Here is a 268,988-nt window from a genome sequence, read left to right on the forward strand (position 1 = left end):
CGTGTGTCCCTCCTAGCAGCCAACACAATTGACTGGCGCTGTCTGTCCTCATGATGTTTGCAATCTGGTCGGGACGCCTAGAATAGATGACAGGTGTGGGTGCTTTGGTAGAAGAGGAGATACCTATGGGAAAAAACAACCTGGCCCTAGTTGCTGGCCTGTGCAGGAAAAGACCTCTAACAGAGGTGATGAGTAAGCAGGAGCAAGCCAGGTGTAGAGTGTTTATCACAACTGCTCATATTTATTCAGTGATTACTGTGGGCCCAGCTGGCAAGTGCTTTGCATGTATTACCTCATTTAATCCTCACAGCCACCTTCATTTAATCCTATACCCCCATTTTGCAGATGAGGACATTGACTCACCAAGAGACTAACACAGCAGAAGCCCCACCAGCTGGTAGGGGCAAAGCTATGACAGACCCCACAGTCAGCCCCTAGTGCCTTGCTTGTCCACTCTGCTACGCCCTCTAGTAGAGTGAGGAGCAAGTTACAGACCAAAAGAACTGGTATGTGCAACGATGGGCACAAGGCAAGAGAAGGTACAATATATTTTTAGGTGCTGAAAATATCACAGTGCAAGGGGCCCTGGTAGAGGCAAAGGTAGAGAAGCAGCAGGATGCTGAGACAGAGAACCTGGTGTCCTTAGGCAAGCGGTTTGGCCCTTACCCTGAAGATAAAGTGTCTTTCAGCAGGGGAAGACAATCTCCCTCCACTCACTCTTCAAAGCCCAGGTCAAACACTGCCTCTCCATCAAGCTCTCCAGGACCTTCTTGCCCTGAACACTTACACTCATGAACCTCACAGCTCTTTGAGATCTTGTATCCTGTTAGCAGTGTGTGTGTGTGTGTGTGTGTGTGTGTGTGTGTGTTCCCCTTCCCCAGTGGTGACCTTCTGGAGGGTGAGGGCCAGGCCTTGCCCTTTGCTAAATCCCCAGTGAGGCCCCAACATGAAAGATGCTCAAGAAATATTGCTGAATAAGATTCCAAATGCTCCTGTGAGACTCACTCCTTCTGTAGATGAGGAAACAGGTGAGAGTATCTAAGTGACTTTCCCAAAGTCACATATTCTGTCATCATCACCACCATAGCTGTGCCTGCATTCTAAGTGCTTTGTATGCATGTTCTCATCCAGGCCTCACCATGACCCAAAAGATGGAGACTGTTCTTGTCCCCATTTTGCAAATGAGGAAACTGAGGCTCAAGGACATTAGGTTAATTGGTGAACAGACTGGGACCAGACCTGTAGTGTTCTAACTACAGGTCTACGGCTTTTTTACTACCCTCCCATCCACCTACCCTTCTGAAAAGAGGTCATTCATGAGAGATCTCTTCCTATCCTACTTTCACAGAGCCCAGTATTCTCCAGAGAGTCTTGTAAAACTAAAAGCTGGGTCTGCCCTTCAATAAATAACGGTCAGAATGTGGCTGTTGAAAGCCAGCATGGGTTAGAAATATCTTCATGGTTATCTTGGTAGAAAGAAGCTAATGATTATTGTTGTTTTGTAATTTGCCCTGAGGAGAAAGGAAATGGGCTGCCATTCAGACAGAGCCCAAATAGCCTGGCATCATCAATGTTTATTTATATTATGGCAACCACCCAAGTGACCACCCAGGATGGAGTCAGCATTTGAAAGGAAGTGTGGTCCGACGACGATTCAATTTCCCTCCATCTACCCAAATCTTTTTCATATTATTAATATAATACTTTCCACACTGTATTATAGTTTCGTACAAAAGCGGCAGACTAAACACCAGCTTGTGAGCTCTTTGTTGTAACTGGATCTTGTTTACCTCTCTGCCTCCCCAGTACCTAGAACAGTAACTGGCCTGTTGCAAGTGCACACTAAATGCTGAATGGATGAAGAAGTTAGAGAGCAATACTTCAACTCACTCAAGGTCAAGCCAAACAGAAACCAAGATCCTTGCCAACCCAGCTTCTAGGGTAGGCTAGGGTCTCCAAGCAGTTTGCCAGCTGAAGCAGTCAGATCCCCAGGATTATCCCAGCTAGGAAAGCTCCCTACGTTGGCTTCACTAAGGGCCATTATGGGCAGATACCACAGCCCCTCCCTGCCAGCCCAACCCATATGGAACTGCAAGAGAAAGGAGAGTGGGGAACCCCCAAAATGGAAGAGGAGCAAAAGGAAGGAAAGTGGGAAGACAGTTCAGGATCGAGGGATCAATGCAAAGCGGAAAAGTGGATCTAAAATGGAGGCAACATCCAAACAAAGTCATAGTCACAGGTTTCTATGAACAGTTCTGGGAGAAGATAGAAGGGAAAGATTGACTCCTTTCAAAGGGGAATCAAAGCTGAGAACTTCTGCCCTGGCCAGCAGTCCTCCACGGTCTGCAGAACTGAAGGATTGGAAGGGACCAGGACATAAGAAAGATAAGCATAGGGCTCTGGGGTGTAGGGTCACCCTCTTCCCTATCGACATGGCTCCAGTCTACTCCGAGCCCACCCTGAGCTTTGGTGACCAAGGATCACTGCTTGGGGATCACGGGAACAGGAGCTATGACAGAAAGGTCTTAGCTGCCACCCTTCCCATCCACAGTACCAGTTGCACATTCCTAAGAGCTGTCCTGAATTTCCCTGTGGAAGCACAGGTCTATAGAAAATTCTAGATGTCTGTATAGACACCCTTTATTTTCTTGAAATCAATCGCTGAATTGTCCCTCCTTCTTTTGCCCTACTTCTAGAATTCTCTCTCATCTCCTCCCAGCCTCTGCTTTCAGAATTGTCGCTGCTGCTCTCTGCTGAACCCTCTCCAAACTCTCTATTGGCATCTTTAGCTGAGGGGCTTATGGTGGGACCCATTTCTCCAGCAAAGTCCTGAGAAGCAGTCTGTCGTTATCTCTGGGCAGAAACAATCAGAAAGTGAATCTCTGGACAAGGACACAGAGTAGGTGAGGCAAGCAAATGATGTTTTGTGTCCTGCCCGATGTTTTGTGTCCCCCTCACTCTTACATCTCTGAAGCTTCCCTTTTTTTCCTCTGCCATTCAGCTGTCACAACATCCCAGAGTCCTGGCATAGTCTCCTGTTCTGAATGCTAAACAGAGGCTAAACTTTCACAATAAAAGAAGGACACATTTCCAACCCAAGGATAAGGGTATTGAATTATAGAGCCCCTTTGGATAAAGTAGGACAAGAAACACCTCATATTCACAGGGTGTCAGAGAAGCAGAGAGCAGGCCCTAGAGATAAGGAAAGCAGACTGAGAGGAACCCAATACCCTGGCCAAGTCACCCAGATACACAGCATTTATCAACCTGTCTAGACATGGGGCTGGCACCTGCTGGTGGCCCACTCAGGGGAATACAAGTTTATTGAAAATAATCCTATACTTGCCAGTTAACCCGTGAACAAACGAACCACTGGCAGAGCAACAATAACCCAACTCATTGAACAAATATGGACCAAGGGCTTACTGTGTGCCAGGCAATGGGGACACAGAGATGAGTAAGACAGCCCCCATTTTCTAGCAGCTTACTCTCAATTTGGGAAGAGAGACAGATACTTAGTAGAGTAAAATGATATCTACCATATCTACAACACTCACGGCATTTAAAAGCGTCGAGATACATCAACGCATTTAATCTTCCCAGCATCTCAGTGAGGAAGGTGCCATTATGTCTCCTGCTTTGCAGATGAGGAAATCATACCGCAGGGACATGAAGTGACTTATCCATGGTACCAACACTAGTAAGTGGTAGAGCTAAGCTTCAGCCCAGGCAACATGACTCCAGAGTCCTTGCGTTTGACAGTTTACCTCCTCTACAGAGGTAGAAGCAGACGTGAAGCACTGTGGGCAGAGGAAAAGGGGGTCCAAGCTGCTGCAGCAAAGAGGAGAAAGGCTTCCCAGGGTAGGCAGCACAGGGACTGGCCCTGAAGAATGAGAAGGAAAAGTCAGGACATTGGGGCGGAGGGGCCAGATGAAACCATGAGGTCAGAGAGTCTGGGAGATACATGTTAGCCAGTTTAGCTTGAATTTCAGAGCAGAAGGGATTGGCTAGTAGAGGTTAGATTGCAAAGGGCCTTGAATACAGCTGAGAATCAATCTGTGGGTGATGGGGAGCCATTGAAGGTTTGAGAGCAGGGCAGTGATGTACTCAGGCAGCAGAGAGAACAGTCTGGATGGAAGGCAGAGACTCCAGAGCAAGTATTTTGGTGCCTACTGATAGGGTATTGACACGAGATAAAGAGGAACTGTGCTAGGGTAGTCAGCAGTGGTGGAAAGGAAAGGAGGTAACAAATTCAAATGACAGAAATTTAACAGAACTTAGTGACAAACCAGAAGCTGGAGCATTTTTGTGAACTGTAGGTCACCCTAGTGAGTAGTCAACCAATCAATACCTGTACGGATGCTGAGGGAGAGGGAGTCAGTGGGGCTTCGCTGTACATTAAACAGAAGGCGTCGTTCTGGCTTTTCCAAGTAGTTAAATGGGCTTGTGGTAGAAAAGTTGCAGGTGCAAAGGCGGAAATCTTACATATTTATTCTTTCAGGAAGACAGCCTACTGACTGTCTTTAGGAGGAAGTGAGCTCCACCCAATGTCAAAAAAAAAAAAATCATAACAGAAGGAATAAGTTAGATGAGAAATGTTAAAGGAATTAGGGACCTTCCTGAGCAGAAAGGTACAAAGAACATCCCCTTTTGTAACCATGTGCTTCCTTCCATGAGTAATTTAGATTTACCCACTCAATTCCCAGTCAGAGAACCAAAAGGAAAAAGAAAAAAAAAAAAGAAAAAAGAAAAGATTTGCCCCAAAGCTTCTGAATTGGTAACTTGTCAGTGAATCCCATTTGGACCGATTAAAATATGTGTAATACCTGTATTTGAATCTACACCAAAAATGAAATAGCTAACTTACAGTGGAAAATATTTGTGTGCATTTTAAAAAATAAAAGCGCCCTGAGATGTTTATGTAGGTATACTCATGTAGAACATCTGATACATCTACTTATGGTATAACTACCTTCTCCCAGAAACAAACTCTGAGCCAAAGATCCATGTGCTTACTGAGGAGCTGCCCCCAGAGGAAACCAGGAAGGGAGTGGAGACACAGGAAGAGGAAGAAGGAAGGAAGGGAACCATTTTAGGGAAAGCTCCAGATCCAGCCTGATCCCATGGACAGCTCTGGGGTATAAACTGCACCTCAGAGTTAGTCCTGCCTTAAGATAAAAAGGTGTTTGTACTTCTACACTAGCCAGTCATTCCGTGGTACGGGGGTAGAGGGTAGGAGAGGTGTATCACTCCAAGCTCCGTGGTAGTCTGGAAGGGCAGGAACCTCCATGTCTATAGGAAATCCTCTGAAGGTCACAGGTACAAACTATTAGCATCAGAACACATACTTTAGAAAGCTGGGAAAGAGACACAGAGCTGGTAAGAGGGCCAAGAAGATTTAGGTGGGCACCAACTGTGTCCACTACACCATGTATTATATCTATATAAAACCTGGATATACATACAGATACCAAGGGTATATAATATGTCACTGCTCAGAGTAAAGATCTCTGGTGCAACAACAACCATAAACCACTGTGTGGCCTGGAGAGTCCAGTTTAAAAGAAAAAAAAATCCCAGTGTGAAAACAGATGGTCTGAAAGATTCAGAGGAACGCTCAATCTACTGAGGGAAGAGGCAGGATCCAAAAGATCAAGAGGCTGGAGAATCTGACAAGAAGGAATGCGATAGGAATAAATCTATGGTTCAAAGTCAACAATGGCCCCAGTAGCAGACACAGGAAACCCAGCTCAGCAGCATCAGGTGCTAAAGATACCTGTGTAACTCAGCTTGGCCAGTAACTCCACAGAAGCCAATCCTCCCATGACCCAGAACACCCCATCTAATCTCACGTTGCATTCAAAGGAAGGCAAGGTCTGGACCAGAGAGGCAAGGGACCCTTCTCTGTGGCACTGGCCCCGCCACACCTACAGTGTGGCCTTTGATTCTGGTGCCACAACTAAAAGAACATGGACCGCCCACATGATTCCAGAATAACCTAACACAGATGGTCTGTGAACTTGGCACCAAATAATGGGGGATGCAGGTGACACAACTGGGAATATTGTCTCTAGAGAAGGAAAGACATGGAGACATGTTAGGTGACTCTAAGTCTGTCCTTGTGACAAGAACAGTTATACGTGTTCTGTGTGACTCAAAGTATAGAAGGAGGCCCAGTAGGTAAAAGTTACAGGGAGATGGGGTTCAAGAGCCAGAGCGAGTGGAGGAGAGGGGATAGAGGGCAGAACTTGGGGTGGGGGGAAGTGACGAGCAGGTCCCACTCCAGAAGTAGGCAGGGCATTCCCTATCACTCCATCATCAGTCCCCAAGCCTGCTGTGCACTGAAGCCACTTGGGAACTTTCTAGTAATACATTTCTGGGATGACAACCAGAAATGCATATTCTAATAAGCTTCCTAAACTTTCCCTCATGCTATCACCCAACATTTGTGCTCGGACCAGTCTCTGGAACCACGGGTGAAGACATCTCATCAAGGATGACTAGAGGGAGCCCAGATATCAGCTGGGGAAGGAGGCATAGAGAAGGTGAATGTATTCCCTTCAAATCCTGGACATCTGTGGGCCTGGGACTGTGGGATTCTGGGTTTCACAGCAGAGAAGTCAGTGTGAAGAACACTGTTCAATAGAGAGCGGGGACTTGGAGCCAAACAAACCTGAATTTACACTCAGGCTCTGCTATGTATCAGCTGAGGAGGGGTCCTGGGCAAGTCATTCCTACTTTCCAAACCTCACTCTTCTCCCCTGTGAAATGGGAGGTCACCCTACCACCTCAGAGAGTTGTTGTGGGGCTTGAATGAGAGTATAGAATATAAACGAAGAGTCTATAGCACGTGAGGTCCCTTCTAAAGAAAAGCATGAATCGCCTGGTCATGAGAGAGAATGGAACACTCCTCAGCTTTGGGACAAATTCTTCAAAGCAAATATATTGGATGCTCCGTACCAATGCTGATGTAAGACATTCAGAAAAGAATAAAAGGCATTCTTTCCCTATATGTGGTTTGCTCAATTAAGAAAGATTAATATAGAGGGGCACCTGGGTGGCTCAGTCAGTTGAACGGTGACTTCAGCTCAGGTCATGATCTCGCAGTCAGTGAGTTTGAGCCCCACGTAGGTAGGGCTCTGTGCTGACAGCTCAGGGCCTGGAACCTGCTTTGGATTCTGTGTCTCCCTCTCTCTCTCTGCCTCTTCCTCTCTCTCTCTCTCTCTCTCTCTCTCTCTCCCCAAAATAAAGAAAAACATTTGAAAAAAAAGAAAGATTAATATAGAGAACTTACCTACCCTTAGCATGTATGAAAGAGGATCATATAACTTCAAAACAAAACAGCATTCATTAGCTTTTAATGAAGACCAACAATACTCGTTAACATGTTTTCTGCCTCTATACTTCCAGTGAATTCATGCGAGCAGGCTTCCACTATAGGTGCTGAGGCAAGTATAACATTTACTATAAGACTTGACATTGCGGGGGGGGGGGGGGGCGCCTGGGTGGCTCAGTCATTTAAGCATCTGACTTCGGCTCAGGTCATGATCTCGCGGTTTGCGAGTTCGAGCCCCGGGTCGGGCTCTCTGCTGACAGCTCAGAGCCTGGAGCCTGCTTTGGATTCTGTGTCTCCCTCTCTCTCTGCCCCTCCCCTGCTTATGCTCTGTCTTTCGCTGTCTCAAGAATAAATAAAACATTAAAAAAAATAAAAAGAAAAAGACTTGACATGGGGATATGAACAAGTCTCTAAATACAGTTTACTCTGCTCCAAGCACTCACCTGCTGCCATCCCGTCTGCAGGGCTCTTTCTGATATGCCAGTAGTCAGGGCCTGAGGCAGGGCCTTTGGATGTGGTTGTGAGGGTTGTTCACAGCAGCAGGGCTTCAGGCTGTGTGAGCTAATGTTCCCCTTGGTAAGCTGTTCCCCCCGGCATAGGGTTGTGTCCACTGGAGGAAAGGATGCCATTTCTTAATTTTTTTTAAATTTTATTTTAGAGAAGTGGGCGGTGGGGTGGGGGAGTGGCAGAGGGAGAGACAGAGACAGAGAATCTTGAGCAGGGTCCATGCTCGGCACGAGCCAGATGCGGGGCTTGATCCAAAAGACGGCCGATCATGACCTAAGCTGAAATCAAGAGTTGAACACTCCACCTGCTGAGCCACCCAGGTACCTAAAAGGATGCCATTTCTAATCCACACACAGCCATATGGGCTAGGTGGTCCTGCCTGGAATGGGAGAAATGGGGCGTCAGTTATTTTTGTGAAAGATCCCCTCCCTACCAAGAAACCATTCCTGCCACAGTCTTCTGCAGTTCAGCTGATGGAGATGCATTCTTCCAGTAGCTCAAGCCAGAATCCATGGAGTCCTCCTTGATTTCTCCCTTTAATCTCATACCTTACCTTTTATCTGTTTACCTTTACCTTCAAAATATGTCCAATATCTAAACTCTTTCACATCACCATCACCTCTCCCATGGATTCTTGAAATATAGCCTCCTAGCCGGCCTTTCTGCTTCTGCCCCTGCCCTCCCATAGTCCGTGCACAACACAAAGGCCACTGTGATCCTTGTAGACCCACAATCCTGTGGGCAGGCCCTTCCAGTGGCTTCACAGCTCCTCCTACAAAAGCCCAAGTCTCGTGCATTTGGTTTGTGTCTGTCTCTCCTAAGATCCAAGGTCTACGAAGGCACGGGCTTTAGTCTGTTTTGTTTGTTCCGCTAACCCAGAGTCGGCACCAGTGTGCCTAGCACTGAGCAGGCATCCAGTAGAGCATTCTTGAATAAGTGAGTGGTCGGGGCGCCTGGGTGGCTCGGTCGGTTAAGCGTCCGACTTCGGCTCAGGTCATGATCTCACTGTCCGTGAGTTCGAGCCCCGCGTCGGGCTCTGTGCTGACAGCTCAGAGCCTGGGGCCTGTTGCAGATTCTGTGTCTCCCTCTCTCTGACCCTCCCCCGTTCATGCTCTGTCTCTTTCTGTCTCAAAAATAAACGTTAAAAAAAAAATTTAAAAAAAAAAAAAAAAAAGAAGAAGTGAGTGGTCTTCACCATGGTCCCCAGGGCGACACGTACGCAATCCGTGCAAGGTCCCTGCACCTCTGGATGGGAGTGGTGTTGGTCTCCATTGCTCACAGGATCTGCAGAAACATCTACCTCTGGTCCACACCTCCCTCTGATATGGCTATTTCAGCCTCCTGCCCTACAACAGGTCAGCTCATGCCCTCCCCTTCAGGAACAAATGTCACCCATCTCTCAATAACGCAGAGCTTTAACGAACAGAAGGAACTCCTGATTTTAACCTACACAAAATTCCCTACAGCAGGGGAATAGAAAGGCTGGGGAAAGACAGGGGAATAAGGAAAGGTATCTACAGCAGGAAAAGCAAGGGACAAATTAGTCACTCCATCAGTTGTGCTGGGACCCGCTTTAACACATGACGGTGCTCATCCCCGTCCCTCCATCATCCCCTCAGTTGCAAGTGAGCCTTTGATGTCAGAGACTCATTCATCAGCAGACACCTGTGTGTCTCCCAGATGCAAACAGTGATCAGTCCAGGTGCCCATCCTCCAAGCCCCGCTTAACTGTGGTGACAGGGAAGAGGGAGGGGGAGGGCCTGGGGGGGCTGCTGCTTCTTCTGTTTCCTGGACACATTGCCTCTCTTTCTGCCTCCCACACAAACATGTCAGCTCCCTCTCAGCCAGGGTCGTGTCCCATGACCCTCCTTGACAGCCACTCAGCTCCCCATGCGCCTTTCAGAGCTAGGGCTGCGGGAGGTGGGGGGCAGGGGGGTCAGGGTCACTTGAGCCCACTTGAGGTGGATGGGTTGGGGATAGGACAGGGTCTGCTCACAGGGGCAGCAAGGGAACTTCAAGTCTGCGTCCATCTGCAGGGGGAAGATGAGATTGAGTTTAGCTGAAAGACAAGGAACAACTTGCAATCATAGCCCCAGACCATCCATCAGGAGCAGGAAGTTGAAGGTTAAACAGCTGTACGTTCCACCAGGTAGGCTGAGACCAGCAATGAGGAATCCCCGGAGAGGTCAGGGAGGGAGGCCACTAGGGAGCTTCAGGGCTGCAGGCATGGAACCAGGCTCAGGATAGATGACCAATATGTCCTGGTTTGCCTGGGATCTTCTCGTCTCAGGCACTAGAAGTCTCTGGTTCCAGGAAACCCCATCAGTCCCAGGCAAACCAGGACCAGAAGCAGGGAGCAAACCCCAAGAGCAAGGCCAAACCCTGGTGTGTGGGAGGGACACAGGGAAGACACAGAACAGTGACTCCAACAGAGTGACCCAGGCAGAAAGCCCAGGTGTAGGAACCAGGACAGATGACAGAAATTTGGCTCAGAAAGATGTGAGGTAAAGTGCCATCAAGGAGGTTAAAAGGTATTCCATTAAAAAGAAAAAAATTTTCCATAGTCCAAAAAATTTAAAGAATCGAAGTTAAAAGTAGGCATATTTAAAATACAACTTATTGGGGCGCCTGGGTGGCTCCGTCGGTTGGACGACCGACTTCGGCTCGAGTCATGATCTCGCGGTCCGTGAGTTCGAGCCCCGCGTCGGGCTCTGTGCTGACAGCTCGGAGCCCGGAGCCTGTTTCAGATTCTGTGTCTCCCTCTCTCTGCCCCTCCCCCGTTCATGCTCTGTCTCTCTCTGTCTCAAAAATAAATAAACGTTAAAAACAATTTTTTTAAATACAACTTATTGCCTTAAAGTAGATGGAACATCTTCCAAAGATATGTAACTATGCAGTGTTTCCCCTCCTCACCCTTAATAACTCATAGGTTGAGCTCATAGGAAGCTAGCAAGACACAAGCAGCTGGGGAGACACTGTTCTAAGGCAGCTTTCCAGAAATATGCCTAATCTGGGAAGAGAAGTTCACACGGAATCTGATTATGTAGGTTAATAATTGTCAAGCTCAGAGAGATCGAAAGACCAAGCCTCAGTTCTAGATGGCATAGCCAAAATTGAGCTCTGCTGTTTCCCACGGTGGTGAGTCTAGACTCATCCATTTATCAGAGGTTAATGTGCTGCAGCTGAGTACAATTATTGGTCATAACAAGTGCCCCAGCTGGAGGCCGGCTTCCGGATGACCCTTTCCCCAGAGAAGAGAGTGTTCCCACTAACCCAGGAGTGCGGTGAAGAGAAGCCATTCATCCCATAGCCAGATCTGACATTAAACACTGAACAGGTGTGCAACGAGGTAGAGGCCCCCCAGTTGTGATTTCTATGGCTTCCACATTTATCTTTACCATGACTGGAGGACAAAAATCTGGGTTTGATCTGATAGGGAGAAGTGCAGAGGGTTCTGGAACAACGCTTGAGTGCCTGGCACCAAAAAATCAGGCTCACTTTATGGGCAACTGCTAGAGCCCTTGAGGGAAGCTGGGTGTCAGTGTTCTTCAAAGGCATTTTGCTCTCCTATCAACAAGTCACTGTCACAGTACAAAGATGAGTACAAGGGCTTATGTCCAGGTTCCTTTTTAAAAAATTTTTTTTAATGTTTATTTATTTTTGAGAGAGAGAGAGAGAGAGAGAGAGAATGGGAGTGGGGGAGAGGCAGAGAGAGGAGACACAGAATCGGAAGCAGGCTCCAGGTTCTGAGCTGTCAGCACAGAGCCTGCCACGGGGCTCGGACTCACTAACCGTGAGATCATGACCTGAGCCCAAGTCAGACACTTAACCCACTGAGCCACCCAGGCAACCCCCCTGGTTCTTATTAGGTATGACATATAGACTTTCCTAAGGACTGGTGGAAAGACTAACGACGATGGCTTCCGGTAATTGCTCTGACACTACCTGTCTTGACCTGAAGCCATGTCCCCTCTGTGGGGCTTCACATCTACACGCAGTAACTGAGGGCCCTCAGGCTGGATATGCTCTGGGCTGCTTTGTAGCTATGACATCCAAAAGCCTTGATAAACCAAATCATCCCCAAACACTTCCTTGTTGTTATCTACTCAAGTTAGAAACTGCCATTTTCTCTAAACCACAAACAATCTACTCTTATAATAGGTCAGCTCCAGGGGAACCTGGGTGGCTCAGTCGGTTAAGCATTCGACTCTGGATTTCAGCCCACTTCACAATCTCTTGATTTGTGCTCTGCGCTGACAGTGCAGAGCCTGCTTGGGATTCATTCTCTCTCTCTCTCAACATAAATAAATAAACTTAAAAAAATAACAATGGGTCAGGCCTCTGTGGCACTGGGCAGTATTGCAAGCTAGGTTCTGGAGAAAACTAGATACAGGTCCTTCACTGCATTTTCAGTTTAAAATGCAGGAGGAGCTGCCTGAACAGTATTTTCTACACCGCCCCACATCCTGCAGTCTGGCACGCTTGGACTATTTCGATTCTCTGGAACACACTATATACCTTTACCTCCATGCCTCCACAAGTCTTGGGTCCCCTGGGACACACACTCTGAGGTAGGCACGTGTGTAGGACAGGTTCAGGGGTGTCCCGAGGAGACATGTCTGTCCTGGAGTAGGGGAAGCAGGACTGGTAGAGGGAGAGCCTGCCCTGTGATATAGTCATACCACAGGCCTTGGCAGATCCCATGGGGCGCTCTGGAGCTAGGACGGCCCTTCAGAGCTGTGCTCAACTGAGGCAAGGGGGCTGGGCCTTTGTACCCATCTATAGACCAGTCCCCTAGGGAGGAGACAAGGGCAATTTCGGTGAGCTGTGGACGCCTGGGAGGACCCTGAAAGGGAAGGAGGGAAGCAGAGGGGAAGGCCTGGGGGCAAGCGGAGCCTGGCTGGGAGAGCAGTGTCCTGCTTCAGATGTCATTAGTGTCTTAGCCCTTCATCATCTTTGCGGACGTTATTTCCACAAAGATCTCTGAAAACACTACCCCGACAGTGTTTATTATCTCCGCCAAACCACATTCTCAGCGAATAAGAAGACAGACATATCATAAATGCCAGCCGTTTCCTCCCGCCCCAGTTTAGATTTCAGGACAATGCGTTTATTACTGTTGCATCATGTGGCCACCACATATAGGAAACAGCCTGATTAGAGGGGGCTGGGGGACCTGGCTCGCCTGCATCCTGTCTCCCACGGAGCCAGACCCAGCCGGATACTCCAGTAGAAGCCCACTTCCGCCTTCTCTATCCCCTCCCTCAACAAAACCATCCAGGAGGAAAACGTTTTCCTGTCTTGGGTGGAGAGAGAACTTTGTCCTCTATATGAGGGTGAAAGGGGAAAGTACACCATGAGTGGACACTTTCAACTCTCCATTTTTCCTTGTATTGTATATTTCAACACAGCCTGCCCGAACATGGCTCTGTTCAACGTGTTTATATTCAGATTCTGGGTATTTTATGTTACCGTCACTTTATTTCATTCTGCCGAAAACCCTACAGGGTACAAACAAATCTGACCTTGCCATGAGCTAAAACTCCTTAAAGCATCACTGTCTGTTATAAATACTTGAATAAAAGAAATCCTCCAAAGTTCAGCTGGCCTGCCATTTCATTCTAGATGGACAGTTTGAAATGAGGATCAGGGTAGAGACCACCTTCAGTCAACTAAAAACCAAAATAAATAAATAAAACCAAACAAATAAATAAAAACCAAAATAAATTGCATTGCTTGGCAGAATGACATATTTTCATTTGCTTATTTAGCCATCTAGTCATTTACTAATTGGATGGTAAATGTATCACATACATTGTATGATATTGTATGTATTAAGTCCTTTAATTGTCTTAGGGCTGTAGGAAATGCAAGGGTGTGTAGGAATCATCCCTTGTCCTGGAGAAGCTTACGGTAGAGAAGTGGGCTGTTTAGAACAGGGGCTGGGATGCATGAAAGAATTATTCATTTGAGCCTAGGATGGTGGCAAGATCCATAAGGCAGGGAGAATGGCGGGAAGAGTGGCTGTACATGGCACCTGTGTTGCCCTGAATTTTGCCACTATGCTTTGTCCCAAAGGCACTGTGGAACCATTGAAACGTTTTAAGCAGAGGAGTCCCATGGTGCCATACTGCCACCAGACTCTAAGTGGCACGCTGAGACTACAAACAAATGAGATTGAAGGCAAAAGAGTGTGGCTTATAGAGTCATGTATCCCTAGCTCTCAGCACATCCACACAATAGAGGCTCAATACATGTTTGTTGAAGAATGAATGAGTGCATGGAGGTGTTTCAGAATAGCAGAAGAGATGGGACCTCTGGAGATGACAGGAAGTGGGGCCTGAGGAAGTTTAGGAAATGTTTGGAATACCCATAATGGGAATCCAGGAGTTAATAAGCAAATGATGGATAAAATGATTGCCAGGCGGCTCAAGAGCATTAGTCATCAGGGAAATGCACATCCAAACCATAACGGGGGTACCACTTCAAATACACTGGAATGGCTATAATCAAAAAGATGAATAATAACAAGTGTTGGCAAAGATACAGAGAAACTGGGAACCTCCTGGTGTGCTGGTGGGAATGTAAAATGGCTCAACGGCTTTGGAAAACAGCTCGGCAGTTTCTCAAAAAGGTTAAACATAGACTTTAACATAGGAGCCAGCATTTCCACTTATGATATATACCCAATAGAAATGAAAACCTCTGGCCACTCACAGATCTACATACGAATGCTCACAGCAGCACCATTCATAATAGCTAAGAAGTAGAAACCACCCAAATGCCCATGAACTGATAAACGAATAAGCAAAATGTGTTATATTCATACTGTGACATTGTGACTTACAATAAGAAGTATATATTTGGTCATCAACCTTATTTCTGGCAAGAAGCCCCTAAAACCCTTGGCATTTCCTAAGTGATGAAAGTCAAAATGGTATCTTTTGTGATGCTAATAAGGTGACTTGGGGACCTTACCTAAGGCTGAGGCCTGATTGCCAGGGGAACCAACCTGAGGATTCAAGGGCTGGAACTTTCGGTCCCACCCCCTGACCTCCAGTAAGGGGAGAGGAGCTGGAGGTTGAAACAATTGCCAGAGACCAATGATTTAATCAATCATGGCTGTGTAATGAAGCCTCCCATAAAAACCCAAAAGGGTTTGGAGAGCTTCTGGGCTGGTGAACACATGGAGATTTGGGGAGGGCACCATGCCTGGAAAGGATTTGGAAGCTCTGTCCCTTTTCCCTATTCCTCGTCCTGTCCTTTTATAGTAAACTAGTAATCGAGAGGTGCTTTGGTGGCTCAGTTGGCTGAGAGTCGGACTTCAGCTCTGGTCATGATCACCTGCTTCGTGAATTCGAGCCTCATATCAGGCTCTCTGCCGGCAGCTTGGAACCTGCTTAGGATCCTCTGTCCCCTTCTCTCTACCTGCCCCTCCCCCGCTTATGCTTGCTCTTCTCTCTCTCTCTCTCAAAAACAAATAAACATTAAATATATATATTTTAGGGGCGCCTGGCTGGCTCAGTCGGTCGAGCGTCCAACTTCGGCTCAGGTCATGATCTCACAGTTGGTGAGTTCTAGCCCTGCGTCGGGCTCTGTGCTGACAGCTCAGGGCCTGGAGCCTGCTTCGGATTCTGTGTCTCCCTATCTCTCTGCTCCTCCCCTGCTCACACTTTCTCAAAAATAAATAAAGATTTAAAAAAATTTAAATGTGTATATACACATAAAATAAACTGGTTATTAAGGAAAATGTTTCTCTGAGTTATGTGAGTCACTTTAGCAAATTAATCAAACCCTAGGAGGGGGTTGTTGGAACCTCCAATCTGTTGCCAGTCGGTCAGAAACACGGGTCACTTGCAAATGACGTCTAGAGGAGGTGCAGACAGTCTTATAGGACTAACAACTAGGGCGCAGGGGTGCAAGAGCATCTCCTCCGGGGTCCCCCAAACAGACCAGATTGTACTACTGGCTGCTGACAAGATCCAAAGGCAGAGAGACAAGCATGGGGTGGGAACAAGAATTTATTTCAGAGAGGCCAACACCGGAAGATAGCAGACTATCTTCTCAAAGACAGTTTCTAAAGTGCTGAAAACACTTCCAGGTTTATGTGAGGAGAATGTGGGACAGAGGTCAGTGGGTACAGGAAGGTAGGCAGTACAGGTCAGGCGGATCACTGTCTCGAAATCACAGGCTACCTCAAGGCAGTCATTATTGCTGGAGGGGGTACTTTTGTTTTCCCTCCAGGATGCTTTGCCCGCTGGGTCTTTTGCCTGAGTTAAGAGATAAGCTGGAAAGACTGAGGTTAAAATGCAGTAGTTGAAGTCCTCTTTCAGACTGAACCTGTGGAATCTGATGTTATCTCCAGATAAATAGTGGAGAAATCAGAAGGGATTTCAGTTGTAGGGCACCCAGCTAGTGTCGGAGCATTGCTTGTTGGTGTGGAGGAAACTCTCGCCCTATGTCAGAACTGAGTCCAGAACCCAAGAAACATACAATGAAGTATTATTTGGCCATAAAAAGGAATGAAGTGTTAATACATGCTACGACATGGGTGAACCATGAAAATATTTTCCTAAATGAATAAAACAGTCACAAAAGACCACATATTTCATGGTCCCATTTACGTGAAATGTCCAGAGCAGGTGGATCTAAAGAGGAAAACAGATTAGTGGTGGTCTTGGGCTGCAGGTGCTTGGGGGGAAATGGAGATTGACTGCAAAAGGTATGGGCTTTGTTTTGAGAGTCATGAAAATGTTCCAAAATTGATTGTGTTTATTGGTTGTACGACTCAGAATATACTAAACCCACTGAGTTGTACACTTTTTGTTTTAAAGCTTATCCATTTTTTTTTTTTTTTTTTGAGAGCGAGCAAGGCAGAGGGAGAGAGAAAATCCCAAGCAGGCTCCCCACTGTCAGTGTAGAGCCCAACACGGGGCTCAGACTCATGAACTGTGAGATCATGACCTGAGCTGAAATCAAGAGTTGGATGCTTAACCAACTGAGCCCCTTAGGTTCCCTGAGTCGTATATTTTAACTGAGTGAATTGTATGGTATGTGAAATACATTTCGATATAACTGTGACAAAAAAACAAAACAAAACCCAACACAATGACACACATATTTGTGGATAGAATGTTTACATACACACATACCCACTGATGGTCAGGCCATGGGGAGGTCCAATGTGGGAGTATGGTGATGCCATAGCCAAAGCAAGTAGTTTGATTCTCTAGCTTTCTCTGAGCAGCCACAATGGCTGAGGGAAGAAAGCAGGTGGAAAGACAGTCAATAACAACTACGGATAACTAATATTTGCTGAGAGCATCTATGATCCAGGCACTATAGAAAGCTTTACCCACAGTATCTTATTATATGTACATACACACACACACACATATACATATATATATATAATTATTCATCATGTCCTTCCCTACGAGGTAGGTGTTCTCATAAACCTCAGTTTACAGATAAGGAAATTGAGTTCCAGAAAGATGAAGTAACCTGCCTGCAGTCTCACAGGGAAGGTGTGGGGACACTGCCCAGGCAGCCTGCCCCCGAGCATCTGCCCTTAATTCTGACGGATGCTGCTTTCCCGAAGGGTGGGGGCTGGAGGCACAGATGAAGGTCAAGGAGAGTGGGTTGGCAGCACCCTAGGAAGGTCGAGGTGCCAGTGGTCTCAACGAGGGTGAATAAATGGTTCTGTGAGTGTCGCAGTGTCATGTGGGGCTGCAGCGTAAACTAAGGAGCTTGTGGCTACAACTCTTAGTTCTTGGAGGGGGGATAGTTTAAAGCTTGCTACATTCCAATGTGTGGAGTCAGTGAGGCTGAACAGACTGCATGGGGGTCGGTCGTGGGGCTTGGACAGTGATGACAGGTTGCTCATCATCCCAGATAGCGAAATGATTGAAGTTTTCCAAATCTTGAAACTCTATGGTTTTTCGAGGGAGGTACATACCAAGGACATAACCCCTAGGGGAAAATTGAAGGGAACTCTGTCACTTACCAACCAGATGTGGAGACTAAACATGCAAGAACCAGGACCCTGAAGGATACTGTTACTTCTGCCAGTGGTTCCCAGACTTGCCATCACCAACGGCATCTTTCAGTGATATCCTCTCAGAATGGCACATTTGGCAAGATGTTGACTATCCGATCACATCTTAATGAGTAATTTGTTTTCAACATTTTCATTAACCAGAGAGATTTACAGCTGCCAGTTAGAGCTTCTGACCAGCTGAGACCACCATCCCTGCTGGCTGGGTTGCTGGAAGCTGCAGGCCAGGAACCACAGATGTCATCAGCCAAAGTGGCAATACATGTGAAACTGTAGAATTTTTTTTCTGTCATGCTATCCAGGAGAGTTGAAAGACCCACAGTTACCCTGAGAACATCTTCAGGCTCCTAAGGGTGCACAGGCCTATGTCAGGAACGCTGTCCTCACCTTGTCCCTATGGTTAGGGCTGGCTCATTACAGGACGCGTGGAGGGTTGGGGCAGCTGTGCACCGGGCCAGGGTTTGGGACGCTGGAGAACAAGGTACTGCTTAATTAATACCAAATTGAAGGCTAAAGCATTGAGATTACATAAATTGAGATTGACAAGTCTGTGTGATTTTGTGCTTTTCAATGATGGAAATACCTTAGGTCTAGAGTCTAAAATGGCGATGTCCAGTCAAAATATAAAACAAGCCAATTCTGTGATTTTTTAAAAACGTTTATTCATTTTTGAGAGACAGAGCATGAGTGGGGGAGGGGCAGAGAGAGAGGGAGACACAGAATCTGAACCAGGCTCCAGGCTCCAAGCTGTCAGCACAGAGCCCAACGCAGGAATCGAACCCACAAACCATGAGACCATGACCTGAGCTGAAGTCAGACACTTAACAGACTGAACCACCCAGGTGACCCAATTTTGTGAGTTTTAATTTTTCTAAGAGCCATATTTCAAAAAAGGGAAAGGAAACATAAAATTCATGTTACTACTGTATTTTGTTTTAAGTCAATATATCTAAAATGTCATTTCAACATTACTATTGTTACTGTTTATAAGAGTAAAATAGTAATGAGAGATTTGATATTTTACAGACACGAAGTGTTCCAAATCCAGTATATGTTGTACAATCACAGTACATTTCAACTTAGCTTAGCTACACTTCGAGTGCTCGGTAGTCCCATGGGGCCTGCGGCTACCCAGCTAATAAGAGGGGGTATGGAATTGGGACGCCTTCCTCAGGCCCTAGCAGTGCCACCCCTGCTGCTGCTCAAGCCATATTTATTCTGACCCAAGGAAATGCCTTCTCTGAAGATACCCTTAACAACTGCCCAGGACATCTACTTGCCCAGGGCGTGACGGCCTACTGATGCAGCCAGGCATCTGCAGGGACATACCAGCCCCCAGAGGCCCCTTAGAACACATTTTCCTGGTCACTTAGGGTAATCCCGTGGCCTTCAGGTGCTTGCACCAAGGAGCCTAACAGCCTACCTTCACACAGAGGCCCCAGAACATGTTCCTTTATGGCGAGAGCCACAGCCTCCAGGGACTCAGCCCACGTTCTGGCTCCTCTTCTAGATGGCAGTGAGGTCACTGCAGGTTCTCCCCACAGCCCCTCAGCATCTCTGGGCATTTTTTCAGCTCAAATTCCAAGCCCACTGCAGGAGAAGGGCAAAGAAGGAGCCTGAGCCCCCTCTGGCTGATCTGTGGGAAGCGCCGGACTCTGTGCCCTGCTACTTATCTCTTCTGCGCTGCCAATGAGGACTTGAGGCCTCGATGGGCCTGTGCCCTGTCCACCTCACACCTGGAGCCTTGTGTCTCCTCTAAGCCTCACACTGCCCTCCAAGTCTCCCCCGGTCCCTGGCTGGTGTCCTATGTCCCTTGCTCTGCACACGGGGCAGAGCTTAGCTCTTGGCTTCCTTCCACCTGTTCTAGTTGGGAAGCTGACTGCACGCCCAGCATCCTTACTTGGTTGTGAGCTCCTTGATGATAAGGACAGCATTAGTTGCCTTTTATTTTCTCAGCTTTCTCCCCACCCACCTCCCTCCCTGTGCCCAGTTAGTAGGTGCTCAATACATGTTCACCAAGGGAAGGAAGGTCAGGACTGAGAAAGGGAAGGACAGTGGAGAAGAAGCATCTGTAAGACAGTCATTTCAAGTACCAGATAACATCTCATCACATTGAATTCTGGACCAGCCTTGGCTCTAGCAGGACCTGCCCAGCCAAGGGGACCCAGGCAGCTGTTGCTCCTGTCATCGGAACTATGGCTGCCATGGTGCAGGCAGAGGCAGCCCAGGAACGGCGTCTTTTCCTAGGAAGCCACTGGTATTTATTTGAGCAGTGAGGCCTATCCTTCAGACCCTGGATTTCCTAGGGGATCGTGCAATTTCAGTTTGTTCCTGCTCACACGTCTGCTGCAAATCTCATGTCTGTGAGCAGGACGGAAACAGTTTTTTGTTTTTTTTTTTTTAACATTTTATTTATTTTTGAGACAGAGAGAGAGCATGAATGGGGGAGGGTCAGAGAGAGAGGGAGACACAGAATCGGAAGCAGGCTCCAGGCTCTGAGCTGTCAGCACAGAGCCCGACGCGGGGCTCGAACCCACGGACCGCGAGATCATGACCTGAGCCGAAGTCGGCCGCTTGACCGACTGAGCCACCCAGGAGCCCCAAGGACGGAAACAGTCTTAAAGAGGCATGGGGACAATCGACATCAACACCTTTAGAGATTTAGAAAATGGATCTAACACCACACTAATGTTTTGTGAGGGCCTAGTTATTCCAGGTGGTCCGCTGGGCCCTGGGGCAACAGTGGTCAACAAAATAAACAGAGACCATTAGCTCATGGAGTCTAAAGATTGTTGTGTGAATTGCACAAACCAGACTCAAAAGAAAATCAGAGTCTTAAGGCAAATATGTATTAAGCATTTAAGAGGCAAAACTGAGACAATAAGAGGTTTGGCTTCAGACAGAATTGGATTCAAATACTGATTCTGTACCTACTAGCTGTTGACTTTATTTAAAAGAAATCAGAGTTTCACAAATTTCTGATTTTAACGGTCTGAAAGGTTCTAAGAGCTTTGCCTACAAATGAGCACTCTCCTGCTCCATCCTCTACTCCCTGAATCCCACTCTCTAGACACAACCACTTTGAACTCTTTTAGTGATTTCTTGGTATTTAGCTCTATATATTCAAACAACACATTTATGTTGCTAGACCTAGATTTTATTTAGATTTTAGATCGTATCAACCTTCCACATGGAAGCTGAGGTTTTGCTCTCTTAAATCTCCTTGCCCACCTCCCCTCCTCCATTCGGCAGATAGAACTATGTCCTCATTTTGGTTGAATCGATATTCAGGGCTTACACCCTATTGCCATGTGATTATTAGGCCATGAAGTGCACTGTATATTTTCTTTCTTATATAACTTTTAATTTTCTTGGAGTTAACAGTTATCACTTTTTATTTACTTATTACTAACTCATCACTAACTTCCCTGCAAAAGTAGCAATCTCTCAGTACAACAAAACTCATTCTATCCTGTATCAGTGGCATCTTCTTTCTGGACAGTCCCCACCCCACATCCTGGCAGAGCTCTCCAAACTCCTGCTCCAGCCTGGACTGGCTGCTCTCCATGCCGGCTCCTCAGAGCCACCCTGTGGCTTCCGTTTCCATCATCTTGGGGATTCTCAGAATGCATCTCCTGGGATGGATCACCTACTTTCTTTATCCTGTCTTCCTCTGTCTTGGGTAATTTCGGAGGAACACAACTAAGGATAAACAGGAGTCTAAGTTTTAAAGACTTTGCAATCAATCTCGATTGATGATTTGGGTGCGTACAAAATTCTGGTATAGAGAAATCATTCTCTCTCAGAATTTTGAAGTTTTGCTCCATGGTTTTTGACCATCTAGTGTTGCTTTTTTTTTTTCTTCTTTTTTTTAAGTTTGATGCCATTCTGACTCCTGATAACCCCTTGCTCTCCACAGAAGAAGCTTTTAGGGTCTCCTCTTCACCCCCAGTGGTCTGAAAAGTCATGATTACCTTCTTTGTTGTGGTCTATTTTCACGTGTGGTGCTTGGCACTTTGTGGACCTTCTCCATCTATACATTCATGTCCTTTGGATATGGGGAAATTTCTTGAATTGTGTCTTTGATAATTTTCTTCCATGTTCTCTTATCCTCCCTCTATGGAACTCCTATTATTTGGATGTTAGACCACCTGGATAGATCCTATAATCTTATTATGTTTTCTCTCCTATTTTCCATTTCATTTATGTTATTGTTCTACTTTCTCATTTCCTTAACTTCATTTTCTAACTCTTTAATTTTTCCGCCCGCTCTCAAACTTTGAAGTTCCAAAGATTATTTCTGCTCTCTGTTCCCCATGACAACTTCCTGTGCTTGAGTATATATTCTCTGAGGGCCAATCACAAGACCTTGCTGTTGCTCTGGTGGTGGTTCCCTTCTGCCACCTAGATCGCCTGTTAATTCCCAAGTTCATCTTAAATCTTTCTTTGCTTTTGTATCTTTGATATTAGTGATCTCTCTCAAATGCCTGATAACCCTTGGCCATCCACTCATTTTAAAATTTTTTAAAAATGTTTATTCATTTTTGAGAGAGAGAGTATGAGCAGCGGAGGGGCAGAGAGAGAGGGAGACAGAGAATCCAAAGCAGACTCCAGGCTCCAAGCTGTCAGCACAGAGACCGATGTGGGGCTTGAACTCATAAACTGTGAGATCATGACCTCAGCCAAAGTCAGATGCTCAACTGATTGAGCCACCCAGGCACCCCGGCCATCCACTCATTTTTGAGAATGGGGTACTGACTAGCAGATGGTAACCCTTTGTGTGGGGTCAGGATCCCTCCACTGTGGGATTCACCAGAGTAAATTTTGGGTCACTTTCACTGAGGAACCCCCAATCCTCGGCATTCAGTTCTATGCCCTGTGCCAGTTATCTTCCCCAGGAAGGAATCTTCCAGGCTCCCATGTGGAGGATACTAACCTGGCTGCCAGTGATCCTGGAGCTGGGTAGGGGAGTGGCCAGTGGTCTCACTGGTCAGTGCATGGACCATCCCCAATGTAAGGAAAGAGCAGTGATAAGCAAGTAAGTTCCACCTGCCGCTTGACCAAAATTCTAACTATGTCATCTTGGGGAGTTACTTTGTGTCTCTGAGCCTCTTCTTCCTTCTCCCAAAAAGGCTGCCAATAATACATACCTCACAGGGCTATTTTAGGAATAAAATAAGGTAACATTTAGGGGTGCCTAGGTGGCTCAGTTGGTTAAGCATCCCACTCTTGGTTTCGGCTCAAGTCATGGTCTCACGGTTCGTGAGTTCAAGCCCCACATCGGCCTCCATGCTGACAGTGTGGACCCTGCTTGAGATGCACTCTCTCTGTCCCTCCTCTGCTCATTATCTTTCTCAAAATAAATAAATAAACTTAAAAAAAATTTTAATGAGGTAACGTTTATAAAGCACTATAATAGTGACTCTAAGGCATATGATATATACTCAGTACATAATGGTTACTATTCTCAGTTATCAGATCCATTCTGAGAAAATGGCATGCAATGTAGCAAAAAATGCTCAGCTTATGATCAAGTTGAACTTCCTAAATTCATAAAAATTAGACACTAGGAGTAATCATTTGCCAAAGATGTCATCTTTCCACACCCATAAAATCTTTAGAATATGATGGACAGACAGGACATGATGGTTATTTTAGATACAGTCCTTTATGGAAGCAGGAACGGGGTGAGATGGCCTCTGAAATAACAAGGAATCAATGCATTTCTGACGAGTAAATAACATAGGGAAACAAGACTTTGGTAATACAACAGCCCATTGGTCCTGGGAATTTTAAATGTTTCATTTCCAGGTGGTAACTTACTGGAATATTAGAACTATCTCTGAGTGATATAATGCCAGGACCAGAAACATGCAGGTGGGTTATTCCAGTAAGCGGTACAGGGTAGGACTGCAAATTGTATTTGCATTAGAACTAGAAAATAAATTTGAATTTAAACAAGGGACATCCAGCCCTTAGATTGACCATGAGGCCTTCTAACTAGGATTCTGTACTGCTCAGGCTTGAGAAACGCCCATCTCCCTTAGGAGGTGGGTTTTAAAGGGGGTTTTTCTACAGCATCTGGTAGCTTTTTACCCAGGGTGAGTCGACATAATAAAAAGTTCACACAAAGAATACTTGGGAATATATAAATTTTGGTCAGAGAGAGACAGAGAGAGGGAGGGGAACATAGCTCCTCTGAGGAGTGATCATGCCTGAACATTTTCAGATAAAATCAACATACACATTGATGCTAATGTTGGGGGAAAAGAGTTGTATGTAATTTATAGACGATGAAAAAACATTTGACAAGAGTCTTCTGCAAAGGCTGTCTTTTTAAAGAAACCATGGTTGTGAGGAATGTTCTCTTAGGCATAGAGAACTGACTTATGGGCAAGAAGGAAGGAACACTCATGAACAAGAATTGCCCTTGCAGGAGAACTGGAAACCCCCAAGGCTTCTAGATCTTTGGCTTTAGACTTTTTGCTTCTTTAAACACTTTTAGTTATTACATACTCAACGTTTAGGAAAAGGAAAATAAAATAAGTAAAAAGAAAAATTCCTTGAAATCCTACCAATCTTAGCTTTTTCATAAGTGATCTTTGTATAAGAGGAAAGGTTTAGAAAATTCTTCTGGTTTGAACATGGTATTATGTTCCTACAACAATGCCAAGCTTATGGCCTGTGCACAGAGAGCAGTCCCCTAGGGCCGGATTAGAGAGGGCCTCAAAACCTAGTCTACTCTGTTATGGGTCTATACTCTCACCAATACAGATGCCTTCTCACCAGGCAAATATTCAAAGTTCCCTGATGAAAGGCCAACATCTCATTGACCATTAGCATATCTCAGCAGAAATTACTTTGCTTTAATAAGGCCAACAGCTTTAAAAGCAGAGCAGAAGGTCTGAAGGAAAGGGAAGTAATACAGCACTTTGTGAACAGCAAAGAACTATGCAAGAGTGTTATTACAGGTCCTAAGCATGCGATTCTAGGTAAAAGTGTGATCGAGCTGCTGCACCGAGGTCATTAGACTCATAGGCCACCAATGCCAACAAAAGTCAGGTATCAGTGGGAAAACTATGAGTCTCTAGGGACGACTATCTAAACAACCTATGCAAACATGAGACATGGAGACCCTGTATACCTGTCACCGTGTCTTGCAGAAAGATAAGAGGATCACAGCTGATTGAGATTGTCCTTGGCACTATGGAATTGTGAGCTGGGGAGCCATTGGGCCATTTGGCTTGTGAGTGCCTAGCTTTTAGAGACTGTCATGATAACTGCAGTGAAAAATGCATGAAACCCTCCTTCAACGCTGGTGTGATCATAAAATTATGCAGGCACTTTGGAAAACAGCTTGGCTGTTCCTCAAAAGGTTAAGCACAGAGTTCCCTTATGACCCAGCAATTCCTTTCCTAGGTATACTGTATACCCAAGAAAATTGACAGCATTTGTTCAAAAAAAAAACCTTGTACACTTATGTTCATAGCAGCATTATTGACAATAGCCAAACAGTGGAAACAGCTCTAATGTCCATCAACTGATGATTATACAAACAAAATGTGGTATATTCACACAATGGAACACTATCAGCCATAAAAAAAAGAATGAAATACCAATACTTGCTATATGGATGAACCCTTGAAAACACCATGCTAAGCTGAAGTCAGACACAAAAGCTTACATACTGTATGATCCCATTTATGTAAAAATGTCCAAAACAGGCAAATCCATAAAGACAAAAAGCTCATTAGTGGTTACCAGGGCCAGGAGGATGGGGGGCAGGATGAGGGGGGGGAAAGAGGAGTGACTGGTAATGGATATGGGGTTTCTTCTGGGGGTGAGAAAAATGTTCTGAAATTAGATAGTATTGATAGCTGTACAACTCTGTGAATGTACTAAAAAATCAAGGAATTGTACACTTTAAATTAAAAAAAAATTTTTTTTAGAGACAGAGAGACAGAGCGTGAGTGGTGGAGGGGCAGAGAGAGAGGGAGACACAGAATCTGAAGCAGGCTCCAGGCTCTGAGTGGTCAGCACAGAACCTGACACGGGGCTGGAACCCATGAACTGTGAGATCATGACCTGAGCCAAAGTCAACTGAGCCACCCAGGGGCTCCAAGGAATTGTACACTTTAAATGTGTGAATTGTATGGTATATAAGTTATATCTCAATAAAATTGTTATTAAAATAAAATGCATGAAAATCCCCAAACTGCTTACTTTTTCCTTTCTGATGTCCAGAAAAATCTTAGCCCCCATCCAAATACACCAAATATACATCAACAAACAGCCTACAAGAAAGAGGGGGGGATAGAGCAGAGGGGAGTAACCCGGGTGCGAAGCTATTCCACTGTGGAGCAGCCAGTGCATTTTTCTTTCCTCACTGACAGGGGCTGTGTCTAGGCATTTTCATTATCAGTGAAAACACTGCATTGACAAAACAACATAATCAGAGGGGTGGGACTGGCTCCCCAGGTTACACCTCCGGCTTTGGTTGCCTGTTTCAGGAAGGAAGAAGGCCAGCTCCTACCCTGGCAGGTGTGTGGAGCAAGAAGATGAGCTAGGAAATATTGATGCTGATGGAAGAGACAGGCGCAAGTACACCTGCCCAGACACTGCTCTCACAGCACAGAATGCCCCTCAGTCACAGGTGGAAACAGAAGGTAGAAAATTCAGTCTGATGCCAGAAGCCTTTCAGATGGGTCTTTTCCTCAGCCTAAATGTCCATCAACTGATGAATGGATAAAGAAGATGTGGTTTATATATACAACGAAATACTACCTAGCAGTGAGAAAGAATGAAATCATGCCATTTGCAGCAACGTGGATGGAACTGGAAGTATTATGCTGAGTGAAATAAGTCAGAAAGAGAAAGACAGATAACATATGAATTCATTCATATGTGTATCTTGAGAAACTTAACAGAAGACCATGGGGGGGGGCGGGGAAGGGAAGGGGAAAAAGTAGTTACAGAAAGGGAGGGAGGCAAAATATAAGAGACTCTCAAAGGGGAAAATGGGTGATGGGCACTGAGGAGGGCACTTGTTGGGGTAAGTACTGGGTGTTGTGTGTAAGCAATGAACCATGGGAATCTACCCCAAAAACCAAGAGCACACTTTATACAAACTGTATGTTAGCCAATCTGACAATAAATTATATTAAAAAAAAAAAAAAAAAAGATGGGTCTCTTCCTCAACTGATCTTACCTTCGGCTGACAATTTGACTTCCACATACACAGCTTCTAGCAAAACACCCAGCACATGTGGGAACCCAATGAATATGTGTTTCATGAATTAACAGCAACATCACTTATGATAGCAAACAAAAAAGAAACAACTTCAATGTCCTACAAAAGACTACTGCTTCATATACATTTTAATGAGGCAAGTTATTTAATCTTTCTATGCCTCAATTTTTCTTTTTTAAAAAAATTTATTTATTTATTTTGAGAGAGAGAGAGAGAAACAGAGAGAGACCGTGAGAAGGGCAGAGACAGGGAGAGAGAGAATCCAAGCAGGCTCTGTACTGTCAACAAAGAGCTCGATGTGGAGCCCGAACTCAGGAACCATGAGATCATGGCCTGAGCCGAAATCAAGATTTGGATGCTTAACCAACTGAGGCACCCAGGTGCCCCTGAATTTTTCTTTTCACTAAAATGGAGAGAATGGTGCCTATCTCATATGCTAATCATTTGGATTTAAATGAGCTCATGTATGTAACTTCCTAGCATACAGTAAGAACAAAATAAGTGTTAACTAGTATTGTTCCATGGAATACTGTGCAGCTCTTAAAACTGTGTTGAAGAAATACATTTTAAACATGGGAAAATTCATGGTAATTTGAAAAGTAGGTTATGTGATAATGCAAATAGTATGATTCCAAATTTTATAAAATAAATATGTATAGAGAGAAAAAATTCTAGACAAATATACATGAAAATATTAATAGCTATTTCTAGAGAGTGAAGCTCCTCTCTCCTCTCCTTCTCCTCATTCACATCCATACTCATATAATTATTAATCTGTATTTATTAACAATGAATATAAATTATTTGAATAAGTGAAAAAATAAATATTCCACTTGAATACAAAAAAACATTTGACACAATAATTCCAATTTTGAGATACTATTTTAAGAAATAATTCCAAATACCAAAGAAAATATTGCCTATAAAAATTAGGTAAAGTATATTTTTTATACATTATAGAATAATATAGTGGTTTTTAAAGATGTTCAAGATGATCAAAACATTCAAAATGTTCAAAAATGTCCAAAAACATTAGAATAATGCTTTTTTTTTTTTTTTTAGAGAGACAGAGTGTAAGCAGGGGAGGGGCAGAGGGAGACAGAGAGAGTGAAACAAAGAAAGAGTTTTAAGCAGGCTCCATGCTCAGCAAGGGGGCTCTATCCCACATCCCTGGGATCATGACCTGAGCCAAAATCAAGAGTTAGACACTCAACCAACTGAGCCACACAGGCACCCCTAGAATAGAAAATATTCTTGATATTAAGTAAACTAGGATAAAAACATTGATCTCAAGCATATAACAAAAGAGAACAAATCTCACCAGCAAAATAAACTAAAAAGAATTAGAAAACAATATTATCAGGGAAAATGGTCATTAGCAGAAGGCATATTTGACTTTCTGTCCTTTGTTGATTAAAGTTAACTCCATTTTTCACCTTTGACCACAACAGAGTGGATTCTTTCTCAATGATTCACAAATTAACTTAGAAACTTCTAGACTTATTAGAATGTCTATCCTTCCATAGGTGGACAGTATTCTATGATGTAGAACCCAAATCATCACATCTACTTGTTCTAGGAGGAGAAAGGCCCAGAGGAAATATGCTTTCAGTTTATAAAATCATAAAGTTTAGTTTAACAAACCACTGGCCACTTATCAAAATATGTGACAAAAGTCATTTCAATTCCAACATTTATGAGACCCTCCTACAAAGAAAGATGAATACTGAGACACAGTCTTTGCCCTGGAGGAGTTCACCACATAATGGTGAAGGGAAGAAACAACTATAACCAACTAAGCACAGTCTGAGAAGGACTCCATTAGAACAGAGGGTCAAGGGAGCCCAGAGAAGGGAATGATTTGGATCTAAAGGGTCAGGGAAGGCTTCATATAGGAGAAGACTTTTGCACTAAGCGTGGGTACAGTTTTGGCAACTGGTTGAATAGTCAGATCGCAAGCAGGGATGATGTCCCTCATTGAACAACTAACAGGCACTGTGTAACTGATCACTCCTAGAGTTCTGTGTTGGTTCATGAACGGGTCAATGTCAACCAAATGACTTGGAGATGCTGACGGGGACAACACTTGCATGAAGGAGCACACATTGCAGAGATCCAGGGGGGGATGTGGCAGGATGCCATCTCACTCAGGAGGGCACCTAATTGCAGCCTGTTTCTGGATCAGGACTGGTCTCTGCTGAGATATGGTGGGCAGTGTGCCATGAGTTCTGCTTGAAGGAGGACCCCATGGCCACAGCCTAACCTGCCCATTCTTGACCCCACATTTCCCATTCCAAGTTCTAGTTTACCTTACACTCAGACAAAAACCTTGTTGCAAGCAACTTTGAAACTTATGAAATATACTCCTCCTCAAGGAGGGACTATTTGAGGAGAATTCTGAGAGCCAAGCAGATGGTGTGTGGGGTTGAGTTGGGAGTGGGGACATCCAGGGAAAGAACGAGATCTAAGACACTAAGCACTCCCTTCTACAACGTGCCCTTGCATATTGGACAGCTTGATGTTGAGGTTGGTTTGCATGTCATTCGGTAGCAAATACCTGCAATGAAGGCTTACAGAAACAGCCCCCACAGCCTCAATCTGAGGACTCCTGGGTTTGGCCACTGTGGTGACTCATGCTCTCTGCTGCCACCCAGTGGATATGCTGAGAAAGGCAGGTAGGAAATGTAATCCAGAGGTTCTCCACGTGCATCAAATTCTTGGCTGTTCTGGAAACTCTGGGAGTGAGGCCAGTAGTCTAAGTTTTAACAAGCCCTCCAGGCTACTGTGATGCACACTCAAGTTCAAAAAGCACTGATTTTGAACTTTGAAATAAGTAGTGATTTGCACCCTAGGATGTTTAAAATGGATAATCAGAGAATTCTCAGTCGGAAGAAGCTGATTCTCCTTATTGATAATCAAGGATCATACCTTTTATAAGAGCTAAGTGTTACCAGCCACTTAAAAAAAAAAATTCATCTCCTTCTCAAAAAGGACAAGAAGGCATAAAACTCAACAGTATGGTTTTTGTTGTTGTTTGTTTGTTTGTTTATCCAGAGTCTCTTGTGTATAAACATCCGCTGCTTTCCTGTTTCTGGGAGTGGTGTTAAAAATCTTCCAAAAATATGTTCCCAAACCTGTTTTCCAGCCTCACCTCCAATCATTCCTCCACTTCATTTATCCTAGACTCTAACACAACTGGCTGATTCTCTGAATCCAAGGCAGTCATGCGTTCACCCTGTACTTTCTACCAAAGCGGCACTCATGTGAAAGACTAAAATTTCCTCCACAAAGCCTTCCCTAATTGCCCCAGCCAACAGTGGTCTTTCCCCCATAAACCACAACACATTTCACCTATGTATTAGTGCTTTGAACTCTGCCCCTTGTTTTGTTGTTGTTGTTGTTTTGTTTTTTTTTAATTTCTTACTGATCATTTCTTATTCCTTTGATTCCAGGGACTGAGTCCTACTTATTTCGATGTAGGCCAGGGCAGAGGAGATGCACGGCAAATGCCCTTTGAAAGGTACAAATGAGTAACTTTGGTCTCATGAAATAGCAGCTCACAACAAATGTTAGAATTAAAATCAGTGCAATGCAAATATTGCAACATAGCAGTAACTTAGGAGCCCCAGATGATCTGGGGTAGGCTGGCAAGACAAACCTTGGTATTATCCAAAGTCCTGTTTGGGACTCCACCACTGATGGGTTGGGCTCCAGATAGCCAGGGCTCACTAATCTGCTATCACGGCCAGAAGGGAGCACAGCTCCCCCTGCTGGCTACTGCAGCTGTTGGGCCAGGACACGCCCTGTGAAGCCTTCCATGCCATCAGTCTCTTAGCCCCTTAAAGAGCCCAAACTAGAACAGAGAGGCCTTTAGAAAACTTCACACCTGCAGCCACCATTAATATCTGGTTGGGAATGCCACTTCCCACAGACCCTGAGCCTTTGGTCCCAATCTCCTGTTGCCATCTCAGGAAAATGGGGTTGACCCTGTATTTTCTCTCCTTCCAGGCTACTTGCCTCAATGATCCCCATTCTCACTGCCTTTCCTAGTAGGTGTCCCTATGTTTAAGATTTTGACCATGTGGATCTGCTAGAGGAGAGAGACCCACTGGGTCTGACACTAGAACTGGGCAAAGGGTGTCCTTGAAAAAGAACCTGAAAGAAAGCCAGTGGGAAGTCAGAGAGTAAGGAATCTAGGACCTCCCCAAGAAAATGTGTGAGAAGCAGAAAATAGTCACCAAAAGAGGGACCAAGAGATGTGACATCTGAATGGGTAGGTGGGAAAGGACAGTCCACAAAGTTATCTGGGCCTGGATCCCTTCGTAAGGCCTAGCCCTCTTCAGACAGACCTTGGCCTCTTGTGGTGAAGCCTCTCATGTGTTTGGCACAAAAGTTACTGGAAAAAAGAAAAAAAACTTATGACCAGCTTTCCTTCAGTATCACCTCACTGGGTCATGAGCTCCAGTTCTGAAGGTAACCCTGCTAGAAAGCAGTTCAAAGTCAGGTGTCCTTTGTCGTGGGGAAGGTGGGGAGGAGGCACCCTGGGGGAGGGGGCAGTTCCAAGGTCCACACTCTCCTCACCATCTTTCAAATCCCTTAAAATTGCTTTTATTTACTTTTCTATGAATGTGTCCAGCGGGACACTTATAAATTCTGGGGCCTGGATGAAAATCAGGAAGTTGGCTTGGAAGAAATCGAAGAAACCAGAAAGAGTGGTTGCTTCTGGGTGAAGATTGCAGACACTAGAGTCAGGGATGGAGGAATTTTTTCTTTTCTTTTTTTTTTTTTTTTTTTTTTTTACTGTTTGTTACACTATTTGCATTTTATGTTCTATGCTACTTAAAAAACACACCAACCTTAATAGATATAAATTTAAAGACCACCTTGTGAAATAAGCCCCACTGACAATATGAAAGGAGATGAACCTGATCAAAGAGGTTGTCCTATTACTCAGAAGAGAGCTAAGTTAGCAAAGCTGAGGGATAGAGGATGTGGAGTAACCAGCACATTTGTACATCACTGGTATCTATGCAAGTTGGTAAACCCTTCCGAAAAGCAATTTGGCAACACTTAGAGAGACTCAAAGATTTGTTTTTCACTTGACACCCCAGGAATTCCACTTCTGACAATCTACCAAAGCAAATAATTTGAAATACGGGGAAAAAAAACCCTACAGATACAAAACTGTTTACTGTAGGAAGGCAAAACTGCAGATCCTAGATACCCAATAATATGGGGATGGTAATTAACAGGTGGTATTCACTCAATGGCTTGTTATGCAGCATTTTTAAAAGTGATAAAGAGGGGTGCCTGGGTGGCTCAGTTGGTTAAGCGTACGACTTCAGCTTGGGTCATGATCTCGCAGCCTGTGAGTTCAAGCCCCGTGTCGGGCTCTGTGCTGACAGCTCAGAGCCTGGAGCCTGCTTCATATTCTGTGTCTCCCTCTCTTTCTGCCCCTCCCCTGCTCATGCTCTGTGTCTCTCACTCTCAAAAATGAATGTTAAAAAAAATGATAAAGATTATCTAATATTGGGAAACATGCTTTTTCTAATGTTAGGTGACAACAAAGCATATATAAAATCTCATAAACACCATGGTTGGAGTTATGTTTAAAGAAACTGCATAAGGAAAAAAAGACCGGAAAGAAATGTGCTAAAAATGCTCATGATGGCTGCATCAGACTGGTGGAGTTATTTTCCAATTTTTGGTAATACAGTTGTCCTATTTTATATGGAAAAACAAATACATAAAGAAAGAAATGAGGTCTTTCAGTCCCTCTCCCTGACAACCAGGAGCACACAGGAGGCCTCCTGGTAAGCTGAGGGGTGATCCTATTTGCAGAAACTTCAGGCCAGAAAATGCCTGCTGAAGGAAGAACACATACTACAATGCCTTCTTCTACTGCCATACTGTTTGAAGAGCTATTCCTGGGATGGAAGGATTCCAGCAACGATGTCACAGTTAAAAGGGAAATTTACCAAATGAAGCTCACACTGGGACCATCAAGGTTCCAGACAGAACACAGCAAAAGAAACATGGCGGCCAGCTCCCAGCTGGCCCTGAATGATGTGCACAGTGCCCTCCTCACCATCAAGACAACAGCCAAAGAACAATAAATTCCAGGCCTAGGCTGGGTGTTTCCAGGAATGACAGAGGATGCCACCACCCATGGTTCTCCTGGGGAGATACACAGTGAGACCCGGATCTTTGTGAGCCTGGAACTGGACACAGGGGCACCACAGACAAGCCAAAAATGCCACTTCCCAAACAGGCAAATCACTGGGTGTTCCTTCAATATTCTTTAGTATTTGTTCACCACATTTGAGGGACAAGGGTTAGGGAAGGAGAAGTAATATCTCTGGGGCAACATTTCACACTTGGGACATTCCAATTCAGCCAAACCAGGGCCCTGCCTGTCTGGGCTCACCGTTAAAAGGCAGCTTAGTCACCATGCCATTAATCAAGTGTGCCCCTTGGCAGTCTCATGACTCCCCAGTGCGGGTGTTGTCTCTCCCTCTATGGGTCTCACCTCCAATCATCCCTAACTCCATTTAATCTAGATGCTGATACACCTGGCTGATTCTCTCCATAGTGTGTGTGTGTTTGTTTTTGTTTTGTTTTTGGGTCTTTTTTTTTTTTGGAGGGAGAAAAGGAAAGAGCAGGGAGTGGGGGACAAAGGAGATATCTTCAACTTTATCCATAACATTTTATTTACAAATGTGAAGCAAGGGCACCTGGGTGGCTCACTCGGTTAAGTGTCTGACTCTTGACTTTGGCTCAGGTCATGATCTCACTGTAGTGAGATTCAGCTCCATGTTGGGCTCTGCACTGACAGCATGGAGCCTGCTTGGGATATTCATTCATTCATTCTCTCTCTCTCTCTCTCTCTCTCTCTCTGCCCCTCCTCTGCTTGTTCGTTCTCTGTCTCCAATAAATAAATAAACATTAAAAAAATAAAAATAAAATAAACATGAAGCAGATACGACCAAATGTTTACTACCATTCATTCTTGATAATGAGAACACAAATTCCTTCAAAAAACATAGTGGAAACTCCTCAAGTGAAAATTCTCAGCGATTTGATGTCATGTTAACCCTGCACATTTCTGTCTTCCTCCTATTTGGTGCTTCCTAAATGTTTTTGTTGCTGATGTTGGTAGCCAAGTCACAGGGGCGAACTTTACAGTCGGCCTCCTAACTTCCGGGAAGCAAGCTCTGAGTGCAGGCTGGCACCCCTCAGAAAGCCCACACCTGCCTGCATGCCTCTGACTTTCCAGGGAGTTAACGAGCCCTGGTTTTCTTGGTCACACCTAACCTTTCCATGGGGCCTGGGAAGGCCACCCAATTTTAGTGAGCCCACAAGCACTCTGTACCTTTATTTTAGAATCCAGCAGCAATGAAACACACAAACAAAAGAAAAATTGTCATGAAGGGGAGGAGGCTGTGGGGTCAGTCATTCATTTCAGAAAATGAAGCTGGTTGAGGACACCATGTATGGATCAGGCAGGAACGTTGCTTGGGAGAGTCAGAGCTCTGGACTGTAGCTGCTCAAAGGAGGAGGCTGCAGGCAGGTTGAGTGGAAGCCAGTTCTGTTTTCTGATCCTTTATTATCTAAATGCCAAGAGAAGCTGGACATCCTGGACAGTGACATGGACTGACTCCTAGAGGAGCCAGGAGCACAAGGGTTCTTGTTACCTGTGACAGATCCAGTTTCCCTTGTCTAGCTTTGCAGGTGCCTATCTCCAAAGAGCCCCGAACTCGTGCCCACTGATAGGCTGGGAACTGCTGGGAACCACTGGCACCTGATGAAAGGCAACGCAGCTCCAGCTCCAGCCCCAGCCCCAGCCCCAGCCCCAGCCCCAGCCATGGAACTGAGCAAACCTAGGAGCTGCACAGCAGGCTTATCAGTCCTGCCCTTTCAAAGGCTGGAGGGCATTTAACCGGAGACACCTGGTTTATCTTAACTTCCAAGTCCTTTCCTGGAAAACAAAGTCTGTCCTGGAAGGAACAGAGGACCCAGAGGTTAGCCAGGCTGGCAGCCTGCAGCTGGCAGGATGGGGGCATACATAAAGGAGGAGGCAGGCCTCATGCTCCAAGTGCAGACTTACAGTCCAGAGGTTGGGGCACTGTGACCTCAGACAAACCATCCAGACTTTGTGGCTAATGGCCTCAGCTAGGGGTCAAGGGTGACTATTTTGGAGAGGTAGCAAGGGAGAATGGTCAAGTTACAGGGAAGCTCTAGGTTGGTAAGAGCAGCAGACCAGAGACTTCAGCCCAGCTCCATTTACTAGCTGGTGACTTTGGACAAGTTATCTCTTTCTGTACATGTTCCCTAACATGTGAAAGGGGTAACACTACCCACTTCACAGGGCACACATTAAATAAGATAAGGTGCAAAGATTCCTGGCCCATGGGTGTTTGCCCAACTGCAGATTCCACTCTGTCAAGGGATTTTAGATGTTAACAAAGAATCTTTCCTATACATTAAAAAGTATCATTCACCACAGTCAAGTGGGGTTTATTCTGGGGATGCAAGACTGGTCCAATACTCTCAAATCAATATGATACATCATATCAACAAAAGAAATGATAAAAAACATATGATCATTTCCATAGATGCAGAAAAGCATGTGACAAAGTATAACATCCATTCATGATAAAAAAAAAAAAAACCCTTAATAAAGTATGTTTAGAGGGAACATACTTCGACATAATAAAGGCCATCTATGAAAAACCCACAGCCAATATCAACCTAAATGGGGAAAAACTAAGTGCTTTTCCTCTGTGGTCAGGAATAAGACAAGGATGTACACTCATCACTTTTACTCAACATAGTACTGGAAGTCCTAGCCACAACAATCAGACAAGAAAAAGAAATGACAGGCACCCAAGTTGGTAAGAAAGAAATAAAACTTTCACTACTTGCAGATGACATGATACTGTATACAGAAAACCCAGAAGACTCCAGCAAAAACCTACTAGAACTGATAAATTAATTCAGTAAGGTTGCAGAATACAAAATCAACATACAGAAATCTGTTGCATTTCTATGCGCTAATAATGAAGTAGCAGAAAAAGAAATTAAGAAAACAGTCCCATTAAAATTGAAACAAAAACAATATCTAGAAATAAACTTAACCAAGGTGAAAGACTTGTACTCTAGAAACTATAAAACACAGATGAAAAAAATTGAAGAGAAATGAATGTAAAGATATTCTATACTCAAGGATTGAAAGAAACAAATATTAAAATGTCCATACTCCCCAAAGCAATCTACTGATTTAACTCAATTCCTATCAAAATATCAAGAGCATTTTTCACAGAACTAGAACAAACAGTCCTAAAATTTGCATGGAAACACAAAAGAGCCAGAATAGCCAAAGCAATCTTGAAAAACAAAACTTGCAGTATAACAATTACAGATTTCAAGTTATAGTCCAAAGCTTTAGTAATCAAAACAGCATGGTTCTGGCACCAAAAAAAAAAAAAAAAAAAAAAAAAAAAAAAAGACACATAAATCAATAGAAAAGAATAAAGAGCCCAGAAATAAATCCATGGTTATATATGGTCAATTAAACTTTGACAAAGGAGGCAACAATATGCAATGGGAAAGTCTCTTCAACACATGGTGTTGGGAAAACTGGACAGCAACATGCAAAAGAATGAAACTGGACCCCTTTCTTTCACCATACACGAAATAAACTTAAAATGGATTAAGGCCTAAATATGAGGTCTGAAGCCATACAAATCCTAGAAGAGAGAACAGGCAATAACTTCTCTGACATTGGCCATAGCAACATTTTTCTAGACATGTTTCCTAAGACAAGAGAAACAAAAGAAAAAATAAACTATTGAGACTAGATCAAAATAAAAAGCTCCTGCACAGCTAAGGAAACAATCAACAAAATTAGAAGACAATCTACTGAATGGGAGAAGATATGTGTAAATGACATATCCAATAAAGGGTTAGTATTCAAAATATATAAAGAACTTACACAATTCAATACCAAAATACCCCCAGATAATCTAACTTAAAAATGGGCACAAGACATGAACAGACATTTCTCCAGAGAAGACATACAGATGGCCAACAGATCCATGAAAAGATGCTCAACATCACTCATCATCAGGGAAATGCAAATCAAAACCACAATGAGAGCTCATCTCACACCTGTGAGAATGGCTAAAACAAGAAACACAAGAAACAACAAGTGTTGACAAGGATGTGAAGAAAAAGGAACCCTCATGAACTATTGGTGGGAACGCAAATTGGCGCAGGCATTGCAGAAGACAGTATGGAGGTTCGTCGAAAAATTAAAAACAGAACTACCCTATGATCCAGGAATTCCACTACTGGAGATTTACTCGAAAGATACGATAACGCCAATTTAAAAAGATACATGCACCCCTACATTTATTGCAGCATTGTTTACAATAGCCAGATTATGGAAGCAGCTCAAGTGTCTATCAGTAGATGAATGGATAAAGATGTGAGATATACATATATAGAATATTAGCCATAAAAAGGAATGAATTCTTGCCATTTGCAAGAACAAGAATGAATCTAGAGATCGTAATACTAAACAAAATAAGTCAAAGTAAGACAAATACTATGATTTAACTAACATGTAGAATTTAAGAAACAAAAGAAATGAACAAAGAGAAAAAGAGACAAAAAAACCAGGCTCTTAACTGTAGAGAACAAAGTGATGGTTACCAGAGGGGAGGGGGATGGAATAATGGGTGAAATAAGTGATGGGAAGTAAGAGTACACTTACGATGAGCAGTGAGCCACGTATAGAATCGCTGAATCTATACACTGATACTAACATAACACTGTAGTTAACTATACTGGAATCTATGCTATTATTTTTCTCCATGAGAATTATTATCTTTTTAAGTTCATGGATTTATTTAAGTAATCTCTATACCTAAAGTGGGGCTCAAATTCATGACCCTGAGATCAAGAGTCACCTGCTCTTCCGACTGAGCCAGCCAGGCTCTCTTAACTATAATGGAGTTTAAACAAAATAAAAAACCAAGAAAGAATCACCCACAGGGCAAAACTGACTAGATTTGTAGACTCCCTGTGTGGCATCCTGAAGGGGCACCCTCTGTCTGTTGTGTGGCTGGGGAGGCAGGTCTATCGGCTTCCTTGACCAGCACACACAACCCCCATGCCCAGCTCATACACCCGATTAAGGTGACCAGGCGTCTGGCTTCCACAGCCAGAGCCCTCCCAGTCCTGGAGACAGCTGGGGCGGAGGGACCTCTTTCCTTAGTGATTAGCTTCTGCACACGGCTCCAAGTCCTGAAGTTGGCTCTGCTCAGACTTCCCCCTTCCCTAGACATGCTTTGGCCTCTGCTCACTTGCAGGGATCCAGGATCCAGAGCGCTTTCCCCCTGGGACCACCCCTCCCAGCCTAGCAGAGACTATGCCATCACCTCCAGGAAGGCAGCCCACTGCTATGCAGCCCAGGGTTTTCAGATTCCAGCCCACCCACCTGATGTTCTTCAATGAGCTACTCTGAGGTGAGGGGTTTTATTAGTGACCTCAGTGGATAGTGTTCTGTTGAGAACAATCTGCTGATTTCAGGCTGCAAGTGCAGTTTTGAATGTAAGACTAATAGGAAAGGATACTACACAATGGAGGTTATTGTTAAATAGTGCTCTAGAAGGATCTCCCCAGAGAGCAATCTGGGGGCTGGGAAGATCAGTGTTCGCTGAGAACCAACCAAATTCCAGGACTTGCTGACATTCCTGAAAGACCACCTTTCATGCAGTGAGAATGTGGGGAGGCCCAGTGACCACCTAGAGCAGCCATCCCACCCCAGACTGGGCCCGGAGAGGTCAGGTTAGCAAAGCACCAAGAGGCCACTGAGGGTAAAATAAGAGATCGGCAGCCCAACAGCAAGTGGCACCAGAGACAGGAAGTCAGATGAGCAGCTAAAAATCTGTGACTCACCTCATCCATGAGGTCTGTGGCTCCAAAGGACTGCCGTGCTGAGAGTGGGGGCAGGCCACCAATGGTTGAGCTGCCCAGAAACCAACAACTGAGGGAATCTCCGAAAAAGGAAAGATCCAGGGGCCTGAGGGGTCCCTAACACAGGATCACATGAAAGACCTCTGTCCCCTGGGGTGGTGAGTGTGGGTGAGGGGCAGCAGAGATTCCTGGGGGTAGAGTGGGAGCCCCAGAACGAGACCCAGACTCCACTCGTGGCACTCCACCTCCACCCACATGCCCTTGGGAAGGCCAGCAACTAGACATGGGAAAAATACACAAATTTGGTATGTCATAAACGTATGAAGGACTGAATAATTATAATTTTCATTTAGCTTAATCATCACCATTTTATTATTATTCTGTAAGCTCCTGAAGGTGCCTGACTGTGGCTTAAACCTTGTATTTGCTGCAGCACCTGGCCCAGGGTGGCAGCTTCTGCTTACAGGCTGGCTACTGGCTCCACATGTGAGCTATAGCCAAACATCTGAGGCTTCTCTGAGCCTCAGATTCCTTACCTTGCGAGGTTTCTGCCTTGCTCTTAAAATTGTTTAATCTTGCTTACCCAGGAAACCTCTGGAATCATGCTCCCCATCCCCAAGGAGTTGTTGACAATCTGTTGTAAAGGCAAGCCGGATTCTGCACAGTAGGAAACTTGCAAACTTCCCCCCGCAGGGTAGATATTGTTGTTGAATGCCTTTGGGAAGTGCACTGGCACATTTTTTCCAGCCCTGACAAGCCTGGCATGGGGTACACACTCAAACTCGCCCTGTGGAGGAAGACACGCATGAATGCCCACGATGATTTTCAGGGCCGGGTATTCGACAGGTGTGAGAATAGGGTCAAGGCATTGCTGATCCCTCTGCAAAGCCTGGGACTTCTGCCTCGGGGCTATCTAGCCCCTAACAGGAACTTGCTGTCAAGTCACTTCCCCCATCATGTGAAAATTTCGAATAGAAAACTTCTTGGCTTGGGGTGCCTGGGTGGCTCAGTCCGTTAAGCATCCGACTTCGGCTCAGGTCATGATCTCACAGTTTGTGAGTTCAAGCCCCACACTGGGTTCTGTGCTGACAGCCTGCTTCAGGTCCTGTGTCTCCCTCTCTCTCTCTGCCCTTCCCCCACTCGTGCTCTCTTGAAAATAAACAAAAATTTAAAAAATTTTAAAAAAACCTTTCTGGCTAATGACTGTCTACTAATAAAGATTCGGGATCACTGCTGCTATCAAGTTCAAAGAAGAAATGCCAAGAATGTGGAGGAGGGTGCCTCAGGCCTGGAAGGACTTTTCCCTTTGGCTCTGGGCTCACCTTGGGTCTCCTGTCCCCACCAAGAGACCCTGGCAGGGGGTCCAAGGAAAGAGCCTAAATCCAGTTTCAAAAGCAGGTAACACTAACAAGAGCACCTTTTACTACAAATGATAAACAGATACCTCAACAAACCTGACCTTAAAGAAAAACACAGGGGCACCTGGGTGGCTCAGTGGGTTAAGCATCTGACTCTTGATCTCAGCTCAGGTCTTGTTCTCACGGGGGCATGAGTTCAAGCCGTGCGTTGGGCTCTGTGCTCAGCATGAAGCCTACTTTAAAAAAAAAAAAAAAAAGGCAAACAGAATTTATGCAAAGCCTTTGAGGACTAATTAAAATTAGAGAATCTCATTTAATATCTGAGATGCTCCATTCAGTCAGAATAAGAGGAGTCAGGGGCTGCAGAATAGCTGGATGGGCAGGATTATTTACACTGTTGGGGGAATCGACAGGGCAGTGGGCACAGCTCTGTACAGGCGACAGCACCCACCTGCAGTGAACCAAAGAATTCAGTAAAGAGCTGCACTGGAGAGCTGCACTGAGGTGGGGGAGGGGGGTAGGCAATGTTGCAGGAACCCACCAGGGCTGCCAAGGGACCCAGAGGAATAGCAATAGGAAACCAGGACCAGCTTTAGGACCAGAGGCACAAAGGGGAGGTATGGTCACCCAAGTCCTGTGGGTGCTGGAGTCACGAGTCTCCACAGGAGCCACAGCCCAAAATGTTACATGAAGCATGGAGTGACAAGAGGGAAATACCCAACCCCCACCTGCTCCTATGGGCTGACCCCGAACAGGGTGGCCATAGGTCATGGAGGAGGCAGTCTTCAGGCAACAGGGCAGAGGATGTATGTGAGGACAAAGAATGAGCAACATAGGTCCCTTCCATGGAGAAGTAATTCTTTCCTGTAAAATGGGGACCCTGGTACCTGCAGTCAGCCTGTTGTCGATCAAGAGAGATCATGTGTAAATGCTGATTGTTGGAGAACCCATTTTAGTTTAGGTACAAGGAATAAACAGGGAGTATCTGTTTATTCTCAGTTACTAACACACTTCCCATTTTGCCTTGTTCTGCAAGTGGGCAGTTTGGATTTCTCAGCACATCACCAGCAGCAGGCATATTAATTCTCTCAGTGTTTATCACTGACCCACACCCACCCTTCTATTTCAGAAACGGGTCCCAGGCATGACAAGTTCTACCTCCTCGAGCAGTTTCCAGCCATTCACCTTGCTGTTTCTTGGTGGACAAAGAGCCAAGCTCTGGAGCAAACAAGGGAGTCAAAATAATGGGAGAGTCAAGATTCCTGCTGGGTGACACCATTTATTGAAAGGCAACCTTGCTTTATCCAGTTCACGCACATGGAGGTAGATGTGCCTGAACGTCTCTTCCCCATGACAAACCAAAGCAATCAGACATACCCAAAAGCTGTAGCCCAACAGAATAAGCCTCTTGCCTTTGTCAAATGACACTCTGAAGCAGGAAAAAAATTATAAAGATATACGATGATTGTCTCCTCGGCATTGCATTTGGCCACGTATTTGTTTATTAAATAAAATATTTTTTTCTTTTTAAGCTAGCTAAAGAAAATATTCTTGAATAGGGTTAGTTCTTAAAGCAACAAACAGAAAAAAATGAGTATATAATAAAATCAAATGATAGCATGTCAGAGCTGGAAAGGACCTTGCACCATGGTCCTCATTTATTCCAGGCAACCTCTGGAGCACAGGCTCCATCAAGGTCACCCCTGTCAAGGTCACCAGGGCAAGAAGAGCGAGGACTTGAAAACGCTTCTCAAGTCCCAGTCCAATGTTGTTCCCAGCCCGCTACACCACATGCTTCACTGCTAGAGCCATTCTTATGTAGGGTGATGTGTTTGTTAACATCTACAGCGGCCCATCTTTTCCAGTAAGGATTCAACCCTTTTGAATGGTGATCTCTGTTCTCTTTTCATGGGCACCTTTGCTTCTTGCAGCCAGACTCATGGCTACCACAAGGAACTGGCAAGAAAGAGAGACAGTGACTTTCTCACAAAGCAAGATGGACACTCACCCCCAAAGTTCTTGCATCTCCGGCCTTTCTCATCTTCCACCTGCAGTTATGAGTGAGCTGAGGCATTTTTAGGCAGACTTCTTGGCAAATTCTAAGGATGGTGGAAGAAGCAGGGAAACCAAGAATATACTGAGGGTCGAAGGGAATTCCAGTGAACCAGGCTTGTTGTGTCCCCAAGAGCACAGAGGAGCTCCAGGGCTAGGTAGGGAGGGGCTCAGCCTCTGTGTTCATTTGTATGACTGCTGTCATCACCCTCTTTCCCCTAACTGCACTCCAGGAGGGGATTTTGGTCTGCTTTATTCGCTGCTGTATTCCCAGGGCCAAGGACTGTGCCTGACACATGATGGATGCCCAATAAATATTTGCTAAATGAATGAATAGCTAAAGGGAAGAATCTCTCCACACCTCAAATAAGTAATTAGAGGCAAGAACCACTCCAAGCCAGCAGAGGTGGAAAAGGGTTTGACTCAACTGGGGGTTGGGGGGGATCCTGGGGTAGGGGATGGTGACACCTGCCCTTAAACCCAACTGATTACTCTGAATCCCGCTCAGTGGGCTCTGTGACCTCAGGTAGGTAGCACATTGAAACACCCTGCTCCTCTTGGTAACTGTCATAGAGTTCTCTGGTCCACAGGCTTCCCATCTATTAGAATGCCTGGGGACACTGTCAAAGCAACTGAACACTGTTCTCTCTGCCCCATTGTGTGTGTGTGTGTGTGTATGTGTGTGTATGTGTGTGTGTGTGTGTGTGTGTGTGCGTGTGTGTGCGCATACACACACATCTTACAGTGTTCTCTCCCTGGCGTGGCCCTCCTGAGCTGTTGGTTCTACACTCTGGCCCTCACCTATAGGGGCCCAACTGTGACTGGATTTGGCCTCTGGCCATACCTGGGAACAATCAAAGTGGGAGGTGACACTAGAAAAGCCAGGAAGAAGTACTGGGATACTGCATGTTCCTGATTCCACGTTCCCTATAATGCTGTCCCAGCAACATGGTCTCGCCACAGACCTCAGTGAATCCCAATTACAGTATGCCTGGTGCTGGCCAATGTCCCTCTGTCCCAGGAAGCTGGGAGGAGCCTTCCAGTTTGTACAGAAACACCTCCTGTCTGGCTTTCATGTTTTCCCTTGCTTTTCTGACATAAACTCGAAATCCTACTCAATCTGCCCCTTGTCTACACATCCCCCCAGCTTTCAAGAACTTCCTTCTCTTCCTTTCTCTGCATACCCACACATGCCTGCTTATCTCCTCTCCTCCCCTTCCCTGTGACCTTACTGGACACCACCTTTTCTTCCTCACATGGTTGTCCAGGAGCCTTGTCCCCACACCATCCTACTCCCCATTAAGCAACCCTAGGCAGAGGAGGCTACTTGGAGGCCTGACGTGGGCAGAGGGAGGAAAGAACCAATAAGAAATGACAGTAAGACCCCATCCCTCTAGAAACTACATCACTTGCCAAAAGCCTTACTTAAAAGTCTCCCTACCCCAACTGTGGTAAAGACATTGCAGTTGGTGACCAGGAATTGGTCTCAGCAGGGTTCAGAAATGACAACAAAATTCTAGATAAAATAAGTGAGCAGGGCCACAGATACAAGTGATGCTCAGACTTTCTCTCCCTCCATTAGTTATTTACTAGGACCACTTGAATTTCTCTTCTCAGAATTAATTGTCCCTTAACACCACGACAATTCCTTTTTTCCAACTCTCATGTCCAAAGTAGTCTGTATTCTACCCTCTCTCTCATCTAGGTCTTAATAAAAATCTAATAGCTCCATGTTTTAAAAAATAGTAAGCTAGAAGTGTGGAGTTTACAAACAAGCCACCCTACATAGCCTCTGTAATATTCCACAGGGCAACAGAAGCAGTCCATGAGAATCTGGACTAAAATATGTACAGTTTATACATCCTCTCTCTCCCCTGCACAATTGCTGTTAGATAATAACTAGCACTTTGGACCCTTTTCTTTGGTGGGGGAGGAAGGAGGGGCAGGAGCAGCACTGCAAACGGTGCCAGCAGATGGCGGTGCAGAACCCGGGCTTCCGCCTGCCAAATCATATTCTCCAAACCCTGCAATGAGTGGTGGCTCCTCTGCCTCGGGAGTCAACATTTAACCTGCAGTAGCCACCTGCCTGAGCTGGGAGAGGCGTGCTACCCCTTAGAGACTCTGGGAGGACCGCGACGTGGAGGAATCAGCCTGTCCTGTGACCAGGGGACGCCGGGTCTCTGTTCCGCGTGGGCGCTGCCGCTCCCGCTCCCAGCTGCATGTGTGCAGCTAGCTGCAGGTCCCCACTGCAGGAGGCTGGCTGAGGGTCTCCGCGAGGCATGACGGGCCACCTCCACAGCCCTGGAAGGGGACTCAGATCTGGCTGATGGCAGTGCTGTCCTTGGGGAAAGTGTAGCTCAGCGGCGCCTCATGGAGGCTCCCCCCGTCCGTGCTGAGGTCATCATCGTCCGTGTCGTCCAGCACCTTGCTCGGCAGCTTCTTAAGTCTGCTGAAAGAAGAGGGGGCATGTTTCCAGGCCCTGGGCTGCGATTCATCTCTGTTCAGGGGATGAAGGAAGGGTCTTGGGTTCCTGTCTATCCACCCCACTGGCTGGCAGAGAAGCCCACAGGCTGGTGTGCACCTGACAGTTCCTTCAGCAGCAGGGAGCAAACTGCCCGTGGCAGGCTGGTGTTGATAGGAAGGGCTGGGCAGGGCTGGGACAAGTTGGGTAGTACTGATTTTTCCTTTTGCCTCAAACTACGATATGTCTCGTCAGGGTGCTGTTGTTGATCCACGCTCCCCCTTTTTTTAAAATTTTTTTTTAACATTTGTTTGTTTGTTTATTTATTTATTTATTTAGAGAGAGAGAGACAGAGCACAAGTGGGGGAGGGATAGAGAGAGAGGGAGACACAGAATCCGAACCAGGCTCCAGGCTCTGAGCTGTCAGCACAGAACCCGACACGGGGCTCGAACCCACGGACCATGAGATCATGACATGAGTCGAAGTTGGAAGCTTAACCGACTGAGCAGCTCAGATGCCCCCGTTGTTGATCCCATCTTAAATTTTGGTATCTTGTTTACCATGGGCTGTTGGCATTTATTTTTTATAATATTGCATTAATTATCTATCTTGATTACTGAGATTTTTGGTGCCCCCTTAAATGGTGCACCCTAATGTCAGCCCTGGGGCCAGGTTCTTGATAGAAAGGCCCTGTTTACAGGATTCTTAACGGGCTGGGGTCTTCTGTCCATTTACAAGAAAACCACCTATGCCGCCAGCATAGTCAGCCTCTGAGAAAGGCTTAGCTATATGGATGAACATGAATCTAATCTCACCCTGCACCCCAGTGACCTTGGGGCAGGTAAAGTGACCCCCACCCCCAGTCCCCTTATCACAGCAGGGGAGCTTTAGAAATAGCTCTCTCCTGAGATAGTCTAGTCTTCATGAGGATATGAGCCCAAACCTTATCTTATTTCTCCCTACAAGCAGGAGTCCTAAGTGCTGGCCTAAGAGCTGCCTTCTCCATGGTGGTATGAGCTGGGCCTCCTGCTTTGAGCCTTGGTTACCCCTTATGGCTAAGAGGGATGAAGTGCCCAGCTGACATCAGGAGACTGGTTTGGGGATGACACATATGAGACCCGAATGAACAGATGGGGTGACCCAAGTGGATGCAGCCACTCTCTAGGATGGGATGACCCCTCAAGGCGACAACAAGGAACTGGCTTCAGACACCAGGAGTGAGAACGCCCTGAAAGCGCCAAGTTCTCCTCAAATGTCAGAGGAATCACGGTCCCCACGGGGCCACCACGCTCACCCACCTTAGGTCCTTCTTCATGGAATTGAGCTGTCCCTGCAGCTGCTCGTTGACATCCATCTGTTCCTCCAGCTCCCTCTGCAGCTTCTTTTTGGAACTTTCTAGTCTGTCAATTTCCTCCTCAGCCTCCTCCACCTGTCGCTTCATTGCTTTCAAGCGCAAACTCAGCTGCATTGGGAGAGAGGGCAGGTTGGGTGCTAGCTGGTCGCCCAGTCCAGCCGGGAAAGAGAAGAGTCCAGCACAGACAGGCCAGCAATCCAGCCACCATCTCCCCAAGAGACCGAGAGATGGCAAAGGGAGCAACCAGTCTCAGCTCAGGGGCTAGGGCTTACTGAACCCCCTACTGAAGTAGGCTACAAAGGCCACAATGCTCTACGATGCACCTGCGGCGAGGGGAAGAAGGGACTCAGCCTCCACAACTCCATCACCCTCCTACCTGGGGTGTAAAATCCCATCTGGGAATGAGGGTCCCTCACCTGGTCCTTCTGATCAGTCAGGGACAGGTGCTCATCGTCCACCTGCATCACCAGCTCCTTCACCTTCCGCTCCAGCCGTCGGTTGCTGAGCTGGAGGCTGGCCCGCTCCCTGGAAAGGTGGGGGGGGGGGGGGGGGGCGGAGAATGAAACCCTCTCATCTCAGCCCCTCAGGAGGCCCAGGGCAGTCTGCGGAGGAGGGGAAGCTCCAGCCAGGCAGCCTGGTCAACGTGATGGTTAGGGTGGGAGAACACGACAGTATGGGACGAAGGGGCTGTTCCTGGACAGGTGAGGGAAAGGGTGCCCTATGAAGGGGAGTGACCCGCCTAAAACCACAGAGTCAGCAACAGGCAGAGCTGGGACTGGAGCTGCCCTGAGTTCTTCCAGTCCCAGACTCTACTTTTACAGCAGAGGGTCCCTGACTGCCAGGGTGTGAGCATCACGGGTCTCAGGCTGCCCCAGCCCGGCCCCAAAGTCCTACTGAAAAACCGATAGTGCACAGTGCCGTATGCACACGCACCTCACCCCTTCCAGGAAGGTGAGGGGCCAAGAGTGAGAACGGAGGCCAGTAAAGCTCAACCCTGGTGCTGACCCCCAGGCTGTGACCTTAGAGCTAGCTGCAGAGAATCTGCTGGAAATGAGTGTGGCCCTCTGATCCCAATGCCTCCCACCCACTGTGGGGGTCCCGCCAATCTCTGAGATGGCACTTGCCCTCTGCTCCAATACCTCTGGCCCCCGGGGCAGAGTCAACCTCCTGCCTCTAAACCAGCTCAACCTCAGTAGCTTATGAGGCAGCGTGGTCTGGTAAGGGGTGGGGAGAGGGGCAGCCGCATGGTGGGGAAGCCGGGGACTCAGGAGTAGGCTGCCTGTGCTGTCGTCCTGCTGATGTATATTCAGCCTGGTTACCTTCCTCAAGCACTCACTGGGACGGGTCTCGGTTTTCTCATCCATTGTACCTGCTCTACCCTCCTCACGTGAAGGCCCATGAGGACAAGAGACACAAATGGGAAAGCACTCTGCAGTGTGACCACCACTACGTGCCAGGCCTCTGCACCGCAGCTGGTCCTGGTGGGGCTCACCTCTCCTCGCTCTCCAGACGGTCCTCCAGCTCAGCGATCCTGGCCTCCATCTGCACCACCAGCCCCTCTTTGCTGGACCTGTAGGAACCTTCCAGGTGGATAATCCGGCTCTTTAAGTCCTTGTTCTAGAATCAGACGGGGGTGCTGTGAGGGGTGTGTGTCTGCCGCACTCTCTGTGCAGGTTTATAGGGTGGAGCCAGCATTTGGTGGGCATCTGTGATAAGGCTGCCTTCCGTGACAGGGTGCATGGCCCCAGGGGACCTAGGGAAGCCAGCAACGTCTCCAAGGAAACAAGAGCACTCAGCTCCTGGCAGGCCAAGAGAAGAGGTTCTACCACGTGCCTTAGGAGCCCAAGTGAAATCTTTGGCTGTCCTAGGACTCCTAGATGTCAGGCAAGAGGCATGGCCTTGTTCTTCTGTCAAACCTATCGGGGGTGGAGGAGGCAGGAAAAATAGGCTCCTCCGCCAATAACATACATAGTATTCAGTGAAGAATTTACGTCAACGGCATGTAAGAGAAATGATTCAAATAAGCTTTGAGCAACTCACAGCTTTTTCATTTCTTTTGCGTTAAAATTTAGCCCTCTTAGGATCCAGAAGACACCACCTGCAATTTCTCCTCCCCAAGCTGCTCAACCTCCAAGCAGATTTAATATCACTGGGAAAACCTCTCTGGAAAAGACTTTGGGAACACCTCCACCTCTCGGGTGGGTTATGTCCCAGAGTTCTTTGGATGCCATGCAAAGACGACCCTGTTGGGGGTGGGGGGGGTGGTCTAGTCCAAAGCCAGCCTCACCTGTCTCTCCAGGGAAATCTTGTCACACTCTAAATCCTGCTTGACAGCTCTCTCCTGGAGTAGCTCGCCCCTCATCTGCTCCATCTGCACCAAGCAGAACAAAGCCAGCAGTGAGACAGGCTGTCTCTAGATCCTTCAGGCTCAAATGGTTCCCGGGTACCAAATCCTAACTGCCAAGCCAGCTCCTCTTCATCAGGCCGTCTCCTCTTGGGGGCAGGAGCTGTTTCGCAGATACTCTTGGTTTCGTGATGATTGCAAAGATAATGACACAAAAGGCAGTAATGGTCATAGCAAACCCTGCTGCTATGGACTGAATTATGTCCCCCCTGCCCCCCCCAAAAGATACAGACTCCTTGTATCTAAGATATGACCTTATTTGGAAATAGGGTTTCTACAGAGGTAACCAAGCTCAAATGAGGTCATTAGGGTGGGCCCTAGTCCACATGACTAGTGGCCTTATAAAAAGGGGAACTCTGGACAAAGGGACAGATATGCAGCCGGAAAAGATGGCCATGTGAAGAGAGACACATGGAGAGAGAGGATTGGAGGGAGACATCTATCATCAAGGAATGCCTAAGGGCCAGAAAACTGCCAGAAGCTAGGAAGAAGCAATGGAGCGTCTCCACAGGCCCAAGGGGAGTATGGTTCTGCTGACACTTTGATTTCAGACTTTTGGGCTCCAGGACTGTGAAATAACACATCTGTGTTGTTCTAGGCCACCCCATTGGGGGCATTTTGTTACAGCAGCGCTAGAAAACTGGTACACCTGCTTAGCACTCCACAAGCACTAGCCTGTTACGTCCCCACAACACCCCCAGGAAGTAGGCAGTACTATCTCTGCTCGGGGCACCGGGGCTTAGAGAAGCTCATGAATTTGTCTGGAGACCAACCACTCCAGCTAGCTCGCCCAGGACCGAGGATGTTCTCAGGACACAGGACTTACGATGCTAAAACTGAGTCCAAGCAAACCGGGATGAGTCAGTGATCCAACCTGACCAAGATCTACAAAACTAGTAACGGGGGGCTGTAGTATTCATCTGAGTTCCTGACTGCTGCATTACAAGTTCAAAGTTCAGAAAAGGCTTCTACTACAGTTAGCATACCTCAGAATGCTGCTAGATTTCTCCCTTCATGTGCCACCAACAAAAGTCAGCAAGAATACTGGGCAGCTCCCGGTGACCTGGCAAAGCCTAAATGCTACCGAGGATTTCTTCTGTATTAAGAGAAAATGAGGCTAGCTGAGCAGCACCCAGAAAGAAGTCCTATCGCCTGCCTCTGTTTCCCATTCCCAGCGGGCTTTAGGCAGCAGTGAAACAAGCACCAGAGGCAGAGGCCCCAGACCCTGTTCCCAGGACTGTCCAGCAGAGGGCAGCCTGAAGAGGCCAGGAGAACTGACAGGGGAAATAAAACCCACCCCCTCCCCTATAAGGTGGGGGTTCAGCCTGGGTAAGAGGTGTACGCACGGGAGTGCCTGGATACCTGGGGAGCATCTCTAACAATCTCACCAGCCTGGCCTCCACTGGGATTTTCATCACCTGCACAAGCACCTGAGGAAAAGAAAAGCTCACCCCTCCCCCCCCATCTGCCTGGAAAGCAAGACCCGGGGGTCCCAGGAATAACAGGAGACACGACCCTGCTGGGCCACACTTGCATCTCCTCCCTTCTCCCACGGTCCCTGCACTGTGCGTATGGTATGTCTGGCTTGGAGTGGGTGACAGGGAGTGCCGAGGAATAAGGCAGGCGATAGGCAGGGCCTGGACATGGAGGAGGCTGGGACTCTGCCCACAGATGAGGGGGTATCTGTGCAGTCAAAACAAAAAACATTCACATTTTTGCATTTCTGACTGGCAGGGTTCAGAATTTTACAACAGGGGACACTGATGCCCAGGGCAGTTATACATGTGACTGGAGACAACAGGACTAGAACCCAGATCAAACCTACTCACAGCCCACGACTCCACCTGCCCTGGCTCTCTGGACCAACCTGCAGAAAAGGCTTCAAATGGATCTAGGGTTCGCATGCAGCTGTCTTGTAAAACCCAAGGGGAGAAGGCAGTCTCCTTAGGGCATCCTTGCATACAGTAGGGGAAAATGCCAGCAATGCAAAGGGTCAGCAGGCAGAGCGTGGAGAATTCTGCCTCGTGACCTGGCTCCCTCCCTGCATGGCCCCAGAGCCCTTGAGAATCACATGCTATAAAGGTGCTGGAATATTCCTGTAACTGCCACAAGAGCACAAAGTGCACAGCTAATGAATGCGGGCTCACAGCCCACTCGGAGCGGGGCCTTTGCACACACCACACCATGCACGGAGGGTGTCAGCACGGCCGGGCCACGGGACTGCAACGTGCCTCCCGGGCGGAAGCGTCGCGTTCACGCCCCTGGGCAGAGGCCAGGACTCCACTGAGAATGCGGTTAAACTGTCACTGTGATGGGAAGTAATTACACAGACGAGCAGTGGCCGCCTGGCTCTTCTTCTGGCTCCAAGTTCACTTGTGTGTGACCTGAGTCGCCTCACCTTTGGGAGGCAGACTCGTCTCTACAACAAGGCACTCGAACAAAACAGCCTGTGAAGGCTCTTCAAGGTGGCCAAAAGCAATGTACAGTGAAAGCACATTTTGGTGGCTCTGCCACCCTCTGTGGCTCTCCTGAGGAAGCCAGAGGCCCCTGCCCCCATCCCTGCCACAGAGGAGTCACCCCATCTCTCTGGACTCTGAGGAGTGTCCCCGGAAAAGGCTTGCCCTGTCAGGTGCCAGTGAGCGTGTGTCTGTGAACACACCAACTTGCCTGCTGGGGAACAGCGGGTCTTAGGATGATAGGATAGGTCAGGATACACTACACAATCAGCCCCAGGACGCTTAAGACCAACGCAGGACCTGCCCTCAGTATAGCCGTGTGGGGGACAAAGGAACCAGTCCTGTATATGCAGCACATGACAGAAGTCACAGCCCAAGCTCACAGGACCGGGGAAAGAGACCCTCACTTGCAACCTACCTGAGAGGTCTGAGGGGAGCAGGAGAGGGAATAGAGCTTGCCAAATCAGGGCCACTGGTGAGTCGAGTGGCAGGTGGGAAACAGGACGGGCTGCTGGAGGAATTGCACACACAGGGACAGGGGACAAGCAGGTTAAGAGATGGGGGACAGGGAGCAGTCACATAAGGCCTGTCAGAACAGGTGACAGGAGCAAGCATGGAGACTGCACTCACTAAAGGAAATCTTGAGCATCTTTACAGTGCTGTCTCATTTTGTCCTCACCGCTCTGGAGGAGGTAGGTCCTGTTAATAGCCCCATCAGTCCCTGGAGCCCAGGAGAGGCTGTGGACACAAGTACGGAGACTGGGTGACACCAGCTGAAGCCATGGGACTGATGAGACCCCCAAGGTGAACTGTATGACGAGGACCCAGAAATGTGCCCTGGGGAGCATGCTCCCCCAACTCCATTAGGGGAGGCCGGGAGGAAGCCAGGGCACAGCCCTGTCCCCAAAGCCAAGAAGGGTGAGGATTGAGGAAGGTCAGGCATAAGGAAGCCCAGGAAAGAGCACCTGAGCAGGACAAGAAGTCCACTCTGGAAGGCTCAGCAGAGGGGGGAGCCCAACCACAAAAACTGGGAAGGTGCGGGGCATGAAGAGGTGGGTCAATACCTCTCCTTGAACTCCAGCGGTGACAAGAGTCACCTACAACTGGAGGGCTGGGGACGTGAGGTTCCCCAAAGAGGACTGCCACAGAGGGGCCCCAAACCTATCAGCAGGCAAGGGTGAGAATCACGGAGGAGAGGAAAATTCTAGATGCTGGACAGTAACGAGAAGGGAGCCGGGCAGGGAGACTGACCGTGTACGGGGAGGGACAGGATGCAGGCCCGGTGCCGGGGGAAGCATGGAGTAGGAGAGACCGTTCTCTGAGTCTCTGAGAGAGCATAATGCAGGACTTAGGGGAGGCAGGTGCCTGTAGCTCAGAGGCATGGAAGGGAGGAAGAGAGTGAGGGAGGGGAGGAACGGAAAATTATTTTCCCCAAGTGTGGATTAAGGAAGAACTGCAGGTTAACAGTTGCTGTGAGATGTAAGGCCAAAAAGTACCAAAAGACAGTAATAGGCCAGCAGAGCAGAGGCAGAGGTCTCACTGCAGCTGTTTACAGCATCTGCTTTTAGGGGGTGGGTGGTGACTGCTACAGCTATGCTCCAGGCCTGAGGACCGAGCAGGGACATACCAAGAAGCAAAAAGCCCCCGGTGACAGGCGCGGTGGGGCAACTCCAAGTGTCCTGGGCACGTGTGGGCCCTTCAATCCTCCTAGCACTCTGTGAGGCAGATGTTATCACCCCATTTTCCAGGTGGGAGGTTCAGGAACTTCGGAAGCAGTTTTGGGATTCTAACCCAGGCTTTCTGGCTAAAAATCATTCACTCCTTTTCTTCCTCTTAGCACATGTGGGAAAACCCCCGTCTCTCAATGAAGGGCAAATCCCACAAGGAGAGAGCATTCTGGCGGGAACTTCCACAGAGGAGTGAGGCAGACAGTGCCAGGGAGGGACTCGAGGACCACCAAGGGGCCATGCAGTGCTGAACCCAGACCGGGAGTTCAAGACAAACCTGCAACTTAAAGACGCAGCCGGTGCCCAAAGCCTTGTTCCCTCAGTGCCCCTTACTGGAAAATCTGGGTCCTACCAGGACACGGGCCTCCCAGTGCAAACGAACACTCAGAGGGTCAGCATCCCAGAGGCCTCCACAGGTTCAAGACCTCCCTGGAGAGCCCAGGGCAAAGGGTGATACTCCAAAACAAACAAACACACAAAAAAACCCGAAAAACAAAAACAAAACAGTAATTATTTATACTTCACCACATCCCCTCAAACGATGACTATTAAAATGCAAAATATTTGCACTTAATAAAATGCACTATTAAATGCAAAATAAATCAGAGCAAAGAACAGGAAGGAACAAATGTGCAACCATAAAACCTAACAGTTAATGTGACCGGGCCATCAATTTTTCTCGAGTCTTTTGCAATCCAAGGCTTTTAGCAGGCAGGACAAGTTTTCTTCGGTTCTTCAGAAAGAACAACCTGACAGAAAATTCCAAAATAAATCCACTGCGTGGAGCATTATACAAGGAATACCATGTGAAGTGACGGATGCCACTCCCAAGGCTGGGTTTTAGCTCTGCTCAATACAGTGATCTCTAGGATGGGCCCAATGACTTGAGAAGATTCTAGATCAGATCCTTCTTCCTCTCACCCACACTGGCAGGAAAGGAAAGGAAAGAAAAGGGGAAGGGGAGAAAAGAAAAGAAAAAAGAAAAAAGAAAAGAGAGAAGAAAAGAAAAGAAAAGAAAAGAAAAGAAAAGAAAAGAAAAGAAAAGGAGAAAAGCCTCTGGCTTGGCCAGCTTCCTCCTTTGGACTAGAGAAGTAAATCTGAGTCTGGGAAAATACTTCTTTATAGAAGTTTAGTGCTTCATATGCTGTTTACCCTTCAACTATACTAAATAGACCAAATAAAAACTTCCAATCAAATTAGAAACAGAACAGGAGCTGAAAGCAACAGTTTATCACAGCTGGACTGAAGGAATGCTAAACCTAGAACATTCCAATCGGAAATAACAGTATCAGACTCCAGTGGGGTTTATGTCAGAGGCACCCATGACCTGAGCCAGCGCTCAGGATTAAAAGCAGCTGCTCCGGGTTAACAAGAAGCCAAACATATTTATGACTGCTAATAACAATATTTCATCCCATCACCTATGTTTACCACTGGGCTGTAAAGGGCCTTGTGACCTACACTCCTGGCTGGTGTTAAAAATACCAGGAAGATCCTCAATCATAAGAGAGGAAAATCATTATTAACCAACTATACACATTGGGTTTGGAGCAGCCCATACAGCAGCAAGCAGTTCCGAGAGTAGGATTGTTTTAATTACAAGGAAAAAAAAAACCCATTTTGATCCTTCTGTCACTGACTACAAAGGCGTACCATATCCTAGAGGATGCATCATCCTGGTGCAGACTGAGGAGCAGACTGGTGCCCACCACCTGGGAATGACTGCACAGGCCTGCAACCTTATCCACTGGGACTTATCCTATAGTTGCCAAGGCAACAGCAAAGCCTCACTCAGCCCCTAGAAAGACCATAAAGCCACCCAAAGCTCTCCAGTTGTTATTTTTCCTCTTGTCTGGCAGCTGCCCATGTCAGATCAATCACCTTTCCACTAGGCTGGGTTACCTTGGCCTCTGTGGACAAGAAAATGCCTCTCCATTTAGGCCCAGCCCTACTGTTAACTGTTGGTACTCAACCACCAGCAATGACACAGCAATGCCCAGTGAGCTAGAACATCAGCCTGACACATTTAAAACCAATGCTGGGCCTCTTTCACTATGTAAATTCTGGACTCACAGGACAATCAAGAGAAGATCAGGTGAACATAAACCCTCATCCGTATTAAGAGACACCATGGCTTCATCTTTCACTTGGGAATAGAGCCCCTAAATGTATTTGGGGGAGGGGGCAGGTCTTTACCAGTCTTAGTCTAATGCTGGGATGATGGGAACAGGTGGGAAGCAATGGCTTTGGAGCCAAATCCTAGGTTCCCCTCTTACAAGCTTCATGACCCTGGGTGGCCACTTACTCACAAGGCCTGGAAACAGCGACAGAAAGCATGCACAGCACAGGGCACAGCGCCCAGCACTTAGGGAATCCTCAGTAAAGACAGCTATTGTAAATGGTTTTGGAGGAAAGAGAGCAAAAAGGATTTCTCTGGATTTAAACAGACCAAACCCAGTAAAATATCCACCATTTAAATGAATTTTCCTTCAATTTACAAGTTAGAAACCTTCCTGCATATGGTGAACCCATATTTGGTTTCAAAAACAGAAACCTCTGTTTTAAAGAATAAGCTGTCACTTTATCAGCTCTAAATTCATCCCTCTCCTTCCTGTTAGCCACATAGGAAAACAAAACACAAGCATCCAAAAGTTTGAAAAAACTTTTCTATTAGGATTCCCTGAATCCATCAGTCTGAAAAATAACATCCTGAGCATGTATGGAAAAGGCCTTATTAGAGTTCATAAATAACGTGTCCAGCACTTGTTGAGTGTCAAATGTATGCATAAGAGGAGGGGGAAAAAAACACGGAAAGGATAGAATGTTTGATCTCAAAACTGCCTTTCCTATTTTCTGTCCCTGGAAAAAGCCCAGTTGAGCTTCCTCCTGGTCTCCCGTTCACCTGTCCCAACCCAATCACATTAACCTTCTAGAATACTATGTAAGCTTCTCTGTCTGCTCCACAACCTTCGATGGCTCCCCACTGCCTTCAGGATAGGGTCCATTCAATACCCTCAACCTGCCTCTCCAAATTTATCTCCTATTATTTCCTTATGGAAACCAGAAACCTAATCAAGCCATAGCAGTCCATTCATTGCTCCTTGAAACACTGCAAATATCCTACTTCCCAATCTTTGTTCACACCATCCATTCTATCTAGGATTCCCTTCCCACTCCTTGGTTTGTCTAAACCTTACCCTTTCTTCAAAACTAGCCCCATGGTCTTCCCTGCTATGATGGCCTTCCTCTAAGAACTCCCATGGTCACCCCTGCTATGATGGTCTTTCCCTCATTACCTGCCTACATCTCACACTTGGCATTGAGTATCTGCACTTTTTCTTGTTAGTTACCATTTCTGGGGGCATGGTCCATCTCTTTAAACACAGCACTCAAGGACAGGGACCACTTTTGATCATTTTGCAGCCTTACCACCACATGCTACTTATGCACACAGTAGGTATCCGTCATACGTTACAGGCACTGGAAGATAGAACACTGGGGAGTCAGGAGATCTAAGGCAACTAACAACTAACTGGCTGTGTGAATTGGCAAGATCGTGGGTGGCCCTAGGCCTCAGATCTCTTGTGCACTGCACGAGAAGTCTGGGGAGAGGAACTTGGAAGTCCTTGCCAGATCTAAGATTCTCTGAAATGGGCTGGCCATTTACTGATACTTCCGGACAACTTTTTTCCCCCGAGCTTTTCCACAAAAGCCTTCCCACTAAGACTAGGGGAAAAATGAGAGATGTTTGGGGGGAAGCGAAATTCAGAAAGGGAGCTTGTAAGAATGCAGGATTTAAGTAAGAGCTGTAACCTTTTCCTTTTCAATTTAGAGAGAGCAAGACCCAAAAAGTATAAATTCCCCATGTCTTCTCTTTTCAGAGCCTGATAGCAGTTTGCTGAGCATCCAGGGCTGACATTATAAATCAGCTTGGAGATATGAGACAGGCACCATTTCCTGTTCTTTAGGAGATGTCCCTGTTAAGGAGGTGTCATAGGTTTGAGGGGGCAGAGAAGAAGGCATCTTAGTTTTGGAAGTTTCCCCTTTCTCTGATTCTGGCAGGAAGGCAACAGGCACATGGCCCTAGACGTTAAAGTAAGTAGATTGAAATCAGGATCCAACCATCTATACCCTTCCTTGGAGCCTTTAGGAGAGGGGGGAAAAAAAAAAAGGCTCAGATTAACCTTGACATTGACTGAGAATTAAATGTTTTCCAGTGAGGCAGGTATTTGGTCAACCCATTTCTCTGCACTATGCTTCCTCATGAATCCAGAGGCAGCAAAGGCCAGAAGAGGGGCCCTGGGCACTGGATCAGGAGACAACACTTCAAGTCAGGAGTTTTGTTTTGTTTTGCTGTTGTTTTTTAGCAATTCCTACATCAATTTGAACATGATGCTCCACTCTTCCGCTTAAAACAGATACCAGGCTTCACCTTCCCTCCCTACCTCAGAGAGGGCAGGGCGCAGAAAGGAAACAGAAGAGGAAAACAGAACGAACAGGACAAAGACGCTGGAGACAGCAGAATCCTCTCTTCAGACTTGCAGCTCAGACACAGGGAAGGATGGGGAATTAAAGAGTGTCTCAGAGACTTGGTTATATGCAGCCAGTCATGGCACCTCAATGTTAGAATTTGGAGAAGCCTCCAGGAATCTCCTGAACAAACAGCCTCACTTTCATAGACTTTAGAGACTGCGCTCAGAGAGGCTAGGACTTTCCTGGAGCTCCCTGGGGCTGTTGCAGGAGTCAGGCCCTGGACTCAAAGTCTGGTGCTCTTTCCAGCAGTTCTATGCCTCCCGTGCTCAGGTGAGAGAAGGAAGAAGGGGCCAAAAGAAACTGATTTAAGCGATCGGTGTTCTTAGTTTTAGGCCATCAGCTGAGCAGAGGGAGGCAACCACTTTCTGTGTCACTGGGTCTGTGTTTTGGTTTTGGTGTAAAACATGGGGTCTGGGAGTCTGTTTTCCCTGCCTGGTTAGGGACTGGATGACAGACGTTCCCCCCATTCCCTGAATACATCATGAGAAGCATTAGCAAAACAAATTCATGGCCACTTCTGTTATCACGAATGCTCAGCAGATCCTGAAATGCCCTGTGGCAATGTGGCCGCTCAGCCAAGCTGGCAGGAACATGTCACCAAGCAGCTTTTATACCAGTGTAGGAACTTAACAAAATGCAGACTTTAGCAAGAACCCATGAGGGCTCAAGTGTCAAGGCTGGGCTCCCCATCTGGACTTCAGATTTTCACGAGAGTCTTCTCTGAGCTTCTGCAGCTCCGGCTGGTTGGGCTACCAGCCCCCTAAGCAGGATGCTACCAGCACAGCACAGAACACGCAGGCAGAACTGAATCTGAGCTCAGTGGGAAGGGAGGACGGAGCCTCGGATTGCAAGTTCTTCACTCTCAGAAGCAAAAGAGCAGGACTGTCGTGCTTGTTTGCAAAGAGCCTGTCAGTAGGGAAACAGTGGCAAATGGAGAAGAAGCCAGTGATTCCCCTCTGACTCTGAAGAGGAGCTACCAGCTTGGAATGGCACTGTCCCCAGTCACTGGCACCTCCAGTTTTTGGGCATCCTGAGGCGGTGCAAAGGTGGCGCATGTGGATAAGTAGAAGAGTGAGTGACCTGAGGAAAGTGCTGCTTTGGATAAAGATTTTGCCCAAATTAACTTGCCTTTCTCAGATTTTTCATTTTAATCCTTTATACAGATATTTTTCTCAATTATACGCAGCATCATCCAAGGCTTTTAGGTTTTGTTTGCATTGTTTAATTAAGAAGGTGCCCAAAGCAAGTCGAGTGGCAAAGAGCTTTCCAAATGTCTACGTACAGCTTCTCCAGGACCATGTTCAGCCCAGCATACAACTGAGTTGTCACTGAGAGTACATCCCTTCAGGTTTCTACAGGCAGCCACATGTATCATTTGTAAATGAAAGGCTGAGATTAGAGAATACAGGTTCTCTTCAAAACTGCCACTGCATATTTTGAATCCTGTCCCATAATGGTTCCATGTGTGATCACTCTAAACTTTTTTTTAATTAAAAAATGGGAAAAAAAATTCAGAACCCTTGGGATTACATGGAGTGTAGTGTGGGAAATGAGTTCTATTATCTACGGTGTGAGGACAGAGAGAACTGCCCCTGCTATCTCCAGGTGCTGCTGTAGGGATAGATCAAAGATAAGGGGAATTCCTTCCCTTTGAAAACTGCAAAAAGCATTCACTTGGAAGGGACTGTTATTGTATGGTGACTGCTTCCTAGGTGTCTCTATTGCTTCTCAAAAGAAAAGTCTGCACCACATCACTCACTTTCCATGGCACTAACAGTGTCAGCCACAAAATTTCACGCAATTGTTTGTTGAACTAATAATTCTTAGAGCCTCTGCTCTAAAAGCACTTTGCCCATCATGGCCAGTAGATTGTTCCCCATAACCACTCTGGAAACTTCCACCTTGCGTGCTTTCAGTTATACGTTATATCTCTGTCTTGGTGGCTTACTATGGGGAAGACTACTCAGTCCTCCATCGTTTCCAAAGGGCAAGAATTTTCTTCCCTCCTCTGGCCAAATCCGTGGGTTTAACTTCTCACATTTCCTTTTTCACGAAGGACAATCCATTCATCATTCAACTACACACAGTACCTGTTCCCTGCTCCGAGTGATCCTCTCAGACAGCAAATCCGAATTATTTCTTTCTTCTTCCAGTTCCATCTCCAGCTGAGACACCTTGTCCTAAGAAAGAAGGAAGACACAAACACGCCCAATGGAACTTGCGATGACCCGGGTTAAGGGCAAGTACTGCCCTGTGGAAAGAAAACCTCAAGGGAAGATCAAAGCAGGGGATCCTCAGCGTTTGGGGAAAGGACGTGTCTATTTCCCACAATGCCCAAAAAACTGTGTTTTATTGCTTTCATAAGGTAAAATGTAATTGTGCATTTCTAAAATACATATTATCCCAAACCCTAACATAAGCACTAGGGATATTTTAACATGTTTCCTTCATGTCTTTTTCCCCCCCTCATGAATCAAAGATCTACCTAAGATCTACCTAAGGCTAAGGTCTCCAAGTTACCTGTTAAAAGGGAATGTGTGTGCTCAGCTATCATCCAAGACATACTTCTCTAAATATTCCAAGCTCTAGACAATGCTTTTCTCTCTCTGCTGCTCAGGGTTTCCTAAACCTTGCAGGAGTAAAGTCTATGACATACTTTTGCACCTGCCTGTTTCTTCTAGGGAACCTCATGCACTTTGCACTGTGGAGTCCCAAATCTGCACCAGAGTAACACAGAGACAGTGGTGGTCCATTCTGTTAAACCAGTCATTACAGAAGAACTGTCATCTCTTTCTTCCTTGCTGGGCCTTCATTTAACACCACGGAGTGCTAAGAGAAAAGCATTTCGAAGTAGCTGTGTGTACAAAAAAAGAGGCTTCTAACACAAACCACTCTGCTTGTGGGGTTTGCGCACATGTTTCTCCTGTCACTAGCCAATTTGTCATATGTCTGGGTTAACTCAGAGCCACGCACGCTAAAAAGCAATTAGCATGGTGAGTTTTTAAACATGAGTCTGTAGCATCTGTACGTAAACACTGTCTCTGCAATTGTCAAAGTTGGCTGACAAGCTATGGACGCCTCTGTAAATGCCAAAAATAAGACTCACAGAACTCATGCGAATGAGTAAATGTCTGTGAATGCCTTCCCTCTTGGTGAACAAAGTCTTTCGGGAACCTAGAAAGCTCCCTCCCCGGAGGCTGAGAGTCCCAAAGTCCAATCTGGAAGGGAGAGCTGGGTTCCGCACCAAGCCCCGTGTTTGTTCAGTGGTTCCTGACTCCTCCAGGGACAGTTATGCCTTTGTCAGAAATCACCAAGGGTCCACAAGTGCTGTGTTTACATAAAACAGCCTCTGAGTTTCTGAGTCTAAAGAAAACGCCCAATTGTTGAGAAAGCCCTGGAATCCCAAGAATTAACTTGCTAAATGCAGCAAAGGAACAGGAAAGATATTAGTCCCAGCAAGACAGTCCTGCCAGCCGCCTATCAGGGGAGGAGACATGCCTCCCATGTGCGTCACAGAGGTAGGCCCTTGAGAGCTACTAGTCCTGTAACTAATGGAGAAATAACTAAACCACTGCACAGGGGAGAGTGAGGCCCAGCTATGTCACTGCCTCTAGACCTGGAGTTGGCAAAAGGTTTTAGTCAGAACATTCTAGAAGATGGCACCCCAATGTTTAGGTAAAAGCACCTCCTCACACGGTTCTCTTCCTGCCTAAAATCTGTACAATTCAAAACCCACCAGGAGCATTCAGGGGGCCACTACACCAAAGGTTCTTACACCACTGCCTGATGAGGCTTTAGCCTGCTTTTAACCAGATTGTTTAGGTCCTTGAAAAATCACTTCCTAGTTAACCAGGTTGACCTTAGCTTTCCTTAAAATGAGCCCCTCTAATGAGATCAGAATGAGGACAACAGCAAAATACACAGCAATCCTACAAAAGAACAACAGAACCGTAACCAGGTTATTCCAGCCTCTAACAAGGGCCCATCTAATAAAATCTTTAATTGTTGAAACATCACTCCCTAGATAAAAATTGCTACTAAGTCTCTTAGAGGTTTTAAAAGTTATTTCTCTTTATTTGCAAAATCAAATAAAAAATTCCATGGGTTTTAAGTTCAAACTATCTCTCTCTGTCCTTAAGCACTTTTATCAAAACCTTGACAATTTTAACTTCTCTCCTTGGCATGGGGCTGATTCTCTTTCTCTCTCTAAACTCCATTGAGATGTGGGTGTGTGTGTGTTGGGGGTTGTTGTGGTTTGGGGCTGGTTTTGTTCTTGAGCATTACTCTGTTTTACAGGCTCAGGGAGACTGACGTTAAGGTCCCTCCTGTCATGTTCGGTAGCCTGCTCATGTTCATATTCTAGTCCTTGACTCACACTTATCTGCCATGTTGTGTTTTCACCCTGTGAACTGATCACCTCCAGCTGGCGATTCCAGTGAGCACATCCTGACCTACTGTCTTGGGTTATGTACATACGGTGTATCCAAACAAGAATTGAGCCACAAAGTTTGCCACTAGCTTGGGCAAGGTGGATCATCTGTCAGAAAAAACGGGCCAGAGTCAGGAACAGGAATGGAGCCATGTGGTGAGGCAAGTGAGAGCCAGCAGTCAGGCAGTGTGGGTGCAAGGCACAGCTCAGCCCCTCTTTAGATGTGCAGCCGTCCTACCTCTTCTACAGTGGGAAGCATCTCCAAAGCAATCAACAGGAAATGCTCTGTCTGTGTGCCCTTATGTAAAGTCACCTGGCCTCTTTGGGGCTCTGTTTTGTTTCCTCTTGAAGACAACAAGGGCACTGTTTCCATCATTCCTTTCAGCTCTGATGTCCTATGCGTCTACCAACTACCAGCTTCTTCCTCAAATCGAGAAATGACTACAAAGGTCTGGCTGTTCCAGAAAGTAAAAACCAAAGGCTTAGGTGTGCATGGCTTCTCTTGTGTCCCATGCTCGCCCTCCATAGGCCCCAGCTCACACTCACGCGGCCTACAGACCTCCATCTGCTTGACGAGTCTGCTTCGGTCATCTTTGAGGTGACTCTTGGCCTCCAGCTCATACTCCAGGTCCTTCAGGGTCTGCTCCAGAAGTTGCCTTTTCGTAAGTGCTTCATCCTGAGCTCTCTGGTGGTCCCGTAACTCTTCCTCCATCAGACGCATCTAGAAGGAGTGGGCGGTTATCTGGGCTGCATCAGGAGCACCTGGACAGCATTTGGACACTGCAGAGGCTGACCCCAGCGGTGATCAGGGGATGCCCACGTACTGGAGATCAGAAGACCCTGAGCAAGCTCCAACTCCCTCTGGGTCTCAGTTTCCTCTTCCTCTAGCTACAAGTAGTAATCCCTTGGGTTCTAAATTCAATGTAGTAGATGTTGGTTAGCATCTTGAAATTAAGTGTAACAGAAAATATCAGAGTAGAGCAGTACAAGCAGATATTGCTTTGTGAAACCTTTGTGCCAGATATTCATATATTTGTATGGACGTACCTGTTACTGGGTTGCGATGCGAGATGTATTTCTTACCACATAGGTCATAGCCAAAAACACTTGAAAGTCACTGAACTAGGTAAGTGCTTCCTAGAGTGCAATTTATTACCCACCTGTACCGGCATCATCTCAGTGGAGGGTCAAAATCAGGGGAAAATAACAACTGAACTAATGACCCCAAAACAACCTACAGACACAAAATCTAATAATATAAATGTGCAGTATTAGGTGAAAACCTCTGCCTCTAGAAGAAAATCCTGTATCAGCTGTCATAATTTACAGTGTTTTTTTCATCCACAAGGTGGCACTGAACTAAAGGCTTTGAAAAACGTGCCACAAAGAGATTCATACACAAGGGGCTGACCATGTTTTCTACTTCTCTGGAAGCTCCCTGAGGGAACCAGCCACCTCAGCACACAGTAGGTGTTCCTTACACATCTGTGTGGATTGATTCAGTGAAGACAAAGGCTATCTGTTTTGTTTCCAACTTCCTTCCCTCTTGGAGCTGGGGTGAAAGCAGTTTTAGGAATAACTACACCAGGGGTTTATTTCCTTCAGAGAGTATATGACAGTGAGTGGCAAACTCCATTAAAGAAGAGCATCCAGGGGCGCCTGGGTGGCTCAATCGGTTAAGCAGCCGACTTCACCTCAGGTCATGATCTCGCGGTCTGTGAGTTCGAGCCCCGCGTCGGGCTCTGTGCTGACAGCTCAGAGCCTGGAGCCTGTTTCAGATTCTGTGTCTCCCTCTCTCTGACCCTCCCCCGTTCACGCTCTGTCTCTCTCTGTCTCAAAAATAAATAAACGTTAAAAAAATTAAAAAAAAAAAAAAAAAAAAAAAAAAAGAAGAGCATCCTTTGGGGGTGCCTGGGTGGCTCAGTCAGTTAAGCTTCTGACTTCAGCCTCAGGTCATGATCTCATAGCTTGTGATTTCGAGCCCCACATTGGACTCTGTGCTGACAGCTCAGAGCCTGGAGCCTGCTTTAGATTCTGTGTCTCCCTCTCTCTCTGCCCCTCTCCCAATTGCACGCGGGCACGCGTGCACTCTCTCTCCCCCTCTCAAAAATAAACGTTAAGAAAAAAGTTTAATTAAAAAAAAAAAAACAAACCAGCATCCTTTGAGGGTATTTTCATAGAGAGTTGGGGAAGCCTCAAAGATGGTCTTTGGGGCGGCCCAGCAGGCTGGCCTAGTTTCAGAAGTCCAGTGGAAAGACCTAAGGGAATGGGTTCCTGTCGTGGAGGCTAATCGGAACACCGGACCTTTCTATGACAACAGCATAGCCTTGAGGAAGATCTCTCCAGTTACAGACTTTCATCTGGCTTGGTGGTAACTGAACCAGAGCACAAGGGGAGAATCATCCCAAGGAAAAACAATGATGGAATATTCTTTAGATACTATACTATAGAGCATTAAAAAAAAAAAAAAAAACCTCTCCAGGGGCACCTCGGTAGCTCAGTCAGTTAAATGTCCAACTTTGGTTCAGATCATGATCTCACGGTCTGTGGGTTTGAGCTCCGTGTCAGGTTCTGTGCTGACAGCTCAGAATCTGGAGCCTACTTCAAATTCTGTGTCTCCCTCTCTCTCTCTGCCTCTCCCCTGCTTGCATTCTCTCTCTCTCAAAAATAAACAGTGAAAAAAAATTGGTTTTAAATCTCTCCAAAATAAAGTTTTAAATTACAAAAAAACCTCTGTGACTCAGTTTCCTTATTTGTAATATGGGATTATCATAAAACCTACCTTAAAGAGCTAAGATGAGAATCAAATGAGATTAATACCCGAAAAGAAGTTTGAGGGTCAGAAAGACTGACAAACCAATGCACAGCCCACACTCCCTTCTTGATACCCTTCCCACTGCCCAGCACATTCCTGTCTTCTAATGCCCAGTATGTCCCTCCTGACGTCTCGCAAGGGCTATGTCAAACTAAGAGTACTCAATACAAATATGCACCAGAAAATACATCACAAGTAAGAATCCCAAGTAAGCAAGTAACTTTTGAACCCACTAGTGTTACCTTTAAGTAGTCAGAACTGCCCTTCACTAAGTGGGATTTAGAAAATAAACTGAATAGTGAATTCTGAGTCTTAATTCTCTAACGATTACCTTCATCAGAACTTCCTAGATCCACACCAAAGGCAAAATATGTAAAACAACTATTTCTCTTAAAGCGAAGAAGGCAGTGCTGTGGCCCTGAGGATAAACCACTTTTTTGTTAATGGACAGTTTTAACTCAGCTCAACCGAAACACAGATTCAGGGACAGTGAAGAGTACAGCTTAAGCTTTTCAAGGATCCAGAGTGACCCTAGCCTGTTTATTCACTTTTGTTTTAAACAACTCCACTGATTTCCATAGCTTAATGCAGGGCGGTATCTGACTGCAGTTTCCTTCCCGAATGATGAGGTGTGTGTTTCTGCCATTTACATGGAAACAGTGTCTCATAGGGTTACACCACAGAGAAAAATCTAAGAAGGGCCATCTTTGCTTTCACCCTAAGAAATCCTCTTTTGGGGGCACCTGGGTGGCTCAGTCGGTTAAGTGTCCGACTTCAGCTCAGGTCCTGATCTCACGACTCATGAGTTCGAGCCCCGCATCGGGCTCTGTGCTGACAGCTCAGAGCCTGGAACCTGCTTCGGATTCTGTGTCTCCCTCTCCCTCTGCCCCTCCCCTGCTCACATTCTGTCTCCCTCAAAAATAAATAAAATGTTAAAAAAAAATAAGAAGTTGGAGCCCAGGACAAGGGCAAGAGCTCTTTAAAAAAAAAAAAAAAAAAAAAAAGAAATCCTCTTTTGAATTACTGCTCTTTTATAAACAATATAGGTCTCCTGCTGGCCTTAACGAATCTTTCTGGATCTCAGTTGCCTCATCTAACTAGAGGATCTCTAAAGTTCCTTCCAATCCAAAGATTCTAGCAGAACAATAACCGTTACACAGAGAGTTAACAGGAAGTACTTTGCAGGGGTCAATGTGACACTGATTTTTCCAAAATCAAAACAGCACACCATGTGGTTGTTGGTGTTAAGACACCAAATAATCTGAATCTCCCCTCCCATTTGCCATAGAAATGCAAATGACTTTTTTTTTTTTTAACGCCGAAGAGAACTGTGATGTCACTATGCTAATTTCAATGATCTGTGGAGTCCTGTATCATATGATGCTGAAGCTGAGGGGACCTGTTATCAGGGTCCTTCCAGAAGTGTTCTAGAGGTCTGTAATAAATATCCATTGTTCTCTCACACGGTTATAGCACTGACTCATGGGTAACATTTCTTTGATCATCAAAGACATTAAAAGTTTGTTTTTTAAAGAAAATCTTGTTTTCCTGTGGAATCTTGGCACTGCTTGTGAAAAAAAAGCAAGTCTTGGAATTAAAAAAAACCTTAACATTAGTGTCCAGGACATGCAAAGCCTCTACTCTATAGCTTCATGTGTTATCTCATTTCATTACGAAATGATCATTATTTTGTATACTTTTAAAGAGGAAAGAGGAGATGCTCAGAAAATTGGGGTAACTTGCTCAAGGTCATCCAGCTGGCAAGAGGCACAGCGAGAAATCAGCAGACGCTGTACTTGTATTTTAGAGCCTTCAGCTTTCCATTAAAATAATCAAAAACATTCCCTTTTTCTTAGTTCTTTACGAGTCAAGACTGAAGGGAGCTAACATTTGAGTTACTTTGCTCTATTATTCCTAAATATAAAGCTAAAAATGTTTTAATAATTTCAGTACTCATAAATTCCTGAGGATTTCTTTTTGTCTCCACCCATTGTTGTTCTGAAGCTCTTGTCTACCCCAACCACCCTAATAAAAGTCTATATTTTCTAAATGAATGGCAAAAAGTGATTGTTTACTATAATACTTGCTCGATGATTAAATTAAAATATTAATACACAGGAATCATTTGGGCACAGCTGGGTACACCACTCGTGCTCCACAAATAGCAGCTAAACAGTTGAGGCAGAAAATCTTGAATTAATCAAGAAGATGGCCACATTCAAGTTATGTCAGAGGCCCTAGGACTTTGTGTCTTAGAATGCCATTTGCCCCATGTATCCTAAGGGTTAACACTGAAGAATCAAGCACAAATGCCGTCTTAAGATCTACCCCAAGTCTCTCCTAGAAAGGTTTAAAAGCCGTCTCTGAGGATAGTTTGACTAAGGGGTAAACCAGGAACTGATCCAGCCAGTCATTACCTCATCCTGCAGTTTCATGGCAGTCAGACGTGACTTTTCAGCCTCTAGGGTTTTCTCCTTCAACTGCCTTTGCATTTCTGCAAGCTCCCTGCGATTTTTCTCCTTATACTCATCCAGCTGGTTCTGGAGCTCCAGGGTTGATATGCGGGACACCTCGACAATGTCAGCCATCTGGAAGGGGTGACATGGATGTGAGCCTACCCTGTGATGCCCCACGTGGGGCCAGGGAGCGAAGTCTGGGTCCCATCTAAACACAGAACACACATCTCCTCTTCTTTCTTTGACAACCTCCCCCAAAGACTGTGCAGAGAACCTTGTCATGGGCTGTCCAGGCTCAGTCACCTCTAACTTGGAGGCAGCATGGAGGGGTGAACTAGCACACCCTTTGCAGCTCGATATATAGACCTTGGTCATGTCCTTGCTTTGCCACGTACCAGCTACATAACTGGGACATGTACTTAAACCTCTCTGGGCCTCGGTGGTGTCCTCGTCCTCGTTGGAAATACCAGAATCACAGTTATCTATCCTACAGGGTTGCTGTCAGAATTAAAACAATACGTATAGAATTCTAGTTACAAAATAGCTAGTAAAGTGACTGGTACATAGCAGGTTATCAGAAAACGACAGGCACTCCTGTTGGCTCCTAGAATGTGGGGAAGCCAGTCAGCTTTGTGCCCTTCTCCTTCTGGGTACTCTGGGGCAGAGATGAGCTGAGAAGACAAGTAGCAACTACTGGCGTTTGGAACTGTCTTTCACGCTCCTGGACAAAAAAGATGGATGCAGACACAGAGATTGTGATTCAGGTAACACCTGTGAAGTCTGCACTTACATGCCAGGCTCCTTTGGGTAATTGTTGAGAGGAGCTGGGCCCAGATTCCAGAGGGTATTTTCTAGACCAGTTTCCCTTTAACTGGGATTCTCAACAAGGCCGAAGAGCTGTTTCAGTGAATCTGGGAATCTGACACATTTGTGCTTAGACTAAGTACAGGTTTCCTTAGCTCCCACCAGGCCCTCCAAGGGCGCTGGGTCCCAATGGTGTTCTGCCCACACCTCTCCCTCCCCTGCCCCTCACCTCCTTCTGCAGTTTCTCAATGGTCTTATCCAGGTGCCATCGCTCATTCTCCATCTCATTCTTTAGTCTCCTTAACTGCTCCTTCTGCTCTGTCTCATCTTTAAGCTTCTCAGACAACTGCTTCTGCTCCTGGGTGGCCCGATTCAGATTTCTCTGCAGACAGCAAGCAAAGTATAGGGCTGTCACCTACCTATCATGTCAGCCAAAGGGACAGGTGGCAGAGGGAATTCTGCAGCCACACTACAAAGTAATCAGACCTGCTACATCAGTGATAAGGAAAAGGAATAAAGCCATCAGAAGACACAAGGACATTGTTGGTTCTGAAATTTGGGAACCCAAATGTGAAGTTGACTTAGCCAAAAACACACTTGAGAATGAAGGGGCAGACAAAGGATTTATTATAGAAATATAGAAAATGGTCAAGGCTGCTGGGGGTAGCAATTAAGGACAGTGTCTGAAAACACGGCATTTTCAAGTTCATGCTTGAAAACTGAGGTAAAGATATACATCAAACAAACCTAAAACAATGTGGCAATTTACATCCTGTGCTATACAGCATTATACTTCATGTTCTAGAATCTGCTCTGCTAATGACTCTTAACAGTTAAAATAGCTAAAAATCAATCTATGAGGAAAGAGAACATTGCCCCATAGGTCAAGAGTTCATGTGGGTAGAGGAAGTTGTAGTCAACAGAATTGTGGGTTGGACTCATACACAGAAGAAAAGGGAATGTGGCAATCCACAGGTGGATAAACTTGATGAGCAGAAGGTGTTCAATGGAAAAGGCAGTACTTAGAAAAGTGCAGTGTTATTCAGTGATTCAGCACCAAATCCTGGTATGTACCATAAAATGAAACTATCCTGAGGGCGCTATTTGCCCTGGGATCCCCCCTGAAGCTCTCACCTCACCCAGTCGCATAGCCTGACATTCTTTTTGTAAGAACATGCAATTCTAAAACAAAATCCTAAAATATCTTAGAAAGATGACTGAATGTTAAGGCCATTAGTGCAACGATAGCAAGAAGGCGCACAGCTCAGAAGGGAACAGCATGGCCCAGATGTGGGCTGGATCATCTGGAAAATGTTATCGGGTCCTGAGGGCTGAATGTGGGTTAATATAGGTACTGCTTAGGAGCTGTATCTTGTGTCCATGTAGACGCTGTGTAAGGACAATGGTTTATATTCATACAATGCTTAACAGTTTACAAGCTTCTGTCACATGCACCAATTCAGGCATCTTGAAAACACTCCCAAATCGTTTTGGGCACTCCTGGTTTGCAAAGTATAGCCAACCATGCAGCTGGCCAACCCTGTGACCTGGGGCCAAAAAGCCACCCATGGAGGCCTTCTGGCCCCTCCACTCAGTCAGGTTAACTGCACTCCGAGAACCAGCCAACACAGCTGGGCCGCTAAAGTTAATTGCCGCGGTAAACCAAGGTCAACAAAAGCTGTTGGGAGAAAAGAAGGTGGTAAAAGGAAGGTAATCAGAAGTTCAGTGTGGGGGCAATTAGCAGGAGTATGTCCCACCACAGTCCAGCTGGGCACATACCAGAAAGAGGGTCACCTCCTGGGATTTGTGTCTGTGGTTGATTTAGTGGTATTAGGGGCAAAGGGGAGCACACAGGGTAAGGCAAGCGAGGTAGGGTTCCATGTGTGGGAGAAAACTGTCAATAATGTAAATTCCTGAAAAACAAGCAATACAGAGTGACATCAATGGCTTTCTGTGGGATCCAACTCAATGCACGCCTCTACAGACCCCCCAGCCTCTCTTTTCCAATCCTGGATCCCAATCCTGGAGGCTCCAGGCCAGCAGACAAGCCAGCCCTGGCTCCATCCAACCTCCATATGGTGTATGCATTTCTGCTTCACCCTTGGCTCGGGCAGGGCTCCCTGCCTGGCCCTGATCTCCTGTGCCACTGGAGACACCAGACTCACCCACTCTGGGCCTGGGGCCTGGCCAAAATCCTGCACTCCCCACCCCAACACACACACATCTGCTTGGAAGAACAGTTTTGCCCAATTATTTAAAAAATATTTCTTATAGATTGCTCCATTGCAAGGTAGTGAGATCTGTCAAGGCAAGCAATAGGTCTTCTGTCTGGGTAGGTCTCATAGTCCAGATTCACAATTAGGCATAAGATAAAAGCACAGTGGTTGAAAATTAATACCTATCCCCAAAAGTTGTCTAAAGACGTCTTATATCAGAATCACAAGTAAGGACAGAGTATTCTTTGCCTTAAATGCGGATTCTAGCCCCTTGGGATGGAATCACAGTTTTTCTTAGACTGGGACCCCCAAATTTAGATTTAGAAGTTACCCAGATAATTCTAACATACTTTAAAGTTTAAAACAATGTTCTGCCTCCCCATTTCTTCAAGAAATGTATTCCAATACATCATTGCTGAGAAAACCTGTTCAGAATCCACATGAAAAGAAGCTAACTTCCCAATATGCAGTCAGAGGAGTGAAATGCTGTTGCTACAGTGACTGAATTTCCAAGACCAGCAATGAGAGCCCATTAACTAATACAGGGACCAAAATTGGGAACAAAATGATCAGTGAGGGGAATCCAAAGCACCAAGTTAGTGAATGTATAGTAACACCCTTGAGCTTGAAAACCACTCTCTGTCAATGGACACAGAGCCTTTTCCTAATATGACTAAGACCCCTATTCGTCCATATTAACAATAAGCAAGTGCAAGTGAGCTTATGGGCTTACAGGAATGACAGGCTTAATCAGACGGAAGCTGGGGTGACAGCCCCTGAGTTACGGCTGACCTGAGTGAATCCTAGTACAAGCACGTTCCTCTCTGCCCCTGAGGAGGGGGAAGCTGTATTCGGAAAGAAAAGCTGCAGTTAAGCGTTTGCAAATCTGAACTCTTGAAAACACTTCTCGGGAGTGTCTTCAGGATGCCCAAGTTACTGCATGTGAGAGCAGCTTATAAACTGTAAGCACTGTACAGATATCAACTATTGTCCTCACACAGCCTCCGTGGGGACACAAGACTGAGTAGGCCCTAAGCGGTATCTTGCCACACAGTAACTGGGGACTGGAATGGCAGAAGCACTGGGGCTTTTCCCCTCTGTCATCTTGATGCACACAAGTCCAACAGAGTGGGAGGTGAAGGCATACGGAATCCATACCATGATCCACCCCCCGAAGGAGAGAACTGTGGCTTCTCCAGAAAAGGTCTCTTTACTTCTCCACCTGCAGAAGCCATTTCTCAGGGGAAACCTAGACATCGCTGCCGAATGCAGCTCACGTAGATTTGCACAACAGCACATCCTACCCCAAGCGGGAAGGGCCGAGCCGACAAACTGCGGCATCTTACGACCCACTGCCACCTTCTGACTCTTAATAAAATCAGACCTAAGTTCACACAGTCTTCAGCTACTATGTGAAGAGATACATTTCTCAATCATGAAGATGCTACGGATTGCTAAAAGCACAAAGCCTTCGAAATACAAAATACTATGTGTGTGTGTGGGGGGGGGGGGGGAACCCAGTTACTCTTTCCTCTTCCTTGAAGGGTAAGTTCCCTTTCCGTTGCCAGCTTAGGAAAGAGAGGCGTGCAGAAAGTTACAGAACCACAGGAGCTGGGTGTCTGGTTCCTGGTTTTAGAGAAAACAAAGTGATGGCGCACTTTGCTTCTGAGACCAGCTGAGATAAGGAAGGTGAGACTGTTGGGCCTTTCTGAGCATTTTTGCCAGGTGGCGCCTGCCATTTCCAGTTCCCACCATCCCAACGCCGCTGGGGAAACAGGCCTGAACAAAAGCAACACGTCAGGGAGAATTTCCAAGGCAAGGCCAGAGATCTGGAGGTTGGGGTGGGTGGGGATTACAAGGAGATCTTTAGGCCCCGAGGCTATCATCTGCTCTCTCTGCGAATTAACCCTGAGCGGCAGATTCACAGCTGTGAAACTTAATGGTTTGACCAAAAGATGATAAAGACAGGAGCCTGTAACAGCTGCACCCAGCATTCAGGGTGGATATGACAGGACACGAAGGTGCAGATTTTTGACCCTGTAGAGAAAGTATGCTTTTTCTCTCTTCCCGTCCCCAACCAGCTCACAGATTCGCACCCTGTGCTTCGGGGTCAGGTGTGTAGTCAGCACAGGCCTTTAACAGCAGCACGGTGAATCCGTATTCCATGCAAAATTAACCTAACAAGGGTTTGTTACAAAGATCTCAACTGAAAGAAAGAAGGCCACGGTGAGGACAGTCAGACACCAGACTCAGAAGAAAAGAGGGCTTTACTGTTTGCAAAAACACAGTCTCTGTGCAAGGCTGGAGAGAAGGCACAGACCACTGATCTGGGGATGACGGCTGACCTCAGTGAATCCTAGTTACAGCAGGTTCCTCTCTGCCCCCTGAGAGGGGGAGCTGTATATGGAAAGGAAAGCTGCAATGAGGCATCAGGCAGATTTATAAATCTGAACCCTGACTGCTTTGTCACTTTTCATATGCCCCTTCCCCACCTACCCTCGTTGACAAGTGGGTCCTAATGGAAAACGTTAACAATCTCCTTTTTGACAAACTGCTCAAAATCACTGGCTTTTGAATCCTCAGAAACTGCCTGAGGAACCCTTGGTGCCGGTTCGTTAAAACCCGAGAGCAGGTAAAGGACGTATCTGGTTCACACTGAGGTCGCTGTGCAAAGTCATTTTAGAACTTTAGTGCAGGCTTTGGTTCTTTGTTTTTTTTTTAGAATGTACTTCCAACTATCTTTCTAACCTTCAAATGGGAAAACCTAATTTTCTAAGAATCTACTGATTTTGAATACAGATAGCTATCTCGTTTCAAAAAAACGGACTTCCTCCTGCTCCTTTTAATAGTCGTCCTGAAGGACTGTACTCTATGGAGTCTATTTGCCCAAAGGAGAAAGGAAATTGACTTCTGCCAGAGAGCTGACTCCACACTGCCTTGGGGACCAATCCTGCCGGCCTTCTCACACAATTCATATTTTATCTTTGGAAAACTGTCAAGTTCTTTAATGTCTATACCGAGGTTTCTCAACCTCAGCCAGATAATTCATTGTTGTGGGGGTCGTCCTCTGCTTTGCAAGGATGTTAGGTAGCATCCCTGGCCTCTACCCACTCGAGGCTGTCGGAGAGTGAAGGGGACCAATGGCAGTCTGTACATGACTCTCCAATTTTGCTTCTCAGGCTTCCTGTATGAGGAATAAAGACAACAGCTCTGTGTTTACCTGAGCATCTTCCAGCTCATTCTCCAGGGTCCTCCTGGCTGATGTGGATTCTCTTTCTTCCTTTCTTGCATGCACAAGGGCCTCCTCTAATTGTTGAGCTTCTCTCTACGATGAAACAGGGTCAGTGTGCATTTACATGTGTGCTATGCCTATAAAGTTGACTCAGTGGCATGGAAGGAACACAAGAGACATCTGAGGACACAGCCAGCAGTGGCTGTGGTCACAATGTGCCAGCCACAGGCCCACGGTAGCTCATAACAGTTATGTTTGTTTTGTTTTTTTTTAATATTTATTTATTTTTGAGAGAGAGAAAGAGGCACATCCTGAACAGGGGGGAAGCAGAGAGAGGAGACACAGAATCTGAAGGAGGATCCAAGCTCTGAACTGTCAGCACAGGGCCCGACGCGGGGCTTGAACCCACAAACAGTGAGATCGTGACCCGAGCTGAAGTTGGTTGCTTAACCGACTGAGCCACCCAGCTGCCCCACAACAGTTATGTTCTTAGATGTGTGTGACCATCTGCGGTTACCTACTTAGCCAGATGTGAATATCCGAATCATTTGACTGAAAATACAAATATCGGGCCTCACCCTTGGAGCTTCAGAAACAGCAGGTATTGAATGGACGCAGGCACACAGAGTTTTGGAAAAGGCTTCCAGCTGATTCTGACAAATGACCATTTTGGAAGCCCCTGTTGGAATACATCTCCCTTTACATTTCTTTTGTCCTCTCTTTTACTTTTTTTTAAGTTCATTTATTTAGAGCTCAAACTCACCAACCGCGAGATCATGACCTGAGCCGAAACCAAGAGTCAGATGCTTAACTGACTGAGCCACCCAGGTGCCCCTGTCCTCTCTTTTCAGTGCCAGCTCTCACTGCCATTGGTAACATGTCTCTTGCCAAGAGCCGCCTGCTTCTAGATATCTGGCAAACCAGACCATTGGTTTGTTAAAACCTGTGCAACTTCAAAATCCATCAACTAAGTGTTCAAAAAGAAAACATAGTCATGAGTGACCGGGTCCAATGGTGGTATTAGGATGGCCTTTCAGACATTTAAAATCCTCTGTTCAGTGTCAAAAGGTTGAGTGTGCCTGATGTCTGGGTGAGTGGGGACCCTGACTTCATCAGCCCTGACCTTCGGCGAAGTCCGTCTCCCATGTTTACCACCCACAGGGAACAAGAAAAGTAGCTTGCAGAGAGGACTTATTCACGACTGCCTCCACCTTTCCTACTGAATTATGCTAATAAATCCCCTTGCACTTCCGAAACCACTGACACAGGAGAAAAGAAGTTTCCGCAGCTGCCAAGCCCGGGCTTGGGGCCCAGCGAGCCTTACCTCGCACTTCTTGAGCATTTCCTTCGCTTTGGCCTCGTCGCATTTCATGTCAGCAATCTGCCTCTGAAGCCGAGCGACAGTCTGCTCCAGCTCTTCGATGCTTCTCCGCAGCTTCTCATTCTCCTCCTGCAGTGCCTTCACGTGCATTTCAGCCCCCAGCTGGCTCTGCTCTGAAGTGTTGCTCCGACTGGCTAGGACCTCAACATTCTGTTAAAAACATGTAGCAAGTGAACATGGGACCCACTGTCAAGGGGCAGTCCTCAGCTTGGAGCAGGGAGGACATTTATTAAAAACCCTCTATGCGCCAGGCACCGTGCTAAGCCGGGGAACGACACGCTATAGCCTGGAGGCCAAATCCAGCATGCCACCTGTTATTAAACATAAAGTGTTATTGGAGCATCGCCACACCCACTGGTGAGCACACAGTCTACGGCAGCTTTCACGTTACAACAGCAGAGTGAGTGGCAGATGCCTGAAGGAAAGGCCTCTGATGCTGCAAACCTACAATATTTACCACCTAGCTCTTCACAGAAAAATGTTGTCAACCCTTGCCTGTATTAAGTCTTTGACATGGGATTTCAAGCTTTTAACAGCTCTAGGAGGTGGGTACTATTCTTATCACTATTTTACAGACAAAGAAACTGAGACTTGGGTAGATAAGGAACTTGTCCAAGTTCACTTAGGAGGAAGTGCATTCGGGCAGACTGAATCCAGAACCTGTTCTTGTAACCACTGCCTTCCGCTGTGTTCATGTCCCTGACCTCTCACCACGTGCAGGACCCCTTAACAAGAGTTCTGGATGAAGGATGCTTTTTGTTTATAGATTTTTTTTTTTAATGTCCAATACAAAATGGAAATTAAAATTCATTTAAATTATGATACAGCTCCTGGTGCAAGCTCTAGGCACGATCTTCTGAAAATGAGCTCGTGCTGCACAAAATTCATAACAGAAAGGCATGGTGACAATTACAGTGTGGTTATTGTTAGTTCCAGATGTTGCATGGGCTTTTTCTTTTTTGGCTCAGCAACACAAAGTGATGATAAGTGGCCTTGTCCAGAATTCCACTTCTCCCAGAAGATCTCTTGCCTTCCATCTCTCCACTACTACAAAGACGCCAATGTCAGCAAATCTAGTGCTCACAACACAGCGCTGCAGATGCCTGCAAGGAATGGAAGGCCCAGGGAGGGCAAGCTGTGGCTTCGAAGGCTATGTCATGGCCCACTTGGGAGAACTATGTGCCGGAATTGCTTGCTTACTTGCGTAGCCTTACAGAAATATCTTTAAATCTTGTAACAGTACAATAAGCTGTATTAGCCTGCACTGAACCAATTAGAGCATTTCAGAAACCAAAGCATCTTTTCACAACCCAAAAGTTTAATTCCATACATCTTGGAAAGACCATCACAGCCAAGCTACTGAGTCAGAACATGGTTAGCTTGCATTGCTAAGGAGAAAAGTAAAGTGCCCAACAGCTGGGACTTCTCAGGATTACGTGGGTATCCTCTTCTACTGAAACCAACAAGATGAACAAGGAGAAATAAAGTGTGGTTGAAAGCCTGAGGAAGGAACCAAAGAATCCAATAATTGGCCAGATGGGGAAGGAGAAAGAAAAGTCTAGACTGCTCATTCCTGCCCTAACTTTCCCAATAAACATGAGACTACAAAGAGACAGTTATCAGGACAGTGTGGCACTGGCATAAGGATACATATACAATGCAATAGAATTGAGAGCCCCAAAATAAACCCAACATTTACAGTCAACTGATTTTCAATGAGGGCACCAAGAAAATTCAATGGACAAAGAACAGTCTTCAACAAAGGGTGCTGGGACAAATGGGTACTCACATGCAAAGAGATGATTTCACACCTGTTCCTTACATAATTGACACCCATTCCTTACATAGTACACACAATGAACTCAAAACGGATCACAGACCTAAATGTAACATTTCAAAAACAAAATTCTTAAAAGAAAACAGGAGTAACAAATATTTGTCACCTTGGTTAGGCAGAGTTTTAGATGCAACATGAAAAGCACGAGTAACAACAACAACAAAAATAGGTAAACTGGACTTCATCAAAATTAAACACTTTGGTGTTGCCAATGATACCATCAAGAAGGTGAAAAGACAACCCACAGAATGAAAGAACATAGTTATAAAGCATGTATCTGATAATGGACCCATATCTAAAATATATAAAAAATTCTTCAGCTCAGTAATAAAAAGATAGATAACCCAATTTAAAAATAGGCAAAGGATCTGGACCTCCTTCCAAAGAAGGTCTACAAAAGTCCTACAAGCACATAAAAAGATGCTCGACATCATTAGTTATCAGGGAAACGCAAATCAAAACCACAACGAGGTGCCACTTCACACTCACTAGGATGGCTGTCATCAGAAAGACAGATGATAGCCACTGTTGGGGAGGCTGGAGAGAAACTGGAACCCTTATACATTGCTAGTGGGAATGTGAAATGGTGCAGCCACTTTGGAAAACAGTTTCGGAGTTCCTTAAAATGTTGAACAGAGTTATACGACCCAGAGATTCCACCCTTAAGTCTACACCTAAGGGAAATGAAAACCTACGGCCACACAAAAACTTGCACAAAACCTCAGAGCAACATTATTCTTGATAGCCTCAGAGTGGAAACAACCTAGCTGTCCATCAACTGATGAATGGGCAAACAAAATGGGGTGTATCCATACCATGCACTGGCTCCAAAACGAATGACGTACTGAGCCATGCTACAACATGGATGAATATTGAACAACATTATGCTAAGTGAAAGCAGCCAGTCACAAAAGCCCACATGCTGACATTTATACAACATGCCCACACTAGGCAAATCTATAGAGACAGAAAGTAGATCAGTGGTTGATTGGGGCTGAGGGTGATGAAAATGTTCCCTGAAAATGACAGTCGTGTTGGATGTACAACTCTAGGCACACACTAAAAACTACTGGATCGTGCACTTTAAACAGGTGAATCATATGTCATACAAATTATATCTCAACACAGCCAATTCAAAGAGGAACAAAAGACAAAGGAAACTTGGATGCGGAGTTGGGATGGAGGGGAGAGATGAGGGGTTTACCTCAGTGGTCTGAGGTCGGCCGAGGCACAAGTGAGAGGAAAGAGCAGGCTGGAGATACCTGCCTAAATCTGGTAAAGCAAAGAACGCACTCAGGCAGTCAATGCTCCTTTGTTCACCCAGAAATCTCATCAAGAACAAGACCACTGATAACCAGATCTCGCCGAACCTGAATTCAGAACTAACTGGCATCCTGACCTGCTCGATAAAGGACCCTTTGTTGTGGTGTGATGTTTAGGACTTGGTATTCTGTCTGCAAACGGTGGAGGCACATCCTGAGTTCTGAGAACTTACTTGCAGGGAGGCCAGGCAAGTTAATCACTCGGTTTATGGCTGGCTGGCAGGGGTCTGCTCCAGTCCTAGCTTTCAGTAACACAAGCTGAGTGGGACTCCAGGGAGCCTGAATGGGTGGAGACACTTAGTCTTGTTTTGACTATCTGTAAAGTATGTCTTTCTCCTGTCTTCATAGTGTGGTAGACCACAGTATGTTTACAAATAAATTTACCTTAAGCCTCTGTTGGTAAACCTTTCCGGAACCCATCCCTGTCCCTGCCCACACACACAGTCCCCTATGTTATATCAAGCCCATAGGACTCAAACTTCCTTTTCCTGAAACCATACCTAATTCCCTGCATATCCCTTTGTTCAAGGCAGGTCTTACATGCAAGTTCTTCTACACGACTTCCCAGTGAAGAAAATGAAATTGGTCTAGAGGACCTCCAAAAGCCCCCCTTCCAACTCTGAACTTTGATCTATGTGTCTTTTCCAAATGCTTAAGTTTGTATCTCAGGAATGTTGGCAAAGGCAGAACTCTACTGAGCCCAGAGCTGGTAAGGACCTATGCAGAGATCACTGGAGACAAAGTACTGCTGACCTCACTGAAGTTACTGGAACCATACTAGATAAAGGACCTTGTGTTGTGTTTTGATGTTTAGGTGATTCTTTGATCTTAAGTCCTGTATGTCATAACAAGATGAGAGAGACTACTGCATCATATATAAAAGTAAAGACCACACAGTTTCTAACGATTCCTTTAGCCATATCATTATCACCTATGTGATATCTATTTTAAAAGAATTGCATAAACTTGCTTTTTAATATTTTAACTACTATTTTATTCATGCAAGCAGGCATAAATAGTCAACAGAAACAAAAATTCCACTGCCACTGCAAAAGGCCGGAAACACCATACTAGGCCATCGCCACAAGGGCAAAAGTAGCAGATGTGCTATATTCTGATGTTTTTCAAGACAGATCCACCCCTTAAAATTGCACTGAGATCATTTCTTCACCTTTCAGGCAGCCAAGGTCAGAAGGTGGGTGGGTGGTATAAGGGGAACCCAACACACACACTGCTGGGGGGCAGCTAGAAACTGGTATGAGCTCCTAGGGGGGCAATTTGGTAGTATCAATCAAAATTATAAAGTACATTCCCCTGTGACCCTGCAACTTCTCTTCTAGCACTTTATCCTACATGTGTGCAAAATGACAATACAAACAGGATTATTAATTGCAGCATTATATGAGCAAAAGATTGAAATGAACTAAGTACCAACTGATGGGGCACTTGTTTAAATAAGTTCTATCAGTTCAGTGATAATCTGAGCAGCTGGAAAAATAAAGTAACAAGAAAGCAAGGAAAATGGAAGGGACAGAAGAGTACACACAAGAGCAAAGTTTGTGTAAAAGGAAGGTAATGGGAGTTAAGTATGTAATTACCTGGCTACACAAGAAACTGGTAACACTGGCTGGCTGTGAGGAAGGGAGGCAGAGTTATGGAAAGGAGGAGAGGAACATATTCCCTTGCAAACCTTCTTGTAAGTCTTGATTTCTGAACAGTGGAAATTTAGGAGAGATTACATGTTTTTAAATAAATACACCTTTTCTTTGAAAAGACGATCAACGGCCACAGGCACTTGGAGGACAACCACCTCCCCAGACCAGTTCTCACCTCCTCCAGCCTCTAGAAACCCTTCCACAGCACATTCACAGATACTTCTGGGCCATGGAAGACAGCAGAGCCTGGAGCCTGGGGAGCAGCTGTACAAACAGAGCACAGCGCCAATGAAATCTCCCACGCGGGTTCACATAGTTAAGAAATTCCTTTTCACCACATATAGGTGGGAGAGTGGAAAAGGCCCAGATGGCCCAGGACTTGCACTTATATGAGCATGTCTCCAAAATTTCCACCCAGCAACCTGTACGAAGAGAAGTCCAATGTGGGCTGATGGGAGGTAGCCAAGGGGCTGCAAAGAACTCCCTTTCAAGGTTTGGGTTTTTCCATCAAAATTACCAATACAAAATTACAAGTACATTCTGCATTCGACTCCACAATATTTTTCATCCTACTCCATGTTCTCATTTTATAAGACACTGCGCCCTTGGTGTTCTGGACGAGGTACCACTTCTCCCCTGCAGCCGTTCCAAGCGCTCTCCCCCTCACCCACCTGGCACATGCACACAGATCTCAACCCGAGCAACACAGACATAAATCATCTCAAGAATGGAATCCTCAGTTTTAACTCTAAAAATGTGTATCTAACAGTGTAGAGGAGGGAGCAGAGGGCTCTATGGTCAGTCAACCACATCAGACTCAAACCCAGGCTATGGCTGTTTGCAGCATCTTTCGCTGGGCCTGGCCTCGTAGGGCCTTCTTTTCCTCACTTGTAAAAGGTGGATGAAGTTACCTACTTACTACACTGTTGTAAATATCTGGACAAGAGTCCTCACTACTGACATGACTACCAAGCCAACAAAACCCACACGTGTTTTCCAAAGGGTAGGGCTCGGCACAGTTCATCTGCTGTGGTTCTAAATCCCCACACGTGGTTTCAAACTGCAGCCTGCACATTTTTGCCAGCTAAATATCAACCCTACATTGCTCCAAAGAGAGAGTCAAGATCCTCTAACGGTCTTTCCAGGACAACTGCACTGCACAAATTAGATGACCTCCTTCTTATTAGTCCAAGGGCAAATCAGGTTTCTTGGTTGGCTAATTCATTAAAAATTTAGCCTCATTTCCCAACTGAGGATGGTCTGCTAAATTGATGGCAACTAAAAAAAAAATTTCCAAAACAGACAAACAGCATGTTTCAGTGTGTTAAATTGCTATATTTCCACCACTTCTAAAATAGTTGACTTTTAACCATATGCTCCAATTACTATTTAAAAGAAGAAGAGAGAATACACAACTGTATCACAAGAGAAAAAAAAGCGCAAAATCCCAGTCTTTGCCAGGTACCACCATTCACTGCAAATACTGACTTGCTTATCAGCTGGCACATTTTCATGATTTAATGTTCACATTTAGAAATGCTCACACTGTCTCCTGGGGCCACAGGAAACTTTTATCCACAACAAGCACAAAATTCCCAAACGGTAGCAGAAAAAGCTACGCGTGAGTATTTTTTTTGACCCAAAGCTGCTGATGCGCTTTCCTTGCAGGAGCACAGACACCTCGGACGGACAGGTTTGCTCCTGTTGGGTAACAAGTAGCCTAGGACAAGGCCCTCCTGGCTTGCCCTAGTATGGACCCAACACATGGACATATCAGGCTTTACTAATTAACAAGGCGTCGGCCAGAGCCAGCTTTTGTTTCTTTTCTGTCTCCCTTTTTTGCTGAATGAGTGAAAACAGCTGAGGCGTGGAGGCCAGGAGTCCAGGGAATGGAATGTTGCTTTGTCGGTTCCACGTCACTGGCCACCCCCCACCCTTGTGTTGAGGCTGCACGAGCTCAGCTGACCGGTACCCAAAGTGTCCCCTAGGTCAGGTCATCGGCTGAGGGGTTACCACCTTTTCAACCATCACAGCTGTAGACGTCCACTTTCATTTCCACAGTGAGGACCTGGGTCACAAATAAAGAGTCCCTTTCTCACTTTGAATGTGTAGAGAACCAGGTCCCCTGTATGGGGTCCTCAGCGTCCCCCTCACCTGAACAACAGGAAACAGTTTAGGAAAAGAAACACCATACAATGTAGTTGTAAGCCACTCACTTCATCTCTTTCCCTAGCTGGCTGGGAATTTCACTGGCCTAAAGCCTCCAAGCCAGGACTTCTCACACTATGTTGAGCACAGGACCCACCTGGGGATCTTGTTCAATGCTCACCGTGGCTCAGGAAGCCTGGAGCAGGGCCCCGACTCTCCATTTCTAACAAACTTCCAGTTGATGCCAGTGATGCTGGGCTGTGGGTCTCACTTTGAGGAGAGGCTGCCTGATCTCAGGGCCTTCCTGCAGAGGCTCACAGCTCAAGCCCCAACTCTTCAAGTCCTCGGTGCTTCTTGATATGACTCCCAGTGCCTGGGATTGGGTGTCATGGGACTTGGACACTAGCACATGCTTTGCAGCCAGCCCACACTGTGACCTATGCAAACATCTGACCTCTCTGAGCTCCATTCACATCATTAAAGAAAGTGTAATAGCTCTAAGTAGGTCAGAAAATAAAAAAAAAAAAAAAAAGAAAAGCTAAGAGATAGTAGAGCTTGAAAAAGCTGACACCCTTGCACTAATGTAAAGTGATGGGGTTTCCCTTCCTCCTCTGACTCTGCCTACTTACCATTTTTGGTCACGGTGGGGTTGAGCCATGGAAAAACATCATTTTTTAAACCCCTTCTCTAAAAGCGACATCAGAACTTCCAAAACTTCTCTCACTCTATTTTCCAAATGCCAACACCGTTCTTCCCCAGCATATTTGCAGTTCAGAACTGAATCGGTTACGCAGCTGGACTGCTCAGTAAGCTGTGTCGGTCTGTGTTTTGGCAAGGGAGCAGGGCACGAGTGAGACGGAATCAATGTGGCAAAGGAAAAAGCAAAGAACTGGAGGGTACTCGTTACCAAAACCCCAAATATTTCCAAGGAAGAGTTGATTCCAATGCCGAGAACAGTGGGTAGGAGATGTGGATTCTGGACCAGACTCTGCTAATAATACACCGCATGAGGACTTCGGGCAAGTCATTTAACTTTGTCTGCCTTCAGTTTGCTCCTCTGTTCATGAAATGGTCTAGCCAATTTCAGCGTCCCTGCCAGCTCTCACAGTCTGGGATTCTATAATGAACTTGAAGAAACTGGGCAATATTCAGCAATCATGGGATTAAAGAATTCCAGAAGTTTTACTCTTTAACATCATGCTTAAATTTTCATTTTCAAATGCTGTCACCTAATCTCAGATCCTTTTTATCAGTGTCCCTTACCTGGCATCTAGAAGTGAGGACCATATCCAAAAACGGGAAACTTCTGGCCAGTGAGCAAAACAAAGTGTCACTAACTTGCCTTAAAAGTCAGTTTAAATGTATATGCTTACCGAAGATTCTATTTACATCCTGGTTTGTTCGCTGCTCTGGTGGTAGTTTTTCTGCTCAAACCGCCTGAAACATACCCCCTTTTCAACATATTCAATTAGCCAGTTTTCCCTAAGTAACTCCATGGTTACATAGGTTAAAAACATCATTGGTTTTCTTCACCATATCCTTGTGAAATAAATCAATATAATTCCCTTTAAGTAGTTAAGAAACCAGCAAGATTTGCTCTCCGAATGGCCTGTAATTTAGACACAGGTCCAAAACAAAAGTTATACTAATAAAACACCTCACACTTGCTTAGAGAATGCATTTTATACAGGTTCTCATTTAAGCCACAAAATAACGTTAAAAGAGATACCCAAGATAGGGATAAAAACACCTATGATAAAAATACTCTGCACCTAAATAGGTCAGGTGATTTTCCCAAGAAGCTACCTGCTCAGGCTTTGATATATGGTATGATCCTACTGAAACTAGAATGAATATAGAACATTTCTATATGAAATGTTCACAACAGGCAAATCCAGAGACAAAGAGTAGGCTAGGGGTTGCCCAGGGACCAGGGAAGGAAGGAATTTGGATGTAAGGGGCTTCATTTGGGGGCGATGGACATGTTTTGGACTTAAAAAGTGGTAACGGCTACCCAACCTTATGAATACATAAACACTAAGAATTGTATACTTTAAAATACTAAAAATAGTGAATTTTATGTTAGGTGAATGTTAACTTAATAAAAACAAACAAAAAAAGCCTTGGAGTAAGCCGATCTGACTCAGCCCTGCTTGTTCATCTCTAAGCCTTGGTCTTCCTGTTGTTCTAGTCATTAAGATAGACATTGTACTAACCATGGAGCACTGCTCCGGGCACAGGGTAAGAAATCAACCCATGACAGCTACATATTAAGGTTCGGTAGCCAAAAGTCACACGACCAGAAATAGTATCCAGCTTTCAATCCCTGCCCATGATCTCTGCTACTTTCTTCTAGTTTCTTCAGAGTAGGGCAGCAGCTTCAGGAAAAATTCCCCACAGTCAGCCAGAGAATGGAAAAGAGCCACACCTATCAGCTGGGGGCTTTCGCTATGTCCATTCACTCACCCTGATTTAAAGGGGGGGAAAAAAGGAATATGCAATTATATCACCAAAACTGTTTCAGGGGCTTCTCTGAAACAGTGCCGGGTTACAGACTTTTAAACACGCTTTTGCCTTTATTCTTGTTTTACACCACTCCTTAAAAAATTCTTAGAATATTTTCCCCAGTGTCCCTGGGTCCTCTCAATGCCCAGGAGATAAAAAGAGGCTCCCATCATATTTATAAGATGCCACTTCCCTCACCCTGAGTGCTACAGTCTAAGATATAATCTTGTAACCAGCATGCAGAAGTTCCTGTTTATGGACCCCTACACCTTCCCATGGTGTAGATGGCCCTCCAAGGAGCTCCGGCCGGCAGACAATGCCATGCACCTAGAGCTCTGCGTCACCAGGAAAATATGGTGTGGTGGGGGGTGGGGTGGGGCATGAAAAAAGCAGGGGTTAGACCAGGTTAGATTCACTTTGTCACCAATAGGTCAGACAGCTTTACAAATGGTTAAAATCAGCTCGCTGTCAGCACACACAGGCCCAACAGGTTGAACAGGATTTTTGAAGAGAGACATAAACAAGCAGGTTCTCCAGAGCATTGCCTACTGGGGAGTTATGGGGACCCCTCCAAGATAAACCAAAGGCTCAATATGGAAGCCAACAGGTCCTAATCGAGTTCACAAATCTAGACTGTTCCCTTCTCAGAAATCATGTTACTATGAAAGCTCATCTTTCAACTTTCACATTGCTGCTACCATGTTTCCATAAATACTGAAAGGATTAACACTAAGTTATAGAAATCATGCCATTTAAAATTTTTAAATAACAATTCTTAGAGCAGTAACTCTCAATCCAATGACCATTCCATTAGTGCCTCCTTAAACCCCCAAACTAGACCAAATTTCCATGCAGAAAATTGTTACCTTTTGCCTTTGTCCCCCACTTCCATGGCTGCAGGAGTGAAGGTAGCAGGGAATGGAGAAAGAAAAGGAGGACTGAGGGCTGACGTCAAGGTCAGGAGGCAAGAAGCTAGACCAAACCTCTCACCAAATTTGAGACTGGTTCCCACAATCACTGGGATTAAGACATACAACAAGGATGACCTTTATTTATTTCCTCCCAAGGATGACCTTTATTTATTTCCTCCTTCAAAGACGTTGGCTGTTCCCTGCAACAGAGTTGAGCAGACTGAGCTCCTGCAAAGCCCACCCAGGGTCTCCGGACCCCTCCTTGCAGGCCAGCCAGATGGGGTCAGCAGCCAGCTCTGACAAGCAAAGGGAGCAGGGCCAAAAAGAGGAAATGTCCTAATCCAGGCAGGGTCACCTGCCCTTCCTGAGGTGTTGCTCAAGTAACAATTTCTCTGAATCACAGTTTGGTTTTCTTAAAAGCAAGGGTGGTGTTATGGATCCATTCACTGCATGGATCAAGGAAAAGGACAAATAATGGTGCCAAATGTCAAAACACTCATCACTACATGAAGAGCAGTGTATTGGAACGAACTGGTGTATACCACCCAGAAGTTACAGAATATAAATTACAGATTTCCTTCCAGACAGAGGCTTGAAGGAGGTGTGGTGAGCTTCTGGCCTCCTTCCCCTTGGACCACTTATTTCTAAGCCTTGGCTGTACACGACTCTCACTCAGTCCCTCCATTTCTGACTAAAGACAGAACAAAATGTCACCTTTCCGGTTAGAAGAGCTGAGAGAAACAGCAGGGGAGGGATGGAGTAACCAAATCAAAACAAAGACCTACCCCAGGACTGCTCGAGGGCCAGGACCCCATCATTTTTTTTAAATTAATTAATTAATTTTGAGAGAGAAAGCATGAGAGGGGGAGGGGTAGAGAGAGAGGGAGAGAAAGAGAATCCCAAGCAGGCTCCGCACCATCAGCACAGCGCCCAGTGTGGGGATCAAACCCACAAACCACGAGATCATGACCTGAGCTGAAACGTAAAGTTGGACACCTAAATGACTGAGCTAACCAGACAACCCAACCCCATCATTTTTTTAAAAGAAAGGCCATTTGGGCACCTACCACAGAGGTCCCTATAAATCACGATGGTGGTCATTAATGCTATTCACCAAATATATCAGTCCTTCTCACCTCCAGGCACACGGAGAATCATGCTTGCCTTCCCCTTGAGGACTGTTGTGATCATATGACTAGTTCTGGCCAATGAAATATGAGTGCAAGCAGCACAGGTCATATCCAGGTCCCAGCTCTAAGAGCCACTTAGTGATTCAAATATGCCCCTCCCACTGTTGCAACAATCACAGACACTTGGGCCCCCAGTAACTGTGATGAGTAAAGCAACCTCCACCCACACACTGCCATGACCCACACGAGGAACGTACTGTGAGCAAGAAATAGTCTTTTCTTAGTTAAGCTACTGAGATGTTGTTACTGCAACATAACCTAGCCTATCATGGAAAGACCTACCAACACAGGTTGAGCCCACCTACCTCCAGTCCACTGAGAACAAAACTTTGAGCATATCTCAAACTTCATTTCAGGGAACCAGTGAGGCTATAACAAGGAAAGGGCATGGGCTTCCATAGTCAGGGAGACTTAGGTTCAAATCTTGACTCTGCCACGTACTAGCCATGGGACTCTGAGACACTCGATGACTCTTAACTGAGTTGCAATTATCTCAATCTTGAAATGGCAATTCTATTACCCACCACATAGGGTTGTGGTGCAAATTACAGGTAATGAATGGAAAGTACACAGCACGTGGCCAGGCACACAGCGTGCACTAAAGAAACAGCGTGACTGTAGTGACCCTCACACCATTATCTTAACCCTACTTTGATCACTTACCAGCTGTGCAACTGGAGCCTCAGCTTTCTGCTCTGCAAAATGGGGACATAGTGCTGTGTCCACTCTCAGGGCGGCTGTAAGAGCTCAGGGTGTTTCTGTGGCAGCACACAGCTCAGAAAGTGAAAGTACCCCACTTTCCTCCACATGCCACACTTTATCCAGCCTGTCCTGAGTGAGCCCCAGCACACCAAGGGCCAGTGAAGCTGCACCTTCATACACACAGAGAGCCCAGTCCTTGACTGGCCTTCTGCCCTGGACTCTGCATTACTCTCTGGGCCCCACCCAATCAGAAGCCTACTCCCCTACCCCCAGCCAAGTCACCGGCTGCCATTTACTAGACCACAAGCACTGCTTCTGTTCAGGAACTCTGACTTTGGGGGCCCCACGCACCAACCTGACCGGTGAGATCCCCACACCAGCCCAGCCAACCCATGAATCTGAGAAGCCCCCTTGAATACTATCCACAGAGATCTGGCCCATTCCTGGGGCCACCTCTGCAGGAGGTGGAGGGTGGGGTCCCTCACCAGGGCTCCTGCTGATCTACTATTGCAGATTCAGAGAGCAAGCCTGGTGGCCCCTCCTAGCCCAACTTTAACACTCAGCACTCCAGCGAGGCTCTGAAGACATCTAACCTCACATCCAGGAAAATCTGCCATTTGCCACCAAACCCCTGGCCAAACGCAAAGAGTGTCCTGAAGTGTGTGTCCATAGATGGTAACTTCATGAAATGCAGTCACTGGTCCTGAAACATCCCAAATACTCACAAACCTCTGAGAGTGGCCTGTGTGGAAGAAATGCTAGAAACAGAATGGAGCAGGCAGCCTGGTCCCAGCTCAGCCCTTCACCTGCTGTTTGACCTGAGGCAAGGCACAACCTCTCCGAGCCTCGTTTCCACAGCCATCAAATGTCAGGAGAAAAGGGAATCTAATTAAGGATCTAAGCTCACACTTGATTGTCTACACTACACAAGTTGTAGGAAGCACAGTGCCATTCGTAGAGTCTAAAGCCCCACGATTGAGTTAAACATGTTCACAAATGAAATAATAAGTCATCACAGCCTAAACAGAGGGTTGTGAGCACAGAGGTCTAATGGCCTCTAAGAATGTGTCTATCTCTGTGATTAAGAATATGGCACCTACATGGCAGATAAAGGTGACTTCCTCTCTCTGGCCTCCCGAAGTTTCCATTTCTCCAGATAAGTTAAAACAGACCTGGATATTCACTCGTTCTTCCATATCTTACTCATAAAGTGGTAGAATGTCAGCACTATGTGGGACACCAAATTTCTCTGGTTCAAACCCCAATGTGAATTTCTGATATCCCCCCCCCATCTCTCTCCACCCTGCCATATCTCTGGCTGATAAGCAGCCATCCAGTCTCTGCTTCCAGAGGTTGGAAACACACTGCCTATCAAAATGTGCCCTTCCGTTTTGTGACAGCTCTCAGCCATGGAAACATTTTCATGCTGAGCTGATATCTGCATTCCTACAACACCACTGGGATCAACCAAGGAGGAAGCAGATTCCTTCTTGCCCAGAGAGCAAGAAGGTTACAGTCCCTCCTCCAAATGACAGCCATTCAAACACTTGAAACCCCCATACCTCCCTCACACCACCTGTCCTGCCCTTTCTTCAAGCTAAACTTTCAAAGGTCCCTCCTTACCCCCTGGGGAGTGACATCAAGTACTCTTTCCAAGTGTGAGGCCCCAAACCAAAACAGTGTTTCCTGAAGAGTCTGGCCTGCCATCACCCCTGATTACCAACCACCCTGGCTCTGGAATCTCCCAGTAAATAAAACACTGAGACCCCTCACAGATGTGTGTCTGCATAGAGGCCAAAGATGAAACCGGTGCTAGCTCGAGTTCACAAGCCAAAGAAAACTTCAGCCACCCAGAGACATACAGATGCCCATTAGACCCTTCCCAGGATCCCCCTGTGAGCGACACTGCAGGGACCAAGGGTGACAGTCGGGGTGTCACTGCTGCGGTCCCCCTCCTGCTTCCATCCCTTCTTTGGCTGTTGGCCCTCTCCACTTCCCCTGCCACCAAGGTACCTCTACCCCCTCTCTGATCCCCTCTATTTCTCACATAGCCCCAGAGCTCACCCTGTCGCCCCAAAGCATTTTCTGTGCTCATCAACTGTACCTTAACTCTTCTGGGCGGAAAAGACTCTTTCCCTTAGCCTCCTTTCCCTCCCGCTCTTCTCTCCCGTAATGGCCAACACTCCACCGCATCCTATCCGTTACCAGGGCTATGCCTGGGGGACCGGACCCGGGGCCCAATTCCCGACTGGCCCCAAGTGAGCTGCTGGTTGCATCCCACAGGCCAAGGCTCCAGACCAGACAGGGATAACAGCATCTCCTGAGTGCTTGCTCTATGCAGACAGGCACTGTGCCATTCCAGGGGCATCTCACTTAATTCTCACGTTACCCCATCCCTCCTGAGAGAGACTGTCAAAGCCTTTGCTTATGAGTAAGAAAATGGAGACACTAAGGGACCAAGTAACCTGCTTTCGGTCTCAAGGCTAGTAAGCAGTCCCAGGCAACAGGACTTGAGAGCCCAACAGACTGAAAACTTGACACAGAGCCCTTCGCAGGCAGGGCCTGATCTCACTCTGGGCCCAGTCCTGTGCCTGGCACACTGCACTCAAATTCAAGTTCAGTGAATTACTTGGTTCTACATGTTTTTCAGCACCTAGGTATATTTGCATCCAGTGATATCACCAAACACACACACTGTCCCACTGCACATTTATTTTATACTATATTTTTATTGTTAACATACACTATCTCCGCTGTCATGAGCCAGACCAACTCTCATTATCTGACCGGAGAACCAAACCCCAATTTATAACAATGTCGCCATGAGAAAATTCTTTCAACTTTCAAACATCCTGTATAAAAATAAATTTATAGCACCCTCCTTTCCTAAATTGAGTCCCCAATTAGCAGATTCCTTCATTAGCGTGCCGTTTACCTTCGTATTACTAAGAGATCTGTCCTGACTGAAGTCGGCTTCACTTCACTGCACCTCTACCTCAGAAAAGATGCCTGAGTTTCAAAGACATGTGTGAACTGGATACTCCTCAAAGGCCCCATTTTCAGTCCAAATTTTCTCACAAAATTATCAATTCGGAGAAGCACAGGGTCTTGCTTAACCTGATAAATGAATTTTCAATGGATTTAGCAGGTATAATGCTAAGTGAAATAAGTCAGTCAGAGAAAGACAAATACCACATGATTTTACTCATATGTGGAATTTAAGAAACAAAGAAAAAAAAGAGACAAAAAAACCCAACAGACTCTTAACTATAGAGAACAATCTGATGGTTACCTGAATGGAGGTGGGTGGGGGATGGGTGGAATAGGCAGAGGGGATTAAAGATACACTATCGGGGCGCCTGGGTGGCTTGGTCGGTTATGCGTCCGACTTCAGCCCAGGTCATGATCTCACGGTCCGTGAGTTCGAGCCCCGCGTCGGGCTCTGTGCTGACAGCTCAGAGCCTGGAGCCTGTTTCAGATTCTGTGTCTCCCCCTCTCTCTGCCCCTCTCCTGTTCATGCTCTGTCTCTCTCTGTCTCAAAAATAAATAAACGTTAAAAAGAATTACAAAAAAAAATAGAGATACACGTATCATGAGCACGGAACTGCTCACGATGTACAGAACTGCTGAACCACGAAATTGCACACCTGAAACTAATATAACACTGTATGTTAATTATCCTGGAATTTTTAAGAAAATTTTTAAGGAAAAACAATGAATTTTCAGTTCCTTGAGATGGCTGAGAGTTTTAGCGTAGAAAGTGCCAGGTATCTTCTAGCCATTTTCCAAATGAGCAAACCAGGACTTGCCGAAGTTACATATTCAAAGTTACACAGTGGAATTTCCACCGTGGCAGGAACTTGGTGGACTCAGCATTATCTCTTCACCTCAGTAGTACGTTTCCTGCTCTTTCACAAGGACAAGGTGAACACACACCTTCTCTTCCAGCACTGCCTGGGAACCCAAGGGCTCCAGGAGAGTCCTTGTGCCTATCTGGCCTCAAGAAAACAGAAGAGACGCTCTTCCAGCCTCATGCTGCCACAGTGGCCACCACCGAGGAGAAAGGGTGTGAAGAAACACCTCTTCCCGCTCCTTCTCAACCTGAAAGATGCGTTTTCCCATCCCTCCCCTCACCCACCCAAGCCTAGGCTCTTACCTCCTCACGTCTGGAAAACTAACACACCTAATACACGCCTCCCCACTCCACTCCTTTAAAACATGTCTTCCAGGTGGGCTTGCCAGGAGGACACTTCCTCCACGACACAGCTCAGCTCTGCATCCAGAGAGACTCCCAACATAGAACAAACTGAATTCAAACTCCTCCCAGTCTGGCCCCCAAGACTTTCTCAGCGGACCTCAGCCTACCTATTCATTCAATTTGACTTTGCCCGAGTCTTCAAACCCTGTGCCAGACTCCATTCTCTATACCATGCGTCAGGTTCGTTCCCGATGACAGCTCTTTGAACAGTATGCAGGGCCCTCTGCCACAAAGTACCCTCCAAAAAGAGATGTATGTAATGCAGCATTTGCCCCAACATATTCTATAAACCAAACTACTGTGGAGAATTCTTTGGGAAAAAAAAAAGAGTTGTGTGGTCATATAATCTGAGAAAGTCTTACGGCCGAGTCCTTTCTTGGATAATCATAACCCATATTTAGCCCACATATCAAAGGCTCTGAAAGTCCCGTAATAAGAAAAGCCATTTAAAACTTTATCCCAGGAGTTCCCAAATTTGTCTCAGATCTACCGTCTGTTCTCTATGTCATGATGCTATTCCAGAATGCCACCATTTCCTTCCTGGACAAAAGCAGAAGCCCCCCGAGCTGGTCTACTACCCGCATCCCCTCTTTTGCCCTCTCCAATCTACTCCCCACACACCGGGGCAGGAGAGAGTATATTCAATCCCAAACCAGATCTGTTGCCCCCTGCTTAAATGTTTCAATGGTTGTCCTGTGCTCTTAAGGAGAAGGGCAAAAACAAACAGCAAACCTTCTTAACTTGGTCCACTGGGCTTCCATGGTTCACCTACCTTCCCAGCCCCCTCACTTCTCACACTGCTTCTCACTCACCCCATCCCTTCCATTGGCCTTTTCTTCTACTGTGTTTTTTCTCCTACCCAGGGGCCTTTGCACCTCTGCCTGGATGACTCTGCCTCCCTACATCATTAGCTCCTGCTCAGCCCAATCATCACCTCCTCAAAGAAACTGTCCCTGACCCCCCCAGACTAGGTCAAATCCTAGCCCCTCCATCCATGAGCCTTTTCACTTGTCATAGTTGCAATTTTCGTTTACTTATTTGATATTTTTTCCCCTTCTATATTCTCTTCCACTAGATTGTAAGCTTTCTGAGGGCAGGGAGCACATGTCCACATTTGCTCACTAGGTTTAATACGGTGTGTGGCTCAAAGTAAATACCCAAAATCACACACACACTAAACTGTTAAACCAATCGATCTGAAGTATGAACAACAGATGTGAAAAAGAAAGTACAATGCAGTATATTCCATAATGGAGACATAAACCAAACACTATGGGAGAGCAAGGAAGGGAGCCCTAATTCTACCTGGGTGAGGTGGGTGAAGCTGCAAAGTTTTCAGTGCCAAGCGGAGAAGGAAAGGGAAAGGCCGCACAGATGGGAAAAACAAGGAAGGTGTGGAAGTTTGCAAAGGCTGGTTGCTTTCTGCTGGATTCTACCTTCTATCTGCAATCCTCAAGGGTAAGGAGACTGTCTTCTCAGCTCCCTCTTGAGCACGGAGCCTAGTGCGCTGGGGGCGCAGATGTGCCTGCTAACGTGAGAGGATCATCTCCCCAAAGATCAGTGGTGCTAAATTCCGTACGGGGAGCCTTAAGGCCGCCCTCCCCATGTGCACACGTGTGCTGGCTCACATGTCTGCCATGCAGCACACACACTCAGCTCCCTGTGGCCCTGAGGTTAAAGCCACGATCTGCGGATTCCGCAGGGCCTGCCCCTATGCCTAGCCCATCCTAACCCCTCTGCCCCACTTCTGGAAACTGCAGGCCTCTCTTTAATCCCACTCCATGGCTAGCCATTGTCCTCAGTAATATTCCTACTGATGCAGAATAAGAAGCCCAGACTAAGAGAGGTCAGGTCACCCATGACCCTTTTCTGTGGGCTTTGACTTTGCTGGATCCAAGTTTAGGCACGTGCGCTATGTGTCTTTATTCTATCTGCAACAGGGAGACACATGCCAGATACTTCTCCCAGAGTTTGTTTTAACCAACAGGAATCCTGAAAGGAACTGCTCCCACCCCTCGACTCCCCAGCCCCCCAATTTAACCAGGCCTGTTCTTTGCTCTACAAAAACAAACAGCTAGTTCCGCCTGCCAGGGCAGACGAGGTGCACACATACAGAAGCAAACAAAGAGGCCCTCATGCCCAAGACTTTCCTTCCTGTTGAACTGATGTGGCCACTGGTGCCCTTTGTTTCAAGTCACCAGATGTGCCAGGCACCCACAGGGACCTGCAGCAGCTGGGAATATCACCCTCTGACCTTCCACGGCCACCCTCACCCCACCCAACCCGGGAGGATGTGGGGCCAGGTATCTGCTGCTCTGTTCTGCTTGCTGAGTGCTGGTCACCAGGAAAGTGCAGCCGGCTCCCCTGCATGCCAGTCCTCTGGCCCGGCCGGCCTCCGCTCTCCTCCCCTCCCTGGCCTAAGAGCAAACGTCCATCTGTCACATCTGCAGCATGCCAGGGACCTCATGTCACCCTCACTGCGGTTCTGTGGCTCTGTTAGTGTCCCCCCCATCCTACTGATGGGAAAAATTAGCACAGACCAATTAACTGACATGCCCCAAATCAGACAGCCAGGGTTCAAACCAGGTCGACCTGACTACAGGGCACAGGCCACCAACCTCTTTCTTGAATGCCTCGGTAGTTAGTTCCTTTACAAAAGGGACCCAAACATTGGGTTGAGCATGACTCCCAGTCAGTTCAGTAAATGATTCTGTTGATAATTAGAACAATTTTCTTGGAAATAGCCACATTTTGATTTTAAGACCCTACAAAGAAGGTAAGTGGTTTGGGTTTTGTCTCTCTTTTTTAATGTATCTGCGGCCTTTGTGAGCACATCCAATTGCACTTTAGATCAACCCTGTGAATATTTTCCTTAAAAACACACATTTCCTCCTCTTGTCTTTCACTCATTTATCTTATCTCCACTCCCCAGAGCCCATGAGGCTCCGTTCCACGGTCACTCCCGGTTATCAGTTTTGCTTTTACAAGAACATTTCTCTGGATTGCTAAGACATTCTTGGCCTTCTAGAAATACGCTTTCATTTTTCTTCTCAATTAGTTACTATGTATGCTTCCAACGTTATGCTTTCATATGAAAATAGATGCCTTCCTAACTCCCTCACCCGTCATGTGGCATTAACCAAAGCTACAATGGAACGGAGACATTAAGACTTTATATGAAAGTCAGTCTACACCAGGAAAAATAATGCTGGTCGTCAACCAAGTCACAGTAAATGCTTCCCAAGACACCATGCACTGGCTTAACCCTCTTTCTTGGTGTTTATAAGCACCTCCCCTCAAATTGTTCATCAACGCAGTCACGTACAGAACCTGAGAATGGTAGGGTGGCCACCCTTTCGTATCTTCCCAGACAGACTGACAGTTCCTAAGGCTGATGTGCACCGTAATCCTTTCTTTCTCTCCTTGGTGGTGTTCCTAGGTCAAAAGGGCCAAGTTAAGCTGTTTATGACAGTCATCAAGGTATGAAACCAGAAGCTCAGGCTTCACGGTAAGTCTGATTTTAAAGAAAGCAGGAAGAATTCTTGACAAAGGAGGCCTTCTATCAAGACAGATCAAAACATCCTGAAGGTATGAGAACTGGAAGAGGTTTCAGAGTTACTTCATTTTATAACCCATGAGGAAGCTGGCAATAAGGCCAACCCAAGGCAAGCCTAGTGGTTAATGAGCTGACTGACAGAGCAAAAAGAATATTAATAATATAATGCAAATGATCTGCTGACAACTGGTTTCTAGGTTACACATGCAAGCCAGTTCAGGGACTTCCCAGGAAAAACTTCCTACAGAAACTACAGGAGGGGTGCCTGGGTGGCTCAGTTAAGTGTCTGACTCTGCCTCAGGTCATGATCTCGCGGTTTGTGAGTTTGAGCCTCACATCGGGCTCTGTGCTGACAGCTCAGAGCTGGCTTTGGATTCTGTGTCTCCCTCTCTCTCTCTCTCTGCCCCTCCATCGCTCTGTCTCTCTCTCTCTCAAAAATAAACATTAAAAAATTAAAAAAGAAAAAAGAAAAGAAACTAAGGAAAGGTCCATGGTTTCATGACCACAGGGTATCACCAAGCTACATGAACTGATTCTGTAACCTATGAAGCCCTTGGAAGGATGTAAAGAAAAACAAGGCCCTGTCCTCGGAGCTTGGAGGTGATGAAAGCCATCTTCACAGCTCCTGTCACACAACAAATGGATGAGAAATCCCTAAGAAAAGAGCAAAGAGAAAGCTATTGCATACAGAGGAGAGGAGTTACCTTCTGGCTTTCCAATCAGTGTTATACAAGAAGCACACAGAGATATTTACAGGGGTGGCAAATGTGCCAATATCTGAGCTCATGCCTAGACACTCAAGTTTCCCAGGAACACCCTTGGCCACAATCTGTTGGATGGGAAACCAGCTGAATGCTGTGTACCATCACAAGTGGCTGGGGTTCAGGAATGAACAGAAAAACACACAATCTTGTTGTTCTGGGATGGAAAATGTAATACACACCAGTTTGCAATTAGTCTAAAAGAAAGAATCAGGACCATTTAGCCCCAAACAGAAAGAACAGAAAGTTCATGGAATTAGGGCCTTTCCCAAAATAAAATCCATCCTTCTTAATGCTTTTTAATTTTGTATTTCTATTTTTACGTATAGGAGTAGTTTATTGTAAGCTGCTCACAAGTGAAGGGTGTTAAATGCTGAATCTGGGTGCAGAGGGGAAAAGGAACCAAGAAATAGGACAGTGGCCGAGGTGAGCTCTTTCACACCCTGGATTTCAACAGAACCACAGCAGGAACTAGAGATGAGGAGAGAAGAAAGAGAATTCTTTGTATTTCCATCGTAAAAAAGCTTTTGGCCTCCAGTTTGGAACATAGATCCCTCTCACACACTATCCAGTTACAAATACCCATATGATGGCTACAATTTTAAAACAATAAGTCACCAGATGAGCCTATAAATGTAAACTTTTTAAACGGCAAGAACACAGGCATATAAAAATGATGGTCTATGGAGCCTTCCTGGACTTGCAAGATTTAGGTGATTTTCAGGTTGATGTTCCCAATCAGTGTCTCTTACATCTCCAAGTGATTACTGTTTATCTTACCCTTCTGATCAGTGTGGGGTACAACAGCGGCAGATGACTTCATGCCTCGCCCGCACATATTTAGGAGAGGATTTCTTGGGGATCGAGACCATGTCTCCCTTATCTCCTCGGCCACAGTTCCTGGACCAGTGTCCTATAATCAACTGGCGCTCAATAGATATTTGTTATTTGCTGAATACCCCTGAGCAGAGAAAATTACTAAGTGCCTATAATAACCACAGCAGATGGAAAGAACAGAACTTAAGAATTTGCAATCTCATGGAGTCCAGTAAGTGGTACTTTGGAGGATTCTGACGTTTGACAGAATGCTGACTTATGCACATAAGGGTATCTATGTTCCTGTCAGGGTTGACGCAATGGAGCTTATGGCCATCCAAAAGGCCTACTAAGCTTTCAATCCTCCATTCTATACTTAATCCCTAAAAATGAAGGAAAAAGAAATAAGAGATGTCATTTATCTCTCTTTTCAGTTTAATGAAGCTGATTTTTAATTCTTTGTTTCCACCTATTGAGATCATTTTGATTCTTGAGTCTGTCATCTAGTAAATTGCCTAATGTGGGTAACCTATAGACTTGATAAGAATGCTTTCTGTGTCTTCAGGTCACGGAAAACAAGGTAATAGCACAGGGCCAAGAATCCTGTCACCTAGAAAACTCCTTCCAAATCTCTCTGTAACCCCAATCTCTTGCCAATTAACCCTGTTAAAAGAAAAAGCACATGACTTCAGTGAGTTTTTGACAACTTCCAGGGATTACCTCTTTCTTCAGCTGTCACTCAAATGTTTAATATTTTCTAAAGAAGGACAAGAGGATCAATGTGATTGAACTGTATTGCCATTAACTTCAAATTTCAAATTTGAAATCATGTATTCATTATTCAAAGCATTTAGCTTTGGTCTAATATACTTACTTTTCCTGCATTGTTTATTCCTGGTGTTGAACCAGACCTCGGAATCATAAATATTCATACCCACATATGCCTGTTTGACTAGTCAGTCCCTTTTTCCACCAATGCAGAAGGAAAGATGTGCTACCATAATTCTAAATATGGAAGTAAAATTTGGAAATAAAATGCCCACACCCAAACAGCTATTCAAGACTCCAGGGCAATGCCTTGTTTCTCTCTCAGTGATATGTGAGCTGAAGGCAAGTATAAATGACAGCAGGCATGTCTGGATCTTAGCATCTACCGTCTCTCTCTGCTCATGGAGTCTCCATACTCTCAGGCTAGGAAAGAAATGGGTATAATGTTCAAAATTGTGTGTCAAGAGCAGCTTTACTTCCCCTTGAGGAGGAAGACAGCAAAAATCATGAGGTCAATCATGTTTCCTTTTTCACTCTGACCACCAGGAGTCTCAGGGCCACATTTCGAATTCACCTTCAGGATCTTCAGACTATGTGGTTGGGCTCTATTCTGTCCCCTCTACCCCTAGTACCAACTCTATTTGAATTCATATTTCCCTTGATTTTTTATAAATACACATATTTTTATTTTATTGTACATGCTTTTGTGAGTAGTGTCAGACTCATCCTATAAAAAAAAGTATCAGAATGGAAACAAAGTTGCAAACCTATTGCTCATGGAAATTTCCCCTCCAAACGAGAGCCTGGCGGCCCTTAATCTTTGCACTGTGCTAGTTGGTAAAATTATGAGTGTTATTCTGAAATGTGTGTGATGCCTCTGAAGAAGTCAATCAGATCAGACCTGCCTCATATTCTGGGGCCACTAAGAGGGTCAGACCTTCTAACATCTTCATTAAGAGGTGCCTAACTTACTACCCACCAGGTCTCCTAGATTCTGCACTCATCAGCCTGAGAAATCTAAGTCTTCAGTTGATAAATAAAGTGGGCTCCTCGAGATGGGTCATCCTACTTGTGGATTTCCAAGAGTAAAAGCCTCAAATGAAGAAATAAAGCTTCTTAATGAGAAATCCCTGGGCAGGAAGCTGATGAACTGGGGAGTGGGTCCCACCAGCACCATGTGAATCCCACTTGGGATAAATACCTTTTTTTGAGAGCACTTTTACTGCCAGAATCTCATTATGAACCTTATGCTGGTCTTTACAGTAGACAGAGCAGGCATTTCATTCTCTTGCCGCATCAAGGCATCAGTATCCATTACTATTCTACCTCTTAGCCACAACTTGAGCACCTTTGAGTACAAGGACCATAATTGTAGCAAAAGGTCATGCACACAGTAGATTCCTGAAATATTTGTTCTTTACGCTCGATCCTTCATTACATCGGCTAAGAAATACGTGAGTGCCTCCTGTGTGCCAGAGGCTGGCCATAAAGATGAACGAGGAGCGCATAGCCTAGTAGGATAGAAAAGAGTGCATGAACTACGGTGCAATGTGCCGTGATCTAACAGAGGTGCATGGCGCATACAATGGAGAAATGGTTCCCTTGAAAGGAAGTTGTTCAAGATGACCTCAAAGAACAGGTACTGAACTGTGTCTTAGAAAATTTCACCAGGTAGGTTCACTTTTTCAAATAATAACTACTTTTCAGAACAGTTTTAGACCATAGAAAGATTGCTGAGCTAATATACAGTTCCCACATACCCACACTCAATTTCCTTTATGATTGCATCTTACATTAGTATGGTGCATTTGTCATAATTAATGAACTAATATGGATACATTATTATTAACAAAAGCCCATACTTCATTTAGTTTTCCTTAGTTTTTACCTAATGCCCTTTTTCTGTTCCAGAATCCTGCTTAGGACACCATATAACATTTGGTCATCCCATCTCCTTGGGGTTCTCTTGGTAGTGACCGTTTCTAAGACTTTCCGTGGTTTTTAAAGACTGTCCAGATTTGAAGAGTACTGGTCAGATATTTTGCAGCATGTCCCTCATCTGGGATTTGTCTGATGCTTTTTGCATAATTAGACCAGGGTTAAGTGTTTGGGGGAAGAAGACCACAGAGGTAAGTGCCATTCTCATCACATTGTACCAAGGGTATCAATGTGACCAATCACTGCTGATGTTGACCTTGATCACCTGGCTGAGTCAGTGTTTGTCACATTTCTCCACTGACCAAAAAGAAAAGTTACTCTTTTTTTCCCTCTTTCCACACTGTCCTTTGTGGAAGCAAGTCACTATGTGCAGCCCACACTTAAGGGGTGGAAAGCTAAACTACCCGGTTGAAGGCAAAGTGCCTGTACAAATTATCTGGAATTCCGTAAGGGAGATTTGCCTCCTCTTCCCCATTTAGGCATTTATTCAGTCACGTGTTTACGCACGAATAGATATTTGTATGGTCCCACGGTATTTATTTCATATATCCATTACTACTTTACCTTATTGAAATTGTTCCAGCTTTGGCCACTGGAGTCTTTCAGTTGGCTCCTTAGTCCTTTTGTCATACCTGCATCAATGTGTGTGTGTGTGTGTGTGTACTTGTGTTTCTTTACCTTGTGGCAGTACCACATAGGTTTTTATAACGTGGTTTCTCAACACATTGAGAAACAGAGTCTCACCATGTTGTCAACATCTTCAAGTACACCAGCAGCACAGAACTTTAATATAAGAGAAGAAGACCTCAGAGGTTATTAATCCAGTGCCCTCCTGAGGTTACCTCAGTGCCTTAGGTCACAGAGCCATTCTGAGAAATCCCTGCTTTCTATTACTTAACCTCATTTCCTTCCCGCCCCCCCACGTCCCGCCATTATTCCAACTACTTATTATTGCCCATGTGTGAAAGCCCAGTCAATAAAAGAGAAACTGTGTCCATCACTGAATCTCTCCAGGTAACCAAGGGACCTCAGTAAGGTTGCAAGCAGAGCAGGGTCAAAAATGTGTTTAAGCTACCTGTGTTCAGGGAACATGGCACTCTTTATTTTCTACAACCAGTCGAATTTTCCTGGCAATCTCTCACTCATTTCGGATAGCAGTAACCACAACTTGAACTTAGCAGTTAGGGCTATGTCAGCCCCTTCTGGTTTGAACAGTCTCTTTTGGGGAAATGCTCAAATTCCCTCATGTCCAGTCCCCACCACCAACCTGAATCTGAGAAACAACTGGGGTGATAAGGGGCCTGGGAAGCACACCTTCATGGGGACAGAACAGTGCTAAGATCACTCATCAGGACAAGAATAGACTCTTCAACAAAGGGTGCTGGCACAACTGACATCTACATGCCAAAGAATGATGTTGGAATCATACCTCCCACCATAGTCAAAATTTAACTCCAAATGGATCACAGACTTAAATGTAAGAGCTAAAACTAAAAAAACTATAAAACTAAAACAGTAAATCTCTTAGCAGAGTAAATCATCATAATCTTGATTTAGGTAATGGTCTCTTAGAACATAAGTAACAACACCAACAAATACATGAATTGGACATCATGAAAATTAAAAATGTTTGTGCTTCAATGGACAATGTCAAGAAAGTGAAAAGACAGTCCAAAGAATGGGAAAGAAATTTTGCAAATTATGATGTGATAAGAGACTGGTATCTGGAATATATGAAGATTACAACTCAATAATAAACAATCCAATTTTTAAAAAATGGGCAAATGATCTGGACAGTTCTCCAAAGAAGATATACAAATGGCCATTAAGCACATGAAAAGATGCTTACATCATCAGTAATACCATCAGTCATCAGGGAAATGCAAATCAAACCACAATGCAACACCATTTCACACCACTGTGATGGCTATAATCTGAAAGACAAATAATAATAAGTGCTTAGGAGAACGTGAGGACATGGGAACACTCAGACATTGCCGGTGGGAATGTAAGATGGCACAACCACTTTGAAAATCAGTTTGGCAATTCTTCAAACCATTAAACAGAGAGTTACCATATGACCCAAAGATTCTACTCTTAGGTATATATCCTAAACAAATGAAACATCCATCCCTACAAAAACCTGTACACTTCATATACTCCATAAGTATATGCAGAGACTGAAGAATACTGGAGACTCTTTTCAAGAAAGGCTATCTTAAGGTTTTTATTGTCCTACCTAGCATACCTGGCACCTCCTGAACTTGTTCCCAACTCTAGTTCATCTGGACAGAAGACATGACCTCTAATTCTGGACCTACACATTATGAGAAGTAAAGAAGCCAGTATGGGCAAGATTCTCAAAAGCACCCTACCTACAAAGCTAGCAACTAAACACAGTTCTAATCACCCAGCCCCACAGGTATCTGCCTTAACCTTGGGCCTTCCTAAAAATATAAAATAATGTGAAGAGAAAGAATATCCAAGTATATAGATTTGGTAACACACAATGACACTTATATTGTTACCAATTATCAGAGAACACCAACCCCTTACAATTCCTAAAAACACCAGTATATATAAAAAAAAATGTATTCTAAGCCAGTATGCCAAATATTCCCACTAAGCATCATTCTAGCCCATAAAAATAAAACTAAACCACCCTCCTCTTTAATAACTTTTTTTTTTTTGGCTCTGCAATACCTGAAAATAAATAATGTTGACTCAGGCAAAGTAAACTAAGAAGATTAAATAAACTTAAGAAGAGAAAGGAAAAGTTATTCTTTGGAACTCACTTACCATCTTGGAAAAACTCATCCCCCAAGGAGAGGTGGATCTGAACTTCGTAATAAATATGAATTGGAAAACTCAAACCCTCTTCCCCAAATACACACACACAATATAGAGAATTTGATCTTATTCTTTTCTACATGCTGTGCAATTAGAGTTTAGTGTGATTGTGCAGGTACAAAGGCTTTTACGTCTGTCCACTAAGAAGCTTTCTTCTGCTAAAATCTTGGCTTGCATCAGGAAACAGTTGAACTGGGCTAGGAAACATAGTGCCAAAGGAGTGAAATATCTCCACAGTATTTCAATGGCAGGCAAGGCCAAGCCTACAATTGCTGTGACATCAGTAAGAAGTTCTAGAACACGTCCTCTCAATGGGAATATAAAACTAGGGCAGAATTCAAACAGCCTCTTCATTAGGATCATTTAACGATTTCAAGTGCCCACTGGGGCCAACCAAAATTGGTAGCTCCAGCCCAGTCTCTCTCTTGTGCCAAAGGCCTCTCCTTGGATGTCCCAAAGGCCCTTCAAACTCAACACAGACTCAATATGAATAAAATGGAAGTCCTCACCTCACTCACTACTGTGCCAAGACCTGGACCTCCTCTGGATTCTCAGTGCCTCCAATACTCATCTAATCACTTGATATAAATGTCTGAAAGTCACTCTCGACAACCTGTTCTCATCCCTTCAATCAAACCATGGCTGTGAACAGGGACTCCAGTTTAAGGACGCAGATGGTACAAGTGAGGCGGAGGAGGAGTGGGCAGACTTACCAGAGAGGTAGAAGGAAGCAGACTTCACGATAACAACAGTTCACTTCTTCCATAAGCATCCAGTGTCTGTCTTACTTTCCAACCCCGTTTCTCTCTTTCTCACTCTTAGTTATTCACCTCCTTCTTTCTTTGCTCCCACCACCTTCTTCCTGACCCTTTGCAATGATATCATTCACATTTCCACAGAGGAAAACCGAAGCATAGGACCCTAAAATTCGGTTTACATTTTTCAGACAGGTAACTTAATACAAGAGAGGCAGGGAAGCTTGACCTGGGCCAAATTTTCTTTTTGGCCACTTCTGGTAGCCAAGCACTGTGGGAGATAAAGTTCAGACTTCAGCACAATTGAGCTCAACCCTGTCCTGGAGTAACAGGAAGGCAGCTTATCCAACAAGGTCACCACCTCAGCTTGTCTAAGTAGCCTGGGCCCTGCTCCTGACTCACCCTCACTTCTGGTTCCAGTCCCCTGACTCAGCTGCTCATAAACTTGAATTCTGGCTCTCCTGACTCTGGCCTGGTTTGCTGACTTACCTTGGCAGGCCCTTTGATTTCTCTAGAAGGAAAGTGTGAGGCTATTAGGAGAGTTCGGTACGGCTGGGGCACCAGAAGAGGTAGCAGGTGGCCAACCCCCTATTGAATCATTGTCCAGCAGGCTGTACTGCTGTCAATAAAGAAAATATGGATGCCCTATGCTTGCTCATCCAATGACACTCCAAATATCCTGGGAGAGAGGAAAATATGTGTTGTCAAAAGTATGATCTGAAAAAGATTTAGTTTTTCCTATATTACACTCTATGCATGATTCAAATTATTTTAAAGTAAGTTTTTTTCTATCATTTCTTCTACTAAAAAACTATAAAACAGAAAAAATTCCTTAAAATTATGATCTGAATGGAAAAAGTGGAAAATAGAATACTTCACATATCCTCTACCACTTAATTTTTACCATGCAAATATAGTGTTTGTGAACCACTAAAAAGGATGCATTCTCATTCTGTTGATACTATAACTAAGGCTATGAGCTAAGTAGCTCATCCAACTAGAAACAATCTTTCTCCTGCACAAGAAATTTATTTTTATCCCTGAGACCGATCTGTAGTTACTATTTTAAAGTCTTTTTCTAGTAAAATATACATTCTTTTCAAGAACTCATGGAATAAATACCTTAGATAAACCATAACCTGGGCCCTAAAACAAATCTTAACAAATTGAGAAGAACTGAAATCGTATGAGTGTGTTCTGTGACCACAATGGAATCCAAGTAGAATCAATCCAAGAAAGATAATGGGAAAATACCCAAACACTTAGAAGTTGAACAACCCACTCCTCAATAATGCATGAGTTGAAGAAGAAGCCTGGAGGAAAATAAAAAACAATACACTGACCTGAATGAAAATTAAAATACAACATGTCAAAATTTATGGCACACAGCTAAATCGGTGAAGGGGAAATTCACTAAATATTTCACTAAATATTCACTAAATATTTCACTAAATATTCACTAAATCGGTGAAGGGGAATAACACTAAATATTCACATTTAAAAAGAGGAAAGGTCTGAATTCAATAATGTAAGCAGCCACCTCAAGAACCTAGAAAAGGAAGAGCATTAACAAACTCAAAGTAAACAGAAGGAAGGAAATAACAAAGATAAAGCAGAAATCAATGAAACATAAAACATAAGAACAGAAAAAAAATAAATGAAACAAAAAGCTGATCCTTTTAAAGGAGCAATAGGATTGACAAACCTCTGGTAAAAATCACAGACACACACACACACACACACACGCACACACACACCCACACACACAAGTTACCAATATCAAGAACAAAACAGAGTACTGCTACAGACCCTGCAAGCATCAAATGATAATACAGGAATACCACAAACAACTCTACACAAATGAACTTGACAACTTAGATGAAATGAACCATTTCTTCAAAAAGCATAAACTACCACAGATTACCCAATATGAAACAGTTCATTTAACAGTCCCATACCTACTAAGGAAACTGAATTCATAATTTAAAAACTGTCAAAATGAAATCTCCAGGGCTAGATGGTTTCACTGGAGAATTCTACCAAACGTTTAAAGAAGAATAAACATGAACTCTATACAATCTCTTCCAGAAAATAGAAGAGGAAGAAATACTCTCAATTTACTTGGTGAGGTCAATATTACCCCAAAACCAAAACCAAAGATAGTACCAAAACAAGACACACCAAAAAAAACCCCCCAAAACTATAGACCAATATCCTTCATAAATATAGACACAAAAATCCTAAACAAAATATTAGCAAGCAGAATTCAGCATTATATAAAAAGAATTAAACACGAAGACCACGTGGAATTTATTTTAGGGATGCAAGACTGGTTTTATGTTTGAAAATTGGCACAAAAAGCACATGATCCTATCAGTGATGCAGAAAATACATTTGACAAAATTCAACACCCATTCATAAAAACACAAACAAAAAGAAAAACTCCCAGAAAACTCCAACTAGAAGGGAACATCCTAACGTTGATGAAGATCATCTACAAAAGACCTATAACTAACATTATATTTAATGGTGAAAGACTGAATGCTTTCCCCCTAAGATCAAGAATAAGGCAAGATATCCACCCTCACCACTTTTACTCAGCAGAGGACTGGAACTTCTAGCCAGCACAGTAAGGCAGGAAAAAGAATTAAAAAGCACACAAATTGAAAAGGAAGAAATAAAACTATCCTTATTGGCAGATTACGTGGTTGTTGATGTAGAAAATCCCAAGGAATCCACCCCTCCAAAAAAATTTAAAACTGGTAAGATACTATTGGCTGATCTGATAATGTCTAGATACAAAGGGGAGGCTATTCTAGTACTGGTCATCAAGGAATGATTTGGAGTAAAGAGAAAATCTCCAATGACATATCAAAGTTGGTTTTACCAAGAAGGGAGATGGCCCCAAGCCAACTGGTAGGAACACAAGACCCACCAAGTAAATGTTGCAAGCTCACAGGCAGATCACTGGGAACCAAGAATGTGTCCGCCTCCTCTTTGAAAGGCTGTATAAATTCTCAGCTGAAGTATAAATTTTTAAAAAGGAAATATTTCTCATATCATTCTCAAGGATGGGACCTGAGTCACTTAAGTTCTTTAGACGTCTTTCCAAGGGTGTCTCTTCAAACTCCTGCCCAGACACCAAAAGAGACTAAAGCTACAACTTATTGGACTTTAGTCCTATTTTCCTCAAATAAAAACCCTCTTTTAAATATCAAATCCAGTGCCTATTTTCATACCTATGCTCAAGGCTATGGACAGAGAGTCCTTAGAATTAGAAGGCAGAGATTACCCATCTTGGGTGACACTTTATCTAGGATAAATGTGTGGTGATACTTCCAGGGCAGAAATCCCACCCACTGAAACAGAGCTCATGGCTTTATGCTCCATCCTCCACCCTCCTCTTGGTTCTCTCAGAGTCATCCTTCCTCCCTTTACCATCTGATCTTGGGCTCAAAGTCCTGACTCCTGTCTTTCATCTCCTGTTGCTCCCAGCTTCTCCACTTCCTATCCACACCACCTCCCACCTGATCATCCTGCCCCTGCCATCCCTTCTCTCTTCTGCCTCTGCTACACCTCACCATGCCCATCACACTTCCAACTAGGATTGTCCCTCTTGCCTGTTTCTAATGCGGATTTTCTCTGTAGCCGGGAGCTGGGCCCAGTCCCCAGCCCTCTCCCTTTTAGCTCCCTCCCATCCTTCCTCCTCCGCCTCTCCTTTTTTCTGGCTTGCTGTGTTATTCGGTCCCCATCCTCCACACAGTCTCATCTTGGCCCAGCTGCCTTCCCCACAAGTACATGTGTATTTACAGAGTATGTATGTGTTGGCTGCATGAAAGTGCTGGCCAGCGTGCTAGAAAAAGCATTGTCCAGGGAACCAAAAACTATATGCTGGAGCCATCTCTAAACAAGTCATGGCACCTTCCTAGAGGTCTGGGAGAGGGGGAAGGGCAGCTGGCCTTCTACAGTGCTTTGCAGCTCTTGAAAGGTAAATAAGTGCATTCATACTTCTAGAGAGCAGAACAAGAACAGCACGACCCTACCGTGCACCTAACACACAGTCATTCAGACAACTCCCTGACAAGCGAGTCTACCTTCGGATCACTGCTTATTTGCTGGCAACCTAGGCTTACCCAAGAGTTAACTAGAACTTTTAATCCAGCTCTCTTTTTTGCCCCGACGTTGGTTTTATGGCAGGGAAGAGACAGAGCAAATTCTACAATGAGAGCTCCCCCATTCCTGAATAAAGGGCCTCTAGAAGCTGGCAGTGCTGTTGACTTTACACTAGCAAGTTTACTCAGTTTAACCTTCTCCAAGCACCGGCGGTAGAAGATTCAGACCTGCTCGAGAAAAGGGGCTATGAATTTCAAATAAAGCGTGCGTGTAGGGTGGGGTGGGGTGGGGTGGGGTGGAGCGTCTTCACCTGTCTTACCCACCAAGCCCACATATTGGACTGCCTCTCCTAACAGGGCTTCTCCCTCAATATGGCTTTTGTTCTCTACCAGGATGAGTGGCTCACATAAAGCCATGCCCCCTGACCTGGAATGACATCTTTATCTCATGTACACTACGAATATGGTGAGCAAACAGTCGTCCACTACTGAATGCAAACAGGACTGAGGCATATGAATGTCAACTGTAAACGCGGAGACAGGATTCCCCTCTCAACAAAAAGTTTTCCTGTGTCTTATTATCCTGTTACTTAAATGCCAGGCCAGGCTCTGACTAATTTCCACCAGAGTTTTGTCAAGGTCAACAACAGTGGCTGCACAGAGGTAGAGTAAATTATTAACCCTGGTTCTCCACAGGGCCCGAACCAGCCACAGAGCTCACCACCTGCCAGCCACGTTTTCTCCCCAGTTCAGCAGCGGGAAGTTCACGGTACATAGCACACGTGTCTGCTATTGCCTTGAAGGGTCACTAAGACAGATACGGGAAAGGGCAGTGGGTTGGGGCTGTAAGGGAAACTGGTCATAACAGGATGGGTAGAAGGAAGCCAAGCGGGTAGGGGAGGTGCCTGGCATCCTGGAGTCTCAGAAACCAAGTACCAAAGAGGCAGTGGGAATCTTCTTCTCACACAAGGTGACAGGCATGGAAGAAAAATGCCCGACCAGGCAGAAGGGACCCTCCCTACAGATCAGAAAGTGTGTGGGGTTCAAACAGCATGCTGTTCCTTTGGGCTTGGCATGTGCTGGACTCAAGTTCACAATCATATTTATAAACCAAACTGGCTTAAAAGACTTCCCCATACAGACTCTGTAGGATGACCCCAGTGCCTATTTTCCAGAGCTTCTTAATGCCCAGGCTCTTGCTCCAAAACCATGAAGAATTCAGTGCCTTCCAAGTAACTGTGCAGGCATCGGAGCCTTCCCTGCACAGTTGTCTAGCCAACACTTTCCCTGGTGCAGAACAGACATCTTTAGGCTCTTGGGCAATTCAAGGATGGAAAAGACAGAAAGTTTTCACATCCTTCCATGCCACGTCTGCCCGAATACTTTCAGATCCATCTCAATGCCACCTCTTCTGGGCTCTGTCATTTATTTGCTTGACTTTATCCCCAGTCTTGTTCCAAAAAGTCTCTGAAGCACATCCAGCCCTTTTTTCTAACTATAAGTGGACTCAGAGTTTTCCTAAATCCAGAGACAGCCAGTATTTCTTCTCTCTGGACCACACACTTGAGAAACATGTGCAGAAATTTAACAAATAAAACAAAAAGAAAGAAAATGAAGAGAAGTGTTAAAAGGAGAAATATGTGCACTTGGCCATATTTTCCCCTTCGTCTTTAAGTCCCCAAGGATAAGGCCCATCGCGACTTTGGAATTTCCTAGGAAAGGAACTGATCTCTCCCCTGTTCCTTCTCCCACCCAACTCCTACTCACCACTGACAAAACAACATTACCTTATTCATTACTGCAAAATCTACTGCAATCACCCTGTGGAACGAACACCTTGCCCTTGATTTTGTCTCTCATGAAACCAACCTAACAATGCTGGCTCAAACAAGTTCTGTTCCCTGGTGACCACTGGGGCAGGCAGAGTTTTCCATTATATCTGCCTCTGACTTGTGCTCACACACATTTCCAGAATCTTAACATGTGGCCACCACACGTCACATGACTTAATCTGTAGTTCAAAACTCGCTAAACCACATCTAATCACTGTAAAGGCCATCTACTATTCTAACGGTTGTCTATTGCCATCCATCTGCCACCAACAATATGCCTAAATCCATTTATGTCTGTTTAGCACCTCAAATATAGAAAGCACTCAAAAATATTTGTTGGATAAATACATGAACACACACACCAATCTATTAACTGCCTAGGGTAAGACTTTGGAGGATACAAGGAAAATGGCTACACTGAAGTCTCAGGAGAGAACCCAAAAATGTCCCATGCTGCAGCTTATGAAGTTCCCTCCATCTGGAATGCCCTTTCCCACCCTTAAGTCACCTCACTAACTCTCACTGCTCCCAAGACTCAACCACACCTCATTCCCTCTTAAGGAATTCCATTTCCTGGCCCGCCTACTCCAAGCAAAGTGATCCTTTCTGTGTTTCTGCTTTAAATGCTGGATGCCATCACTTCACACGATGCTCCACGAGCTGAGTGAATAAACAGCTATTGTCAAAGCAAAACAGTAAATGCTCTAGGAGGGGCAAAGGCTCTGGGGATCTCAAAGACAAGGGCCAGCAGCCGCTGGACCATATGAAGAGGGCATGTGAGCTCAGTCCTGAGGCAGGGTTCTTACTGGCAGAGACGGGTGCAGTGGTGGGAAGGACATTGGAGACAGACAGCTAACATGAACAGAGACAGAGGAAAGATGGCAGGGGGACACAGGAAAAGTCCAGGAGGAGGACACAGGAAAGCAAGTCAGAAAAGACAAACTGAGGCCAGAATATGTACAATTCTGGGAGACAGGCTCTGTTAGTATTATTTTCCCAACTGAGAGAAGAGGATTCTGGGGATTACAGATGTGGTTTGCCAAAGTATTCAGTCACTGCTCACCAACTACGCTTAAGTCACACAGCAGTCATCTGTGTAAAAGGAAAAGATATACACACATGCACGCATGCACACACACACGTATGTATACACACACACATATACTTATATACATAGATTCCACTTTCTCAACAGCAACACATGTTAGGGGTAAGAGGGCTGTCCTGTGCATTACAGCATATTTAACAGCATCCTTGGCCTCTACCCACTGGATGCCAGTAGCCCTGCCCCAGTTGTAACAACTAAAAACATTTCCAGACATTGTCAAATGTCCCCCAGGGCAAGTGGGCAGAATCACTCCTAGTTAAGAACCACCAACACAGATTACCTCCCAAAGGGGGAAGGAGTTACAAGGATTTGGAAAAGGAGAAAAATTGAGGGTATTTTGGTGGTTGGTGCATAGAAATTGAATTTTTTCTGAAAAAATCATATGCAATATCACTCTACAAAATAAAATACAAGACTCCAAAAAAGGATCTCCCTGCCAGGAAGCACTATCTCCTATGTCTACTGTGCCACACCGGCTTCCAGATTAAAGGAGACTGCATAGCAAAGACCCAGAGGCAGAAAGCATGGAGTGGGGATGGAAACACATTTCTGTTTAGTGTCTCTGGTGCTGGGTTCATCATGGACAACAGTGAGGACCAGGGTTGAAAGGCAGGAGAGAGGCAGCATGTGCAGGACTCTGTAATGGAGGAAAGCCATGGGGGATGGGAGAGGGGCAGTTGTCAATTGGCCCACCTGCAGCAGGGGGGTGTGGTGTGGAAGGGCCAAATCCCGGAAACAGGAAGAGTACTGCTGAAATCACCCAGGCTAAAGATAACAAGGCCTGAAGTAGGGCAGTGTCCACGGGAAAGGAGATGAGCCAACAGAACTGATAGCAAGGGCACAGAAGCCACAGACCAGGCAGCAGATGGAAGGGAAGGGACAAGGCAGAGACAGAGACCTCAGTGAAAAAAGTGAACATTCATCACTGAACTCAAGGGTTCCTCTTGGCCCACATAGGAGAGGCACAGATCGGTATCCCACTTCATTGTACGTGGGATAAACTCAAATGGTCTGAAAGGTTTTATATGCTATTTTTAAAGAGCTTTTCTCTCACCCCATCTCCCTACTTGTCCCCAAAGGCAATCACCATTTATGGCTTTGCATCCTTCCTGAGATTGTCTACATGTACACAAGCATATATGCATATGTATTCATTTATCGTTTGTTTTTATTAATACAAATGGTATCCATTTACAATAAAAGCAATAAAAAACAAGGACCAGGAAACTTCTATAAAGTCCATAGCAGAGCCAGATTTAGAACGCTGACTTCTCCTTAAGCTGTTACTCTGTTTCACCTTTGTACATTCTGATTCGTTTACACGGAGCCTACTTATTGAGCACTCTGCAAGCTATCAGAGATATAAAGAATAAGATGGTCCATCCTTCAAGATGAAGAGAATGACGTATCACCTAACACAACCAGCCCAGCAAAACAAAAATTAGACCAGCGTGTGGGAGGATGCTGTAGTTCTGCTGGAGTCAGCAGCTATCAAGAAATGCGACATAGAAGACATGGCTTAGTCAAACTGCAATATTAGTTATTTATTACTGCATTCCAACTTGTCCCCAAACTTAGCAGCCTCAAATAACACTAACCATTAATTATCTCAGAGTTTCTGAAAGTAAGAGTGACTTAGTTGGGTAGTTCTGGCTCAGGGTCTCTGATGAAACTGTAGTTAACATGCCAGCCATGACTGCGGTCATCTGAAGACTTGAGTGGGGCCAGAGGATCCAGTTACAAGATGGGGTGGTCACATAACTGTTGACAGGAGGCCTAGGTCCCTCACCACAAGAGACTTTCCACAGGCTGCCCGTAGGCCCTCACAACAGCTGGCTTCCCCCAGAGCAAGTGATTCAAGAGGAAGCAAGGAAGAAGCTACAGTGACCCAGCCTTGGAAGTCATACTCTACCATTTCCTCCGGGTCACCCACATTAGCCCTATTCAACATGAGAAAGGACTATAAAGCATCAAGAATATCAGGAAGCATAGATCACTGGGGGCCATTTCAGAGGCTGACTACTACAATTGCCTTACCTATCCTCATTTGCCTTGACATTGTACATATTCCTTTTTCTTTAATTTTTTTTTTTTACATTTATTTATTTTTGACACAGAGATATGGAGTGTGAGCAGGGGAGGGACAGAGAGGGGGGGAGACATAGAATCTGAAGCAGGCTCCAGGCTCCAAGCTGTAAGCACAGAGCCTGAGGCAGGGCTCGAACTCACGAACCACGAGATCATGACCTGAGCCAAAGTCAGACGCTTAACCAACTAAGCCATCCAGGCACCCCAACGTTGTACATGTTTCTGTTTCCACACTGCTTCTTATCTAATGGACTTAGAGCTCATGACATGTTCCATTTTCTGCTTCACGTGATCAAATAATAGTGCCAAATTTTTCCACCAAGTAGAAATCTACTTAATGATCTTGGCAAGTCTTTAGAAAAATATTCATCAGGCAGAGTTTAGAGGGTCAGAGAGAGTATAGAGGACCTGAGAGAGTATAACACAGATTAAGCAGGATTTCTGGTAATAAAATTAAAGTGGTTTTCCCTTTCAGATGTCAACGATTTAACTATTTGCAATGTTCCACTGGCTGTGATGGTGCCTGGCTATTTAAAATAGGCCTCTCTCATTACACTGCCCAGTTCTGTGGGCTGACTGTAGCCACACCTGGACATGTGTCTGGTTACTGGCCCTCAGTGAGTGACTACTACCCCTGCCCTGCTCACACACCTGACCTCTGGGTGGTGTCCATGGATGGTTCAGAGATCTCAGAACACTCATTCCATTCAGGGAGACAGACAAGCACTCCACTTGGTTATTCTCACTACTTCTGTAAATGCATACATTTCCAGCATTGAGACATTAGAACAACCATATTAGACAAGAAACAAATTAAACATTCCTCCTACAAACCTCACCACCAACATAGTAAACTTTCCCCTTCATCCTTGGTCCCTATTTACCCTCATCCACTTGTTCCTCAGCACAGTTTACAAATTTAGGCTACCAGCACTTGGCAAAGAGCAAAAACCTCACCAACAAAATGGGGCCCTCCGTGACCCTACTCCCTTCCCTTTCTGCCCTTCAGCAGAGAGAGGGGCAGGTAATAATACCATTAAAAATGGAATTGGATTGCTAACAAGACCTCAGACAGTCTGTGCTTCCATCTTAAGTGGCAGCATGAACAAACTATCCAGGGCATTCCATCTCACTTGTAAAGACCAGAGCAGACTTTTCTACAGAGATAATTTGCTTGTGTCTCTGTGCATGTGTCTTTCTCTGCCTCTGGCTCCCTCCGCACCACCACCTGCCCCCGGCCCTCTCTCTCATGCACATACGCACACTTAAAGTCTCTCATGGGGAGCCTCAGTGGCCCAGTCGGTTAAACATCTGACTCTTGGTTTCAGCTCAGGATGTGATCTCACAGTTCATGAGTTCAAGTCCCGTGCTGGTTCTGTGCGGACAGTGTGGAGCCTGCTTGGGATTCTCTCTCTCCCTCTCTCTCTGCCCGCCCACCCCCCCCCCCCCGCCCTCAAAAATAAATAAATATATTTTTTAAAAGTCTTTCATGATTTCCATGGCTCTTAGGAAAAAGAACAAAACCCCCCAGGCGCACAAGCCTGCAAGAGCCAGTCCCCGCTTTCCTCTTTACTTCCTCTCACACCAGACTTCCCCTTACCCTGCACAGCCCAACATCACTGGCCTTCACTCCACATCTTGCATAGACCACGCTCCCTCCTGCCACCAAGCCCTTTGCACATGCTCTATCCTCCTCCTGGAATATTCTTTGAGTTTTTTCTTTAATATAACTAATTCTTATTCATCCTTCAGATGTCCATCATTTTCCTCAAGGAAGCATCCCCCCTTCTCTATTTCAAAGCGCTTATCACAACTGAATTACACATTTATACATGTGATTAACTGAATAAGGTCTGTCTCCCCCATTTTGTCCATTTTCTTTCCACAACCCAGCATAGACAGTGCCTGGCATAAATGGAATGCTCTGTAGATAGTTGCTTAATTAACTAATGACTATGAGCGAAGTAGTTATTGACGGAGATTCCACAAACTGTATCAGCAACCCATTCCCAGTGGTTAGGAATTGATGCTAACGTCAAATCTCCTGAATCATTTAAGCCTCACCCTCTGGTCATTCCTCAGTACAGATGGGAAACAGATGGAAGCTCTCCTCTCTGCTCCCAACCGACTCAAAGCCTGTGTCAGGCAAGGCAGGGACAGCATGGTTTGTAGACCAGGCTGTTCTGTTGCTCTTCCTGAGGCCAGGACAAGAGTTTTTCCTTCCCTCCCCATTTCTCTTCACACTGAATGTGAATTCGCTATGATTTTCTGGGTCATCGGAATGCTCTGGGTGTCCTGAAAGCTTTCCTTTCCCCACCCCTCCCTTTGGAGCTGCAGGAAAAGGCCCTCCTGTTCAACCACACTCATGAAGCTACACGGTCCAATCATTAAAACCTGGCCAATGTCCTACCTATCCCATGTGAATAATCTTCTTAATGTGATTCGGCATCAGTTCACCCTCCTACACCATGATGCTCTCCGCAGAACAGCAGCAGCCAAAGCCACTCAGGACAACAGACCCAAATGAGAGCTCTGTTAATGCTGTGGTCCGAACTGGGAAAAGCAGAGGTCCTCCCTGTAAATATTTTATTTTATGGGGTCCTACCCTCTGGAAATCTTAACTGTAAGTGGAACCTAATTGGCTCTTCAAATAAATGAAATCTATTTTAACTCATCTCCCAGGTCAACATTCTTTCTTTGCCTTGCACTTAGGGTATTTAAACTGTCCAGGATTTCCAACTGTTAACTCTGAGTTTACTAAAAGGAGTCTAGTACAATGACAGTAGGTTCAAGGGGTGCTAAAGTCCAGACACTCCTAGAGCGGTCCTAGGAAAACAAGTATCTTTTTCGTTTCTAAATCTTAAGTATTTGGTATGTAAAAGACACTCAGGGTGTCAAGGTACAGAAGGGACATGCTCCTTCTCTCCTGTATTTTGCCATCTAAGGAAAAGCGGTCAGCCTTTCCTGATCTCCCACCCTGCGTGTGCCTCAACCACAGCACCATAACTTTATCATCCTCTTATTTGCATGTCTTTCCAGGACTAATAAAAGATCTTTAAAGCTAGAAACTCCATGGCGTGCCCACCTTTGTATCCTCAGTGTCCAGCACTGGTCAAACACACTCAAACATTTGATGAAAAAGGAATGGCTGTGTGTGAGACTCTTACTCTTTCTTCTACAAACCACAGCAAGTCAATTTGGCAGCTGAGTGAAAGCACCAGGAGGCAAGTACAGAGATGTCCTGTTTATGTTCACCACGGCTCCCTAAGAGGCGTTATCAGGACCCATGCAACTAGGATCAGAGTCCCAGCAGGGAGGGGGCATGTCTAGGGCTTAAATGGTGGGTCCAAAACAAACATCCTAGGACACCACACCATGCCTCCTATTTAACTACTTTTTAATCAATACAGAATGCAAAAGAGCAATGAGATTATTAAAAGAGTCATTTCTGGAGGGGGAAAAAAAAAACTAGCGAGAAAAAAATGTAGGAGACCTTGTTTAACCTTGAATCTTTGCATTTTACTTTTGCCGATGGAAACTTCTGTGCCACTCTGGGCGCACTTGAGTCGGTGGAAAAGAGATACTTCCCTTTACCTGAGCACCTGCCTGCCACCCTGCCATGTCCCCCGTTCTCAACAGCCGTTATCCAGGGTAAGCCGATTATGTGAAATTAGAAAGCTGGGGAAATAAGGATTTTTTCCAGGTTCCCTCACTACCCTCGCTCCCGTGGAGAAAACAGAAATGAGATTTTTCACTGAATTAGCCCTATCTTTAGGGGAGGCAATTCCATTGATCTTGAGATTAGCACTGATTTTACCATCTGACCCTCTGGTGACCTTTTGCTTTTAAAGGAACCAGTCACAGATCAGTAGGAAAGAGAGAGGGAAAATCTAGAAGTGACACAAGAAAGGGGCACTGAAGCACATCTCCATTTTTATAAGATGAGTGACATTTCCAAATTGTTCGGTGAAACATAAACATAGAGCCATAATTTGAGGACGCTTTTGAGGGGGAAAGAAAGCTTCACCATTCTGAATTTGAATACAATTTATAGAAGCGTTATAGGATATAAAATGTGTTAGAAAGAATTTACACCATACAGAGCAAAACAAGACGAAAGCACAGAGACTTGTATGTATATATACATATATATATATGTGTGTGTGCGTGTGTATATATATGTGTGTGTGTGTGTGTAATGCAAAAACAAGCTGCTTCTAGAAGTTTCTCAAATACATCATCCATTAAGCCAAATGCAACACTCTTCCAACTTGCTTTCCTGTTACTAGACTTGGCCGCTTCTCATCCTGTCTCTGAGCCTGCGTCCTCCCGCTCTTCTACCCTATGCTCCTGTTTTCTTGTCTTGGAGCCATCACGACCCTCCAGGAGTGGCCTCCACCCTCGTGGACTGGCTCACCACCCCACCCAACAGGGCTGCCCTGCCTCTTACCAACCGCCTTCCCCCAGAAGCCCCACCTGGAACTTCCCCATCCCCGGCAAGGCCTCAGCACCTGAGGCAATACCTTGGGCTTAGCCCTATCTCTTCTTTGTCCCTCACCCCAATCATGGCACTCATGTGGGGACTCTCCTGCCAGTCCTGCCTCTCCTGGCCACTGCCTCCTTGACCCCGCAGCTCCATCCTCCTATTTCTAACCTTTCTTCCAACTGCTAACTCCCCTACCTGCAGGTCACCGCTATGCAAGCATGTCCCTGCTATGCAAGCATGTCCCTATTAGGTCTCTGTGACAAACATCAAGTGCTCCCTCACCAATGAAAAACCACTCATGTATCACAGCATTACGATATTTAATGAGTCCTCATATCCCTCTTCACCTTACCTTATCTATCTTGTCTTTTTCTGTTCTTAAAAAAAATTATCATGAAAAATTTTAAACATTAGCAAATGTAGAGTGTGTAGCATAATGAACGCTCACTTATCCATCATGCAGCTTTAATACTTACCAACACATGGTTAATCTGGTTTTATCCACACCCCCAATCACTTTCTCCCCCAACTGGATTATTTTAAAGCAAATTCTAGATAGCCTACCATTTCACCTATAAATACTTCAGTAAGTTTCTTTAAAATGTAAAAGACTCTTGAGGTGCCTGGGTGGCTCAGTTGGTTAAGTGTCCAACTCTTGGTTTCAGCTCAGGTCGTGATATTATGGTTCATGAGTTCAAGCCCGGCATTAGGCTCTCTGCACTGACAGTGCAGAGCCTGCTTGGGATTCTCTCTCTCCACTCTCTACCTGCCCCTACCCTGCTCATGCTCTCTCTCTCAAAATAAATAAACTTAATTTTTTTTTTTTTTTTTTTAAATAAAAGACTCTTAAAAATGGGTCAGCTATTGGGGCAGCTGGGTGGTTCAGTCGGATGGGTGTCTGACTCTTGATTTTGGCTCAAGTTTTATCTCATGGTCTGTGGGACTGAGCCCCACATCAGGCTCTACACTGAGTGGAAAGCCTGCTTGGGGTTCTCTCTCTCTCTCTCTCTCTCTCTCTCTCTGCTCTTCCCCTACTGGTGTTCTCTCTCCCTCTCTCTCTCTCTCTCTCAAAATAAATAGATGATAAATTTTTAAAAATAACACTATCATCACTCCTAACACTTTTGCATACTCTATTTCTTAATATCACTAAATATACAGATGATGTTTAAGTGTCCCCAATCATTTCAAATATATTTTGTTTTTTGCAGTTCATTTGTTTGAACTGGGATCCAAACACGGTCCATGTGTTGGACCTGGGTCTCTGCCTCTCAAAAGTCTCTGTTAATCTGTAACCATCCTATCTTCTATTGCTCTACAAGGCTCCAGCCCAGACCCACATCTCACTTCCCTACCTACAAGATGCTGAATATGCTGGACCCAGCACCACCCATGTCCTCGGCCTCAAACACCGCTCGCTTCCCCTTCACATCACCCCTGCCCCCAGCGCGAGCCACCTCCCACAGCACTTAGCCACACTTCCCTTGGGACATTTACTCTTTCCCACTCTGTAGTCAGCTTCAGTATTACTTCTCTCCCCTCCAATCTTCTGGAAGGTACACTTCTCTGATTTATCTTCGTAACTTTCACCATACCTTGCACTTGACAATGGTTCAGTAAGTAAACTTATAAATGTTGTATTTACATATAATACAAATGGAGACGTGAAAGATGGCAAGAGTCTCTCACGTATCTCCATTCTCCTTCCACTTCCCCTCATCCACTCATCTAAGACATATTTGTTGCTTAACTGCTGTGTGTTGAGGCCTTGAGGTGGCCTAATGGCCCAGAAGTCATGTTACACAATACAAAAGTAAAAGTGGCTCTTTGAACACCCTCAAAATACCTATATCTTTTAGACACAAATCAGTCCTTCGAAGATCAACATTAACATTATGAAACTGCTCTCAACAGACAAGATCTGGTCATTTTCACAAGAAACAATTTAAATTCATAAATTAGACCCTAAAATAATCTAATATGCCTTAGGACTGTCAGGACTCAAAGGCCATCTCTCTTTTGTCTATTCCTGTCCTCCAAAACCATGTATTGAACACCTATTAAATGCCACACACTGGGGATGCCTAGTGGAAAATGATGACAGTCTTGAGTATGAAAGAGAAGAAAAAAACTAGAACAAGATTTCCAGCATTCACCAGTCCCTAGAAACTGTAAGGTCCAAGAAGCAACCAGGGAACTCCTTGGAGGAGCTAGAAATCTGAAAACACTAAACTGTTTGCACCTGTCTTTTGCACGAGGAGTTGAAGATGGAAAGGAGTACGGATGAAAAAGAGGAGCTATCGGCTTCATTTTTCCACCAGACAGCGGTCATTCACATCCTCACTGACTGTCCATTTCCTCACTTAGATTCTAGCAACTGCCACAAACCCAAGAAGAGACAGAACATTTCACTTTCAAAACCAGAAAGAGTATAAAAGGACATAGCACAAAGAAGTAGCTATGAAATACAGTGTCAAAGTCCTTAAGGGTCCTTTGGAGGAATGTTTGATAGAAATAACCCCCTTTTCTAACAGACGTCAAGTTCCATTTCTCAATGGGAAGGGAACTCAAGTAGCTCCCCTAATGACCCAAACCACCACTGCTTGGAGGGGAAGGTACACTTCATTTTGCTGCACAAGGAAACACCACAAAACCACAGCACTCAGGGCTCAGGTCATCATCTCACGGTTTGCGGGTTCAAGCCCCGCATCAGGCTCCAGGCTAATGTGCAGGGCCTGCTTGGGATTCTCTCTCTCTGCCTCTCCCCTGCTGATGCTCTCTCTCTTGCTCTCAAAATTAATTAATTTTAAAGAATTAAAAACAAAAAAACAAAAAACGAGCACTCATGAATTCTCATCTGGTAAGCAATCATTCTGTTCTTAAAGGTGTAGCTGCTTGGGTCTATCAAGACCACTCTTGCAGAGTGTCTATCTGGAATGCCTGTAAAATGTTCTTAATACAACTTGGTGGTTTTCACCAAATGTTCTAGTAATTTAAAACTTTTTGCACTCAAGCTCAGGCCAGGATGAAATATTTGTTATTTGACAACAATAAAATAGCACTTTAGGGGTTTTGGGCCCTGGGGCAGTGACAAAAATTAGAAAAACTGATGGCAGGAAGTTGGGCTGCCTCCTAAGACTTACCAAGGAAATAAACTTTTTAATGCAATGCAGTTCCTCAAAGAAATGTCAGTTTTTAGTCACAGTGGTGGATAAGTCCTTCCTCTGGGACAGCAAAAGGCTAAATGCTAATGCACACATTTAAGAAACAAGATACCAAATTAAAATGTTGTATTTAAGTCACTTAAGTGTCTGACTCTATTTCAGTTCAGGTCATGATCTCACAGTTCTTGCGATCGAGGCCTGTGTCAGGCTCTGATCTGACAGCACACGGCCCACTTGAGATTCTCTATCTGCCCCTCCCTCCCTCTCTTACAAAATAAATAAAATAAACTTTAGAAAATTATATTTAATTCACTCTCCTCCAAGTAGTTAATAGAATAACCTTAAAATTCTATTATAGAATACTCACATGTAAATAATGTAACAAAAAGGCAGCATCTGTCTGCTAAACTGACTTTATTTTTTCCATTAGATATGATTCAGTCACATTTGTTCAGCAACCACCTTCAGAAGCACAAGCTAAACAAGAGACAAAAATGCAATCATGATGCCCTTTAGGAAACTGCAGGGAAACGTAAAGGCAACGTACAGAAATTCAGAGTAACAGAGTTTCCTAAAAGACGTCCTCCATCACCATCGCAGAAAAGCCAAGAGTAACTACACAACAGGGACTGAAAACCCAGTTATGAGGGGAATTTGTCGTCTACTTCCTTTCACTCATCAGATTACGCAGATATAACTGTGTGCCAGACACTGTGCTAAACTCTAGAGACAAAGGTCACACGATGGCAGCCTGCAGATGAGCTGAGTTTGATCGATATCATTCTTCTCTTGCTAATTTAAAAGTCGGAAGATCTCACATCAACATCCAGATATCCGAATTCTTTAAAAAAAAAAAAAATTGAGAGATGACAACATGGGGCAGGATTCCTTTACTAACAATTTTCAACAGCAGTAAAGAAGGAAGGAACTCTACGGCAAAGGGCACACTTACTAGTTTGCCACAGTCTCCACCGTGTCCTACTGTCCCCCCAACAACACACCCAGAAGTCCACTCATTCATGTCCTTGCCTGGGCCCTAAGGTACTTAAGTTTTCCACTCCTACTCCAGGAAGAAAAAGGAGGGATAAAAATGTCCCCTGTGCTTCTTTAAGAAGCTTAGAGTCTAACGAAGTCGCAGACACGATGAGTTACAACATGGTATCATAGAAACTACAGAAGATGAATAACTAGGGAGCAAAAGAAACCCTAAGAAAGGTGCAATTAACCCCACAAAGGGGAGTGGAAGTATCCAGTCACCATCACAGGGGAGAGGAAATTTGGGGAGGGTCTTGAAGGATTCTCAAGGGGGTAGTCTGGCAGAAAAGTGGACGGAGGTCAGCTCACATGTACAGAAAGGTGAAAGGACTAAGAGAACATGGAGTTTTCTGGAAACGGGGTTAGGTAGAAAAAGGGCTTCTATCACCTACCACGATAACAACTTGGAACTTAAATGTAGCAATGGGGAGCCAAGAGAGCCTTTAAGCACAGGCTGACATGATCAGATTTGTCCTTTCAGGGGAAGATTCTGAGAGCACTGTAGAATATGACCTTGGGACAAAGAACCTTGCTGGCACACACCCCTTTGGATGCTGAGGTGCATCCCTTTTTGGTTAGTTTCCTGCTGCTTAGAAACCCTACATTCTCTGCCAATGATACATGTCTTGGTTAACTCACTTGTTATTTCTTTCACAAACCCATATGGGTCAACCAAGTTTCTTTCTTAAATTGGCATAATTAAAATGCTGTACTTGGGGCACCTGGGTGGCTCAGTCAGTTGAGCATCCAACTTCAGCTCAGGTCATGATCTCGCAGTTCATAAATTCAAGCCCCACATCGGGCTCTCTGCTATCATCATACAGCCTGCTTCAGATCATCTGTTCCCCTGTCTCTGTGCCCCTCCCCCACTTGTCCTCACTGAAAAATAAAACATTTTTTAAAATGCTGTACATTAACACACAATACTGACCTCTGAAAGAGTCAAAATGCAACAGACTATGTCTCTACAGATGATCTTGATGTCATACAACAAAAATGTCCTCTTTCACCTACCATGTTTCCCTTCCCCACTTGCACTATCTGTGAGAGGACCTACAAGCTTCTAATACCATATCCTGCATCTGATGCATGGCACAAATTTAACTTTCCTTATATTCAGATCACTATACATATGCCCGAAACACCATCCTCGACTACCCTTCAATGAATAAACATATTAACTCGAGCTTTGATGAAAGGTCTGAACGTGATAAAGACATGTGGGTTCAAAGGAGAATCCTCTTACTCAGTAGCCTACTAGCACATCCCCCACGAAACAACAGCACAGAAAAGCTAAGAAAAAGGACACCAGGCTGCTGCGCAGAAAGAAAATCAGATGGAACAGACACATCCCCTCAAAGCAACGAAAATTAAATCAGTTTCCATTTTCTCCTTCAAACTAAACCTAATCTCCAAAAAAAAAAAAAAACCTAAGGCAAATCAATGAGAAGCTCTTTAAAAACTATCTCAGTTATAACAACCCCAAACACACTATTTCCCAGACCTTTTATTGTTATAACAAACAAAACCATCTTTCACTTCTTGTCATTTGCAATTACCATGCCATAATTGAAAATCAGTGAATCACTATGGAGCTTAGGGGAGGGGGGGGCCTACAAGCTCAAAGCTGTCGCCATAATCATCACAGAATAAACCAACAGTATCAAGAGTTCTTTCCTCATCCTCTTTAACCTGTGCATCGCAGAGACTCTAAAAAACTTTATACTCTGTAATTCCCCTCATTCCCTAAAGATGGCATGATATTTCAAAGCATTTTCCCCTTCAAAACGTTGCTTTTTCTCTTCTTCAACAGCCAAGATGAAGCCTGCACCAGAAGACCTCAACATAATTTACAACCTATGTTGTAGGAGCCAAGAATTCAATTAAGAGAAAAATTATCTCACAAGGGTCTGGGCAATTCAGCCAATTAGCCCTGGTGGAACTCTGCTAAGAAAAGAACCCAAACCGTTTAACAAAAGGCTTCACAAGTCAAAAGGAACAGGCTAAGGCAGGGGCAGGGGTCAGGATTCCAGAAATCTGGGTCTGGTCTGCAATCCTGTCGCAAAGCCACCCAATGCCCTTGGCCTCCAACCCTTAGGCACACCTGGAGGGGCCCCGCTTTGTACTCTGCAAGGGGCTCGGTTCCCTCACGGGCCTCCAAATCTCACCTCAAATAAAAGCATTATCCATGTCCTTAACAATTTTTAAATTTATAGACTCAAAATGGTCAACAGCAACAGGGCTGAGCTCATTATTCGTGATCAAGCTCTATTTCCACAATCTGATGAAACTGAGTTTCACTCTGTAGTGAAAAGAAAAACAACTAGCACAGGCGTGAGCAAGGCGGTCTCGCCCCTTCGTCTGTCCCCGTGCCACACCCTCACTCTCTTGCCCCGGGCCAACATGCCCTGGAGTCTGACCAGACCTGGCTCAGCAGACTCACCTTGGTGGCCTCTTCTACACTCTCCCTCAGGGCCTGCAGCTCGGCATCGTACTGCTCCTTCAGTTTGTCCATCTCCAGGTCGTGGCTGGAAACCTCTTCCTTCAGGGCGCCCTTCAGGGCGGTGAGTTCACGCTCCCGCTTTCTCAAGAGGTCTTCCTGCTCCTCTTTGGCGATGAGCAGATCCTGAAGATCCTGTTTTGCCTGTAAGAGTTCCTAGAGACGGAAGCGTGAACAGGGAGGTGAGGATTAAACATCTTTGCTGAATGGCCCTACGTGTCCCCTCCAGTTGGGTGGCCCAGACGAATGGCCATCCTCCCAACCTGTCCTCTGACTCTCTCCTCACCATAGTACACACCAGTTTAGACCATCTCCTCCTCATCCCTTTCACTCCTCTGACACCATCATTCCCCTAGATTTGTTTGCCTTCGTTTTGAGATTCGATTTGAAGAAGAAAAAGGGAAACTGATTTCATTTTCATTGCTTTGAGGGGGCAGGTGTGTCTTTTCCATCTCACCGCCTTTCTGTGCAATGAATGGTCTGTTGCCCTCACAAAGGGCTCACGTGTGCTGTTGTTTCACTGGGGGACGTGTCCACTGTGTGGGCTCACTTAACTTCACGCCCCCCCTGGGGCCCTGCGTGTGGTCAAACCCTTCGTTCACAGCCCTGGTACTGGGAGGGCTCTGCCCAGTCTCCTGTCGCACTTGGGCAAGGCACACACTCCCATTTTCTCCTCATTCACTGCCAAGAGTTCCTGAGAAAAGTCACAAAACTGGGGCAACACGTTCCACTACAAATCGCATTACCTAAACCCAAGCGTGTCCTGCCAAAAGTTCGAATTCCTTCTACTTCACCATCTTTGTCTCAGACCTACTCGGCGATCCTCAAGTTCAGGACACTCCTCTCCTGCAGACGCCCCCACATCACACTGGCGGGACCCGGACGTGGGTGCCTTGGCAGCACCCCCACCCCGGCTCTTCTCTGCACACCCAGCCCCCTCCCATCCGCAGCCACTTCCCACACCACGAGCTGCCCCTCGCCAGCCTGCTCCAGGCCTTTCCTCCATCGGTGATCTGTTTCTCTGTCACATTGTTCTTTTCTCTTTCCTTGAGTCTGTATTCTTTCCCTCAGGGCACAAGAATCCACTGGGTCAAAAAGCAACAACAACAACAACAACAACAACAACAACAACAACAAGCTTTGCCACTAAATTTTTATAAAGTGTAATTTCTGTCCACTGTGCTTCTTGACCACTTAGTCACTCTTTAATCTCTTGCTACATGGCCTTGGATCCTACTGTACTAAGACTGTCCCCTCCAAGGTCATAGTGACCTCTCAGTCAACAAGTCCAGGCTTCTCCCCGGTCCTCACTTTTCTCCACCAACCCTTCTTTGATCCTCCCAACCTCTCTTTAAAATTCTCTTTTGCCCTGCAGTTCAAAGACAGTACTTGCCTGTTTTCTTCCCTCAGGCTGCTTTTTCTATGACAATCTTCCCTGGCTTTTCTCTCCCTCTTCCCAAAAGCTAAGATGATCCCCAAGAATGCAACTTCGCATTCTTTATTCTTTTTTGGCAAGCTCATCGGTTGGGTTTTTTTTTCCCCAACTATTCATTCTAAGTAAGTAACTCTCAAACCTTTACCTCCCAACTCTTATCTAAGTTCAGACCTGCACTTCCAGTGACCTGCCAGACACATCCATCTGGATGTCCCACGGGCACCTAAGATTCAGTAGGTTTATATTTTTCAGCGAATTCATCATGTTCTTTCCTTTCCTCCTCCTTTGTTCATTATTCTTCTAAATGGCACCACCTGCTTGGGAGCTTAGAAGCATCCTTGACCTCTCTTGTCCTTGTCCTTCACAACCAAAATGTTAGCTCTGTAACATCCTAGAGATCCTTTCCGTCGCCTCCCTGGTTTAGGCTCTCCTGCCACCCAACTACTCACTGCATCCAGTTGCTCACCTGTGGCCCCTATGACGTGATCCTCTGTCTCAAGCGCCCTTCTTCCCTCTCAATCCCACCTGCCTCTGCCTTTCAGAAAATCCCTGAAGACTCAGAGCAGGATCTCCTGCAAGAAGTCTTCCTTGAATCCCCTTCCTGATACCCATCTCACTCTAGCGGTGTGTCTCAGAGCACTTAATGCTTTTACCTTGCAGTCCACAGAGATTATTTTTTTTCCTCCCCTGTTAGACTGTCAGCCCCTTGAAAGAAGGATATAGATCTGACTGTATTTTTGGTGCACACATCAATGATATTGGGAATATGTCTGTTCTGAGTAGAAATAAATTCACACATGCAGCACGGCAGAAGTCTGGAGATGTAAGAATTCTAAACTGGTCTATTTTTTCACTGGTGGCTTCTGAGTAAATACACATCCTGTTCTCTTGGAATTCCTGGGGAATCAGAGGAATGGCTGCCACCTGTGGAGCTGAGGCCTTGGCGATGATAAACGACTTTCCATTCAAGAAGTATGTCGTTGATGAGGGGATGAAAATATGACTGACGATGGAATCTCTTAGCCTTTTCTCTGGGACATGCACATGCATTGAACCAGTCCCAGGGTAGAGCCACATGGCACAGACCAAGACTTAGCCCTTCAAAAATTTCGCTAGCAGGCACTGACAAGCTCAGAAGAAAGGTCAAGAGATTCATCCAGGTAAATAAGGCAATTCTGGTTCTTCCAAAGCACCAAGCACAGAACACATATGCAAATCTTATGAAAATATACCCCATCCTGACACGCACCAAAGGGGACATCCTGGTGCCAATGCTGCCAGCCCCTTCTTAAGGGGTATCAGAGACCCCCCCCACCATCACGGCTGTGACTGGCCACCCCATCAGGTCTTCCTGGGCTTTCTGCCAGCCTCTAACAGACATTGTGGTTCTAACTCCGCTTCCTCCTCTTACTCTCACACATTTCTCAATTGTTTTGATGATAAGGCAGTTCCTCTTCCCACACTTATCTTTCCCAGGATGTATCTGGTCTTTGCGTTGCCTGGTGTGCCCTGCCACCAATGCATGTCAAGAACCTAGGTTTTTATGGTCCATTTTACACCGACGCGCCATTATCTGCGGTCGTGGCTTTGCTTAAGTGGCCTGTGTTGTACAAATCCAATCAGATTACACCTCACCCTATCACTTAGCAGCACTTGAGGTTTTCCAGGGTAGAGGCCAAAAAACCACGAGAGATTTCAGAAACTTTACCCCATCGCCTCGGTATCCTCATTTCCAGTTATATCAAGCCAAAGAGAGCAGAAAAAGTACATAAATTTCAAAACGTAAGTAAATACCCAGCAGAGGTGACCATGCCTCTCTAGAGATACCAATCAGAAAACAAAGGAAAGCTTTGCCCAATCAGAATCAGCACTTTCAAACTTCATATGCATTCAGGCTAGGTGCAGATAACAAAGTATCCAGGAGATAAAAGCCTAGTGAGTATGAATGTATGTGAGCAGGGAGAGGCGACAGATGTGATTGTGCTTGGTACATAGTATATAACAGGAACTGTGGTAAGATTTCCAAAAATCCTAAGAGAGAATATTCAAGGCGATTAATATTATTCTTATTCATAGATGGAAAAAAAAAAAAAAAAAAACCAAACCCTGAAGCTTTGAGACACTAACACGCTTACATTCACACAGCTTAGAGGTGGAAGATTAGAACACAGACTGGATACCAATACCCCTTCTCTTAATCACACAGCCTCTGCAAGCCTGACCACAAATCTACACACTCAAGAGGGGCTGAGGAGCAATTACCCTGTGCTCAGTCTCTCAGCTGCAAATAGAATAGAACACTGGGTATGGCTGGAAGTGCCTGTAAGGAAGTCCACCTCTTTAAAGAAAAGACACATTCCCTGGGGCACCCGGGTGGCTCAGTCGGTTAGGTATCCGACTTCAGCTCTGGTCATGATCACACGGTTCATGAGTCGAAGCCCAGTGTCGGGCTGTGTGCTGACAAGCTCAGAGCCTGGAGCCTGCTTTGGATTCTGTGTCTCCCTTTCTCTCTGCCCCCAACACCAACTCACGCTCTGTCTCTATTTCTCTCAAAAATAAACAAACATTAACAAAAATTAAAAAAGAAAACAGACATGCCCAGAACCAGAAAAGAAAAAAAGCTGAAAGAAAAAGAGAAGCCCACTCTGGGACCTAGCTGTTGGCAGCAGCAAGTGGCTATCTGGAAAGCAGACATTCCAGAATATCCACAGCAGCCACTTACTTTCCATAGAAAGCCTCACTCCACACACCACCTATTGACAGGTATTCCAGGTCAACCTGAGAAAAATGCTGATCTCTTCTGTATAAATGTTTCCCAGAAGTTCAGCAGGGGTCCCCATCGCTGGCCCACACTCACTGAAAGGATACGTAAGGGTTTTGTATCAAAACTGTAGCTGATAGGAATTATGTAAATTTTGTTCTCAGAAGAACAGCCTAGAAAGCACATCACAGCTGATGAAAACCATGATTATTTTTTAGTACTTTTTGATTAAAATGTGTGTAATAATTCAGTAATATCCTGCAAGTTTAGAACTATTTAGAGACCTCATTTCTGAGCACAGTCTATCCTCGGATCAATATAATTTCAATACCAGAGTATTTCAAGTACTTGCTCTTGGCAAATGCCAAGGATAAAACATTACCAGATTCTGTTGGAGTGAGGCCCATCTGTCAGCACTGTAGGCTCCCATCAAAGATGATGGTTGGTAATTAGAAAACTCCACTGTCATGCACTTAGAGAGAGGTCTCACGTTCACCCCTTTCCCCCAGAATAGAGGGAAATGCATTCACAGACAAAGAAGTGGCTGAAAACTTGTCCCATAATCATTTTTGTAACCTGAATTTTTTTTACAAAGTTCAGAACAATCAATTGTTTAAGAATAACAAAGTCATCTTATTTTTGGTCAGTTATATGGCTTATCCTAAGCAAATTGTATTTTTTACTATTTCTTTCTATCTTCTTTTTAGCCATTTTATTCTCTCCTAATGTTGCTTTACTGATTTTGTATTGGTGCCCAGTATTATTTAACAAAATGTGAAGTATTAGAAGAGATTTCATTAAAAATCTTACGGATTGTGGCAAGCCTCACAAAATAAAAAGCCTTCAAACTTTTTAAAACATTTAAAAGCAGAAGTGTTTAAGGTGCATTGTGTTTAAGAGCCTCTTCTAAGCTAAATGCCATGGAAAACTTGGCCATAACTATAATCTGTTATTGGATTCGCCCAAGCCACTTTTTATTAAGATATGAAGAATAAATTGAACATGACAAAGAGACAGGGTCTATTTTATTAGTGGTATAGAAACCATAGATCAGGTTTTAAATGTTGGTGACAAGTAATAGGAACTTGATTAAAACAGTGAGGATGAATTTCCAGAGGAGAAACCCACTTTGGCACAGAGAAGCTAACTGTACCCCAACTAATCCTGCAGAAAGACAGCAGATAACAGTCCTCCCGTTACAGGAAGAGGCAAATAATGAGAAAGCCAGCAACACTGGGAACATCTGTAAGAGCAGATGTGCTCTGTTTCCTTTCTGTGTCTCTCATTACCAACCTGAAAACACATCACCAAAACTGAGGTTCATATGCTTATCCTAGTTACCACTGTAAATAAGTCACTAAACTATTTGATTAATTAAATCATATTCATTAATATACACTCTAAGTACACTGTGCTTAAAGAGGCAAAGAAGCACGTGGCTCAATTCAGAATTATCCCCTTTTCTTAAAAAGGTGACAATTCTAAAAAGATTTAAAAACTGAAATTTATTCCTTTGCTCTGTTGCTTAGTGCTGTGCTAGGCAAGAAATGGGGGAGGAAGCAAAGCCAACATGTCTTTGAATTAGCCGGCTAGAAGAAAGGGACAGAGGCATCTGGGTGGTTCAGTTGGTTGAACATCCAAGTTTCGCTCAGGTCATGATCTCACAGCTAGTGAGTTCGAAATCCACATCAGGCTCTGTGCTGACAGCTTGAGCTTGAAGCCTGGAGCCTGCTTAGGATGCTGTGTCTCCCTCTCTCTCTGCACCCCCCCCCCCCCACTAATGCACGCACATCACTCCTCTCTCTCAAAAATAAAAAACATTAAAAAAAAATTTTAGTAGAAGAAAGGGACAGATACAGAATAAAGCAAAGTCAAATGTGCTAACACGAACCTAAAAGGATACAGCATACCAGATAAAAAGAACAACTAACAATTATAGGTTTCAGTTAGTGAACAAATTGAGCAACTTAAAAGACTTCCCAACAGCTAACACCTTCCTTTTTTAGAATCAATAAAGTGTCCATACAAGAATCATAGGATTCATGGCAGTCTTCTATTTAAATTTGTTTGTAAAGCTACATTTTTATTGAAAGCCATAAACTGTTCAACGACATCATTTCTGGAAGCTTACCCTTAGGAAATTTTTTTAAAGTAGTAAAAGGATACATGTGAAAAATGTTCAATACATTTTTACGTAATTGAAAATAAAAAGAGAAACAATAAATATAGAAGGATGATGAAACATATTACGGTTTATCTCCTTAAAAGATGAACTATGAAGACTATAGAGTATAATAAGGAAAAGTGGTTCTGAAAAATGAACTTCTAAAAGCAGGTATTGGGGCACCTGGGTGGCTCAGTTGGTTGGGCAGCCAACTACAGCTCAGTCATGATCTCGTGGTCTGAGAGTTCAAGCCCCACATCAGGCTCTGTCCTGACAGCTCAGAGCCTGCTTCATATTCTATGACTCCCTCTCTCTCTCTGCCCTTCCCTGCTTGCTCTCTGTCTCTCTCTCAAAAATAAAAAAACAATAAGAAAATTAAAAAAATAAAATAAAAGCAGGTATCAAAGCTGCAGGGGCACTATAACTGTCCCTAAATTACAGAAGGGCAGATGAAAATTCTCAATGGATAGGAAGGCAAACAGAAAATGCAGAAAAATAGTCATTAAGGTGTGCGGAAAATGTTTCCACCACCTGTCCATTTCAAGATTTCATTTTATGATGTTTTAATGCTTCAGTGACAAATACACCCATTTTCAAAGCCTCATTCTAATGCACCTTGTCTTTGTAACTCAGCCCTCTGAAGAAGGCAGCACCACGAGAAGCAGTCTAATCCCACAAATGTGGTGGTTTTTTAAGATAGAGGTCATTGGAGGGGCGCCTGGGTGGCTCAGTTGGTTAAGCGTCCGACTTCAGCTCAGGTCATGATCTCACGGTCCGCGAGTTCAAGGCCTGCGTCGGGCTCTGGGCTGATGGCTCAGAGCCTGGATCCTGCTTCTGATTCTGTGTCTCCCTCTCTCTCTGCCCCTCCCCCATTCATGCTCTGTCTCTGTCTCAAAAATAAATAAACGTTAAAAAAAATTAAAAAAAAAAAAAAGATAGAGGTCATTGGATAAAAAGGGAAATAGGTGCTAAGGAACAGACCCGAGGCCTGTTTGGGAGAAAAGGTCCAAACAGAGACAGAGAGATGGTTGTGTGGGGAGAAGAGAAGAGATTTCCCTCTGCCCATGTGAAAAATGAATCCATGAGTATGCCTATCCTGGGTGGCCACAAGCTCTCTGCTCTCCATCGCTGCCAAGTCATGGGGAAGAGACTCTAAGTTCTAAAGAGCAAGAACTAAAATCCCTCCTGGGCAATTACTCCAAAACCAAACAAGGAAGGGGGTGAGTAAACACCTGACAGCTGACACTTACAGGCAGCCAGAAACTTTAACTCCAAGACAGGGGATGAAGAAAAGACACAGGCCCTTAGGGGGAAAGTGGTAGAAAATGAAAATTAAAGGTTGACAGGATACCTTTATTTTTTTATGGGTTTTTTTTTTTGCATCATTCTAAATTATGTATCATTTATTTGTGGCTGTTCCTATAAACCAACGCTTATAAGGAAATAAATGTCAAAACTATGCCAAAAATACAGGTTATGATAGTATTATAGCCAACATCAAAACATCTAAATGAGCGCAGAGATACAAGTTCTGTTTCTGAGCCTCGATTATACCCAGTTCCCACCAAAACAATGTCAATGATCATAACCTATGTGTGTCTACCAACTCAACAGAATGGCAATCTAATTCAGGGGAGAGATAATGATGGTCTTTGGAAAACCACACAATCATCAACAAATGCTAAGCAGTGGAAAGAGTCAACCTCATCCACTGACTCATGGATTGAGAAGAGCTAAATATTCAGTCGGGAATATACTCATACGGGCAAAAGCCAGATAGGCAACCTATGTACACAGCAAATATATTCATTCATTCACTTATTCATTCATAATGCATCCATCCAACCATCCACCAAATATGTGCTGAGTGCCATATGTCCCAGTCACAGGTACAGCTACTGCAGATAAAACACTAAGCCAGTCATCACCAACCCTGCCTCCTACAGCTTACAGTCTTGTAGGAGCCTTAAACAAAAACTTAACTGTGATAAGTGCTGTATGGGCACTAACATCTTTAAAATGCTTTCTCATAATTAGTATTACCTACAAAGTGTTTTTACCCAAAGTTTAACCTGAATCTGTTAGTGTTTAGATCTAACCTCAAATTTACTGGCAACGCTCAAGATAGTGGAACAAGTTAATGGACCCCATAAGGAACAATCGGACAAATCCAAAATATGGGCCATTGGTCTGGTCTCTTCCAAAAACCAATGGAATGGAAGAAAGCTGGAAATATGCACCAAAATCTATACAAAGACAAACTCAAAGAGAGAAAACAATTAAAGCAATATGGGATTCTAGGTTGGATCCTGGCTTGGGGTATGGAGGAACAACTATAAAATATACTTGAGGGACAAATTCTCAGTAAGGACCAGGTATTAGCATTATTGTTATATTGTAGGAATTATTAATTGTTTTAGGTATGATAATAGTATTGTGGTTATAACAAAATTCCCTAATTTTTTTAAGATGCATGCCAAAGAATTTAGGAGTGAAGTGTGGTATTATCTGTAATTAACTGTGAAATGATTCAGCAAAGACAAACAGATGGACAGATAAAAAAATAATGGGATAAATGAAGGGACAGATGAAGAAATGGTAAAAGTATGGCAAAATGTTGATGACTGTTGGATCTGGGTTGGAGCTCCATGGGAGTTCATATATTGATCTTTCTACTTTACTGTATGGTTGAAATTTTTCCTAAGACAAGGTTTAAAACCTATTAATCCAGAAGGAAATAATACTGTGATGCTTTTATGGAATCTAGTCATAGGCACAGTGCAGCAAATACACGTAACAGACTATGGCTCATAGTATCCAGTCCGCCCCACCTCCACCCATCCCATCCTCTCCAGGCAGATGCTTTCATATCAGCTGATCCCACAGTCCCCCTTACCTCAATCAGAGCTCCCTTCTCCCTGTCCTCGGATCGTTTAGCACTGTCCAACTCATCATGCATTTCTGAAAGCTGGTCCTGAAGATCTCTGATCTCAGTCTGGTGCTGTTCCCGTTCCATCTTCACCTGGAACAGTCTGGCAGGGAAGGAAGCCCATTAGAGAGACTCTCCTGGGCCCAGCTTTTTTTCATCCAGTCCGATTGCAGACCTTAGAATGGTCAAGCAGAGTCATCTAAAGCCCCAAAGAGCCTCCTGTTGTCCATTCTATACTGAACAAGGCATCACAAACCAGAAAAGGCACTGGTAAGAACTCATGACTTCAGTCTAACTTGCCTAACAAGAAGACAAATGAGAACTCAAACCAATGTAATGGCAAAGGTTATATAGTGACCATTTCTCCCCACAAGGAGACCTCAGGGTCCTGGAATTTAGACGATAAGATGAGAAATTGACCCCCCAAAAGCACAACCTCTTTGATAATGCCTTCACCAAAGCCACCCTATTCCCTACCTCCCACCCAACCCTACCCCACCCCCAGCCCCAGGAGAACTGGCAAATCATGGCCTATTGGCCAATCTGGCCCACAGCCAATTTTTGTAAATAAAGTTTTATCAGAATATAACCATGCTCATTCATTTATATATTGCATATGGTCATTTGCACAATACAATGGCAAAAGTGAGTGGGTTCAACAAAGACCATATGGCCTATAAACCCTAAAGTATTTACTATCTGACAGAAAAAGTTTGCCAACCTCTGCTCTAAATCAAACTGACAACTGTTTTACCTTTTTATTTTGTAAAGTCTTTACTACACCCTAAATTTTGCTTTTTCCTCACCAATTCTTCCGGAATTAACCTCTAAGAATGCTTTAAAAGCAGAAACTACATCATCAAAATAGCAAGGGCAATTAAATGATTTTATTATATAATGTCTTATTTTTCTTGAATTCCCTTCTAGATTTCACCCCCACTTAAACCTTCACTTAAGGCTTCCACCATGTCCACAGAGCTTCATAGCATTGTACATTTTCGGACATTGGTTTCAGATCCTTTTGTTGCAGATTTTAATATGACATAATGACAGGGCCATCTTGGCTTTGACTTTCCCTCTCGGCAGACTCAACAGATGCATAAGCACTGGTCAGCAACACTCAGGAGAAAACTCACCAACTAGGAGATTACAGAAGTGATATGATGTGCTTTTTAGAGGCTGGGTCCAGACTCCTCGAGAACTCTGTCTTTAGATATCAACACTCTGTATTCCCTGCTTCTTACTTATCTGCTATGAAGAGTCACTCTAAGGGGCTGAAACTTGACAAGGCATTTTTTAAGGTATATAAAGATTTTTTAAATTATTAACCTTTCTGCATGTGTCACCAGTTTCCCCATTTTAAAAGGTTAAGAGGGAGAAACGGAGGGGTCAGCAGTCCCTATTAACATCTGGAAGGCTGGTTGGTATTAAATGGACAAAAAGATTCTGGCTACATCGGATGCAAGAACCCAGGAAGGGCAGAGGCTCTTGGCCCAGGACTCACTCCTCCAGGTTCTTCCGGAGCTCCCCTTCACTTTCTTCTAGTCGCTGTTGCAGCATGGAGTTCTCTTCCACCTTACTGTCGTGCTGGCCCTGGAGCTCTTCCAAGTTCGCTTTCATCCTCTCTCTCTCTTCCTTGATGTTCTGCTGATTCTAATATAAATACATGTGATCTGAAAGTACCTCCACTCAACACTAACGCAATCCCACAGATTACCTCGAAACTCTGATGGACTCCATGGCTTTGCATTTACTTATTAGACAACTTAATCAAACTACATCATTTGGCATGGGACTTTGCAACTGGAAAGAATATTAAATATTGAATGAGCTGTAATATGTCTAAAAGAACTATGAAGACAGCTAAACCTCGGTCTGCTATTTCTATCACTCAGTTTGGGTATTTTATACGCATTTAAGTTTCCTACTGGCCTGCCTGAATCCAACAGTGTTTCACTCTGTCAGAGCAAATGGTGTCTATATGCTTTGGTTACTTAAAAAATAGAAACATAAAAATTTCTCTGGACAGCAGGAGCCAAATATACAGGAATTTTTACTCAGCGGTGAGAGGAATGTTTCTTTTGGGGACAAAAAAAAAACTGACTTTCACTTCACTTGGGCATCCCAATGTGCTTAAAATATTATCAAGCAAGACAGAAATGTTAATAATAACAAAGGAAAAAACAGGTACCTTGACTTCTAGTTGAAGCTGTCTCTGAAGTTCGGCCACTTCTGTGGTCAACTTGTTTTTCTGTTCCAACAGATCTCTGACTTCAGACGAAGAATTAGAAGCCTATAATTATTGCAAAGATTCTCTAATGTAAATGTTCAAGATGCTTTATTCTCTCCGTCTCCCAAAATACAATCTGAGCAGTAACACCAAAATCTTAAGATCCAATTCAAATGTAAATCCCTATAGAGAAAGGGACGCAAGGAGACTTTCTGGGGATGATAAGAACGTTCTGTATCTTCATCTGGGTGGTGTGTGCATGGACACACAACTCTGTTAAAAACTCAGTAGGGGCGCCTGGGTGGCTCGGTCGGTTGAGCGGCCGACTTCGGCTCAGGTCATGATCTCGCGGTCCGTGAGTTCGAGCCCCACGTTGGGCTCTGTGCTGACAGCTCAGAGCCTGGAGCCTGTTTCGGATTCTGTGTCTCCCTCTCTCTAACTCTCCCCCGTTCATGCTCTGTCTCTCTCTGTCTCAAAGATAAATGAATGTTAAAAAAAATAAATAAAAAAAAAAAAAAAAAAAAACTCGAACTACACAGTTAAGATTTGTGCAATTTACTGTATATAAGTCAGATGCCAATAGAATATAAAAAGATAAAAATAAATATTTGTTGTAGATTCATCCACTGCATAAAGTTATACCCAAAGCCCATGTCTCCGTGTCTCCGAGGCCCTTCACACAATCCATCTATTACAGAACTTCCGTGACATTGGGACTCACTGCTCCATAACCAGAAATTTTCTCACTCTCTGCATATGCCTGTATACGAGTAATAAATAAACGGATGCTAGCTACAATGGCTTTCTTCTTTTGGATGCTACATTTCCATAATGAAGACAGATATAACAAAGAGGGATCTGATTAAAGAGAGCCTATTAGAAAATATCATCTCTGATCTGAGTATGAATATTAATGATCTCTTTTTGTTTCTTCCATGGATACAATAACAGGAGATGCTCTCAAAAGGATTTGGCTAAAATCCTATAGCAAAGTGGCTAGAAAACTACAAAGGGGAGGCGCAAAATGAAGCTAGAAAATGCCATGTCCTGGCTCTCCTGCACCTGAATCCAGGTGTGAATTGTGTATAATGAACTTGGAACGAGATACTTCCTGACTTACTCCTGTGAAGTTAACTGAACCCAAGAGTCAACAAAAACACAGGACTTCCTATTTCCTTAAGCAAAATGAGAACAATCCAATATGGAAATCTAAATCCAACTCATGAGAAATTGTACACTGTTCTTGCCCAAATGAAAACTCTACCTGCTCTGCTGTTTCCAACATGGTCTTTCCTTCTCTCATAGGAAATCACTTAGCTGACACCTAAAAGATAAAACTCCCAAGCCTTTGCCTGCAGATAATCAGATTCAGAAATAACAGGGAGAGATGGAGAGTAGAAAAGTATGGGCAATTCAGCAGTCATGGTGCTGTGATCTCAGCCAGAAGTCGAAGAGCTATGGTTCATCTCATCATCTCTGGCTTCATGCGCCAGCAGCCTAACTGATCTCCCTTCCTCTTACCCTACCTCTCTCCAAAAGCTGCAAAAGGAATAAATTTCTACAAATATGACACTATTCATTCCTGTTCAAAGTCCATCAATGATGGCCCATCACCTTCAGCCTAAAATGGAAACTTATGTGATATCCAAGGTCCTTTCTACCTGGCACTTCCTCCCCATATCCTGGCTCTCTGCTCCAGCTACATTAAACTACCTCCAGTCCCCTAAACATAGCAAACACACACCTCTTTATATTTGTTCATGCTGGTCCCTCTACCTAGAACACCCTGCCTTCCCTTCTTCTCCCAGAGCGTTCTTTACTCTTTTGAGACACCATTAGTGTCCTGGATTCTAGAGGGCTTAACCTAACTTCCCTAGTTTGATCCAGATCCCCTTAGTCTGTGCCCACAAACACAGTCTCAACATCAAGACCAAAGATGTATGTTTTCACCCAAAAAATATGCCAGTGAGTGAAAAGCAAGACTCACAGCAATAATTTGGATTTAAGAGTTTTAGCAAAACACTTCAATTGTAAGAACTATGGAGAACCCCTGAAGCTTGCCTATAAGCATGGTATATAATTCAAAGATTCCTCTGTGGGAATAATGTATGTATGTAACTGTTCTACTGGATATCATAACAGCAGTCATGGGTTAGCTGAGTGCTGAACAGTAGAGAGAAGAGGGTAGCTGATGCCTAAAAACATCGTGTATACGTATGTTTCCAAAGTTACAAAGAAGCTATAGACAAACTTCCTGTGACTTGTCTCTGGCATTTTCTTTCCTTTCCATGCAGAATTCCCCAGAAGGCAAAGAGAAGACACACAAGCAAGAAGTGGATGTCAATTCAGGTGGTGCAGGGTTGAGGAACAAGCTTTTAGTCATCCCTCTTAAATGTTGCTTCCTCTCAGGGCACAAGGTGTGTCTGACATGTAGCAGATGTTCATCAAATATGAGAGGACTCTTCTAACAACAACAAAAAATCTCCAAGTCCCAACTGGAATTCAGTATAATAAATAGGATTTTTTTTTTTTTTTTTTTTTAATTTGACCCCAATCCATTCCTTCCTTTCTCTCCCACCCATGCTGGTTGACTTCACCAGTCTCTATTCTTATTCTCTTGTTCTTATCCTTATTTCTTACTCTCTGAAGTTCTAGAGCTTGGGTCCAGTTCACACTTACCTTCCTTCAATACCTTGGAATATGTTAGGGTTCTCCATCCATGATTTCAAGTCATTCTTCCTCTTCTTTTTTTTTTTTTTAAATGTTTGTTTATTTTTGAGACAGAGACATAGCATGAGCGGGGGAGGGGCAGAGAGAGAGAGGGAGACACTGAATCCAAAGCAGGTCACAGGCTCTGAGCTGTCAGCACAGAGCCTGATGCAGGGCTCGAACTCATGGACCATCAGATCATGACCTGAGCTAAAGTTGGACACTTAACTGACTGAGCCACCCAGATGCCCCATTCTTCCTATTTTTATTTTCTCTTTCTAAATTTCACTACCTATTTGTATCACCACCTGTTTGTCTTGTTATAGGTTTGTGTTTTTTTAATTTAATTTTTATTTTTTCTGAGAGAGAGAGAGACTGAGCGCAAGCAGGGGAGAGGCAGAGACAGAGGGAGACACAGACACAGGCTCTGTCAGCACAGAGGCCGACCCGGGGGTTGAACTCAGGAGCCTTCAAGCCATGAGATCATGACTTGAGCCAAAGTCGGCCACTTAACCAAATGAGTCACCCAGGAGTCCCAATATGCTATTATTTTTAAGAATAAAATATCTTAAAACCTTTCTGAAAAAAAAAGTTCGTGCATAATAATAATATTTAAAGCATGGTCTTCCATCTTAGGTCCTGCTCACAACTCGGGTAACTTCCCACTTACTGCCATAACCAAATGTACAGGCTGAAGAAACAACAATTTGTTTGCCACATTCCAAGTTAAATGCCCTCTACAGAATACAAAACTCCAATTTACTTGATTATTTCCTTGTGTGCTCCCTGCTGCTCGAGACTTTAAAGTCTGGATTTTCTCAAAAACCAGGTTGACCTTCCGTTTAGTTGCATCATCATTATCGGTGCTTCTGGAAAACAGGCAGCAGGAAGAAAAAAAAAAAAAAAAACCAGTAAGGAGCACAACCACGGTTCTCAGGATACTTCAGATGCCAGGACACACAAACAAGCCGTTTAAGAAGATAAATTGCAAGAGGTATGAATTAATTAAAGCTGCAGACAAAACCACTGAGGGAAGAACAGGATGGATGGCGTATTTCTCTTCCAACACCTTGTTACACGTTACCACTCAATTTGGGAGAAGAGTTCCTATTTCCAAACATGTGAAAGAGATATAATCACATTCTAAGCCTGGAGAAAACACACAGTGAAAATTTACCAATATGTTGTTTGACTCAAATGACTGATTTCATTCCAGCAAGGAATTTCTTCTGTGTGTGTCTCTCTCTCACACACAACCCACAGTCACACACTTTACTTTTAAATCTTAATGCTAAGAATGATCTACAGTGATTTTAACTGGTTTTTATGCTGTGTTTTAAAAAAATATATCCCCCAGGCCAAGACTGTCAACACCGCAGCTGTCTACATTTTCACAGGTAATGATCAGTTTTATTAACTTCTACCACACCTTCTATCACACATACCTGGCAATTAGGAAAATTTTAAATAAGTTTCCTTAAATAGCCACCTCCTATTAAAGTCTGTCTCCCCAGTCTCTCAATAAATCATGAGCAAAAAAAAAAAAAAAAAAAAAAAATTAGAGAAAGAATTCTAAAAATCAAAAGTTCTTCTCTCTAAATCTTAACATGGTAAAAACCTTCACAGAGAGACACCAATAACTAGTTCTTCGCTAAAAGGATCTCTTCAGTTACTACCTCTCCCCCACCTCAAAAAAAAGAGCCCATCTCTTATACTCTGAACCTATTTTGTCAGCTTTGTATTACCGATCTATATTTGTAAGGTACGATGCAAAAATACGAAGGGTTTTGATACCAATGGGTACTTGTTCAAGTAAGTGACTCACAGTCACATCAGGCTGTAAAGCTTTTTTTTTCCTTTTTAATCCTATCGGATGAGACAATGGAAACAGAAACTGCAAATTCCTGACTTAGTATCTAAGCAAGGACTGAAAACCAGATTACTCAAACTCAACCTCCAAGATAAGTCTGTGAAAAGCACTTCTTTTAAATGAGTCATACATGCTTTAAAAATCATAGAAGTAGGGGCTCCTGGCCAATGTCAACTCAGGGGGTGGGGGAGGTGGTTTTCTTTGTAACTGCGAATAATTGATTACTACTCTGTGCATGAAGAACTCAAGGTGGCTGACTTAGTTGAAAACCGAAGAGTAGATATTCTTCCCATCTTTGAACTTCTTTTTAAAGAAGAAAAAGTCATTTGAAAAACAGGGGTGCCTGGCTGGCCCTGTCAGAAAAGCATGTGGCTGTTGCTCTTGGTGTGGTGAGTTCGAGTCTCACGTTGGATGTACAGGTTTAAAATAATTAAAATAGGGGCGCCTGGGTGGCTCAGTCGGTTGAGCGTCCGACTTCAGCTCAGGTCACGATCTCACGGACCGTGAGTTCGAGCCCTGCGTCAGGCTCTGGGCTGATGGCTCAGAGCCTGGAGCCTGCTTCCAGTTCTGTGTCTCCCTCTCTCTCTGCCCCTCCCCCGTTCATGCTCTGTCTGTCTCAAAAATAAATAAACGTTAAAAAAAAAAAAAAATTTTAAATAATTAAAATATATATCACATATATTCATTATCCCCTTGCTCTTCACACTCAGTACCCAAGACTCAAATACTGTTACGAAAACTCCAGCCATTGAGTCCTAAGCCTCAATAGTTCACACAGATCAGAAAGGGAAGGCAAAACACAAGGTCTCAGGAGAAAAAAATCAAGACCCCACCAGAAAGGACAATACTTTGCTCCTTTAAGGAATATCACTAACCCTTCTTTGAGGTAATTGTAAAGTATCTGCTTGGCCGTCTCCTCATTGCTTTGTTGAGTGAGCTCTTGCGGGCCTTTCAACAGATCTGGTGTGGCCTGGAATACAAAGGCTGTTATTAGATCACAGGATGGAGTTTCCAGGAAGCAGGCAGAAACCCTGAAGCAGAAGCTTCCAAACACCTTCCTACTTTCCAAAAACAATTCCTCAGGTAAGGATCCTCATTATAACTGGCTCCACCAGTTAGGAGCCCTGTAACCTTGAGCAAGTTACTTAACTTTACCTCACCTCAATTTTCTCACCTGTAAATGGAGATTAATGTACCTACCTTCACAGAGTTGGTGCAGTCCTGTAATATGTAGCAAACAGTGGCTGGCACTTAACACCCTTATTAGCACTTTTATCACTATCATTATTTTTTATGGGTACTACCAAAACACTAAATATATCACTTAAATAAATTCCATCACTTTAGGATTAACCTAATTCCTCAGGCCAGGTATTAACCTGGTCACTCAATTTCATGAGAAAAATCAGTATATCTACACACACCTCAACACTGAACCTCTGGATGGAAACAAATTCTGCACACTTTGAGATCTCACACATAGGCTGACAAAAAAAATCAAGCCTCTCTGTACTCTGACAAGTCCGTTTACAGGCAAGACCACAGTGGGATTCTCGGTGTACTGAACTGACTTGGAAAACCATACAATTGGCAGTGGGTTGAAAACTCTGCAGGGGGAAACTAAAACAATGTCGGATATGCAATTACTGATTCAAGATAGAGGGTCTGTGTTCCCAGAGCCTCCTGCAGCATGAGGCTGAAGAAGGAATGCAAAAAGAAGGAAAGAAAGAAGGACCCACTAGCATCACCTGAGTATCTGAGGTGGAAGTAAACGTCTTCACAGAAATCTTCTTGGCACCAGAGTCAGGCGAAGTTGCTAGCGCCCGATTCTGTAACATCAGCGTAGCGGTGGCTGTTTTGATTTCCTCCTCCTTTTTACTTTGTGCTGGGAGGGAAGATGCATGCGTGCTTGTACTCTCCCGACCACTTCTGGTTTCTGGAACTTTCCCATCTTTGCTCTGCTGGGGAGGCCTGAGGGGGGCCCCCTGTAGCTTCGCGAAGGCACGGCCCACGCTCTGTTTCCCACGGTGATCCTGAGCAGGTGACCTCTGCGGGCAGACCTGTGACGGGCGGAGGAGGTGTTCGCTGGACTTGCCCAGGTTCCGGCTAAATTCACTCAGGTACTCGGAGTTCCCCTGGAGACCAAAGGGAAAGGCACTATCCACGCTTCTGGACCTCTTCCTGTCTTCAGGGTTGATTCTGTTTCGCTTCCCAGACCTTCCTCTCCTCTGGAGGCCAGATTTTTGGTCAAACTTTTCGATCAATTGATCCACACCAGGAATGGATCCTGTATCAATATCCCGCCCAGTTCCTGGCAAGAAGGGGATGTACCGTCTGTTTTCATGACGATTCACATTGTCAGCATGGATGGCACATTCCTGATCATCAAGTAAAAATCTGTACAGAGAGTTGGCCGAAGTGGGAGTTGCCGATGAGGAAGAGGACCTCCGGGACCGAGCTCCATCCAGGACGGGTCCCGCTGAATCCTGTCGCCGGAAGGGAAGCACGTCCGGCCTGGCTTTCTTGGTTTCGGGATGGGTGTGTGGGCTGTGGGCAGTTAGGGACCTCCCACTGGGGGAAAGGGCCTCCTCTACCAGCCCCTCCTTGGTGCAGCTCTGAACATTTACGCACACTGAGGTCTGCTTCTTGGGGTCATCTATGACCACAGAGCTGCACAAACGAATGGCCGTCACGCTGGATTTGCCCACATCTTCCAAAGGAGAGCTGCTAGGCTGCGAACTACTAGGTTTGGGGAAGCATGTCCAAGCCTTCTTATTGTTGGTACCTTCTGTTAAAGTGTTTAACCAATTACTCTCAGGAGGCTGGTGATTTTGCAAGTTCAATTCATTCTTTTCAGGGTCGTAGGGCTGCAAAAGCTCTGGATGCCGCTGAAAGTTGAGCATGTGAGATGGCTTCACTGGCCCCTCTTTGCCTTCTAGAACCCCATTCTTGCCCTCAAAGAGAGAGGATTGTTTCAGGTTTCTTACAGAACCAGGTTGGGCATAAGGATTTTCTGGGAGCTGCAATTCTGCGCTGTCCTCCTCTAGCACAGACCCGTTGCTGGAATGCAGAGGCAGGTTATTTATCACTGGAGATGGAAATGGTGGCCCGTTTTCAGAAAAAGACGAGCCTGCTAGACACCGCTCCGTGTTATTCAGGACTATATAGGGGTGGCCATCAATTCCCTGTACCCGAATACTGACACCATAGGAGCCTGCCTTAGAGTTCTGGGCATTCCTTGATTTTTTGCCATCATCACTTGCGAGTCTCAGATGGACACCATATTCTTGCTGCACATGTTGATATTCACCGAAATACAGCTCCATGGTTCACTGGTTCTCGCTACCAGGGAAAAACAGGTAAAAAGAGGGCATTAGGTACGAATCGTACCTGTTTAAATGAAGATTATGAGGGGAAAGTTCAAGAAGACACAAGGAGCAAGGACACTTCAGAACCAAAGAGTCACCCAAACAGGCCTTTCCGGATGCCCTCTGTGACCACAGTGTTGTCAACACTGGGCTTGAACCCTGGCCTCTGGGCGGAAGGCTGGCATACTAACCTGACACCTTTGGCATAACTTCCTTACTCCGTTTCTAGTTGACAGCCCGTTCTGGTTGCTTTGGGTTTTTTTCCTTAGTTGGTTTCTTCCCACTTTATGCTATTTATTTTTAACCAATAGGATGTTCCAGTTACCAGCATTTGAGAACAAGGTACTTTTCCACGGAACAATTAAGAGCTAAGGAATTCTGATGCTCACCATTTTTCCTTTCTCCCATACTATTATTGATCTTCTTGTTGGAATAACACTTTCAACCTTTTTTAGGTACAGCCTTGCTTTGAAATCTCTATCACTATTTATTTGGATATAACATTTAAAACATTTTTGACTTTGCGAGGCTGACAATCAGAGAAAATGAATAAAAATAACTCTTCATCATCTTTTCTTACCAAAAGGGATCCAGTAACACATTGATCTGAAAAATGTTATAAAACACTGAGGACTCAGGGCCCTTTACTTTGTGATGTATCCTAATGCTAAGAATCGGGTGCCATCACCTTTGGTGGGGTGTGGCCACCATATCAGAAAGACCGCACACAGATGACCGGGAAGGACACCCAGCCCACCCCACCCTCAGAGACCTCCCACCAGAAATCACTTCCACCCCCTGAAGAACTCTGAGAGCAAAGAAGCCCCAGGAAGAACAGTAGCAACTGGTCACAGAGAACAGCTGTGTCATTTCTTTCACTGCTAGGGGCTTTTTCAGTTGTCTTTCTATTCTGGACTCAGTCTGGCAGCACATTTTCTGAGAAAATCATCTATCAGATCCACATTTTCAAATTTATTTGCACAGTTTTTTTTACAAAGCATAGATCATTTCATCTCTTTTATATCTCGAGTTATCCAGTGTCTTTATTTGTGCTTTCTTCACCGGTCTCTTGTGTAAATAAAATGTGTATCTATGTATATTTTTTAATAATTGTTCTCCTAAACAACTAGCTCTTAAGACATAGCAATCATTTTTCTAATTTTTTTTTAAGTTTCTTTATTTTTGAGAGAGAAATACAAGTGGGGGAGGGGCAGAGAGAGAATCACAAGCAGCCTCCACACTGTCAGCATGGAGCCTGATGTAGGGCTTGAACTCTTGAACCATGAGATCATGACCTGAGCCAAAATCAAGAGTCGGATGCTTAACTGACTGAGCCACCAAGGTGCCCCTCCTTTTTTAATTTTCTTATTGAGTTCTAGTTCTTTATTATTTCCTTCTGCTCTCCTTCGCTTTTGTTTTTCTGTTTCCAATTTCATGACCTGCGTGCTTCATTTACTTTGATTCTTTAATTATACCCCATGAGTTGTGATATCTATGTCAGTTAGGAACTGGGCTGGTTTCTACTAACAAAGAGACCCAAAATAGCAACTTAAGAGTTAGGATTTTTTTTTTCCCCCAGAGGTAGGAAGTCCAAGGCTGGAATGGATGGTAGGATATTTCTGAGCAACACCTCTTTTATCTTTCCAGTCATCTACTTGTAGCATGTATTAGACACTTTATGATTGGCTAACCAGCATCACATATGCCAAAGGTTTATCAGGCCAGCTGAGTCAACCTTTCTAAGGAGATTTCCTGAAAGTCCCATCCATCAATATTACTTTGTATCTACCTCATTGGTGAGAACTTGATCATATGTCCACCCCCATGTACAAGGATGGACTGGGGAACAGATTTTTAGCTGGTCACTGACACTGAAAAAAATCAATGTGGTGTTAGTAAAAAGGCAGAAGCAAACAGACACTCGGAGAGCAGCCAATAACTTCCACCACAGTAATGTTTCTATCATTATTTCCTAAATAGTTTCAATTTGTGGTTTTGATTTCTTCTTTGACCCATGAGTTGTTTCTCAGAAAGTTTTTTCACATCCAATATGTTTGCTGTTGTGTTGTTTTGGCTTAGAGGATCTTTATTTCTCTATGTTGTTAATTTCTACATGCACTGTAGCCAGAAAATTAAACTTATATTATTCCTTCCTTTTTAAATGTACTGAGGTTTCCTCTGTAGGGACAATTTTTGCCAACATTTAATGGGTAATGGACATAGTCTCTTTTTTAAAGCATGGAATTCAAAATATATCCATACAACTTTAGCAATTATTTATTCAGCTATCATACATCCTTACTTATTTCATCTTTTCAATTTGCCTTAAGTCTTCCTGGATGTAGCTGTCTCCTACTAGCATGGTGCTGTCACTTCTGCTGGTGACTGTTCTTTTAAATGCTAAATATGTTAGATGTCATCACCTCCAATTTTACAAAGAAGAACAATTTAGAGTGGTATATTCATCTGCAAATTCATTATTAAGTCACCAATCCCAATTATGTCATTATGCCTACTTTTACTTTCAGAGTTATACTAACAGAATTAAGTGATTTCATTTTAATCAAAATAAAACAAGACATAATGAAAACCTGGACTCTTCAGCCTCCGTTCCCCATCCCGATCACAGTCCCCAGAGGAAACCAACTGCAAATTTTAGCTGTTTCTCTGGTATACACCTCTATGTTGCTCACTACTGTGCCTCACAGCAACTTTGTGTCCCTTTTACACATGGGACACACCATACATACCAATTTCTCACTCTGCTAGCTTCTCAATATTATTTATATTTGTATTATTATGGTAATATATTTTTATATTAATATTTACAGTTATGATTATATAAATGTTTATTCATTAAAGAGCCAACCTGAAAACTATGGCCATCTCTCCTTAAAATATTTAACTTTTCTAGAGTTAATATGTGATTGCTATTTGCACTTGCCTTCATTTCAATATACCTAACCTTAAATTCTTTCATCTGCTACATGACATGTTAGATGCTTGCCTGTATTCATTTTCAAATAACCAACATATTAGATGATCTGGTGCCCTTTTCCCCTGGTGCAGCCGCCAATCCTCCTGCTCTCTATTAAGGTCTGGTTACTCTTTTCCTTCTGCACCATATTGTTTCCTAAGTTTTGGACCTTCCTTGTTCTTGGTTTACCCAATTGGTCTGACAGAGCACAACTGAGTAGCTTCTTAAGACCCAAGAGAGTAAACTTTTCCAGTCCTTGTATTTTGAAAAATGTCTTTACTCTATGCTTACTTTTGATTGATAGGCCAGCTGGATTTAGAATCCAGGTTAGAAATAATTTTCCCTCAGGGCGCCTGGGTGGTTCAGTTGGTTAAGCATCTGACTTCAGCTCAGGTCATGATCTCATGGTTCGTGAGTTCAAGCCCTGCAAGCCCTGTGCTGACAGCCCAGAGCCTGGAGCCTGCCTCGGATTCTGTGTCTCCCTCTCTCTCTCTCTGCCCCTCTCCTGCTCGTGCTCTGCTTCTCTCTCAAAAAAATAAATTATTAAAAACAATTTTTCTAAGAAATAAATTTCTCTCCAATTTTTTAAAGTATTACTTCCATTATCCTGTAGCTTCCAGGGATGCTGTTAAGAATTCTACTATTAAGACATCCTTTCTTCCAAGTGTGCCCTGTTTCTTTTTCTCCCACAGTTTTTAGGACCTTTTCTTTGTCTCTGCTATTCTGAAATTTCACCATGACTTATATGAATGAGGGTTTTGTAAGACTGGGCACTTTTATAAAACATGGGCGTTTAATGTAGTTCTTCAATCTGGAAATTCATGTCATCATGTCTATGAAACGTTCTTATTATTTCTCTGATAATGTTCAGAGAACTGTTTTGGTCTTTGCATGTAATATATTAGTAATGTTGTATCTGTTAGGCTTTTTCAATTTTCTTTTCTTATCCACTTCTCAATTCTGTCCTTTTAATTCTACTTGAGAGCTACATCCTCAACTTTTTAAAAAATTCAAGTATTTATCATCCCCCTTATCTCCTTTTTGTTCTCCAAGTGTTCCTGTGTCATAAACGCTATTCTCATTTTAGACATAAGATAGCTTCTCTCCCTTGGAAGATACTAACTATAACTTTTTTCAAAAAAATAAGTTTTTTCTGCTTTCTGCTGTATCTGCATCTGCTATAAGGTTTCTCCTTTCTGGTTTGTTTTGGTCCTTTCTTTCATGTTGAAACCTTTCCTAATAAGACTGGGATCCTTGGCTGCCCAATCCTATTTAGCAGTGAATTCCTAAAAGCAGATTGGAGGCTCTGTGTGTGTGCAGTGGAGTTATTAGCTAGCGAGCGTCAAGTAATGGGCGTGGAAAGGTGCCAAGATTTCCAGTGAGGGACACGCACATTTCAGGATCTGGAGCATTTTTTTCTGGCGCAGTTTGATTTCTCAAGGAAGGAATCTCCCAATCCATCGCTGGGGCTGCCCAGGCCTGGCTGCGGGCACTGTGAGACAGGGCAGTGGAAGAGTGTGGAGGTCCCAGCTTTCATTCAATCCCTTTATTTTCAGCCACCCATACTCCCTTCCCTTCCTCAGGGTGGGCAACAGAACAGAAGCACGTGGGTATCCAGATATCCAGGGTGTAGACGAGGCCCTGGACAGCTAGCTGCTCCGGTTCTCAAGGCACTTACACAGTTCCCTAGAATTTGGCCCCTCATCCCTGCCTCCTATGGCAACCCAGGCTTCATGCCTTCCATCCCTGAGCCTCCCAGCGGCTCTCTAGTAAAGTCACCTCCTTTCTCCACCACTGCCACCACAGGGTGAAGCCCAATCACCCCACCAATACAACGGTCACTCTTCTGTGTGTGATCGAGCTCATCTCCACAGGGTCTACACTGCCATTCTTCGTCTTCGTAGCTTTTAACATTTTTTCGCCTTTATGATCTTTTGAGTGGGATTTTGAAAAAGGTAAGTCGCCTGCTTTTAAACTGATCTAGCTTGACAAGGCTAGTAATATTTATAGAACACCTCAACACTAGAATAAGAACAGCCAACGTGCCTTACGCTGAAGAAGCAACGCACAAAGGCCAGGACCAAGATGACCGGGTGTGTCTCAATCCTGATTCCGAGCAGGACTGGCACGTTTTATCCTGGATCTCTACAAGTGTTCGTATTCATTCAAGTTCGTAACAAGTACTTTTTTAACACAAGAGCTTCTGAACAAACAACTTTACTCCCTGCAATGCTTTGTTTATGATATTTGCTAAATGGGTCACAACTTCCTCACCAATAATCTCTTCTATGCTGACTCTGAGTTTTCTATGAAAATATTTCTTCTAATATTTATTAAGAAAATTCTTTTCGAGGGTTTTACAGCCCTTTTCATTAGCTGCTGCTACTACAGTCAACACTAATTACATTTCAATCTTTGAATAAGGCCACCTTGGTTTATTATAATCTTAGCTCCCTGTTAGTAAATTAATCCACATATTTGAATTTCATGAAATGTCCACTATTTACATTTCCTTGACAACAAACCTCAATCCAATATTTTCACAGAATGACATTTCTCAGCTGGGCACGGGTGTTTTAAACAAATGTGGATTTCCTTCCCAATCACAGTGTAAACACTGAATTAATGAATGAGTTTAAGGACAGCTGTTCATTTTCAGATACCAGGCCATGCCACAATCCTAATGCTCTCCACAGACACATTTGCTCAGTTGGGGACTAAGCCCAACCAAGGACTTACATAATTTGGCAATAAATGTGGACCAATTGCCAGGATGTAACATTGTGACACTTGGCAAATAAAAGTGGTGTTTTGGAGTGGAAATAATGCTTTTGGAAAAGACCACTAAATGATGATAATTGCTTTAGTTAGCGAGATCAATGAGTGTGTTTCTGAGTAAGAACAAAGAGCTTAGCACTTGGAAGTAGGAACATATGCCAGACAGAAACATTTCCTCTCTCTGGGCCATCACATGTTATCAGCTGAGCACAGAGATTAGTGACAGTGCTGGGCCACACATCCCTACCTCACTGCTCTAATTCCCAGGGGAACCCCCGAGACCTGGAAACATAGTCACTAGCCACTCCGGAGGCTCTCCTAGCTACGGGGGAAACACCACTAGGCATTTGGAAATGTCTCTGCCATGGCTTGCCCTCCATCCTGAGGATGACAGTCCCCACGAGCGAGGCCAGGCTGGCTCAAGCCCCCAGCACAGCACCTGGCACAGGAAAAGAATTCTGTGTATGTCTGCATGGAATGAGTAATTCTTATTTTATCATACAAGTCGTTTAAAAGAGCATCTAAAGCAGAGGCAGGGAGCTAATGAGCTTCCTCAGAGCAGTCTTGAACTTAATTCCAAGAAACAGGAAGTGAGCGACAAACCAAAAAGTAACGTCCCCTGAGTGGGATCCTGTAACTGTCTCGCTCCGAGGGAAGCTGCCGCCAGTCTGATGATACACACAAGTTAACATGTGTAAAGAGTGGACAAAACATTCACTCTTAAAAGACCACTTGTAGGACAGGTGGGAAGACATGAATTTTAGGGGAAGTATCCACAGTAGAATGTCAACTAGATAAAAGTGAAAAATCAGAATGCGGAAAGCCTAATATTAGCAAAATGCAGACGGGTTTTTAAATGTGCTCATTCCCAAACATGACAGAAAGAGGCAGTCTTACCTCAACTAAGCTTTATGTTCTTTCTTTTCTTTTTTTCTTTTCTTCCTTCCTTCCTTCCTTCCTTCCTATCTGTTCTGTGGTGCAAACATAGGAAACTGATCAAACTTTTAAGATTTCAAAGGAAATGTCTTCACATTGTCAAGCCTTCAGAACTCCCTGGGAAAACAGTTTCAAAAATAAGCTTTGAGGTTTGAAAATAACAGCAGAGTTGCTGTCTAACCTACGTAGTTCAGTGTGGTTTGAAGAAGGTAAGAATGACAACCGAAAGTTTTCTATTTAGGGGGAATAAATTCAGCTTTTAATATTGAAGGCTGCCGCTTCCTCCTACATACCCTCCCCTCATACAAAAAGGAAAGTGGCTAGAGGAGGGGGTGGGGGGAGTCTGTAGAAAGGTTCCTTTTATACTAGGGATGGACACTTTGGCCATCCAGGAGTCTAAGGATCGGGGGTCACTAGGACTAACCAGTCTAACCACACTCAAACTGGAGCACGGACACCAAGCTGGGTTTCCAGAGACCCCCACCTCGCCTCTGGAAGTCTGCTCCTCCTGTCCCCATGGATGGTCTCCATCACATCAGTCTCTGTTCCACTTTTGTCATTTTGATCCCACTCCTCTTTCCTTACCTGCTTGGCATGTGTATTATCAATAAATTTATAGTGTTCTTACATTCCCAACTTCAGTTCTAAAATTCATTGCCTGACATTTTATATTCCACATGGAATATAAATACATTCTGAAAAAAATACAGAATTTGTGTCCAAACAATGTTGATGATATGTTATTCATCCCTTTTTACCTCTTAACCCTGAAATCATTTCTAAACAATTCTCCTCCCAGTGCAGGGCCAAGAGATAGAAGTTTGCAATTCTGGGGGTGCCTGGGTGGCTCAGTTGGTTAAGTGTCCGACTTCGGCTCAGGTCATGATCTTACAGTCCATGAGTTCAAGCCCTGCGTCAGGCTCCATGCTGACAGCTCAGAGCCTGGAGCCTGCTTCAGATTCTGTGTCTCCCTCTCTCTCTGCCCCTCCCCTGCTCATGCTCTCTCTTTCTCTGTCTGAAAAATAAATAAAAACATTAAAAAAAAAAAAAAAAAAAAGAAGTGTGCAATTCTGGGAACACAGCACCAAGGTGCAAGGGTGGGGAATGTGTCTGACATTTGACTCAAGTCAAATCCTGGCTCTGGACAAGTTCTTTATCATCTCTGAATGTTTCCCTATCACTAAAGCCAGATTATTGATGATGAGTGTATTTGGTAATTGAGAAAATTAAATCATATATTGTATGCTAAACAAAATAACAGGAAATAATAAGTGAAAAATAAGGAATGTGGCATTTATGGCTACAAGAAAGTAACTTTGATCATAAAATGTTTTTCAATACTTACGAGTCAGAGACTAAAAACCACACTGGTTAACCAAACAGCTCTTAACCACCAACATCCTGAAATAAGTTATTAACTAATTAAGAACCCAGACAGCTGAGAATCTAAAGTACAGTGCTATGTCTACAGTGGAAATTTAATAAACAACTGTTGCAAGTATAAACGGATGTCTGTATGTTGCCAAGCACACAGAAAAGATCTTATCCAGAGACAGATCCAGGACATTTGTGCTACAGTTTCCTATAGGGAGCCTAAGCCCAAAATACATAAACACAAGGTTATTGATCACTGCCTTTTTTCTACAAGCCGAAATCTAGCCTCAAAATCCTCCTCAACACTACACCCCTGTAGTCACTGACAATTAGTGTAGACATAAAATAAAACCTACTTGCCGGGGTGCCTGGGTGGCTCAGTCAGTTGAGCGTTTGACTTTGGCTCAGGTCATGATCCTGCCATTTGTGAGTCTGAGCTCCGTGTCAGGCTCTGTGCTAACAGCTCAGAGCCTGGAGCCTGCTTCGGATTCTGTGTCTCCCTTCTCTCTGTCCCTCCCCTACTCACATACTCTGTCTCTCTCTCTCTCAAAAATAAACATTAAAAAAATTAATAACTAAATAAAATTGTTCTTGATATTTTAAGGCAAGTTGTCCTGCCACTATAAAAACGAAGAACCAGGGGCGCCTGGGTGGCTCAGTCGGTTGGGCGTCCGACTTCGGCTCAGGTCATGATCTCACGGTTTGTGAGTTCGAGCCCCGCATCAGGCTCTGTGCTGACAGCTAGGAGTCTGGAGCCTGCTTAGGATTCTGTGTCTCCCTCTCTCTCTATCCCTCCCCCGCTCGTGCTCCATCTCTCACTGTCTCAAAAATAAATAAACATAAAAAAAATTTTTTTAATTAAAAAAAAGAAGAGTTACTCTTCAAGGAGGCCTTCCTGCTTGCCATATTCCTGGCAGCGTCTTACACATGGCAGGCACCAAATGAACAAATGAATGAACTAATTAATAACGTATGCACGATGCACACAGCTCCTTTTAAAATGGGAACAATTTTTAAAAAGTCAAGGTTTTCCAAAACAAATCTCCTATGCCCACCTTTCACACATACTCCTACCTTCAGCTGTTATATGTGTCGCTGTTTAAAACACTAGAACCTGGGGCTCCTGGGTGACTCAGTCAGTTGAGTGTCTGACTTCAACTCAGGTCATGATATCATAGCTCATGAGTTCGAGCCCTGCATCAGGCTCTATGCTGACAGCTCAGAGCCTGGAGCCTGCTTCCGATTCTGTGTCTCCCTCTCTCTCTGCCCCTCCCTCATTCATGCTCTCTCTGTCTCTCTCAAAAATAAACATTAAAGAAATTTTTTTAATTAAAAAAATAAAACACTAGAACCTGAACATCAGGATTATTGTGGCTTTTCTTCCCACCCTGGACAGCCACGTTCATATGATGTGTGTGCTCCAAAAGCAGAAAGCAGGCCCTGGGTTATGAAGCGTCTCCTAAGGGAAGTAAAGAGGACACTGTGGAATTCCAACAAGGCCAGCTAGAACAAGCCCTGTTCCTAGAACCTCCTCAAACGCAATTTCTGCCAAGTGAATTCCAAAGCTAAACATTCTCCCCTGGAATATACGTTATGCCTTCTGCAAAGTATCTCTTCTTGGTCACTCAAAATAAGATGACCAGGGAAATCTGTCCACCTTTGCCCACATCAAAGAAAAGATGGCAGGAGTCAGTATCATGAGCAAACCTGGCCAAATGAGAGCAAAATCCAGAGCCACCCAGGAAGGGTCCATGGCATGCAGTCTTCCCACTTCCCTTCAGGCATCGATTCATAAGCCAACCAGGTGCCTTAAATGTACCTCTCAGCTATCTGCACAGGACCCAGCAAGACTGCTACAAATGACAGGCACCTGGGTTTGTCCCCAGAAGCTTACTCAGTATCATACAGCAGGACTGTTAAAAACAAAAGGTAACAGTGTGTAGCCACCCAAAAATCGTAAAATAGCAAATTAAAATAAACCTGAAATAGAAACCTACCAGATTCCCACATGTGCAAATGCAGGTTTTCTGTTCATCAGTTATTACCCCTAATGTTTGGTGACGCCAGAAGCCTGATAAACTCTTGGGCGCGTGGCAGGGGAAGGGGGACTATCCCAGAGGCCAAAGTCACACCAAACATGCTGCATCTTGCTCTCACCGGTTACTCGGGTAATTAGAGAACGGGTAGTTCTTTTAGATAATGTGAGCGTTTCTGAGGCCCTCACCTGCCTTCTTCTTTCCTGAAACACCCCCACCCACCCCATCCCTACCTTCACACTCCACTCTTCATCTTCTGCCCCAGCCTCCCGGGCTGCACAGCTCCACACGGCTGAGCTCATTAGTACGACAGCCTTGAATTATAAATGGAAGTTGCCATTGTTTGTGCCCCACCACCACCACCAAATTCATGTTGAATTTCTAACCCCCAAAGATGATGCTACGAGGAGGTAGGGCCTCTGGGAGGCGTTAGGTCATTGAAGGTGGAGCCCTCATGAACAGGATTAGTGTTCTTTTAAAAAAGATGCCAGAGAGTCCCCTAGTCCCTTCCACCCTGTGAAGATAACAGCAAGAAGGCATGAGCTATGAAACCCGAAAGAGGGCCCTCACCAGAACATCACAGGCTGGAGCCTTTATCTTCAACGTCGGCCAAACCTGTGATAAGTCCATTTCTGTTGTTTATAACCTACCCAGTCTCTGGTATTTTGTTAGAGCAGCCCTAAGGTACAAAGACAGAAATGAACACGATATAAACAAACGCCATGTATTCAAATGAAATGTGTCTGCAAGTACCATTCACAGGTCATTTCAAAGCAAGAATCTGTCTGCTCTTGGGTCTCATTTCCCACGTGCAGAACCCCTCCTCTCTGGTCTCGTGGGGCCAGAAGCACCAAGGTCAAGTCAGAACTGGGAGCTTCTCCCTGCACACCTTTGTAACCCCAGCCCCGGCAGTGATGGGCAAAGGCCATCAGTTCCATTATCTTTGTTTTATACAGAAATAACAATGTTTTATGCAGATGTCTCCGGTACGGAAGTTGTACAATTCATGATGTCTTTCAATGATTAGAAATTGAAGCAGTAACCAGAAACAGAAGTTTCAACTATGTAAAAAAACAAAAATATTACATATTTTATCCTTTTGGGATTTGTCAGTATATTCTTTGGTATTCATAGGAATATGGATGTTTCAAAATTTCACTCTCTTGAAAGCATGCTAAAATAGCCCACTCAGCCCACTAATCTTATTTTGTTAAAAATAGCTTTTCACAAGCAGTTTGAAACATTAAAACGTATTCCTAGGTGTCCCTATTTTCGTCTTTCACAAGCTTGTATAATGTACAAATGCCTTAAAGAAAATGTTCTCAAAGACCCTTAGTGTTAACTTACTGTACAAATATAAAACCATTATAGTTCCTATGATACCATACAACCACGTTTAAAAAAAATACATTTAAGAAGCCAATGCAATTTTTAAAAATACATTTAAGAAGCCAATACAATTCAGGGCACCTGGGTGGCTCAGGCGGTTGAGTGTCCGACTTCGGCTCAGGTCATGATCTTGTGGTTTGTGAGTTCGAGCCCCGCATCAGGCTCTGTGCTGACATCTCGGAGCCTGGAGCCTACTTTGGGTTCGGTATCTCCCCTTCTCTCTGCCCCTCCCATGTTCACGTTCTGTCTCTCTCTCTCTCTCTCAATAATGAATAAATGTTAAAAAAAAAAAAAAAAAAAAAGAACACAACTTTTTCTTTTTTTTTTTAAAGAAGCCAATACAATTCAAATTCACAACATAAATTTGTATCTAGGATAATGTTAATTTTGCTGAAACTAAATCATGATACCGGGTGTGAACAAAAAGACACTGACCCATGCAGTGCAGATTTTCATGGTTTCACTGTGCAGTTTTTTGTGCCCAGTTTTTAATTCAAACGACTATGAAACCTCCCTTTGTGCAGTCTGGTCATAAAACTACTGGGTATTCACATGGTGTGATGGCCTCATTTACATACCCACTGTATCTCCGTGTTTTCCCAACACATCACGATCATTGAAATATGATGTTATTACCTAAACCCAACCCTTATAAACACAGCCATTGGAACTGAGTGTTGGTATCCAGTTGTCACCTCATCACTCAGGGTATGCTGACTGATGCTAATGTTTCCCTTAGTCACTAACAACTTCTCATGGAGAGCCCCTCTGTGCTAGGCCCCCTTCCAAGGCAGTTGCCCATAGAACTTACGCTCTAGTGGGGAGAACAAACAAGGAACTCATACAGCGACAATGCTATGAGGAAAAGGAAGCAGGGCAAGAAGAGTGCAAGGTGGTGGTGAAGGTCCTTCTGAGCTACAATGATCAAGGAAGCTCTCTCCGAGAGGGAGACACCTGATTTGAAGGCTATCAGGAGATCTTTGCAAAGTCGTGTGAGGGCCAGGTAGACACAACACCAAGTTTAGAGTTCCCAAGAAAGGGATTTACGATTCGAGTTAGAAAATCAGCAAGAAAGCCAACCTGGCCAGAACTAATTAAGAGGTGAGCAGGGGAGGAGCAGGGGAGGAGCAGGGGAGGAGCAGGGGAGCACAGAGCAGTGGGCAGGAGCCAAATGACGGGGGTATGCGGGAATCCCAAAGGGCTCTGGTCTCATCCCAAGTCAGGTAGTTAGTCACCAATGGGAGTCAAATGATGTTGAAAGCCAGTGGCTGGATGAGCTCCACTAGGAAGTCATGCAGATGCAGGGGCAGAGGACAGAGCCCCAGTGCCTCGCTGCACAGTGTGCTCCTGGACAGAGTAACAGCATCCCGTGGGAGCTTGTGAGAAATGCACTCTTAAGTCCCACCCACACCTAGTGAATCATTATCTGCATTTAACAAGATCCACCAGGAGGGCCTAAGCCCCACCCCAACAACACTGAGGAGTGAGAAGAGAAGGAACAAAGACATAGAGTAGGGACTGCCAGGGGGCCGGAGAAAACCAGGAGAGTGGGGTGGCCTCCAAGCCCACAGAAGCTGGGGTTCAAAAAGGAAGGAAGGTCCAATAAGGCAAATGCTGCTAGTAAGTCGGTGAAGACTAGAGAACTATCCCAGTATTAAACAGGATGGAGATCAAAGGTAACCTTGACAAGAGCTCTGTCACTGAGCAGGAAGGCAGGGAAACATGATCAGAGCAGACCAGCAAAAGAACAGAGTAAAGACAACTCTTCCAAGGAATGTCAATTATCATAGAAACTAAAACACAAAAATACAGGCAGTCAGGGAAAACTTCGGTGCCTCCTTTGCCCACCCCACTATCCTTCCACCCCAAAATGAGCTATCTGCAGAATTTGTTTCCAATCCCCAGGGATGTGTTTGCAGCCCGGATTTGGGGGGGGGGGGGGGTGCCAACGAAACGCAAAACCTGGTATTCACACTCAAGGAATTCTGAGCCAGACCTTACCTACTTGAATGGAATATTACTTTTCTCCTTCCCCCTGGCAGTTGCCTATTGTCCCCAGTTGCAGCTGAACCTCCAAGGGTATGCCAAGAGCAGCTCAAGTACAGTCTGCATTTAATTTAGACCAACAGCAAAGCACATGGAAATACCTTTTCACCCTGGGAATGCCAGAAAAGACATAAACAATTCCAACCCAAAAGAATCCAAAGGGGAAAAAAGTCACTCTTTTCCCCTCTCCTCTGTTGGTCTCCCCTTGACCTATTAATGCCCATGCCCACCCAGTCATACTCCAAGCAGAGGGGAGTCTACATAGAATCACAATCTAAAGGTGGAAGGGTTTTCAGAGACCACGCAACATACCCTTGACTTCTGTTAGAGGAACCACTTTCAAGCTCCTTAGTTCCAAGTTTTTAGATGCAAACCACTGCCCTGGGATCCGTTCCTATCCCCATTATCACTTCTCACTCGCCAGAACAGCAATTTCAGCTTACTCTCCTCTGCCTACACCCAGTATTGACGTTAGGTCCCTCATCTCTGTCTTACTGTCCCACAACATACCACATGGGAGCTGTTCATTAGTTAATAATAGTAATAATAATAAATAGTAATAATGTAATTAACCCTTAAACATTCACACTATGCACCAAGTACTCTTCTAAATGCTTATATACTAAACATTAACCTACTCCGAGCTGTAATGTCTAAAACTAACTTCTGGACATCAGCCTAATGTTGAACATTAACACATACACTTCAACATGGGTGAGTAAGTGATGACCATATAGAAAAACACTGCAAAAGAAGAATGTACAAAGGTCTTATTTTTCTCCTAAGGGCTGAATTTAGAAAGGTTTTGTATTAAAACCCAAAGTGTAATTTGTTTTCCTGGCTCACTCTCCCCAGGGGGAGCCTTCTAGGAGTTACAGCACTAGAAATCATGCTGTGAAGCCCTGGCAAATTTACCCTGTACTCTTTGACTGTCCTGACGGTGGCAGGAAGCAGACATTCCTATCAAAACAGGTGCCAAGTTGTGAAATGAAACAGCCAATAAAAGTAAATAACTTTTTTTTTTAATCCTAGACATGAAAAAGATCACTACAAAGGAAAGAGAAAACATGAAGAGGAAAAGGAAGAAACACAAAAGGAAAACAATGAAAGGAAGTCCCTCCCTGGCAGTTAAGAGGTTTTAAAATTGCCCATCTGTAAGCGTAGAGGGTCACACATTTCTCTGGAGTGTCAGGCTTGTTTCTGTTTCCCATGCCAGGGACAGCTCCTGTGACTTCTCTACTTACACGGAGTAAGCAGACAGCTGTAAGGCAAAGACATGATGATCTGTCTAAAGAAACTAGAAACACAAAGAACTCAAAATCAGCATCCCAGAGAAAAATCTGCCTCAAGGAAGCCTCAGCCTTTAATATGGAATTTTTAACCACCACTCACATCCACCTTGCCATGTTCTGGCTTACAAAGCACTTCCAAGCTCATGATCTCGGGCAGGACAGGAGCACATGATGCTGTCTGGCTGACCACAGTGAAGAGCAGGGAGACGAGTCCAGCTCCGAGCCACCGGAGAGCATGCTCCCAGACCCTTCTCAGTGCTCTTCCTGCTTCTAAAACCAGACCCTCCTGCTCCCAGGTAGGCTCAGTATGTTTGGGGAATGGGGTTATGTTTTTCTCCAACTAGGTGATTATAATCTTTCCAGTGAGCAGTATTCCCTTGATCCTAAGGCTTACTTTGGCCAAAAGCATCCCATTAGATAGCATCAGACAATTCCAACAGAGGCTCTACCCAGGAGCTCTCATTTATAAATGTACCACTAAGACCACTACCTAAACCTACCTCCTACCCCAGATCACCAGAGGGAAGAGAGGTCCCTTTGTTGTTTAAAGGTAGAAAGGGAATGGAGGATATGGTTTATGAAACGGCTCCACAACAGTACGGCTCCACAACAGTGGTGCCCATCCTTCCATATACAGGGCTGCATTAGTCTGCTCACAACAAGTACCACTGACCGAGTGGCTTCAACAACAGAACTTTATTTCTCACAGTTCTGGAGGCTGGGAAGTCCAAGATCAAAGTACTAACCAATTCGGTTCCTGATGAAATCTCTCTTCCTGGCTTATAGGCGGTAGACTTCTCGCTGTCATCACATGGCCTTCCCTCAGTGCCTGTGTGTGCAAAGAAATCTCTCTCTCCCCCTTCTTCCAAAACCACTACTCCCATCATGAGGGCCCCACCCTTATGACCCAACCTAATCTAATCCTAATTACTTCCTGAAGGCTCCATCTCCAAATATGATCACCTCAAGGGTTAGGACTTCAACATTTGCATTTGGGGGGAACATAAACCTTTAGTCCATAGCAAATGGATAGGGACAAAAGGAAGCAGGGAGAGAAAAGATTGTAAGGATCCTGTCATCCAGTGGCAAAGAACCACCAAATATTTGGTAGATATAATTAAATGTCCCCAAGTTTTTCTAACTCAGTTCCCTGACAGCTGAGTCTTCACCTCCCCATTTCTCTCTCCTAAAGAGTCATCAGACCAGAAGAACCTATTTGTATTACAAATGTATGAAAAAACTTCACAGAAGGGGGTGAGGGAAAAGGAAATGATCTAAGTAATTCTAGAAATGAGTGGAGGTCCTAAGACCAAAAGGAACCAGACACAGATATTTTACTGTAGTTGATAAAGTTGTTCCCGAGGAAGGAGGGTTAACAATGCTGAAAGCACACGTATACTGCAACTGGTCAAACAAGTAAACAGATGGCGGATGGGTGGGGCCTTATTTCTCACTGGAGGGAGTGGGAAGCTACAGATATGCAAGGGCAGAAGGGCTAGAATGATCTAATGATAGTGGATTCAAGTTGGAGACATCAGCGTGAACTCATGTTCAGCACAATACAGATACAGATAATTACATATTTATAAATAGAGTATATACATGTTTTTCCTTGCTCTGTCAGCCAAGAGGGCTTAGAAGCAACAATATTACAGTAGCCATGGGCACACCCGGCACCCAGATCTTGCTTTATAATGCCAATAAATTCTCTAGTAAAAGGAACCAGGGATGCTTGAGGAAATGGCTGATTCCAGGAGGGGGGCAGGAAGTATACAAAAGAGCCCGGAGCATCTTGTAGTGTCAAAAAGTAAGGAAGTGCTTTAAAAAATAAACAAAACAAACAACCCACAATGCCCACAATAATGGAGATATGTGTGAGAGACGTGGAGCTTCCAAAGGCCAAAGCTGGAACACACTGAGCAACAGATAATGAAGTGTTAAAACCCAAAGTATAAAAATAAATACCTATGAGTACATACATGCTGATATAAACAAATGATTACATACATAAATGAAGAAAAAGGGACAAATCCCCCATGCATAAGAAGTGCAAATAATTGATATAGACACTTTAAAAACATTTTTTTTTAATGTTTATTTGATCTTGAGAGACAGTGAGCACACAGACGTGCGAGCATAATCGGGGGAGGGGCAGAGTGAGAAAAGGACACAGAATTAGAAGCAGGCTCCAGCTCTGAGCTGTGAGCACAGAGCCCAAGGCAGGGCTCGAACTCAAGAGCCATGAGACCATGACTTGAGCCGAAGTCTGAGGCTTAAGCAACTGAGCCACCCCGGTGCCCCTAGACACTCAGCCTTAAAGGAAGGAGAATATAATTCCTCACTCCCTGAGGCTGCACACACTGACTTCCTGAGAGGGAACCATATGGAAACAAGAATAAATAATAACTTTGCAGTGAATAAACCTGGCAACATGGCTTCAGCCAGGTCCATACTTCACCAAAGTCAACATCAACAGTGAGAAGTCATAATGATAGAATATACTGTGATGAAAATGGCACTTTACTCTGTCATCTTCCTCTGTCAAACCCCTAGCCCTAGTGTAATCATGAGAAAAGTCTAAGACAAACAGCAATAGAGGGGCATCCTATAAAGTACCTGACCAGTACTCCTCAAAACTGTCAGCATCACCAGAAACAAAAAAAGTCTCAAGAAATTATCACAGCCCACAGGAGCCTAAGAAGACAGGACAACTACACATACTGTGGTATCCCAGATGGAATCCTGGAATAGGAAAAAGGCATTAAATAAAAACTAAGCAAATTTAAATAAAGTATGGACTGTAACTAACAATAATTTATCAATATTTGTTTCTTAATTGTGACAAACCAAACATATGATGTTAATAGAGGAAACTGGGTGGGTGGTATATGAAAACTCTCTGTACTATCATCACAATTTTGTTGTAAATCTAAAACTATTCTAAAATAAAAAGGGTGTTTTATTTTATTTATTTTCTATTTTTTAAAATTTACATCCAAATTAGTTAGCATATAGTGCAACAATGATTTCAGGAGTAGATTCCTTAGTGCCCCTTACCCATTCAGCCCATCCCCCCCCCACACCCCCTCCAGTAACCCTTAGTTTGTTGTCCATATTTATGAGTCTCTTGTGTTTTGCCCCCCTCCCTGTTTTTACATTATTTTTGCTTCCTTACCCTTATGTTCAACTGTTCTGTGTCTTAAAATCCTCATATGATTGAAGCCATATGATATTTGTCTTTCTCTGACTAATTTCGCTTAGCATAATACCCTCTAGTTCCATCCACATAGTTGCAAATGGCAAGATTTCACTCTTTTTGATTGCCAAGTAATACTCCATTGTATATATATATATATACCACATCTTCTTTATCCCCTCATCCATGAATGGACATTTGGGCTCTTTCCATACTTTGGCTATTGTCGATAGTGCTGCTATAAACATGGGGGTGCATGTTTCCCTTCAAAACAGCACACCTATACCCTGTGGATAAATGCCTGGTAGTGCAATTGCTGGGTCGTAGGGTAAAAGGTTGTTTGTTGTTGTTGTTGTTGTTGTTTTTAAGTAACATTAAATAAATAGGCCACCAGGCAGTCAAACTCACTGTGGTGGTCATCGTGGTCACTCCAGAGCCAACACCTGCAATTCCTGACCCATCTCCCACCTCTGGCCTGGTGGATGGCCAGAACAGAAATACTCATGTCCTTCAACAGGTCACTAGGCATACCACCCTGGTTAGAGCTCAAAACACTGCTCCTGGATAATACCTCTGCCAGAAAAACAACAAGGTACATCATCTTCCAGGACGCAATGAATACAGAGCATCCCATCACAGGGACCTGAAGAGAAATCCAGCAAGTTCCTGAGTTCAAAGGCTACACACGGTGGCATGTATATTATACAACCTGAAGACAGTTTCCCATAAGACAAAGAGGACAGGTAAATGACTAAGAAACTTGCAAACTACATCTCGTTCATGGAAGGAAGAATGAGCAAGTAGACAGCTGGGCCAACACTGAAGCTATCTATACCGTCTGCAGAGAAGGCAGCATGGGGGGCAGAGTTTAAATGGGGTATTAAACAAAACCTATTCACCAATGTTGCTTATGGACTAACAGAATTCTACCCCCTTCCTCCTCCATCTCAGACCCAAAGAACATTATTCTCCAAGAGAGAAACATTAATTGGATGAAAAACAGAAGAGCTGAGTTAGTCACAGAGCAGGAGAAATCAAACAGGAGAAAACAGAGAAATAGAAAGGGATTGAGAGCAAGAAAGTAGTCATGCAAAATGAGTGATGAGATGGAAGCTATTATATGGAACAGGATATTAATTACACTCGCTTGGCTATTAGAAGCCACAGTGACAGGAAGCTTGGACCAGGGTATCATTTGGGCTGAAGAGAAGGAGGGGCCAAGTTAAAGCCCCATTTAAAACATTCCTTAATAAGCACCACCTGAGGACTCTGGTGCGCTGACCTGAAAGCCAGAGTCTCCTTTCCTCCCCAACCATACTCTTCACAGCTGTTCCGTTCTTATAAACACTTGTCCCTCTGACAGGCCCTGAGGTCTCAGACACCTTAGACTGTCACCTGCTAGAGCCCAGGCTGTCACTACCCTGCTTCGATCTGGACCCATTGCTGCCAAAGCCCTAAGCCATTCGGCTGCAGGCGATGTCTGCCAGGCAGTGACACAGATTCAACCCCAAGACCCACCAAACACCCAGGCAGCATCTCCCCAGACCCTCTCCCAGCTTCCTCCACAGCAACTGTATTTTCACATTTCCATGATTTTTTTATTTTAAATTAATGTCTGTCTCCCCTATCAGACTATAAAATCCATGAGAACAGGAACTATACCGGGTTTTGCTCACCATTTTACCCCCAATTCCCTACAGCATATGTGACAGTGCGATTGTTTCCGGAATGAATGAATGAATTAATTAATTAATTAATGGAGACTCCTTCACCCACAGCAATCTGAGACCTCCAAAAGGAAAAAAAAGTACATTTCAATTCTGAATGGCTAGCACAGAGTTTAATCCTGGAATCCGTTTACCCATAGAAATGGCAGTATAAATAGTGATTCGATGTCTGGTGCTATCAATCAAACTAGATACATAATTAATAGTACAGTAATAAATAATACCAATCATTCCTTGAACATTTACCAAGCATCAAGTACTACACTAAGCACTTTTAATACATTATTCAGCAACCCTGCCAGGGAGGTTATTACTTATTACCATTTACAGGTGAGGCAACTGAGGCTCAGAGAGGATGAATCACTTACCCAAGGTTACCCAGATAGCTGTGTCACAGCCAGAAGTCACCTAGAGCTATCCGACTCCAAAGCTCACTGTCTTCATGACTCCGGATTTTGACCACCTAACAAGTACAATAGATGTTGGTTGGGGGCCTAGAACCTCTAAGCACCATTTACGACACTAAATCCCCAGGACAAAGCATTCTAACTCCAGACAATCAACGAATTGCAAAATAAATATCTAGAACTCATCTGGGTGATAGGTTGAGGACCATCTGCAGAAGATCACGAGGAGAAAGGAGGCTGAGGCTGCGGTTGCTGGGACCGTGCCTAGAGAACAGCAAGGAACACCTCTGTGTGCGCCCCAGCAGTAGAGACGAGACGAAGTCCCAGGTCACACTGACAGCAGGCGTCTCCAAGAGCAAGCACTCACCCAGAAGGCCTTCCCAAATATCTCCAATTCAAGCCAGAGAGAAGATGGCTGGCCGACTGCTACAGGCCCAGACGGCAAGGAGGCCATGTTAAGAGCAGAGAAGAGGGCTAGGGTACAAGAGGATGCTGACTTAGTGGAAAAGGAAAGCAGAATGCTAAGTGCTGTCTGGAATTCTAAGGGGAAAATGAGAATATTCTCACCACCTCTTTAAGGTACAATAGAGCAGCCCTGGGAACAGAAACATCTCCCCACCCACGAGAGAGAGACTGGGCAGGCCCTGCCATGAACTCTGGCCCATGGAAAGTGATGATGGGTTTCCACCCCAAAATATGAAGAGTTTGGATGCTGTCACTCCCATAATTAACAAACTGAAAAAGGGCTGGCCACTTCATGGGGCCACCATAGGGATTAAATGAAATCCTCAGTGTAGAAGCACTTTTTCAACTGTAGTACATTAAAGAAAAAGAAGGCACCAAAACCCACTCTCTGTCGTTTTTTTTTTTTTTTTTTAACCTCTGGTATTTAAAGACTATGAAAACATGGCAACTGTTCAGTCTCAGAAAGTAGGTGGACTCACCACACAGAGGCTCTCGAGCAGACACCAACACTTAGGGAAGAAGTGGCCATCTGGAAGCCCACACAGGGCTCGCTGGGAGAGAATCATGAGGGACTGGTCTTATTCCTTTTCTGGCAGGGCTGTATGCTGGGAGGCCAAGAACTGATCCTGCAGCCAGATTTCTGAAAGGCACCTTAAGGTTTCTCTTGGAGTCTTTGGTAAGTCCATGGAGACATTTACCAAGAACCCACCCCATGGAGGGTCCATGCTGGGCCCTGAGTCAGACAACAGCAATGAACAAAGTGTCAAGGCAGGAATGGTCCACACTGCCTCCAACGTGGGCACAAGGAGCAGGTGGGGAGCTCATGACTGCAAGAGGACAGTCAGCATGGAAAAGACTTTAAAGAAGGCACTTGCAGGTGAGTGGCTTAGAACAACACACATTGATTTTTACTGTAACGGAGGTCAGAAGTCTCACTAGGCTAAGGTCTAGGTGTCATTAGTGTCGCATTCTTCCTGGAGGTTTTAGGGGAAAATCTATTCCTTCACCTTTTCCAGCTTCTAGAAGCTGACTGCATTGCTTAGCTCTTTGGTCCCTTCCTCCATCTTCAAAGCCAGTAGGGTAGCATTTTCTGACTCTGCTTCCTCCATCAGGAGCCTGCTCTGATTTCCGAGTGGGGAGTGCCTTCCCTATGAGAACATGTGATGACCATGGGCCCAAAGAGAACCGCCCCATCTCAAGATCCTTATTTTAATCACATCCCTTTTGCCATGTAAGGTGACATATTCATGGGTTTCAGAATTAAGAGGTAGATATCTTGGGAGGAGGACATTATTCTGCCTGCCACATAAGTCAGTCTCCAGGGGAGAAGGAAAAAAAAAAAAGTAAACATTCAGAAAGAAGCAGGGATGATATCTTGTTTCCGCTTCCCCACTTCTGATTTCCCGAGGCTGCTGCCTCCTGCCCTTGGGTTCCTTAAGATACCACTCATCTGTTCTGTCAACTGCCCTAGAAGATTCTTCACTATGCCCTTGCCCCAAACCATACACCCAGTAGGTGGTAGACAGGAGATTTACACCCTAAAGCCCATGCCCTCAACCATGAAAACCATAGAAACCCAGGAAACACAGGCAGTGAGTTCAGAGTTAAGGGGCCAAACAGATCAGCAGACTGGACAATGGGTGAGGCCCAAGAAAATGAAGTTTAACAAGGAGAATCCAAGGCCCTGAAGAAACTAACTGTTTGACTCCAAGATGATAAGGCACAGGAGGAGCAAATCTTGTTTTTTTAAGAAAAAAAGACTTGGGAGGCACCTGGGTGGCTCAGTCGGTTGAGCTTCCGACTTCAGCTCAGGTCATGATCTCACACTCCGTGAGTTCGAGCCCTGCATTGGGCTCTGTGCTAATAGCTCAGAGCCTGGAGCCCGCTTTGGATTCTGTGCCTCCCTCTCTCTCTGCCCCTCCCCTGCTCGTGCTCTGTCTCTCTCTGTCTCAAAAATAAATAAAAACATTTAAAAAAAAATTTTTTTTAAAAAAAAAGAAAAAAGACTTGGGTCATAGCTGAGAACAAATTTGCTGTGAGACAGATGATGGTCAATGACCACAATGATCTCTGGAAATTAAACATCCAGATTCAGCAGGGCAGGGCAGACTCCCTGGAAATCAACAACAAGTACCCCCAACTATCTCAGAAGTGTATCTTCAGCCCAAGCACACAGCCTCCAGGGAACACGCAGGGAGTCTTGGGGACAAAAGAGCCACCAGTCCAGCAGCCACAATAGCCAAATGGACCCTGCTGATCAGTGCTGTCACTGGTGAGTTAGGGAGCCCCCTCTGCTTGGGGCTATCAGCAAGAGTCTGGTTTGAGTGGCCAGGATGATTTCAGGACCCAGAAGCTAAGAGAAGGCACTGGGTACAGAGGAGGGGAACAGGGCTGAGAACAGGATATATTGTCATGAAATAGAAATACCAGAAGGGCTGCCATTTGAAAAGGGATTAAACTTGCCCTGCATGGCTCCAAAGGTTAGAAAAAGGAATCATGAGTAAATGTGCCAGGGACACAAATTCCAATTCGATCTAAGGGAAGGAAGGTTTTCTAACAGTTAGAGACACCTAAAGCTAAACCAGGCTGTTTTGATAGACAGTGAGTCTCCCGTCACTGGAGGAAGGCCAACAGGCAGGTTTGAGAAGGGACTCCGGGGTCAGCCCTTCAGTACCTGCAGGTTCTTCCAAATCTGGGAGCCAATGATTTCATCTATTTACTTGTAACAATCATCCACTTACATATACTGAGAAAATATCAAGGTGATCGGCACCAGAGATAACAAGTACAGAGGTAAGAATGGCCCAAACAGTGCTGAGAAGGGAAGAAGATAAGAGAACAACCAAAGAGCAGCGTTTTCTCCAGATCTTATCCCCCACTAAGTCCCTTGACTGGAGGGAAGCCACTCCTGCCTGCAGCTGGGGGTGGGTGTTCCGGCTCACCCAACACATCCACTCAGGGACTCCAGCCTATACAAGAAGTGAATGAGAATTACTTCAGGCACATCCTCGACGTCAGGACATACTTGTGTCATATTCTGACATGGAGAAAAACACTGACAAGAGCCCCATCCAGTATGGTAGAAATTTGATACATGTTAGTAAACTCCTTCAAAAGTTGGCCTGTGGTACAGTGCTCATTTTTGTTCTCTCAACTGTCACAGCTTATTTTCAGACTCCTGTATCAAAATACAAAAACTACAGATATCTTAACGTTTTCAAGTAAATCTGATTTTCTCCACTGAATCTGAAAAGACACAAACATGATAAATTTCACTCTTTGTAAGAAAAGGACCGCATTTTATCTTTTTAGCAAAGGAGAGAAGACACTAAAGTCACACAAGAGTATTGCGTTTAATACAAGAATTAAAAGGCACCCTCATAAGCCATGACAAAATTAGGAAGCAGAGGCTTAATATTTTGAAAAAGCAGTTTTGGTAAGTTCTATTTACAGTTTCTCTAATAGTTAACAAGATTTTTTGCAGGTCTTTAACAAATAATATAGCAACAGATATATTTAGAGTGTATTTATTTTTTCCTCTCTTTCAATCATTATTATTGAGCCTCCTCATTCCAACCCTCCAACCCCAAAGCACACACATGGATGTACATGTACACACGCATACACACTCTCACAAGCACTATGCAGACATCATGAGAAAGAGAGAGGAAGTGATAAGAAGGCCTCCACAACGCCCCCCCCCCCCCCACCTCTATTAGCCAAAGCAGGTGCAGGGAGTTCAAGAGAAAGAAGGTGGCTATCTGCCCAAGGGATCAAGTGTCATTCAGGTGATAAACAGAAAGCCAGGGTTCCTGCCCAGTGGTGATACAGACATGTCCCACATCAACAAAGGAAACAGACTGACAATTTACTGAGTGCCTACCATGAGCCAGGCACTACTTAGGGCACTCTACTTAGGTTCACATCTAACCTGACATTCTGCTCAAATGGGAAAACTTGACTCCCAAGATGGCAGACCTACTAGGCTCCATCCTGAACTCCATGGAGAAGTCACCCAGTCTCGGTGACCAGGAGTCTCGGCACAAGGCCCAAGAGCAGGTCGCTCGCCTGAAGAAACTACAGGAGCAGGAGAAACAACAGAAAGTGGAGTTTCATAAAGGATGGAGAAAGAGATGTCAGATTTCATCCAAGACAGTGGGCAGATTAAGAAAAAGTTTCAGCCAATGAACGAGATACAGAGGAGCACCCTACACAATATGGTGGAAGTGGCTGGCCTGACATCCTTCTCCTTCAGAGATGATGAGTGTCTCTATGTCATGATCTTCAAAAAGGAGTTTGCATGCTCAGATTAAGAGCTGGACTCCTATCATTTTGGGGAGGAGTGGAACCCCCAGGAGGCTGAGGAGAAACCCCAACTGAAGGAGCTGGCCCAGCGGCAAGAGGAGGCAGCCCAGCAGGGACCTGTGGTGGGGAGCCCTGCTAGTGACGACAAGGACAAGTACAGCCGCTTAATCGGCAAGGCGGCAGCCAAGGATGCCACAGGCCACATGCTACAGCCCAACAAGACCTACAGCTGTGTGCCCATGGCCAACAAGAGGGACATGTGTCCCATCAAAGAGGCCCAGGCCAAGAAGCATCCACAACAGAGCAGGGAAGAGTTGCCACCTAACCTCCCAGACACTCCAGCTCTCTGAGGTATGGCGGGGGGGGGGGGGGGGGGGGGGGGGGGGGTGGGCAGGGAGAGACAAGGCTGCTGCTATTAGAACCCATCCTGAAGCCGCACCTCCGCACCAGCTCCTAACAGCTGTCCCTCAGGATGGGGAGGCAGGTGTTTGCTTTGTCACTGTTGGAGCTTGGATACGCATGTGTTATGTCTGCTGGTGCGTGCACATGAGTGTGAATGCACGGGTGGGCATTTAATCTCTATTCTCCTTTCTCCTAGGAATTTTCTCCCCCATGGAGCTGGGATTACTTAACATTCAATAAACACTGCCTGACGCTCCCCACCCCCGTAAAGAAAATGGGAAAACTGAAGGACAAGGAGATTTAGTAACTTGGACAAGGTTATAAGCTAACAGATGACAGAGCTAGGATTCTGAGGGCATCTGGTCCATCCCAGCCCCAAGTCCCTGTTCGTCCACTTTACTAGACCATGTTAACTCCCAAGTATGCAGCCCTTACCCCGCAAACAGCAGATCCCCCCAACTAGGGCACAACCCCAGTTTCTTTAAGTGGCAAGCTCCTGCCGGCCAGAACCCCAAACCTTCTTAGCTTAAATACCTTCTGGGCTGATGGTTGATGCCATCTTACAAATAGAAGGAATTACTGCCACCTGCCAACATAGTAGAAGGCAACGCCCTCACGCAAGACAGCCTACAGTTAAGATGCTCTGTAGGGAAACTTTCCATTCGTAATTCTCTTCTAGTAGTTTTTTCAAACCAAACAACATTTTATTGGGACTTGTTTCTCTATGTTTTTCTCATAAGAAAAACAACTCCCTGGCTAGACCCAACTTACCATCATGCCTACTCTTGTTATAGTAGCTTCCAATTGTCCAAGAGAACAAAAGGTCCCAGGACCATTTGATCCTTTCCTCAAACTGCTAAGCACAGTACAAAACATTAATGCCAACCCCACCGGGAAGCTGGGAAGCTTCCTAGATTCTTCCTCTCCCTCAGGTACCACACCAGTTAATGACTGCTTCTTGTTGACCCTGCCTCCCAGGACACCTCAGCCATTCGTCGGCGATCCGGTGCTGGCTCCATGGCTTTCCATGAGCTTGCCTGGCAACCCCTCCTCTCCTCAGGCCTCACCTACCCTGACTCCCCCGGACCACGTTTCCTGTCTTCTGACCCCCTCAACCCCTCCCCACACATGTGCCAGTGCTGCCCACGCCCACTCACTGGGACTGCCCTCTCCCTTCTCTACCTCCCATCACAGACTGTGGGCTCCTGGAGGGCAGGGCTGCCCCGTAATCTCTTCAGCATTCAATCCCGAATGGCCTTCAGTGAGCGCACACACCACAGGGAGGAGGAAGCCAAATGGCAATCTCAAGAGTATTCCCCTCATGAAAGAGGAGCCAAAAGGTCCTGTGCTGACCCCTGGGAAAGGGCATAGTCTTTGGAAGTTTAGCCCTTGAAATACTGCCCAAACTTTGCTCTGGGGCTTGAAAGTCACATTTCTGAATAATCGATTCTTTGAGTCCAAAGGGAACAACTGGGCACTCCTCATATGAAGAAACAGATTTACCTCCGAGCGAGGCATTTGGGACCAAGGTCTCCATCAAAGAAAAGGAGTCCAGCTTATGAATGTATGTGTTCATCATCCCTGACATCTGGGGCCCCAAGGAAAGCTAACTCTCTTTTCCCTTTAGCAGAATAAACACATAATAGGGTGTGATCCACCCTCCACTGTTTTTGGGAAACGACTTCTTGCAACTATTTTCTTTCTGAGCATCCCACCTGCTATAAGATTTCGGCAGCACATGGATATTTAACCAGGTCACTTAACTTCCACCCCACCCTCTCAGCTCCATGCCTCTTGAAGATACTAAACAGAGTAATAATATTTTCAGACATGGGAACAAACTGTCTGAATTCCTTTTTTGAACTTCAAAATTTAAACATCATCAAAAGGGGACTGCTGTTTTCAGTAGCAAAAAGGCTACATGTTATTCTAATGAACTTTCTGATAAGAAATCCAATCCACATTAGACCTACTTTTCACAATTATTTCCCTGACGATGTTTTTGCGTGTTAAGACTAAAAGCAATTCAGAAAATAAAGCCGGTGAGAAATCCACCCCCCTCCTTCATATTTGCTAAAAACAAAGAAAAAAGCAGATCCAGGCATCAGGGAAGTTTCAGCGAGTCAAGACCTCCCATAAATGCTAAAACTTAGCTCTTGCTGCCATAACAAATGTATTAAAACTCCTCGTGTATACAGAAAGCTTTTTAAAAGTGTTTTCATGTTTATTTATTTTTGAGAGACAGAGAGAGAGCGTATGAGCGAGCGAGCAAGCAAGCAGGGGAGGGGCAGAGACAGAAGGAGACACAGAATCCAAAGCAGGCTCCAGGCTATGAGCTGTTGGCACAGAGCCTGATGCAGGGATCGAACTCACAGACAACAAGATCCTGACCTGAGATGAAGTTGGACGCTTAACCATCCAAGCCACTCAGGCACCCCCAGAAAGCTTTTTTAGGAGCCCACCTCCAAAGAGCAGAGGCAGATGACACGGCTTTGTCATCAGTAGTCAGATGGTTCAACCACAACTGATACCAATTCTACCCCCATGAGATAACAAAAAACTCACATCAAAGAAACAGATGGCCCAACCTTCCATGTGGCCTGTGAACTGACCAGAAACAGACAACAAATTCTAGTATCATTCAGTAAGCACTAAGTTACTATTTCATAAGTAGTCAACATTTTGATAAACAAATGAACGCAAGGAAAAGCATTTATTTCAGAATGTATTCAGAGCACGGCACTATCGGTAACTCTGGCCATTAGTTCAGTATGCATACTAATACCTTTCTGGATTTACACAGCACTCTCCTGTGACCTTCTTACTACACTCTCGTGTGTTTGGTCAACATTTTCAAACACATTTTGAACCAGCAGGCATGTGGTTTCCTGAGGTACTCACTCCAGCTTATTGTTCCCACCTTCAGTGCCCTTTGTTACTCCCCCCTCCTCTTCTGTGTCACTAAGCCACTGCCACTCTCAGTGGCTACAGAACAAGTCCATAGCAAGTCCTGTGCTTTCTGTAAGCCCACAGAAAGTTCTAGGTTGTCCACTTCCTTCATTCTCAAAACCCTACACTGGCTTCCCATGGCCATCACAATAAAAGCCTTAAGATGACCTGTGAAATCCAGCAGGCTCTGCGTCCCCAACCCCACCACCTCTTAGAACAGTCTCCCATCCCGCATTTCCCCTTGCTGTTCCCAGAACACACTTTAGGGCCATAAGGCCCCCATCTCCTTTTCCCAATGCTCTTCCCCTAGGATAGCCATGCTCCAGACTTTCCTTCCAGCCTCAACTTCTTGTTGGCCATCTCATAGAAAAGACGATCCCCAAAAAGTAGGATTTTCCACCATCCCCCACCCCCCTTACCTTACCAAATTGTTCTTCTGAGCTCTTATCACCCACTGATATGTCTTTGTGTGTTTACTGGCATCTCCTCCAGTAGATCTCCCCCACTGAAACACAAGGTACCAAGAGTAGGATCTGTGCTTTGCTATCCTTTGATAAAGATACCACCACCTATCCTCTAGGGTTAATGTAGGGTCTGGCACTTAGTTGTAAACATAGCAGTTGGTAAGCATCTGTATTGAACGAATAAAAGGCATTTGTCTTAAATGTAAATTGCAGCCCCACACAGTTAAATAAAGCCAACACCTTTTAAGAGCTTTTGCGTCTTCTCTAAACCCTGGGGAAGGGGGCAGAGTCTGGGCTGGGGAAGGCAAACATGGAAGAAGCACAGAAAAAGATTAATAAAGCACCTTTTCAGAGGTCCCCATCCTTTCTCCCCTCCCCACCCACTCTTAAACAATAGAAAACAGTTGAAGATTGTACAGAACAAAGCTAAGAATGCTGCAGAAAACAGAGAACCTATCACAGAGTCCAAACAGGAAGATTTAGAAAGACAAAGCCTTACCTGGGAGCAGGAAAAGCAAAGATCACAGCTCCCAAATCAGAAGCAGGGCCAAATGGCGACCCAAAGTCAGTGACACAGGTAAGTGTGAGAAATGAGGTGAGTATGAGAAAGATGGTCCAGCCCAGGGATGGTGGAAGCAGTGATGTTGATGTCACCACTGACACTGGAGGCCAGGGGAAGGGCGAAGTAAACAAGAGAGCCATCAACATTGACACAGCACTTTACAGTTCAGAAAGCATCAACACCACATGACTGTATCGAGTCACAGAAAAAGACAGTGAGATGGGCTGCACAGTTTTACAGGTAAGGAAACTGAGGCTCAGAAAAGTCCAGTGATTTCTCATCTAAGATCACACAGCAAGCAAGGAGAGGTGGAACTTCAGTATCTTAGGGGTCTGAGGACTCTCAGCTCTTTAACCCTTTAACCCAGATAAACTCCATTCTTGAGTCCCCTTCTCAATGTGATTACTAGGACTTCAGCCACATTACACTAACAACTATTTATTCAAAAGCAGGATGTCCCTCCTGCATTCCTCCAGGGATTTATTCCAAGACCTCTTGACTTGAAAGAAATTTGGTCTTCTCTGTCTAAGCCTTCTTCAGGTTCTTGAAAGCTTAAGAGACCAGAGAAGTCAAACCCAGACTTCTAAGACCATTGTCTCAGGCTCCACAAAACCACAGCCAAGAGTAACAACTATAGAAGAACTGAACAAAACTGCTACTGGAAGCATTTCTCTGTGAAAATGCACCATCTGCAAAAACTTGCAGAGGGCCCAGATTTTCCAGTAAGTCCTTCAAAATACCCCTACCATAGCTCTCATAGAAACCCGGTGTCTGAAAATCCAGAATAGTTCCTCAGATTTATTAGAACTGCATTCTTTCCTTGAACACATATCGCATGCTATTAAAAAAGAAAAATTGCCAACATCCATAAACCCATGAAGATGCTGTTCTGCTTTCGTCACTAGCTGGCGGATGTAAAAATTAACAAGGACCAAAGGGATGTGCCCTGGAGTTAAGAGGTCCAAAGCCGGCCCCTCCGAACTGAGCAGGCAGAAATGCTGCAGAGCTCCTGGGTGCTGGGCATGGCTGGTAAGGACAAGCAAACGGCACCATGAAAAAGCATTGAGGGGGAAAAGACATGTCTAACCGTCTAAATGAACACCTCAGATTGCACTGGAAGAGGATGAGGAGTCAAGGCTGCCTGCAGAGCCCTGGCCCAGGGCAATCCCTGGGCAGCAAACCCATCTCAGCTGTGGGAGCCAACCAGAGCCATAAGAGGCCCCCTTTCCTCCATGGAAGCCTCCTCAGAAGTGCAGGGGGTAGGTCACTGGGCTCTGGGCTGTGCATCTGTCTTCTAGAAAGGCTGGGAGGGGTGCCCTTCTCCAGGGGAAAAGTCAACCCAAGGATAGAGAGGGGTATCTCTCTAGACATGGGCTCTAAAACTCACTGGCCCTTTTCTCGGGCTGTTTCTTTTCCTTCTGTGCAACGTCACCTCCATCTATTTAGATTGAGTATTTGCCAGCTCGCCTCCAGCCAGCCAGATGTTGCCTTTCAAGGATTGCATATTTCTATAATTATTTCCAGGAGAAGCAAACACTCTTGAGCCACTAGGGTTTGCCACAGAATTCACTTTTTCCCACAAAGGGGTGTGGGTCTTCCTCTGCGCCCTGCTCTCAGTGGGCAAACCGAGATGGGTGGGCCATCCAAATCAACGCAGTCAATGAAACCTGTTTTGAAATAAACTCCTTGGTATCGGTGAAGAATTGATTCATCTCCCAGCTTTTGCTTTTAAGTCTGGGTTTTTTTAACCCCATATTTCTTGGAAAGGAGCTTTACTGTTGAGGAAGAGTTTTAAACACACTCCCATTAGGCCATACTTGCAAAAATAGTACCATTTTCTTAGCAGCACAGTCTTGGCCCCCATGCTTCCAGGAAACCAGCATGTTGTCCTGGCCTCGAAGGGGCGTGTCAGCCTGGCCGACGAAGCTCAGCATGAGTCAGGAGCAACTTGGTCTGGCCAAGACCACCTCTGAGGTTGCCACTGAGAAGGCAGACCCCCTTGTCAGTAGCTGGCAATGAGGGCCCCTTAATAGTCGCTTTCAAAAGAGTCCCCTGACATCAAGTTCTTGGCTGGCACTGTGGAAAGAACAGACTCCAAATGATAGCAAAAGATTCCATGGTGGCCTTTTCTGACATCACTTGAAAACCACCTTCAATTTCTTCTGTAGATTCAGAAAAGTGCCCAGCCCTTAGATTTTCATTCGAAATAATGTATGCATGCAGTTGCAATTTCAAAGGCCCACTATCTGCTGCCTTGTCAAAATATTTAAGCGTGTGGCCCTAAAGCCCTGTACAGAGGACTGTGAACGACCTTCCTGGTGGTTGGGACAGAACAAACAAAAGGTCCCTATGAGTAATTTAATCTAACATAAGAAAGGCAGAGGTGAGAGCAGCCTTCAGTACCACTGGGCGTTTACCTTGTTAAATACTTATGGAGCACCTACTATGCGCAAGCCACCTAAAGGTGTGGAAGACATACTGTCAAGCCTCCACCCAACAGGAGTATCAGTGAGGTTAGGTTTAGCTGTTTATGATCAAAAACACAAAATAACTTTGGCTTAACCAGCAAGAACAAAGTGTGGAGGTAAGCACTCCAGGGGTGGTATCACAGCTCCAGGGTACTTGGGGATCCAGACTCCTCCTTTCTTTGTGCTCTACTTAGAGTATGGCTTCCAACTCCACCGTTACATCATGATCCAAGATGGCTACTGGATTTCAGCCGTTGTGTCCATGTCCCAAGCAGTAGGTAGGAAGACACAGAAAAAGCAAAAGGATGCACTGTCTACACAAGTCAGTCTCTGGAACCTTCCCATAAGCCTCACACATAACACTTCACCTTTCAGTTACTAAAGCTGAAGTCCCTGGCCCATAGCCATGTGAAAGGGAGGCTGGGAAATAGAATCTTTTAGCTTGGCACATTACTACACCCTAGAAAATTATCAGGTATTTTGGTTACCACAGAAGAAGAGAATAGACACTGGATATAAAATTAGCAGCCTTTGCCACAGAATGCAGAAAAAAAGAATTTGAAGATGAGACAATGTGGAGCTCCATTAAGTTCAGAGAAGAGTTGATGAAGATGCCTAATAAAATCAATTTTCCAGACCACCCACCTTTGAAATGAACACGTTTCGTGGAACATGAAAACTGATAAGGAAACTTCTTAGGCATTCTATAACTGTGGCACCATCAGAATCACTTGCGAGTTTTTTTTAACAATACAAGTCCCCCAGACCCCTTTTGGAAATTCTGATGGATGGATTAGAGTTGAGGCCTAACATTCTGCACATGCGCATGCGCACACACATGCAACCCAGGTAATTCTCCTGATGGGTCGTCTGATTCTAAAACAATGACTTCATCCAAACCCTCACTTAAAACATAAGGACACAATTTAAAAGTCATGGGGTTTGTCCCACATCCCTCTTAGTTGTCAGAACCAACACTAGAATCCAGGTGTCTTCACTCATAATCGTCTTCTTACCGGAAGTCATTGCTCTGAGGAACTTGAACTTGGGCCTGACTCCTCAACACAAATAATCTGACCATGTAGTCAGACTATCTACATCTTCTGGCTGAAGGGTCTTAGTTTCCAAGCTAAATCCAATCTCCATCTAAATTATCCTTACGTACCTACCCGCAAACGTGGCACAACCAACCATCTGCTGAATCCCTACCTCCGCAGCTGGACCGAACATGTGCAAGGGGCACCTGGGTGGCTCAGACGGCTAAGCGTCCAACTTCAGCTCAGGTCATGATCTCATGGTTTATGAGTTTGAGCCCCATGTTGGACTCTGTGCTGACCGCTCAGAGCCTGGAGCCTGTTTTGGATTCTGTGTCTCCCCGTCTCTCAGCCCCTCCCCTGCTCATGCTCCACCTCTCAATAATAAATAATTGTTAAAAAAAAAATTAAACAGGGGTGCCTGGGTGGCTCAGTCGGTTAAGCGGCCGACTTCAGCTCGGGTCATGATCTCGCGGTCCGTGAGTTCGAGCCCCGCGTCGGGCTCTGTGCTGACAGCTCAGAGCCTGGAGCCTGTTTCAGATTCTGTGTCTCCCTCTCTCTGACCCTCCCCCGTTCATGCTCTGTCTCTCTCTGTCTCAAAAATAAATAAACGTTAAAAAAAAAAAATTAAACATAAACAACAACAACATGTGCTGCCATGCTACCTAACAGGGGGGAGCATACAGAGTGATTTTAAAAAGGCTATATGTATCTAAGTATGTGTGTATGGATGTGTCTTCATATCTACACCTGTATCCCCCTTCTCTGAGATCTCAAAGACCCTGCAGAAGGAGGCAAGAGGGATTACCCAAGGATAGAGGCTGGAAATGATCCATATTTCAGTCAGCATCTGAACACAATCTTTTCCTCTGTTGGGGAATTCCCCATGTACACAGGAGAACTGAAGTGAGGCAGAGACCACAACTAAGTGGTAGAGGTGAAAAGGCCAAATTCTCATCTCTGCTGCCACAAGGTGGGCCTGTGTCCCCAGTGCAGCATGGCCCTGGTGGCATGTCCTACTCAGAGCATGCCTGTGGCCCTACGTACCCAGCTTCCCTGGACCATTTCCATAGTCTGGTTCCCACTTTCCCAGCAATTTCGTGAGCCTCACAATATCTGAGCTCTAAAAGGGCTAGCTTCGGGGTGCCTGGGTGGCTCAGTCGGTTGAGCGTCTGACTTCAGCTCAGGTCATGATCTCACAGTCTGTGGGTTTGAGCCCCACATCGGCTCTGTGCTGACAGCTTGGAGCCTGCTTCAGATTCTGTGTCTCCCTCTCTCTCTGCCCCTCCCCTGCTCATGCTGTCTCTCTCTGTCTCAAAAATAATAAAAAAAAAAAAAAAACCACATTTTAAAAGGGCTAGCTTCGATTCACAATTAAGATCTGTGCTTGATGTCCTCATGGAAACAGGGAGGCCTCCATTCCCCAAAGGTTATCTACTTCAGGATAAATGGATAAACCTGAAATGGTGAGAAGGACGTTGGTGATCTAGGAAGACCCTTAGGCCAGGCTAGAAAGTGCCACACACAGAAACCAGAGGGCACAGGAGGGATCTGCTTCTGGTGGAAGACGAGCATCTCCCCTGGCATCTTCTCTTTCTTCCATGCTTCCCTCCTCCTTTTCCAGGCTCTACCTGCCTCTCTTCTTGACAGAGGCATTTCTCCTACTTCTTGCCTCTTTCATCCAATAAATAAAGGCCTCTCTTTGGACTAAAAACTGAAATGCAAAAATACCTCATCTGACACTTCTGATTCACAATTGGCACTCTGAAAACACCAGGAAATACACAGAAACAGTCTTTGATAAAAGAGTAAATTGGTACATTGTTTTGTACCATTGTTACCTAAACAAGAGTAAATTGGTATACACTTATGGCAGACAGCACCAAATTTTAAATGTATACACCATCTGATCCAGCAATTCTACTTCTAGTAATTAACCCTAAACACAAGAATTACACAAACACAATCCTAACTGTGTAAATACTTGTATACAAATAACTCAAATTTCCATTAATAGGAAGCTGGCTAAATTTTTATATATCCACATTGCAGAATACCAGAAAGCTATTAAAATTTTTTTTTATATACAGCCATGGAAAGTATCATGATACATTGTTTTTAAAAAGTATCAGGATAATGTATATAGTTATATATATAACTGTATATATGTTATATAGAGAGAGTAGCCTCATTTCTGTAGAATAACATATTTATAAAGTTACACGAAAATCTAAAAAGAGCTTACCAAATTCTTAAAGAGCTTTTATGCCTAGAGGTGATAAAATGAGTCCCTTTGAATTTATTTTTGATGTTTATTTATGTTTGAGAGAGAGAGACACAGAGAGAGAGACAGAGACAGAGTGAGTGGGAGGGGCAAAGAGTGAGGGAGACACAGAATGTGAAGCAGGCTCCAGGCCCTGAGCTGTCAGCACAAAGCCTGACGCAGGGAACTCACAGACCTCAAGATTATGACCTGAGCTGAAGTCGGACACTCGACCAACCGAGCCACCCAGGCACCCTGGGGCCCTTTGAATTTAAATCACACATTTCTGTAGTGCTTCCATTTTGATTACAAACAAGTCATTATTACTGTCAAGAAATAAAGATAAGTAAATAAAAACAGAAACGGCCTTTGAGCATGCAAAAACAGTGGTGCTGGGAAATGACTGTTTCCTTTTTAGGCAACATGTGGTCTTGGACCCAGCACCCAATATATAACACAGTTCATTGTCAGCTTCCTTCTTTTCTTCTTACACACAATCCTACACAGTTGGAAATCACAATCCCTAGTACAAAGCCAAATAGAAGCAATGACACAGAAGCGTGAGCCGCTCTGGAAGCAAACAAGGTGTCAGCTAGAGAAGACGACAGAAGAACCACAAAAAGCAGTCATATGAACTAGAAGCACAGTAATTTCCACAAGCATCTAACATAGGAACAAGGAGACTTATGCATCTAGAGCCTCTAAAGAGAGCTCCACATGAAAGTAGCCCGTGTCCAGACAGATGGAAGGATAAAGAAGTGGTATACATACAATGGAATATTACTCAGCCATAAAAAAGGATGAGATCTTGGGGCACCTGGGTGGCTCAGTCGATTAAGCGCCTGACTCTTGATCTCACAGTAAGTGAGACTGAGCCCTGCATCAGGCTCTGCGCTGACAGTGCGGACCCTGCTTGGCATTCTCTCATTCTCCCTCTTTCTCTGCCCCTGTCCTGCTCACGCACTCTAAATAAACAAACATTAAAAAAAAAAAAAAAACACAAGAATGAGATCTTGCTATTAGCAACAACATGGATAGATCTAGTGAGTATTATGCTAAGTGAAATAAGTCAAAGACAAACACCACATGATTTCACTCCTATGTGGAATCTAAAAAACACACAAAAAAACCAGATTCTTAAATACAACAAACTGGTGGTTGTCAGAGAAGAGGTGGAAGGGGGTAGATGAAATAGATAAAGGTGATAAAGAAGTACAAACTTCCACTTATAAAATACGTCATGGAGATGAAAAGTACAGCGTAGGGAATATAGTCAATAATACAGTAATAACATATGGTGACAGATGGGGACCACATCTATCATGGTGAACACCAAGTAGTGCACAAAACTGTTGAATCACTACATTGTATTATACACTTGAAATTAATAATAACATTGTATGGTAATTATACTTCAGTAAACAATTAAATAAATAAAGTCTAAAAAACTTATCTCCACATGATAAATGAGACTAATAAGAACAATAGGGACACATGGATGGCACAGTCGGTTAAACGTCCGACTTTGGCTCAGGTCATGATTCGCAGTTCATGAGTTCGAGCCCTGCTTCAGGCTCTATGCTGACAGCTTGGAGCCTGCTTTAGATTCTGTGTCTCCCTCTCTCTCTGCCCCCCCCCTGCGTGTGTTCTGTCTCTCCCCTCCACCCCCCAGAAAATAAAAAAACATTAAAAAAAAAAAAAAAGAATGCAAATAGTAATTTTAATTAGTATCTAGGTTTTAGTAATTCTGGGAAATGTGTCCCTGTTGAAATTTCAATTACAAAGCTAAATATTCAGTCTTACCCTTTAAATAAATAAGCTTCAGAAATCAGGAAAATGAAATAATGTGAAATACCTAATTGTCCAACATGTTCAAAATTAAGCTATTATTTTTATTTAGGTTGTACTGTCTGAATAAAGTTTAATGAATTCTGGCTTTTGTTTGTAAAGACCATGAGAGTAGATATTCACTATTCTTAAAATTTTTTTTTTTTAACTTGAGTACAGTTGACACAATGTTACATTAGTTTCAGGTGTACAACTTAGTGATCTGACAAGTATATACAAAATATTTATCGTTCTTCAAAGTTATTCCCCAACACACCCAAAATTAACTTAGGCCCACATGAGAGAACTTTACCCTAGGCCAGCCATCCTCAATGGAAAGATCCCATACCCTCTGCTCTTGAAAGAAAACCAAGAGGTCTCCACTGATTGTCATGAAAATATAAAGTACATTCAGGATTATAAGACTATAGATTTCCGGTCTATCTTTTTTTCTATCCTCCCCCCACCCCCACCAAAGCATTTTTATTGGTAACAAAAATTAGTCCTGGGTATTCAGGAGATTACGCATGGCTTCAAATAACAAGGTTCCATTTGGCAAAAAAAAACTAACCAATGAAAACTTCAGCCAATAATGCAAATTATTCAAATATAGATTTTAATTAGGATTTTGAGATTAGATTTAATGTTGAAAAACAACGGCATTGGCTTTAATGCATTTGAAGGAAACAGAACAGTTGTTAAAATATGAAGCCTATGCACCAAATAATGAAGTAATCTCCATGCAAAGTGGTGCTCCCTATGTGTTAATATTCACGTGGGTTAAAACAATAGGAGTATGTGCACTTTCGCGACTGGGCAAACAACCTGCCAGTGTAATTAGAGTCCATTTACACTGGGACATGAGCCTAGTTTTCCAGCACGCTCAGTTACAAGGTGTGAAGTAAGACTTATTTTTCAAACATGCTGTATATCAGACGGCTGCCATGTGGGTTACACTTTCTCACAGCACTCAAGTCCACTCTGGATACATCATCACTTCCATCAGCACAGAGTCCGGGGCGCGGCAAATACATAACAAATGCTGGCTTCCTTTCCTTTTTCCTTCTTCCTCCAAATAAAACAGGAAAATGGAAATATGAGGTACATTTATACTATCATTAGCCCTCTATTCTTGGGCATTCCATTTGTGCTTTCTTATTTCATTATATAGGCACCCAAAGCATCCCCGTTAACAGTATCTTGCTTGCACAAAACAACTCCAGTTTTGTATTTAGCGTGCATATACATACATATACCCAGTGAGAAAAAAAATACACCCAAATATTAACACCTATATATCTTGATGGCAGAACTCAAGTTTTTATTTTTCATCTCATACTTTGCTGTGATTTTCCAAATGTTTTACAATATGCATCTATTGATTAAAAACCAAATTTGATACAACACGGTTCCACTACACACTCACAAGAACAACTAAAGGGAAGATGACACACAATACCAAGCATGGATACTGCAGCCACTGTGCTAGGTACAAACATCAACTGGTAAAACCACTCTGGAAAACTGTTTCACAGTATCAACCGCAGTTCCAGACATAGGAAGATCCAGCAATTCTGCTCCTTTATACCCAAAGAATCTACAAGCAGAGGGGCACCTGCCTAAGTCAGTAGAGCGTGTGACTCTTGTTCACCGAGTTGTGAGTTCAAGCACCACATTGGGTGTAGAGATAACTTAAAAAAGAGAAAAAGAAAGAAAGAAAGAAAGAAAGAAAGAAAGAAAGAAAGAAAGAAAGAAAGAAAGAGAGAGAGAAAGAAAGAAAGAAAGAGCAAACGAACATGCATACATATACTGATTAAGACTTTTAATTATAGCCAAGAAATGCAAACAACTCAAAAGTCCATCAACAGTAGGGTAGATAAATCAATTACTGAGGTACAGTCATACAGGGAGAAATATAGCCATATATTAAACCATAAAAAGAAATTACTGCCACCTGCAAATCCATGGATGAATGTCAACATAATGTTGAATGAAAAAAGCCAGACACAACTGAGTACACACTACATGAATATGATTCCATTTCTATGAAGTTCAAGAACAGTCAAATTTTACCTATAGTGATAGAAAGAGGACGGTGGTTATCTTTGTTGAGGAATGGTAAGTGGGAGGGAAGAGCAAACTTCTATTAAAAACTATACACTTATGGGAGAGGGACCAAGATGGCGGAATAGCATGGAAGGTTTTTTTGCATCTCTCATCCCAGGAATGCAGTCAGATCAACACTAAACCATCTTGCACACCTAGAAAAACTATACACTTATGGGGCTCCTGGGTGGCTCAGTCAGTTGAGCGTCCAACTTTTGATTTCAGCTCAGGCCTTGATCCCAGGGTCCTGAGATTAAGCCCCAAGTGAAGCTCTGCACTGGGTATGGAGCCTGCTTAAGAGTCTCTCTGTCTCTCATTTTCTCTCTCTCTCTGCCCCGCCCCCACTTGTGTTCTCTTGCTGTCTCTATCAAGTAACAAACAAACAAACAAAAAAACTATACACTTAATGATTGCTACAGTTTTCTACTTAAAAAAAAAAAAACAAAACAAAACAAAAAACCCAGTTTGCACCATAGTTGTAACCACTTACTACCCATATGGCCTGGGACAAACTCTTCACCTCTCTAAGCTGCAGTGTCTACTGTAAATGGGGACAGACCATCACCTCCTTGATGGGAATGCAAAGAGAATTCAACTAGGCAATGCACAAGGCAAGGGCCCAACACACAACAACCATAGCAGGGGCAGATGTCTCCTGAGGTCTTCCCAGGTGCCAGGCACTGCTCTTGGCTTTAAGTTCTTCATCACTTTGCGATCACATCTCCCCCAGGAGGGGCTCCTTACCTATCGCTAACTCAGGGTCAGAGCGCAGGCTGTGACCTGGGCATTCAGAAGTCATCTGTGTAGAACACCAACCTCAGCATTTATTTCAAGAAGGGTGAATCACTAGTCATGCTGCTGCTGAAGTTTCAAAGAAAGAAAGAAAGCTGGCAGGAGACACACATCAGGACTAAATACAGACCATTGAAGAGAAAAATGACTTCAGCTTCTGAAAGCAGTAGCTACTTTCTGCAGGAGGAGAAAGAATATTTTATTCCAGGGGAATCATTCATTTTAAATTGAGGACTCCTTTGGGAACTGAAAGAGCTCATCTTTCTTCCCTAAGAAAAGAGGAGACAAGTAGCTCTCTAAAGTTTCTCATGTTGATTAGCTAAATTTACTGTCCTTCAATGTATGTCAGATTTACAACTGAAATAATTTATAAAGTATATGCTTACTGTGGAAAGTAACTTAAAACGTGGATTGTGAAACAAGGGGCTCAGATTAAATTATTTCAGTTAAATGAAACACTGTAAACACTAATAGAAAAGCCTCTGATTTACAAGATGAACTGGTAGATTTAGGAATGACTCAAATCTCATGATTTTTGCTTCAATTAATTTTTAATTTGCTTTCAACGAAGTCAAGATAGATGATCCAGTTTTGAACATAGCCCCACTATTTACTAACTGCACCACCTTGCATGAGTTACTCCATCTCTCTCTGCCTGTTTCCTCAACTGTAAAAATGGGATAATAATAGGGTTACTCTAAGGACTAAATGAATTCATAGGCATTATGTGCTTAAAACAGGGCCAAGCGCTATCACTATCATTATTTTTTATATTTCCTGATGTAGATGCAGATTTCACCTGAAATTATCAAATTTAGGGGCACCTGGGTGGCTCAGTCGGCTGAGCATCCAAGTCTTCATTTCAGCTCAGGCCAGGTCATGATCTCACAGTTCCCAACTTCAAGCCCTGCATCAGGCCCTGTGCTCATAGGGCAGAGTCTGCTTGGGATTCTCTCTCTGTCCCTCCCAATGCTCATCCTTGTGCTCATTCTCTCTCTCACAAAATAAATAAATAAAACTTAAAAAAAATTACAAAATAAGTAAATAAAAAAATAAAAATAAATTTCAAAAATAAAATTATCAAATTTAGGGGTGGCCTGCCTGGCTCAGTAGGTTACCGCATGTGATTCTCGATCTCAGGGTCACAAGTTCAAGCGCCACATTGGGTGTAGAGATTACTCAAAAATAATAAAATAATCAAATTTAATCACAGAATTCACAGATATTAGACTGTCTGAAAACCGGAGGAAGATGTATACAAAAATTATGTGAGGTGAGCATAAACATTTAGGTTTACAGGTATATATACATGCACACAAACTTTTCCTCCTTCCCTCGTTCCTCCCTTCTTTCCTCCTATACCCTCCATCCCTCCCCTCTACCTCCTCATTCTCCTTCCTCCCTTCCTTCCTCTCTCTCTCTCATAAGTAATTTAAATCAGGTCCACTCTAGAACATAATGTACCAGCGATCTTAGGATCTTTTGATCCCAAAACGATCCCAACAAAGATGTGAAATACTACTCTTCTTCCAAGTATTTCTAAGGACCCATTACAAAAACACTCTGAAAAGGTATATTTGCTTCTTTTATTTCAAAGGCAGCCTGGAAATTTCCACAGCACATTTGAACCACAAAGTTCATGGTGTTCAAACATGGACTCTTTTCAATCTCAGCAGAAGAGGCCTACTAAAATTTTACATTTTCCTCCAATTGTGAGTGCAGAAAGCTTTTCATTTTGTTCCAAAGGAAATGATCTTACCACAGCTCAATGGGTATCTTTATTGTCTGAATAAAGTGGGCATCCGGTGGCCATTACAGAGAGCTAAATGCTAAAACCCAAGGGTATAAAAGTTAAAAGCAACTTAATGGAAATGTCAGTTACAACATTCTTTCTTTGATTTACAAGAATCAAATTCAGAAAGCGCCCTCTAGCAAAGGAATTATGAAGAATATCAGCACAAAGTAATGGTGTCACCTTACTGCCCCTCCCCCCACCCTAATATAAAGACTTTTTAATGATCATATGCCTTTGCTTTTCCACATGGAAGAGAATCCTACTCGAAAATACTATTACATATCATTGTTTCATTTCACTGATAAGCATATTCACACTTTTCTACCAATACTGGCCAAATAAAAAACTCTATTTCACTACTGTTATCTAGTTTCTTCCTATTATCAGAATGACATAATTAATTTTTTGATTTGTTAGTGTGGGGTACCAAAGGGCCTTAATTTGCTTTAAAAAAATAATTGCTCAATCTAGGCCATCTAGGTATCTCTCCACTGAAGCCACAACTATCAACACAGCTAACACATGCTGGTGGTTCCCCTCTTTGCCCTTACCTTAGTTGTAAAAATCTTATTCAGCTTTATTATTCAGAACTTGGCACAGCAGGTTTCAGTTTAAGATGGATGATGAACAGAAAGTTGCATACTCTGATTTTTAGCAATGAATTAGATTCTGGAAGCTCAAGGAAATAGAGGAAACAGCAGCCATATTTTATTTGCAAAATAAATTTCCAGCAGAATCGACTTTCTTGCTGACTTGAGCTAAGTTGGGTTCTGGCACCTCATAAAGTTGCTCTGGGTCTTGATCTAAATATTCATTCATTCTTCAAATGTGTATTTGAATCTACTATGTGTAAGACAATGTGCAGTATACCAAGGAAGATTTTTAAAAAATGACTGTTTCACTCCTGGACTTTTTTCCTTCTCAACTTCCCTTCAGGCCAATTACACACAGTCAAGTGGCCCTCCCATTCCTCATAACACCCACGTTAGAACCCTGGTTTCCTCTCTTTAAGCTCCTGTACACACTAAGAAAATACCTATCATTTTCTTTTCTATTTTAAAGGTAATACATACAGCGATTTTTTATAAAATTCAAACAGTCAAGAAAGACTGTTGAAATGGCAAAGAAACATTCCTTCCCAGCCATACCAATCCCATAACCAATAAATAACCATGTTTCTTGGGACTGTTTACAGAAATTTATCTTTGCCAACCAAGAATTAAGACTTTTTAAAAACAAACATGGGATCTGAGGATACATACTAATTTGTACCTTGCTTGGGGAAAAAAAAAAAAAAAAAACTTCATGGTATATTTTGTGAATTTTTCCTTATCAGTATTTACAGATCTGCCCAATGACTGGAAGATATTTAGGTTATTTCCAGTGTTTTGTTATTATAATGCTGCAATGAATATCTTTGTATGCTTGCCAGAACACTTATGCAGGTATAAGATACATTCTTAACCGTGGAAGGACTGAGTTAGAATATACACATTCTTAATTTTGAAAGAGAATGCTGTGGCCAACACTAGAGGTCACCTACAACTGCCCCTTTCCTCCTGGCCAGCAAAGCTCCAGTTTTGTCCCCTCTCCTCCCAGTACCCATGTGCTTCAGGGAAGGCTGGGCCTCTAACCCAGAGACTGGTCTAAGCAAAACATGGGAGCCACCTCTCCCATGCAAGTCATTGGTTCAGGTGTGGGCATCTGACCCAGTCTGGCCAAAGGGGCTATGGAAGTTCTGCAGGGGGCTTCTGGCAGAGGCATTCTCCGCTTTGCTCTTTTCCTGCCTCTGGACATCACTGTATATGAGGATACAGGCTGGAGCAGCAGCAGCAGCCACATGAGGGCCATGGGGAGACAAGCTTGAGGACAAATGCCAAATACTGAAGCTGGCACAGAGAAGAGAGAAAATGCATCTGGGTCTTCTATTAATTCATGCCCAAAATGTCCTAGCTTTGAACTTCTGGTTTACATGAGATAATACATATCTTTATTATTTCAACCACTTTTAATTGGGTTTTATTTACCAGCTGGTGAAAGAATCCCCATTGCCAAAGTGCTCTCCAAAAAGAAGTCCACTGGATTTATAATCCCACCCATGGCACATATGAGTGCTTTGTCTCCTCACACCCTTGGCTTCACAGGGTTTTAGTCCCCACATGTTCTCAGTGCATTTTCACTTAATGGCCAGAGTCTTTTTTCCCTTGGAGAGCCTGACAGCTCTTCACGAAAAAAGACACACTGCAAACAAGTAACACTAGGGCTGACTACTCTTAACCAACATTTCATTCTGTGCCTCCCAAGGCACTGCGCTTTGGCACAAGGCTCACCGGACTCCTTCAGGAAAGTAGCCACTGTCACATACGGTATACAGGATATGCTGTAATGCCTTAAAGCCAGTCACCATTCTCTTTCTGGGCCAAGACAGTCATAGGTGTGTGGAAGGACAAACCCTAGACTTGGAACTGGATGACCTAGTTTGGATCCACTTGAAGAGAAGTCACCCAACCTTCCTGAGGCCTGTTTCTTCACCTACAAAAGGAGGACTCTGGAAACTAAGGCCCAGGGTCCTTATAAGAATAGGGACCATGGGGCGCCTGGGTAGCTTAGTCAGTTAAGCTTCTGATTCTTGATATCAGCTCAGGTTGTGACCTCGTAGCTGTGAGATCGAGCCTCACATCGGGCTCCGCCCTGAGTGTGCAGCCTGGTTAAGATTCTCTCGCCCCGGGGCACCTAGGTGGCTCAGTCAGTTAAGTGTCTGACTTCGGCTCAGGTCATGATCTCACGGTTCATGAGTTCGAGCCCCGCATCGGGCTCTCTGCTGACAGCTCAGAGCCTGGAGCCTGTAAAAAAAAAAAAAAAAAAAAAAGATTCTCTCCCCTAAACCTCTCTGCCCCACCCACATTTGTACACATGTGCTCTCTTGCTCTCTCCAAATAAACAAAAAAAAAAAAAAAAAAAAAATGGGGCAGCATGCATGAAGGCCCTGATGACAAAGAGTGTCAGTGACTATTAAAGGTGGGATTTAGGCTCACTCCCAAAGACCAATGCTGAGGAGGGACCTTGCAAAGGGTAAGTCAAACCCTCAGTCTCCCTGGATACTTTGGTCCTTTGTCCTCTTTGCTCTACCTGTCACTCTCCTGCCATCACAGTGGGCACCTGTCAGGTCACAACTACTGACCAAACAGAAACCCAGCTCATCACTTCTGCCCCTCCCACAGATAAGCAGAATGCCCAGGACCACCATCACTGTGAATGAACATGAAGTTATGTTTGGCTAGCCAAGAGTCAGTGCATGTCAGGCTAATTTATGATAATTACCAAGGAATCGGCTGGTACCTGAACAAACTGTCTATGATTCTTCACCCAGCTGGCCTAGGTTCCACAAGTTCCCAAAAGGCTGTTCTTCCAGATCCTCCAGTGCCTCACTCCCCTGTAATGGGGTGATATGTCCACCATCCTTGCCATGTGACTTTGCAGTACCTCCCCCTAGAACAGACCAAGCGTGCCTCCCCACCAGACTGATGTTGGGTTTGGCCATGTGTCGGCTAATGGAATGTTGGTAGAACATTTGGCAGTTAGGAGCCAAAGTCTTAAGAGCCATCACACATTTCCACTCGACATCGTCTGCTGGAGTGAGCTGCCATGCGATGAACCTGTACTAGGTAACTGCTCCCCCTTCAGCCCTGGCCCCAGAGTAAGCACATGTGGGACAGACCTGAAGCCAAATGAAAGCCTGACCCAGTCAAGGCCAGCCTAGGTCGACCTAACCACACCTAATCAAGAGGAGCAAGTGGGAAACACATGTTTGTGGTTGTGACACCTTGAGATCCAGGGTGGTCACCCAGCACTATTATGCAGCCAAAACTCACATAACCACTGTTAACACCAAAAACAATGATTTGTGCTTAAAGAGATCTTACTTCATTAACCAAACACACACAAAGCAGCTCTATACACGTGGCATCATCCTACTCCACAGGGAGCTGAGATCAGAAAGTACAAAGGCAACTCATTCCTACAAGTACCTTTTTAGTCTAGCAAAACCCCAAGGTTCCTAATCCTATTGGGGTCGAGGGGTCTCTGTTAACAAAGCTTCTATTCATTTCATTCATTTATTGTCCTGGATTAAATCACAGGAGGGATGAAATCCAACATTTATGCATCTAAGTGATCCTATTTGTACATTTACTGATGGTGCAATCTACTTTCTTCTACAAATGTACTATTTAATTAAAAGACAGAAATGAGAAGTTATTTTTTAAAAGAGAAAAAACTCGACTTATTTTTTAATGAACTCCTCAGTTCTATCAATTTTCACTTATTCATTCAACATCTATTTATACGGAGCACCTGTGGCCTCCTTAGCCCAAGCAAGCTCCAAATCCCGGTGGAAAGCTCAGGCCTCTCCCGAAGGACCCAGGACCTCAGAAGCTCTGAGCTGCTCTCCTCAACGCTTTAATCTCTTCTTGCTGAAGCCCCCCACCCTATTACTAAGGTCAGAACAAGGGAATACACCACCTCCTTTCAGCCCAGTCCTCTCTGGTGAGCTGGTTTACATCTCCGAGCTGCTTCAGGTCTGTCCAATCTTCTACCGGTCTGGCTGAAGGGGGAGGGAGGGACAGGATAGAGTCAAGATTGTCTGGATCAATGACAAGCTACAAATCTGGCCCAGGCCTCCACCTGGAAATCTAAAGCAAAGGATATTATTAAAGTCACAGGTTAAGGATCACTCACTCCACAGCTTCTCATTTAGAAACCCACAGTGCTGTTCAATGTAAACACTTCCCAAGAATGCTTTAAAACAGAGGGAGGTTTTTATTAACCAACTTAATTGAGGGCCACTTCTCATTGTGGAAAGCTTTTAAACAGAGGAATAAAAAGGGCCTGGTAGGTGTTTTCCAGACACTTGTTTTTAAAACCTGCCACCCTGTCCCGGGAAAATGAAGCTCAACTCAAGGCCCCGGTGCACACTCCTGCTGCTAATTGTTCAACACAAACAAAATACCCGTTAAGACCTTACTCCCCAGCAGCACCGAGGACCCGGCTGGGCCCTTCATTCCAATATTCATTTCAAGGGCCATTAGAATCACTGGAAAAGTGGACAAAATAAGGCTGGCCAAAATGGGCCAAAATAAATGAAGACAAACATCTCAAAGCTTGCCAACAGGACATGACTTGTAAAGAGAACAGGCCAGTGAAACTGAGGCTGGGGCTGCTCTCCAAAAAGACCAGGTCAAGAGGCATGAAGCGGTGGCCACTGCTGCGACACATGGATACGCCTGGAAAGCACAATGTTGAGTCCAAGAAGTCAGTCACGAAGGCCACAAACGGTAGCATTCCATTTAAACAAAATGTCCAGGACAGGCAACTCCACAGAGACAGAGAGGAAACCAGGGTCGCAGGGCCTGGGAGGGAAGGAGGGAGGGACCATGGTCGCAGGGACCATGTGAAGTGACTGCTCTATGGGACACAGCTTCCCTCTGGGCGGATGAAAAAGTTCTGGAGTTAGTGGACATGGTTGCTCAACGCTAGAAAGGTACTTGATGCCACTTAAAATTTAAATTGCTTCAAGTTACACTGGTAAAAATGGCCGAGCTAATGTTGTGTGTATTTCACTACAATGAAAAGTTACAAGATACCAGGAACTCCAGAGAAAACCTTCTTCAGCTCCTAACCCAGGGGCAATCCCTTCCTCACCTGAGAAAAATGACAGATGCGGCAGGCCAAAATGATACATAGTATTATTTTATTAAGAACGCATCTACTGGGCTAAGCTTCCCATGCACACGGCACACTCAAGGCCAAGTCACTTCCCCTACGCCTACCCTCAGGTGGATGGTGGTGGTACCGGCAGCCTCATTTCACAGGCGAGGAAACCAGGCGCAAGCAGGTCAAGGAGCTTACCTAGGGCCACAGAACAAAGAAGGGAAAGCCAAAGGGTGAAGCCACAGGTGGGGCGACCAAGTAGTTCAAACCCACACACACACTCACAACCACGAATCACACGCTATGCCGCAGGAATGTTTTCTGGGCCTAGTTTACCACCTGGCCAGCAGCACAGGATTCTTTGGCTACTGAGCCCTAATCCTTTGTGGTGCCACATACTGAGTGGCCACTTAGGAGCAGAGTTCTCTGAAAAACGCGACCGAAAGGTCTGCCTGAGGAGCTATACCACACCTTCACGCACGTGGGGCTGTTTCTACATGTGCACAGTTATTTTCGTTAGTCCTGGAGCAACATAAGATAAGAGGGTCACCTGCCCTCTTTTACGGAAAAGAAAAGCAAGCCTCCCCAGGTCTGTAGCTGACCTTAGGCCACACACAGGTAGCAGGAGCCCGGCTTCTACGCCAGGGCCCCACTCTGCTGTCTGCCTTCAGGGCCCGGGGTTTAACTACCCAGAGAGGTTAAGGGTTTTAGCATATTAGTTATTTGTATGTAAATGTTACGTATTATTTATATGTAAATAGATGCAAGCAATTACAAATGAAGTTGGGAATCCCTTAGCAGAGAGGAAAGTAGCTATTTCTCCTACTTCAGGGGCACCTGTGGGGTCAGAGAGAAACATCAGTAAAAGGTTAATTTCCATTCCTTCCTCCCTACTTAAGAAAGGAGGGCTCTTTGTCACTGGTCCTGTGTCCCTTTAGCCCTTTGATAAGAATGTTTTTAAAAACAGCCACCGCTGTTAGAGGTCCCAACTTGCCAGGTTCTTAGCTTGGCATGACTGACATTTCGGGCCGGGTAATTCTTTGTCGTGGGGGCTGTCCCGTGTGCTTTGGGGTGTTTAGTAGCATCCCTGGACTCTGTCCACTAGACGCCAGTAGCCACCGCCACCCCCCAGTCATGACAACCCAGAAAGTCCCCAGAGATTGCCAAACATCCCCTGCAGGGCCCTATTTGAGAACACTCAAATAGGGTGGCTCAGTAGGTTAAGTGGTTAAGTGTCTAACTTCACCCTGTCAGGTCATGATCTCACAGTTCGTGGGTTCCAGCCCCACATCAGGCTCTGTGCTGACAGCTCAGAGCCTGGAGCCTGCATCAGATTCTGTGTCTCCCTCTCTCTCCCTGCCCCTCCCCCGCTCATGCTTGCCTGTGCTCTCTCTCAAAAATAAATAAACGTTAAAAAAAATTCTAGTGTCAAAGAGATGTGACCCTAACAACTCTACGAGGCAGGCACTTGTAACGACCCCATTTTATAGGCAAGGAAACAAATCCAAAATCCAAAAGGAAGCTGCCAGAACTCCACACTCCTAGCGAAGGGCAGCCGTGGCTCCCAACCCAAGTAGGAGAAACCCCAATACTCTCACCCCGTGGTGTGGAGACAGAACGAGGATACAAGGCACAGAGCTACTTGCTATGTGTATCTAAATGTGAGCCTGCGTCTTGCCCTTGGAAAACGGATGGTAGGCCTGAACCCTCCTGATATTTGGTGCTCGACCCCAAAGAAAATAGTCTCTGCTGCCTCTGCTGAGAAGAGCAGTCCCAACAATGTCTGAGAGTCTCAAGGACCTCTTTACTCACAAAATAACCCGCAAGGGTTAGGGTTAGGAGGAGGCAAGCCCTGCAAATAATAAATGCTTGAAGCATAAACATAAGATCCTGGCCATGGGAACTTGAAATACGTTTTTTAAATGTGTTTTCAGAAATTCTGATTACTTTTATGAAACACTGCCCCACGCTCACTCATGTTTCTTTTCTGTTTAGAAACCGCTGCAGCTGCTACAGATAGAAGAAACACAGGGACATCAAGTTATGAAAGGCCAACCGACTTCCATCCTTCCTTCCGTGAAACTTCACCGAGCACCCACCTGCTACTAGATCCAAGGATACAAAGCCAGTGGAGAGCCCCCCTCCTCTTTATAGGGTTGTTCACAGGTTTGTGGGAGTTGAGCAGGTACGCAAAGAGCTCCAATGGTGTTCTGTGAGATAAAGGTCTCTGCAAGCAAGCCTTTTTTGGTCAAAGAAATGAAGAGCCAGTGCGGAAACCAGATGTCTGGGTCTGAAGAGGCCATCTCAGTCATTAATAGCACAGCAAAGGGCCACACTAGTTTGAACCCTGGATCCTACTATCTGGTAGGTGCACAACTTTGACAACTTACCCAGTTTCTCATGGCCTTGTTTCCCTCACCTGTAAAATGGGTTTATGGTAGCACTTGTTTCCTAGAGTTGTTATATTAAGAGCCTCTCAGACAAGGCTGGCAGTAAGTACTCTACGATGATTTGCTGCAATCATGAGAATGAACTCATCTAGGGCAGGTCTCTGGAGAAATCTGAAGCCTGCCCTGCCCTCTCTCTTCTGTCTACCACCCAGCTGCCTCTCACCCAAGAAGCTGGACTCACTGCAGGGACCCAGTCCTGTAATGAGAGGCAGTCATGTCCTGAGCAGGCCAGACACCAGGGAACCAGTGGCTTTAATCCCTCCCCACTCCCCATTTGCCCTCTTCCTCCTCCTCACCCTATACCCTCACCACCCCCACCTAACGCCCCCCCCCCAAAAAAAAATTCACAGGTGGCCCAGGGCAATATAGACAAGGCTAAATTGATCTGCCTACATCGGGAACAAAGGAGATAGACCCCCAAACCAGAAAATTACAAGTAAAAGAAATCTCCAATTTGGTAAAATCCACCCTGCAGTCTCTTTGCAAATTACTCTCTTATCTCTCACTCCATTCTTTCTCTATCAGTTCCTCTCCAGCTCCTAAAGCTTCCACTGTAATCACATGCTTAGTAAACTTTCCAGGTTTTTGATATTAGATTAGGGCAAGGAGAGAGGCTAATCGACTTTTCAGCTGTTGCTGTGTAATTCTGAGTAAGTCACTGTTTTTAATAAGGAGGGTAAAAATCTCAGAGGCAAAAATCTTTTTTTAAAAAAAGTGATCAAGGATATATATTGACTCATAGAATATACTAGAACTCTTCACGGCTTTGAGAGCTGGGCCATTTATTTTTCCTTTCAAATGAAGTCCAAAGAGGTCAGCTGTTTAGAGTCTGAACCTCTGAGCTGGAATCCCCAAACTCCCACGGGGTGCTCGACTGCAGACCTCACCAGGTCCCTCACCTGGAAAAACAGGACTAAAAACACTGATGTCACAGGGTCCCAGAGAGGCATCCTGGTCAAGGCAGGTCCTCTCCTTTGTATGGACTACACAGATTTGCAAGGAAAAACAGAAGGCCTGTTTCAAACACCATAAAATACAAGGACAGACAGCCAGGGAAAGTCAGAGGTAAAAACCAAGAGAATTATTAAAGCCAAAACTAGAAAATCTTGGCCACCTTGTCTCAATCCTGAGATTAAGGCAAGATAAGCAACAGTGAAAGATTATTAATACCGGGGCTTTGTAGTTCTTTAGGGAAAAAAAAAACAAAAACAAAAAAACACTACATATTAACAACCTGAACCACTGTGTACTCTACCTAAGGCAAGCAGAAATGCCTGTGATTGGGTGGCAGGGAACAAGCTCCTCCCTATAAACAGGCTGCCAGCCAGGCTGGCAGAAATTATCCACGCTCATGACGAACACCCTGTGCACTCTAATCCCAAACACGCTAACTCCATGACGACCCTCCACTGAGTCCCCTGCAAATGTTCTCTGGAGCTGATCCTTCTCAGTTGAAATGCTGAGCTAGAATCCAATGCAGTAACGAACCCACACTCACTAACCCTGTTTTAAATGCATCTTTACTAATTATAGCCGCATAGGGCCTTGAAGCCCTTACTACCTGTAATTTTAGGAGCTGGAGATAATTACTACCCAGCAAAGTTTTAGTTTTTGCCGAAAGTACCACATAAATAAGAATTGAACGTGCACAGATTTTGCTCCAGAATGTTCAACACTAAATTTTGTTTTTAGTTTCTTACCCAACAACCAATTACCTACAGAAACTCAGTAGTTTGCAGAGCTTTAAGAAAGGAGAGCTGTCTCTCTCACCTAGGATTTGGGATCCTTTCAGAGCATTTGTGAACAGCCTAATCTATGCTCTCTATTAAAAAACAAAACAAAGGACTCCTGAGTAGCTCAGTAGGTTAAGCATCTGACTTCAGCACAGATCATGATCTCCCAGTTTGTGAGTTCAAGCTCTGCATCGGGCTCTGTGCTAACAGCTAAGAGCCTGGAGCCCACTTCAGATTCTGTGTCTCCCTTTCCCTCTGCCCCTCCCGTACTCACACTCTGTCTCGCTCTCTCCTGCAAAAATAAACATTAAAAAAAATTAATAAAAATTAAAAAATAAAAAGCGAAACAAAAACCCCATACAATGCCATAAAATTTCCCTTGGGATGACAAGCCCACAGGGCTCTTCAGTCTAACATTTCACGTCATCTAGTAAAGGAAAATGACAAATCAATCCAGACCTGAGAAGACTGGATGTTAGAAAAATAGGGCACTGAAAACACAATTTCTCAATCAGCTCTGCTTAAGAGGTGCCCAGAGCAGCCTCTGTTTTCTCTCTGTAAAGTGAGGCCACTGCCACCTGCCTCTCAGGCAGGAACAGACTCAGAGCTGCGGCAGACAAGTGTTGAGCACACTACCTGGCACTTGGAAGGCGGTCCAGAAACAGTCACTCCTCTTACAGCCCTGGCGTTATTAGCCCAATGGGTCAGCTCTTTGGAAACCACCTTCCTGAGGGACCACAGTGTGAAGTCCAGTTTTCAGTCTGTCCAAGGAAACATGAGCTGAAGTGACAGAATGATGAAGAATGAATGTTGCCTGCTGGCTAGAGCTGCAGACAGGAACCAAACCTCTGGGTCTACAAGTCCAACAGCTGCCTCTTAAACTTGGCACCATGGGGCTCCCGTCCCAGTGCCACGGGAGAGGCAGCCACTCCTGTTATATTCACAGTTACCACCCAGCCACATTCTCTACCCGCTTCCCAGCCGCAGGTACTACCCTCACACTGCTTGGTTAAGCACCCCCTTTAAGCAAATGCATCTGGCAGAATCCGGCCTCCTCTTTCCTCACTCCCCACTACTTTCTCAGCATGACCTTCCCTCCCTGTCGCAAAAGTATCTGAAGCCAGTCATTTAAAACTTGATATAGAACCTAATAAATTCTCATTTAAACCCAAGCAAAGCTGTGACAAAGAACCCAGAAGGCATTTATCCAGGTGAGGCTAGCCAGGGGCTACCTCACCACCCCCCCGCCCCCCCCCCGCCCCCCCCCCCCAGTTCCTTGCGCTCCCTGTGATCCTAAGACCTCCCAATTTACCGCAGCCCCCAGTTTTCACCTCCACCAGATGTAAGCTCCATCAAGTCAGGGGCCGTACCCTGTTCACTAAGAACTCATGAGGAATGCAGAGCTTTGCCAGTAAGAGGGGCTGTATAAGTATTTGTTAAATGAGTGAACAAAGAAATGAAATGACATTGTGTCATTTCAAAACTTGGTGTGAATTTAAGATGAAGCATCGTCTCCCCCAGGGATACTGGTTGGGGGGCTGACAGGCAACACTGCCTGACAGAGGAAGGTAAAGGCAGGTTGGAACCGGAGTGTTTGATTACAAACTTCAATAAGCTTCCCCTATGCCAAAGGCCATCAACCGTGGTGACATTCCCATCACATCCTTTTTTTCCCCCCATTTCCAAAGTCGTCATGCCATAACTTGTTTCGTGATAACAGGAATGTCATGTGACAGAATACAATAAGCACTTGGTCATTCAGGGAAAATTACCCAATTTTCAATTCCCTTGAACTTTGGTTTTTCTCTGCTGATGCCAACCTCTTAGCCACTGCACTGCCCTTTAGTGCCAGGATCAGAGGGGAAAAGAAAGGAGAAGCTCAAAATCAGCTGGTTTTTTTTTTTTAATTTTTTTTTAACGTTTTATTTATTTTTGAGACAGAGACAGAGCATGAACGGGGGAGGGTCAGAGAGAGGGAGACACCGAATCTGAAGCAGGCTCCAGGCTCCTAGCGGTCAGCACAGAGCCTGACGTGGGGCGTGAACCCACGAACCGCGAGATCATGACCTGAGTTGAAGTCGGACACTTAACCGACTGAGCCACCCAGATGCCCCACAAAATCAGCTGGTTTTTTTAAAGGTCGACGGCACCTCTTACATAAACAGGTTTCAGGGAGAAAGGGAGTGAAGAAAGCATTACATTTCTTTAACCACCCCACTCCCCAACACTACAAGCAGGTTATCTGTCCCTAAAGACAGAAAAAAAGGAGAAACCAATAGGGCAGTCTACTCTTAACACAAATCAAGGATCACACTGCTGAGGGCCTATACCCTTTCCCTAAACGAAGAAGCCCCTCATTATTAGCTTTCTTGTTTTTTTTCACTCCCTATCACTTTAGAATATCGGAGCTTAGAGGGGCGCCTCAGTAGTTCAGTTGGTTAAGCGACTGACTCGGCTCAAGTCTCATGGTTCATGAGTTCCAGCCCAGCGTTGGGCTCCACGCTGACAGCTCAGAGCCTGGAGCCTGCTTCAGATTCTGTGTTTCCAGCTCTCTCTTTGTCCCCTGCTCATACTCTGTCTCTCTCTCTCTCTCTCAAAAATTAAAAAAAAAAAAAAAAAAAAAAAAAAATCGGACCTTAGCTGTTATCCCAAAGTAAGAAATGTTTCAATAAATCTGTTTAGATCCACAGTTACAAGCACTTTTCCTTTCTTTTTTTTTTTTTTAATTTGGCCAGAATGTACTATTATATTCACAGTGTAAGTATTGCTATTCAAGTGCAACTTTTCAGACACCAAGAGTTCAACTAGCATCCTCAAATAAACATTTTCCCCCCAAATGGTGACAAGATTAGAAAGGTTACAATCCATACAATACCAAAATAAGCTAGCCTTCATTTTGTTGGCCTGGTCCAAGAACAAGAAAAAAAAAAATCAACAGTAGGAAAACATTTTCCATATGGTCTTGTTCCCCAAAGGTTGAGGATTCAGGTCAGGGGCCACCCTGTGAGACCATGCACTCCACATAACCTCCATTCTCAAGCCAAGACAATTAAGACCGCTCCCACAGCGGCCCCATTTCCAGCAATTGAACACCGGCATAGGAACAGGGTATGGTAGTGGAAGGTGGGAAAAAGAAAACCCAACTTGCAAAACTATACAACTTTCTATTTTTTAAATTCAATGTTCTTTTCGACTTTTATTAGGGGCTAGAAATGAATGCAAATGTGTCTCCATCTCTAGAGAGCATTCTCTTAAAAGTCACATCACTGATAAGAAAAACTCAAGGGGGCCAGTCAGGACCTCAGAAAAAATAAAATCCCCTGGTTTGTGGCCAGATAGCAACATCCAGGTAGGAATCTAATACAGACATCATACTTGGATGATGACAGGAGACTGTCAAAATAACATGGACACTGTAAACACACTTTTTAAATAAAATATATATAATCACATTCTATATATATATATATATATATATACACACACACCCATGTTCAATTTTTCCTTAGTCATATTCCCCTATCATTTTTAAGACCATCCAAAAGTGGCTAAGGACTCACCCCAGATGTGCATTGCTATGGTTAAGGCACCAACCCCGTAACTCAGATATTCTATCAGCAAGAAATACACACTGTGTTATATCTGCTGGGCTTAATCACACAATAGGAAAAAGCTTAACTCACAAATGCACACACATTAACTTGACAAAATCAACCACAAAACCTTAAGGATCTTGTTAGCTTGCTTTCCTGAAAGACAAATCCTCACACTAAAGCAAAATCATCACACCTGTAGCAGAGGGGCTCCGAAAGTTAATGGATTCCTGAAGTATTTTTCCTGTTTTTAATCTGAAATCCTTTCCAAATAGGACAAGTCACACTATCACTTTGTTTTTGCTGAATAGGACAACACTGTATTATAACCTTGATCCTGCAAGGACTTTGTGGCTTTAATTCCTACACTCCCACCTCCTTGGCAGAAAGTGCCCAGGCAATATTTACTGTAAACAGGCAGAAACAAAGCATACTCCAGAAAAAGTCACCCTCTGAAGTCCAAGGTTGGAAAGCACCAAAAAACAGGCTCTCCAGGTAGAGAGGTGGCCTACAGAAGGCAGAATCAAGCGTTCCTGAGAGGAGTTCTGTTAGTACCGATCATTCTTTAGTAGTTAGTTCAACAAGAGGCAAGCCTCAAGTGTGGCCGTACATTGCAATCACCTGGCTTTTTAATTCCATCATCCAGGGTGCCCTCCGACCCGACCCACTGAATCAGGATCTCTAGAGGTGGGACACAGGCATCAGTATTAAAAAAAAAAAAAAAAAAAAAAAAAAAAAAAAAAAAAAAACTCTCTAGACGTGCAGCCAAGTTTGGGAACCCATGCCCCAAAAGAATTCCCAACGTGCTTCGAACAGCGTATTGTGAACAGCGCTGGAAGGGCAGTGCTTCCGTGGGTATAATATGTATACAAAGTTTTTAAAAATCCTGTGTAACTCCAACCTGATAGCCAAGCACCTGTCTAGGGGCCAAACAGTGATGCAACTTGGAAAAGTCCCTTGGAAAGCGAGGCTCTGTGCTCTAAGAGAGGCGGGGGTTTTGAGGGAAGACCTGTCGGGACGGGGAGGGCCAGCCACGGCCGCAGCCCTTTCTTTGCAAGGGCCGGTCTGAACGAGCACGCCGAGAAATTAAGTCAAACAGGGTGGGACTGGGGCTGAAGGGCTCCGTGTGGCACCCTGGCTCACTCGCAGCTGTCACAGGAACCCGGGGGTCGAGGCAGGGTGCGAAGGCTGACGACCCCTCTTCCTCTGCGGGGAGGCCCCGAGGCCCTGCCCCAGCCCCGACGCCGCTCCCCCCAGGAGTCCCCACCATATGTTCCGCACGGCGGCCGGCCGCGCGGCGGGCTGGAGCCGCGAGCGCACCTTCCAGCCCCGGCCCCAGCGCGCCTGGCGGCGGGCGCTGCACGGCCCCCTGCCCGCAGGGCGGACGCGCCCCCGAGCACCTGGCGGAGCCCCAGCCCCTCCGGCCCCGCCGCCTGGGAGACGCCTCTGCCCCGGGCCCGCGCCCGCTCCCGCCTCACTCACCGCCGCCCGGGTCCTGCTCCCGCCGCAGCCAGCAGAGCCCGGCCCAAGTGCAGGAGCCGCGGCGCCGCCAGGAGGCCGGGCGAGCCCGCCCCGCCCTCCGGGGAGGAGGGGCAGGGGGCCGCGCGGGGGCGAGACCCGCCCGGGCGGCCGCGGGCGGGCTCGCCCCTTGCTGCCCGCCCCGCCTCGGCCCCTCGCGCCGCCCACCGCCCTTCTGCACCCTCATCCAGCTGGCCGCACGAGACGTCCCGCGCCGGCACCTCGTCCCGCCGCACCTCACGCCTCACACCCCTCTCCTGCGACGCTTTGTCCTCACCCTGCCCAGGATCGGAATGTCCTCCCACCTCCCCTCCACCACTGCCGGGTGTCTTTCTTTCCGAGCCTCCAGCTTCCCAAATTCCGGGTTTCGCAGCCCCCACCCCGGCCTGTCTCTAACTCGGGGCCTGGAGCCCAGTTTTCGCTTTACCCTTCCCTGCAGCCCTTCGACCCCAACTGAGCAGAAACTTTACAGTGTAACCTTTTTTCCATCACAATCAACTCAACAAATATTAATTGAGCACCTAGTATGTCTAGACACTGGTGGAGGGGGATCAGATAGGTGCCGCTTACAAACTAACAATAATAAGTCTGTCCCTGCCAGCGAGGCAGGGGGGCGAGGTACCCAGGTCACACAGCTGATGGTAGTAAGACTGGGATTGGAAACTAGATTTCTAGCATTGAGTTTTGGCCCATTCCAGGGGAAACGTCAGGATGCCCCTGACCAGCTGTGAGGGCTTGAGACCAAGTGTGAAATGAAGAGCGGGATATACCTAGCCCGCCAGGTTGGGAAGGTTGCCTGAGAAAACATGGAAATGTCGCACAACTGGTACTTAATAAGTGAACAGTTGCTGACATACTGAATGAAATAGACACTCGAAAACTCAATAATTTCAAGTAACAATATAAAAAGGCATTAAATAGTAATACTGAATGGAAAAAAATGTATTTGCCAACTATGTACCTGATAAGGGATTCATATCCAAACTATATAAAGAACTCCTACAATGCAATAACAAAAAAAAAAACAAAAAAGCTGATTTAAAAATGAGCAGAGGATCTGCTCTGATTTTTTCAAAGAAGACTTACAGATGGCCAACAGATACATGAAAAGATGCTCAACATCACTATGCAAAGAACATCAGAGAAATGCAAATCAAAACCATGATGAGATATCACCTCACACCTGTCGGGAACGGCTACTCTCAAAAAGACAAGAAACAAAGTGTTGGTGCAGATGTAGTGAAAAGAGAACCCTTGTGCAGTTGGGAATGTAAAGTGGTGCAACCATTACAAAAAAACAATATGGCAGTTCTACAAAATTTATGAAAAGAATTACCATGTGATCCAGCAATTCCACTTTTGGGTATTTATCTGAAGAAAATGAAAAACACTAACTCGAAAGATATATGCATCCCTATGTTTATTGTAGCATTATTTATAATAGCCAAGATATGGAAGCAACCTAAGTGTCCATCAATGGATGAATAGATCAAGACAATGTGACATATATATAACATATACAAATGTATATATGAATAAATTATATATATATATATATGAATTTTATTTCAGCCATAAAAAAAGGAGGAAACCTTGCTATTTGCAATGACATGCACAGTGCTTGAGGGCATTATGCTAAGTGAAATAAGTCCGAGAAAGACACTACCATATGATCTCACTTATGTGTGGAATCTAAAAAAAAACAAAAGGAGCTCATGGACACAGAGAACAGATTGATGGTTGCCAGAGATGGGGGGTGGGGGGTAGTAAAATGATTGAAAGGAGTCAAAAGGTGCAAGCATCTAGTTATTATATAAGTCATGGGGATGTAAGGTACAGCATGGTGACTATAGTTAATACTGAACTGCATATTTGAGAGTTGCCAAAAGACTAAATCTTAAAAGTTCTCACCACACACACAAAAGTCTTTGAAACTGGATGTTAACTAGACATATTGTGGTGATCATCTCACAATACAAATATCGAATCATCATGTTGTATGCATATTAGAAAGGGGAACGGGGCTAGACAGATGCCTTTGAAAAGGCATCAAATACCAAAGTAAGGGGGCTCAAGTTAAGCAGTGTTTGGACACTGCAAAATGGTTAGAAGAGAACTTGCACCCTATGGAGGGAAGGCATTTAAATGGTCCTGGAGACCCCGAATGGCAGAAACCTGCAGCCTGGGAGGAACCAGCAAAACAATGAGGAGGGTTTGCAGCAGGACAGGACTGGGAAGAAAGACACTCCCCAAGAAGAACCCAAAGGACTTGGGAACCAGGTACGTGCAGTGAGGGACTGGAAAAGGCAAAGACAAAGCTCCAACAAATAGAGATTTCCATGCCTGTGGCTTGGAGCACTAGAAATAAGAATGGTTTTCTATGAGAGCTGTTAAAGGTTCCTTGGCTGTGGGGTAATGATGGCGCTTTTCAACAGAAATAGCCCTGCAGGCAGCAGGGGGTGGGGATGGGAGGGCCAGAGGTGAGCAGCGTCCAGGTGGAGGGTGAAGCCGAGTAAGGGCCAGACCAGGTGCAGGGAGAGAAGAGTGAAGTGCCCTCACTTAGGGCAGTGGAGGGTACCAGCTAAGGCAGTGAGAGCTGTCAGGAGGACCCAGGGAAGTCTTGGATGGCTACCAATGGGTGAGTGGTTCACGAATGAAAGGGTGGTGGTGCGCAACCTCACTAATCTTACTTCTTCCCTAGATCCTTACACAAGGAACTATAGAAAGCATGTGTTTAGTAAATATTTGTTAAGAGTCTAAAAAGCATTAATCAGCAATTGCACCCCTCCCCCCCACTTCAAGGCAAATATTTTCCTGATAAGGAAAATAAGGGGAGCCTTTGGGGGCAAGGAGAGAGGCAGGGTAGAGATTAGTTTATCAGAGAATTTGCTTTTGATGCGCTGTTATCAGGGTGCGTGCTCAAGCTTCTTCAGCCTCAACCAAAAGCAAACATTTCTCTCCAGGCAAAGCTTCAGAAATTTTGAAAAGCATCCTTCCTTTATTTTTATTCAATGTAAGTCTCTCTCTCCCTTGACTGTTGCTATTGAGCCTATAGAAAGGATGTTTTTGGTTGGTGGCGGTGGTGGGTTTTTTTAGGGTTTTGTTTAGGTTTTTTGTTTTTGTTGTTGTTGTGGTTTTTGTCAATTGCAGCAACTTGCCAGAAGAGAAATTTTCAGGAGGAAGAGTAAAGAAACATCACCTCTTTTCTCCACCAAATTTTGTGTACAAGGAAAACATGATGCAGAAATATTCAGAGAAATGCTGTGGTATGAACAACATAATAGTAGTGATGTGCAACACAGGAGGGGCCACGGGAGGGAAGCTCTCTGTGGAACGCTTCCTGTGGCTCTCACTTGGAGGATATAGTGAGTGTGAGTAATAAAGGGAGCACAAAAGGGCATTGGTAGAAGGTGACATGAGACACAAGACGGGGAACAGGAGGAAATGAATAAAGCAGAAAAGAGTGAAGCGGTTTATTGGGTTGAGGTGGAGAAACCCTGCTTGGGAAGAAAGCGAGGTTGGAAAGGAGAGGAGGAGAGAGACTTCCCGCTGGAGCCTCTGGAAGAGGTTGCCATAGTTTGGGTGGCCCTGGAAATGGAGCCTGAGACTGGACATAGGTCAAGTGGTTATTCCAGAGGGGATCCCTAGAAGCAGAGTGAGGGAGAAAGAAGAGTGAGACAGGGAAGGAGGAAGCCCCCATTGGGGTGTGTTGTTGAGCCTGGCACCATGTGCAATGGCACCTCTTAGGAAGCAGCTCGATGTCTCTCCCCCAGAACTGACAACCTGAAGGTCAGAGGGGATGGGAGGAGCTGGAGTATTTTCCCAGAAGTCTGGCAAGGGCTGTCCCTAGGGGGCTACACTCCCCACCCCAGCTCCCTGGGGCAAAAGCGTTCCGTCAAGGTGGGCAGCTATCAGCACTTAGTGACACTGAGTCTGCGTAGAACTATCCCAGCAGTTACAGTTCTCACAGTGTGCATGGCTCCTCAGGACCTGCCTCCTACAACTATGGCAGCTTCTCTTGGTACTATCCCCCACTTCATCACCCCCAAGCTGTCTCATAGTGGAGAGACTCCCCCTTGAACCCTAAAGGTCAGACTTCTAGCGAATTCCACTGGCCTGACACCACAGTGACTTCTCTGCCATCCAGTGAGACCTACTGTGCCCTCTCCAGCAAGGCCTGGCTCTGAGCCAGAGCAGAGGAGAGGCTGTTCCTTGGGTGCCCTATCTCATTGCTAGACCATCCACCCTTCCCACATGAGGTTAAGAATGTCTGCCTCAAACTATTCACTTTTCAAAGTATTCATTCTTACAGGTGCAAGAGGAAGGTACTTAATACACCAAACAAGTTTCTGTTTGAAGTTCTAGAGTCCCTTGGGCAGGCAAACTTGCTAGGTCCTCCTTCAGCCCACAGGAAAAAAAAAAAAACGTAACCCCTTGGCAAGGTGTGGAAAGCCCCACATGCACTGGCCCACATTGCCAGAGAACTCAACAAGAGGATCGTGCCCCTGCCCACCCCACCCCGACACCGTGGGCCTGCTCTCAAGGTTCCTTGACCTCAAGTGCCCTTCCCTCTGGCTCTTTATCTTTAAAGGTTTAGCTCAAGCCCTTCCTCTTCTGTTCTCCCCTTGCCTTGCAGAGTTTTATCACAGCACCTATGTAATTATAATTCACTCCATCCCCCCCCCCCCCATACATGGAGAGCTCCTTAACTTTACGGAGAGGGCCAGATCCCTCATTGAGTCTCCAGCCACTAGCACACAACAGGTGTTCAGTAACTGATTGATGAATGAATTAATAAACACATGCTTGTCACTACACCCAGCCATAACCATCAGGAAATGCCACTGAAAACAGGTTCTGAGTACATCAATTTGTGGCCAGACCAGGGAATAGCCAAGCCCATCTGAATTCTAACAAAACTTGCCCTGTGGCCTTGGACTAGTAACTTAATATCTCTGTGGCCTGGATCCCAAGGTCTCTAAAGGGAGTTGATATTCATGCACCCCACGGGGAAGAGGTGGAGTCTAATTACTATTTAAAGATCCTAATTAGCCTTCAGAAAAACAAATGTGTCTGTGTATAGTGTGGAGGAAGGTAATGAAGCTAGTGTGCCATTAACACGTTCTTATTCTGTGGGAGACAGGAAGATTAAGAAAGTTACTTTATTTTTTTTTTAATTTTTTAATGTTTTATTTATTTGAGAGAGAGACAGACAGACAGAGATTGGGCAGGGGAGGGGCAGACAGAGAGGGAGACACAACCCAAAATCCAATGCAGGCTCCACGCTCTGAGCTGTCAGCACAGAGCCCAATGTGGGGCTCGAACTCGTGAACCATGAGATCATAACCTGAGCTGAAGTCGGACACTTAACCAATTGAGCCACCCAAGCGCCCCTAAAGTCACTTGGTTTTTTATTCGCTTTAAAGGTAGGTCATCCCTATCAGGTGAAAATGTCAAAAGAGGAGGAGAAAAAAAAAATGAAACATGGTTAAGTTGATTCCATGCTGCCCTTCAGGACTTGCTCTAAGAGGACCACAAATTTTTCCCACAGGTGCTTCAATGTGCACAATAAAAATTTTTTTTTTAAAAATCCAGAAGGAATAAATAGCAAGATTAGAGGGATCCAGCATAGTCCAAAGTATTTTATGTACATTTTGTAGATCTGTTGGCCCCAAGTAGGCTGGAATTTCTAGAAGCTTGTCATTCCTGCTTAGAAGCTGAAGAACAAGAGTGGGAGTGACAGAGCTCAGCAGATCAGATGAGGGAGGGATTATTAAGGAGCAGGAAAGGTTCACAATCCCTGTCTCCTCGGTTATTCCAACTCCACTGATACTAATTCGGTGAAGATGCATTGTTAAATATTATCCCCAAAGTGTCCCTGGCTATGTCGAAACAACTCTAGGATATAAAAGTTTGCCTTTCCACCACACTTTAGCCAAAGTCTTTTTTTTTTTTTCAATTTTTTTTTTTTAACATTTATTTATTTTTGAGACAGAGAGAGACAGAGCATGAAGGGGGGAGGGTCAGAGAGAGAGGGAGACACAGAATCTGAAACAGGCTCCAGGCTCTGAGCAGTCAGCACAGAGCCCGACGTGGGGCTCGAACCCTTGGACAGTGAGATCGTGACCTGAGCCGAAGTTGGACACTTAACCGACTGAGCCACCCAGGCGCCCCAGCCAAAGTCTTTTTTAATGTTTACTTATTTTGAGGGAGAAAGAGAGAGAGAGAAAGAGAGAGAGAGAGAGAATGAGTGGGAGAGGGCAAAGAGAGAGAGGGAGAGAGATAATCCCAAGCAGGCTCCATGTTGTCAGCACAGAGCCCAACACAGGGTTTGATCTCACGACCGAGAGAGATCATGACCTGAGCCAATATCAAGAGTCACCTTAACTGACTTAACTGACTGAGCTACCCAGGCTCAGCCCCTCCCAATTTTTTTTTTTTTTTTTAATTTTGACTCTGTGGGCCATATTTTCTCTGTAGCAAACTAATTAATCATTTGCAGGGTGTTGAATTACTTGATCATAGATCATCTAAGCCACCTTGAGGGTCACATTCTCAGACCAACTGGGCAAAGATGAGACCTGAGACAGCAGATCAGATGTTTTTAAATGTTGTGTTTTTGTTCATTTAGGATTGCCAAAGCTCTCAATCAAGGGAGTTCTCCTTCCAGAATGCATGTGTCCGGATATGTCTAAAGAAAAAATAACAAAGGACTATCTGGTGGCTAGTCCTGAAATAATGAAAACTAGAATTTAGGTTATCTTGCAAAAGTAGATACAATTTCTTTTCCTAGAACGTAGGTGTAAGGAATTACCATAGGGCTTGTGAGTGGTCCACAGACCGGCGATGCCCTCTGCATACAGTCCTGTGGTCAAGGAGACGGTGGCCGCAGCAGGAACTTGGCATTCTGCAGCAGCCTGAGGAACTGTAAGTGTAACATTTAAATGTCTGAACAACCTGGTGAGGTAGATGCTCTTATCCTCATTTTCCAGATGAGGCAGTTGGGGCTCAGAAAAGCTACACAACTTGCCCAAGACCAAGTCCTTAATAAACAGGTGGAAGAGCGTGTCCACGACTCCGGGTCTGTCAGAACCAGAGCTTTGCTGGAGAAGCACAGGATAGTCAAACTGGAAGGCATCTAGGAAGCATCCCACCCCTTCCTTCCCTCATTTCAGAGCAGGGTTGGCTTTTGCATCTCCAGCTCCCTGCAGGAAGCCTAAGGGACCTCAGCGCCTGGGCAACCACAGGGAGTTTCCAGATGGGTGATTTGGGGCAGTTTCCCCACTGTGTGCTTTAGTCTCATACCCAGGCCTCACAGGAGACCACGTCCTCTGAGCGCGGCCCGTGCCAATGGAACCCAGCATGAAGTTATCCCTACATGCCTGCTACCTCGGTCCTTCCCAGCCCCGAATCCCTTCCATGAAATATAAGGACATGGATATTGATATCCATAGGCCCTTCCCTCACCATGAGATTTCCAGAATTTGTGCCAACACAATGAAAATGACTTTTAAGTTTTGCATGTGGGCTTGGAAAGAAGGGAAAGGGGCAGCAGAGGTTGCTATAACTCAGCCTTAGGAAGCTCTGCCCACAGGAGAGGCCAGGCAAGAGCTGAGCTGGGCATCAGGGGCCAGCACAGCCAGGGTAGAGAGCCCCCACACTGGTGGGGACAAGAGTCACCTCGGGCCTGTCACTCAGGGCCAAAGCTTCTTTTTCTCCAAGGCCTCCAATCCACTCCGTCTCTAAATCTATAGGGACCTGGTCAGTGGCTCCAAATTGAACATGGCATTGGATGTTGAATAAAAGACTAGACACTCAAAAATGCCTCTTAGGGTATCATTGGCAATGCAGCAACATTGACATCTGGTTCACTGAAATGGGGTAGAGACCACCATGAACCATCCGTAGAGGACAGGTCATGAGAAAGGAAATTTAGATATCACTACTGCCAGTGCAAGGTCTAAACATTACTGATGTATTTTAATGTGAACAGAATAATTATATTTAGGGATATTCAAAGATGTATCCTGACACACTGGTTCCTTTACTATAGTACTACGTGGTCTTCTGTGTTCCCTGGAGACTGGTATTGTGGGTTCCTTCTTCCAAAAAAATATTAAAAATTATGTTTTACAAATGCATTGATATAAAGGAAAGTATGTTAATATCACATAGTGAAACATGTTCTTTCATCTAAACATTTTTTTTTCCTTCTAATTTTAAAAGAAATTAAACATTTTTGTGGATTTCTGAAAGCATTGTGGGCCTGGGCAGGGTTCATTCTTTGTCTAATGAATGAGTCTGCCTGTTTATACGTAGAGGGTCCCTGCCCTACACTGACCACATGGAGAACTTTAAAAATTAGCTTTTTTTGGAACTTCATGCCAGCCCAATTAAATCAGTCTCTAGAGGTGGGCCGAGGCACCCTGTTTTTGGCATTTTTAAAAGTTCTAATAGGGTCACCTGGGTGGCTTAGTCGGTTAAACATCTGACTTCGGCTTGGGTCATGATCTCCTGGTTCGAGCCCCGCATCCAGCTCTGTGCTGACAGCTCAGAGCCTGGGTCCTGCTTCAGATTCAGTGTCTCCCTCTCTCTCTGCCCCTCCCCTGCTCATGTTCTGTGTGTGTGTGTGTCTCTCTCTCTCAAAAATAAACATTAAAAACATTTTTTTAGGTTCTAATAACATTTTCCTTGTAAGGACCTTAAGTTTCTCACTAGCAAATTCTTTTCTTGTTTTTTTTTTCTAAAAAATTTTTTTAAGAGACTGTCCTTTGAGGCTGGAGAGGGACCACTATTCTGTAGATCAATTTTCCCAGTAGAGAAACTGACTATATTTTATTTCTATCAGACAAAATCTACTTCTTTTCCTTTTTCTTTTTTTTTTTAAAGTAAGCTCTAGGCCCAACATGGGGCTTGAACTCATGACCCAGAGATCAAGAGTCACCTGCTCTACCAGCTGAGCCAGCCAGGTACCCCAACAAAATTTCATCACAGTGGGACAATGTGTTTGAAATATTAATGAAAATAAGCCCTTTCCTTTCTGTTCTCTGTAGCTGTACCTCCCCTTTTCAAGCCCCTGTTGTTTGGCTATTGCCTTGAGGGTGAGATGTGACAGGGTGGGAGGCAGACAAGAAAGGAATTCAGAGTGGTAGTTTTCAAATGCCTTTGGACTTGGGGGTCTTTAGGCTCAGACTAAAAGTTTGGAAAATACGGGGCTTAACTGTGGGATTTGCTCTGGAGGAATAGCAAATACTAGAGGAGAGGAGACGAACTGGGGGGTGGGGGAGCAGATGTGAAGAAACCATTCAAACAAGAATGAAAAAAAAATAGACGTAAGGGCCACTTCAAGGGACTTGAAGAGCACTGTGGGAGCTGCCATGCTGGCCCACAGACTATGCCAGCTCTCCCTTCCTGGGCAAGGCTTCCCTTCCTCCACAGTCAGCCCTTTGCCTGGTGACCACTCAAGAGGGGGATGTCTACTCATGCCAGATATTTCACATACTCCCCTTCTCCCGATCCTGGATGCTTCTTTCCAAACTTAGAATATTCTAGAACACTCTTAAGCCCCAAGGAGGTAGAGCTCTAGATACCATTCTCTAATAAGATGGCCTGGTATATTTTCAAAGGATTACAAAGTTTTTAGAAAATATAGAAGTGATGGGGAACCTGGGTGGCTCAGTGTGATAAGCGTTTGCCTTTGACTCAGGCTGTGATCTCACAGTTTGTGAGTTTGAGCCCCACATTGGACTCTCTACTGTCATCCCGGAGCCTGCTTTGGATCCTCTGTCCCCTCTCCCTCTGCCCCTCCTCTGCTGTCTCTCTCTCTTTCTCTCAAAAATAAATAAACATTAAATTTTTAAACAAATAATATAAAATCTTCAAAAAAATATATAGAAGTGAAATATAACTATCACAAACATAGTTCAAGTCCTGCTTCACTGCCTTAAAACTCACATATATATATATATATATATATATATATATATATATATATATACCAGATAAAGATCTATCCAGTCAGCAGTAAAATTCAGACCTCTCAGAATTATAACTTCCTTAATGGATACAACAAAGGTTGAAAACATTATAGGAAGGAAAATGACTTACATTTGATACTATGTAGACAGCTAAGAAGTATAATACTAAGGGACTTAAAAAAAAAACAGTATAATATAACAAACTGAATTGGGCCAGAACATTCTCTGATAAGGGAGCTCTTAGGATCACACACACCATCTATCTTAATTATATACCTGTCCAAAAGATAGAACACAAGAGGAAGAATGAAGTTTTAACGAGCTTGGAGGGCTATAAAACGGTTACCTTGTTATAAACTTTGGTTGTTATGTGCCAGCAGGGACAAAGTATTTGTTTTCTATTTTAAATTTTGTTTTCATAAAGCAAGGAATTTGCAAGGACTTGCAAGGAATGACAAAATGGGAAAAGATTTTTCAAAGGGGGATACTTTACTGCTTCTGAAATGTAGCAGCTGTGAGTGTCCATATTGCTCAGTCTATATTTCTTTCTTTAGCTGTTCTGCTTGAATGAGAGGTACTTAATAAACTCGATAGTTTTCAGAACATTGTGTTTTGGTGAAAATTTTCTGGAGAATGGATGGTTATGGCTGCACAGCAGCGTGATGTACTCGATGCCATTGAAAATGGTGTATATGGGGATTTTTATGTTTATAGATTTCACCACAATTTTAATAATAATAATAATAATAGTAACAATAATAATAGGCCCCTAAGTGCAGACTGTAGGGGGAAAAACACAAAACCATTTTGTTTGTGGTTTTGATTGTGTGTGTGTGTGTGTGTGTGTGTACTTATATATGACAAAAGGAAAAGAAAAGATGATTTACATTTATTTAAAAAGAGTTTTCTGGCTGATGAAAATGTCAAATATGAGCATCAGTGCATGTTTAGGATGTTGTAGACTAGTAAAAGTCACTAAGAAAGAGGGGAAATCTGAGTCTGGGTTTTACTTTATTTTTTTTTTTAATTTTTAAAAAAATGTTTATTTTCCTTTGAGAGAGACAGAGGCAGAGGCGCTATTGGGGGAGGGGCAGAGAGAGAAGGAGACACGGAATCAGAAGCAGGCTCCAGGTTCTGAGCCAACTTCAGCTCAGGTCGTGATCTCACCAACTGTGGGTTTGAGCTCCACACTGGGTTTTGTGTTGACAGCTCAGAGCCTGGAGCCTGCTTCAGATTCTGTGTCTTTCTCTCTCTCTCTGTGCCCCTCTCCTGTTCACACTCTGTCTCTCTCTAAAATAAATAAACATTTAAAAAAATATTTTAAAAAAGAAAAGTCCTCAACGAAGTATTAGCAAATCAATATAGCATTGGATTAAAAGAATTATACATCACAGGGACGCCTGGGTGGCTCAGTCAACGAAGTGTCTGACTTCGGCTCAGGTCATGATCTCACTGTTTCCAAGTTCTAGCCCCACATCAGGCTCTGTGCTGACAGCTCAGAGCCCGAAGCCTGTTCCGAATTCTGTGTCTCCCTCTCTCTCTGCCCCTCCCCTACTCACGCTCTGTCTCTCCCTCTAAAAAATAAACATTAAAAAAAAATTATACATCACAACTAAGTGGGAATTATTTCAGGTATGCAAGCCTAATTCAACATTTAAAAATCAATCGAGTCTATCACATCAACAAGTTAAAGAAGAAAATTATATAATCAAGTCAATTGTTTAGGAAAAAGCATTTGACGAAATCCAATATCCATTCATAATTAAAAACTCTCAGCAAACTAGAAATAGAAATTTCCTGAACTTGGTAAAGAACATATACAAAAAACCTACAGCTCACATCATCATATTTAATGGTGAAAAACTGGATGCTTTCTCCCTAAGATCAAGAACAAGGCTAGGATGTCTCTTCTCACAACCCTTAGTCAACATTGTACTGGAAGTTCTAGTCAGAGCAATCAGAGAAGAAAAGGAAACAAAAGACATAGAGGGGCGCCTGGGTGACTCAGTCAGTTAAGCATCTGACTCTTGATTTCTGCTCAGGCCATCATCTCACAGTTTATAAGACTGAGTCCCAAGTCAGGCTCTGCACTGAGTGTGGAGCCTGCTTGGAATTCTCTTTCTCCCTCTCTCCCTGCCCCTCCCCTGCATGCACTCGCTCTCTCTCTCTCTCTCTCTCTCTCTCCCTCTCTCTAAATACATAAACATTTTTTCTAAATCAGGAAATTAACATGGATACAACACTCCTATATAATCTACAGACCTTATTAAATGTACATCAATTATCTAATTATCTAATGTCCTTTTTCTTCTGCAGGATCCTTTAGGATTCCCCATTGCATTTAGTTGTGTTTCCTTGGCCTCCTCTGCTCTATGATGGATCCTCAGTCTTTCCTTATGTTTATACATTCATACTGATCTCTCAGATTCCAATCCAACACCACAGGGTTCATTCCAGCCTCCCCTCTTCTCTTATTTGTAACTTCTTTCTCTGACAGTGACAAATCTGGCTATCAGCATCTACAATATATTTACTTATTTGTTCAGCCTTAGTCTCCACATAAAGTAGTTTCAGAATTGTTAACCTAGAGAAATTTAGTAGGAGTACAGAATTGATGTATGGTTTCTTTGTCTTTAGCCTTTTAGTATCTAGTCAAAATTCTATTTTCCAAAGGTTTTTAGGTTAGTTCTTTTCTTCCCCACCCCTTTCAGTGGGGTTATATAATTCACTTATATGGGGTTCATTTGTAACAATCTGTGTTCTATTTGGGGAACACACATTCTGCTTAATTTTTTTTAAATTTACATATAGTAAAATTCACTCTATGTGCTTTGCAGTCCTATGAGATCTGACAAAGGCACAGGGTCATAGCTATCACTACAGTCATGAAATGAACAGTTGCATACCCCACCCTAAAATTCCCTCATGCTGCCCCTTTGTAATTAACCCCTCCCCACACCCCCTATTTCTGGCAACCACTGATCTGTTTTCTGTCTCTATAGTTTTGCCTTTTCAAGAATGTCATACGAGTGAACTCATGTAATAGCTTGGGGATAGCTAGCTTTGGGGATCTGGCTTCTTTCACTTAGCAAAATACATTCATTTTACTCAATGGGTCACGATCCACTGTTATAGTTATTTATTTTGTTGCTCAAATTCCCCAGACTTGGCTATTGAGAGCCCTTTCAAGTTGGCTCCTGTGATCTTTTGACATGTCCCCATCATGCTTTGAGGACTTCCTTCCTTCCTGGCACCACGAGCTGATCCTCGTTTATTTTGTATTTTCCCTTTTTCAAGGGAAATCCCAGCCCACTTTTTCAAGAAGCCCTTGTACCTGGAGAATCCACTCTAGAGGGCCAGACATCCTGTCCCCCCAGAAGAGGACCTGGGGAAAACTGACTCATCCGCTGCAGTGCCTGAGAAAGGGAAGCGGAGGATTCTTCTCATCAGAAGGCCCTGAGGTGGCAGGATAGAGGAGCTGAGTCAAGATGTGGGCTGTCTATGCAAATCAGGCCGTTGGAGGGCTCATACCCGTGTTGACATTGTGCATCTATGGCTCCTGTGATTCTTGGCAAGATTTCCAAAACAGCATTATGCATGGAAGTCTGTCAAAGGTTTTCAAACGCAATGCTAAGTCTAGGAAGTCCCCCTTCATCATGGCATGCAGTCTGGCTGCCTTTATGGCACTGTCCTTGTGCTCCCAGCCATTGGTAGTCACATTAGAATAGTTACAGGAGAGGCTCCTGGGTGGCTCAGTGGTTAAGCCTTCGACTTCATTCAGCTCAGGTCATGATCTTCCAGTCTGTGAGTTTGAGCCCCGTGTCAGGCTCTGTGCTGACAGCTCAGAGCCTGGAGCCTGCTTCAGCTCTGTGTCTCCCTCTCTCTGCCCCTCCCCTGCTCATGTTCTGTCTGTCTGTCTGTCTCTCTCTCTCAAAAATAAACATTAAAAAAAAAAAGAATATTACAGGACTTTCCCATCAAAGCACGTCAGTTGAGGAACCTCTTGATGTCTACATAAAAACTATGTTTAAGACTTACTTTAAAAATATGGGATTCTCTCAAAACCCCTTGCTAAATCAGTTTGCATCAGGAGCTGGCTGTGATAGTTCCCTGAGGTTGCTATGGGAACTGGTGTCTGTGAATTTCAAGTGCCACCTAGTTAGCAGCTGGCTGTTAGCAACTCTTTGGAAGGAGGCATGTTTCACTCTTTGAAAGTGGAACATTTTTTTTTCCTTTGGGTTGTGAGCAATTAGCCAAGGGGGTTTCACTCAGGAAAGAGATACTGTGTGACTGGACTTGCTCCCAGCTGTGGCAGTCTAGAGGGGGTAAGGGGGGTCAGACTTGCTCATGGAGGGGACGCACCAGCTGAGGCTAATGTCTCTGCTTTGATGCAGGGAAGCCACGTGTAGCCTGCAGGGTGTACGAATGTTGCAAGGGCAGGGGGAGGTGTAGGCAGCAAGAGCCACACTGGGCACCACGGTGCCTGCTGGCATCCCCTCCCTGCCCAGGGTCTGGTACCAAAGACCAGATTGCTGACTCTTCTGCCTTAAATCTTGGGCTGCAGTCCAGATACCTGTCTCCAGGTGCTCTTGAGGTCATTAACAGTCCCTTCAGATGAGTTGCATTTGTTGGCCGACCTGATGCTGGCATGGCACGTTCCTGTGTTCTAGGTGTGACTCAGAAGCCCTTGTCCCCAAGAGCCTAAGCCCATGTGGTCAACGCCAGTTCAGCCAGGACTTGGGTTCCTGGGATCATCAGGCCTCCGTAAAACCCAGCCCTGGGGTGCTGTCTCCTGAACAATGGGTGTCACGGCCACTTGTGCAGGTAGCAGGCTCCCTGGCTGAGTGTGCGAAGAGCACCCAGTGAGATTAAAGGCTGCATCAGTGGCTGGGCCAGGGATGTGCTCCAGAGGTCTGGGCCACAGGGCAAGAGGGGACCCAGGGAGGAGGCAGGTGAGGATTATACCTCACACAGGCACCAGGGCCGACAAGTTGTGAGAACACGAGGAGTCAGTGAGAAAGTGGGGAGATGGGTCAGAGCAGCAAATGTGTGAGGAGAGCAGCTTTCCTGGACCAGGGCCTGGGTTTGTTCGTTTGGGCTCCTAGAAGAGAGACAGAGGAGGGAATTCATGAGTGTCTTACCTGTGCGCTTCTGGAGGATTTGGGATGCAGAGCTGGCCCGAATGCCCACGGCTGAGATCCCAGGACTTTCTGAAAGTGTCGTTTGGCACTAAGATGGAATTCAGCATCAGTTAGGACAAAGCATCTTCTAGTATAACAATCAAGCACCCACGGATGTTGTGGCTCTTTAGAGTCACTATTAAGTAAACTAGATTTTATAAATAACAAAGCAAAGAACAAGAGTGATGACTGTCATCTAAGGCAGTGGTTCTCAACTCTGACTGCACGTCGGAAGAACATGGAAAAGTAGAGTCACTTTTTAAACCAAATGATTTTAACCCAATGTTTCAATGGCTCTGGGGTCTAGCCTTGGGTTTTAAACATTCTCTGAGTGTTTCTTTTTTTTTTTTCTTTTTTTTTAAGTTTATTTTTGAGAGAGACAGAGCATGAGCATGAGCATCAAAGGGGCAGAGAAAGATGGGGACACAGAATGTGAAGCAGGCTTCAGGCTCTGAGCTGTCCGCACAGAGCCCAACGTAGGGCTTGAACCCACAAATGGTGACATCATAACCTGAGCCGAAGTCAGATGCTCAACCAACTGAGCCACCCAGGCGCCCCTCTCTGAGTTTTTCTAACAGGTGGCTAGAGTAGAGAACTCCTGCTCTAAGATAAAACATCTGTAATCTAAAAATAAAGAAATAAAGAAACAAACGTAAACCATGTGAGTATGACAAGTATTACCATCACATGGAGGTTGCATGCCACAATTTGGTTCAGTCCTTCACTACTAGAGGAAAATTTCCTCTAAGTTGAATCTGTACTTAGATATAGGATGACTCTCTGAAAACAAAGGTGAGAGGATCAGGAAAATAGATGGTGCCATGAATATCTTCCAATACTTGTGACACTGTTCTTACAGTAGGTAATAACACAGTGTTTTATTTTCTTCCCACTGATTCAGTAGTTGCCCCTAACACCGAATGGAGAAGCTGGACCCAGAGGACACACCCTGCTCGGAGGAAATGCGAGATACAGATTAAAAGTTCTACTAGAAACATCACCATGGGCCAGGGGGAATATCCTGCTCTGATCCTGAGCAAAATTGTGAAGCAGGAGTCCCTGCCACATACCTGATGGCTGAGAACGGGCATGGTGCCCTCCCAAGGTGAGGAGGATGCGGTGGGTCTAGGCAACAATGTCTACCATGACTTCCCAATTGAGCCTGTGGGCAGGGGACTCATGAAAAACAAGGGAGCCCCAGAAAGGGTGGTGAAACAGAGTTGATGAAGGCCTCAGGTGCTGACTAGCTAATGACCTTGGCATTTGAGATTAATGGTATTAGTCTTTACAAGTGTGACCAGTTGTAAGGGGGAGACTCACCCAGTGGTGGCTGTTGGGAGAGAAAAGGAAGTCAAGGGACATGTTCATGAATCAACTTAAAAGTTACCCAAACATTAGAGGCATCAAGCCTGACATCCTTACTTAAGAGGCATGGAAATTGAGCCTCTGGAAGGTGAGGGGACTCATCCATGCTCACACAGCCAGCTGGGGCCTGGAAGGACCAGATGCCCACTCCTTCATCTCAGTCAGTCCTGTCGATTCTCAAAGTACTTCTTGAGTCCTGGGCATATGATATCACATAGATGATGGGGGTACAGCAGAAACCCTGTCACCAAGGAGACCACGGTCAACTCACACATCTGTGTTGGTTTCCTATTGTACTGTAACAAATTACCACAAACTTGGTGGCTTAAAACAACACAAACTCGTCATTTTATAGTTCTGTGGTTCACAAATTCCATGTGGGTCTCACTGGCCTAAGATCAAAGATTTGGCAGGGCTGTGGTCCTTTCTGGAAGATCCAGGGAATAACCCATTTCCTTGCTTTTTTCAGCGTCTAGAGGCGACCCACATTCCTGGCTCATGGCCCTCTTTCCCCATCTCGCAAAGCCAGTGACGTCAGGCAGAGATCTTCTCACACTGCCCTCCTCTGCCCTCCTCTTCTGTCCCCCTCTTCCACTTTTAGGACCCTAGTAATTACACCAAGCCCAACCTGATAATCCAAGATAATTTCCCTATCTTAAGGTCGGTTGATTCAGAACCTTAAATCCCCTTTGCCATGTAACAACACATTCACAGGTTCCAGGGATCAGGGCATGGACATCTTTGGGAGACCATTTATTCTGCCTGACCCACTTCCCATGAGACTGTGGGACAACCTGGTTGGCAAGAGAAGGGCTAGGACTCAGAAAGTTCAGGAGGGTTGAATGAGGTGTCGGAAGAAAACCGCACTTGGTGCTTGTCACAGGCTGGAACTTTCATGCATAAACAAGGGGCCTTGGAAGGGAGGCCTGAGCATAAAGGATCTGTGTATGCCTCCCTCACCTAATCAAGTACAGGGTGTTTCCCAGAAAGTGAAAATGTTATGTGGGGTCGGGGAGGCCAAATTCTCTCTCAGGGCCAGAGGCGTTGTGTCTGGAATGAACCAGAAGTTTAAAAGCTAACCTGTTACGAAGTTGGCCAAGAGCAGAGAAGGACAAAGCTCCTGACCCTGCCCCCACTGCAAACTGCCTTGCATAATTCTGAGCAAGCGATGAGAAGGTTTAGCCACTGGAGAGAATGTCCCCATTGCAGGTGGACAGTCATAGAAACTTCACCTGAAAGGATATATTTAAAATGAAAATAATCTTCCAGCTGGTCTCCCTGTCTTCAGCTGCCCCCAACCCCCGACCTCCCTGCTGCCCCAGAGATCCTTCCAAAGGGCACACTTGAGCACATGAGTCCAGCTTACACCCTCCGCCCTCCAAAAGCTTTCCGTATCCTTCACAATAGAGGCCTACGCTGTATTGAATCGGAGGGCGGTCAAGTCCCCTCACCGCATGGGACCTGTACTTCCCTGCAAGCAGCTCGTCTTCCTAAAAACACAACCATCTTTTCAACTTCAAGGCCTCTGGAACAAACTGCCTTCCTTCTCTTTCTGGAAAACTCTAATTCACCTCTCAAGACCAAATATCACTTCCTCAGGGATTCCTGCAGGAGCTGAGTGGCTGCCTCTCACTTGCTCTCACTGTTCACGGTGCCATTTTCCTGCTGGGCTGAACACTTGAAGGTCAAGAGGTTGTCATTTTCCTATATTTCCCCAGGGCCTACTGAGCAAGGGACTTGGCCCAGCTGGTGCTCCCGAAATGTTTGTAACACGAAGAAGGATTATAGAAGGTTGGCATGCTCTGCTTTCCCAGTTCCCCAGGAATTAGAAATCTGGAAGTAGAGCCTGAATGAGTTTCACTAATGTGTGAAATTGGACTAAGTCTGCAGTTAAAAGAAAAATCACGTTGGCATTTCTGATAGATTGATGGAATTCATGAGCACAATTAACGGCCCCCCTGCATCCACCCCTTGACTTCACAATTTTGTAACTCCTCCCATTAAGAGGTGGGGTATGTTTTTTCTCCTCTTGAATCGGATCTAGCCTTATGACTTTCTTGGGCCAACAGAATGTAACAGAAGTGGTTATGTGCCATTTAAAAAAATTGTTTTAAATATGGTTTTTAATGTTTATTTGAGAGAGAGAGAGAAAGAGAGAGCACGTATTTGAGTGGGGGAGGGACAGAGAGAGGGAGACACAGAATCCCAAGCAGGCTCCAGGCTCTGAGCTGTCAGCACAGAGCACGATGCAGGGCTTGAACCCATGAACCATGAGGTCATGACTTGAGCAGAGATTGGACGCTCAACTGACTGAGCCACCCAGGTGCCCTTGAATGTTGTGTGCCATTTAGAGTCCAGGCCTCAGGAGGCCCTGAATGTTTTCTTAGGACCCCTACCTCAATTATGAAAACAAGTCTGGACCAATCTGCTAGAGGAAAAGAGAACAACGGGCTAGTCTGTGGAGTAGAGGCAACTCATCCTACCCAAATCCACTAGCCTCAGCTCCGGAAACAGCTGGCCACAGAGTACGCCCAGCTGAGTTCAACCAAACCTGGCCCAAATCACCAGAACCACCCATCCAACCTGTAGACATATGAGCAATAATAAATGTTCGTTGTTTAAGCTGTTAAAATTGGGGACGTTTTGTTACACAGCATTACTGTGGCAATAGATAACTGGTACAGGACAGCTCATGACTGAGAAGCAAATGAGAAATGAGTGTGTGGCTGTGGTGGAATGGATAGAAGAGGGTCAAGGAAACCCATCTTCTTTATTGTTTTAATTATTAAAGTTTCATTCTAAGGAAAATGAGTTCCTTTCCTCCTTTGATCTATCCGCACTAAGATGGCTTTTCATTTGCTTCTTCCTTGTGTTCACTTGGGGACTAGAACCAGGAATGGGCTCCAACACAGTATTTTCCTGAGTGGAAATAATTAGTTCAATGTTTCCTGAAATAAGGAAGCCATCAGAGGCCTATTTTTTTAACCTGCCTAATGGATCTGGTATGAGCATTCTGCATGCTGGTTTCAGGAAGAAGTGACAGGCCTGGTGGAAAAGATCACTTGAGGAAAGCTGTGTTTGGAACATCAAAAATAAAAGCAAAGTTAAGCAAAACTGCCTCTGCAGTTTTGATGAAAGTGGAAGTGAGAATTCAGTCAGGGAGCCAGGGGCCTGGAGACTGAAGGGACATGGGGCAGGGATGGTTGACTGGAGGCATCATGGAGACCTGGAGGTGTGATTGCCAGTTCAGCACATCACATTCTGAGCACATTCATTTCTGTCTCGGATGGGCAGGTTCACCTTGCTCCTCACACTCCCTCCTTATTGGGACTCATTTGAGGCTAATTTGGGAATTGCCTCAATGCACACTTCAGAAATTTCCATAACAAAAATGAGGAAGAATGACCCAGGGGTTGCTCCTGCCCCTGAAATGTATCTACCACTCCAAACCCACCTGGAATCTCACCACTTCTGTCTCCTATCCAGAAGGGCTCCCCCACCCCTTAATCCCTCTAACACACCAGAGGGCTGCAGGCACACATCTGGCCTCAAGTATAACTTGAGTGTGATCCAACTTGCCAAACCTTTAACATTGGCTTAGCTACTTCAGGTGCAAATGCTCAACATTTAAACTGAATAAATAAACTTTGGAGGGGGAACTTGGGAACCCCATACTTCGTCTAACATTGTCCATTTTCCGTGGGAGAAGTGTTCCCCATTCTTAAACAGCCAGCCTACAAATGATCTTTTCTTGGGGCACAAGCCATTTCCCAGGTGGATCATCTCCGAGCAGAGGAGAAGCACACCTCGCTGTGGGGCCCTTTGATTCTGGTTAAGCTCCACATTCAAGATGGTCTGCACGATTGATCTGTTCTCTGGTTCAGGTCACTCCTTTCATCACAATTTTCCCCAACTGTTGATTCAGAAATCACCTCTCCCTTTCCTACACTGCAGTGAGCTCTCAGCTACCTTTTCCTCATCCTCCTCATACACCTCGGCTCTTTGTTTTCTGAAGTGCTCTGGTGACCATAGGGCCATGGGTTAGAATCCTTGCTCCACAACAGCGGAGGCCACACGTGATCGCCTGCTCTTACCTTAGTCCACAGAAGCCAGCTTTCTTCCTGTGGAAATAGCGGTGAGGCCAGGCCTAGATGGCCACAGCCACTGAGAGCACTACCTCCTGGGACGAGTCATAGGACAAGGGGGAGGGAGGCAGTATGGGAGAGTGGAAATGCATCAGCCTCAGTGCAGACAGCAGATCAGCCAAAGCAAGACTGTCAGGTCCAGTCCACAGCTGAGAGATGTGCCTGACAGCCCACCTCAGCAATTGATTTGCCTGTGATTTTTCTCTTTCATTTCCCCCTTTCTTATTTCCTTTGAAATAACAAACAGGGAAATATGGAAATTTTCAAACCCACAGAAGTAGGAATACATAATGACCCCACCCCCACCCCCATGCCTGTCACGCAGTTTCCACAATTGTCTATTTCTGGCCAATCTCATTTTATCCACACTGCCACTCATTTCCCTCTCTCCTGATTATTTGGAAATAAATCCCAAGCATCACATCTTTTTTGTTTTATTTTTTTGGTAAATATTTCGGTAATTCTAAAAGATAAGGACTCTTTAAAAAACACACACACACACAAACACAACCAAAAAAATTGCTATTATTAAACCTGAAAAGATCCAATAAAATCCCCATCAAAATTCCAGTGGATGGGGGCGCCTGGGTGGCTCAGTCGGTTAAGCGTCCGACTTTCAGCTCAGGTCACAATCTCGCAGTCTGTGGGTTCGAGCCCCGTGTCGGGCTCTGGGCTGATGGCTCGGAGCCTGGAGCCTGCTTCCGATTCTGTGTCTCCCTCTCTCTCTGCCCCTCCCCCGTTCATGCTCTGTCTCTCTCTCTGTCTCAAAAATAAATAAACGTTAAAAAAAAAAAAATTCCAGTGGATGGAATTTTGTATGGGACCACAAAAGATCCCAAACAACCAAAGCAATCCTGAGAAAGAACAAAGCTGGAGGCATTGCACTTCCTGATTTCAAAGTATATTATAAAGCTATAGTAAAGAAACAGAACAGTATGGTACCGGCACAAAAACAGACAAATAGATCAATGGAACAGAATTACAAGCCCAGAAATAAACTCATATATAGATGGCTAACTAATATTTGACAAGGGAGCCAAGAATACCCAATGGGGAAAGGATAGTCTCCTCAATAAATAGTGTTAGAAACTGGATAACCACATGCGAAAAAATGAAATTGAATGCCTATCTTACACCACTCACAAAAATTAACTCAAAATGGATTAAAGCCTTAAACATAAGATCTGAAACCATAACACTCCTAGAAGAAAACTTAGGGAAAAAGCACCTTGACATTGGTCTTGGCATGACTTTTTGGATATCACAAGCAATAAAGGCAAAACCCAGTAAGTGGAACTACATCAAACTAAAAAGTTCCTGCTAAGCATACACCCAAGAAAAATGGAAACACGTTTAACACAAAAAAACTTGTGCATGAGTATGCACAGCACTGTTATTCATAGAAGCCAAAGGATGGAAACAACCCAAACGTCCAACAACTGATGACTAGACAAACAAAATGTGGTCTGTTTATACGGTGGTTTGTTACTTGAGAAGAAAAAGAAATGAAGGACTGATACAAGTTACACCATGAATGAACCTTGAAAACCCAACCTAACAGACCTCCAATGGGACTGTTTATATGAAAGGTGCAGAAGAGGAAAATCCATAGAGACAGAAGTTAGTGGTTGCCTGGGCCTGGAGGCAATGGGAGAGAATGGGGAGTGACTGCTAAGGGGAACAGGGTTTCTTTTCGGGGTGATGAAAATGTTCTGGAATTAGATAAGGATGATGGTTGCATACACTTATGAACATACTAAATAGAAGCCCCACTGAATTGTAGACTTTAAAATAGTGAATTATAGGGGCACTTGGGTGACTCAATCAGTTAAACATCCGACTCTTGATTTGGGCTCAGATCATGAGCTCGTAGTTCCTGAGATCAAGCCCTACATCAAGCTCTGCGCTGACAGTGCAGAGCCTGCTTGGGACTCTCTTTCTCTCTCTGCCCCACCCCTACTCATGCTGTTGTGCTCCCCCTCTCTATCTCTCAAAATAAATAAATAAACTGGGGTGTCTGGGTACCCCAGTCAATTAAGCATCTGACTTCAGCTCAGGTCATGATCTCGAAGTTAGTGAATTCAAGGCCCGCTTCTGGCTCTGTGCTGACAGCTCGGAGCCTGGAGCCTGCTTTGGGTTCTGTGTCTCCCTCTCTCTCTCTCTCTGCCCCTCCCCTGCTCGTGCTCTGTCTCTCTCTCTCTTTCTCCAAAATAAATAAACATAAACAAACAAACTTTAAAAAATAGTGGATTTTATAGTATGGGAATTATATCTCAATTAAAAGAAATACAGGCAGTCCTGATGAATTAAGGATCTAGGCACAACAGCAACAATGGCTAATAAGGCAAAATGAAAGACAACCAGACACAATGAGCTTCCTGTTGGGAGGACACTCAGCCACCTACGAGGGATCTTTGCCAAAAAAGTGAACAGGAATCTGTTCAAGCCTGTAGCTCCAGCACAAACTTACAGGAAACACACAGGCAGAGAAATATGTTAAATGACACCACGCGATGTAATTCAGATTGAGGGAAACTGTATTGGACAAACATTGACATTGGTTGTGTGAATAAACAAATTCTGAAGGAAAAAAAAAACGGGAATTGCTGGTTCATGTAACAACTCTAGGTTTCATCTTTTGAGGAACTGCCAGAGTGTTTTCCACGGAGGCTGCACCATCTTAAATTCCCACCAAAGTATGAGGGCTCCAATTCTCCACATCCTTGCCTGACCCTTATTATTGTCATCTCTGTAATCATAGCCCTCTTAGTAGTGGGTGTGAAATGCCCACCAGTCCCTGCCCAGGCTTGGGCTGTGCTCACTCAACAGTCAAGCTCAAACGTGCTCTGTTTTCAAGGCAGGCAGGCTGGTAGTTCTGGATCCTTCCCCACAACACTCCTGCCATGATCCTGCAGCGTGTGCTGCCTGGAATAAAAGCTGAATGAGACATCCAGACGCTCAAAGTCCAGCCAAGGAGATGTGAACTAGCTCTTTTGTTGGCAGGAACAGATTCCACCCCCACCCCCCCTCCTGCAATGGGCTTCAGTGGAGGGAAGATTTGCTGCAAGACCTCCCAGCAGGTCTCACAAATGAGGACCCAAACAAGAACCAGGATGCTCTCAGGAGCAGGGCCAATCTCTCTCCCTCTCTCTCTGCCACTGTCCACCCCCCTGACTCTCCTGAATCTGTTAACTACTTTCATCAGGTCACACACTGCCTCTGCATCCTGACCACCTCACAATGTTGACTGACAAGTGGCTGTTGACGACACACGGCCTTTCTGCCCCAGCACCAGCCACAGTCCCCCCGTGGCCCTGTCTCCTTTCTTCCTGCCACCCCTTCTGGCAGCCACGTGCTTCTGCAGCAGGCCACAGAAGGCCTGTGAAGGGTCCCCTGGTCAGGCCAGCTGTGGCCAGGGAGAGGAGCAGGGGCCCGTGGAAGGAGAGAGCCTTCCAGCGCTGACAGTCAGGGAGCACACAGCCACCTCCGAGGGGTGGGAACTGCACCGGGCCTTCAACCCCAGGGAATCAGAAAGACAGAGAAAAGAAGCCTTCTAGTCCAGGCATAGAGATGTTCTCAGGGCCCGCTGGGTGAGTGGCTTTGGACTGAGAGAAAAGTGGAAAAAAACAGAGAGGTGGACCTTGCTGCATTGTTCTGGGTCATGACTGTTAAGCTGAAGAACATGGATCCTATCGTACAGATCAGTGGTTTTCTAAGTTATTTTTAGCCACAGAAACCTTTTGTTTCCATATCAAATAATACCAAGAGGCTTCAAGCATGACTCAGAGGGAAGCAGGGCCGCTCTGACCAAAGCAGAGGTGCCAATGAAGTGGCTTGCCCAGGACTGGTGCCCCCTCCACCTCTCCAAGGCCCCTCTCTGATTCCCTGAACTCTGAGGCTCAAGGGCAACCTCTGATGGGGGCCTGGGAGCTTCAGAAGGCTTTTGAGAAGAATGGCAGGGTCGTTTGAAAAGGGAGTGCATCGAGCAGAGGCCCCACTGTCCTGAGAAATGCCTAATCCGAGCAGTTTGCTGAGAACTTCCTGGATTGGGGCAGGGAGGTTTAAGGCCCAACACAAGTGAGAGTTAATTAAATCACACTAAATTGCAGTAAAATACCATCATTTCCATTTGTTTTATTAAAAATAGTGACCATTTCAAAGCCACGGCTAGTCCTCAACCAACGCGTCACTTTTTATTGCTATTTAATAAAAAAATTTTAAAAAAAATGCTGAGATAAGCCAAAGCTGGTAAACACAAAATCCATTGGGAGGTTGGAGAGTTTTTCTTTTTGTTCTTTGGATTTCAAATTAATAAGGTTTTATTGTAGAAAAAGTTCAGATACGTGTATAGAGCGATGCCAGCAGAATCCTGACAGCCAAGTAATATAGCTCTAAAATAATTTTTCTCCTTGGCCTGGCAACCTAGAGCTATAGTTTCTAGAGCTTTCCCCCAGAAAATTGCCGTGGTGTGTTAGGAGAATCTAGCCCATCCATACAAAACCAACTTTTGAAAAAGCACTTTTCAGTCCACCGACTATTTAGTTTTAAAACAGTAGTTAGCTACGGTCTCCAAAACAGAGCATGGCCCAGTATGCCACCTCATCGGGCCCCTGGTCCAGTCCTGGGTGGGAGACCCCAACGGGGACCAAGCACCCCTGCATGGTCCGTCCTCTCTGACCAGCTTTGGCATTTGTGTCTGCCCACGGGGGTCCCCCACCCAGCCCCTGCTCAGTGGCCTTGCTAAAGTTGCCACACTGGCCTTGGGGCCCTAGAAGTCACTTTGCCATCTGGCTGACCCTACCCAAGTCCCCAGGGCTACCTGCTCCAGCTCCTGATGCCTGACTCGGAGCTCAGCTGTGACACAGGGACTAAGTGTATCTGCTCATTTATCTTCCCAAACTGGAGTCCATGCCTGGGCACAGCTTTGGTTAGCAAAGGCCATCGGTCTTTAGAAGACAGGGGACTCTTTGAAAGATTCCTGTCACTTTCAGGCCATATACAGTTGCAAAGAAACAAATGAACATGTTTGAAATCTGAAAATTTATTACTCTCTTTCACTGCAAATAGCTCCTTTAAGAAGACAGGTACAAATTATTCTGGAAAAAGGGATTTATTATTGCAAGAAGCTATCTTGGCTTCTTCTATCCTTATGGCCTCTTCCCCATTAGTCTGTATAGCTCAGTGTATTCGTTCACTAGAGCTGTACATAACAAAGGACCACAGGCTTAAGCACAGAAATTTATTTTCTCACAGTTCTGGAGGCTATAGGTTTGTGATCAAGGTGTTGGTGGGTTGCTTTCTTCTGAAGCCCCTCTCTGGAGATGGCTATCTTCTCTACACGTCTTCACCTGGCCTTCCCTTTACGCATCTATCTGTGTCCAGCTTCCCTCCTCTTATAAAGACACCAGTCATATTAGATTAGGATCTACCCTAGTGACTTCAATTTAATTACCTCTTTAAGGAATCTATTTTTTTAAATGTTTTATTTATTTTTGAGAGAGAGAGAGAACAAGTTGGGGAGAAGGACAGAGTGAGGAAGACAGAGAATCCAAAGCAGGCTCCAGGCTCCAAGCTGTCAGCACAGAGCTGGATGTGGGCCTCGAACTCACAAACCGCAAGATTATGACCTGAGCTGAAGTTGGACGCTTAACCGACTGAGCCACCCAGGCGCTCCAAGAACCTATTTTCGGAATATACACATTCTGAAGTACTGGGGGTTAGGACTTCAACATATCGATTTTGGGGGGGCATAATTCAGCCCATAACACTTGGGAACTGGCATTATCTCTACACAGACTAGAGTTTAGATGTAATAGGTTGAAGGATGTTCAAGTTGTTGGTGATATGCAAAACACCTAAAAATATTCAAAGTCCCTTATTATTAAAATTATAGAGGTTATAAAATTATAACCTTTTATAAAATAAAATTATAGAGTATAGAGGTTATGCCACATTTATGAATCTTATTTGTTGATAACCTGCTTTTATATCTGTTTACAGAACTTACGGAATTTTATACTTCTACGTGAGAAGCTGTACAGAAGGAAAATCTGTCCGAGTTACACAGCAATGATACTTGACTACTAAATCTTTTATGAACATCCTGTATAACTGTGTTTAAATAAATCATAGACATTTTTATACGACATTTAAAAAACTCATTGTTCATTTTTTTTACAGATTCTGTGCAGTAGTTATAAAAATAAGTGGATACCTGTCATCTCAAGATAATAGGTTAGTATTTAAAAAGGTATCTCTTAAGTTGTAATTCACAAAGTTTGTCACAGTACTTTACATAATTTTTCCCAACGCAGCTTAGAATCTGTCTCTAGCACACCACATTCCTTCCAGCAAATTCTCCACTACTGGCTATTTATTGTGTGAAGGCTGGGATAAGGCTTCAGAGAAACTGAAAGGTAAAAGCACTGATGAAGAGCTTCGGACCCTCCTTCACTGAGGTGGTTCCCTCCAGACAGGTCAGAGCTCAGCAGCCAGCACTCTGAGGTATGGCCCAAGATCCTGCCTTGCCCCTCAGGAGGAAGTCACTCTCCATCTTGCCTCCGGATCTCCTTCTCTGGGGAAACAAGCTGTCCACACTGCCATACAGTTCATGTCTGTGTCCCCAAAAGCACCCTTCCCCAGCTCCTTTCCTGACCCCTTGCCCTCTTTCTGATTGTCTCTGGGTTATGGGAAGCAGGTGTTTTGGAGGCTGTTAAGACTGGTAATTCTACTTGCTACTTCACCTGCTCTTTGAAGGTAGTCCTGGGCATGTCACACCTGGAGTTGTGTGTTCCCAGTGTGGGCATCAACAACTCAGGAATCTGGCTGCCCATTATTTCCCTCCATCAGGAAAGATGCATCTCTTCACATTTTAATGCTGGGGTTTCCGTTTTGACTCCCTACTTCTCCTGGGTGAACATTCCCCACATTTGCAGAGCATGTGACCGACACCCTTGAGACTATGGTGGAGCTAGTCCAGTGACTTCCCTGGGCTCTTGGTTCCTGCCCCACCATGCCATTCCTAGGAGCTTCCAAATCCAAGAACTAAGTTAGCAGTGGAAAGGACTCTGTCTATGAACAGTATGAGAAGTGTTTATTCCCCACTTCTCTCCCCTTCCCTCTCTCCGACTCCAAGGCTCCCCAAGTTCCCAACCCCACACAGAGGCAAAGGGTGGATTGTGCAAAGCTGCCTGCTTGGCCCCCAAATGCCTGGTCAAACTCCACCACTGCTCTTACATGACCTCTGACCTCTTCACTTTCAATTCACAGGGAACACCTGTCCCTTCTAACCCTCATTACAGAGTTCATCCTGCTCCCTGAACCTCCAGAGAAGGAAGCACAATGTTTTCAGAGACAGACCAGATTCTATTAAAAGATCTAAGAAGCTCAAAATATTTTTAAATAGCTGCTGGGTACAAAGGATATCTTTGCTAAATAGATGAATTAGTAAATGGACATGAGCTGACTTTCTTATTCAGACAGCAGCGACAGCCTTGCTGGACTTACCAGATCTTTGGCGACTTTTGGAAAGCAGGCCACTCCCCTGGGAAGTATTTTCCATCCTGTTCGGCCGTTGAGTCAATTGGGTGTTCAGGTGTTGTGCAATGGTGCCACCTGCTGGTCATTTATAGAATAACCACTGTAGTAGCTCCTATCCCATCCCTAAAATTCCTGAGACTGAAATTTCTGTTTTCCTGTTGTCTTCTGTCTGCCCATGTGTCACCACAAGTGAAAGAAGAGAATATGGGCATTCGCCTCTCTTGCTTTTGTCTGTCTCAAAAAATGGAATTTCTCAGTTATATTCACTGATATATGATGGAAAGAACACAAGCATTAAAAATTGGAGATTCAGGTTCAAATCCTAGTTTGGAAACCTACTAGGTATAGGATGTGGGAAAGTTACTCAGCACCCTTAGCACCCATTTCCTTGTCTGGAGAATGGAAATAAGTGTAGGATTCTTTTTTTTTTTTTTAATTTTTTTTTTTAACGTTTTATTTATTTTTGAGACAGAGCATGAATGGGGGAGGGTCAGAGAGAGAGGGAGACACAGAATCTGAAGCAGGCTCCAGGCTCTGAGCCGTCAGCCCAGAGCCCGACGCGGGGCTCGAACTCACGGACCGTGAGATCGTGACCTGAGCTGAAGTCGGACGCTTAACCGACTGAGCCACCCAGGCGCCCCATAAGTGTAGGATTCTTGTGAGGATGACATGAGATAATACACGCACAATTGTGAGCACAGTGCCTGGTCCAGGACAGTTGTTTAATTCAAACATGCACATTATAGAAAGCCGTGGTGATGCATTCTCTGAAGGAGGGCTTAGCCAGTTCTACCTTCATTGGTGGAATGTAATAGTCATTTGGTCACGTTCCACCTGTTCACCAGCAGTGGCCAAGGTTATGATAAAGGCCATGTCTCAACAGGTGGGTAACAGCTCTGTGGCCACAGGGCCAAGAAAGTGCCCACCACCATGCCTGACGCTGGTCAGACTGAGTGGGTAAACACTGGGGCCAACGTCTTGGTAAATTTCAAGCCAGGGTTGTTGGGAAAAGTCATCAAAAAGTCGTGACCACCAATTGACCCGTGACCTGGACCTGGGCATTCAGAGGCTCTTCACCATCTCCCCTGTCTTTGAAACGTGGGCTCTGCTTGCTTTCCCTGCTCCCAGAGGCTACTCCAAGGACATTGCCTTGAGATGGTGATATGGTGTTGAAAACACCTGCACAGTATTTGTGACTGAGCCCAATTAGGGCCTTTTTATAGTCTCCTTAAGAGTTGGAGGGCGGGTGTGGGGATCCGTTCATCTTGTTGCCATCCAGACGAGCCTCAAATATAAGTTCCCTTTGCTATTCTTTTTTTTTTTAATTTTTAATGTTTATTTATTTTTGAGAGACAGAGAGAGACAGAGCATGAGTAGGGGAGGAACAGAGAGAGACACACACATACACACAGAATCTGAATCAGACTCCAGGCTCTGAGCTATCAGTACAGAACCTGACACGGGGCTTGAACCCATGAGCTGTGAGATCATGACCTGAGCCAAAGTCGGATGCTTAACTGACTGAGATACTCAGGCACCCCTGTTCCCTTTGGTATTCTTAAAGTTGCCAACCTACCAATCTGGAATGGCCTGCTTCTTTTTTTTAAGTTTATTTATTTATTTTGAGAAAGAGAGAGAGAGAGGGTGTGCACACACATGCACGTGCAAGTGGTGGAGGGGCAGAGAGAGGGAGAGAGAGAATCCCAGGCAGGCTCCGTACTGTCAGTGCAGAACCTGATGTGGGACTTGAACTCACAAACCATGAGATCATGACCTGGGCCGAAGTTGGACACTTCACCAACTGAGCCACCCAGGGTGGCTGGCCTGCTTCTTTCTTAGGTTCCTCCTTGACCTTCACAGAGTGGGGGGAGGGAAGCCCAGAGGGTTGGGGAAGGAGGTGGTTTCAGATTACACCAGAAAAGCTCCCTAGAGGGTTGTGAACCTAGAAGGGCCAAGTGGTACCCCAAGCACCCCTCTAAGTCTTGGCTTCTTCATCTGTAAAATGAAGCTAACGTGGCGAGTTGAGCTATTTAGTGAAATTTTAAAAATTGGTCTTTGGGGTTTTGTTTGTTTTGTTTTGTCGGGGCGGGGGAGGGGTGAGGGAGTGGGGGATAGAAGGTGTCATTTGGCTAATAATGCTTTTGCTCTGGATTCCCAAAAGAAGAACAAAGCAACTTCCTGCCTCCCCATTCATTCCTACTCAGAGTTTCTGAAGGGCTGAGCTCTCCCACCCACACCCACCTATCTCAGCTCCACAAGTAAAGAGCTGTTAGGTTTTACCCACGGGGAGGGAGGAGAGGGGGTAGCTGAGTGGTCTTTGAGGGGAAGGTGGGAGGATACTGGCATCCTGAATTGAAGAGAGGGGTTAATAGTGCCAGGAGAGATGGGGGGCAGGGGTGGTGGTCTCAGAAAATGGGGAGGAGTCAGGGCTGGGATCGTGCGAAGATAGCTCATGGACGCAGGGCATGGATGCCTGGGGTCTCAGCCTGGACTCAGTGGTGCCACTGCCTCCAAGGACCAAGATGAAGAAGAGCCAATCTCTCAGCAGTGCCCGTGGTGTCTTGAGGCCCAGACACCACTTCTCAGGTCCCTAGGACCCCAGGGAGCAGAAAAGGTCCCCAAACACAACAGATGGGATTTCCTTCCAAGCCTGGTAGAGGGAGCCTGGAAACTAACGGAAGCTCAAGACTTCTGGCCTGAGTGTCACAGAACAAATCCACAGCCAGCATCTGACACACTAGCCTCAGGGAGATTTTGGGAGGACTCCATGGCCCTGCCACACTGCTCAGTGACCGCTGGCCTCTTTCCTGACCATCGCTGGCTCATATTTATAGGCTCTGGGTATAGAGGCCTCACACAAGCAGAAAAGGGCTCAGAAAAGGAATTTTACGACCCACTTCCTGAGGCACTGCCTGCAGATTGTGCTTTGTCACACCAAGAAATTCTGGCTCTGGAGCCCACATTTTTAGTGGGAACGTGGTTAGTCATGTGCATCCTCTGGGCTCACTGTGGACCAGGTCATAGGGAAAGCGGGGCTGCCTTTGGTGGCTGAGCTCATGCCTGTCACTCCCCCGGGAAGCTGCTTCCATCCACCTCCAGTTAGACAAGTGCAGCGACACCTGCCCCTACCAGGCTCAGGGAATTGCGGGGATGGCCTGTCCGGCCACAGTTTCTCTCCACGCAGGAGGGGACTTTGGTTAGTTCTTGGTGGCTCAGGTCTGCCCGCCTGCTCTTTCATTCTGAGTCCCCAACCCCCTCCGTCCCCAGTCTGGAGTTCTCTGAGCCCCTCCACTATAATAATAAACCCAGCACAGAGAGGGGCGATAGTCTCCCATGGCCCCCTATTGTCTCACCCAAATGTCCCAGTGAGCCCCAAAATGTTTCAGAAGAAAAATAGATTCCATCTCAGAAACACTGAAAAGCCACCAAAGGACACAAAATCACCTTCATAATTTGGGAAACATAAACAGCCATGTTCACACTCAGGAACTGAGAACAAAGAAACTCTCTGAGAATCACATTATGGAGAGGACCCCCCTCCCCCCAGTCATCTTGGTCTGACTGGGCCTCTGTCTGTGGGCTCCCACCCCAGGTAAGTCGCCCCTCCTGAGGGTGCTGCTGAACCCACAGGACCTCGTGTCCTCTCTTCTTTCTCTGGAGTCACCGTAAGCCCAAAGCCAACCCTGCAGACCCAGTGGCCTCAGTCACTTAGGACCATGCTGGCCCATAGGGCCGGGCACACACAAGGAAGGCGTGGACCTGTGCACCTGTCCCTCCTCTGAGAGGCCTTCCCTTTGCCAAGGAACACTTGACCTCCACCCCAGGAAGAGCACTGCTGGGACTGCAAGGTGGAGAGGGCAGGGCCGGGTGACCTGGTTTCCTATATGGGACCTTGTTCTTCCTCCCTCTGATCCAATGGTGGGGGGGAAGGATGGGCAAACCCCTTTCTCACAGCGTCCTGCCTTGTTGGCTTCCCAAGCATCTTCCCATGACCTTATGACTCACAGACCCTGTGTGTGAAAGAGACCCTAAAGGAGATCTCCCTTTTGGCAAATGAAGAAACTGAAGAACAGAGAGGTTATGGAATTTGCCCCAAATCACACAGTAGACAGTTCCTCTGTCCCCAGGCGGTGTGCTTCTGCTACAGGCTTTGGAGCAATGGTTCTCAGCTCCTGAAGCCTATTAACATCACTTAGGGAGATTTAACTTCCCCTCCAGGCCCTATCAATTAAATCAGATCCTCTGGGGGTCGCAACTGGAGGGTTGGTAGTTGCAAAAGTTCCCCCAGTGATACCCTAAACAGCCGGATTGGAGAATGTCTCTAGATTCAGGCATAGAGGTTCCACTCTGCCTCCAGATCATGGGGCTGTGTGGTTATAGTAAAGTCACTTAACCTTTCTGAGTGTCATTTGCAAATTGCTATGTAATGATGCCCATCTTCCTGATAAAGAGCAAACAGAAGGATCTGCACCCTGGACCCCTTCCAGAGATCAGAGAGTAGGCATTCTGAGATATGGTCGATTATGGAAAGACTTTTATAAGCGTGGCGTTCTGTGGTTATCAGGTTCAAAAGACTGGTTTTGTTTCTATAAGTAATTATTTAAAAAATAGTGATGGCCTTTCTGTAACAGAATCGTATTTGGAATAAAGCCCCCGTACAGGGTCCACTTTCAAGTGGTTCAGCCACAGTGTCGAGCACACAGTAGGCCCCCAATAAATGTGGGCTGAGAAGAGTCCGGATGGGAGCCAGTTGTCTCTGAAGGCACCCGGCTGTGTTGGAAAGCCCGTGCACACCTGACAGCCAGCCTCCCATGGTTGAGTCTAGTGGGCGTGTTTGTCCCAAGGAACTTCAGATGCTCTCTGAGCTGGCCTCAGCCTGAGGGACTCTCAAAATGACAGAAAGCCAATGTAGTGCTGGCTTTGTGGTTCAGAGAAGGGCAGAAGGATCATTTTCCTGGGGGAAAAAAAATTTCATTAAACAGGCCTTTCCCTCTTGGCAAAAACCAAGTAATTTCCTCCAGCAGTCTTGGCCAAGGTTTTTTGGCAGATAACCACTGGACAAGGAGACCTGAGGGGCTTGAGCAATCATGTGGCAAAGGGTCAGCTGAAGAACAAGACAACAGGCAGTAGGGAGCCACTGTGGGTTCTTGAGTAAGGAAGGGGCATGAGAAGCCCAGGCCTGGGGGGTGGATAGGAGAGGACAATAAAGCAGAAAATGAGCTAGCCTCTGGGGCCCTGGCTCCCTAATTGTAGGAAACTCCTGAGGCCTGTGGCCACCTGGGCCACCTGCCTCTCGAATACCTGCAAACTTCCACCCCCAGAGACAACCCCATTCCAAACGCTCCTCAGCATAGTTTCTCTTACAGATAAACTGCTGAGCACGGACAGTGTGCACCCACCCAGCCTCAAGCCATCCCATTTCTTTTGCACCGAGCCTTGAGGTCAGAGGGGTCTCTTCATCTTGGAAGATCCCGTGAGTGGTGGCAATTGCCATATTTCTAGGAAGCCTGTGTTCTCCTAGAATGCTAGTAATGATGATAACTATGACTGCCATTTATGAAGAACGTCTATGTGACTCACCCCAACACTGAGGTTCCTTGACCTCTCCTTTGGTCACTCTGCCCAGCGTGCCGGATTGATGCTGTCCTTGAATTCCAGATGTATATCTTACCTCAGGACCTTGGCACATGTTGTTCCAGCTCTCTGGAATGTTCTTCCTCTTGGTGATGTCAGGACTCCCTCCCGACATGTCACCTTCTGTCTAACACAGCTCCTACGTACTTGTATCCCTTCTTGATTTTTCTTTTAGCCGGTCACACCTGATATATACATTTGTTTCTTTGCCTGTTGTCTGTTGCTGGCCGCCCCACTCCTATTTATGAGCTTTGGGTTTATTTCATCCCTACTGCTTCTCCTAGAGCTTAGAGCTAGCTTGACAGTCACAGGCACTCTGACAAGCTTTTGTGGAGTAACCTCCTTCTAGGTGCCGGGCACAGCACAGCCATCCAGTTTTATATCAGGGCCGTGGCAAACACCAGAAGCAGAGGGGGTGACCTTGAGGGTCCTTGCAGCTCCTGGACTCCTGCTCTGTCAGGGGAAGCCTGTACTGCTCCCCAGATCTGTGTATGATGACTCCTTCCTTCCTTCATGACACAGGCCCTGGCACCTCTCCGCTGTTCCTGTGGTCAGGCAGGTCTGTCCCTCCCATGCATCACTGCCCCCTGAGATCACCTGCCGGCCCCACTCAGTGCACTGCCCTGTATTACTCCCTCCTTACCACTTTTCTCTATTTGCGATTACCCCTATTTGTTTACTTGTTTACAGTCTGTCTTTCCATTAAACATTTTTTTTTCACATTTATTTATTTTTGAGAAAGAGTGAGTGGGGGAGGTGCAGAGAGAGAGGGTGACAGAGGATCCCAAGCAGGCTCCAAACTGTCAGCACAGAGCCGGATGCGGGGCTCGAGCTCACGAACCGCAAGATCACGACCTGAGCCCAAGCCAGACGCTTAACTGACTGAGCCACCCAGGCACCCCTAGAGTCTCTTTCCATCTAGAGCTATGCGGACCCTTAGAAATATAATGCAAGCCACAAACCTGAGCCACATATGTGATTTTACACGTTTTAGCGGCCATGTCTAAAAAAATAAGAAGAGACAAGAAATACAATTTTAATAACATTTTTTCTTTAACTCAATATACCCAAAAGATATATAATCTCAGCATGTGATCAACATAAAGTACAGGATATTTTGCATTCTTTTTTCCTTCCTAAGTCTTGGGAATTCAAGGTATATCTTACACTCCCAGCACATCCCAGTTGGGATTTAACGACATTTTCGGGGCTCAGTAGCCACCCTCCTGGCCAGCACACACCTGGAGGGCTTGGTCTCTCCTTGTGCGGGGCTCCCAGGCCCAGAGAAGAGCTGCAGAACGCAGAGCACATCCTCAGAACATATCTACTGATGAAGGAAGGTAAAATGTCGGCATGTGGGTCCTTCCCTGGTGGCCCTGGAGCAGGGGCCCACAGTTCAGATGTGTGTGTGCACGTGCAGAAGTGCGTGTGTGCAGGCGTGTGTGAGTGTGAGAGTGCCTGTATGGGAGAGAGTTTGGGGCTCTGGACTCAGACCAAAACCTGGTGTGGATCCCTCCTCTGCCACTTCCTTTGGGCCTTGGCTTTCTTTTCTGTGACAGTGAGGATGGAGGTACCTTCTTACCACATAGTATATATAGCTGGGAAGACTAAATAGATAGTGGATGTGAAAGCACAGGGCACTAGCCCAATGAATAGAAGCTTCCTTTCCTTCCTCTCCTCTCCTCCCTCCCTCTCTCTCTCCCTCCCTTTCTCCCTCCCATCCTTCCTTCCTCCCATCCTTCTCCCCTTCCTCCTTTCCTTCCACTCCCCTCCTCCCTCCCTCCCATCATTCCTTCCTCCCATCCTTACCCCCTTCTTCCCTCCCTTCCTTCCCCCTCCCTTCCTTCTCCTTCCCCTCCTTCTTCCTTCCTTCCTTCCTTCCTTCCTTCCTTCCTTCCTTCCTTCCTTCCCCTTCTCTCTCTTCCTTCTCCCTCCCTCTCTCCCTCCCTTTTCTTCCTTCCTTCCTTCCTCCCTCCCTTCCTTCTCCCTCCCTCCCTTCCTCCCTCCTTCCTTCCCTTCTTCCTTCTCTTTCTTTCTTTTTCCCTCCCTCCCTCCTTTGCTTCCTTCTCCCTCTCTCCCTCCTTTTCTGCCTGGCTCACAGGGCTATTGTGAAAAGCAAATGAGATCAGGCCATGACAGAACACTGAAAACTGCAGCCATGCCTGCCTGACCGCCGCATTGCTCATGCACTTAGTCACTGCCTTGTGGACACTGCGCCTGTTATGTGCCAGGCCCTGTGGGTGTGTGTTCACCACTGTTTCCCCCAGCTCTTCGCTTGGTGCCGCTACTGACATATAACAGGTGCTCAACATAAATATTTATTGAGTTGAACGAATGAATGACTGAATGGGGATCAGAAAGATTGTACCTTCTGCACTATCGGTGCTTCCGGAAGCCACAGGAAGGCTCCCACCTGTGGGAGAACCTGGGCAAGTGAGAGGGAAGGGCCTGCCCCGCAGGGCTGCTCTACACTGGGGGACTGGGCTTCCCACCTGTGGCTGAGCAGCAGTGGCTTGTGGCAGGGGACAGTCTCGAGAGCTGCTCCCCCTCCTCACTCAAAATGGGGTTCTTCTGAGGGGCAGATCCCTTTCCTCCATTTTCAGACCATTGATGCCACAGAGAGAGACCTCAGGCGTTGGTTGTTTGTCTTTGGAAATGAGTAAAAGGCATCACCCAGATTTGTTTCTAAAATGGGCCTGGAAAATGTTCAGGGAAAGATTTATTTTTGCAAGTAGGCTTCTGCCAGACACAGATTGTATCTTCTGGGAAAATGCTGGGTCCTGGCTAATGCGGGAAAAGAAACATGAAGGTGGCCTGGATGTTGAAGTCCACGGCCATTGCTAAGCATGAGTAGGGCTCGTGAGGCCCAGAAAGGGCTGGGGACCCAGTCCAGGAGGGCTGATTAGGGCTTAAAGGGCACGGCCTGAGCACTGTTCTCCCACGGAGGGGCCTTCTCTCTCCCTTCAGGTAACAGGCCACCAGCTGCACCTCCAGTGCCCCCAACAGCTCTTACACAAAGACAGGACACAAAATCCTGTCTCAAGTGTCCCGGGAAAGTCTCTACTGAGGAGCCTCACCTGCTGTCGGAGGCCCAGCTCCACAACACCCCACCACCTTCCCATAGGAACAGGGATGGGGGCTGCAGGGCCAGGGAGCACCTTGGGCAGATATTTGTCTTTCAGGGTTGTGGTGAGCCAGCCACAACGTGGAAGGCCCGTATCTCCAGGGCCCTCAAGCCCTCAAAAGCTCCAATATCCAAGATAGCCATAGAACGGGGTTCACTCACCTCCTCGTAGCTCATAATGACAAGTCTATCATGGAGGGTCTGGGGAGGAGAGCCCATAGCTTCCCTTCCCCTGTCCATTTCCCCTGCTCTCTTCTGGGCAACTGAGTGCAGGAGACACCCAGAGGGGACATGTCATTGTCCAGGTTCTTACCCACGTTTGAGGAGCTCTATCCTGGCCTCATCTGTTCACCAGGATCTGGTCCCCTTAATCCATGGCTTGTCAGGCTTCCCAGGGGCTGTGGCCCCTAGCCCCTCACTGTCCGTGCTGTCTGCAGGATCCTCAATGACCAGCACCTTCCTGACTTCCTCCAGCCATGTGTGTCTTCTTTGGGTTTCCACACACGGCCCTGCTTCCCACCCACCCTGCACTCTGTGAAGGCAGCCAGGGGGGTCTGCAAGCTATTTTCCAGATTTCAAAAAGCCCAAAGGAAATCCCACATTTACCTCAGTGAGGTTCCCAGACTAAATAAAACATTAAGTTTATTTGCTTTTGGCTAGAGTCATATCAACTCAGTGTCGTAACAGTGGTTATCTTGACTGATCAGAAGCACTAATTGGCAGTTATACGTCTTTGATGGATAAAACGCAAAGAAACAAATTATTATTCAATAAATGTAGTTTGTTGGGTAGATAAAAGCTTTCAAAACATGGAATCCCTTGAGGAAAGAACTAAAAAGGATCTTTCGTGGTGAAAAGGGTGGGAACCTCTGATCTGCACAAATGTCATGTTTTCTTTAGAGCAAAGCACACACATTTTTCCATAGGCCTTTGATGCCAGATTTCTCATTAGTGAATTTGGCCTCACAGTGTTCCTACAAACAATACGTTGTTCACGGCAGCTTTTCCCAAAGTGGGACTCACCAGACCCTGTTCATAGATGTTCCTTGGGAGCTCCCAGGGAAGGGTTCATGACCAAAAGAGTTGTGGAAAAAGAGTTTGGAAAAACCAAAATGAAACCATTTATTATGGGATTTTTTTTTTCAGGGCTCTTAACAGATAATATGAATCGAGAACCCCCCTGGAGGGAAACGGAGTGTGCAGCATTGTCTGCAGTAGGGCACACAGTCTGTTTTTTAAGACACATTCTCAAGTGACAAAGTGTTCCACAGAGCACGAGTTTACGATGAAAGAAGTGACCCCAGGGCACACTGGCAGCCACAGGAACAGACAAAAATGAAGAGAAAGATGAAGAGATAGTGGAGGGGCAGAGGTGGGGAGGCCAGCTGCAGGGTGGAGGTGGGGTGGGGGGCCGAATGCCAATCATGCCAGCCTTTCCGCATGACACTTCCCTGCCCCCCTGCAGAATGGAGATGGGGGCGGGTGTGACATGGGTGTGGCTGGCAGGCCCTGTTCCCCCAGTGGCCTGGGTCAAAAGGAAGAGGTCCGGTGACTTGGAAAACCCAGCTTAATTCAATTTCCAGCCCTCAGTGTCTCCCGTGAAGACAGCAGGAAGTGGGGACTCATGGAGAGTCAGCAGCCTTCAGTGAAACCCACTTAGTGGGATCTTACCTGACTCCTCACGTCAGGCCCCCAGAGTCCCTCTTTCTTCTTCTGGGGCCACGCCAGCACCTACACGCAGACCCACACAAAGCCTTCTCTCCGCTTGCCAGCAGCACAAATGACATGATTTTCAGTGTGCCATTACAGATGTGACACACCAGATGCAACATGACAAATTAAGTGACACATCCAGACGTTCCCCCCATACAACTCCAAACGGGAAGAATCTGGAACAATGCAGAACAGGCCAGTATGGAAGGGGAAGATATAGCCTTGTGAGGGCATTTCCAGGAGGTTGCACAGACATGTGGCCAAGTTTGTGTTCCAGATCCCCTTTGCAGACAGAAAAGACAGAAAGTGGAGCACCCAATCAGGAGAGAGGAGACGGTGCCTTACGGGCACCAGAATGGGGAGCAGGGAAAGAAGGTAAAAGGAAAAAAAAAAAAACCCTATATTCAGCTCCTCCCATAAGCTCTCTTATTTCAACCTCTTAGATACCCAGTAAAGTATATTTATTGGCAGATGAGAAAATCAGGGCTCAGCAAGGTCCACAGATAATAAGTGATCCGTCTGGCCCAGAGCCCCACAGGCTGCCCCTATGCTATGCTGCTTCTAAGAATTGAGGAGACCTGACTTGGGTTAAGGAGGGTGGTTGCCCAGCCAATAACTCTGTGAAGACTTCAGAATTCAGAGCTGAGAAACTGTGAGGAGAGTAGTTTCAGAGGACGTTTCTGTGGTTCCTGCTTTCCGGGTGTCACGGGTGGAGAGTGTGAGCACGCAGCTCGGGCTGAGCCCCAGGGGTCTGGCCAGAGAAAAGACCACTGACCACGTGGGATGTGACCTTAGAACCAGCCCAGGATCCATAGCAGGGACATGTTTAATGAATTCCTAAAACTTCAGTTGGAAATGACTGAAAAACTTCATTAGAAAGAATCTAGAAATGACTTCTGCTAGTGCTTTCTGTTTGTTAGAACTTTGAACTCTGGATGGCAATTTCATACGTATATTATCATCTGACTCATGTCACCTGTTCTGGGAGGGTGGGCTGGGGAAGTAAGTAAGTAGTGTTTCCACCTGACAGATAAGGACGCTGTGGCTCAGGGAGTAAGAGAAAAGGCATCCTTTATGGTTGGCTACTGGTGATTGACAGAATTCCTTACTTTTCTACACTTTTGATATAGTGCAATATCTAATCTAGCAACACCTCTAAGAAGAGCCATCCAGTGACTTGAATTGCTCAGCCTGTGGCAGAGCGAGAATTCGAGTCTCCTGGCACCAGAGACACCATTTCTTCCCCTCCTGCCATCCCATTTCTAGACTTAACATCAACCGTCGCCTTCCACAGATTTCAAAGGCTTTACATACCAAAATGGCGTCCTGTCTCTGGAAATACTTTCTGGGGGACTAAAAGATGGTCACCAAACGTCGCATTGACCAAGAATCGGTGACCTCATGAGCAAGCTATCTCCAGCCCCGGCAGTCTCTGGAATTTACCCAGAGGACTTCTGGAACCACAAGCAGATGACTGTTTAGTAAATTGACCTTGGCATTAACGGTAAATTTAACGCCAGCGCTTCTTCCCAGTGACCTCATTTGTTGAGTCAGACTTAATTCTATCACAATCCCCTGAGCTCAAAGGTCCAAGTCATTGGATGGCACGTCTCTGAGGCATTTTTAGACTGGGCGCTGCACTTGATCGCCTTAAGGAATGGGAAAAAATTCTGTCAATCAACAGTTGCTGGTTTTCAATGATGTATCCGTTCAGCTGCTTTTTTTCCTTTTTTTTTTTTCTTTTCTTTTCTTTTCTCTTCTTTCTTTTTCACACAGTAAATTCAGCCAGGTACTTTGGAATGCAGACATGAATTCATCATTAATTTTCTGTTAATGTTGTCATCGAATGTCATAGGGTTGAGTGAAATTGAAATATTATTCTGAGAAGACCATTCTGAAATCTCTGCTAGGGACAGGCAGCTAGTTCAGGGCAGTTGAATTTAGGGGCGCTGTGCTTTCTGCCTGTTATTGACACAGCTTCCATTCTGTGGGAATAGAAATGGGCTGATTATAAAGTTCATTATTATGTTACCTTGGTGACAGAGACAATGGCATTTTAAGACAGCACAATGGAGAGTTATAGAGTTATCAAGGCACTGGTTAAGATAAGGAAAGAAGAAACAAGAAGATCTGTTAAAATAAATAAGCACTTTGGAGCCCACATCAAGTAAACAATTCTTTTTAATTAAGGCAGAAATTTAAAGCATGAACGAAGAGAAAAGGGGCTTAAAGACAATTTCTGTCAGTGTGAGGTATTTTCAGGAAAGAATTAGGGCAACCAAGGATTATTATTTTCTTAAGCTTTGATTGAAATCTCAGACTTTCATCCCTTCTGCAGTTAGAAAATCGAGAGACGAGTTGCACAACCTTCAGTGAGGGGAACTAAAAGCCAGAAATAATCTGGGGCTGTTGAAATTCTGGGAGCAAAGTCAGTGGGCAGGAAGTGGCTGTTCACCGATCCCTAGAACAACCCCACTTTTTCCTACTTAGCTTCCTGTCTTGGCCACACAGCACATCAGATAATTTCTGAAGTCCATGCTCCCCAGCAGGCCTGCCGTCTCTGGTGTCACTCAGGCCTCCATCCTGCTGGCGCACAATTCAGCCCTCCTCATACAGCTGTGGCACCACTGTCTAGTGGCAGGAGAGCAAACTCCTTGGGACAGAGCTCTTTGTCTTCACCCACAACCTCACACAAGGTTGCTGATCTTGGCTCTTGAACCATACAGGTAGTTCACTTCCTTGCCAGATAAAAAGAATTTGCTACAGTCTCAAGCATTAAAAAAAAAAAAAAAAAAAAATCTATTTCTAGGGGTGCCTGGGTGGCTCAATCAGTGAAGCATGGTTTATGCGACCTGCTTGGCTCAGGTCATGATCTCACGGCTCCCGAGTTCAAGCCCGTCCTCAGGCTCTGTGCTGACAGTGGGGAGCCTGCTTAGGATTCCGTGTTGCCCTCGTTCTGTGCCCCTCCCCCACTTGTGCTCTCTTTCTCTCAAAAATAAATAAAAAATTAAAAAAAAATGGATTTCTATTTTGCCATTGGAGAACAATCTCTTAGGTGTGTAGGAGTGCTCTATAAGTCCATACTGTGGAGTATTCCACACCATTGGAAAGAATAAGATCCATATCTGCTCATGCAGAGGGCTTTTCATGATGCATTTGCTGTTCAGCGAGCAGTGGCAAGGAATTGTATTGGGTATAATCCCATTTTCGTAAAACAAACAGTGACTTAAAAGGAGTGACACCCTTTACATGTTAGTATGTTTGAATGCACAAGGAGAAAAGCACAAGACTTCAGGAGCCTTTACCTTGGGTTATAAGAATAGGTAAAGGGCCTGGAGGGATGTAAGAGAACGTGTTTTAAAGAAATGATTTACAACAAGCACAAAAACCCAAGTATTTGTAGCCATTACAGGTTCTCACATAGGGGTAAAATGAAAAATAAGAAGACTTCCAAGTTGAACCTTAGGGTTTTAGTTCAAGTAATTGTGGTACAAACAAACGTTGTGGTCCATCCCTCTTGCCCGCAGACGAAGGCACGGGTGGGTGGATATGGGGTAGGCACTCTGGTTGAAGGAGCAGGGTCAGGGGAAAAGAATACAACCCCAAACTCAGCATTCCAGGAAGACTTCCTGAGGGAGGTGGCATTTTAACTGAGAGCGGAAAGACTAACTGGATTTTTTCAAGCCAGGGCACTGGGGTAGGAGGAGATATGCTCTGCAGGTAGAGAGTATTAACACAGGTGTGAAGGCTGGGTGGATGGAACAGTAAGTACTCCACAGGAAGTAGCAAATGGGAGGAGAGAAGACTGAAAAGATGGGCTGTGACCAGATCACATAGAGCCTTGAGCTCCAGGCAAAAGAGCTTGGGCTCCATGCTGTGGGCCACAGGGAATCCTTGAACACTAATTTTAGCATGGAAAAGGCTTCACTAACATTTCCAGCACAGGTGCAGTATATAAACCTGTCATCACTGGAAGGATACATGCTCATTCTAGCCCTGCCCCTTCAATTGGCCGGTGAGAAAGTTGCAGCCCAGAGAGGAAGGGTGATTTCCCCAGGGTCACATAGCTGACTCCCAGTGCAGTGCTCTTTCCAAAAGAAAAGAAGGATCATTTCGATCGGATTTCAATCTCATTTTAACCCCTCATTACTTCTTTTTCCTGCTCCCAGCAGCCAACCTCCTTTTCTTTGCCTGTTATTAGAGAAGAGGTTTGTTCATAAAAGTATTCCTCCTGGCTTCTGCTCTGCTGGCCACAGACGCTTAGAAGGCTGGCTTCTGGGCCTAACTTGGGCCTTACATACTACTGGGGACTTGGGTCAGTCCAACCTCCTCTGTGGACCTCAGTTTCCAGTCTGCACTATGAACCCCAGGCTTTCTGGAGAGAATCAATGTAGGAAAAGCTCTCCACCCAGTCAGTCATAATGCAAATGAATGTGCAAAAACCCTGTGGCACCCTTGAGCTAACAACTTCATCCAGCCAGCTGGGTCCAGAAATGGCTCACCAGGGGGATTCTAACATTTTTAACCTGTCCTCAGATATTGCAAAGAGGCAAAGGGAGGTATCAGGCAACAGCCAGAAGCCTGTGTGCAGAATAAGGCTCTGGGGAAGCTGCTGGTGGGCCCCAAGCACACACAGGGGTTGAGGAAGAAGAGGAAACATGCAGAAACTAAAGCCAGTTATCCTTCCTCTTTTAAACACTATTACATTACATCACATCATCCCCAAGGACGGACTCTTCATCCTGAAAGAACTTGTGAATCATCCTTTTTTCTGAAAACTATTACTCTGCAAATGAAGGAATCCCCATAGCAACCATTTTATGTCTTTGGAGCCTTAAGAAGGAAGTACAGTGAGAGCTCTCTGCATCTTCCTGAGATCTGAGGCCTCTCGTTTACATAAGTCTGAGAGACAAAGCAATTGGCCTAATCTTCAGATTTCAGCTGAAGATAGAAGGCAGAAGCTAAAGGGAACTTCTAAAAGGAAACAATAACCAGGGATATCAGTGTTGGAGCCAAATTCACGCACCTTCTGAAGAACCGCGTGGGAAGCACAGAGGAGGAGGGCTGCACAGTTCGGGAGGTTCGAAGGCAGGAGAGCCCAGGCCATCTGGTCTCATCAGGCAGTGGTTGGGCCTTGGCTTGCAGCCAGGGCCTTTTCCCAAGCTGCTCTGGTGAGAACTCTTTCCCTTCTCATTCCTCCTTTTTCTCTTCCTTTTTTCCCCTTGAGTCGGGAAGCATCCCCTTCCGTCCTTGACAGAATGGGAAAAGAATTAGAAAAACCACTCAGGTCAGTCTGGGCCTCTACCACTCACCTCACAGGGAGGAAACTGGGCAGGGCGCCCTCCTTCCAGCAGAGCAGGAACATAGGGGTCTGGTGATCCCAGCAGTGAACTGGTCCCACATGGTGGTGCCTGTGAGAAGTTTCCAGCTCTCTGGAGACGGGGCTCTGTCTTCCTCACACACCCCATGGCTGCTCCTCTTGTCCTCCCGTCCATAGGCGCTTCTGCTGGAATGAATTTGGACAAGCACCTATTTACATATGCAGGGACTTCTGTGGGGCCCCTGCCAGGCAAGTGGCCAAGCTGGAGTTTACCTCGTGACTTGCGGACTGTTGGCACCTCCCCACACCTCAGCCCTACTCTGGGCCCCCAAGGCACAGAGAGGCAAAAGAAATGGGGTGTGGAAGGGCGGAGCTTCCCCTACCCGGACATCGCGGTGCTCGTCTGTGGTCGGAGTCTCTTTCCTGCCTCCCAGGCCCCAGGATGGTGTTCTCTCTGTCTCTGTCTCTGTCTCTCTCTCTCGTTGAACACCTGTCATGTTCACACCATGCACTTCAGTGTCCTGTTCGGGCCTGCCCTGCTCACCACTGTCTAGGACTGCACAACCTTTTCTCTCCTCCCCCTGGAGCAGTCAAACCCCTTTGCTCTAAGCCTTCACATTAGGAATGCAGGCCGTCTGGGACATGGGCCTTCCAGCCCCGACTCCCACCCTTGTCCAGGCTTCCCTCCCACGGCACAAGGGGCCACCACCTGCCAGGCTGGCGAGTGCCAGCTGCTTCCTCTCTCCCCAGAACACAAGCCACACGTCCACCGGGAAGGGTGGGAAAGGGAGCAGGAGGGAGGGAAGCACCAGCATCCCCAGGGGAGGGATAAAACGCAACAGCTATTCCTGCTGGGACCCCAGAGCTTGGGGACTGCAGATCCTGGCCAGTCTCAGCTGGTGGCCACACAGGCAGGTGGGGCTGGGCACCTGTCAGTAGAGGGCAGGTGGGCTCTGTTCTAAGTGCTTGGTTGTTGGGAGTCTGTTCCTTGGGGCATACACAGTTCACTGCTCATCAACCTAAAGAAAAAGGAGAACTAAACACTTTCACTTTCCATCCACATTTTAAGGAAAAAAAAAAAAAAGCAACTGTGCGAAGGATTCACCTATGCCTCGGTTTCAAGCCCTAAGATCACTGCCTGTCTCCCCCCACACCTTCCTCAGCATCACCCCCTGAGCACTTTTTCATGGCACAATTCCTGGGCGCCCCCTCTGTGCCATGGCCTGTGTTTGCGGCTGGGAGGAAGGAGGGAAGACAGGATCCTGTCCACAGGTCCGAGCAACTATGGCGGGAGCTGTCATCAGTGTCCAGATGGGGCAGTCGTGTCTGCCACCTCCTTCCCCCTCCTGCTGCCTGTGGCCTTTATTTTCCAGACTGAGCTTTAACAGTAAGGTTTTTCACCTGGTGAATGCGCTTCCAGACCGAGCTTTAACAGTAAGGTTTTTCACCTGGTGAATGCGCTTTGGGCGAAGTCTGCTCCAGGTTGGGATATAAATAGTGTTTATATACATGTTATTCAAAATTCCGCAGAACCGGGGCTCTTCCCTAAGGCTGAGAACAGTTCTCTCTTGCCCTGGTGGTAGACTGCCTGCCTCCCCACTAGACTGAAAAAACCATTTGAAGGCTCTCTCCCCGCCTCAGGCCCCACAGTGCCCAAGGAACCACAGCGGTGAGCCCCGTGCCTGGCACAGAGTGGGTTCACAGTATAGCCGACCTGATAGGCAGAGGCACCTCAGAGAGGAGAGGCAGCACTGGTCCCACAGGCCCCCAGGGGCCCTGCCACTTCTCTCCCGAACTTCCTTATCCGTAGATCAGAGATCATAATGTCCTTCTCGTGGGATCACTGGGAGGATCACAGACTGAATGTAAAACCAAAACAACAAGTGGCAAGGGGCCCTCTCGTAAAGAGTTTTCTAGAGAATCATTTTGGGATGGAGTTGAAATTTCCAGGAAAGAGGTTCTTCTGCCAACAAACATTTTTTGACCACCTCTGTGCTAGGTGCCCTGGCACCTGGGGGTACCTGAGAACAAGGGAACCAAGACTGAAGGGCAGGGAAGGTGAGCAGAAGTGAGTGGTCATGAGCAGGGCAGACAACACTGAGGGGCCAGACAAGGAGCCAGGGCTGTGGGCGCTCAGTCAGCATTTTCCCGGATCCAGGGACAGACACAGAGGGCACCATCTCCTCTGCCCTCAGGTGGGGACTGAGTCAGGCGGAAGGGCCGTGCAGAGATTCGCCAATGGGCTCAGCCTGGGTGGATGTGGGTTCAGCTAGTGCATCTTGTTTGCCAGAATGGTGGCTTTGACTTCAAGCCAAGGAGGGTGGCTCTGAGGCTTAGAGGGGAAAGACTCCCCGTCAGCAACACAGGGAGGCGTGAAGGGCACCTGAGCCAAGGGCTGGGGCTGGCAAGGTATCAGATGTCCCAGGCTGGTCCCTGGGAGCAGACAGCAGACAGCACCCCCAGAAGGGGCTTAGTGTGGCCTTTGCAGGGCATGGCTGGGCCAAGGCCATCCTGGCATGCACGTGGTGGCAGGAGGGTAAGGGACAAGCTTGAAGTGCCACCATCAGGCCCAGGAAGGTTGATGGACATCGGATTTTCAGTTGAGCAAGAGCGTCTTCTGGCATGTAAATTCATGATATGTCCCATCCACACGTGAACCCAGAGGGCTTTTCCTGCTTCCAAATGATGTGAAGTCACATCGTTGGTGACCAGGAACTTCCACATTGACCCTAAGCTCCTTTTTACAAAGATGACAGGATACGGTTGAAACATGCATCAGCGGATGAATGCACAAACGAGATGCGGTTTGTCTATGCGATGGAGTATCACTCAGCCGCCGAACGGAATGGACTGACACAGCCTACAACAGGGATGGACCTTGACAATCTTATGCTGCGTGAAATACACCAAACACAAAAGGTTACATATTATATGTTTCCATTCCCATGAAATGCCCAGAATAGGTAAATGCAAGGAGCCCCCAAAACAGATGCGTGTTTGCCTGGGGGTGGGGAGGAGGGACATGGGAATGACTGCTTAATGGATGGGGGTTTGCATCTGGGGCAATGAAAACATTTTGAAACTTGATGTAGGTGGTAGTTGTACAACATTGTGAATGTAGTAAACGCCACTGAATTGGCATTTTAAAATGGTTAATTTTATGATTTTATGGTATGTGAATTTCACCTCAAAAAAAAATTTTTTTTTAATTTGCAGATGGACAAGGAAGGATGAAGTGTTGTCACGGATGCCGTGATGCAGTCGGGTCCCTCATCGGAAGGAAGAACTTATTCCTCCCGAAGCTGGGGTGCTGCCCATAGTCTGGCCTGACTTGTCAGTCCCTCGCAGGGCAGTCACAGCAACCCCCAGGTGGCCAGGCCCAATGCCTGATGGATGGGTGGGAAGAGGGGTTACAGAAGGCCTGAACCCATATGCCCCTTGGCAGCTCTGGGGTCACCCAGCCTCAGACCCCAGATCTGCTGAGACTGCACCCCGGCGCAACTCCTTCCTCTGCCCACGCCTGCCCCCTTCCCACCTCTGCCCTTCCCTTCCCCTCCTGGGTGCTGAACCCGAGAGTCCCCCCCACCACACTCCCTGCCTAGTGACCTCCATCTCCCAGCTGAGTGGGCTTGCTGGGGACCCGCCACAGTGGAGTCTTGGATAGGAAAATTTTATGTGTCCGCACAAAGTAGGGGGATGATAATCTGGACCCCTTGGGGACCTGAGGCCAGAAGGTTCTCTTCGTCATCATGTAGAACAGACTGTGAGGGTCCAGGGTGCCTCCGGTGTGTCTGTTTTTATCACCTGAGGTGCAGGTTTGCAGAGAGGGACCTGTGGTGGCATTTTGATTTCACAGTTGCTCTGGGACCCCTGCCAGGACAGGGCCTCTGGCCGGGAGAACTTTAGAAAGGCATTCACCCAACATCCCTGATCCCCAGGTTACTTGTGTCCAAAGCTTTTAAAAATAGAAGTGTGAAAACCATGTAATTGCCAAGAAGCCGTGGGGTTCTGTGCTTCTGCGGCCATGGTCGGGTTGGAACGCAGCCTTGGAGATGTATGAGGAAAACAAGTCCCTGTTTTTCCCGCTTGCCTGTGACTCAGGCAGGGCAGACACACTCGGTGAACATCATCTTGTGCCAGGCGCAGTCACGTGCTGGGCAGCAGTCACCGGACAGGCCGTGTTTGTGCTATAATTACACGGGGCTGTGGAGGTTTCCGGATCAGCATCCCCCCCGCCGCCCCCACAACCCTTGGCCTTGCTTTCAAGCCAGGGGCTGTAATCAGAGGGGGTTATTGCCCAGTAAACGAGGTGGAGATGGGAGGTGGAGGTCCGGGGAACTCAGGCAAGTCATAAAACCACAACCTCAACATTTCTGCAACTTATCTTCAAAAAGAAAACATCAGACTCACCTATGGTCATGGGTCCAGCAGGTTCTTTAAAAAGCATTTTAAGAGCCTAGGATAAAGCCGGATAACATATCAAGAATTTACTTAAATGCAGCAAATTTGATAGTTTGCAGAATCAGGGTTGACATTTACTTTGCTGGAAATTATGAGGGCAGAGTCAGCTGAGCAAATGATGGCGTAAACAAGATGTCACTGTGGTGGAGAATAAACAGGCTTTTCCAGAACTATAAAAATCTCCCATTTCAAAATGGTAACTGATAAGCTAATGATAAGCCATTTTTCTGTCTTCATTAAAAATCCCAAAGGAGTTTTCCTGCCTGAAATTTCTCTCTCCTAAACACTACATGCACTCAGAGCAAGAAAGCTGTTTAGTTCAAAAGATGTATTCAGATTTCATTTTACTAATTTGGTGAGGCTTCCTCCTCTTAAGTGAGAGTAGCCACAGCAGCTATTGAAAATAGTAATATGTTGGTGACGGAAAATCATACTGAATGATATAAATGACATTCTTTCAGATGGGTTAGGTCAATATTGTCAGCGAAATGCAATCCCAACACTGGACTCCGTGCCCTTGGCCTTATATTCGGAGGCTCATGCTTTGTGATATTGCTCTTGTCGGTCCGTGCATACACGGATATTGTGTCCAGCTCCTTGTCAAGGATGAATCACAGTGTCTTCCAGGAGGTTTGTGGAGACCAAAGAAACTCTTTGCCTTCCTGACACTGTCCCTCTGGGGGCTCGGTCCTGACTCTCATGGGGGTATGGGCTGGGACTGGGAACTATTTGTATTTTGGGGTTTTTTTGCCGGCTGCCGCAGGCATGTTTTCTGGACTCTCTTCTTCTCTTCAGGGTCCCTCCTGAAAACTCCAGGCTGAGCTGACATTTTCACACCTTGAAAATGCCTTCCCTGTTGCTCTATAGCTCTAATTAGGGAAATGTTCTCTAGTTTCTCATCCTTGGCTTTGAAAAATGCTTAAAAATAAAATCAGAAAGCCTCTGATTTGAGGAAACATTGAGTAGTTTTCTTGATGCCTTTTCAAAAAAAAAAAAAAAAATAGCCTCTTTTCACTGCTGTAGAGTAGAATCAGGGCATATGACCTGTGCAGCCATAGAGCCCTGTGCCCGGAAGGGCCCCACACTTGGTTCAACACTCTGCTGTCACTCTGTATGAGCCTCGAAGACATTACGCTCAGTGGACTAAGTCAGATGCAAAAGGACAAATGGTACCTAGGTGACCACTAGTATGAGTGGTCAAGTTCATAGAGACAGAAAATAGAATAGTGGCTGTAGGGGCTGTGGGGCTGGGCAATGGGGAGTAATCATGTAACGAGTACAGAGTTTCAGTTTGGAAAGATGGAAAAGTTCTGGAGATGGAAGACGGTGATTGCACAGAATGAACATAGTTAATGCCACTGAATTATACACCAAAAAGGGTTAAAAGAGCAAATTTTATGTTGTATATATTGTACCACAACAAAAACAAAAACAAAAACAAAAACAAAAACAAAAACAAAAACAAAAAATTCTGCCACTGCTGTTTTGAAAATGTCAATTTTTTAACAAAGCTTCCGTCATTTTTTTTTTTTTTGCCCTGGGAAGTTATGGAGCCGGAACTGAATGGGGCTTCTGGAACCTTAATGGACACCATTCACTCAGGGGTTAGAAGAAATGAGTTTTGAGTCACTGTCTGGGGTGGGGCCGGAGAGTCTGCGTTTCTAATAAGCTCCCAAGTGTTGCTGACGTCATGGTTTGTGGGCCACACTTTGCAGGAGAGTGGAGCAATGTGATCTGGTTCAGAGCCCAGGAAGGTTCCGGGCACAGATCCTAAGGAACTTAGCTGGTTTTGAGGAGGGCATGACTTCCAAGGTCCTTTTGGTGGCCACAGGATATGCTGAAATGTGAGCCAAACCCCTGGCTCTTCCCCCTACCCCACCCCCTTCACTGAGCAGGGAACTCACCAGGTCTTCCAGTCTCCGGGGGCCCCTTTGCTAGCTTGGTTAATGCTGTCCCCACCACACTTCTTAAACCCAGTTCTTTGCTGCCTCTGGCAAAACAAGGACCTGCCCCCAAAGATGTCCCATGCCAGCTCTGCCTCAGCAAACTCCTGCGGTTCCTTTCTTTAATCTTTTGCAGCCCCCAAAATCGTTAATTAGGCCTTCGGAAACATCCATTGTTGAGGGCTTGGCTGGGACTTGCCTGTTGTCCTACTCAAACACTGCCTTCCGTCTTTGGGGCATTGACTCCCCACCCCGGGGTGCTGGGTTTCCCTAGAGAACCTGATTGGCACAGTTTACTGTGTGTGCCCCATAACCCCCTGGAAGCTCAGAGTTCTTCCAGGTATTCTCTTTCTTTTTTTTAATGTTTATTTTTGAGAGAGAGAGAGAACATGAACAGGGGAGGGGCAGAGAGAGAGGGAGACACAGAATCCGAAGCAGGCTCCAGGCTCTGAGCTGTCAGCACAGAGACCGACGTGGGGTTCGAACCCACAAACCGCGAGATCACAACCTGAGCTGAAATCACAAACTGAGCCATCCAGGCGCCCCTGGTTTTCTCTGTCTTTCTGACCCCAGACTTCCTAAAGAGCTTATGTAAACAAAACACTGCAAATAGTAAACATAATAATCGCTAACTGTGCCAGTCATTGACTTATTGCCTCTCAGATTCAAACTTACCCCTTTTGCCTGCTCCATGAAATTAAATATGGGCCCTTCAAATATTTTTCCCGCTGGCAGCTGGCACCGAAGCTCTGTGAGTAGAGGGCACTGGAGAGACACTGAGGAGGAAAGCATTACCGCGCAGGCTCCCTGCAGCCGGTGTCAGTGGCCCCATCAGGTCCGGCTTCTGCCTCCATAGCCTTGGCGGTCCGGCCACTGCAGGCTTCCTGCGGTGCAGGGAGGCCAACAGCACCCAGAAACATCAGCTACCCCATCCCCTCTTGACCGAAACCTTCCTGGACAGCCTTCTTCAGCATCCTAGAGGGCACGTTTCCAGCAAGTTCCACAGCTGTGACACCGCAGTGGTGTGCCCTCTACCACCAAGTCTGGTGTGGGGGCTCTTCCTCGGGTGTGTTCTCTTAGCCTGTAGCTCGGCAACTGCTCTTTCGTCTGCTATCCCTCTATTCCTTGGTGTTACTCCAACCCTGTTATGGGTGGTAAGTCTTTATGTTAACCTTTCCTTTTTTTTTTTTTTTAATTTTTTTTTTTAACGTTTATTTATTTTTGAGACAGAGAGAGACAGAGCATGAACAGGGGAGGGGCAGAGAGAGAGGGAGACACAGAATCTGAAACAGGCTCCAGGCTCTGAGCTGTGAGCACAGAGCCCGACGCGGGGCTCGAACTCACGGACTGTGAGATCATGACCTGAGCTGAAGTCAGGCGCTTAGCCGACCGAGCCACCCAGGCGCCCCTATGTTAACCTTTCCTATTCAAATCACTGTGGGGCTTTTCTCTCTAGACTGGACTCAGACTCACAGACTAACATAGTAACATTTGTATAGCATCGACTATGCACCACATACAGTTTTAAGCAATATATAAAATGTTTAAGATATATATTCATTTAACTCTTTAAATGTTTATTTTTGGGGGGAGCCTGGGTGGCTCAGTCGGTTAAGCACCAGACTTTGGTTCAGGTCATGATCTCATGGTTGGTGAGTTCAAGTCCCACGTTGGGCTCTGTGCTGACAGCTCGGAGCCTGGAGCCTGCTTTGGATTCTGTGTCTCCCTCTCTCTCTGTTCCTCCCCCCGCTCACACTCTGTCTCTCTCTCAAAAATAAAAATTAGATTAAAAATAAATAAATGTTTATTTTTGAGAGAGAGAGAGAGAGAGAGAAAGGAGAGAGAGAGAAAGCATGCACACAAGTGGGGGAGGGGCAGAGAAAGAGAAAGGAAGACACAGAATCTGAAGCAGGCTCTAGGCTCTGAGCTGTCAGCACAGAGCCTGATGTGGGACTCAAACCCATGAACTATGAGATCATGACCTGAGCCAAAGTTGGATGCTTAACCAACTGAGCCACCCAGGCACCCCTCAGTTAACTCTTAAATGCAATAAGTGCTTTTATTATCCCAGTTTATGAATGGAGAAACTGAGGCACAGAAAGGTTAAATTGACAGTGGGCTGGCCTTTTCAGGAACTTTGCTTCCTGGTGCCAAACATCCACACCATGAGCCAGGTGGACTCTGGTTCTGTTACATGAGGCATGAGCAACACCCCTGTCATATCCCTGAGTGCCTATCTCTGTGCCAGGCCCATGATAGGCCTCCATAATGGCTCATTACTGTCAGTATCACTCACTCTCTGGTGATCAGAAGGAAGGCTGGGCCATATTGCAAGCAGAGCCTCCCTGGTCGGCCACAGGCCAGCAGAGGCAGGGTGGGCCTTGGTGGAGGGTGCTGGGTCACAACTGAGCTGGCAACGTCAAAGGTCCTCCTACTTCAAGATTCCGTGGCTCACTGAAATTGCAAGGGTTTGCATTCTGGTTTAATGGAGGACATTTCCGGGGGCAGTGATTCCTGCCCTACTTCTCCTACAAAAACCATGAAGATCCCAGGCTGATATCAACTTACCGCTAGGTGCCACGGTGGTAGCACTGGGCATCAGGACCACCAGCGATGGGAAGGGTCTCCAGACAGAACTGCATGTAAGGGGAGCCCCGGCTGAGCCTAACCCTGGGTTCCAGGCATAGCTACATCTGATGCGTCTGCGGGCCGGCAGCCTTCGCGACTTAATACCATTGGGTGTTCTGTGTGAGGAAGGAAGGAAGCAATAAGAAGTGTGTTTTGGGTGGAGGTGCCAGAGAACAGAGACAGGAATAATGGGGAGTGGAAGAACAGTGTGGGGGCCTGTTCCCCGTCTCCCCCAATAACTAAGTCTGTTTCCTGTGAAGATTTTCACAAGGGTTTTTATGGGGCACAGAGCACAAGGATAGGCTCCTGGGTCAGGGCTAGAGGACAAGACAGGGACTCGGAGGGGGGCCTTCCTAGCCACATGGAAGCACAGTGGGGTCCCTGGCCTGGGGCCCTGCAGGGGGTGCAGCACTGTCTTGGCTACTCTAGGGTTTCGGCTCTGAGGAGGTACAGGCCCCCTGGAGGCAGCACCTCACAGAGGCTACGGTTGTGGGGCGGGGGGGCAACACTTTCAGTGTCTCTTCATCAACACGCGGCACCTGGCCTGTTGGTGAGCCTGGGCAGGACAACGTCTGGAGGCTCCCAGAGGGACCTGGGAGACATTTACAGGGAGCTTCTGAGGACCTGAGGTATGCAGAACAAAGGGATGAGCCTGCGAACTGTGAGCATTTATGTTAATGCAACTTTACAGGTATGAATTTGCCTGAATTGTTCTGGGTTTGGTGAGGAGTATAGGAGCACAGTGGGTGCTTAGAGAGGTGACACACAAATGTAGGATCTCTTGAGACCCTCTTGCAGAAGTTCGCAGAAAAGCTTCGGGCCTGTTCCGGGAGCTTCCTGGAAAAGAACAGGGCTGCAGAGGAGGCTGTGGTCCATTTTGTCGGCAAAGGCAAGGCAGTCAAGAGCCTGGTTCACTCTGGGCTTACACTGCATCCAGGGTAGCTCGGGGGCTATTGTTATCCTGTACAAGTGACTCCGGGCTGAGTGGCAATCAGCATGGGAGTTAGTGTTCCTCCGAACCCCGGTCAGCATCTGAAGACCTGAGCAGAGAGGTTTGCTTTGAAGGAGAAGACACAGCTGCAATAGTGTCCCCTTCCCTCAGTTCCCTCAGCATCCACCCTGGGGGTGGAGGAGGTGGGGGGATGTGGGCAGGGTTAAGGGAAGGCCAGAAAAGATTCCTGCCAGAATGGTTAGGATTAAAAAGTGATCCTCCAGTTCTTTCTTGTTCTACCAGCAGAATTGATACGCTCAGAACAGAGATCTGGAACTGTAGTAATGGAGGGAGCACCAAGTTGGGAAATGCTAAATAGTATTTGATCTTAAAATAGACATTTTTAAAAATGTGCATGTGACTTTGGAGTACTGGGAATAATTCTTTTTGGAAAAGATTACGCTTCCCTACTTTATTCCTCTTTAGCTTTTTGAATGAACTTGGCCCTGAGCATGAACCAGCCAGCTGAGTGGCACAAATAAAACTGGGGTATGGACATAGCAGTGGCATGGGGGGGAGGCCCCTTGAACATTAGCATCTTTCCAAGAATGGTCTACCCAAGGACTGGATAAACACAGACTGGGTTTGTACAAGATTCCTCCATGAAAATAATCCTCTAGGAGATTCTTCATAAATTCAGTTCATGAATTTGGAGCTTCAGTGGTTGAATAATTATTGGAACAAGGATCTGACTTTTTGGTTGAAAAGGTGGGTGATGTCTGGTTTGAGACAGCATGGGCTGAGTAGGCCTGCGGGGTGGGGGGAGACTGCTGCTTTCTAATGTAGTTTTTACTCTGGAGTAAAAAGAGTATCCATCAGTTTAGATCAAGGGGCACTAAATCCCTCCCATTGATAATAATCATTTCATGAGCATCACGAGGGAGTCTTCTCAAGGGCTGGCCAAGGGGACCCATCTGAGGAGAACCTCCTTTTCCCCCAGGCAAGCATCTACTCTCCTGGTCTCCATGTTAGGCAGGCCACAGCAGCGCTTTGCCTGTTAAGAACCACGGTTCTCATCATCCTGGCCTATGGCCCCCAAAGGTATGTGTCCTGCCTGTCACTTGTCACATTGTCACCCTTCACAAGCTCGGATTCCGTAGTTCCAGCAACCATTTCTGAGCATGGAGGTGAAGGTGGTGGTGGGTGTTATGAGCTGAATTATGTCATCCCCCCCAATTCAGATGTTGAAGGCCTAACCCCCCAGTATCACAGAATGTGACTGTATATGAAGACAGGGACCTTAAAGAGGTAATTATGTTAAAATGAGGTCACTGGGGTGGGCCTGAATTCAATGATTAGCGTCCTTCCAAGAAGAGGAGATCAGGACACACATATACAGTGGGGTGGCCATGTGATGTTAGAGAGGAAGGAGGGCCGGCAACAAGCCAGTGAAAGATGCCTCAGAAGAAATGATCCTGTCAGCACCTTGATTTTGGACTTTTGTCCTCCAGAGTTGTGGGGGAATAAATTTCTGTTGTTTAGCCACCCAGTCTGGGGTACTTTGTTATGGCAGCCCAAATAGACTAAAAGAGTGGGGAAGGTAACAAAGTAGATATGGAAGAAGCTTCTGGAACCCCTGACAAGGCCACCCCTGACAAGGATACTTAGGAGGGTGGCCTGTAGAAAGAAGATAAACAGGTTGGACTGCAGGTTGGACTGGGACACCATCTGGGGGCAGGTCTGGATTCTGGAGAAAGACCAGCTGGATGCCGAAGCCAGGATTCCAGAGAGATCAACTGAGGAAGGGGGCACTGGAGGGGCTTCCTTGCTTGCCCCACCCACCAATGAATGACCTGATATACTGTCCCTCCACTCCAAAGCGGGTCGAGCCTGTAACTACCCAGAACATGAAGGAACAGCCAAGAGTACATAAGAACCATTTCCTAAGACGTGAAACACAAGCCAGGGTTCTGTTTGTTCTCTGGCAATGAAAACATTACACATTTGTATTAAGAGAGAAAAGAAAAAGCAACGAACCCACATGAGACTCTCAAGAGAGAATCCTATCATGGCCACATTCAAGGAGTCTGGCCTTCCCCAGCACTCTTCACCCTGCGGGTCCTAGGATGGCTGCCCAGGTAGATAGATGGCCGTGTCCAGGGGCGCTTTAGGGGTGCATTAGGGCTCAGATGGGCCCTGGACACTTTGGCCTTCATGGACACTTTTCTATATCAAAATAATATTTAGAGTTATATTTTACAACTGTGTTGGTAGAAAGATGAATATGCTAGCATTGTATATCAAAATATTTTCTTAAACCTAAACGTTTATCTCTTCCTTCTGACTTGAAGATAAATTAAAACATTCTCAGGGGCTCATACAGTAGGGTGGGCTACTCAGCCTCATGGGTGAACGGGCTCTGGTCCTCGTGTGAGGGCCCCTGGAGCTCAGAGGTGACGAGCTGGGCAGGAGGGTTGGGGAGAATGGAAAACCAGACTTGGTTCTTGGCAGAGCCTGGGGCAGAGAGTAAGGCACAGGAGGATGAGACCAGGATGCTGCCATCGGCTGCTGTGTGGTCCCCAAGGCAAGAGAGAAGTGGGAGTGGACCTTAGTTCAGGGAGGCACCATCATGCTCCCTCACTGGCCCTCCTGGCCTAGGGGGCTTTGAATCTTCCCATCAGAGGGGCAAGCCTGGCCCAGAGCCTTGGGCTGGCTTTGAAAGGTGGGTCGGGGGCGGGGGGTGGGGGAATGGAGCTTGGGGCAGGAGGTGGGCAGGGACACAGGGGATGTGGCCTAGTGACATCCCCCTGGCTGTAACCCAGCAGAAACTTACTGTGTTTCCTCCACGATACCCAGCACAGTTCTGGCCTGTGGACGGCTGGGAAGTTATTTTTATTGATTGCCACCAAGTTTGTGTCCGTGTGACTGTAAACTCGACCACCCGCAAATAGAGCCCTCTGTCCAATGGTTACAACAGTTCCAGGCAGCAGGGGGCGCCCGGGTGCTGGAAGTTAAAGGTGACTGGGTCAGGTGTGTGAGCCCTGGGCTTGGGTGGCCAGAGGAGGGCAGAGGCTCCAGGAAAACTAGGGGCAGAGAAGAAAGTCAGAGGGTTCAGAAGCTGGGGCATTCCATAATGCTAAGGCAGGTGCCGACAATGGCAGCTTTGGTCTAGAAAGCCCTCCTGGGCAGGAGAGGTCCAGTTTAAAAAATAAATCAGGGGTGGGGCACCTGGGTGGCTCAGTAGCTTAATGTTAAGAATAACTCATCCCCTTCAAAGCACCTCCATCTCTGTAAAGCCCTTTTCCACCCTGTGATGACTCCTTGCTTCCTCCCTGAAGCACCAAGAACAGCTCTACACCAGTCCAGGAACACATGCGTCAGGGTCATGAATGATTGGGGGAAAAGCCGAAGCCAACCCCCCTTCTGAAGACTATGAATCTGGAGAACCTTTCCGATCACTTGTCTTTGTTAAAAAGTAAACACAGAGGGAAAAGAAAGATGGGATCCACCTTTCAGAGAGAGGCTGGCGGGCCACCTCTGAGGACTGCATAAGGCCGTCCCCACCCCCCCCTCGAGGAACCAGGAGTGAACAATCAGGGGCAGGTGAAAAGAAGCAAAGAGGGGCGTGTGTGGGAAGTACAGGGCAAAGACAGGCCGAGCCAGTATTATAACTCAGAAAAACATCAGGCATTGGCCCGGCTCTTTCATAAGCTCTAAGATTGCGGCACTTGCTTTGAAAGCATGGTAGGGAATTGGGCTGGGTCATGAGAAAACTGGGGTGCCAGGGGGAGAAGGGGGGGTCGATGCCTTTTCTCTAAGGCCTGGGCCTAGTGCTCATCTTTCCTCAACTTTCTCACAGTTCACATATATGGAATATGAAGCCCAGACAAGTTAAGTAATTTGATGCTCAGGGTCACACAGCAGGTTGGCAGAAAAATCTAGAATGTAAGACCCAAATAATGGACTCCCACTCTAATGTTTTTTGTTTAAATTATCGAGCCATTCAACCAAATGAATAATCATTCAGAGTTCGCCGTGTGTTGGGCTCTCCCCTGATCTCGGCGTCCAGAGTGGCTTCTGAGTGTTTGCTTCCCACCACCTTTCTATCGTCTCTGCTCCCCCGCAAATCCAATCCACATACCACAACTTAGCCGAGCTCCTCTGTGGTTCTCTCTCCCTGACTGCCTCCCTTCTGCCTGCCAGGCTATGCCCCCGGTGGACTTTTGGCATTCTGCCTGCAGGGGTCACAGTAGGACAGAGACCAGGCTGACACCAGCCAGGCCCCAAACGGCCCCCTCTCAGGACCTTTACTCCTTAGTCTGGGGAGACCAATACCAACAGAGGCACAGTGGACTTCGAGGTAAGTGATGCCTGCAAGTGTTTTGATGTGTTTTTCGGTCATTCCCGATCATCGTATTTAGCCTTTGCTGGTGTTAAGTGCTTTCCACACACACCATGTAAACCTTCCAACAACGCTCTTGGTTGAGTCCAGCTATTGTCCCCATTTCACAGATGAGAAGCTGGGGTTTAAAAAGATTAAGTAGAATGAGGCACAAGGGACACATCCTCCTCACAGAAGAATTCCAAATATAAAGGTGAATGCTCTTCCCTCTGAGAGGTGTGGCTTAACTCCTCTGCCCTTGAAGGTGGGCTGGATTTAGTGACTGGCTTCTAAGTAATAGACCATGGAAAGGGAAAATGGTAACTCTGCAGTGGAGAAACCAGGCAAACACTACTTTCACCAGGTGATCAAGGTAACATCACTAGTGATGCCATATTGACAGCAGGTACCCCCTCACCTGATACGATGAGGGCACTTGGCCTTTGTAGTATTCTCCCCCAAATCCATAACCCCAGTCTTTTTTTTTTTTTAAGTTTATATATTTATTTTGAGACAGAGTGCGAGTGGGGGAGGGGCAGAGAGAGAGGGAGACAGAGAATCCCTAGCTGGCTCCGAACCATCAGCATGGGGCCCTATGCGGGGCTTGAACTCATGGAAGTGTGAGATCATGACCCAAGCCGAAACCAAGAGTCAGATGCTTAACCGACTGAGTCGCCCAGGCACCCCCATAACCCCAGTCTAATCATAAGAAAATGCCAGAAAAATCCAAACTGAGGTATAGTCTACAAAATACCTGCCCAGTACTCTTCAAAGTGTCAGAATCGTGAGAAAAGAAGGAAAGATCGGGAAATGGTCACAGACTGGACACATAGTAAAATGCAAGGCCATATCATGGTTTGGAGGTCACGGAACAGAAAAACGATCTAAGTGGAAAAAATGGTGGAATCTGAATAAGATCTGTCGTTTAGTTACTAGTAATGTTCTATTGTTAATTTCTTAGTTTTAATAAATGTACCATGGCTATGTTGTTATGTAAGTGATTAACACTAGACAAAGCAAGGTAAAGGATACAAGGGAACTTTCTGTACCATAGTAGCAACTCTTCTGTAAATCTAAAATTACTGAAAAGAAAAAGTTAAACAGAAAAAGATGAAGCCTAAGGTCACAAGCCAAGTCAGGATTCAAATCCAGACCCCTGGGTCCCTAAGGCCTTTGACCTTAACGACTGCCTTTGGTTTCTTGAAATAATGTTACCTGGTGTTTATTGTGTGTTGTGTTCCTGGCACTTTTACATAAATTATCCTCCAAACAAGTCATTCCTTGTTTTACAGACACTTTCTCTGTGTTTTTCCTCTTGTGGCTGGTGCATTCTTCAAGGGATGGGGACTTTTCAAAAGTAGGAGTAAAAGTCTTCACATCAATCCAAATGCTAGCTTGTTCACAGGTGCTCTCTCGCTCTCTCTCCCCCTCTCGCATACACACACATGCACACACACAACACTCTGTCACACACACTCTCTCACATGTACACTCTGTGTCTCTCTCTTTCACAGCCAAACATTTACCCAGATGTATGCTTAGGATGGTTAGATCTTCCCTTTCCTGTTCTCTAGTGGCTAGGGGATCATTCTGCTTCCCAGTCAAAAGATACACTGGGGAACCGTCCCAGTCAAAGATGCAAAAAGGGACGTATTTACCCCCAGAAATTTTGGTTCCTTGGAAGCATGATCCCATTTTGGATCCAGCTGGCTCCAGCCAACAGCATCCCCAGGGCGCTCTTCCTGTCGAAGGCAGGGCCCAGGAAGCCTGTAAGAGAAGGATTCCCCAGGAGCCCTTCATGTTGCCTCCCGTCCCCAGCTGGGACCCCCTCTTTGGGAGCAGTGACCCACTTCCTGTTTAAATCCACTGGGTTGTTGGAAGTTTTGCGTTTGTTGTTATCAGATGCATCAGGAGGAATGATCGCCTGCTGGCTGGAGGGCACATCAAGCCTAAGGCCAGGATTTGGTCTCTGAGGAGGAGACTTGGAATGGAGACCCGCATGGGGAGAGAAGGTTTGTGGGTAACTTCCCCAGTAAAGGAAAATGAAACACCCCCTCCCTGTGCCATCCCCTCTCCATTGCTTTGAGTTCCCTCCTCTCATCTTACTTTGTTTGCCTTCCAAGGAGGAGCACTTGCCTTCCCTAGAGCCCTGTGTGGGCAGAAAAGGCAGGTTGTCCGTGATCACATCGCCTTCCCCAGGGAATGGACCAGCCAGCGGTGTTGGCTGAGTGCCTCCAGTGTGTCCTCTGCGTGAGGGGCTATGATGCACATGGGTAGGGGTGTGGGAAGAGCTTGAAGTTCAGAGATTCCTCCGTCTCGCCTTCCACAGGCTTTTTGGTCTCTGGATGAAGTTGAGACTTATTTAAAATTTTTAAAAATGAATCTGATTTATTTAGTTAGTGTAAGTAGTCTAATATATTTAGTTAGTCTAAATAACTAAATTCTTTATTCAATGATTGAGACAATTGAATGGACTCGATCCATATCCACATCTTAATTGATCTTTTCTAAGCCAGCTAAGAAGAGTGATTTCTGGGGTGCCTGGGTGGCTCAGTCGGTTAAGCGTCTGACTCTTGATTTCAGCTCAGGTCATGATCTCAAGGTTCGTGGGTTCAAGCCACACTGGGCTCTGCACTGACGGTGTGGAGGCTGCTTGGGATTCTTCCTCTCTCCCTGTCTCTCTGCCCCTCTCCAGCTAGCACTGTCTATCTCTCTCTCTCTCTTTCTCTCTCTCTCTCTCAAAAAAAAGAGTGATTTCCATGTTTAGCAGGAAGAAGTAGAGCAGCATGCACTCAGGTTTAGGTTCATCTAGGCTGGGCACGGGAAGGATTGAGTGGCAGGTCAGAAGGCCATGAGACAGGGGGGCCAGACATGGGAGTCAGCAGGGGCAGGGGGCAGTCAGGACTGAAACAGCAGGGCCAAACTCCGGGGGGACTGAGCAGTTCATCCTCATTGCTCCAGAAAGGAACATGGAGCCTGGGAAGGTGGATTTCTCCTTTCAGGATACATGGGATGGGGGTGCTAGGCAACAGAGACGGGACTGAAAGCAGGGTGTGGGCGGTGCCCCCATGAAAGGTCATCTGGTTGCATGTCACTCTCCGACTCCTACCGTGTTGATAGCTGCAGCTGGCTTGCAGACCAGCATGACTTGGCCATGCTCTGGGGCACTTAAGTCCTGTGAGTCTCTGCTGGGCTCTGGGTCCCTCCCCTCCCAGGTGTGGAGAAATAGGGCAGGATAAGAATTCCTGATGCAGAGAATCCTAAGAAAGGCAATTTCAGGGGTGCCTGGGGCTCAGTCAGTAAAGCGTCTGACTTCAGCTCAGGTCATGATCTCACCATTTGTGAGTTCGAGCCCCACATCGGGCTCTGTGCTGACAGCTCAGAGCCTGGAGCCTGCTTTGGATTCTGTGTCTCCTTCTCTTTCTCTGCCCCTGCCCTGCTCGTGCTCTGTCTCTCTCAAACATAAACATTAAAAAAAAAAAAAAAAGGAATGCAATTTCACTTTTAAATTGTTTGGGGTCTCTTGCTGTCTGAGCCACCTATTTCCTAAAAAGACTTGGCCATCCCCTGGGCCTCACTGAGCAGTTAGGAGGGGAGGTTGGCCCAGGAGCTCTCGCTCATTCAGCGGGAACTATCCTGCTGCCTCCCACTTTTTACAACCAGCAGAGGGGAGGGCTCACACCCTAGCCCCAACTTCCAGATGTCTCCTCCCCCTGTATACAAATATGCACCCTTTTTCCAGGTCTGTGTACACCCCAGAGCTAGGAAAAAGGGGTACCTAGTTACACAATGTCAAGTCTTTGAGCAGAACAACATGCAGGAGATGTGCTCACAGGTGGCTTGACTGGGTTGTGGCCGGGGTCTGGTTCTCTTACACATGGTCCATCTGCAGGATCTGGTGGCCCCTTCGCCTCTGTCCATCTGGAATGATGCTGCATGACGGGCAAAGCCCTGGTCTGGCAAGAAGAAGTAGGACCCAGGGGAGGAAGAGAAGTTAGAGAAAAGATAACCATGGAGGAGAAGGGGACACCCTAGTAGAGGAGGCACTGATCAGGCCTGCAGGCTGAGTTCACAGCACCCCAGGCATTAGAGAGCTGGGGGCGGGGGGGGGGGTGGTGGAGGGTGAGTGGAATCGGGCACAGAGTTTGCCTCGACACAGACCTCGCCCTGCCCTGTGCAACCTGTGTTAGAAGATATGACTTGAATCGGGAGGTAAGAATAAATTGTATGTTTCTTAGACTGTGTGTGCTTGGCTGGCTACAACAGTAATATTATTTAGCAAAGAACCTTTCGTCTTCTAGAAAGGACTCCTACCATGAGAACTGAAGATCTGAAGTGTAGTACTCATGGAGTGTAGTAACTTTGTGTTGACCTACCTGCCTCCCCAAAGAGGCAGTGAGCCCCTGGAAGGTAGGATGACCCCAGCTAATGCCACGTGCAGCAGAAGAACTGCCCACAGAGCCCTGCCTCAATTCCTGACCCATTGAATTGGGAGAGATGAAAAATGATCTGTAACTAATTGAATGAATGAGGGAATGGACACGGGACTGAGGCTTGTCTAGGAAACCTGATTTATTTCTACTACAAAGACTGAAGTCAGTGGCTGGAACAAACTTACTATGTCCTGCTCGTTCAACAGATGTCTAACTCCTGTCTCAGGAGAATCCAGATGGGTTTGATTAGAATTCAGCTCCATTGATGCCTGGGTGACTCGGTTGGTTAAGCCTCTAACTTGGGCTTAGGTCATAATCTCACGGTTTGTGGGTTCGAGCCCTGTGTCAGGCTCTGTGCTGACAGTGTGGAGCCTGCTTGATATTCTTGCTCTTTCCCGCTCTGCTCCTCCCCTACTTGCACTTTCTCTCTCTCTCTCTCAAAATAAATTAACTTAAAAAAACCCAGAGAATTCAGCTCCATTCAGCAAGTAAAAGAATAAAAGAATCTGTGTGGTGCAGTGGATGGGCTTCTGATCTAAACTCCCCCAACCGCATGAGGCCCGCAGTCCCCCAGGCCACTGTTTCTGGCCTGACGCTCAGTGTGACTATGACTGTGACTGGTCTTGCCTGACACCTTCTCTCCTGAGTTAGCTGCTCCCTCTTCAGGTCCCAGAACCTTGCATCCCCAATATGCAGGGGTGCACGCCTTGCCGCCTTGTAATTTCTCATTCATCTCTTTGCCTCTCCTGCTGGTCTGTGCTGTGACTGTCTTCATTTCTCAAAGCACCAACTTCAGAGATGCTGAATGTTTGAAGGAGGGAGGGAAGGGCAGGGAACCCCATCAGCTCCCCCAGGAGGGAACTAGAGCTACAGGGGACAGAAATTTGTTTTTGTGACTTTAACTGTTTATTATGAACAATGTCAACCACACATAAAAGTAGTGGAAAATAAAATAATAAATCTTCATGTCTATTCATCTGGTTTCAACAATGATCAATATTCTGGCATTCTTGTCTTACCTACTCTGTACTTTTTGCTAGAATATTTTATTTTATTTTTAAAGTTTTAAAACATTTATTTATTTTGAGAGAGCGTGTGCGCGCACACACACATACACACACACACACAGGGTAGGGGCAGAGAGAGAGAGGGAGAGAGAGAACCCCAGCCAGATTCCACACTGTCAGTGCGGGGCTCGAACCGACTGAGATCAAGAGCCAGAGGCTTAACTGACTGAGCCATACAGGCGCCCCTGCTGGAATATTTTAAAAATAAATCCCAGATATCCTTTCATTTCACCTGTAAACACTTCAAAAATGTGAGATTGAAGGTAGAGTCACTGAATTTGCGGGTTAAATGAACCTCAGGTGTCATCCTGTGTTCCCGCAGGCCAGCCCTGGGCCAGCCCTAACCCTAGAGGATGGGGCCTACACAGCAGATCCTGCTATCAGCACTCTGCTTCCTTTTCTCCAGCTGCCCTCTCCTCCTACACCACATCCTTGTGATTTAGGGACTGTCATTTCCATTTACGAGCAAGGCAGTTTATGCTTAGAGAGGCTGAGGGATTTGCCCAGGGTCATCCAGGCAGTGGACGCAGACACAAGATTCTCAGCCACTTCTTTTGAACTGCAAAGCCCAGCTTGCCTGACTGCACCACGGGCTGGGCTGCTGTCCTCTCAGTTAATCCTTAAGAGGGGAGCAGTTGTGAGCACTCCCTTCGCAATGGCACACAGTGGAGGGCAGGCTCTTGTGTTTCTCCCGGTTTCTGGTAAACGGTGCTGTTGAAAAGGTGGCTTTGGGAGCGAGGTTTTAGGAAAAGCATTAAATCTGGGAGGTAGGTTTTAGGAAGAGCATTAAATGAGTGGGAGACAGTTTTATCTTTATCTCTTCAAAGAGATCCTCAAAACACACACTACTGGGAACTCTCCTCCCCCCACGCCAGGGACCACTAGGTCTCTACTCCTGCCCTGCCCACGCTGCCATGAGCCTCATTCCCTATTGTAGCTCCTGTCCTTTGATGTCGGATAAACACAATTCATCTCTTTCATATCACTACAAAGGAGCTTCCTAATTACTTTGTTTAGACAGTCTCTTTCCCAAATATTAAACATTTGGTCTTCTCAGGCCCCTCAAGCACTTAACATCATCCAGGTTGTTGCAAAATCCACTTTTCCCCAAACTGGTTGGCAGATGCTTTACTCTCCATTACCAGCCTCTCTAGGCAAATCTGGACATGTCACCCCCCTACTCCCGCCCCACACACATTCTTTCCCCCATGAGGATGTGCTAGGATAGAGCCTCCCTCTGGGAGAGGGTCAGCGCAGGAGGGTTCTCAGCCTGCTGGAAACCTCTGGAGAAGCCCCAGGGAAATGGGAACGCTCTCATCACCCAAGGACTCAGGGCTGGCCTATCATTCCTGAAGAAGGCTTGTGGGAGAGGCTTTGCCCTTGGTGGTGACCGGGCCAGCACCTAGGCCAGGGCCATATGCTGGCTGGTGGAGGAACAGATGCTTCCTTGAGTGGCCTGAGTCTTTCCAGATGCCTCCTGGCTTGTACCTGGAGGTAAAATAGGACCCCTTCTCCTTCAGAAAAAAAATCACTCTAATCCTGGAGCACTCTCCCCTCCACCCTGCCCCCCTTCCTTAGGTAGGGAAGTTGGCTCACATTGCTTCCTCCTTGACAGCTTTTAATATTCTCCCTTCTAATACCTCCCTCCTGGTTCTATGATCCTTGACCACCCAATGTCATGTGTACCTCCAGAGCCATGTTCCTCCATCGTCAGCCCGTCCTGCTGTCTCTCTCCATGCTGTGGCTGGTCCCTGAGCTAGGGATGTTCCTAGGGTGTCTCTCCTGTCTCATGAGCCTCACTGCTCCAGCTGAGCAGAAAACAGCCTGCTTTCCCCCTGCCAATGTGGGGATCAGGGAAGATCTCTCAGAAGGGACACTTGAGCAAAATCTTTTTCCTTCTTTCCTTCACTCCCTCCCTCCCTTCCTTCCTGCCTTCCAGTCTTTCTCCTTTCTTTCCACTTTTTATTACGAAAAATTTCAAACATCACAAAAGCACATAATGCAACCCCACATAACAGCTGTCAACTCAAGCCAACCTTGTTTCATCTAAACTTCCTTACTCCATGCTACCCCTGCTCCCCACCACGGGATTACACTAGCTAATTCCAGACATTGTATCATTCCCTCGATAAACACTTCACTATGTATCTCTAAAAGACAAGGACTGGGGCGCCTGGGTGGCGCAGTTGGTTAAGCGTCCGACTTCACCCAGGTCACGATCTCGCGGTCCGTGAGTTCGAGCCCCGCGTCAGGCTCTGGGCTGATGGCTCGGAGCCTGGAGCCTGTTTCCGATTCTGTGTCTCCCTCTCTCTCTGACCCTCCCCCGTTCATGCTCTGTCTCTCTCTGTCCCAAAAATAAAAAAAAAAAAAACAAAAAAAAAAAAACCAAAAACGTTGAAAAAAAAAAAAAAAGACAAGGACTGTTAGAAAAAGCACCACAGTATCACATCTAAAAACATAAACCATTATTTTAATAGCATCAAGTGTCCAGCCTGTGTTCAAATTTCCCCAAGTGTCTGATAGCTTTCTGTAGTTAGTTGGTTTGGATCAGGATCCAAACAAAGGTTGAGTAGAGAGATGTGAAGGGGTTGATAGAGCCCACATTTTGGTATGGATGTGGGTGGTTGGTGGGGAGGGGCAGGGGATCCTCTCCATTCCTGCAATGCCTACCACTGACGGCAGGGACTCCCATTTGTTACCCTCTTGAGCTCATCACTAGCTTGCCATTGAACTCTCTTGTTCTTTCCTGGTCAAACTCAAGTGTGGCACAGCTTCTTTGTATCCCCTCCCTGGCAGTCAACACTGGCCAGAGTCCTTGTCTTTCTGTACTGACTCTACTATCTTTCCCTTTCCCTGGTCACACTGTCTTCAACCACCGCCCCCCCACCCCCGACCCTGGCCCCCCGCCCACCACCCATTTGTCTTCCCACTGTGATCTCAGCAATGGCACATCGCTCGTATGGCTTAGATTTCAGCAATCTGACACATTGTCAAGCCTATTAAATGTGTGCCAGTGAAGAAATAATACATGTGCAAGTTCTCATTTTTTATTTGCTGCTCCCTTGGGTTGCTTTCATTTAGGGGTATTTGGAAGTGTCTATTATGTGCCATGCACCTCTGAAATTCCTCAGTTAATTCCCACAATCATGTGAGTTAGTATGATTATTATTTATCCCTATTTTACAGAAGAGGAAACTAAAGCTCTGAATGATTGTTTAGTCAGATCTCATGGCTGCTAAGTCGTAGATCCCTCGTACCTCATATCACTTTCCCCACTACCAGGGAAGAGCCTTTTGGGCTGTCAGTCCTGGCTGGAAAGTTCTAGAAAATGCCAGTAATAGAGCAAGAGGTCTCCTATTTCCCAGCTGCAGGAAATGGTTCTTGCAGGAAATGGTTCTTCCCCTATTTCTACTCAGGTCTCAGGGCGATTATGCAGTCCACACCCAACCTTTCTCCTCCAGCACAATGCAGCCGAATTTTCCTCTGCTGGCATCCTCGGTCCCCCTGGATAAGCAAGCCTAGAGCAGGTAGTTCAAAGCCTCCTGCTTAATTGTGCCTTCCTATGCATCATTAGGCAGGGAGCAAAGCAAAGCAATTAAACACACATTTTCATAGGAGACCTTTGCAGGAAGGCAATCCTTCCTCGGCACTGTTTGCGTTCATGGGCTGGCGGCCCCAGGTTTGGACCTGGGGGAGGCAGGAAGCTCTCAGGTGCTAGGACATGTTTACCTGCTTCTTGCTCTGTTTCCTGCTTCTCCCCCTCCACCCTTGGACAGAGAGAAGGTCAGCGGTTCTGGGGAAAGAGTAGTTCCTTTGTGTTTTCTTTCTTTTCTTCCTGTGCCTAATTAGGAATTATGTTTGGGAATCAAGCTAATTAATCTCTGCCAGCCCAGGGTGAGATCAAGCTCCTTGCACTATCAGCGTTGATCAATAACTCATTGCCGAGAGTCTGAAAAACAGCCCTGCCCCTTTCAGCACAGGGTTTAATGAGGATGAGGTGGAATTGCCCAGGGGAGGCCTGGAATGAGTAGGTGTGGTGGCCCAGCCTGACAGAATGGAGGTGTCAGCGAAGAGGATCTTCTAGCCTGCACCTTTTGAGTGTGAGGTGGCCCCCACGAGGCAGGGCTTTCGAATGAATGCTCGAGGCCCTACAAGACAGGGGTTCTAGCTTCATTACTGTGCTGGTTTGAAACTTTATTCAATTTCTCTGAGCTGCAAGGGTGGTCACTGGGAGCACTCAGAGGATGGAAAAAAACCATCGTGGCGAATAGCTGGGTCATATTTCAGGTCAAGGTGGTCCCTCCAGCTTGCTGAACAGAGGCCCTGCCACAGCCTGCTCCCAGCATGGAGTTGCCACATTGGCCCATGAAGGACCAACTGTCTAGAAAAGACTGCCTTGCAGAAAAAAAAAAAAAAAAAAAAAAAAAAAGGCTGCTAAAGTCCAGAGAAATGGAGAAAGCAAAATACCTCATAGGGCTGCAAGGGACCCTGCCTGAGATCAGGGGAAAAGGGGTCTGTTTAGAGCTTCTAAAAAACCTGTGCTGTCCCTGGGGGTCCTCATGGCCTTAGGCACTAGGTTAGATCTCCAGACATACAGAGAGGGACCTTGCTCCAGAGGGTAAGACAGTGTTCTGTTTCTTCCCAAGGAAACAATCAAGAAACAGAGAAGAAAAAAGTGGTAAGTAAAAAGATTGTGGAATTGAAGAAACCCAGAATGGTTTTACGACCTTTGGAAGACCTAGTCTCCATTATAATAAATACATTGATATATATATGTACACCTGGCACCTGGCTGGCTCAGTTGGTGGAGGATGAGACTCTTGATCTTGGGGTTGTGGGTTCAAACCCCGCGTTGGGTATAGAGATTACTTAAAAGTAAAATCTTCACAAAAACCAAAACAAAAAAATGAAATATATTAAAAAGAGCTCAAATTCCACATTAAAGAGTAATTTTATTTTGCTATGCAACTTTGAGATAATTTTAATAATTATTTTTAAAACTATTTTCATTTTTGCAATTTTTTAAATCTTTTAGCTCTGTAATATTTTTTCAGGTTGTACATGTTTTCAGGGCTTGGAGGCCTGGGGCATTGTGTTTACAGTGCCCAAGGTTAAAATGGATCAGAGAGGCCGAATACTTTAGCCAGGACCCTGTCTAGTGGAGCATCGACCCTCAAGAGTGGGAAAGGAAAACTTGGTAGCATTGCAGCAGCATCCCTTATCAGTTTTGGGAAAAGACTGGAGGTCTGGGCCAAAGGGAACAGAAAAACCCTTTCAGGTTGCCTTCTGGAATACATGATTCAAGAAGGAAAGAAAAAGAAGACAGGAAGGTTATTTCTAGTCCCATGAACATGCCCCATGGGCAGGGGTAAGAGCTCCTGGGGCAGGGGAACTCATAGGGGACCACTCCAAAAAGATGAGGACATTGTGGCCCTTCAAACCCAGGTGACTCTGGACTACCCACTGATCCAGCAGGCAGGGACTATCTCAATGTCCTGTGAACACCAGGATACTAGACACAAGCAACCTTAGAAAGTTTGGATCCAGACTACTGGTCTGCATCACAGACCACAAAAATGGAGGAGGAATGGGATTCATCGATCTCAATAACACCACAGACTTCCAGGAGTTAAGAGTGGCAATTTTTCAAATACTGATTATCCTGTTGAGATCGCCTATGGTTCCAGTGACTGCTCTGCAAGCCTCTGCATTTTGCCAGTTTGTTTTTTGAGAGTGAGCAAGTGAGTGTGAGTGGGTAGGGGCAGAGAGAGAGAGAAAGAATCCCAAGCAGGCTCCATGCTGCCAGCGCAGAGCCTCACGTGGGGCGCGATCTCATGGACCGTGAGATCATGACCTGAGCTGAAACCGAGAGTCAGACGTTTAAGCGACTGAGCCACCCAGGCGCCCCTGGGTTTTGCGTTTTTAGGAGATAGCAATGAGATGCTGTGCAAGCTGTGGCAGGACAGCTCTAGCTCCCTTA

At 45.4% G+C, this 268,988-nt stretch overlaps 1 protein-coding gene, 1 long non-coding RNA gene and 1 pseudogene across 5 annotated transcripts; 2 read left to right on the plus strand and 1 right to left on the minus strand.

The window, feature by feature from the left end:
* Nucleotides 1-41,749: 41,749 nt before the first annotated feature.
* Nucleotides 41,750-199,229, minus strand: CGNL1 (cingulin like 1). Of its 4 annotated transcripts, none has more exons than XM_053889031.1 (19): nt 199,132-199,229; nt 140,955-142,548; nt 140,082-140,176; nt 138,100-138,205; nt 134,589-134,690; nt 133,902-134,050; nt 132,365-132,500; nt 123,052-123,264; nt 74,755-74,961; nt 73,419-73,523; nt 68,212-68,364; nt 67,140-67,310; nt 62,467-62,628; nt 59,569-59,658; nt 48,646-48,729; nt 47,851-47,975; nt 46,775-46,883; nt 46,303-46,466; nt 41,750-44,988 (listed from the first exon to the last, which is right to left on the minus strand). In XM_053889031.1, the coding sequence occupies exons 2-19, from the start codon at nt 142,530-142,532 to the stop codon at nt 44,856-44,858; spliced, it is 3,882 nt and encodes a 1,293-aa protein (XP_053745006.1). In that variant the 5' UTR covers nt 142,533-142,548; nt 199,132-199,229; the 3' UTR covers nt 41,750-44,855. The 4 variants fall into 4 exon arrangements, with proteins under 4 accessions (XP_053745006.1, XP_053745007.1, XP_053745005.1 ...); XM_053889032.1 differs by having other exon boundaries at nt 41,750-44,991; nt 138,100-138,202; nt 199,132-199,224; XM_053889030.1 differs by having other exon boundaries at nt 41,750-44,991; nt 199,132-199,224.
* LOC128772811 (sperm-associated antigen 7-like) lies at nt 167,167-167,852 on the plus strand (annotated as a pseudogene).
* LOC109262932 (uncharacterized) lies at nt 188,489-192,154 on the plus strand. Its single transcript, XR_002078020.2, has 2 exons — nt 188,489-188,662; nt 191,869-192,154. It is a non-coding gene; the product is annotated as an uncharacterized LOC109262932 (long non-coding RNA).
* Nucleotides 199,230-268,988: the final 69,759 nt, after the last annotated feature.

This window comes from Panthera pardus, unplaced genomic scaffold, assembly GCF_024362965.1.
Source record: "Panthera pardus isolate Hobbes unplaced genomic scaffold, ASM2436296v1 HiC_scaffold_24, whole genome shotgun sequence".
NCBI classification, from domain to species: domain Eukaryota; kingdom Metazoa; phylum Chordata; class Mammalia; order Carnivora; family Felidae; genus Panthera; species Panthera pardus.

Coding starts and splice junctions, on each gene's coding strand:
- CGNL1 (XM_053889030.1), bottom strand. CDS start 142,532: ATGGAGCTGTATTTCGGTGAATATCAACATGTGCAGCAAGAATATGGT. Junction 74,962..123,051: donor GTGTAGAAGAGGCCACCAAG/GTGAGTCTGCTG, acceptor TGTTTTTAACAG/AATGTTGAGGTCCTAGCCAG. Junction 46,467..46,774: donor TGACTGATCAGAAGGACCAG/GTGAGGGACCCT, acceptor CTCCCAATGCAG/CTGAGTTTGCGCTTGAAAGC.